This window comes from Peromyscus eremicus, chromosome X, assembly GCF_949786415.1.
Source record: "Peromyscus eremicus chromosome X, PerEre_H2_v1, whole genome shotgun sequence".
Taxonomy (NCBI): domain Eukaryota; kingdom Metazoa; phylum Chordata; class Mammalia; order Rodentia; family Cricetidae; genus Peromyscus; species Peromyscus eremicus.
This window is the reverse complement of record NC_081439.1, coordinates 60034978-60288677: the sequence shown is the minus strand read 5'-3', so window position 1 is coordinate 60288677 and position 253700 is coordinate 60034978. Positions and strand designations below refer to the sequence as shown.

The following is a 253700-nucleotide window of genomic DNA, read 5'->3' as shown; positions in this document are numbered from 1 at the left end:
TGAGATTTACATCTTTCCTTTTGGGCCAAGGTATCATGTGCACTATGTGAACTTCTGAAAATGGACCATGTAGCCTTTGGAAAATTAAATCTGTCGTCTTCTTCCTGTATTTTTCCTACTGAAATCAGAGCTACATATGCCTTTTTTATACATGAAGAAGTACCTCTAACTACAAGCCTATGATTTCTGCATGAATGTGCTATAACTACCTTGTACATGGAAAGATTTCTGACTCATTATGTTTCTAGTTTTATTTAAAGGCCCTTCTCTAATAATAATAATTTGTTGCTAAAAATCAGTATAACTTATAAGTGGTCTCAAATGTTTGTGTAAGTTAGTTAGACATTGTCGTTGATCTCATTTTTACCTAACAGAAGAATAAGCTGAGTTGTGTTCATGGAAAGGACTCTCTTAGAAAGAGAAAAGAAAATCATGAAATGTTGATTTGCTGCCTATGGATAGAAATGAAACGTTTTGCCAGGCTTATGGCAGACATAGGCTGATCTTGGTTTGTGGCCAGCCTGGACTACATAGTGAGACTCTGTCTCAAAAAAAAAAAAAAAGAAAGAAAGAAAGAAAGAAAAGAAAAGAAAAGGAAGAGAAATGAAATGTTTTCAAGCTGAGGTTGTAGCTCAGTGGTAGAGTGCTCACCTAGCATGAGTAACACTGGGTTCAATCCTCAGTGCCACAAGAAAAAGGAACTATTTCTTAAAACCTGGTCTGTTAATTCTGTTCATTTGTTTGTTTTTAAAGGATGTTTTTTAAATAAGTATTCCTTGACGCCTGCTCTGCCTTTTGTTGTCTTTATGTGTTTGTTTTCTAAAAGAGAGGTTTCTTGAAACCTGGTCCTTTTTCTTTGTTTTTGCCTTTTTGAGATATAGCACTGGCTGGTCTTGAACTCCCTTATGGAGACCCGACTCACCTCCAGCTCACATTGATCCTCATGTCTCAGCTTCGCAAGTGTTGGATTACAGGCATGCACCACCATTGACCCTGATCTGCTTTCTGCTATCGTTTTAGAGATACAAAGAATCGGGGTGTGCACATGTCTCAGCTCTTAGCTGCCCTGGTGGCTGAAGTGGCATCCCTGCAGTCCAAGAATTTAAGGCACAGTTTAGCATCATATCAACACCCCATTTAAAATATATGCCTATAATAAAATTGTGAAGGGATTGTGTTTAAATTTTGTCTTTTTCTCTGATAGCAGAAATAACCATATAAGCTAACTAAATTTCCATGAGGAATATTTAAGTCATGGTTATAATATGTCTAACTCTGGCCTCCACCAGAGTTGTGAAGAGTAATTGGAAATGCCACTGTTATGAACATGTGGGGTTGGGACATAGCTCAGTGGTAGAGCACTTGGCTAGCATGTGTGAGACCCTGGGTTCAATCCCCAGCACCACAAAAAATGAGAATTATAACTGAAAAAATGTAAAGAATATTAGAAATACTGCATTTAAAAGATACAGCGATGGGTATGTGCTTCCATTGATGCAGTGTTTGCCTACCATACAGGAAGCCCTGGGTTCGATCCACTACATCACATAACCCAGATGTGCTGGTATATGCATGTAATCCCAGTGCACTCAGGAGACAGACAGGGAGATCAGAAGTTCAAGCTCATCCTTGGGTACATAGTGAGTTTAAGGCCAGCCTGAGCTACATGAGACCTTATCCCAAAGACAAAAACAAAAGATACTGTGACTGTTTCCTGCTATCATGCCCTCCCTTATCTTATATAATAGAGGTTTGTGGAAAGAAGACATAATTGGCCCAGAAGAAATGTTTTACATGGGTTTTTTGTTGTCATTGTTACAAATTTGATGAATAAGAGGATACAGTTGACTGTTCCTTATAAATTGAGTGATTCTGCTATTCTTGTACTTGTCTCTGCCAAATGCATTTAGGCTGTGGTTTTCAGGAAACTTGTGCGACACCACCCTGACTTGTAAGGTTGAACTGGGCAGTACTCGCACTGTGTGTCTGTAGCTCCAGGTCATCTTCCATGGTTAGTGTTCTGTCTGTTTTCTCTCTGTTTAAAAGCAACATTCTTCAGCACGAAGAAAGGCGTGCTCTGGCTAAAATCTGTGGAAAGCAGATTTTCTCGCTTAAAATAGTGTTACTTTGGGGGAAATTTTAAATTTAGCTTTTATCTGAAGTGCCTTAAGTAGATTCTTACTTTTCTAGTACTGGTTTAAATATAATTCATTACGTATTTTTAATATACTGTTCAAAAATGATACGTTATTATGGCAAAGATAAGCAAATGTCTGGCTTACTGCTTCCTATCAATAAACTTTTGCAATCTAAATTACAGGTGTTTGATTCTCTGTGGTATTCATTTCTCTTCTGTTACTGTTAGACAATACTCTGACTAGAGCGCCTAAGGGAGGAAGGGTTCATTTTGGCTCCCACTTCCAACGGAATATGTTATTGAGAAGACATGGCAACTGGAGCATGAAGCCCACAGGCAGTCTGGAAGCAGGAGGAGGGCCAGGTTATATAACCCCCAATGATGACCTCTAGCAAGACTCTACCTTTTAAAGCTTCCACAGCCTCCAGGTGGTGGCGGCACACGCCTTTAATCCCAGCACTTGGGAGGCAGAGCCAGGAGGATCTCTGTGAGTTCGAGGCCAGCCTGAGCTACAAAGTGAGATCCAGGACAGGCACCAAAGCTACACGGAGAAACCCTGTCTCGAAAAACCAAAAAAAAAAAAAAAAGCTTCCACAGCCTCATACTACCACTGGCTAGAGACCAAATAAATGAGCCTGGGAAGGCATTTCCCACTCAAACCATGGCACCTCTCTATAGAGGGGTCAATTTGAAATAGCAAAAGGGGATTCTTAAACTGGGTGTAGTGGCACACACCTTTAATCCCAGCACTTGGGAGGCAGAGGCAGGTGGATCTCTGTGAGTCTGAGGCCAGCCTTGTCTACAGAGCAAGTTCCAGGACAGCCAGGGCTACACAGAGAAACCCTGTCTCAAAAGGGGTGGGGGGCCGGGCGGTGGTGGCGCACGCCTTTAATCCCAGCACTTGGGAGGCGGAGCCAGGCGGATCTCTGTGAGTTCGAGGCCAGCCTGGGCTACCAAGTGAGTTCCAGGAGAGGCGCAAAGCTACACAGAGAAACCCTGTCTCAAAAAAAAAAAAAAAATCAAAAGGGGTGGGGGGATTCTTAATTAGAATATTCCATCTTAAATATATAATTAGATTTGCCTAAATTTCTTAACTGCCCTACAACAGTGCATTTCATAGAATAGTTTCCTTAATCACCTCTAGATTAAGATACTCTGTTCTGCTAGGTGTGATGACACATGCCTTTAATCCGAGCACTGGGAGATGGAGGCAGGCAGATCTCTGTGAGTTGGTCTACATGAGAGTTCCGGCTAATCAAGTCTCAACCCCTGCCTAAAAGAAAGAGATATACATCTCCTAGAACTCAGCACAGAAGCACAGGTCTGTAATCACAGCCTTGGGAGATTGGGGCAGAGGATCATAAATTCACAACATCTCATAAAAGTGCACATTTTGTAGTCATGGTAGCACATACCTTTAATCCCAGGACTCAAGAGGCAGAGGCAGGTGGATATCTGAGTTTAAGGCCAGCCTGGTCTACAGAGTGAGTTTCAGGACAGCCGGGGCTACATAGTGAAGTACTGTGTCAAAAGAGAAGGTACTAATTTAAGATAGTATTGAAAGCCAAAGCCGAAAAGACATTAGGTGCTTAAATTAGTACCTTCATTTGCTCTGCTGAAGAAAACCTGCCCTAGAAAAATGAAGCAATTTACTGAAGGTTATGCCAAGGAAATGCTTAGAGATTTCCCATTTTGCTGAATATACCCTATGGATTATATTTCACTTGCAGATGCAAATTGCTCTCTGGAGACCATAGTCCACCTTGATTGCTTCCCTGACATCCAGATTTCTGGAAGAAGTCCTAATGAAAAAGGCATTTCTCTAGAGAGCCTGAATCATGCTGGTGCCCTAAAGGAGAGAGTTTTGATTGACACTCTTTTGTCTGTAAAAGTAGAATGTAGGTGAGGAGATAGACTTTTGCCAGGAAAGGAAGCCAGGGGAAGTGATAACCTAGAGATGCTTCTGAGCTTTGTGCAGAAGTGTCCCTTAAACCCGGCGTTCTCTTTCTCCTTCATGAAACTGAAGAGGTAAAATGCCAGTGTAAATTAGCATGGTGCCATAACCCCTGCAATCCTAGCACTTCGAAGGCTGGGAGAAGCTGGAGAGTGAGGAGTTCAAGGTTAGCTTCTGTAACTCCATTTCCACAGGACCCAGGGTCCTTCTGTGGCCTAGAAACGGTAAGATAGTTGAGAGAAATTAAATACCAAGGAAATAAAATTGCCAATCAATAAGTGGGCAAATAACTGAATAGACAGTGTTCAAAAAAACACACACACAAATGGCCAATAACTATTTTTAAAGGTGTTCAATTTGGGGCTAGAAAGACAACTCATAAAGAAAAGCATTTGGGTTTAGAGAGATAGCTAAGTGGTTAAGAGCACTTGCTGCTCTTCCAGAGGACCCAGGTTCAATTCCCAGTACCCACATGGCAGTTCACATTTGTCTGTAACTCCAATTCTGGGGGATCCAACTCTCTCACACAGACATACAAGCAGGCAAAATACCAATGTACATAAAATAAAAATAATTTTAAAAATGTATTCAATATTTCTAGCCATCAGTGAAATGCAAATTAAACTACTTTGATAAAGTACCTCACCCTAGTCAAAATGACTGTTGTCATCAATAAATCTAACAATAAATGTTGGAGAGGATGTGGAGAACCTTATTCACTATTGGCGGGTGCAAATTAATACAGCCATTATGGAAATCAGTTTCGAGGGGGCCGGAGAGATGGTTCAGAGGTTAAGAGCACAGGCTGATCTTGCAGAGGTTCCTGAGTTCAATTCCCAGCAACCACATGGTGGCTCACAACCATCTATAATGACATCTGGTGCCCTCTTCTGGCATGCAGGCAGAACATTATACATAATAAATAAATCTTTTTAAAAAATTAAATAGCCTAGCATGGTGGTATGCACCTTCAGTCCCAGCTTTCAGGAGGCAGAGGCAAGTGGATCTCTGAGTTTAAGGCCAGCCTGATCTACAAATCAATTTCCAGCTCAGCTAGAGTACACATTGTGTCAAAAAAAAATCAAAAACAGAACTACTAAGCCAGGCAGTGATAGCACACAATTTTAAGCCCAGCACTCAAGAGGCAGAAGCAGGCAGATCTCCATGAGTTTGAGGCCAGCCTGGTCTACAGAGTGAGTTCCAGGACAGCCAAGGCTACACAGTGAAACCCTGTCTCAAAAAAAGTTAATAAATGAAAATAGAGCTACTATATGACCGAGCTATTTTGCTTCTGAGCATATACCCAGAGAACTCTGTACTCTACCATGGAAACATTTGTACCCCCCGTGTTTGTTGCTGCTTTATTCATTACAGCAAATAATTGAAATCAATCTAGTTGTCCATCAATAGATGAATGGAGATGTGTGCGTGCGTGCGTGCGTGTGTGTGTGTGTGTGTGTGTGTGTGTGTAATACTTAGCTCTAAAGAAAAATGAAGTTGAACATTTGCAGGAAAATGGATGCATTTTGAATCTATAATGTTAAACAAGGCCACACAATCTCAATATGAAAAAAAAACCCATGTTCTCTCTCATATGTAGAATCTAGCCAATATTACATGTCCATGTGTAAACAAATGTGCATGTGAGTGCCATCGCTGCCAGGAGACCAGCTTCCAGCAGCGCAGGCCTCGAAAGGAATCCACAGAGTTGTCATGAACTAAGACTTTTCTATCTGAGAGGGTCAGGGAAAAGACACTCACACTCTTGATAGTTTCCTTCAGATCTTTTCTTTATTCTTTTTGCATTCTCTATTCTTTTTTCTCCTGGTGATTACCTTCTCTCATTCTTGATGATTCTCTTCTAGTTCCTTCTAACTCTCTCATTCCTGGTGTTTTCCTTCCAACTCATTTTAACTCTCATTCTTGATGTTTTCCTTTTTAGCCCATTTTAATTCTCTTTACCTCTGTCTCTATTCTTTCCCTTACAGCTTTTTACCCCAGCAAAATCTTTCAGGCAAAACAAAAATTACAATATGGTTACATTTTGTTTTTCAAACGAATGATTACAATGAATACAAATAAAAAAAATAGCATGTTTTCCATATCCCTTACATGATTAAACATTTTACATATTACAGGTGAAAAACCAATTGTCACAAGAACCTACATACATTCATACCCAAGCAACTTGTTTGTTTGTTTGTTTGTCTTTTGGGTTTTGTTTGTTTGTTTGTTTTTCAAGACAGGGTTTCTCTGTGTAGTTTTGGTGCCTGTCCTGGATCTTGCTGTGTAGACCAGGCTGGCCTTGAACTCACAGAGATCCGCCTGGCTCTGCCTCCCAGTGCTGGGATTAAAGGCGTGTGCCACCACTGCCCCAAGCAACTTGTTGTAGATTAACCGTGTGGGCAAGCAAGATATTCTTTTCAGTCAGATCTTTTACTGGCAGGCTGCATTTTTCAGTTACAAAGAAAGGGCCAGCCGGGCGGTGGTGGCGCACGCCTTTAATCCCAGCACTCGGGAGGCAGAGGCAGGCGGATCTCTGTGAGTTCGAGGCCAGCCTGGGCTACCAAGCGAGTCCCCGGAAAGGCGCAAAGCTACACAGAGAAACCCTGTCTCGAAAAAACCAAAAAAAAAAAAAAAAAAAAAAAAAAAAAAAAAAAAAAAAAAAAAAAAAAAACAAAGAAAGGGCCAATTACTTTGTTGCTTATCTTGAAAGGTAATCTTATAAGGAATCTTAAAGGAATCACAACTCTAAACTTTTATATGTACAAAAGATTCAGTCAGCTGTACCTTAAATCTTTAGGGTACATACCCACTCATCAACAGTTTTTTGTATCAGGAGGGCAAAAATGGGTATAAGGTATTAATCACCACCTTTTGTCATCAACCAATCCTACCAAAAAAGGCATGTCAGCTAATGATAATTGGCTGCTTTGTTCTTGTTTCCTGACCTTAAAGAGTTCCATATTCAACTATGTGATTTTCTAGAACATTAGATTATCTTCTTGGGTTTTTCACCTCAAAGCTATTTGACAAAAGACACTGTAGTCTAAGTTTAAGCTTTGTTTCAGCTGTGATGCACTCTGAACCCTGTTAACACATCTCCCAACACTAAAGTTAAAAGAATTGAAGCTAGCTGGGCTACTGGGATTCAATTGTTTTTCTTTCTTTTTTTTTTCATGCTGCACATATTTAATTCAGTTCTCCCAGCACTCCAGTATGTGAAACAGGGATTTTCCAGCCCTCCTAACCATCTGGTCCCATTTAAGAGTCTCATCGGCATATGAACATAGTGATAGTCCCTAACTCAGATGGGGCTGTGGAGGCCGAGCCCACACCATACCCTAGAACAAACTGGGCTGTTCCGGACAAAGAAGGACCTGCAAACCAGCCTCTGCGTCCCTTTCAATTAGAAAGAATGTGTCCCGTGGGTATCTGACTGCATTTGCCTCCATGGTATCTTGGGGCTTTGAGAGTTCCAGTCTTGCACGATCTTCAGAGGGCCATCCTCTACGTCTGGACCCTTTAGTCTCGTGTACATGTCCACTTTCTCATTTGCTTTCTTCTTCAGAGCCACCTGTTTTTCCTGCTTGTGGTTGAAGAACATCAGGCTCAAGGTCATCATGCCATCGATCCCGATGACATTCTTGCTCATGTCTAGGTGCCGCAGCTTCCTGTGGCTACAGAGCAGGGATGCCAGAGCCTGGCAAGAGATGGAGGTGAAGCGGCATTGTTCCAGCTCCAGAATTAACAAGCCGCAGTCAGCGTCTGCCAGTGCTCCACAGAGTAGGATGACCCCATCGTCCCTCAGCTGATTGAAACTCAGGTCCAGACTTCTCAGGCTTTTATTGTCCTTGAGAGCCGACGCCATACACTTACAGCAAGCCGAAGTCAAAGAACACTGCCTCAGCACCAGTCTCTGCAAAGGACACATTAAATATTCCAAAGCACTCCAGATATGCCTCGATCGCGCATCCGTCAAGTTGTTCTCTGCCAGGCTCAGGTGGGTCAGCATCTTACTGTGCCTGAGAGAGAAGGTAATTCCTTCACAAGAGACCTCAGTGTTTACAATTCTCCAGCGCCAGCTCTCTGAGGTGACTCGTGGACAGGTAATTTACCCCAAAACTTACTAGGAAATTCGCTCTCAGTAGCAGGGTCTTCAGTTGTGTGTTCCTTTGAAGATCACCAATAAGACCAACCCAGTTTCTAGGGGTAGCCTCACAGTGCTCCAAGTGTAGTCTTTGCAGCTTACACTGGGGCTTCTTCAGGGTGGTGGTGAGTATCTGTATCACTGGGGCCTTCATGACGCTGTTAGACAGTCAGCTCTTCCAAATTTTCACTTGTTTCAAACACAGAGCAGACATCTTGCCACCAGTCGAAAAGAATCTCATCCTCTTTCACTTGAGTGCCATAGGAAAGATCTGCTGAGCTAGGCCCCAGTTCCTTGTAGAAGTCTCTTGAGAGAGTCACTTCTACTTTCTTCAAATCTCGACAGTGCTTAAGGCAAAAGGCAGATGCCTCAAGGTCTTCTTGGCTCTTGATTTTCAAAGAAACTTTTTGATAACTCGCCAGTGAACTGATTGCAAAGTTCTCCTCCCTGGTTTCGGTCAGACAGTGGAATAGCTGTGAGGTCTCACAGCATTGATTGTTATTCAATTTGTTTATCACTTTTATGGCCTTTAATTTGTTACTGAAGAATAACTCACACTTGAAGGATCTCAACACAATCTCAGCACGCTCATCATTTAAAAGACCAAAAAAGAAAAGCCCCATCTGAGACTCATAGGTTTCGCTTTCTCTTGACAAAATGATCAGATCCTGGATGTCTTTGTGGCTCAACCAGTGATAGTATATGTCTCTTTGAGCATAACAGAGAATGTGAAACAAGGCACCCAAAAATTCCTGGAAGATAAACAGGGCAAACATGTAACGGTCCCCTTGGCCTTCTAGCTTACAAAGAATGTCCACTTGAAGAAAAGCGTCTGTGGTGGTCTCCTTTACCATGACATACTGAAATTCTGTCTTATCAAACACACTCTTCAGGTACCATATACCATGGGCAGCCAGATGGCACACACTTTCCAGTTACTTTTGGTAATCCCTACTGGAAAGTTTCTGAAATATTGTACTGAACAGGGTTGCCAGATACAAGACAAACACAGATGTCGCATTTGGGCAAGCCTTTGTGAGATCTACTGTCCCTTCCATTTGTGTCCTTAGACAATAACATACCACCCAGCATATCACAGGGACCTGACACATGGACAAGAGGATGGCGTTTTTCATGGCAAAATCCACAGCTTCGTCGCCCATCATTTTCCCTTTGAAGTACAACCTGAAATAGTTGAGTGTTTCAATCCTGTCAGGGTGACATGGGAGGGATCTTTGACTAAGAGTTTAACTCCTTTCCAGGAGGTCGGTCTCAACATGTTCAGGAGTGTGGCTTCTGGAAGCATCCTTTTGCTTAGCAAACTGCTCAGGAGAAGAGACTCAGGCAGCTTCTGGTTCCAGTCTTCTATCAGACCAATTGGCCCTGTGATGAGGGAAGATGTGAGTTCCTCAAAGCCATCAAATAGGAGCAGAAGTTGATCTGGTCTGGATAAAATCTTAGACACGAGAGCCTGAGACCTAAGCCCTTGGCCCTCAATCCACTCAGAGAAACTGCGCTCTCCCACCCAGCTCCGTTCTCGGCAGTAATAGAAAGCATACTTGAATTTGTGTGCTTAGAACTCATCGTGTGCCCACATCCCCATGATCTTTCTGGCCAGGGTTGTTTTTCCAATACCAGGAATTCCATGGATGACCACAGTATTAGGCTGTCTCCCCTGGGGACTCCTGGGTAGAAAGAGATATAGCAAGATAGTGTTGTGTTTTTCCACCTCCTTGCACAAGAAATCTTCTTGGTTTCCAGGCCAGATGGTTTTGTCCCATTCAGGGAAATTATCTTTCACCACGTGTTGTCTGTATGCCTGTATTTGATCACAGTCTTCTCTCATCAGACTCAGTGGTGTTTTTCTCAGATGGAAGCATGTCGGTTCCAAGGTAGGAAGAATGTCCTTTAGCTTTTTCTCGACCAGGGAACAAATTCTTCTCTTGTTCATTGTGTTCAGGATTTCAAGAACCACAGGCCAAGCTAGTACTCCAGGAAAAATTTCTATTAAGAGATGAACCATCTCTGCCCATCTGGTTCTGTCCAGCTGATCCCAGGTGATGCCAAGAGTGTCCGGCAGGAACTGCTTATCCATCAACATCTTGAAGATTTGTAGCTCCTTATTTTCTAAATAACTCATGTACACCATGACCCCATTATCACATGGGGAGGCAAGGGACTGAGGGTATGTCCAATCTCTGACTGAAGAAAGATTGCTAGATGTGGAAGGGACATCATCAAGGGGTAGGAGGGATCTTTGATTCCCCTCACTCATCCTTAGGCAACGTGAATGACACCTCTCTATTAGTGACAGATACAAACCGAACAGTTGAGAACATATAGGACCCCTGAAATGGATCAGACTTCTAGGCTCCTTCTAGCAAAACACATCTTCCCCAAAGCAGATAGAACTCAATTGTTTTTCTTAATCATTAACCTAAGCCACAGTCTATATTGCTCCTCAATAGAAACTCGTGTGTTGTAGCAGTGTGACACTTCCTTGTTTATATTTTAAATAATCAAAACTCTATTTAAACTAGCATTATTATTATCATTTAGACAGTACAGCTTAGGAAGAAACCATCTTCATAATAATACACAGGAAAAAATGCCCAGTAGAGGGCCAGGCAGCAATGGTGCACACCTTTAATCCCAGCACTGGGGAGGCAGAGACAGGCAGATCACTGTAAGTTCAAGGCCAGCCTGGGCTACAGAGTGAGATCCAGGACAGGCACCAAAACTACACAGAGAAACCATGTCTCAAAGAAAAAAATGCCCAGTAGAATGGGATGATTCCATGAAATTAATACATCCATTCACACCATGCCAGATACCAGAGAAAAACAGCAGCAGCAAACATGTAAAGGCACAGCAGAAGCAAAAGACATTCCAGGATCTGTGGTCTCGGGGACTTTCCTGTCCAAGATTGACCCATCAGAGAATCCCCTCCTGGTGGGCTGACACCTTGCACTTCAATTGCTACCTGCTGCTCCTCTGACACAGCCCCTGGCAGAGTATAATAAAGGAGGACAAGAAATGCTAAATATTAGAGGATGAGGAAGGATTGAATATAGATAACAGACACGAGTTATGAAAGAGGATGTAAAGTTGTTTTTCTAGTTCTAATTCTGTTATGGATGTTGTGCCCTGGGCACGAGTCCCCCAAAGAGACCACCAGAGACACAAACTCACCGAAATGCAAAAGCAAGGTTTATTTCAATTCAAGCTGCGGCAGGGACCTCGGTTGAGCACCCTGACACAGCAGAGGCTAGAGGAGGTGCCCGCCCCTCTGCAAGCTCAGTTTTTAAAGGCAAAAACCACAAGGTTACATCATTTAGGGGTGCTAGTATGGGTACAATTCTGATTGGCTCAAGTTTTAGGGGCTTTCCAGAATTTCTGTGTTATCTTACTTTGTAGTTTTAATCGGTTGTTTGTCAAACTTTATAGACTACCTCCAGCATTGGGGCATTCTGTGGTTAATCAATTGCTACCAGATAGTCTTTCAAACATCCTGACTTTGTACTTTGACCATCCCTGGCACTGGGGCATTCTATGGTTAATCAGTTGCTACCGGATGGCTTTTCAAACATCCTGACTTTGTCCTGGGACCTATGTCAGCAGCTCTGAGAATTTTGAAACTCAGGCTTGTTTCAAGCTGGGGTGAGGGGCTTGCTTGAAATGGGGGTGCTTTGGTTCTTCAATGGACTTTTTTTTTTGAGACAGAGTTTCTCTGTGTAGTTTTGGTGCCTGTCCTGGATCTTGCTCTGTAGACCAGGCTGGCCTCAAACTCAGAGATCCTCCTGGCTCTGCCTCCTGAGTGCTGGGGTTAAAGGCGTGTGCCACCACCGCCTGGCTGTTATGGACTTTTCTGGTTTTCGGTGGTGGGCAAGTGCATAAAATAATTCAATAATGAAGCTAATAAAAGTGTAAAATTTTGCCGGGCGGTGGTGGCGCACGCCTTTAATCCCAGCACTCGGGAGGCAGAGCCAGACTAATTTCTGTGAGTTCGAGGCCAGCCTGGGCTACCAAGTGAGTTCCAGGAAAGGTGCAAAGCTACACAGAGAAACCCTGTCTCGAAAAACCAAAAAAAAAAAAAAAAAGTGTAAAATTTCATGTGGAGCACCACAGCTTTTATTCTGAATGTCTATTCTAACTATAGTTGAGTTGTCTAGCCTTTGAGTCCGTTTAATTTTAATGTGTGATGTTTTTATTTATTTGCAAGTTGTTATCACTTCTCAGCCTTTTGCCTAAGATCAAGTGTAGTTGCAAGTTGTAATAAAGTTTTTAATAATTTACCCTTTTTTTTTTGGTTTTTTGAGACAGGGTTTCTCTGTGTAGCTTTGTGCCTTTCCTGGAACTCACTCTGTAGACCAGGCTGGCCTTGAACTCACAGAGATCTGCCTGGCTCTGCCTCCTGAGTGCTGGGATTAAAGGTGTGTGCCACCACCGCCCAGCTCTAAGTTATCTATTTCTTATTTCATGTGCATTTGTGTCTTTGTGTGCATGTATGTCTGTGCGAAGGTATTGAATCCCCTGAAACTGGAGTTATAGGCAATTGTGAGCTGCCATGTGGGTGCTGGGAACTGAACCCAGGTCCTCTGGAAGAGCATCCAGTGCTCTTAACTGCTAAGCCATCTCTCCAGCCCAATAAAGTTTACTTTTTGACCAAGGAGAAAGGGGGGAAAAAGAGAAAGAAAATGCCCCACAGACTCACCTCCAAGCTAACACAATGGAAACACTTTCTCAATTAAGGTTCCTCTCCATAGATGATTCTAGCTTGTATTATGCTGACAAAAATAAATAAAGGAAAACCAAAACCAACCAACCAAACAACCAGTACAAACGCTGTTACCACTTATTTTCCTTATTTGAAAAGTTGTCCAAAATATATATTTTTTTTGTTTGTGTTGGTGCTAGGGATTGAACCCAAAGTCACACATGCTAAATACAGGCTCATCTCCTGAGCTATCCCCCATCTATAAGTTATATTGTTTTATTAATCACTTCCTGAGTTATCAGTTTTTTTAGCAGTTGTATATAAAACTATATTGGTTTTGTTCTGAATTTATTAGTTTAGAACTAATTTATCAGTTCCTAAGTTCCAAGTAACTCAGAACATTTTATATTTGTCATGGAATTTCCTTTAGAACTAATTTGGTTATCCATGGAATTCCAAAGATCTATGAGTCTAGATGAAATTGTGATAGGGAATACCTCAGGGAAAGAGAAAGAAGAGATAACATGATTTGCATAGAAGTAGGATTGTGTCAAATTTCTTGGGCCAGTTCTAGGGCTCCAGAAAGATCTTTTTTCTTTTCCCCAGGTTAGAGTTAATCTTCTTCCCTTCCCATTTTTCCACTACTAGGACGTAGTTCTCACAGACCTGACCATTCCTCCTTTTGTTTGTTGTTGTTTGAGACAAGATCTCTTGTCCCAGGCTGGCTTCCTGTAGTAGGACAGGCCCATAGGGTCGAGGAAATTGGCTCAGACCAGTTGCCAAGGCATGCACATAATGTACTTCCTTATGAGCCAACCCAGAGTCTGCCTGAGGGTCTAGCAACAGGTGCTGTTACAGTTCCTAGCTGCTGTCAGAGTTCCTGATCAATGCCAGAGTTCCTGATCATTCCCAGCCAATGAGGGATGACCACGCAGACTGGGCACTGGGAGGAGGGTATATAAGGCCTTTCCTGTTATTGAATAAATGAGTTCATTATTTGCCTTCAACTGACTCCCGGTGTGTGTGCCATTGACGGCATGCCTTCTCACCCCCTCCCCCAAGGGAGACATTAGGATCCAACAACAGCTTCCAACCAGCTATGTAATTGGAGATGACCTGGAACTCCTGATTCTCCTGCCTCCACCTCTCAAGTTCTGGGAGTACATCTTTTTCCATTGATTTTTTTTCTTTTAAAATAGGAGAAACCAAGAACACAGCCCCCCACTACCACAAATTATGCAGTTGAGTTTCCTGAATTTGTGGAAATCACAGAGGTCAGCACATCCAGAGTGCAATGGATAAGCCTCAACCTGGGAAAACCACCTTCTTGATCATGGTATTTCCCCTGCCAGGTAAGTATGCTGTACTGGTTTGAAAGAAAATGGCCCTCAAATGGCACTATTAGGAGGTGTGGCCTTGTTGGAGGAAGTGTGTCACTGTGGGGGCAGGCTTTGAGGTCTCTTGCTCAAGCTTCCCTCAGTGTGACAGACGGTTGACTTCCTGTTGCCTGCAAGATGTAGCACTCTCGGCTCCAGCACTGCATCTGCCTGCATGTGACCATGCACCCTGTCATGATGATAATGGACTGAACTTCTGAAACCGTAAGCAAACCACCTCAATTAAATGTTTTCTTTATAAAAGTTGCGTGGTCATGGTGTCTCTTCACAGCAATAAAAACCCAAACTAAGACAGAAGTTGGTACCAGGAACTGGGGTATTGCTGTGATAGACCTGACCATGATATTGTTTGGAGGAATATGTACTTTGATACTTTGAGTCAAGAAAGCAGTGGGATGCTTTAAGCACTGCTTAGTGGGCCATACTAGTAGGAATATGGAAGACAGTGGTGCTGAGTGTGATTTGATAAACTGTCCAGGGCTGTATCAAGAGGTTTCAGAGGAGAATTTCAGTATGTTGCCTAGAATTCGTTCTTGTGATATTTTGGGGAAGGAAGTAACTGCCTTTTGCCCTTGTCCAAAGAGTCTGCCTGAGGTTAAAGTGAAGAGTTTTGGATTAATTCCATTGGCAAAAGAAATCTCAAAATAGCATAGTATAGGCTTTGTCATGTGGATATTAGTGGTAACTCTAATGAAGATACATAATGAAAAGGAGCAAGCTGAGCAAGGAAAAATATTTGAGAAGAAAAAGGGCACACCAGAAATTGGAATGGAGCTAAGTCTTATGTTCAGGGAGATAAATGGATTAAGAAATGGAATAAAGGGAGCGATGACCTCAGAGCAAGATCCCACCTGGCTAATTTTCCAATTTGTGAAAAGGAACTGAAGAAAAGCTTAGAGCCAGGTGTGGTGGAGCACACCTTTAATCTCAGCACTGGGAAGGCAGAGGCTGGTGGATCTCTGAGTTTGAGGCCAGCGTGGTCTACAGAGCAAGTTTCAGGACAGCCAAGCTTAGGCACTGAAAGACAGAAATCTGGCAAAGATGTAATTGAACAAGGGAGCCATGTTCTAGCATCAGTAAGCAGCAGAACTTGGCAGCTTCAACTACAACATTACCACTAATATCCATGTGACAGTTTCTGGCTTTAGAATTAAAGATAGAAGAAAGAAGTTATGTAATAAATCTGCTGAGGCCAGGTATGTGTCGGGGGTGTCCCTGAATGGAGGCCTAGTAGAGAGATCTTTGCATGAAGCTGTGAAGTTGAAGTCTGAATTGCCTTGGAGACCCCAAGATGTAGAGATGCCAGAGCTGTGGAATACCTGCCAAGGAGAGCTACTAACAGGGAGTGCGACCAGCCTGAGAGAAAGAAGTGTGTTGCAGTCAACAAAGATGAAATGAGTTGGAGATCTGAAGAGTGTTTTGACATCAGACATGAAGATTTAGAGTTTGGAATTTGTCCAGCTGGTTTTCCGTCTTGTTTTCGTCCAGTAATTCCTCGATACGCTCCCTTCCCCACATTCTGGAATGGTAATATATATCCTGTGTCATTATATGTTGGAAGTATGTGATCCGCTTTTTTGATTTTGATTTTGATTTTATAGGGGATTACAGTTAAGAGATTTTTATGAATTTAAGAAAAGACTTTGAACTTTGGACTTTTAAACATTATTGAGACTGTGATAGACTATGGGGACTTTTGTTGTTGTTTTTCGATAGAGGGTTTCTCTGTGTAACAGTCCTGGCTGTCCTAGAACTCCATCTGTAGATCAAGCTGGCCTCAAACTCACAGAGATCCATGTGCCTCTGCCTCCGAGTGCTGGGATTAAAGGCATGCACCACCATTGCCTGGCAACTATGGGGTCTTTTGAATTTGGACTAAATGTATTTTGCATTATGATATAGCTATAAGCCTTTGGGAGCCAGGGAGTGGAATGTGCTGGTTTGAAAGAAAATGGCCCCCAAAAGGAGTGGCACTATTAGGAGATGTGGCCTTGTAGGAGAAAGTATGTCACTGTGGGGGCAGGCTTTGAGGTCTCTTTTGCTCAAGCTCCCCTCAGTGTGACTATCAGTCAACTTCCTGTTGCCTGCAAGATATAGCACTCTCAGCTTCTAGCACCACATCTGCCTGCACACCCATGCTCCCCATCATGATGATAATGGACTGAACCTGTGAAACTATAAGCAAGCCACCCCAGTTAAATGTTTACTTTATAAAATTTGCCATTGTCAGGGCTGGAGAGATGGCTCAGAGGTTAAGAGCATTGGCTGCTCTTCCAGAGGTCCTATAATGAGATCTAGTGCCCTCTTCTGGTGTGCAAACAGAACACCATACACATAATAAATACATAAATCTTAAAAAAAATTGCCGTGGTCATGGTTTCTCTTCACAGCAATAAAAACCTAAGTAAGACATATGCCCATTAAATTTAAATTAATGGGTTTCATTATATCTTTTTCATACATATGAAAATATGCACATTTTTTAAATTTGTATCCCTCCCCCATGCCCTCTGCCCACATTCTGGCTGGTTCCCTCTCCCTAAATAGTTCTCTTTGCAGCTTTCATATCACATATATTTCATTACCCTCTCACCATACATGCCATGTTCTCACCCTTCTCATGATCCCCTTTTCTAGTTTCATCACACACACACACACAAATTTAAATCTAATTTTTGAATATGAGAGAAAAGATAAAGTCTGTCTTTCTTTATTGTTTGTTTGAGACAGGGTCTCATGTCACCCAGACTGGCCTCAAACTCAATATGTATGTAGCCATAGATGACCCTGAACTGCTGTGAAACAACAGTTTTCTATACTATGAATATGTATTATTCTCATTAGTTAATAAAAAGCTGTCAGGCCAGTAGCTGGGCAGGAAGTTAGGCAGGAAAGCCAAACTGAGGATGATGGGAAGAAGGAGGGTGGAGTCAGGAGAGATGCCAGCCAGTCACTGAGCAATCAGGACATGTTAAAATGAGGTAACAAGCCATGAGCCACATGGCAAAGCATAAATAGAAATACAGGTTAATTTAAGTGTAAGAATTAGCTAGTAACAAGCCTGAGCTATCAGTTGAGCATTTATAAGTAATATTCAGCCTCTGAGTCAGTTATTTGGGACCAGGTGGTCAGGACAGGAAACGTCTGCTTATACTGACTTCACCTCCAAAGTGCTGAGATTACAAATCTGTAAGTGAAAGTTCTTGGAAAGAAGCTGCACCTGCTGCAGAGAAACTGAGTAGAACTTCAGTGATTGTGGAGAGTTTGTAATGTTCCAAGTCCAGAGCCAAATTATCATGGTTTGTCTTTGGCCATCTTACTTGCCATTTATTGCCTTCGTCCCTAGCTTCCACCAAGCAAAAGCCTGAGAGTATCCTGCAGTAACATTTGAACTCTATAGCAGAGACTTAACCTGCTTTGCTTTAACCTGCCCACCTAATGTTTCAACCAATGAATTTTAAAAGTGCCTTGATTTGTGAGTTTTTGTTTTGTTTCACAAAACAATTCCTGCATTGGTCTATGGAGTTTGAGTAACCTAAATCCATGATCCCAGGCCATGGTCACTCACATTTGGATCCAAAATAAACTATCTTGTATATCTTTTGAGGCGAAAGTTGTGTTTTGTCCTTAGACAACACACTGGTTTTGTGCGGTGCTGGGAACTGAACCCATGGATTTGTGTATGCTAGCCAAGCCCTCTACCCACTGAGCCACATCTCCAGCCCCAGGTATTTGTCTTTTTAAATTTGGCTTTTTTTTTTTTTTTTGGTTTTTCGAGTCAGGGTTTCTCTGTGTAGTTTTGCACCTTTCCTGGAACTCACTTGGTAGCCCAGGCTGGCCTTGAACTCACAGAGATCCGCCTGGCTCTGCCTCTCAAGTGCTGGGATTAAAGGCATGAGCCACGGCCGCCCGGCCAAATTTGGCTTATTTTACTTAATGATTTTTTTGGTTTTTTTGTTGTTGTTGTTATTGTTTTGTTTTGTTTTTTGCTTTTTTGTTTTTGTTTTTTGTTTTGTTTTTTTTGTTTTCTGAGACAGGGTTTCTCGGTGTAGCTTTGCGCCTTTCCTGGAACTCACTCTGTAGCCCAGGCTGGCCTCGAACTCACAGAGATCCGCCTGGCTCTGCCTCCCGAGTGCTAGGATTAAAGGCGTGCGCCACCACTGCCCGGCTTTTTTTTTTTTTTTTTTTTTTTTTTTGAGACAGGGTTTCTCTGTGTAGTTTTGGAGCCTGTGCTGGATCTCGCTCCGTAGACCAGGCTGGCCTCAAACTCACAGAGATCTGCCTGGCTCTGCCTCCGAGTGCTGGGTGGGATTAAAGGCACGTACCACCACCACCTGGTTCTACTTAACGATTTTTGGTTCCATCCGTTTCCTACAAATATTACTCCACTTTTCTTTGTGGCTGAATAAAAGCCCATTGTGTGGCTACACCAGTTTACGTTCCCACAAGCAGTTAATAACAGTGTCCCTTTCCTCACATCCTCATCAGTATTTGTTGTCTTTTGATTTCATTTTTTAAGATTTATTTATTATATATAGTGTTCTGCCTGCATGTATACCTGCAAGCCAGAAGAGGGCGCCAGATCTCATTATAGATGGTCGTGAGCCACCATGTGGTTGCCAGAAACTGAACTCAGGACCTCTGGAAGAGTAGTCAGTGCTCCTAACCTCGGAGCATTCTCTCCAGCCCCATCTTTTGATTTCTTGATGAAAGCTATTGTGAGATGAAATGGAATCTCAAGAGTCTTAATTTTCAGGACAGTAAAGGATGCTGAACACTTTTGTAGTATTCAATAACCATTTGCACTTCTTCTTTTGCAAACTGTTCAGTTCATCAGTCCATTTTTTGATCTCATGGGTTTCTGTGTGTTTCTTTTTTAAAGTTCTTTCTATATCTTAGATATTTATCTATTTAATATGTACTTGCTATCACTTCACTCTGCTGATTAATTCCTCTGCTGTGCCAAAGATTTTTTTTTGAAAAACATTTAGGGTTAGTGATATGGGCAGCTCAACATGTAAAGGCACTTGCTGCCAAGCCCAATGACCTGACTTTGAGCCCCAGGAACCACACTGTGGACGGAGAGAACCAAACCCCACAAGTTGTCCTCTGACACTGACATGTGAGCAGCGACATTCTCCCCCCCACAATAAATAAATAAATGTAAATAAAATTTACAAAAATTAATTAAAAAAATTTATCTAATGTTATTTTACATGTATGAGTGTTTTGTCTGCATGTATGTATGCGTGTGTACTACATGCATGCCTGGTTCCTAAAGAGGCCAGAAGAGAGTTCAGATCCTCTGGGATTGGAGTCACAGATGGTTGTGAGTCACCATGTAGGTGCTGTATCTTTTTTTTTTTTTTGAGACAGAATCTCACTATGCAGCCCTGACTGGCCTAGAATTCTATGTAGACCAGGTTGGCCTTAAACTTTCAGCAATCCTTCTGCCCCTGCCTCCCAGATGCTAGATTCCAGGTGTGAGCTCACTATGCCTTATCTTGAAGTATTTTCCTCTAGTATTTTCAAAGTTTCAGGTCTTATACTCAAGTCTTTGATGCAGTCTGAATTTATTTATTTATTTGTTTGTTTGTTTGATTTGGTTTTTCAAGACAGGGTTCCTCTGTGTAGCTTTGCTCCTTTCCTGGAACTCACTCGGTAGCCCAGGATGGCCTCGAACTCACAGAGATCCACCTGCCTCTCCCTCCCGATTGCTGGGATTAAAGGCGTGCACCACCACCACCCTGCTTGAATTTATTTTTATTACATTCATTTATTGAGTATGAGTGAGGTGAGTGTAAGTGTGTGAGTGTGTGTGTAGATGCATGCACCACAATACTCAAGTGGAGACCAGATAACAAATTACAGAAGTTAGGAGCAAATTCAAGCAAACTCAGGCTTGGTGCCAAGTGCCTTTACCCACTGAGCCATCTTGCTAGCCCTTGAGCTGATTTTTTGTTCAGGGTGGATGATATGTAATTTCATTCTCTTACATGTGGATATCCAGTTTTTACAAAACTGTTTTTTCCTAGTAAGACAAATAAATACCCAAACACTAATATTATCATTTTGCTTTGACATTCATACTAGATGTCCTAACAACTCTGTAAAAGAAAGAGAAATGGAATTCCTTTATAGGAGACTGGGGATATGGCTCAGTCAGTAGAGTGTTTACCCAGTATGCATGCCACCTTGGGTTCAATGCCTAGCAGAAATTGGGCAGGGCAGTACAAACCTGGGAAGTGGAGGCAAGGAAGGTCAGAATTTCAAGGTTATCCTCTGTGGTTGTTCATTTTTTTACTCTTGGAGGTGGGAGCACCATCCAGCTCCCAAATGAATCATGGAGGCTTAGTCTTTTTTTTTCAGAGCTGAAGACTTAACGCAGGGTCTTGCCCTTGCAAGCTTGGCTGCTTGTGTCTGAGAGGGGGCTGGTGAGACAGAGAAAAACTTAGAAAAAAAGAATTATATCCTTCAATAAACATCATTCGGCATTAAATAAATAAATAAATAAATTTTTTTCCTTTGGGGGGTCCCAGGGTGAGGGAGGGGGTCCCAGGACCAGGAAAGTTTGGGTTAGTACTCTGCTATATTGGTTAGTGTTAGTAAGATAGAGATAGAGATAGAGAGAGAGAGAGAGCGAGAGAGAGAGAGAGCCAGCGATTTGCAGCATGCTTTTAATTTTTACCTGAGATAAGCCTTATCTGAGACAGATTATTTTAAGGCACTTGTGTAGCTGGAGTTTTCTTCAGTCCCACCCGGGCCCACAGCTGCTCAGACCCAAGTAAACACACAGAAACTTATATTACTTATAAACTGTTTGGCTGTGGCAGGCTCCTTGTTATCCAGTTCTTATATCTTAAATGAACCCATTTTTTATCAATCTATAAGTTGCCATGTGTCTTGTGGCTTACCAGTACTTTCACATCTTGCTTCCTCTGTCTCTGGCTGGCAACTCCTGACTCAGCCTTCCTGTTCCCAGAATTCTCTTCTCTGCTTATCCCACCTATACTATACTTCCTGCCTGGCTACTGGCCAATCAGCATTTTATTTATCAATCAATCAGAGCAACATATTCACAGCATCCCCAGCACACCTGTTTCTTTTATTAGTTTAGTATCCAGGAGACACAGGTGATCAATTCCTGACACTTTTGGGTCTGGGGTGTAAATACCTCTGGACTGTTACTGTTCCTTACCACCTGGATGTATCTGATGGTCCTCTTCTCCCAGCTCTATGGTGGCCCTGTAACAATTAGCTGAGTAGTTAATTATGAGAGGGAACCAGGAAGGAATAGGTTGTAGGGTGATACTTCATTCTTCTGGAATTGGTGACAAGGCAGTGGATCCTGGTGTTCTCTGGAACTTGAGAGAGCAAGGCCCTATCTGTGTATGAGGAGAGATTTTTCTGGGATGGAGGTGAGATGAAAGGCTTCAGATGAGACAGGTGAATCCAGTGAGGAAAGCCCTCGAACTTGGCATCTGTGGGGGTTACAAGAATTACCTTGAAGGGTCCTTGCCATTTAGGGGAGAGGAGTGAGGGGCGCTGGCCTGGAGGGGAAAAAAGAACCTGATCTCCAATGTGGATTGGGGGTAGGCAAGGACTGTCACATGGCTGAGGTAAGGAATGGTCTGCAAAGTTCCACAGGTTAGACCTTAGGTGACATAGCAGTGGAGTTAACTGGCTGTCTGGAATGGGTGAAGGGTTGGGTAGAAGACCCGGTGTTAGAGCTGGTCTCCCATACATTAGTTCCACCAATGTTGGTTTTATGAGGCACTTTTACCCTTCAAAGGAAAGTCACAAGGCATGACAAAACCCACTATAAGAGTTTTATTAGGATGAGGGAGGGACAGGAGAGAATGTGGTCAGGCCTGTTGAAAAGACATGTGCAGAGAGGGGGGAGGGTACATGGGACCTGCCTTTTATGGACTACCCCATGCATGCACATATGGGCCCATGTGGCTATGTCATGTATGTGCATAGATTACGTGATCACACTGCTTGCAAATTATGTAACCACACAGCACAAGGATTACATAGGATGTGAGGCCCGGAAATGACTAGGCAGAAATGACTGTCTCACTAGGGCATGCGCAATCATAGGGGCATGGCTAGAATTCCTATCACAGGGTTCAATTCTCAACACCAATACAGTGACTTACAACCATCTATAACTCTAGTCCCAAGGGATCGAATGCCCTCTAATAGGTGCTGAGGGCATCAGGCATAGATGTCGTACCCAGAGATACATGCAGGCAAAACATTCATACATATTAAAAAAAAAGTCATTGAACAGAACCAATAACCCACAAGAAGCAGCAACAAAAACCCTTGGGGACTGAGGAAAGTCTCAATATAACTACATTGTAGTTGAGGATGTCACTCAGTAGCTTGTCTAACATATATGATGAGACTGTGGCTTCAATCCCTAGCACAAGAAAAATACACATACAGTATCTTAGACTGAAATAATGGTTATGCCCAGATTCGGGGGCTCCCAAAAGACCACCACAGAGACCAAATCCCATATGTAAAAGCAAAGAGCCTTTATTTCAAGCTCAGAGGTTGGTCTCTCAACTGTCTGACACAGCGGTGGGAACAGAGAGCCCCAAGCCCAGGTGGGGTAGGGTTTTTAATCATAGCAGAGGTTGGGGTGAGGGAATTTCCAGGGTTCAGGACTCTGATTGGGTTCTGGGGTATAGGTGTGTGCTGGGAATGTTGGGAATGCTAAGTATTTCCCCTTAGATGCTGGGCCTCCCTGGGTGGGGTCAGTTTATAGCTTTTTCTAGGGACCAGGTGTCACCTGTCAGTAAGAATGTCATGGCAGCTGTGTGGTCAAGCTGTTTTGGGGGCCCCATAATAATCACATAAAGATGTTAAAATTATCCAGTTGTCTTTTTCTTTCTGTTTTTCCCCTTGAGACAGGGTTTCTCTGTGTAACAGTCCTTGCTGTCCTGGAACTCACTCTGTAGACCAGGCTGGCCTCAGTCTCAAAGATCTGCCTGCCTCTGTCTCCCGAGTGCTGGGACTAAAGGTGTGCACTAAAACCCAGAAAATTATCCAGTTTTCAACAAAATTGATGAGGCATTTAAAGAAACAAGATGATTCAGTGATTAAGAACATGTATTGTTCCTTCAGCACCCAAGATGGCGGCTCAGAGTCGCCAGTGACTGCACCTCCAAGGGATCTTTCACCCTCTTCTGGCCTCCACGGATTGTACATGCATGTGCACAAACACAGACACACTCATACGTATAATTTAAAATAAAAATAAATCTTAAACAAATAAACAAGAAAATGTGGTCTGCTTTTAGGAAATAAATGGCAAAGTGGGACAAGATGGCAGCTGAGTAGTCATTTCCCCGCTAGCACACTAAAGTGAGCAGTTAGCCACACACTAATTTACCTTCACAAGAGTTGAGTAGATCGAGTGAAGGCATAATGCTTCCGTCTGTTTTACTAAAATGAAAAGACAGTTTGAAGGAAGCAAAAAGCCACTTGTGATGTCTTTCCCCTAATTCCACAGAGCCCATTTTGGAGATACATGTCTCCTGCCCAGGCAAATAGAGAGAATTAAGCTTAAGCCTTAGTCTCGTACTCCAGTCCCAGGCCCTCCGTGATACCTAGTGCTGGGTAAATCCTCATCACTCCTATGGTCTGAGCCACTGGAACTGAGGAAGGCAAGCTTAGAGGATATTTTTAGTAACATGGGACTCTACTTGGTTTGGGTTCTGCACACCCTCCTTCTAATAACGCTCTTGGTAGCCTAGCTCCCTCACTTGCACAAACTATGCACACACATCCCACACAATGCTCGTAGCAACCTGTTGGTAACCCAGGACCCCCACTGCATCTAGCTGCACACCCCACACTCCAAACAATTTCTCCTTTCCTTTTTTTTTTAAACTTATATTCACCATTCCTGGAGGTACTGCAATACTAGGTTGAAGTGTGGAGTGGACGGAGCAAGCTCCTATTCCAACTCCGACTTCCAAAAATCCATTTAATATATTGTTCTCAGATAGAGGACGTATCAGATATTAAACTGATAAGAACAGATACTACACTTGATCTTAGCCAAAAGGCCAAGAATCAATTATTTCTCCTTTCCTAATGACCATCAAATTTGGACAATTTGTATTCCAACACATTCCCATTTATGTCAGGGTACAGTGTGAGTATGTGTGTCTGTGATACAGCCTTAGCTGGCTTGGGGTACATGCACAATAAGACAAAACTGTATCCTCAAGTGAACTTTAGGAGAGAATCCCCTATTTACCTTTCCATGCCTATGTATAACTTAACAAGCACAGGATTGAAAGCAGGTGTATTATGGAACAGGGCATAGGAAATGAGCAAAGATGAACATAATCTAAGCCTATCAATCAAAATAGAATACCACCCAAACTATATCCATAGCAACCTCTCCCATTCCCTGCTTTTAATTTTTTCGAGGCAGAGTCTGACTACCCAGGAACTCATAATGTAGACCAGGCTTCCCTCAAACTCAAAAAGATCTGCCTGACTTTTTCTCCTGAGTCTGGAATTAAAAACATGCTTCACTACACCCAGCTGCAAACTGCTTCTCTTGAACTTCATAAAAGGAAGCCCCAAATGGTAACGGGGGTCTTTTGGCATCTTCACTTGTGACCCACCTCTCCCTTGCAACCATTCTGGTCTTTTCTATTGGTTTGCTTTAAATAAAATTGCCTTGCTCCTTTTGTAAATACGTGTGGGCTATTATTTTATTCTTGAATAAGAGACCAAGAACCTGGGAACGGGGCTGGAGATATGGCTTGTGGGGCATTTACCCACCAACCCCATAGTTCCCCAGAGTTTTCTTGAGTGTGAGCAGCAGGAAATATTAGATAGAAGGATTTAGAGTGTGGAGATAAACAGATAGAAAATAAAGGATAGCCTCAAGAGGGCCTGGAACCTATTCCAATGGGCCCTGACTGTCTCTGCCCTAGGGTATTTATAGAGACGCCAAGGGGTGGAACAAAAGACCTCTCCCCAGCACAGCCAAGTGCAGACCATCTCAGACACCTGAACTCAGGCCTGTAGTCCTAATCATCCTCTCTATGCAGACCTGCTGGGTAAAGCCACAAGGAACCTGAAAACGGGCTCCCACAGGTTCCCCTTTCTTTCTTTTTTTTTTTTTTTTTTTTGGTTTTTCAAGACAGGGTTTCTCTGTGTAGCTTTGTGCCTTTTCCTGGAACTCACTTGGTAACCCAGACGGGCCTCGAACTCACAGAGTTCCGCCTGGCTCTGCCTCCCGAGTGCTGGGATTAAAGGCATGCACCACCACCGCCCGGCCCCTTTTCTTAATATATAAAAAACAACTCGTTATTAATGGCTTACAGCAATCTGCATAGCTGTTATACCTTCCAGTATGGGAATAGAAGATGATAAAGATGGCATTTCTTTTTTGGATTAGGTCCAAGGTGATTACATCAGTCTTTAGCTGCATCAAGCCCTTTCTAAACCAAAAACTCTTAATGCAATTGCAAACATAAAGAATCTTAGTTCGGCTTTGAGAGATGGCTCAGAGGTTAAGAGCACTGGCTGCTCTTCCTAAAGGTTCTGAGTTCAATTACCAGCAACCACATGGTGGCTCACTACCATCTGTGATCTGGTGCCCTCTTCTGGCCCGCAGGGATGTGTGCAGGCAGAACACTGTATACATAGTAAATAAATAAATAAATAAATAAATAAATAAATAAATCTTTAAAAAAAAACTTAGGTCATCATTCCCAGTAACAGGTTAACATAAATATTGCTATACATAGTCACAATTCTCTCAATCTTACAACTCAAAGCAAACTCTTGACAGAGTTTGAATTAACACAAATGGTGCTATATATAGTTAACAAATTTTCTCAGTCTTACAATTTAACTCTTAATAGAATCATTTGAATTTTCTTGCTAACAGGACATAGGAAAAACTTCTGATGTTTACATCAAACTTAAATATTTCCTTTACTCCACAAAACCAGGGTGTGCTGTGGGAGGGTCTGTATGTCAAGTGTGTTGCTGATTGGTCAGTAAATAAATCACTGATTGGCCATTGGCTAGGCAGGAAGTATAGGCGGGACAAGGAAAAGAATTCTGGGAAGTGGAAGGCTGAGAGGGAGACACTGCCAGCCGCCACCATGACAAGCCGCATGGGAAGATCCCGGTAAGCCATGAGCCATGTGGCAAGGTATAGATTAATGGAAATGGATTAATTTAAGATATAAGAACAGTTAGCAAGAAGCCTGCCACGGCCATACAGTTTGTAAGCAATATAAGCCTCTGTGTTTATTTGGTTGGGTCTGAGTGGCTGTGGGACTGGCGGGTGAGAGAGATTTGTCCTGACTGTGGGCCAGGCAGGAAAACTCTAGCTACAAGGGTGCATTAAATATCAATAGGTTAAACATAATTTCTGCAAACATACATTCAACCTTAATTCACTCATAACTCCTCCTTTTCTTTCTAATTTTTTAAACAAAATCTCGAACCTAGTTAGAAAAAACCCAAACTTATACAATTCCTACAAACCCATATTGAAATGCAATATTCTCAATCTAACCATTAACACTTTGAAAACTTTTAGCAAAACATCCAAAAGCAGTTTCTTAATAAAACTCTTTACACTTTAAAGGAATCTCTTGGTGTACCCATTTTGCATTTCTTACTAACAAAACATGGCATTAATCCACTCAAACCACAAGAAAATAATTTTTTAAATTAAATAGACTAAGGAATATTAACTCTCCCTTTTCTTTATAATTTTTTAAGCAAAATCTCAAGCCTAGTTAGAAAACCCAAACTTTTCCGTTTAAACAGTACCATTTGTAACACAAAACCAGTTCCATAAGTAATTCCATTTTTACATAAACATTTCCATAAAACAGTTCCATTTTTAACACAAAACAATTCATGAATCACCAGCATATATGCATATACGAAACTGCATCTTGAGTCTAGGGAGAAACAATAAATTTCTTCATTTAAACAGTTCCATTTTTAACACAAATAATTCCAGAAAACAGTTCCTAGGCCATCACTATAAGTAAATTCAAAGTTGTCCCATTGCAACAAAATCACTATTGTTCATTTCATTTCTTAAGTCCCAAAATTCAAATAATAAGTTCTGGTACGAGCATTCCAAATATGAAGAAATCCATAACTATTTTTGTAGTTTTATCTCTTTTTTTAAGTTCAAAAAGTTCAAAAAAAGTAAATTCTGGTATCAGACTTTCACTTCCAAATATGAAGAGACGTTTTACAACCAAAACTTTTTGCAGTTAATTTTAGTTCAAACAAGCATCTCTGCAACTTTCATTCTCAAGCCAAGAGGCCTTTTTAGTTATAGTAATATTTTAAACTGCACCGATTTTTGCTGTTAGCTCAGGTTTTTCTGTGTTGTGTTGATTTTCCATGGATCTCAGCTGCGGATGCCTTTTGTGCTGGTTCTGGCGTCCGCCATTCTTAGCTTCTTAGCAGCTTCTGGAGCTTTTGAAAACTGCTCAGACTGCCTGCTTTGAAGTCTACTAGGACACAAAATCTTCAGGTTTTTTCACCATATACATTAAGCATAGACTCACACTTAACATTTACACTTTTTTTTTTTTACAAACTCACATATAACATATCTTTCAAAGCATTTAGACTCACATTCAACATTTACACTTTTTTACAAACTCACATATAACATATTAACATCTACTTATTTATACTCCTTAAGAAAACTATAGAACTACTTTAGCAGATATATTTCTTATTTACTTCTTATTTTCATCTTTTACAACTAACATCTTATTTACTTCTTATATTCTTTTACAACTACCATCTTTACTTATTTACTTCTTATATTCTTGTTTAAACTTACATTTACAACTAGCATCTACTTCTTATAAGCTTATAACTACATGTCTTAGGACTACCTTAGATTTATAGCTAGCATCTTTTACTTATATTTCTTGCAAGGTTATATTCTTACTTCTTATTTTAACTTAGATCTTTATTTCTTAGCTGCCACACCAACTCCAGTGTCGTCCGTGTGACATAAACAATTATGTCTATAATAGCGGACGGGAGATACGTGTCCCACGGGACTAAGCTCCCTGGAGGTTCCTGGCAGAGTGTCTGCATTATGTTTCCTTCTCAGAGAAGATGTACTTCACAGATCATGAGCTCCCTGGGCTATGGGTTCTGTATAACTGCTTTTTTTTATAATGTTTTAGTTAATCTATGAAGCACAGCCAAAATTAATGAATGCTTGGGTTGTAAACTATGGAGGAAAGGGGAAGCTGGACATGGATCTTAATCAGATATAACAAAATAAGCTATTTTTTAAGACCCCAAGCCGCTAGATAAAGAAAGTATAAAGGTTTAGGCACTTCTAGGGAATGAACACTCACCCACTAGGAATCCTTTAGGAATCCCAACTAAAGTGATTTATGACAAAAGACGTTATCTCATAGGAGGCAGAGGGTGGGCCCCTCTGTTGAGGAAGTTCAACATGGGAAACTTAAGGACTACAGCAGAACCTCTTCCCTTACAGGCGAAAAAGTAAAAGAGTCCATATTCCAACAGGTAAAAAGGTTTTATATTAAAAGAGACATGTGATAAAAAAAAAAACCTAAAAAAAGACTTAGGGAGGAACTACAACATCCAAATTGGCTAAGTGGGTCATGAGAACCAGAAAAGTAGAAGTGCATAATAAACTAGATAAGATGAAAGACACAGCTGCAACCACAAAAAAGTCTACACAAGTCTAGGGACTGTACTAAGTTTAAAAAACACAGACTGCTCTTTGGGTCATAAAGCTCTTGTGGGTGACGAGATATGTCTAGCGCTGATTAATAATTATGTGCTTACTGTTTTGTTTTTTTTTTGTTTTTTGTTTTTTTTTTCGAGACAGGGTTTCACTGTGTAACTTTGCGCCTTTCCTGGAACTTACTCTGTAGCCCAGACTGGCCTCGAACTCACAGAGATCCGCCTGCCTCTGCCTCCCGAGTGCTGGGATTAAAGGCGTGCGCCACCACCACCCGGCTGTGCTTACTGTTTTTTAAAGATGATGTGATTAAATTATTGCCAAGCTCTTGTTGTTCCTTGTATGACTTGATAGTTTTCTTTTCTGTATATAAATTACTGATTTACAGAAATAAAATTACAACAGATTCAAACCACTTCTGAGTGCGTCATTCGCCGAATCCTTGCCTTCCTGACTACCCAAGCCCTGGTTCTCCTACAGTCGTGGTACTCCTGATGGGCCAGTCTGTGGCACTTAGCATATATCTAACTTAGCAAACACCTAAAGACTTCTTAACACTTAGAAGAGACTTAACATTTTCTAACAAGACAGAATAATTTTCTACTTCTTACTCTTAATTATCATCACTATCTCTAATAGAAAGATTCTCTTAACTAGACAGGAAGTATGTACATCATTTCTAAAGTTCAGAGCTTATTGTCAACTTTGATATTGTAAAAGTCTTGATAGATTGAAACAAGAGTGTAATTCTTTAATGGCTCTCTCTCAACTCTGGGACTTAGTGACTTCTGTTGCTATGCATTTCAGATGTTTTATAACAACTCTATTAAGAGCTATGTCAGTTTACAGCAAACCCAAAAGAAAGAAAAGAAAAACCTTGTAAGGAATATTCTATTTCTCAATTGCTTAGCTAGTCATTTCATAGCAATCAATTTCCCAACAGGAGAAGATAGTTGTCTAAATTGGAGTGGGGTTCCAGACCTGCAGCTTTCAGCAGGTCTGAAAACATTGCTGAAACATTCACAATAGTCTCAAACTCCTCAGCAGTCTGGAAGCCTCTTTATACTCCTACTATCCCCAGACTGCAAGATGGAACTTCAATATCAGGAAAATTGATTTACCTGCTTTTCATACTCAAAACTCTGATACAGTTTTCCCCCTTCTTAATTTTTTAAAGCTCTATTTGCCTTGAGTTCTTTAACAGTGCTGATGTTTCTGATAGATTTTTATTAGCCCAATATTTTCACCAAAACTGCTACTATTCAAAGGAGTCAACATAGATGTTCTTTTATGAATCATATCCTTCAATAGCTTACTGAGAAACATTTCAATCATTTCACTTCATTAGCTTTAACTCTGATGTTGTTATTGTTAGCAGCTGTGATATTTAGCATCAATTTTTTTTATAAGGAACTTTAAAGATAAGCAAGTATTTTTTTTTTTTTTTTTTGGTTTTTTGAGACAGGGTTTCTCTGTGTAGCTTTGTACCTTTCCTGGAACTCACTTGGTAGCCCAGGCTGGCCTCGAACTCACAGAGATCTGCCTGGCTCTGCCTCCCGAGTGCTGGGATTAAAGGCGTGCACCGCTGCCGCTGCTGCTGCTGCTGCCGCCGCCGCCCCCCCCCCTCCGCCCCCCCCCCCCACCACCCGGCTAAGCAACTATTTTTTAAGACAGATTTTCTGAAGTTTGTTTCCCATCTATAAAGCTGTCATTTTTTTTTTTTCGAGACAGGGTTTCTCTGTGTAGCTTTGCGCCTCTCCTGGAACTCACTTGGTAGCCCAGGCTGGCCTCGAACTCACAGAGATCCGCCTGGCTCTGCCTCCCGAGTGCCGGGATTAAAGGCGTGCGCCACCACCGCCCGGCCATTTCTTTTTTGAATCCCTGTTTCCTTGTCTCCTTATTAGATTTGCAAAGGAATCATTCATTGCAGGTTGTTTGTTCAAAAGGCAAAGAACTTCTTTATTTTCCCATAATTTTCTTCATATCTAAGACAACGTTCAGTGTATAAACTGCTCTCTCTTGCTTTCTTAAGGATTTTAAAGTGTCTTGTTTGCTCTTAAAGGTAGCTTTTTGTCATCCAACTACCATAAAAATTTTGCACAGCTATTAGGGTAAATAAGGCATTTTACCAAGGAGTCCTAAACCTCGAAGCTCCTAGTTCTGTATCCTTTCATTTGTTCATTGGAACTGACACTTAACAAACTCTTAGACGACTTTCATTTTTATTTTTTTTCCTTTTTCTTTTAAAGGCTGTATTTTAAGTTTACTATGAATGTCTTTTTGAGCTGAAAAGTTCTTCCAGGCACTGTCGCCATCTTTAGTGGAAAACTACTTTTCCCAGAATTCATTTCTCTTCTATCAGTTCGCTGTTCCGAGCTAGCTTATGGACTCCATTTCCCATAGTTCTTTTCGGGTCTGAGAGTCAACTGGTTCTCTTTTACTAGGCTTACTTTAGATTTCTTTTTGCAGCTGTGGACACTGCCTAGTCCCACCTAACAACCTGGGACTTGCAGGAAAGCGCACAACTGTGCTGTTCCCATCAGCTTTAGCGTTGTTCATTCATTAGCTGTTTTCCCCTGGGTCCTGTACCTTCCTGCCTCAGCTCTGTGCTCCAGGAATTTTACAACTGCAGGAACCCTAGTTTCTCCTGCCGCTTGGAATTAGCATTTCAGCTGTCCCCAGGACAAAAGTTTACATAGGAAACTTTTTCTGCCCAATAACCTCAAAGAAGAGCTTTTTTACTACCCATAAAGCTCAAAGAAAGTTTTTCCCCCCAGTTAGCGTTCATAGCCCCCAAAGTTAGAAAATTGAAGAGTTTTTCTGTCTAGTTGCCTTACTTATCTTAATTTTTTTCTACACGATCTTACACTTCTAAGTTTTTCCTATACTAATTACTACACTATACCTTATTTTTCACAGAGAGAAATTCAGAAAGAGATAGAAGATAAAAATTTTGATAGAGGATAATTTTGCTCTGCAGCATCGGACATCCTTCCAGTCCTTTTTTTCCCCTTTTCTCTGGAGGATAAAAACCTCTGCCCCTTCATATTCATATTTCATATTCCATTACAACACCGGACATGTCCCTTTCTTTTTCCACTGTCAGGGCCTGACTCAGCACTTTCACCAAAAACTCTGTAATAAAACTATTATTTTCCTTTGTCTGTAGTCCCTATTACTTTGTCTTTAGTCCCCCCCCCCTTTTTTTCTTCTTTTTCTTTCTTTAGTCCCTGTTCATGGTGCCATTCTGCGTGGCATTTACCCACCAACCCCACAGTTCCCCAGAGTTTTCTTGAGTGTGAGCAGCAGGAAATATTAGACAGAAGGATTTAGAATGTGGAGATAAACAGATAGAAAATAAAGGATAGCCTCAGAGGGCCTGAAACCTATTCCAAGGAGCCCTGACTGTCTCTGCCCTAGGGTATTTATAGAACCACCAAGGGGTGGAGCAAAGGACCTCCCCCCAGCACAGCCAAGTGCAGACCATCTCAGACACCTGCACTCAGGCCCGTGGTCCTAATCATCCTCTCTATTAGGACATGCAGGGTAAAGCCACAAGGAACCTGAAAACTGGCTCCCACAATGGCTCAGAGGTTAAGAGCACTGACTTCTCTTCCTGAGGTCTTGAGTTCAATTCCCGACACCCACATGGTGGCTCACAGCCATCTATAATGAGATCTGGTGCCCACTTCTGGCGTGCAAGGATACATGGAGGCAGAATGTTGTATACATAATAAATAAATAAATCTTAAAAAAAAAAAAAAGAACGAACCTGCGAACATCTGATCCCAAACACTGGTAACTGGATTGTGTCAGGCTAGGCAACAGAGAGCAGCCACCAGCCCTCCTCAACCTCCGCTGGCACAGGTGGTCACAAGACTGCCACCTGAGAAGCAGGCAGAAAAGTGAACACAGGACTTTGCCTTGGAGCCAGAAGTGGGATTCAGGCTGTGTGCCCCTCAGGACAAAGGGGAAAGGGGGGAAAGGAGATATGTCTCCATTTTCCCTTCTCTGCCTTAAGTGTCTCCTCTCCTATTACTTCTCTTTCCCAGTTACTACAATGCTAAAAAAAAAAAAAAGGAGGGGGGTTCAGGAGTACACCAATGGTGACTGCCAAGCAGCAGCTACTTCCGCACTCATGTATAGAAATACGGCACCCAATTCCTGTACCAAAAAAGACACACTCACATCACATCTTAGGACCAAAAGAGAAGAGGAGGGGAAATTACCAGAACAAACCCGATAAAAATCTAGACCCCCTTAAAGTCAGCAGTCTGTACAACAGTGCTGGGGTTAGGGTGGGAGGGTGCTTCTCTACCTGAGAAGTCTGCATGTTCACTTTGTGCACAGCTGTCTTCTTGTTTTTTAACTCTTTAACTGGTGGAGTGTTGTGTAGCAGCAGTTTCCGCTCATGGTAGAAACATTGTATCCTTCAGAGAAGCTTCTTTTCTTTTTTTTTCTCTCGGAGCTGAGGACCGAACCCAGAACCTTGTGCTTGCTAGGCAAGCACTCTACCACTGAGCTAAATCCCCAACCCCAAGGGAAGCTTCTTAAAACAGGATGCAAACAACTCAAAATGGCTTTAGGAAGTTCCTGAAACTGACCAGATTCCTTAGGCCCCTCTATGGTAGAAACATTGTATCCTTCAGAGAAGCTCTTTGGAACAGGATGCAAACAACTCAAAATGGCTTCAGGAAGTTCCTGAAACTGACCAGATTCCTTAGGCCCCTCTATGGTAGAAACATTGTATCCTTCAGAGAAGCTCTTTGGAACAGGATGCAAACAACTCAAAATGGCTTCAGGAAGTTCCTGAAACTGACCAGATTCCTTAGGCCCCTCTATGGTAGAAACATTGTATCCTTCAGAGAAGCTCTTTGGAACAGGATGCAAACAACTCAAAATGCTGGAACTATACCCAAGAGTAAATAATAAAGACTGCCGAGAGTCACTCTCAGACAAGCCAAGCTGCTTGAAAGAAGCAGAGACTAGCCAAACAGCTTGAAAAGAAGCCCAGACCAAACAAGCCAAGCTGCAAGGAAGACTCTGAGACCAGCCAAGGAGCCTGAAAGAAGCAGAGAGGCGCCAAGTGGCTTCAAAAAAAGGCAGAGAGCAGCCAAGCTCCCTGGAAGAGGTTTAGACCAACTGAGCCATCTGGAAAGGACATTCTCCAACCTGTTGAGCTGTCTGCAGTGTGCTCCAGGTTCCCAGTTTTTGTGAGTTATCACCCAAGATTGGGTGGGTTTCTCTGTTCCTGTAAGTAATCTCTCGCCCATACTTCTGTAAGTGCCCCAATAAAACTCATTGGTTCACCAAGTTGGACTTCAATGCCATCTGCCCTTCAGTGTTTCACGGGTTCCCTATCTGGGGTGAGTAGACATGTGTGTTAAGTCTCTCGAGGAAAAGTGTGTCACACACAATGGAGAGAAAGGATGGTAAGACCCGATGGCTAGAAGAAACAGAAGGCCTAGTACATAGGCCAGACATCACAGATACAGCCTACAGACTAGTCCCCACATGACACAGAGATAGATCAGTGTACCTCCAAGAATGACTGCCTAGAAGTCTGGCCCAAGGCCAGACAGAATATTGCCATGCCTGACCATAACTGGTAACTTTGGATAAGGCATTTAGACCAGGGACTCCTCTTTCAAGACTCTCTTCTTGCTGGGCAGTGGTGGTGCACACCTTTAATCCTAGCACTCAGGAGGCAGAGGCAGGCAGACCTATGAGTTCGAAGCCAGCCTGGGCTACAGAGCGAGATCGGAGTCAGTGAGATGACTCGGTCAGTAAAAGAGCTTTATGTGTAAGGCTGGCGACCTCAATTTTATTCCTGGAATGCGTGTAAAAATGGAAGGAAAAAACTGATGTCACAAAGTTGTCTTCTGACCACCACATTTGTACTGCTGAGGCACATGTGCACCCTTCCCCAATCATACACACACATGCACACACAAGAAACTAATAAATACTTTTTAAAAAAGAGATTGATTGGGTGAGGTAGTGCATGCCTTCAATCCCAGTACTCCAGAGACATAGGCAGGTATATGTCTCTGTGGATTTGAGACCAGTGTGGTCTACATAGTTCCAGGCTAGCCAGGGCTCTGCTTGGCTGAATGTGGAATGTGCAATGCTTTTGTATATCAAAACATAACATGGTACTCGTTAACATATGTAATTTTAATGTTTTGTGTATCAGATGGAAGTAAATCAAGATCCAGGCCTGGTATCCAGCTACCTAGAAGGCTGAGACAAAAGTACTTAAAGTTCAAATCCAGCCTGAGCACCTTAGAGAGACCCTGTTTCAAAATAAAAAGCAAAAAGTGGCCCGGGGATATAGTTCAATTGATTAACACTTGACCAAACATGACTAAGGCCCTAAGTTCAATAGCTAGTACTGAAAAACATTTTAAAAAATCAAGACATGGTGGGTGGTATATGCAAATAATTCCAGTATTGAGGAAGCTAAGGCAGGAACTTATAAAAATATTACATTTATTTGTTTGTGTACATGGATGTGTATGTGTATGTACAGGGGCACACATATGCACAAGCATGGAAGCCAGAGGTCTCAAAGGAGTTGGCTTTCTCATTGTACCATGTGAGTCCAGGGATAGACCCAGGCTGTCAGGCTTGATATGCTGAGGCATCTCATTGGCCCCCTCAAAATACTTGAAATCAATCATTTAAATTATATTTAGGAAAGCTGGGAGTGGTGGTATAGGCCTGTAATACTAGTACTCAAGAAGCTGAGGCAGGAGGATCCAGAGTTTGAGGCCAGCCTGAAGAGTGAGTGAGTAAAGACTATCTTTAATTACGTAGTGAGTCTGAGGCCAGCCTGAACTACAGGAGATCCTGTTTCAAACAAATGGAAACCAACAGAAGTGTCTTCAGTAGTTTGGCATGGTACAGGCCTGTAATCTCAGCATTTGGGAGGCAGGGGCAAAAGGACTAAGACTTTAGTGAGATCTTGCCTCAAAAAGTTATATAGAGGGTCTGGAGAGATGGCTCAGAGTTAAGAGCAGTGGCTGCTCTTCCAGAGGTCCTGAGTTCAATTCCCAGCAACCACATGATGGCTCACAACCATCTATAAGGAGATCTAGTGCCATCTTCTAGTGTGCAGGCATACATGCAGGCAGAACATTGTATACATAATAAATAAATAAGTAAATCTTTTTTTAAAAAAGGTAATATAGAAAATATGTCAAGCTGGGCATAGTGGCGCACGCCTGTAATCCCAGCACTCAGGAGGCAGAGGCAGGCGGATCTCTGTGAGTTTGAGGACAGCCTGGGCTGCATAGTGAGGTCTAGGCCAACCTTGGCTACAGTATGACTTTCTCAAAAACAAAAGCAAGGGTCTGGAGAGATGGTTCAGTATTAAAAGCATTTGCCGTTCTTTCAGAGGACCTCACAACTACCTGAAACTCCAGCTCCAGGGGGTCTGATATTTTTTGGCCTCTGATAATTCTCCACTCTTCTGCTCATATACACACACACAAAAAATATATGCACACATAAACAGAAAAAAGTATAATAAAATAAGGGCTGAACGAGATGGCTCTGTGGTTAAGCTCACTTCCTGCTCTTCCCAAAGACCCAGGTTCAGTTCCCAGCACCCATATGAGGGGACTTATAATTGCTTATAACTCCAGTTCCAGGGCACCTAATACCCTCTGCTGCCTTCCATAAGCATGCCTGTAGTGAACATACTTGTAATCAGGCACACATGCGTACATATAAAATAAACAAATAAATACTGTTTTTGAGATTAGACTTACGTATTTTACTTTATGTTTTTATTTTTATTTATGAATGTTTTCCCTGCATGCATCAGAAGTTCAGAGCCAATCTTGGCTACACAGTGAGTTCAAGGGCAACATCAGCTGCATAAGAACACTTTATCAAAATAGCAGCAGCAATAAAATTTCTGGAGCTGAAAAATATAGGAATATAAAACATACCCCAGCACTCGGGAGGCAGAGCCAGGTGGATCTCTGTGAGTTCGAGGCCAGCCTGGTCTCCAAAGCGAGTTCCAGGAAAGGCGCAAAGCTACACAGAGAAACCCTGTCTCGAAAAACCAAAAAAAAAAAAAAAAAAAAAAAAAAAACATACTGGAGTCTGTCCAAAGCATATTGGGAGATACAATAGCACATGCTCATGATTCCAGCAGGAAAATTCTAATCAGGATTATCTCAACCATATAAGGAGGCCTTCTCTCAAAAATAAAAAAATAGCATATTTGGCAGGCAGAAGAATGAAATAGCAAAGATGCATATAAATAACTTGAAACGATCTCATCTAGGCTGGAAATGTAGCTTAGCTTGGGGGTATCGTGGCTTATATAGCATGTGTGAGAGGCCCGGGGTTTGATCCTCAGCACCACACAGGCACACACAAATCCAATCTGAAAAGCAGCAAGAATGAAGAAAAGGGAACAGAACCTAAGAAAACTGTGGGTTGTAATTAAACATGCAGTACATGCAAAAGGAAAATTCCAGAAGGCAAGGAGATAAAGGCAGAAAGAATATAGGACAGGCTGGACATAATAGTGAAGGCTGTAATCACCGCACATCAGAGGTGGAGGCAGGAGATCAGGAATTCAAGATGGTCCTTGACTACAGGAGACTGTCTCTCAATAAGTGAAGTGCTGAAGGATGACTGGCCTTGTATCTCAGATTAATTACTTAGCACACACAAGTCTTCTAGCTTGATTCCAGCACCACACATACACACACACACACACACACACACAGATAAAGTACTAATAGAAAAAGAAGTATCATCCAAGAATTCTGTATGTGGCGTAACAGTTCATCCTAAAAGGGGAAAAGGAGGCTGGTGACATAGCTTAGTAGTAGAACATATGCATGAAGTCCCAGGTTCAATCCTTAGTCCCACAAAACAACAACAACAAAACAAAACCACGCTAGCCCACCACAAAAAAATGAAGGAACAATTATGACATTCTTAGGTAATTGAGAGTTGAGGAGAGCCTCACTAACAGATTACAAGACATGGAAGTGAGAATCCCAGGTGTTGAAGACAAGGTAGAAAAAAAATGGAAACCTCAGTCAAAAAATGTTAAATCCTAAAAAAGCCTAACACAGAACATCCAGGAAATCTGGGACATTATGAAAAAACTGAATCTACAAATAATTAGAGTAGATGAAGGAGAAGAAACCCAGGTCAAAGGCATAGAAAATATTTTCAACAAAATCATAGAAGAACATTTCCCTAACCTAAAGAAGGAGATGGCCATCAAGGTGTAAGAAGCATACAGAACATCAAATAGACTGGACCAGAAAAAAAATTCCCATCGGCACTTAATAATCAAAACACTAAGCATACAGAACAAAGAAAGAATATTAAAAGCTGCAAGGGAAAAGAGCAAGTACCACATAAAGGCAGATACATTAGAATAACACCTGACTTCTCACTGGAGACTCTATAAGCCAGAAGGACCAGGACAGCGTTTTACAGACTCTTAAGAGAGCACAGATGCCAGCCCAGACTACTATACCTAGCAAGACTTTTACCATAAATGGAAAAACTAAGACATTCCATGATAAAACCATTTTTTTTTGTTGTTTTGTTTTCTAGACAAGGTTTCTCTGTGTAGCTCTTGCTGTCCTGGAACTCACTCTGTAGACCAGGCTGGCCTTGAACTTGGAGATCCACCTGCCTCTGCCTCCTGAGTGCTAAGATTAAAGTTATGCACTGCCATCAGTGATAAAACCAAATATAAGCAACATCTATCAACAAATTCAGGTCTACAGAAGGTGCTAGAAGGAAAACTTCAGTCTGAAGAGGATAACCATACCAAAGAAAACACAAAGAATAAGTAATCCCAGAACAGCAACTTAAAAGAAGGGATTAAAAAACCCCACACAATTACAACAGAATAACAAGAATCAATAAACACTCTTCAACATAAATGATCTCAATTTCCAAATAAAAAGACACAGACTAACAAATTAGACTAGAAAACAGAATCCATTCTTCTGCTGTATCCAAGAAACACACTTCAACATCAAGGATAGACTTCACTTCAGGGTGAAAGAATAGAAAAGAGTATTTCCAGCAAATTAATCCAAGAAGAAAACCTGTGTAGCCATGTTAATATCTGACAACATAGACTTTAAAACAAAACTAAGTAGAAGAGATAGGGAGGACAGTATATAAACGTTAAAGGAAAATCCACCAAAAGGACATTGCAATTGGAAACAGTTATGCACCAAACACAAACACATCCAAGTTCATAAGAAACACTTAAAGAAAAAAAAAAAAGACAGTCCTGGCTGTTCTGGGACTCACTAAGTTGACCAGGCTAGCCTCGAACTCAACGAGATCCTCTTGCTCCTGCCTCTTGAGTGTTGGGATTAAAGAAGTGCACCACTAGCTGGGCGGTGGTGGCGCACGCCTTTAATCCCAGCACTAGGGAGGCAGAGCCAGGCAGATCTCTGTGAGTTCGAGGCCAGCCTGGTCTCCAAAGCGAGTTCCAGGAAAGGCACAAAGCTACACAGAGAAACCCTGTCTTGAAAAACAAACAAACAAACAAACAAACAAACAAACAAAAAAGAAGTGCACCACTATGCCTGGCTAAAAGAAATACTTCTGCAGGAGGTTCTGAGACCACCATGGCCAGCAGAGTAACTATCCATGGAAGACAAGAACATAATTTGGTTCAGTATAACTAAGTAGTCAGTGTTAGTTTAAACTTTGAGAGTCTGAACACAGGTAGTTTATTTTAGGTAAAAGAAAGCACAGCACAATTTGATGAAAATTTTCCTGGTGATAATTAACTCAATCCTGTGTGCACAATAAAGCTTAAGCATGACTACAGCAAAATTCTTTGTAAAGTACATGTGACATCTTCCATAAAGATGGATTCTGTAGATTAATTACATGTGACACTTTCCACAGTAAGAGCCTGAAGAGGATCAAGTGTGGTTTAGCTACAGAAACACTGCAAAAGTCACCAGGCTATTAACCATATCAGCTCCCAGACTTCTGGGCAATTGACAGGTTATGCATTCCTCATTTTGAAGAGACAACCCTGTGTGTTTAACATTTCTGTTTCTCCTAGTGCTTATCTGTGAACACAAGGACCTCCCTGCCTCCTACACACTTCTACAGCAAAAATCACTTGTTGACCTAACACGGTAATAGTGGGGACTTCTGCACATTAAATACTCTCATCAATAGACAGGCCATTCAGATAAAAACTAAACAGCTGAGTGATATTCTATTGTGTAAATGTACCACATTTTCTTTATCCATTCATCAGTTGACAGATACCTAGGCTGTTTGCAATTTCTGGCTATTATGAATAAAGTTACAACAAACATGGTTGAGCAAGTGTCTCTGTAGTAGGATGGAGTGTCCTTTGGGTCTATGCCCAAGAGTGATATAGCTGGATCTTGAGGTAGATCAGTTCCCACCTTCCTGAGGAACTGCCATGCTGATTTCCATAGTGGCTGTACAAATATGTACTCCCATCAGAAATGAATAAGTGTTCTCCTTTCCTCTTGTCTCTGCGAACATGTGCTATTATTTGTTTTATTGATCTTGACCATTCTGTTTGATCTAAGATGAAATCTCAAAGTAGTTTTGATTTGCATTTTCCTGATAGCTAAAGATGTTGAACACTTCTTAAAGTGCTTCTCAGCCATTTTGCGTTTCCTCTTTTGAGAATTCTGTTTAGATCTGTACCTCATTTTTAAAATTGGGTTATTTTTCTCAATATCCAGATTTTTTAAGTTCTTTACATGTTTTGAATATTAGCCCTCTATTGAATGTGTAGTTGGTAGGCTGCCACTTTGTCTGAATAAGGGTGTCCTTTGCTATACAGAAACTTTTCAAGTGATAAGGTTCTACTTATTAATTTGGTTTTATTGTCTGTGTTATCATTTTCTTGTTCAGAAAGTCCTTTCCTGTGACAATGAGTTCAAGAGTATTCCCCACTTTCTCTTCTATCAGATTCAGGGTTATCTGGTCTCATGTTGAGGTCTTTGATCCCTTTGGAGTTTTGTGCAGGGAGATAAATAAAGATCTATTTCATTTTTGTAACATGTAGCCATCCAGTTTGACCAGTATCATTTGTTGAAAATGCTGTCTTTTCTCCAGTATGTATTTTTGGCTTCTTTGTCAAAAATCAGAGCCGGGCGGTGGTGGCGCACGCCTTTAATCCCAGCACTCGGGAGGCAGAGCCAGGCGGATCTCTGTGAGTTCGAGGCCAGCCTGGGCTACTAAGTGAGTTCCAGGAAAGGCGCAAAGCTACACAGAGAAACCCTGTCTTGAAAAACCAAAAAAAAAAAAAAAATCAGGTGTCCGTAAGTGTGTGGATTTATGTCTAGGTCTCAATTCAATTCCATTGATCAATGAATATGTCTGTTTTTATGCCAATACCATACTATTTTTATTACTATTGAAGAACCAAAGCACCTTCATTTCAAGCAAGCCCCTCACCTCAGCTTGAAACAGGCCTGAGTTTCAAAATTCTTACAGCTGCTGACATAGGTCCCAGGACAAAGGTAGGATGTTTGAAGAGCCATCCGGCAACAACTGATTAACCATAGAATGCCTCAATGCTGGAGATAGTCAAAAGTGCAAAGTCTAGAAGTTTCAAGGACTATCTGGTAGCAATTGATTAACCACAGAATGCCCCAATGCCGGAGATAGTCTATACAGTTTGACAAACAACCAGTCAAAACTACAAAGTAAGATAACACAGAAATTCTGGAAAGCCCCTAAAACTTGAGCCAATCAGAATTGTACCCGTACTAGCACCCCTAACTGATGTAGCCTTGTGGTTTTTGCCTTTAAAAATTGAGCTTGCAGAGGGGCGGGCACCTCCTCCAGCTCTACTATATTGGATGACTTGACGAGGTCCCTGCCACGTGGCTTAAACTGTTTCAATAAACCTTGCTTTGCATTTTGGTGAGTTCGTGTCTCTGGTGGTCTCTTCGAGGGTCTCGTGCCCAGGGCCCAACATTTGGCGGCTCGTCCGGGATTAAGGGGGGACCCCAGAGACCCCCCAGAGACCCCAAAACCTGAAGGTTTACAACGGCTGATCCTGATCGGGTGAGTCTGTCTGTCTTGCCTGTTTGTTGTTTCTGTTTGCTGTTTCTCCTTTCCGATTGCTGTCGGCAGCTGTCTGAGCTGTTTCTGAGAGGTTCCACTTTGGCGGATGCGCTATAAAAGCGAACCCAGAGGAGTTGGGAGATGTCCCCTCTCCTTGTCTGGGCAGGGGTCTCAAGACTGAGGCCACTTTGCCAGGGACCCACGAGGGTCCTGTCTGTGTATCTGAAAACTCTGGGGATCAGGAGACTCTGTAGACTTGTCCCCGTCTCATCTGTACCATCTTTGGCATAATTGAGGCTCCCTCTCTGGATGCCCCGTCTGCCTGGACCATCGGTCCACAGAATTCTGTAAAGGGCCCTTGTTCTTCCTTTTTGACTGTCTTGTTCGTCAATGTAATTTGTTATGTTTCTGCTCATCTTTCGTTTGCTAACACACTGCAGACCGTGACACAAGGGGGTTTTGTCTGCAGGCACCAGGAAAGCTGTTTAGTTGTCTTATGTTGTAAAATACTTTGTTGGAATATTTCTGTTGGAATGTCCTACCTATATGAATGTGTAAGTGTGTAAGAACTGTGGCCACATATATGTATGTTTTATGCCTGAGCTTGTGTGTGTGTTGTGACTCATGGGCCGGATGGCCAACAAAAGAGACAGAGGTCCCTTTTGGTTGAACTGGGACAGACTAACAGAATTCCCCCATTGCTTTCTTGCTCTCTGACCAGAGTTCAGGCAGCTGGCAGGAACTCGCAGCAATGAGTCTGGCAGGCAGCAGCTGTGCAGCTCAGGACACCACTGAGTGGGTGCTAGGACGGCTGTGAGCACCTTGGGGCCCGGACAAGGCCAGCAGGTTCTGGCTGGGCTCCCTTGTGGAGAGCCGTGGGGCAGAGCTGGCAGGAGCCAGCATGGGACTCAAGGAAGGAGCTCAGAGTGTGCCTGAACCGGGCAGGGGCTAATGGAGAACTTCTTTTCCCACGGTGCATGCCTTCCCCTTCCTCTTCCTCTTCCATGCTGTTGGGTGGGGCTCCCAAGACCTGCCCTGGAGCTAAAACCTGATCAAGGTCTGGCTCCAAGAATGAAATGAAATGTCACTGCCTATGGTTGCTAAGCTACTGCAGCTATGTTATAAGGCTAACTAACAACAGTTTCTTGTCTGTGGTACAGTGCTGATGCAAATTGAGAGTCATTCTTGTTATGGTATATGCATGTATTTCTGTTCTTGTTTAAAATATTGTAGCTTTACAATACATTCTAGATTACCAAGGGAAATCATAAGAAAGACTTTGGTAAGAGTTTCTATGTTTAAAAAAAAAGACAGAATTTGTCTGGAGTAAATGTCTGAGGGATCAAAGGAATGGCTTGAGGGTACATGAAAAGTTGTGGAAAGTCAGAGGGGATGTGATGTGAACTATGTTTGTTATGGTTCCTTATACCTGCAAATACTGATTTTAAAAGTTAATTCTGGTTGGTTTTCATTTTAAAAGTGGCTAATGATTCTGCAAACTGTTTATGTATGTATATATGTGGACAGGTATGTAACTTGGATTTAACTATATATGTAAATATAAGCAAGCTTTAACTGTACGTATGTGTGTGTAACTTGGATCCAACTGTATGTATGTGTGCAAGTAATTATTGTTTAAAAAAACATGCTTTAAATAGCAACCACGTGGCTTCCTCCATCTTGGCTGGTGACCTCATGGGCAGCCATGTGGCTAACAACCATCTTTTGCTAAGGTTATAAAGATCCATTCAAGTTAACAAAAGCTAACTTAAGAGATTTACACCTAAGTACTTATGTCTTTACCAAGTGTTCAACAGCAAGCTTCTAGAAAATTTAAATAGATGACAACATATGTTTAATAAATAAGACATTTGATAAATATTAAAGCTAAATGTCAATGCTTTTATACACAGGTATATACCTTGCTCTGGCAGCTAAACTTTGTAATTTAAGATTTACCCATGTAATAAAATGATAATGGTTTTAAAGACATAAAAGGATCATAGGGAACATCTGAGGTTTGCAAATGAATGGCAGGGCTAGAGTTCCAAAGAGAGTCTAGTTACAATGGTGGACCTTAGCAGTTTTGGAAGTGCCAGGTGATGATTACCTGAAGCACCAGCCATAATAAAATGGAACAGGAAGGCTATGTATGTGCTGCCAAGGGTAGGGTCAAAGAAATCATCCAAGCCTCTAAGTAAAAACACCAAATGAATTACAAATGAATCCCAGATATTAAACTTTGAGATTGTTTGCACTTTGGAGCTTGGTTTTACTTTACACAGATTGTGGTGATGCCATGTTTTCTCCCCCTTAAAGTAAAAGAAGGTATTTTATTTTTGATATTGCAGAAAGACATTTGAGAGATCTTAATCTTTTAAGAACAGTTTCTAAAATATTTAAGTTTATAAGGCTATGAGACATTTTTAGCTTATAAAATACTCTATATTGTTAATGTTTGGACTTAGAATAAAAGGCTAAAAATTAGGGTCACAGCCATAAGCTCCAAATACTAACCAGAAACTTGGATGTTCATGTCTTGTGATGCAGCAAGACAATGACCTAAGCAGTCTGACAAAGGGCTTGAAATAGCTTCTGACTCCATGAGTTTTCACCCTTTGGGAATAAAAATAAATCTTTTTACAGGGGTGGCCTAGGACTACCTGTATGTCAGGTGTTTGCATTGAGATTCAACAATGACAAAACTGCAGTTATAAAATAGCATTGAGAAAGCTAAAAACCAGTGACTTGGAGAATGTTTCTCCTTGCCCAAGGCACAAAGAATGCTATCTAGCCTCCTTGTATTTGCTAAGTTTGTTAAGCTTAAACTATTTGGATGAACTGATTCATATATATATTTTACATTGATGTTTTATTTTAGTTTCTTTACTGAACCCATATTTGATGCTAAAAGAGCTTCACTTTAAAATCATTGTTTTTGAGGCTACTTATTGTAGACTGTTAGGGAACATAAGTAAATAGTCATAAATAATCAAGTTTTTAAATTATAGTCAGGTAAATAAGTACTGATGTAATATTAAAGGGATAACTTTGCTCAGTTCCTTGCATGTGTTTTCAGGGCTGAGCTTAAAACAAGTAACTAGAAACAAAGTTTGTCTATTCGGATATACCTGGACAGCCCTCATTCTTCAGAGATCTGCAGAATATGGCATTTAAATGTTGATCTAAAAGCTTATTATATCAGACAGACTTCCAGATCCTAGCAATGACCCAAGGTCTCCAAAGATTATGTACAAGGCACCACAATGTCTCTTGCCCTGGCCAGTGGGGTCTTCAACGGGGACCTAAAGGGAGGGCCGGCGAATGAGAGGGAAAAGAGACACAAAGAATGAGAGCAAGACAGGACGTCTGATCAAGCTCCAAAATTTTATTTTTCTCTCAAGGCGTATATAGGTAGGCAAAGGGGGTTGTGAGCAGGTAGGGACTTAGTAATGGGGGATGCAAGCAGGAAGGGACTTAATTATGGGCTGTTTGGACAGCAGGAAATGTTGCTCTGAAGGTTATCTATCTACCCTTGTCTAACTGCCTAATTGCTTAACTGCAGCTCATTCACCTGATTTCTGAGAAGAGGTTCTGATATCTGTGGGAAGAGGTTCTGGTGCTATGGAGACTTAAGCAAGGCCTAGATGGCAGCATGTGTGTCAAGGGTCACTTAGGCTTATGGTTCCCGTCATCTCCTCCCTTTTAATTATTTATGTAGGTCCAAGGTGGCGGTACAAATTCGCCTGGCGGCGATGGGCGTTAACCAAGGAGGGGAAACATTGCCCAGATCCTCCTGGTTTATTATAGGTGTCTTTTGCTGGAGGAGGGGCCCTGGGTGTATTTTCATCCTTAGACACCAATCCCTATGCAATCAGGGATATTCCTCGGGGGACCCAGAGGCAGAAAGCTTGGTCCTCCCCCTGCAGTGCCATTGGCTTCGCACCTTCCTTGGTACCCAAGCTCTTCCCAAGTGGGGCAAGCTTGCATGTTTCTGGGTTTTCATGTAGTTCCCGAAGGACAGTCATCACCTAAAGGCTCTGCATGGCCTTGATCAGCAAGATCAAGCTGATGATAATGGCACTGTATAGGTTTAGATGCCAGGGAGTCTATTTGTTTTTTGATGAATCGGGTTAGCCTACCAATTTCAAAAGGACCCAAAGTTACAAATAACAAGATGCTGACTAGTGGTCCTACAAGAGGAATCAAAAGGGAGATGATCTCCACCGCCGCGGCAGAGAATCGCTGCTTATGTAGCTCTAGGCTAAGTTTATGTAGCTTATTTATCTGGGTTTCTACCACTCCAGACTTATTGATATAATAACAACATTCTTCCCTCAGAAAAAGGCATGTCCCACCCTTTTCTGCTGTCAGCAGGTCCAAGGCCCGTCGGTTTTGTAGGGCAACCTGTGCAAGAGAGGTTAGCTGCCTCTGAAGGGAAGACAAGGACACTGCAAAAGCCTCAATTGCTACCTGAAGTTGTTCGGATAGGTGAGCCTTTGCTATGAGGGAGTGACCCAGGGCTCCTCCAGCCAGGCCTGCAGAGACCAGGGAGGTGGCGAGGGAAATTCCGGCCACAAGGGGCAAGAAGACAGCTCTTTTTTGCTTGGGCCGTTCCATACTCTCCCAATTACCTGTCCCTTAGCAGGAGGAATGGTATCATGAATTTTGCAGTAAGAATAGGGGCATCCTACGCTTTCCTCCCTCCAATAAATGTTGCAATTGTGGGCAGTCTGACCCCATCCCCAGAGAAGAAAAAGAAAATTTGTAAGTGGGAGATATAAACTGCAGTCAGGTTGTATTCCTCCCAGTCCTGCTTGGCTTGTGGGCGTTGGCAAATGTTGATCTCGCGCCACCACTGCTGCCGTGATCTCCTGAAGCTTATAAGAACCTTCTTTTTTTTTTTTTTTTTTTTGGTTTTTCGAGACAGAGTTTCTCTGTGTAGCTTTGCGCCTTTTCCTGGGACTCACTTGGTAGCCCAGGCTGGCCTCGAACTCACTGAGATCCGCCTGGCTCTGCCTCCCGAGTGCTGGGATTAAAGGCGTGCGCCACCACCGCCCGGCAAGAACCTTCTTAATAGACAAAATCTTAGACATGTTAGCAATATAACAGTGGTGAACTTTATCAGAGCAAAATTATGAATCATTGGAGCCTCAACAAAACATCAGGATAGCCAGAGAATGAAATCTGAAATGTGTCATTTATATATCTCTCAAGTCTCATCTATATTTTTTGACAAAAATTAATAAAATACATTTAGAAGAGAATTATTATTTCTAATCATATTTCTATAAGTTTTATATCATTGATGAACAGTTTATCAAAAGGATCTGGAATTGTATCAATTTATTTATATTCAACTATATTCAACACTCAATATTAAGAATCTAGAGGTAAATAACAGTGTTATTTACCTGTGTTCAGACTGGCAGCTTTAGAGCGTCTTTGTCCTGCAGCTGCCTAGTATATGGTGTGATCAGGCAATCTAGGATTCATAAAGGCAGGTCAATGTCCTGTGAAGACATGTAGGCATATCCTCTTCCTGACAGTATGAAAACATCAGGACCTTTTCAAATACCAGTGAGAAGATCATAGAGGCTTAGGTGTAACTTTGTGGCTTGGCCTGGGGGTAATAAGGAATGCCTGTAGTGGGAGATATGAAAAATTAAGCACCAATTCTTTTTTTTTTTTTTTTTTTTTTGTTTTTTCGAGACAGGGTTTCTCTGTGTAGCTTTGCGCCTTTCCTGGAACTCACTTGGTAGCCCAGGCTGGCCTCGAACTCACAGAGATCCACCTGGCTCTGCCTCCCGAGTGCTGGGATTAAAGGCGTGCGCCACCACCGCCCGGCCAGCACCAATTCTTAAGAGTTCTTAAAGTGTATGTAAGGCTGTTGTCTATATATGAGTTCTAGGCATTCCTAAAATTGAAAAGCAGTAAAATAAATGGTGTATTACTTCTTATTTCATAAACAGAAATTATAAGGATGTAAGCCTCGTGGTGAGCTTCCATAGGGAAAGAATTTGTAATTGTTGGACAGACATAAGAAAAGGTGCCAGTATATCCTGTAGAGTTATTTGCCATTCTATAGACTCATAAGTTTCATAGTTTGATATAAATATAATATCTGTACAATAAATGTATTGTAAGATATATATACATATATATATATATATATATATGTTGGGGGACTGTGAGGAAGCTATAATTGATAGTTCTGATAGTTAATCCGTATATATAATGAGGAACTTTGCTCAATGAATGAGTCCTGGATAAACAGAACTCGCATTTCCTGCTCTGTATGTCAGCTTTGGCCTCCATCATGGCAGGGTGAGTAGGCAAGCTAAAAGTGGAATGCTGACAATCTTTAGGTTAAGGAGGTATGGCAAAGAAGCAATCTTGTACATCTATGACGATTATTTTTTTTGATTTCTGGGGATGGCTGTGGGAGATGACTAGCCAGGCTGTGAGATTTCCTTGGCTTTAATAAATTTTATTTAATTTTTTAAGGACCTGTAACAGTCTGTAAGCCTGATTTTCTTTAAACAACAAATATTGGGGTGACTCAAGGGCTGGTGGGAGGCTTTATATGCCCTATTTTTAAGTTTATCCTCCACCAGACAGGTTACAGTTACAGTTCTCTCAGTATTCAAAAGCCATTGTTTGATCCAGATAGGAGCATTAGATTTTCCTGACCTTCTGGCTACATTATTAGCTTGACCTAGGCCTGTAAGAGACGAAGGAGTAATAGTCATCTTAAGTACTTGGCCAATCTTTTCCTGAAATATAAGAAACATCCATGCTTATGTCTAGCAAGCCAATTATCTTCTTTCCCTGTATTTTAAGTGTTTAGTTGTTTGGAATATTTAATTTCCTGAACCCAGAAGGCCATATCACTAGAATCCACACCAGCAGCTCCCTTAGGCGCTGCCCTGTATGAATCTGAATTGTACAATGATCTTAATCTCTGCAGTAAAGTCAGAATTGCATATCCCTGGGGCAACCTTGTACAGCCGAGGAGCTACGGCCTATAATTAGCCCCAGTGTCCCTTCTGAGGAGGTCCATAGACTTTTGTATTAAGGTATACATAAGTTTATTTTTAAAGCCTATATATCTATCTCAGACCTCAATAAAAACTTTATCCATAGATCTAATTTAGGCATACATCCTCAATATCTTTAGGTTATTTATTGAGATTTATGTATCATTTATTACATATCTAGATGTTTATATGTTATATTTCTCTATCCCAATGACTTGTATTACATATGTAATAAATTATTTCTTAACATTCTTATACATTCTTTATATCTACTCCTTCATATCCTATAAAAACTTTACATCTAAAAGCATTTTTGTATTTAATTCATCAGGAGATATAGGTGATTGATTACTGAGCGCAGCCAATGTAGTGAATTCCTTTAAACAAAGGAACAGTCAAAGATTATTTTGAAATCTGTTTGGCAAGCTATCTTTTCTATGAATTTGGATAGCAAGGCAAATTATCTTTTAGGCCTGGCAAATGGGGATATAATCTAAATAGTCTCAAAGCATAGTTTGGACAAAACCCTGGCAATAAGGGGTATGGCAGTTTTGTCCAAAGCTTAAACATTTTAAATGCTAGGGGGCTAAGTAATGAATTGATTATATGAAATTTAGCATACTTAGCAGGTATATAAATATGATTTTGTATACGTTAGAGAATTTGATCATAAAATGATCAAGCTTTAATTTGTATTTTAATAATTATCTCTAATAGCTTATAGCTTAAGTACAACTTATCCTTAACAGTTTACAGTTTAGGTTGGCCAATCAATCAGTAAGTTTTACTTCTTAATTATCTTTAACTAAAGTAATCTTATTTAACAATTTATAAGTTAGTTATCTCTATAAACTTAGAACTTAGGTTTTATACCTGTCAGGTTTAGCCTAAAAAATATTAAGTTTGTACTGAAGTTATTTTAATATAGAAACAGGAACTCTTATTTAAAAATATAGTATATAAGGAGAGCAACAATTTAATAAATCCTTTAAGGTGTATCATGAAATGAGATAACACAGTAAAACACTAAAACAGAGGACGATTTTTTTTTTGCAGCAGCAGCCGCAGTCCAGTTTGTCCAGTCTGTATCAAGCCAGATCGCCACCGGGAATGGCAAGGTGAGGAGAAGGGTGGAGACGACTCACAGGCAGAAGTGAGCTAGATGAAGATAGCAGATAGTTAGGTTCAGAGAGAAGAAGACAGATGTTTCGGATTCCAACCCCCAAACGTCTTTGAATCTGATGAATCCATACAGGTCGTAGTAGGGCGTCCCCTAACCAGGACCTGTTTTTTTGAAATGGGTCAACTGAAGTTCTTGTACTTAGCCAAGATTTTTGTAAATTATGAAGAAGTTAAAAGTCAACCCAAAAAGAGGAAAGAGAGAAAAAGACACTTTGTAAGATAGTTCTTGTAGGCCTCAGAGAATTAAAAGAGTCATAAAACTTGGATCCACTTCACAGAGGTTGGAAGGATCCCAGATAAGTGCAGCTTATTCCTAAGGATGGTATTTTTTCTCTCTCCTGGTCTTGAGACTCCTGCTTTTCCCAATTACTAAGGGTATGGGCCTAAGGGTTCCAAATAAGTTCATAAATTTTAACTTCTTTTCCTGGTTTAAGTTTGTCTCAATAGATTTCCACTTGGCTGGCAGACACCTCCAAGCTTCAGTTGCTGACTACACTACTCCTTATGACTGTGAACTCTGGACTTGCTAAAAGCTGACATGGACCAGCCCAGCCAATGTGATTGTTTCCTGTCTCTACATGGTCAGATAGTCACATGCTTACAAATGCCCCATTGCCCAGCCTTTGACTAGCCTTTCAGCCTTTTGGGGGCCCTGACAATGGTGCCCCATTGCCAGCTCAAAGCAGTTCCAGAAGAGAATATGTCGTCCCATGTTCCCTGTCCAGAGTAAGGCTGAAATTCTGGGTCGAAAGGAAACTCCCTGGCATAGAGAAAGCGCAACTGAGAGACCAGTCAGGGATGGTTCAAGTCCTGGTTCAACAGCTCTCCCTGGTTAAACTACTTAAATTTCCACCTTAATAGGCCCATTAATAGTCTTTCTTCTGCCGGGCGGTGGTGGCGCACGCCTTTAATCCCAGCACTCGGGAGGCAGAGCCAGGTGGATCTCTGTGAGTTCGAGGCCAGCCTGGTCTACAGTGCGAAATCCAGGACAGGCACCAAAACCACACAGAGAAACCCTGTCTCGAAAAACAAAAAAAACAAAAAAAAAAAAACAAAAAAAAAAAATAGTCTTTCTTCTGATACTAACCCTAGGGCCCTCTATCCTTAACCGGCTGCTCCAATACATGAGACAGAGGCTGAGTACAATTCAGCTCACGGTACAAAAAGTACAAAAAATATATGCCCGTGGAGACCAGAGACACCTACGAGCTGGCCATTAGGAGCCCATGATTGGGTTCCATTAGGCACATGAGAAGGGGGAAATGAAGAACCAAAGCACCCCCATTTCAAGTAAGCCCCTCACCCCAGCTTGAAGCAGGCCTGAGTTTCAAAATTCTCAGAGCTGCTGACGTAGGTTCCCAGGACAAAGTCAGGATGTTTGAAGAGCCATCTGGTAGCAATTGATTAACCACAGAATGCCCCGAGATAGTCTATAAAGTTTGACAAACAACCAGTCTCTTCGGGGGTCTCGTGCCCAGGGCATAAAACTATAACTCTGTGGTATAACTTGAAATCTGAGATGGTGATACCTACAGCAGTTCTTTTATTGTTCAGGATTGTTTTAGCTCCTATGTGTGTGTGTGTGTTTCCAAATGAAATTGAAAATTGTCTTTCCAATTTTTGGGGGAGAAGGGGTTCGAGACAGGGTTTCTCTGTGTAGCCCTGGCTGTACTGGAACTCACTTTGTAGACCAGGCTGGCCTTGAACTTATAGAGATCTGCCTGCCACTGCCTCCCAAGTGCTAGGATTAAAGGTGTGTACCTTCACTGCCTGGCTATCTTCTCAATTTTCATGAAAAATTATGTTCAGATTCTTGTAGATATTGCATTGATTCTGTGTAATGAAATTTGGCAGACGGATGTATTTCATTTTGCAGAATTTCAAAGATTAAAATATGTGTACCATACCATTGACACCTACTCAGGATTTTAATGGACAACTCCTATAAGTTCTGAGACGGCTGACTCTGTGATTACACTCCTATTAGAAGTTATGGCCATCATGGGAATACCTGTACAAATTAAGACTGATAATGCCCCAGCATATGTCTCAAATAAAATGAGACAGTTTTTTTGCTTATTACAAAATAAAGCATGTTACCAGTATACCACACAATCCTACAGGCCAAGCAGTCATAGAAAGATCCAATTGAACTTTAAAGGAGATGCTAAATAAACAGAAACAGGTAACAATGACTCCTAGAAATAGATTGTTTAGTGCTTTATTAACCTTGAATTTTCTCAATGCTGATGAGAAAGGAACAGCTGTGGACAGACATTGGACAACAGAAGAAACTCCTGAGCTAAACCAACTGGTTTACTTCAAAGATGGTTTTACCTTGGAATGGAAACCAGGATATATCCTACATTGGGGAAAGGGTTCTGCTTTTGTTTCTGTAGGAGAAGAAAAGCTATGGATACCAACAAAATTAATAAAAATTTGCTTTGAACAGGAGAAACCCCTTGATGAGGAGAGGTAACAGTTCATCCACCGATGTCACAACTCTACAAGTTGTAAGAAAAACTCAACAAACAAGGGTCAGGGCAGGGTTCTATTTTTTGTCTTTATAGGATAATAAGAATACCCATCTTCAAGAAATCATAAGGCCTTGGACACCCAGACGTCTATAGCAGAAGGGAAGAACCTATTGGTAGCAATATACTCTACAGGGTAATATCTCAATGCCTAACTTCTGTATCTCTTTAACTCTAGAACAGTTGTGGTTCCGATTCAATTATAAATCAAGCTGGCTTTGAAGTTGGAATGTGACTCTCTCCTCTAAACCCAAGCATATTGCTAAAAGAAAAATTAGTAGGTTCTGTCTCATATTGGAAGAGCCAACTGGTGTGAGACAGAAGAAAACCAATAATCTAGGGACCATTGTTGTCAAAATTCTTTTTTTTTTTTTCCATGCTTGTCCTTGCTTTCTTGGAATCCCTTCTTGATCCAGCATAAATCCAAACTTTCCAGTTTGATATTAATAATGTTCAAGTTTTCCATAGTGAAAAATAAGTCTTCCCAATAGGAATCTCTAAAGTCTCCAGAAGGAAGATGGGGCCCCACAACAATGACTCTACTCATTCCAGAAAGATGCCATTACACCTAAGAACATTACTCAATGATCAGCCTTGGACTGAAAACTCTTCAGGACAGTTCTAAGATGATCATACTACATTTCTAGCCAGAATCTCAGACAATCTTATCCATTACTCTGAGGCTGGCTGCAAACTCTATGGCTAGCCCTATTGAGACCTATCTAAGCTTTCTTACAGGACTCCACAGAGATACCGTCACCCTCTAAACAGCAGGAAGCAATCCTAAGAAAATGATGCCCCTCTCCCAAAGGTTTCATTTTTCTGAGGGTTATGGATAGATGGTTATAGGGTTGGGGAGGGTACAATAAAATTTAGACTCAGTATTCTCCTTTAGAAAAGAAAAAGGGGAATGGATAGGTATAGTAAATTAAGATAGATTATTGTATCTACTAGTAAACTGATTTAGCAAACTATCAATCTTGGATAATTTACACTGATATGGATTCTTGTATATTGATACAAATGTAAACTATTCTTATATTCCTACTTAAGATAATTTGTGTATTGATACAAATATAAAACTATATTTGTTGTATTCCTACATATTCCTACTCCTGTTTGAAATATTGATACAAATGTAAAATTATATTTGTCATACTGTATGTTCTATTGATACATATTAAGGATATTGTTGTCATATTGCATTTTGCACTATACATTTCTACTCCTATTTAAGATATTTTGTGTATTGTCATAATTTTGAGGTCATTGTCCTTATACTGTACATCTGTTTACAGACTGTTTACCTTGTTAATGTGAAGCCTTAGTCCTTAGGTTATTTAGGTAGATAAGACTTACAGATTTTTTTTTTTTTTTGGTTTTTCGAGACAGGGTTTCTCTGTGTAGCTTTGCGCCTTTCCTGGAACTCACTTGGTATCCCAGGCTGGCCTCGAACTCACAGAGATCCGCCTGGCTCTGCCTCCCGAGTGCTGGGATTAAAGGCGTGCGCCACCACCGCCCGGTGTAAGACTTACAGATTTATAGTCACCCCTGCTTGTCATTTCTATAGTTAGTTAGGTTGTCCAGATTTACAGAAACATATGTCAGATGGATAGGTAGTCTTCAAACACTTCGTAGACATAGAGAATATGGCATTTAAATGTTTTGATAACTCAGAATTCTGTTGACGTGAGGCACAATTGCTCCTGGCAGCACTGATCTGATCCCCAGAGAATGTTGGGCTTCTAAGACATTTCCGTTTGGAAGTTTGTCTTCTTCTTGGCACAAGAAGTGGCCTGCTGGGCAAAGACCTGCCCTCGCTTCGACTGCTGACAGTCTGAACGCTATCCTTTCTGGATGAGCAGGACACAGGAAAAGCGACTACTGAACTCTGTCAAGACAGGTAAGATGATCTTTCAAAATTCCTGCTTCTGAAAATGGTCAGATATTCTAGGCCTGTAGCCAAATTGGATGCCCCAACAATGCTGAGAAACTTTAGGTGACTGTCCAGGCTGACAGCTGTCTGTCTGTTCTCAAAAGAATTTCGGAAATTGCTTGCTTGCATTTTCTGTTTTCTCAGGTATTATTATGTTCCTTCTCAGGTCTTTGATAGAGTTGAAGACTGGATAGTTACAGTTACAATCTTTTCGTATCTTAGCTAGAGCATATTAGTACTAGATTTAGAATCTACAAGATAGGACAGCTTTTGGAGTAATCTCAGTAATTTGCCATTTACCTATGTCTGGACATTTCTGGACATTTGGTATGTCTTTCTTGTTTGATGTTGTTCTTGTTAGCTGTAGTTCCATTTTTGTTTATGTTATTACCCTTTGTTTCCTTGACAATACTTGATAATCATTCTTATTGTACATAGTTTGCATTAAGTTTAGAGCCTTCTTATTTAGACAAAAAGGGGAAATGTAGTGGTATTTGCTTCATCCGTGACCTAAGGTTATAGGGCCTGAAGGAGGCAGTACTTCTTGCCCTTGTACACGACCTCTTAAAAGGAGAGGGAGAAGGTTCATATGTCCCTTCTCCCTGCAGCCTGCAGGTGGATTTGCTCCTGGTCAGAAAGGGGACGAACTTCTGCTGTCCTATTCCGTTCTGTATTCGTGAGTGTATTTCTTCAATTTACCTTAATAAATTTCCCTAATACTTCTTAAGCAGACTCCGTGGATTTATCGCTTTAAGATTGCTTTTGGTTGGATGGCCATTTTCACAATGCTAATCTTACCTATCCATGAACATGGGAGATCCTTCCTTTTTTTTTTTTTTTTTTTTTTTTGTTTTGTTTTGTTTTTTTCCAGACGGGTTTCTCAGTGTAGCAGTGGTTGTTCTGGAACCTGTTTTATAGACCAGGCTGGCCTAGAACTCACAGAGATCTGCCTGCCTCTGCTTCCCAAGTGCTGGGATTAAAGGCATGCACCACTATGCTTGGTTCAATGTTTTGGGTTTTTTTTGTTTTTTGTTTTTTGGGTTTTTTTTGTTTTTTGGTTTTTTTTGGTTTTTCGAGACAGGGTTTCTCTGTGTAGCTTTGCGCCTTTCCTGGAACTCACTTGGTATCCCAGGCTGGCCTCGAACTCACAGAGATCCGCCTGGCTCTGCCTCCCGAGTGCTGGGATTAAAGGCGTGCGCCACCACCGCCCGGCTCAATGTTTTTTTTTTAAAGTGTTTATTATACAAGTCTTTCACTTGCTTGGTTAGAGTTATCCCAAGCCCAAGGGTTTTTGTTTGTTTGTTTGTTTTTGTTTTTTGAGGCTACTGTGAAAGGTATTGTTTCCATTCCATGAATTCTTTTTCAGGATTTCATTTGTATACAGGAAGGCTATTGATTTTTGGGTTCATGGGGGTTGGGCTAGAGACCTGATCTGCCGGTCCGGAGATGGGGGCTTACCTGTCCCCAGTCGGTGTAGAGTAGGCTTATGATTCTGGTGATCTGGTTTGGTGGCTGGATGGTGCTCTTCTTTTGTGTTCTCAGGTCACGTTTTGTTCATTTGTCAACTCCTCAGCTGATCTTGTTTCCTCAGACTGCAGACTGCAGGGTTCTGAATCCTCTCCCAAATGGATCTCAGCTGAGCAGGTTGTTTAGTAGGGTAATCTCGCCAACACCTCCAAGTTGTTGGGTTTCATAGGATTGGCAGCTGGGCCCTGGGTTGGCCTCAGGCAGAATGTTTGGGTCCATTCTGGTCGCGTCCAGGACCAAAACTCCTTCCCTGAGTGCTGGGATTAAAGGCGTCCCTGCTCCAAGCTCTAATCTCCATGTTCTCACCAACTCCTCAGCGGATAAAAGCTCAGCTTTCAGTCTTTATTATGACTGTGCCTCTGCCTCTGCCTCTGGCCTTGAATTCACTGAGATCCGCCTGGCTCTGCCTCCCGAGTGCTGGGATTCAAGGCATGCACCACTGCCGCCCAGCATGGATGATCTTTTTGATGTGTTCTTGTATTCAGTGTGCAAGTATTTTATTTGTAATTTTTGCATCTATGTTCACAAGGGATATGGGTTTATAATTTTCTTTTTTTGTTGGGTCTTTGTGTGATTTAGGTGTAAAGATAATTGTGGCCTTGTCAAAAGATTAGGAAATGTTTCTCCTGTTTCTAGTTCGCAGAGGAGTATTAGCATTAATACTTCCTTTGTAGTGTGCTTAAATTCTGTGGTGAATCCATCTGACCCTGGCTTTTTGTTGTTGTTGAGAGTCTTTTAGTTACTGTTTCTATTTCACTAAGGGTTATAGGTCAGTTTAAATTACTTACTTGATCTTAATTTAATTTTCATAGATCATATATATCAAGGAATTTATCCACTTCTTTTAGGTTTTCCAGTTTGATGGAGTACAGGTTTTTAAAGTATATCTTTATGCTTGTCTGGATTTCCTGGATGTCTGTTGTAATGTTCCCCTTTTCATCTCTAATTTTATTAGTTTGGATCTCTCCATCTTTTGGTTAATTTGGTTAAGGGTTTTGTCAATCTTACTGCTTTTTCTCAAAGAACCAACTCTTCATTTCATTGACAGTTTGCATTGCTTTTTTGTTTGATTGTTTTTCTTTCATTGAGTTTGATTATTTCTTTATGTTTACTCTTGTTTGGTGTTACTTCTTCCTGTTCTAGAACTGTCAGGTGTGTGGCTAAGTTGCTAATATGAGATCTCCTCAGTTTTGTTATTGTTGTTGTTGTAGGCACTTAGTGCTATGAACTTGCTGCTCAGAGCTGCCTTTATTGTGTTCCATAGGTTTGAGCATGTATTCATTTTCATTTGTTTCTAAAAAGTTCTTTATTTCCTTCTTGATTTTTTTTTTTTTTTTTTTTTTTTTTGGTTTTTCGAGACAGGGTTTCTCTGTGTAGCTTTGCGCCTTTCCTGGGACTCACTTGGTAGTCCAGGCTGGCCTCGAACTCACAGAGATCCGCCTGGCTCTGCCTCCCGAGTGCTGGGATTAAAGGCGTGCGCCACCACCGCCCGGCCTTCCTTCTTGATTTTTACATTGACCCATTGTTTGTTAATGTTGAGTTTTCGGTTTCCATGAGTTTGTATACTTTCTGCTATGGCTGTTGTCGATATTCAGCTTTAATCCAGGATGCAGGGTGTTAGTTCAATTTTCTTATACCTCTTGAGACTTGCTTTGTATCCAAGTATGTGGTTAATTTTGGAGAAAGTTCCATGAGATGCTGAGAAGAAAATATATTCTTTTGTGTTTGGGTGGAACTTTCTGTAGATGTCTGTTAGATAATCTGATTTATTTAACTCCAGTGTTTCCCAGTTTCCTTTTTGTTTGGATGACCCGTCTATTTTCTAAACTGGGGTATTGAAGAATCCCACTATATCACTGTGTGAGGGTCAATATGTGATTTTAGCTGTATTAGTGTTTCTTTTACAAGTTTTCTTAAAGTATTTGAAGGATTAAAACATTTGCATGAAGGTGAGGAAGATAAAAGAATTGTAAAAACATTTTCATTCCTTGTCTTAAACACCAGTTTTTTAATGTGTTTGATAGAAAAGTTTAATATCTAATGTTTCTTATATTTAATAAAACAAATTCATGTTTTTCCATGTGAACATGGAACAATCTAGACTCTACCATAATTTAGGTCACTGTTTTAAGGCCGTTTTCTGGGAATTGAAACTTGCTCTGTAGGAGGGAGAGGCTCCTGAGACTAAAGAGGTAAACAAAAGGTCACATGGCTGAAAAAAGCAGGAAGAAAAGATGCTTTAGGACCTCCCCCTAGCTTTCTAAAAGGAGTAAACAACTGCGTAGGGAGGAGCCTGAGCTACTGAGAGAGATTCTTGGCGCCTTAGCCTCCTGGAATTATGCAGAGAGCCGCAGGGATGCAGTTTCCAGAGTCCTCTGCATCGGAGTGAAGTTTTTCATGATGCAATGGCCTTTGAGTCATCGCTGCTTATGAAAACAACCCCTTCACCCATACTCTGTTAGAAAACCCAATAAAAACTCTGCTTCACCAACTTGGACACTGATGTAATCAGTACTCGGGTTTGTCATGGGTTCTTTTTCAGGGGATCATTGATGTGTGTGTGTGTGTGTGTGTTGTGTTTCCCTAAGAAAAGCCTCTCACACAATGATCATGAACAAGGCTCAATAAAGAAAAAAGACTGAAATCGTATGAAGTGTGTCCTCTGAGCACAGCTAACTGAAACTAACAGTATCTGAAGGGAATTTGGGAAATTCCCAAGTACATGGTAATTGAACAGCATACTTTTTCACTTTTTTTTTTTTAATTTGAAACAGAATCTCATGTAGCCCAGACTGGCTTAGCTATGTAGCTGAAGATGACTTTCATTTTCTGATGAGAAGTTCAAGGCTACATGACAGCCATTTTCTTCTTTTGTTGTTATTGTTATTATTTGTGTGTGTGTGTGTGTGTGTGTGTGTGTTTTTCCTCCAATGAGTGTGTGTGTGTGTACATACATATGTAAAAAAATATCATAAGGAAAACCATTTTTTTTTTCGATAGAGCCACATTATGTAACACTGGCTGCCCTGGAACTTGATAGATAGCCCAGGCTGGTCTTAAACTTGTGAGAATTCTGCCTCAGCATATGCTAATATTAAAGCATGTGTTGCCACACCCAGTAAACCCATTATTTTCTATGTTAAGTTTTTAAAAGTTATTTTACAAAATAAAATAAAAAATAAAAATCAACAGAAGTATTAAAATGTTACATCAAAATATGTGGAACTGGGCATATAGCTCAGTTGGCATATGCTTGTCTCGAATGTACTAGGCTCTCAATACTGCATATACAGGTAGTTGTCCATACTAGTAATTCCAGCACGTGGGAGATAGAGATAGGAAGATCAGAAGTTCAGAGTGATCCTCAGCTACTTGCTGGGCTATATAAGACTCTGTAAAATCCTCCTTCCCCATGAATACCCAACGCAACTCAACAAAGCACCAAACAAAACCAAACAAAAATCAAACCCCGGGCTGGAGAGATGGCTCAGAGGTTAAGAGCACTGGCTGTTCTTCCAGAGGTCCTGAGTTCAATTCCCAGCAACCACATGGTGGCTCACAACCATCTAGTATGAGATCTGGCTCCCTCTTCTGGCCTGCAGGGATAACATGCAGGCAGAACATTGTATACCTAGTAAATAAATAAATAAAAAAAAAAAAAATCAAACCCCAAACACAACAAAACCAGATTAGCACACTGCATTTTTGTTTTCAAACCTTTTCTATTTCTATCTACAAATGGCACAGATGCGATTCCTAAAAGAAGACAAGTTGGGGCTGGAGAGATGGCTCAGTGGTTAAGAGCACTGGCTGCTCTTCCAGAAGACCCAGGTTCAATTCCTAGCACCCACATGGCAGCTCACAACTGTCTGTAACTTCAGTTCCAGGGGATCTGGCTCTTTCACACCAATGCACATAAAAAAAAAAAAAAGAAAACAGTTTAAAAAAAAGAAGACAAGTTGACAGTAAATAATAGATGATTAGTAAAGAGAGCTGGAGTGGTTATGTTAATATTAGAAAACAGACTTCATTAGAAGAACAAAAAGACAAAGGGGCACATTTTACAATGAAATGTGTAAATACAACATTTTAAACTACTACACAACCTACAACAGGAAGTCAACATACATTAACCAAAACAAAACAGAAAAGAAGGTAGAAGTAAATAAAAGTAATAGAAACCCTTCCCCTCTCAACAGCAGATACAATAACTATACAGAAGATTAACTAAGGTACAAAAGCCTTGCACAGCATCATTAACCAAATGGATCTGACATTTATAGATTGTTCCATCCTCTGAGTGCAGAAGGAACATCCTCTTCCAAGTACACATAGAACATTTGTAATGGTTAACCTCGATTCCTGACTCGATTAGATTGAGGAGAGATTAGCAGGGCATTTCCAGAGGCAGTTAACTAAGGGGAAAAGCTCTGCCTGAATGTGAGCAGTGTCACCACCCCATGAGCTACAAGTCCAGACAAAAACGAGAAGGGGGAAAAGCTAGCCATCTGATCTCTCTGCTTCCTGGTCTCCTTGGAGTGAAGAATCTCTGCCACATGATCTATGATATACACCCTCACTAGTATGTGGGCCTCACTAATATTAGAATTTTATGAGAACATCTGTTAAGATAATGAGCTGAGGTTTATGTTGGTATAATCGCTACTTGGTTCATATTTGTCACTAGAAAATGGATAATCCTTTTGTTACCTGCAACAATTAAAATTAATTTCCCCCATCACCTTTATAATATATTCTCATTACAGGGAAATTTGGAGGTAATAGAAAAGCACAGTGCAGAAAAAAATCACTGAGACATTTCATCTGAAGATAGCTGTAGATGTAACCAACCGTCTTTTTAAATAAGAAACACAGAACCAAGGCAAAGAAGAAAGCCAAGAGGTCAGAGCTAAGAGCTAAAACCTTACCCTTCCTCCTGCAGTGGTCCTACCTCTCCGAACCAAAGCTACTTTCTGTGTTAAAGTCTTTATATAGAGTTTCTGTTCTGCCTTCTCATTGGTTGTAAACCCAACCACATGACCGCCTTGTCACGGCCTGTCTGTATAGGCCTCCAGGTTTTCTATGATTAGTATTGAGATTAAAGGCATGTGTATCCAATACTGGCTGTATCCCTGAACACACAGAGACTTACCTAGCTCTGCCTACCAAGTGCTGGGATTACAAGCGTACACCACCACTGCCCTGCTTTCCTATGGCTTGCTAATAGCTCTGACCCTGGGCAACTTTATTTATTAACATACAAATAACATTTTAATACAAATAAAATATCACCATAGATAGCTAAGATATCGTTTAAAAAAACTGTACGTGTGTGCACGTAGGTAAGCACGTGTGTGTGTGTGTGTGTGTGTGTGTGTGTGTGTGTGTGTACACACACAGAGACAGAGATTTTGAAACTGGGTCTTTCTTTGCAGCCTTGGCTGTCTGTAACTAACTGTAGACTAGGGTGACCTCGATCTCACAGAGATCCACCTGTCTCTACCTCCTGAGTGTGGGGATTAAAGGTGTGCACCTCCATGCCTGACTATATTTTATTTTGAAATGTGTGTGTATGTACAGTGTGTACAGTGTGTATATTAGTGCAGATGAACATGGAAAGCAGAGAAGTTTGATTCCTTTGGAGCTGAGGTTACGGGCATCTGTGAATTGCCTGAGTGACTGCTGGAAAATGAACGCAGGTTCCAGGCAATACACACCCGGAACCACTGAACCACCTCTCCAGCCTCCTAACCTTTCCTTTTACATTTCTTCTTATTTTGTGGTGTTGGGGATGGGATCCAGGACATCTCACAGGTCAAGCAAATATTCTACCACTGAGATACTCAACACTGATCTTTTAACTTTTATAGTTTTTGGTTGTGCCTTTCAAGCTTTTTTCTCTTAAATCTTTTAATGATCATTTTTCTTTCTTTCCCTTTTGTATTGACTTTTTAGGTTAGCATACAAGCTAAAAAATGGATGTCAACCAGGCTGACCTTGAACTCAAAGAGACCCACCCACCTCTGTTTCTCCTCTAGTGCTGGAATTAAAGCTCTAAACCCAGGTACTCACTGAGTTTAATTAGTGTTCTTGGGACATTTTGGCAAAGAATGTGGGTACTTTTTACCTTTGTCCTAAAAATCTGAGGATAAAATGAAGAGCTTTAGATTAATGCCATTGACAGAAGAGATTGCAAGACAGCCTAGTATTGACCCATATTGACCTAGTGTTGTTATTAGAATCACTCTTTTTTTATAATTTATTTACTTTTATCTTATATGCATTGGTTTTTGCCTGCATGTATGTCTGTGTGAGGGTGGCAGATCTTGGAGTTACAGACAGTTGTTAGCTGCCATGTGGAAGAGCAGTCAGTGTTTTTAACCCCTGAGTCATCTCTCCAGCCCTAGTAATTAATCACTCTTATGTATATCTATAATGAAAAGGAGCATGTTCCAGTCCCAGCAAGCAGCAGAACTTGACAGCTTCAGCCATGTGCTTCTGGCCTTAGAGTCAAGGATACAAGGAAAGGGTTGAGGAATCTCCCTCCATGACTAAGGAAAGCCACTGAGGCCGGGTTTGTGTCGGGGGTGTCCGTGAATGGAGGCCTAGAGAGGTCATTGCATGAAGCTGTGAAGATGAAACCTGGATTGCCTTGGAGACCCCAAGATGTTGGAGATGCCAGAGCTGGGAGATAACTACTGAGGAAAGCTGCTAACAGGGAGTGGAACCAGCCCAAGAGAAAGAAGTGTGTTGCAGTCAACAAAGCTGAAAGGAGTTGGAGATCTGAAGAGCACTGTGACATCAGACATGGAGCTGCAGAGTTTGGAGTTTGCTCAGCTGGTTTTTGGTCTTGCTTTGGTCCAGTATTTCCTGACTATGTTCCTTCATTTTGGAATGGTAGTATATATTTTGTGTCATAGTATGTTGGAAGCATGTGATCTGCTTTTTGATTTTGATTTTATAGGTGGTCACAGTTAAGAGATTGTCATGAGCCGGGCAGTGGTGGTACATGCCTTTAATCCCAGCACTTGGGATGCAGAGGCAGGAGGATCTCTGAGTTTGAGGTCAGCCTGATCTCAGGAGTGAGTTCCAGGATAGTCAAGTGTACACAAAAAAACCCTGTCTCAGAGAGAGAGAGAGAGAGAGAGAGAGAGAGAGAGAGAGAGAGAGAAATTGCCTTGAGTCTGAGAAAAGACTTTGGACTTTAAACAGTGTTGAGGCTATGATAGACTATGGAGACTTTTGAAGTTAGACTAAATGTATTTTGCATTATGATATGGCTTCAGGCCTATTGGGACAAGGAGTGGAATGTGGTGGTTTGAATAAAAATGACCTCCACAGGCTCATATATTTGAGTGTTTCATCACCAGGAAGTGGTATTACTTGAAAGGATTATAAGGACTGGGTAGGTGTGGTCTTGTTGGAGCAGGTGTGACTTTGTTGGAGGAAGTGTGTTACTGGGCTTTGAGGTCTCAAAAGCCCAAGGCAGGCACAGTGTCATCTCTCTCTCTCTCTCTCTCTCTCTCTCTCTCTCTCTCTCTCTCTGCCTAAGGATTAGGATGTAGTTCTCAGCTACTGCTCCAGGGTCTGCCTGCATGCTGCCATGCTCCCCACCATGATGATAATGGACTAAACGTCTGAAACTGCAAGCAAGCCTCCAATTAAATGCTTTTTGTTATAATAGTTGCCTTGGTCATGGTGTCTCTCCACAGCAATTAGAACAGTGAGTAAGACAGACTGTGTCCTGGAGACTTTCTAGAAGTTAAATTTCTAGGTTAAAAACAGTATATTTCATATGGAATAGGGTTTGTGAAGGTACTTATTAAAAACTATGAATACCTAACTATTTGTTTATTTGATTTTCTGTTTTACAGGTAATTTATTCTGTCTTTTCCCCCAAACAAACAAAAATTGACAAGTTCCACATTTATGGACAAGCATACAAGGAAGATTGGTGTCCTGCTTTCTGTGGCCATTTGAAGAAAGCTGAGTTGTATACTGACAATTTTTTCCTTAAAACAATGTGGTTGGAAAACTATAGATTATCATGACTGAATGTGATTATATTTACTATCATTTCATAAGATTCATAAACATAACTGGGTGGTGGTGGTGCACGCCTTTAATCCCAGCACTGGGAGGCAGAGCCAGGCGGATCTCTGTGAGTTCGAGGCCAGCCTGGTCTACAGAGAGAGTTCCAGGACAGGCACCAAAACTACACAGAGGAAATCCTGTCTCAAAAATCCAAAAACTGAAAAACCAAAACCAAACCAAAACCAATCAACATAAGGAAAAACAAAACAACAACAACAAAAAGAACAAAACCAAAAAGAAACAAACACAAAATTAATTCAGATTAAATTAATAGACTATTCATATTTTTCCATAGTTGTGTCTGTTAGATAAGAAGCATATCTGTTGTGATGAAATGGATCTTTCAGGTTAACTTTATTTTGAAAGAAGGAAGAACATGACTCCTGTAAATTGTGTTTAAGTGATGTTTAATGCATTTAACCCAAAAAAAGAAAACTGCTGAACAACAGGTTGATTTCTACAGTTGGTAGGGGATCTTTGAACATTTAAAAATGATTTGAAATGTCATACATTTCTGTTCATCAAAAAATTATACTAGAGGTGGGAGAGATGGTTTAGTGGTTAGGAGCACTTGCTGTTCCCAGAATCCACATCAGGCAGTTCACAGCTGATTGTAACTCCAGTTCCAGGAGATCCAACACCCTCTTCTAGAATGTGAGGACTTGTGCACATACACATATCTAGGCACTCAAACATGCAAAATAAAACAAATCTTGAAAAAGTTATACTAGTCAGCCAGGTATAGTGGTGGACGCCTTTAATTCTAGCACATCAGAGACAGAGGCAGGCAGATCTCTGTGAGTTTGAGGACAGCCTGATCTACAGAGAGTTCCAGGATAGCCAGGGATACACAATGAAACCCTGACTCAAAATCTGAGAAAAACAATTATGCTAGTCTGATTATCAAAAGGCATTATTTGAAAAGAGGCTCTCTCTTGCCATTCTAGTACAAAACTGCAACCCTGACATGTAAGCATGACTGAAGCTGTTGGATATTTCACGAAAAATAAATAGAACAAACAAAATAAATAGAATGAACATGTGTTGCAGAATAAATGTGGGCACAAAATTGGAAACTGCTAACTTAGGAAACTGATTTGTGATTTGCAGAGATTATGAATGAAGAATGAAATGAGGAGAAAAAAGATTTAGATAGGTTGGCTTGTGAACTATACCCCCAATCACATCAGACTGAAGTAATGGCTGATCTATGTGTAACAGTTTCAAGTTTGTTCAATATCAAAAGAATTGTACGCCAATGTCTTGCTGATCATGTACATATAAGTATCTGTAAGTATCCATAAATGTGATGGGGCACATCTGTCTTCTAAGCACTTGGGAGGCACCAAGGTCATCGCAAGTTTGAGGTCAACCTCGTCTACATTGTGAGCTGCAGCCTAGCCAGGACTGCATAGTGAGATCCCTTCTCACTCCCTTCCCCCAAAAGGTAAAAATGCACATATGTGTAAGCATGTCAGCAAATTAATATTATACATAAAACATATAGGAGAGAAATCGAGGGTATTACAAAATAAAGGAAAGAAAATATATTTTGGATGGCTTATAGAGTAATGATTAAGAGCATGGGGTTGAGGATGTAGCTCATTTGATACAGTATTTACTTAGCATGCACAAAGCCTTGTGTTCAAAACAGCACAGAGTGTATGTCTTTTTTTTTTCCCTCCAGATCGAATGTGGAATTTGTGCTTTGGTTTCCTCACCCAGAAAATGTTAAGTCCGCCTACTTTGTGGGGTGCAAGCATTGCATGAGATAATTCAGATAAAGGATCTGTATAGAGGTCGACTTATAGTAAATTCTCAATAAACGTAAATGGGGTGCTGTTTTGTCAATTAGATGGAGGTAAAGAGGATGGATCAAAGGAGCGCTTTCAGGATAAAGTCAAGATGCATCCCTGGTACTTTGAGGTCAGCTGGGAATGAACTGAACCCCACTATGAAAAGGTGGAGGGGATCAAATGACGTCGACCGCCTTAGCAACAGGCCCCCAAAGAAGGTGAATTCCCGTAGCCAATAAGACACTGAGCTCTGGCAGAGGTAGCCAATAGTTGACGGAAAGAGGAAGAGGGAGGACGCGCCAATTCTCCGGCTCGAGCCTCGGCCCAACAAAATGGCGTCCGCGGCGGCGTCGCTTTGTTTCCGCGGCTCCTGCGGCGGCGGCAGCGGTAGCGGCCTTTGAGCTGCGGGGAGGATCCAGCACCTGCTGCGGTGACTACTAAGAGTCCAGTACTTTTCGTTCGGGATCGGGCGCTGGGGGACGAGGAACGGTACCCAAGGGTTGCCGAAGCCAAGCAGGCGTTCGAGCCAAAAACATGACCGCTGAGCCCATGAGGTAAAACGCAAGCCCTTGTCACGGGCCCCGGCGGTCTGCTCCCGGGAGCCTTCCCCTCGAGTGGGGTGTTCGCAAAGACGTGCGCTAGGTGCCCTAGGCCCGCGCGCGGCTTCGCGGTCAGCGGCAACGTTTTCCCTCTAGGTGAGCGGGGCTGGGGGAGTGCGGTGGGGAGCCCCTACGGGGCTAGGGGTGTGTGTCGGGGGCGGCCTGCGGTGCGCCTTGCCTTCTCCACCTCCCGCCGCCGCGGAGTCGGGAGCCTCTGCTCGGCTCACGCCTCCGTGCCTGCAGCGTTGAGGCCGGGGAGTCGCGGGCGCTGGGCGCTTGTGGTCATTCTTCCTAATCTTTGGGCCTAGCGACTGCGTGGGGAAGGAGGGGGAGGGGGGAGGAGGGGGAGGGGCGGCGGCGGGAGGAAGTGAGATTCTGGGACCAGCTAGCTCCAACGGCGGTTGCCACGGGAAAGCCTTGGCTCCCCGCAGCTCTGGGAGAAGAGCTTTCGGGGTCAGATGGTGGTGGTGGTGCAAAAACGGTGTCTCGAAAGGTATTTAGCGTCTTTCTCACTCCAAATCCTGGAGGGTATACTGGGATTTTTTTTTTCTCCCCGGGCGGCGGCGGGGGAGGAGGGCAGGCTAATGCTTTTGCTTTCTGAGAACCCCGGCGTACTACTTTTGGCCAAGTCCGGTTTTTAGTGGGACATCAGTTGTTTCCCCCGCGTTTGGGGCAGATTTCGAGAAGTAGTTAGATCATGTTTTTATTTGTTCCTCGAGGGATGGGGAGCCGGTTAACGGGGATTCACCAGAAGTAAGATTTATTGCAAAGGTAGCTGTGGCCGGCAGGCCATATCTTACCAGTCAAACGTTTATTAGATTCAGGCTGGTTTTTCACGCGTTTCCGATTTGCTTCTTGACAGTTTTGAGTACTTAATCTGAAATGTATACCGCTTTTATGTAGATGCCGTGTTTTGTGGGCAGTTCGATATTTGACTTTGCATCCTAAGAGTGAATTAAGTGATTTTTCTACTCAGATGAGATGCGTGTTTGGTGCCTAGTGGCAAAATAAAATTACAGGTAGCGTGGATCATAATTGCATTTGTAGTTGGCAAAATGTGCCTTTGAGTTACTACTAGGACAGCATGTTTTTTAGAGCACTTTAGATTGTAGAATTTGAGAACGAGGCTACCAGCCTATTTTCTACATTAACAAACAGCGCATAGATGCTCTCTTTACTTAGGGAAAATATACTTTAGTTCTTAAAATACAGGCCCTTAGTTGTGTAGCGATCATTGCCTTGCTTTATGAGTTTGTGTTAATTGGCTCAAGTAAAGCAAATCTTTATTTATGGGGTATTGGGAAATATTGGCTGGTTATTATCAGGCATTTGTGTTTATTTATTCAAATGGTGTACCTTACAGTTCTATGTGATTTCTAGATTTTACTTAGTTTCTTACTTAGTTGTCTGTATTTAAAACCATAGTTTTGCCTTTGTGGAAGGTGAAGCTGGCGACTCAAGGATCTGAAGCCAGCCTGACTCAAAACTAGAAATTCCCAAACAGAAAACATAGGTGTTGCCTGTAGCCTCTACGGATCAAGAGGCAGAGGCAAAACAATCTTGGATCTCAGAAGTTCAAGTCCAGCCTGGTCAATATCCTAAGACTGTATCAAAAGGAAAAAAATATATAGGTTGTACTTGGATTTTCTCCTTTTCTCTTTTCTTTTATTTCCTTTCTTTCTTTCTGTCTTTTTTTTTTTTTGAGACAGGATCTCATGTAAACAAAACTGGCTTTGAACTGCGTAGTGAAGGATGATCATAAACTTCCCAGAGCTGGCATTACATGTCACTATCCTGGGTTTTGCTGGGCTAGGGGATTGAACCCAGGACTTTTGTGCACGCTAAGTAAGCATGCTACCAACTGAGCTATCACGTCCTCAGCAGTGCTGGGGAATGAACTAGAGCCTTGTGCATGCTAACCTATTGCTCTCCTACTGAGCTGCACCTCCCAGGCCTCTTTGTACATTTTATTTTGAAACTGTATTGACCATGCTGGTCTTTAATTCCTAGGCACAGTAGATCTTCCTGTCTCAGTTTTTCCAGTATCTGGGACTACTACACAGTATTTGACATAACCACCTCAGGAAGCTCCTCTCCCTTTCTTTAGGATAAAGAAATTATGCATATTACATTATGCTGGGGTTGTATTTATTTATTTATTTTTGCTAGTCTTGAGGGTTTTTTTTTTTAGATCCTGGTAGTGATAATAATCATAACTAAAACTGAGTACTTGTTGTCCTTGCATAATTAACAAATTTTAAAGTTACATTTATTTAGTGTATGTGTATGTGTGAGACCTACAGGAGTCAGAGAGCATTCTCCCCTTCCACCATGTGGATGCAGGGGGTAGAACTCAGGTCCTCAGTCTTGGCAGCAAACACCTTTATCCACTGAGCCATCATGGCAGGCCATGATATGTTTTTATTTTAAAGGTGTGTCTTAATTTATGTGTTTGTATGTGTATATACATATACATGTGTGCGGGTGCTGGAGGAGGCCTGTCTTAGTCACTGCTCTGTTACTGTGAAGAGATACCATGACCATGGCAACTCGGATGGAAACGTTTGATTGGGAGCTTGCTTACAGTTTCAGAAGTTTAGTTCATTATCATCGTGGTGAGGAGAGGTTTAGTTCGTTATCATCGTGGTGAGGAGCACTCTTCCGGGATCTCCAACTTCTTTCAGCTTGGGTGACTGCAACACACTTCTCTGTCTTGGGCTGGTTCCACTCCCTGTTAGCAGCTTTCCTCGGCAGGTATCCACAATCTGGCATCTCCAACATTTTGGGGTCTCCAAGGTCATTCAGGTTTCACCTTCACAGCTTCATGCAATGACCTCTCTAGACCTCCATGCAGGGACATCTCCGACACATTCCTCGCCTCAGTGGCTTTCCTTAGTTGTGAAGGGAGATTCTGTAACCTCTTTCTGTATCCTTTGCTCTTAAGCCAGAACCATGTGGCCCAAGCTGCCATGTTCATCAGCTTTCTGTTTTTGATGGTTCCTTCACTGTCTTAAATGTTTCTTTTTTCTTTCTTTTTTTAAAAAAGATTTATTTATTTATTTATTTATTTATTTATTTATTTATTTTGTATACAGCTACTACATGTGTCCCTGCAGGCCAGAAGAGGGCACCAGATCTCATTACAGATGGTTGTGAGCCACCACGTGGTTGCTGGGAATTGAACTCAGGACCTCTGGAAGAGCAGCCAGTGCCCTTAATCTCTGAGCCATCTCTCCAGCCCCTTAAATGTTTCTTTAACTCCTTTTCACAGGTTGGAAGCTTAGCTGGGTGGGGTCTTGCCCTGAGGTCACTGCTCCCTTTAGTCCTTTAGCACCAGGCTTTCTTTGAGCTTTTTATCTCCTTGAGCACTTACCTCATTACACTTCCTGGTGCCCCCTTTCCCCTTAAACTGTCCATTTTGTGTTTCTTTTTTGTCCAGCTTGCTCCTTTTCATTATGGATATGCCTAAGAGTGATTACTAATAACCCACACTAGGTCAATATGGTCAATGGAAATCTCTTCTGCTAATGACATTAATCTAAAACTCTTCAGTTTTTATCTTTCAGGCCTATTTTTAGGACAAGGGCAAGTACCCACATTTTTTGCCAAAATTTCACAAGAATGGTGTCTAGGCCACTTACTAATATTCTTCTCCTCTGAAAACGTCTTGAGCTGGCCCTCACAGTTCAAATCTCCCTGAGCACTGTCTTCCAAGCTCCGAGTGGCCCATTAAGCCCTTCTAAAAGTTTCCAACTGATTTTTTAGTCCAAAGTCTTCCATAGTCCTCCAACAGGATGGTTGGGCCTGTTACAGCAAAACCTCAGTCCCTGGTACCAACTTACTCTTTTTAAAATTTATTTATTTTTATTTCATGAGAATTGGTGTTTTGCTTATATGTGTATCTGTGTGGGGGTGTCGGATCCCCTGGAACTGGAGTTAGAGACAGTTGTAAGTTGCCATGTGGATGCTGGAAATTGAATCTGGGTCCTCTGGAAGAGTGGCCAGTGCCAACACTGTTCTATTGCTGTGAAGAGACACCATGACCACAGCAGCTCTTTAATTGGGGGGCTTGTTTACAGTTTCAGAGGGTTAGTCCATTATGGTGGGAGCATGTCAGTCAGTACTCATGGTGCTAGACCCAGTAGCAGAGGTGGGGGAGGGGAGAGGGAGGGGCAGGTAGAAACTGGGCCTGGCGTGGGCTTTTCAGACCTCCAGCAAGGCCACACCTACTGCTTCTCAAATAGTGTCACTTCCTGATGACTAAACATTCAAATATATGAGTTATGTGGGCCATTCTTACTCAAGCACAAGGCCAGAAAAGAGGGTATTGGGTCCCTTTAAGCTGGAATTCCAGGCAGTTGTGAACCACCTGACAATGGGTGCCAGCATCCAAACTCTGGTTTTCTACAGAGCTCTTAAGCGTTGAAGCATACAAGACCCAGCTTGTAGAGTTGAGATTAATTTTCAGAATACAACTTCATCTTCCCCATTTTGCTGGTGAGGAAATGGAGACCACTTGATTGAAGTTTTACAACTTGTAATTAGTGGAGCTGGGATTCTACCCAGTCTTAACTCAGCTTGTGTTCTGTTTTATTTTTAGTTGAGACAAGGTCTCAGTATGTGGCCCAAAGCCTTGAACTCAGGTGGTAGTCTAGGGTGGCTTGTTATTAATGACCAGTCTCCTCCTTCAGCCTCCCAAGTGCTGGGATTGAATTCCTTTAATTTAAAATTGTGTTTGTGGCCGGCCGGTGGTGATGCACGCTTTTAATCCCAGCCCTCAGGAGAGCCAGGGATACACAGAGAAGCCTCTGCCTCCTGCGTGCTAGGATTAAAAGTGTGCACCACCACACCCAGCGCTGTTTTGTTTTATTTTATTTTTTTATTTAATCTAATTAATTAATTAATTAATTTTGTTTTTTTGAGACAGGGTTTCTTCTGTGTAGCTTTGTGCCTTTCCTGGAACTCACTCTGTAGCCTAGGCTGGCCTGGAACTCAGAGATCTGCCTGCCTCTGCCTCCCAAGTGCTGAGATTAAAGGCGTGCGCCACCACGGCCCAGCTAGTTTATTTTTAAACATGGGATTATGGAAAATGGACATCTGATCAACTAATAAACTTATATTGGTGTTAAGATCTTGGTATTGAAAGAATTGGTGGTACAGAGATTTGATAGAACTTGTCATTCTAATCCTTGTGCCAGCTGATTATTTGAAATGTCGACAGCTGATAATGTGTTATAACCTCCACCCAGTCTTGGGGACCCAGCCCAGAGCCTTTTGTATGCTAGGCAAATACTCGACCACTTACTTCCCCAGCTGTTATTGCTTGACTTGAAGGGAAAACTGTCTTATTTTTTTCAAGAGTAATTTACCACTACTGAAATTCAGATTGCCGTACATGTAACAGTTACATACAAAAAAGTTGTCAATTTGTCCTTGGTTTTACAATGATAAAGGAAAACATTAAAATTCTCTGCTCCAACAAGGTATACAAGGAATTTCATGTTGTTGGGTTCATTTGTTAAACAACGAGAGCAAAGTCACCTACCGGACTCTAAAGAGCTGAATGATCGTGCTGCTAACGGAGAAAGGGGATATTTTCCCAGAACCAGTCAGTACCTTCCCCAGACCATTCCCATTTGATATCCCCCCAAACAGAACATGACAGTCGGGTTTGAAAAGAGAAGAAGCCACACAACATGCTTGTGCACATACACCAGTACTCCATGAACAATACAAGACTGGGGAAGGGGATGAAAGACTAGAGAAAACTCGGCTGTCAGCATGTGGTGGGACCCACTTTCGGCTTTTTAAAGGAGACTATTCTGGAGTAAGGTAGAAGTCCCCTTTAAGTAGCCAGCTCCTGTCTGTCGCTGGAGTGCATCAATCCTGTGTTTGGCCTCCGTTTCCAACTGTGCAGGTGTGTCTGTTTCATTGGTCGATTGTCCATCAGCCCTGAACCTGATCTGCCTCATTAACAAACCCTGCTGTTCATAATAGGCTTTTATTAGTTTACCGAGGGGGGTAGGCCTCTTAATCTTTCACTGCACCACAGAACCACCCTGCCCCAGACCTGCTTCACTTTAATATGATCGTTGTTCTCAGGCTTGGACTCCTTTGATTTTTTTCTCATCTGCCACGGTGAGAGCTGTCTCCCAAAAGAGGCCCAGGCCCACACTGAAATAACACAAAAGCAGCCCCAGCAGCGACACAAGGAGGTGGTAGCCGTGGGCCACAAGACCTAGCCTTTTGTTCTTCTGTATTTATTGATTTATATTTTATTAATTTATATTATTACTTTTAATAATGTGAATGTGTGTGTGAGAGAGTGGGTATGTGCTCATTGAGTGTGTTTCCTGCGTAGGCCAGAGGTGTTGGCTCTCTCTGGAACTGGAGTTACAAGTGGCCGTGAGCCACCTGATGTGGGTGCTGGGATTTGAACTCAGATCTTCTAGAAGAGCAATATATGATGCTTTTAACCAATGAGCCATCTCTCTACTCCCAACCTCCCATTTTAGACAAGGTCTCACTGTGTAATCCTGGCCGGCTTGGAACTTGTTATGTAGATCAGGCTGGTTTCAAACTCAGAGATCTGCTAGTCTCTGCCTTCTAAGCATTGGGATTAAAGGTGTATGTCACCACGTTGGCTAGTCTTAAAGTAGAAGTTGTCTGATTTGAGAGATGTTAATGTCTTAGAAAGTGTCTGGTAAGGTGATAGTTATCAAGCAATTGGACAGTAACCCAGTTTGTTATATATGTTAGCTGGGCAAATATTTTATTTCAACAATGTGGAAAACATTAAGCCAGGCCTGTGTGTGAGTGTGTGTGTGTAGGTGCACTTTTGTAAACTTGAGAAGGATTTTGCAAGCATTAAAATATCAGTTACTGGCCGGGCGGTGGTGGCGCACGCCTTTAATCCCAGCACTCGGGAGGCAGAGGCAGGCGGATCTCTGTGAGTTCGAGGCCAGTCTGGGCTACCAAGTGAGTTCCAGGAAAGGCGCAAAGCTACACAGAGAAACCCTGTCTTGAAAAACCAAAAAAAAAAAAAAAAAAAAAAAAAAAAAAAACCAGTTACTTGGTTATGTTCTGGTTTGGGGTGAAAAGAAAGACTGGGGTTAGGCCTGGGTACACAGGCCTGTAATCCCACCTACTGGGGAAGCTGAGGTAGGAAGATTGCAAGTTCAAGGCTAGTCAGGGCTACAGAGTGAATTCAGAGCCAATCTCTGCAGCTGAGTGAGATCCTGCCTCAAAATGAAAAAGTAAAAAGAGGGCAGTAAAGATAGGCCAGTGGTAAAGTAAAAGCCCTTGCATGGTGTGAGTGAATAGGCTCTGGGGGTTCAGTCCCTAGTACTACAAAAAATTTGTGACCCTTAGTTTTCAGACACTGGTCTCATGTAGCCTAGGCTGACATCAGATTCCTTGTGCTCACCCCCTAAGTGCTGTGATTATAGGAATTCTTTTTTTTTTGTTTTTGAGACAGGATCTCACTATGTAGCTGTCCTGGAACTTGCTTTGTAGACCCAGCTGGCCTCGAACTCACAGAGATCTACCTACCTCTGCTTCTTGGGTGCTGGGATTAAAGGCAGGCACCACTACTGGTAGATTATAGGCATTCTTTTTTTTTAATTATTTATTATGTATACAGAAGAGGGTGCCAGATCTCATTACAGATGGCTGGCCATGTGGGCACTGGGGACCGAACCCAGGACCTCTGGAAGAGCAGTCGGCGCTCCCAACCTCTGAGCCATCTCTCCAGCCCATTATAGGCATTCTTTACCTCACCAACTTCAACCTTGATTTTGATCAGGCTAGGTTTTGGCAACCTTTGTTGTAGATGGCCATTGAGTTGTCTCTTTAAGTAAGTACGTGTAGTACAAACCAATATAAAAGAGTATTTCTGGCTGGGGGTGCTGGCGCCTAACTGTAATCTCAGTTACTTCAGGCCTGAGACAGGAAGATTATGAGTTCTAGACAAACCTGTGCAACGTGGTAAGAATCTGTCTTAAAAAGCCAAACAGAAGAAAAGAATATTTCTGAACGGATGTAGGCATGTGAGGTAATATTTTTTTGAGACAGGGTATGGATGTGTAGCCCATGCCAGCTTTGAAACTATTGTGCTGTCTAGGTTGGCCTCCAGCTCATGCTACTCCTATCTCGTCCTCACAAGTGGTAGGAGCATAGGCTTTTGCCTCTCTGTTCAGCACAACAACAGTACTTATTAGTAAAATCTTTGGGATCGTTGTTAATTTTAAGATTGTAAAGAGAACCTAAGTCTTAATAGTTTGAGGACTGCTGTGAACTGACCCAAACCTGACTGTCTTTTCTAGTCACATAGCTACATCTTATCATGATTGTATGAGCTTGATAGACAAATTTCATTTTCAAGTCTATGTTTTGATATTAGTAGAATGAATTTGTAGTAGATATTCTGCTTTCTAAGATTTGATTTGCTTTGCTTCTGGGGGTATAGGAAGGAAGATCGTGATGAGGGGAAGTTTGTTTATTCAATGTACATGCATCTTTTTTTGCTCTGAAACTTGGATTGTATGCAGGTGTTCTGTTGCTCATGTGCTGTGTATCATGTATACATACATGTGCAGACATTTACTGAGAAGAAGAACCATTTGCTAATTTCGGCTCTAGATTTTGTTCTACTTTCTATCTAGTATATTTTTGTCCTTTTGTGATTGAAATGATACCTCTTAAAAGACCTTTAAGGCCGGGCGGTGGTGGCGCATGTCTTTAATCCCAGCACTCGGGAGGCAGAGCCAGGCGGATCTCTGTGAGTTCGAGGCCAGCCTGGGCTACCAAGTGAGTTCCAGGAAAGGCGCAAAGCTACACAGAGAAACCCTGTCTCGAAAAACCAAAAAAAAAAAAAAAAGACCTTTATTACCATAGGCAGGTGTTCTTTCTGCCTGGGGAAAGATTGTTGCCCAGGAAAAGGTTGTTTGAGATTTGCCCTGTAGCTACTATTTTCACATCCTGCCTTGTAGAAAGTCTCTCAGTTTTGGCTTAAAATAGCTATTCCTGTTCCTGGTATCTGTAGTCCAGCCATCTCTTTTTTGTTCCTCGTAATTGTCGTTTGGATTATTATTGGTATGTCAGTAGTGTTGGCGTATCAATAACCTACACTCTATTTTGGGAAAATGCTTTGCCAGTTAATCTAATACTTGAGTGTCAGTGAGGAGCAAGGCTGGGCACTGTATGTGTAATACAGTTTTCTGTGTTTCTTCCCGTGCCTCCACTTCCCCACTTCCCACCCCTCACCCTCCAGCCCGGTTCAGCAAGCTAGCTGAGCAGGTAAAGGTGCTTATGGCCAAGCTAGTGTTTTACTCCTGAAACACAAGACTCTACATGTGCTGTAGCACAGACTGCCTCCCCAAACAAACAAACAAACAAACAAACAAAGACTTGATGCCCTGGTAGGCATTCTTAATTAAGAGAGAGATAGGTGAGTAAGGAAGCGGTTCCAAAGTGTCACTAAAAGAGTGACACTATATTTATTGGCTGTGCTAGGATCAGAAATGGAGGGGATGCTGACTTTGGAGAGAGAGGTCTAGTAAAGCTTTACACACTAGATGGAATTGCCATTGAATCTTACGAGACAGAATCTTCTATCTAGGCTGGCCTTGAATTGATATAGCAGGGGCCGGCTTTTAAGTCCTGATGGATTCCAGGCATGGGCCACAACCTTAGCTTTTCTATTTGAGTTTTGAATGTGTTGGTATCTAAGATTTGACTATGAGAGGGCAATCTAGGTGGACAGATTAGTATGGTTAGAAATTAGTCTTATTTTACACATAGTAGAAGTAATAAGACATGTACACAAATATTTGGAGCAAGTTTAAAAGTGATAAAATGCTGCACAGGGTACAGTGGGAGTTACTGTGGGAGTAGGAAGCTAGCCCCTCCTTTTTGGTAGTGCTGTGGATCTGTCAGCATGCTAACTAAGTATGCACCCTATCTTAGATTAACACTTCAAGCCGAGAAAGACATTTTACTCCTGCATCTTTGCTGCTGCTACTGCTACCTCTGCCTATTTCTCTCCCTCTTTCTCTTCTTCTGGAACAGTCTTACTTTGTAGCCCAGGCTGGCTTCTAGTTTGCAATAATCTTGCCTCAGCCTCCTGAGTGCTGGATTATAGGTGTACATCGCTACACCAACGCGATTCGAAGGCACTTCTTATGGAGACTAAGAAATGTAGATGCAGTAGATACTTCAATCTAGTCCTTAGAGGATGGGCACAATTTTGACAAGACTATGAGAGGATTCTAGATATGAGGGATGGCAGTTTGAGAAAGCCAAAACAAAATAAACCAAAACCAAAAGCAAAACAACTATATGTTAGCATTTTCCTTTTGGAAGAAGGTCAGCTTAGACTTATTTTAACTCGTGGAGGGAGGGGGAAGTATTGTTTAACTGTTGTACAGTCTGAATGTTAGCTTTGTCGCTTGGTTAGTTTACAAATGCTCTTTACTGTTGTGAATGGGTCTGATGATCTCAGTTCACAGCTGCTAACAGCGAAGAGAAAGTTTTAGCCAGTTGCTACTTTCTGAGCTCTCAGGTTCTCACCCTAGCCTTCGAATCTCGAGTTTATTAGAACTACAAGAGATTCAGTTAAAGCTCCCTTTAGCGGCAGCAACAGAGCCATTGTCTGGGGGAAAGGAATCCTCCCAGGCGAAGGCCTGAGCATCCAGGCCCCTAGTAGTTTAAAGTACAGCTACTGTGAGGAAGGTATTGTGTTTTGAGGCTGGGTGAGGTGGCACACACCATTAATCCCAGCATCCCAGAGGCAGAGGCAGGTGAGTCCCTGTGAGTGCAAGGCCAGCCTGGTCTATAAATTGAGTTGCAGGACATCCAAGACTTACACAGAGAAATCCTTTCTCAAAATAAGTAAGTAAGTAAGTAAGTAAGTAAGTAAGTAAATAAATAAATAAATAAATAAATAAATAAATAAAGCAGAACATGTTTTGATTTATTTGATAGGTTCCAAATTTAATTTTGATGCTTGTTTTGAAAACACGCCTCTAGCTTGCTTCAAAAGATTGATACATCAAAGAACAATTTGAACATGAGGCAGAATTTAACACTTGGCTTATGCAGGATTTCCTCTGCAGAGTCAGAGGTCAGCAAACCGATCTAGCTACCCATTTGTAGCCCCTTTTTGTAAGTTCTATTGGGATGCACCCAAGCCTGTTATTTATGCCTCCTGGTGTGTGTGTAGCAACTCCATTTTGTAGTTGTAGAGTTCAGTGGTTGCCCCTTATGGTCTACAAAGCCTAAAGGAAGTATTTTCTGGCCTTTATAGAAAGAAAGCGTTTGTTGATTTCTGCACTAGGTAAGTGCAGGAAAACCACACCCAGCTGAGTAGAGTTGCATAAAAAATACATGCATAAACATGTATTCCTGCCAAACATTTATCGGCTACCTTGGTTCACCATGTTAGGAGCCACACCTAACTGCATCTGTTCAGTTTTCCATTCAATTTCCATAGCCTGCCATAGGCTTCTACCATTTCACAATAATTCACCAGCTGCAAATATTTGTTTTGAGACAGTCTTACTCTGTAGAGCAAGGAGGCCTGAGCCTCATCTTCTAAAGACTGTTCTGGCCTTAAACTTGCCCTTATCTTCTTCCATTAGCTTCTTGTGAGTGCTAAGATTACAGGCATGTGCTACCACACCTGACTTATGACCTGCAACTCTTCTGAAGCCTACTTCCACAAGCAAACTTCTGTTTTCAAGGCAAAGTGTCATACTTCATACTTACTGTGTTTGTGCATTTCTGGATCATGTGCATTCCTGGATCATGTGTAAATTGTGTAAAATTGCTATCATTTCGGGGCTGGAGAGATGGCTCAGAGGTTAAGAGCACTGGCTGCCCTTGCAGAGGACCCAGGTTCAGTTCCTAGTACCCACATGGCAGCTCACAACTATCTGTTACTCCAGTTATGCCTTCTTGTGGCTTCTGCAGCATTGTTTAAGTATGGTATGTAGACATACATATAGGCAAAACACCACATACGTAAGATAAAGGGAAAAAAAAACCCTTTATCCTATATTTAACCTATATTGTTTGTTTTTTGTTCATGCCTTCCTTATGTATTTATTTATTTATTTATTGAGACGGTCTCACTCTGTGGTCCAGTCTACCTTCTTCATCACCTTTTACTCCCAGTGCTAGGATTATGAGCTACCACATACAGTATTCTTTTTGAAATTGTTTTTTGGTTTTGATACAGATTCTCATGTGGCCAAGGCTGACCTTGAACTTGTATGTAGTAGAGAATGGCTTTGAGCACATTACTTTTCTTCCCCAGCTTCCTGAGTGACAGGATTACAGGTGTGCACTAGTATGCTTGACTCTCTGGTGGGTATTTTTTAGTGTTGTGCTGTTTTTGTTTGTTTGTTTTCTGAGACAGGGTTTCTCTGTGTATTCCTGTCTGTCCTGGATCTCAATCTGTAGACCAGGCTGGCCTCGAACTCACAGAGATGCGCTTGCCTCTGCCTCCTGAGTGCTGGGATTAAAGGTGTGCGCCACCACCGCCTGGCAAGTGTTAAGCTTCTCATCTCACTGTTTCCCTATGAGTTCTGATGTTGATCTCACAAATTTGCATGGTCTGCTGATTTTATTTTATTTCATTTTTGAGACAGGATCTCACTGTGTAATCCTGGCTGGCGTGGAACTTGCTGTATAGACCCAGCTGGCCTCTAACTCACAGCTTTGCCTGCCTCTGCCTCCCAAGTGCTGGGACTAAGGGTTTGTGCCACACCTGGCAGTTGGATGGGAACTCTTTACTGGTACACAGGCACCTTATTAGTGGCTACACCACTGAAGAAAACATCCTCTAGTTGTTGTTATTTTTTAAGATAGAGTGTCTTGTGGACTAGGCTTGCCTCTAGTTTGCTGTATATTAATAGCTCAAGTCTCCCAAGTTCTGGGATTATGGGCCTGCGTCACCACATCCTGCTTGTTCAGTGATTTTTATTTTGCGTATGTATTTATGTATGTGTGTGTGTATCCCTGTGTGTGTTCACATATGCACACGTTTGTACATGTTTTTGGAGCTTGAAGTTGATGTTTAAGTGTCTTACTCAATCTCTCTCCACTGTAATTATATTGAGTCAGGGTCTCTTGTTGAACCCCGAGTTCTCAAATTTCTGGCTACTCTAGGTAGCCAGTTTCCCTCAGAGATGTCCTAGTCTACCATGTGAATACTGGAATTACAAGCAGCTGCCACATCTGCCAAGCTTTTTATGTGGGTTCTGGAATCTGATCTCTGGTTCTCTCTATCTTGTGTAGCAAATGCTTTATCCACTGAGGCTACTCCCTGGCCTTGATGAAAAACTTTTTGTTATGGTTATTTATTTACTTTTTTAGTGTGAGTATAGGGGGCCCACATGTGGCGTTCAGAGGACTGCTAGTACACACGGGTCTCTCCTCCTGTCCTGTGGGTCCCTGGGCATTGAATGCTCATTGTCAGTCAGGCTTGGCAACGAGTTCCATCTTTATATGGATTCCAGGGTTAAACCTGATGAGCCATCTCAGTACCAGTCCTTTTAGGAACTCACTTGTTACATTATTAGATTTACTCTAATTGTTAGCCTGTAAAAAGTATTGATTTATCAGATATTTTAGGAGTTTTGTGAAAATCAAGGAAATTAATGGCTATAAAGCAGATTAGTGTCAGATTTAGTAATTTCTTGTATTATCACTGATTATTATTGCCAGAATTATACAGTTCTGGTTCTGTTTTATTTAGAACCAGAAAATGTTCTGAATACAACACACTGACAGCGAAGGATAGGAGTACTGCCCCACAGAGTTACATTGCGCTTCTACAAATTGCCACCTGAATAATTATGCTTAATACTCACAGATTAGTGCTCACGCCAGACACCCCCCCACCCCCCATGGGTGATGGTAACTAAAAAGACTCAAAGACCATTTATAATGATCAGGATTGCTGAAATAAGTGAATGTTGAATGCCCAGCCTACATGGGACTTGTATATCACTTCCTCTAAATCTCAGAGAACATCACAGAAACAGGGGATTGGACAGAATGTAAGAACTAGAAATAAGGGCTAGAGAGATGACTCACTGTTCTTCCAGAGAGTGCGCGCTTACATATACACTCATACACATAAAATTAAAAAAAAAAGCTGGAAGAAGTGAAGTGAGATAGAATACTGTCTTCAGGGACTCTTGAGAAATGAGGGATAAGAGACTTAGTTAGAAATAGAGAGGGAGAGAAACAGAGAAAACACAGGATAGACTTGGGTGGACCTGGATCCTTATCCACAGAACTTGATTCCAAAGGTCAATTTATAACAATGCCAAGGGGTGGAGCAAAAGACTTCCCCTTTGCTAGTTACAAGTCACCTGGTACCCAGGCCCATGGTTCAATCAACTTCTTAGGCAGTCTTGCTAGGTACAGCCACTAGGAAACCTAATGGGCTATAACAAGTCCCTCTTCTTTATATTTCAAAAGAAAAAACTCTTGATTCAACTGCATTAAACTTAACATAATATTTTTGTTTGTTTGTTTTTTCGAGACAGGTTTCTCTGTGTAGCTTTGCGCCTTTCCTGGAACTTACTCTGTAGACCAGGCTGGCCTCGAACTCACAGAGATCTGCCTGGCTCTGCCTCCCAAGTGCTGGGATTAAAGGCGTGCACCACCGCCGCCCGGCTAACATAATAATTCTAACATAAACAAAACTATACAAAATTATAATTCCTACTCTCAACCTTCCTACAAACCTACTTTCAACCTACAAACCTACATTCAAGAACAATTTCTTAGTAGAACTATATAAAACATAACATTAATTCACTCAAGTAACACGAAAATATTTTTTAAATTAAATATACTGAGGAATAGTAACTCTCCCTTTTCTTTATATTTTAAATTAAATCTCAAGCCTAGTTAGAAAACCTAAATTTCTGTAAACAGTTTGATTTTTTTTTAAAAGATTTATTTATTTATTATGTATACAGTGTTCTGTCTGCACATATCCCTGCAGGCCAGAAGAGGGCACCAGATTTCACTACAGATGGTTGTGAGCCACCATGTGGTTGCTGGGAATTGAACTCAGGACCTTTGGAAGAGCAAGCAGTGCTCTTAACCTCTGAGCCATCTCTCCAGCCCCAATATTAATTAATTAATTAATTAATTAATTAATTAATTTATTTATTTATTTTTGGTTTTTCGAGACAGGGTTTCTCTGTGTAGCTTTGCGCCTTTTCCTAGAACTCACTTGGTAGCCCAGGCTGGCCTTGAACTTACAGAGATCCGCCTGGCTCTGCCTCCTGAGTGCTGGGATTAAAGGCGTGCACCTCCACCGCCCCCAGTTTGATTTTTAAGCAGTTCCATTTTTACATAAACAGTTCATAAGTCATCGCCGTTGATAGAGTCTATATGCATAAGCAAATTTAAACTTGCCCCATTGTAATGAAATCATTACTGTCCATTTCATTTCTTAAGTTCAAAAGTTCAAAAAGAGTTCTGTACCATTCCTAAAAGTTCCAATGAGCACTTGCAGTCAGGGCCTGGCTCGTCAGCTGCCCTTAAGTCTGTGTATAGCCGTCAGAGTCGTAATGACTGAAGCAAACAGTTCCAAATATGAGATGTCCCACACCGAAACTTTTCAGTTCAAGCAAGTCTCTCTGAAACCTCCGCTCCCAGCCACCACTGTGCTCTGCAGTCCGCAGCCCTCTGCAACTGGGCCGCTCCTGGACCAGGCTAGAGAGCTTCACCTCACAGCCACATGGGCTCAGTGCTCCTTCCCACAGCAACCCTGGCTTTGGGAGAAAAACCTATTACCTGCATCGCTGATGGTCCAAGTGCTCAGCAAACCGGGTCCCAGCCACAGATCCCTGGTCTGCCTGTTCAGCCTGGAGCACTCAGCAGTCCGGCGCTGACAGCTCTCTGCTCTTGGCCTCCGGAAGCAGTCTGGTCTCCGAACTCTCCGTTGGTCAGTTGTTCATCTTTCCTGAGAACCGCTGGACTCTTCTCCGCTATTCGCCTTTCTCGCAGTGTGTTGTCTCACAGGCTGCAGAATCTTGCTGTTCACCTTTCCAGAAGCACTGTACCTCTGCAGGGCTTTCCAAACTGCTGCTTGTCGTCAGCCTCTCTCATGGCTTAGCTTGTTCATTTTTCACCGTGGCTTTCTCTCGGTAGAAAGCTTGTAGACCCTCATGCATCTGCCACCTGCACAGCGTTGATGCCTTGAGGTTCTCAGTTTCCAGACCCTCTGGCTGCTGGCGCTTGCACTGGCTCTTGAGAAGCTCCTTGAGAAGCTGTGATGTTTCATGGGTCTCAGCCGTGGACACCTGGCTGCACCTTTCTGAAGCTGGCAGTCTCTGGAACTGCTTCTTGTTATTGGTGGTTTCTGGAACTGCCAAGTCTGCTATGGATATTGAAGAGGTTGGAAAAACCTACTCTTCATATCCTTAGACCTAAAGCCTATATATTGTAGACCTACATTTTTTTGACTAAAATTTATGACCTATTTAAACCTACATTCTATAGGACTACTTTATAAACCTTACCCAAGTCTCATTGAAGCCTACATAATAAACTTACATTCTACTCTACAACCCCTAAGTCCTACTCAAGCCTTTACATTTCTTATTTAAATTTACATTCTATATGTCTGCTTTATAAACCTTACCTAAGTCTTACTTACATTCTATAGGACTACCTCAGTAAATATACTTCTTATACTGCCTTAGCAAATACACTTGTTATCTTATTTAAACTTACATTTACAACTAACATGGCCATTTATTACTACATGTCTTAAAGAAATTCTATAGATCTATTCAAACACCTAAAGATTTCTTAATACCTAGAAGAGATTTAGAAAAGATATCTAGGAGAGATTTCTTAACTATTATCACTTTACATATAACAGAACTAACTTAACACTAAAGCAAACATCTATAAGATATTTTTTAACACCTAGAAAAGATTTTGTTAGCTAAACTATTAACGAGACCAGAAGTACGCAAGTCATTTCTAAAGTTGTCAGCTTTGATATTATTCTAAAAGTTTTTGAGAGTTTGAAGGAAGATTTGTCAATGGCTCTTTGAATGCTGGGATTTAATGAGTTCTGTTGCTAAGGAGTTGTAACATTTGTTGCTAGGGAGATGTAACATTTTCAGAACAAATGCTACTCCACAAAGTCATCTTTCCCACCAAGCTCTCTCTGTGGTAAACGGTTTCTAATTAGAGGCTGTCCCTTTACCCAAATTCATAACAGCTTCTCTATGTCATAATTCAGACAAACGTTTCTGTTACATCAGAAAAGCTACCGTAAAGCCTAGTCTTTCTTAGGCTCAGGATGAAATTCCCGTATTAAACTGCCATAAAGCTCTTAGCAAAAAAAATTGGCGCAGCTATTAGACCATATAAGGTATTGTTTCAAACCTGCTTTGATACTACATTTCCCAGAAAGCCTTTCTGTAGGCTAGCAAACTTTCCAGTTCCCTTTACAGGATTTCGGGTTTTTTTTTTTTTTTTTTTTTTTTTTTGCAATGGGAGATTTTTCTTTCCTAAACTTGCTTTGGAATGTCTGTGCCACCGTTTAATGGGTATACTTCTCTAATTAAGTCTTTTATCTGACCCAGTTCCTGAGTGGTTTTGTCACAAGCTGAGGCTTCAGCTTATTGCCTGAGGCAAAATCCTTCGGGTTTCACTCCAGGTCAGCGAGGCAAACCAAAAGCATTTGTTTCCGAAAGGTCCTTTCTCTGATAGAAAACTTCTCCCCTGGATAGCGCCCTGTCCTGTCCCGGCCTGCTCCTTCCCCAGATAGTGTCTCAGCTTGGCTTCTCTGTATCTGCATTTTCTCATCAGGCCCTTGCTCAGGGGGACTTTCCATCCAGGTGAAACTAATTTTTTCTTACAGAAACGAAACTGAGAAAGTTTTGAAAAGCTTTTTAGTTTAGAGAGAGATTAAGTTTTTCCCAAGAGAAAGAAAGACCAGCAGGTTTTCCCAATAATTCTGTTCTCGAAACTTTGACTTCAGTGGCCAGGAGGAAACTAATTCTGAGGGTAAGATGTTGCACTGCTGACGGAGCAGAGGATTTTTGCTTCTGTCTGCACCTGCTGCAGGGGAAATTTCTTTCTTCCGCTGCGTGGACCTAGCATTTTAGCTGTCCCCAGGCCAAAAGCTTCCATAGGAATCTCTTTTCTACCCGATAAGCTCAAAGAAGAGCGTTTCTCTGCCTGTAAAGCTCAAAGAAGATAGATTTTTTCCAAGTTTGCATTCGTAGTCCCATAGTTTCCATCTAGTTGCTTATCTTTATGTTAAATTTTCTTCCTAATATTCCTACATTATATTTCTATTTCCTACCTAACTCTAAATTTCTTCCTGCACTATATTGCTAAATTCTATCTTATTTTTTATAGATCAGAGAGAGAGAGAGAGAGAGAGAGGGAGGGAGAGAGGGAGGGAGGAAGAGAGAAAGAGAGAACCTATATAGAGAGAAATCTAATGCTGCAGCCTTGCGGTATTTCACCACCTAACCTATACACCCAAGAATAAAATACCGATGCCTTAATTTTTCAGTTCCTTATTGGCATGCCTACACTCACAGTGCCCCCTTCAATCCTTTCTCCAATGTCTAGGGTTATGTTTCTTTTTTATCTTTTCTTTGTCACTGTTCAGGCGCCATCTGTAAAGGACCAGCCCCCACCATTTTTTTTTTTTTACCCCAGGGACTCTTGAGGAATGAGGGATAAGAGACTTAGTTAGAAATAGAGAGGTAGAGAAACAGAGAGAAACACAGGATAGACTCGGGTGGGCCTGGATCCTTATCCACCGGCCCAGAACTTGATTCCAAAGGTCAATTTATAACAATGCCAAGGGGTGGAGCAAAAGACCTCCCCCTTGCTAGTTAAAGTCAAGTGTAGAGCCTTACAAACACCTGGTACCCAGGCCCGTGGACCAATCAACCTCTTAGGCAGTCCTGCTGGGTATAGCCACTAGGAAACCTAGTGGGCTACAACATTTCTGTGTATATGTACACTTTTGTGGATGCCTGTGGAGACCAGAAGAGGGCATTGGATTCCCTGGAGTTGGAGTTACAGGAGCGGATATAAGATGTCCAACATTGCTTCTGGGAATGGCTCCTGTCCTCTGCAAAGGTAGCAAGTGCTCTTAACCTCTGAGACTTTCTCTGGCTCTGCTGTTGCATACTTGATTCCACAGCAGTTATGATTACTGACACAAGACCTGTGTGTAAGATTTGACCTATCAACATTTTTGGGGGGTGGGGGGGCCGGGGAGAATGCTTAGGCCTCCATGAAAATGATTGCTAGGGGAGATGAGCTCATTGGTACCACCTCTTGTCTGTAGCCAATTAACTGTCACTGAGAGAAGGGAGAGAGACTTCTTCAGTGGTGTGTAGCCATTGGCAAGGTGCCCATGCTCCTATAAATAATCCTCCACCTGGCACCCTGTAAGTAACTCTAATGAAACTTCTTGGGAGTGAGGAGAGAGAGGGAGAAAGGAGGGAAGACTGGAAAGTATGAAAGGGGCTAGTTTGGAAGATGAAGGTTATCCGTGGGAGCTGAAAGGGAACAGGATGGGTAGTGGAGATGAATATGATAAAAATATATATGTAAGAAATGTCATAATGAAATTATTGTATATAGTCAAAATTAATATGAAACCTGTACTATATATTTTGGTTTGTAATTCAGCTCTCTATCTGGAAAATGTTTTTGGGGTTATCAAAAGATATTTTAATATTCTTCTATAGATAAAAATATATTTACTTAAAATGATTTAGCCTGGGTTGGTGGCACATTCTTGTAACCCAAGCTCTTGGGTCATAGAAGATCAAGAGTTCATGGTCAGTATTTTGTTCATGCAAATTTTTTGATTTGGGTTTTTCCAGACAGAGTTGTTCTCTGTGTAACAGCTCTAGCTGTCCTGGAACTTGATTTGTAGACCAGGCTGGCATGGAACTTACAGAGATCTGCCTGCCTCTGCCTCCCAAGTGCTGGGATTAAAGGCGTGCACCACCAGCGCCCAGCTGCAATATTTTATTAAATTTTTTTTTGTATTTCGATTTTTATGTGTATGAATACTAGCTCGCATGTATGTGTGAGAACCATGCAGTGCCCATGGTGGCCAGAAGAGGGTATCAGATTTTCTGGAACTGGAGTTACAAATGGCTGTAAGCCACTATATACTGGACCCTCTGGAAGAGCAGCTAGTTGTCTTAATTACTGAGACATCTTTCTAGCCCTTTAAAGAATTTAAAGTCCTGGAACTCAGTTTGTAGAACAGGCTGGCCTGGAACTCACAGAGAGTCTGCCTCTGCCTCCTCGGTGCCGCGAATAAAGACATGAGCCATCACTGGCTGCCTTGGGCTTGAATTTTTGATCTAGTCTCCTTATACCTTATGCCTTAGGCTCTTAAGTGCTAGAGGCCATGCCTCCAGCTTGTGCACTACCATGTGCTGTCATGCCTGGACTCAAATTTATTCTTTTTGTTTCCCTGAGGCTGTCTTACTATGTAGCCTAGAATTAGCTGTGTAGTCCAGGCTAGCCTTGAACTTGCAGCAATCCACTTGCTCCTGTCCTCTGAGTGCTGGGATTGCAAATATGTCAACCCACCTGGCTTCTCAGCATTATTACTACTTTTCACAATTGGTTTCACTCCTTAGAAACCTTGAATTTCCACGTGAATTTTGTGTTGACTTTTCCATTTCTGTAGTAAAGGCTAATAGATAGGTTTGATAGCAATTACCCTGAATCTGCAATTTGCTTTTGGGAGTATTGCTTTGTTTGTTCATGGGTTTTTTTTGGGAAGTGGTGGTGACAGGGTCTCACTGTAACCCTGGCTGGTCTGGAGATTGCTGTGTAGACCAGGCTGGCCTGGTACTCACAGAAATACACCTGCCTCTGCCTCACAAGTGCCAGGATTAAAGGTGCGTGACACCGTCCCTGACTGAGTATTGTTGTTAATGAAATATTTCCATTTGAATGTGGGATATCATTCCATTTATTCAGGTTTCCTTAATTTCTGTCAGCACTGATACAAAGTTTGAACCTCTGATTAGATTTATTCCTATGTATTTAATTCTTAAAATTCTGTTACATTTTTGTCTTGGAGTTTCTATTGCTGTGAAGAGACACCATGACCATGGCAACTCATAAAGAAAAACATTGTATTGTGGTGGCTTTGTTACAGTTAGAGGTTTAGTCTGTTATCTTCATGGCAGGAAGCAAGGCAGCGTGCAGGCAGATATGGTTATAGAGAAGTTGCTGAGAGTTCTTACATCTTGATTTACAGGCAACAGGAAGTGGTCTGAGACACTGGGCTGTATGAAACCTCAAAGCCTGCCTCCACAGTGACACATTTCCTTCAACAAAGCCATATCTACTCCAAGGAAGCCACACCTCCTAATAGTACCACTCCCTTTGAAGGCTATTTTCTTTGAAACTACCACACATTTATTTTTTTATTTTGTGTTTATGTGTATGTAGGCACATGTGTCTATGGTGAACGGTGAACAGAGGACAATTTGAGTAGTCTTCTGTCATGTGGGACATGAAGATTGAACTCAGGTCTTTAGGCTTGGTGGCAAATGCCTTTATCTGCTGAGACCTCTCACTGGCCCTTATATTGTTTCTTTGAAGCAGGCTTATAGCTGTGGGAACTAGGATTGGAACAGTTTGAAGGGTGACTGGGGAGTGAGGAAAACAGACACAGTATTTGTAGATTTAAAAAGTTTTGCCAGATGCACATCTGTAATTCCATCTGCTCTGAAGGCCGAGGCAAGAGGATCTGAGATTAAGGGAGGCTGGGGTTAACATATCCAGACCTTGTTTTAAAATACATACACTCACACCCAAGTCTGGTACTCAAAAGAGTAGCTATGAAGGGAAGCACAGAGAAATAGGGAATTTAGGGACTTGGGTAATGTGGGGTGAAGGAAACCCCTTAATTTTCTCAGATTTACCGGTATCAGCACGAGGAGTTTGTATTTAATTCTAAGTGCAGAAAGCCTGTTTGGCTGGTTTTTTTTCCTTGCAGTGTTAAGGATAGAAGCCTGAGCCTTCTATCACTAGCCCAGAAAACAAGCTCCCGCTTTGTTTGTTTTGTTTTGTTTTTTTGTTACTGTTATTGGGACAGGGACTTATGTAGCCCAGGCTGGCCTCGACCTTGCTCTGTAGCCATGATTGGCTTTGAAATCATTCTCTTGCCTTCGCCTCCCAAGTACTAAAATTATAAGTGTGATTAGCGTGCCTTGCTCCAGAAGGCCCCTTTGGCTGGGCATGGTGGTGCACGCCTTTAATCTCACCACTTGGAAAGCAGAGGCAGGCAGATCTCTGAGTTCGAGGACAGTCTGGTCTACAAAGTGAGTTCCAGGGCAGCTAGGGCTGTTACACAGAGAAACCCAGTCTCAGAAAAAAGCCCCTTTGGAGGTGAAAGAAGGATGTAACCAAGAGCCTACATAGAAGGGGGAGTAGCTTTTAATAAAGAACACCTAGGCAAAGCCATTTAAGAGTGAGTGATCCAGGAACTGGAATTGTAAGAGGTTGGAGAGAAAATTATATGGAATAGTCATGTGGAGAATGGAAAAGCAAAAACATAAGGGCTTTAAGGTTGCCAGGGAATGAGAGTGCCCCTTCGAGGCACAACTTCACTTAGCCAGTAGTAGTAGCAGCTCTCCTTTCACAATATTAGCTCCTCCAAATAATTCCACTCCTAAGACTATATACCATGTAATACAAATGTGTAAAACTGCAAAAGGCATATTTATTGCTTCTTGGAATAGCCTGCTTGAAATTTTCAATTAAAGGGGCTGGAAAGATAGCTTAGTAGTTATCTCAGTTTAATTACCAGCAGCCACATGGTTACAACCATCTTTTAACTACAGTTTCAGGGGATCCGATGTCTTCTTCTGACTGCCTAGGGTACCAGGGACACACATCACGGATAGAAATATATGCAGGCAAAACACTGATACACATAAGTAAATCTAAAAAAAGTTTCAATTAAAGCAGGATAAAGAGACTGTTAGGATTACGTAGAGGGTCAGCAAGTTGTAGGGTGCAAAGGTGAAATATTTAAGTTTTAGTAGAAAAAAAATCTCACTATGAGCATCTGTGTCTAAAGGTAACCTACAATGCACCGGGTGGTTGTTGGTGGCACACACCTTTAATCCCAGCACTCAGGAGGCAGAGGCAGGCGGAACTCTGTGAGTTCAAGGCCCAGCCTGGTCTACAGAGAGAGTTCCAGGACAGCCAGGGGGACATAGAGAAACCCTGCCTCAAAAAAACAAGCAAACAAAAAAAGTAGCCTACAATGCATGAAAAAGTGGCCTCATTTTTAGGTATATGTAAGAGATTAGATGACAGGGCACCCACATGCAATTCAGGCATGACTCCCCTCCAGACTGTTCACATACTCACCATCTGGAGAGCCCAAAACTGGAGACCAGTGTGATGCCCTCCCTCTTTCCAGGGACACAGCCTGGGGAAGGGGACACAGTGCTGGCATTGAAGTCCTTTGTTTAAGGCCAAACATAGCCACTCACTGAAGGAAAACAAACCCAATGAGATACTTCCTAATAGTAGTACTATTGTTGAGGTTTTGTTTTGTTTTTTTTTTTTTTTTTTAAAGGCAAACCAGAAGATTCAAAATGGAACAAAAAAATTAAAAAAAAAAAACTAAAGTGCTTTGGAAGTGGAACATTTGCCTAGCCTGTGAGGGCAATGGTGTGTTTAATCCCAGCACTGAAAATAAAATATTAAAAAAGGTACACAGAACTAGTTTGCCCAGATTACCTGGTCTTCCTGCAATTCACTTTCTCCTTTTGCATTTTTTAAAATTTAGCATTCAGATTTGTGTTCACATGTCATGATGCACATGTGGAGGTCAGAGCACAGCCTTGACTTGACTGTAGGTATCTTTACTGCTGAGGCATCTTGATTGCCCTTGGGTTTTCACTAGCAAATGTTAAATGGGCACAATGTAAGGCTGAGGTAACGCACAGAAAACAGCATACTGCATGCCGGTGCTCAGTGCCCAGTACATGCTCACCCTTGCAATAGGTGGGCTGATATTAGGAGCAGGCTATGTGCAATTAGGGCAGAATTGCATTTAACAGGTGGTGTTGTGTGGCTGGGTACTCAGGTGAGGGTCTCAGGACCCTTCTCCCATGTTCCTTGTGTTGACGTTAGAGTTATGTATCACTACTTCTGACTTTATGCAGTACTAGGGGTGGAACCTAGGGCCTGGTGCATGTGCTAGGTAAGCATTCATCCTCATCCCTGTTTTTTTTTTTTTTTTCAGGGCAGGGTTTCTCTGTGTGCCTGTCCTGGATCTCGCTGTGTAGACCAGGCTGGCCTCGAACTCACAGAGATCCGCCTGGCTCTGCCTCCTGAGTGCTGGGATTAAAGGCGCGCCCACCACTGCCCGGCTATTTTTGTTTTGTTTTTTGTTTTTTGTTTTTTTTCAAGACAGGATCTCACTATTTAACCTTAGCTGGTGTGGAGCTCACCAGGTAAGACTGCTTGTCTTGAACTTTCAACTCTCCTCCTATTTCTGCCACTCAAGTGCTGGGACTTTCTATTTTTTTTTTTTTTGTTTTTTTTTTTGTTTTTTGTTTTTCGAGACAGGGTTTCTCTGTGTAGTTTTGCGCCTTTCCTGGAACTCACTTGGTAGTCCAGGCTGGCCTCGAACTCACAGAGATCCGCCTGGCTCTGCCTCCCGAGTGCTGGGATTAAAAGCGTGCGCCACCACCGCCCGGCCTCTTTTTCTTTTTAAAAAGTGTAGACCACCTCATGAATTTGTGGGTCATCTTTGTGTAGGTCATGGTAATCTTCCGTGCATCGTTCCAATTTTAGCATATCGGCTGCCAAAGCCAGCACTGAAGAAAAAGTTTTTTACATTTATTTGTGTGTTTGTGTATGATTTCCTGATGTGCACGTGGAGATCAGACGAAAACTTACAGGAGTCTGTTTTCTCCTTTCAGTATGATTCCTGGGGACAGTCAGGCTTGGTGGCAAGTACTTTTAGTTATTGAGCTATCTTGCTGGCCTTGAGGAAGTTGTATGTATGTGTATGCATATATAATTTATTTGTTTGAAAAAAATCTGTATAGATGTTTTGCTTGCAAATAAGAAGGATTAAAAATAAAACAAGCCTCAAACTTCCAGAAATTACTTGTCTCTGTCTTCCAATTGCTGGGGTTAATGAAATGCACCGCCGTGTCTGACTTATTTCAAACCTTTTTTTTTTTTTTTTTTTGGTTTTTCGAGACAGGGTTTCTCTGTGTAGCTTTGCGCCTCTCCTGGAACTCACTTGGTAGCCCAGGCTGGCCTCGAACTCACAGAGATCCGCCTGCCTCTGCCTCCCGAGTGCTGGGATTAAAGGCGTGTGCCACCACCGCCCGGCTCAAACACCTTTTTAAAGTATGTAATTTTTGGCATTAAATATGCTCCAAAGTTATATGACTTTTCCCATGAATTTGCAGGAAGTTTTTTTTTTTTTTTTTGAAAATGGAAGCAGTAGCTGGGCAGTGGGGAAGCACACCTTTGATCACACTTGGAAGCGCACTCAGGAGGCAGAGGCAGACTGGTGTCTGAGTTCCAGACCAGCCTGGGCTATAAAGTGAGTTCCAGGACAGGGCTACACAGAGAAACCCTGTCTCAAAAAAATAAACAAACCAACCCACCAAAAAACCAAAAATGAAACATTTTGAAAGTTTTTTGAAAATTGAAACATTATTTGAAACAGTGCCTATTAAGTAATAATTTCTGAACCCATCCTTCCTAAGACCCTTGGTAGCCTCTGTTCTATTTTTCCTTGATAATTTTTTCCTGGTATGTTTGTGGGATTAATCCTTTTATTGATTGGTTTATTCCAGCTACACTAATCTGGAGCCTTAGGGTTTCACGAGGTGGCTGGCACATCAGGTATGTTAATTAGGTGTGGCTTGGTCAATTTATGATGGCTTACCTAAGTAGGTAGGGGCTGAGGTAGGGCAGAATCACAGTGAGGCCCTGGTTGATGAACAATAGGACTAGTACTATCTCCTTTACCAGGCATTCTTGGGGTAGATGGACAGTTTCACTGCCATCTTAATGTTTTTTTCCCCCCTCTGGTTCTTTTAACTTCAAAGATTCCCCCCCACCCTCCACCTTTTTCTCTCTTGGTTTTTCAAGACAGGATTTCTCTGGGTAACAGTCCTGGCTGTCCTGGAACTCGTTTTGTAGACCAGTCTGGCCTCGAACTCACAGAGATCCAACTGCCTCTGCCTCCCGAGTGCTGGGATTAAAGGTGTGGGTGCCACTACGCCTGGCTCCAAAGAACTGGTTTTTTGTTTTTTGTTTTTTGTTTTTTTGTTTTTTTTTGGTTTTTCAAGACAGGGTTTCTCTGTGTAGCTTTGCGCCTTTCCTGGAACTCACAACTCACTTGGTAGCCCAGGCTGGCCTCGAACTCACAGAGATCCGCCTGGCTCTGCCTCCCAAGTGCTGGGATTAAAGGCGTGCGCTACCACCGCCGGCAGAACTGTTTTTTAATAACTTAAATTACACTTATTTATTTGTGCATGAATATGTATGCACACATGCTTCATTGCATGTGTATACAAGCTATGGGGATGGGTTGGCTCTCTCCCTATACCACGTGAGTCATGGAGATTGGTGGTAAGCACCTTTACAAGAACTATCTCACTGGCTCTTTGAAACTTTTTTTTGTTATTGCTTGCTTTAGAGTTACAGGCAGGATATATTTATAACTAGAATTGTTCTTTGGTGGGGAATAGGGTCTTGTTAATACATTCTAAAAGTTACTTTTTTTCTCAGATGTTAGGTCCCATACAGAGAGGGACAGCTCTTTAGGGGGTATAAATATAGCCCAAGATAGATTTTCTTTTTTTTTTCTTTTTCTTTTCTTTTTTTTTTAAAAGGATTTATTTATTTTTATGTGCATTAGCATTTTGCTTGCATGTATGTCTTTGTAAGAGCACCAGATCCCCTGGCATTGGCGTTACCGACAGTTGTGAGCTGCCATGTGGTTTTTGGGAATTGAACCCGGGTCCTCTGGAAAAGCAGCCAGTGCTCTTAACTGCTGAGCCATCATCTCTTCAGTCCCCACAGCCCAAGATAAATTGTAATGAGACTCTGGACCTGCAACATTCCAGCCTCTGAATCACTGAAGTTCTAATCAGTCAATCAGTCTTTGCAACACACTGCTTTTGTCCGGAATTTTTGTTTTTTAGTTTTTTGGTACAAGGTTTCTCTGTGTAGGTCTGGCTCTTCTGGAACTCCCTCTGTAGACCAGGCTGGCCTGGAATTCAGAGATCCCTTGCCTCTGCCTTTTGAGTGCTGGGATTAAAGGCGTGTGCCACCACTGCCCGGCTAGAAATTCTTGTTCATACTGCTTATATTACATTTCTCGTCTTGCATTTTGCTAACTTTTTTTTCAATACAATATTTGTGTTAGTCATAGTTATTTTATCTTCAACTTGATAATTTCAAATTCTCCATCATATCTGAGTTGGTCTTGATGCTTACTTTGTCTCTTTAGACTGTGGTTTTGTTTGTCTTTACCCTGTAGCATGCCTTGTTTTTGTTGTTGGAAGTTAGGCATGCTGTATCTAGAAACAGAAACTGAGGTAACCCTCAGGATTTTAGTATGAGGTTTTGGTGTTTTGGGCACCAACGGTGATCAGCCAGCCTCCTCTGCCACACAGGTGCTACATCTCTAGTATGAGAGTTTATGTTAAACTGGCTAGGATTAAGGCTTGGTTTGACGTAGATGTTAGGTACCAGACTTAAATCTAATTTTTCCTTCTCCCTCTCCTCCTGCTCAGAACCAAACCCAGGACCTTGTATATGCTAAGCAAGTACACATCCCCAGACTTAAAGTTTCTTCTACTGTCTTTAAAAAAATATTTTCCCTCTTCTTGTTGGTTTTCCTATGAATTCCTTCCTCTCTAAACAGTGTCTTGTCTTGGAGATATCTTAGTTTTAATTCCCCATTATTATACTGCTCTATGCAAAATATTGCTTTATTTTTTTTTGGTGCTCTTATTTGTCTTGAAAAACTTGTAGAACACTTTTCAGTTCTTAGTCTTTTGTGAGGAGTAGATTTCATTCTTTAAGGGAGAGTGAAGGAGAAAAACTGGACAGACTGGGAATCGTTAGCTTATCTTAGATCCATCAGATCAAAGGTCCAGGGCAAAGCACCAGTGCATGGACACTCACACACACACACTATATCTATATATCTATATATCTATATATCTATATATCTATATATCTATATATCTATATATCTATATCTGTCTGTCTGTCTATCTATCTATCTATCTATCTATCTATATATATATAGAGAGAGAGAGAGAGAGTCTCCTTGATGTAATGTAGGGAGTTAGGGAGTCCTTCACAATTAAATCTGATATTTCTTTTGAAATAGAGTCTCATTCTGTAACCCAGGCTGGTTTTGAATTCCTGGTAATCTTTTTTTTCTTGGCCCTGGAAGTGCTGGGACTATAGTGGTAGCTGAAATCTCTGCTTTTTAGTGCTGTCCCAAGTTTCTGGTTTATTTTATTTATTATTTTAAAAAATGATCTGCATAGGTGTTTTGCCTGTGTGTATGTATGTCTTTGTACTGTGTGTGCCTAGAGCTTGAAGAGGGCAGAAAGGGGTATTGGATCCCCTGGAACTGGAGTTACAGACTGATGTGAGCCCCCGTGTAGATGCTGGGAACTAAATGAGCGTTCTCTTGAAGAGTAGCCAGTGCTCTTAAGCCCCTAGGGGTCTCTCCAGCCTCTTCCTGGTTTCCCGAGTTTCATATCCACTTAGGTAGAGCAGAAAGGCAAGAAAGGTCTAGGGTTATTTTAGTGCCTTTCCTCCAAGAGTGTAGATAATGCTCTGGACATATTTTGATATGGTTACTTTCCCCTGTCCATGCTCAAGATCATTTTTCAAATCTTTTCAATGAGATCTTCCTAAAAACCTGAGGGTGGTTCCTGAAAGTAAAACTCAACAAAGTATGGGTGTTCTTTAAAACAGAAGCCACAGTGGTTATTTTATTTTACATTTTTTCTATGATATATTTTATGTGCATTAGTGTTTTGCTTGCATATATATCTCTGTGAGGGTGTTGGATCCTCTGGAGCTGAAGTTACAGACAGTTTTGAGCTACCATCTAGGTGCTGGGAATTGAACCCACGTCCTCTAGAAGAACAGCCAGTACTCTTAACCTCTGAGCTATCTCTTCAGCCCTGCCATAGTCACTCAGTCCATCCTTGGCTTCCAGCAGCTTGTCAGACTGTTGAAGTATCTGTTTCAGGTAAACAATGGCTCTTTGTATTTGCTTGTCTCTAGGGTTTTTGTGGTGTGTGTGAGTGTCCATGCACGGTGCTTTGCCCTGGACCTTTGATCTGATGGATCTAAGATAAGCTAACGATTCCCAGTCTGTCCAGTTTTTCTCCTTCACTCTCCCTTGAAGAATGAATTAGAACCTACTCCTCACAAAAGACTAAGAACTGAAAAGTGTTCTACAAGTTTTTCAAGACAAATAAGAGCACCAAAAACATTTTGCATAGAGCAGTAGATAATAATAGGGCAAAAGACAATAATCTTTTTTTTTATTATTAACTCATGGTTGGAATGTTCTCAGTGATAAAGGATATAAATAAGGTCAAGCTCCAGCTCAAAATAAAATCAGCTAGAGTCCACATGGCAACACGTAACTCAATTCCAGGGGATCCAAATGTCCCCTTATGGCCTCTTCCAGTACTAGGCACACACCTGGTATAGACAGACTTGCAGGCAAAACACCTATAGATTCTAATTCATTCTTTTTGTGGTGCTGAGGATTGAGCTTGGGGCTTCACACATGTGCTCTTTGGAAACCGAGTTTCATCCCTAGTGCAGGAATTAGATGATTTTTTTTCTTTTATTGTTAGAACCCTGTCTTGTTATTGCCGTATTTATTGCATAGTGTAGTAGGCACAGTAGCCTTGGCATGAAAAATAAAGCTAGAGACTTAGTGTGAAGTTATGTGTTTATAAATATTAAAGTCAAATAGTCTGGAGAGCTGGCTCAGAAGTTAAGAGCACTTGCTGTTCTTGTAGAGGACCCAAGTTTGGTTCCCAGCATCCACATTGTGGCTTTACAACCATCTAAAACTCCAGTTCCAGGGTATCCAGCACCTTCTGGCTTCTCTGGGTATCAGGCATGCACACTTCAGACAAAATACTTGTATATATATATATGTATGTATGTGTGTATGTGTGTATATAGTAGAAATACATTTAAAAAATCTGAGAATTTAAAGAAGACACTAGTAAAGACAATAAAAACCAAAGATTTAAACAATTTGGAAACAGTAGGCATGGCAGTGCCCAGTGATATAGCTAGTTCTAATCTGGGTTGTCTTCACCTACATAGTTGAGTTTGAGACCAGCCTGGGGTACACGACACTGTGTCTCAAACAGTGATGACAATACCACCACCGCCACCACTATCACTACAGAATAAAACAAACAAAAATCCCCTAAACAAAACCCGGACACTTTGAAACAGTGTGCTGTATTAACTATCTGTGTGCTTGTCTTACTGTATCTTTAGTCCTTTTAAGTATTTAGTTTGGAGTATTATCTATTAGAACAACTGCCTTTTCACTCTTTAAGGAAATTTTTTTTTGTGGGGTTAGTGGATTGAGCCCAGGGCTTTGAACGTGTTACGCAAGCACTCTTAACATTGAGCTACACCCCCAGCCCTATTACTCATTAGCTTTTATTAGTAACTCTTTTGAGTTTCCCTAAAGGGTGCACTATAGAATTGGATCTGATTGGAGTTGCACGTCCTGATTATATCTATATATTAGTAGTTGTAAGTGGAAACTATAATTCTCTTATTGCATGTTTCAAATAAGGGTCTCTCTAAGTCTTACTTTCCTGTAATAGGATTCTGTAACCTAATAGGTCTTTTAATCCAAAAACCCGGAGCCAGATACTGGGGTAGATGCTGAAAGATCAGAGAGACAAAGGAACAAGCCACTACCATGTCTTACCTCCAGGACTCCTCAGCCTGAAAGACTTCAGTTCCTGTCTCCTCACACTTTATATACCTTTCTCCACCCAGCCATCACTTTCTACTTAGTGCTGGGATTAAAAGCGTGTGTGTGTGTGTGTGTGTGTGTGTGTGTGTGTGTGTGTGTGTCTCAAGCAAAGACATGAGATCTCAAGGGATTAAAGGTGTGTGCCACCGCTGCCTGGCATCTATGTTTAATCTAGTGGCTTGTTTGGTTTCTGATCTTCAGGCAAATTTTATTAGGGTACACAATATATCACCATATTTCCCCCTTTTTTGTCTAAAATAATAAAAGATTATAACTAATATAAGAAACTATATACAGTAAGTATAGTAAGTATATACAATATATACAGTCAAGAATTACATTAACAGTGTTCAGTCCATAATCATTTGATAGATTCAGAGAAAATACTCCATTATTTATCCTATTTTGTTGAGTCCAAAATGTTGTAGCTAATTCACGTTCTATTCTAACTTGTTTTTTTTAATAATTTTATTTTATATGCATTGGTGTTTTGTCTGCATTCATGTCTGCATGAGAGTGTTGGATCCCCTGGAACAAGAGTTACAGACAGTTGGGAGCTGCCATGTGGGTGCTGGGAATTGAACCTGGGTCCTCTAGAAGAACAGCCAGTGCTCTTAACCAATGAGCAATCTCTCCAGTCCAATCCTAATTGTTTACCAACTGAAAACTATCTTTTGATGTCTTTCAAAATTATACTCTTTACACTTCTTTAGTGAGTTTCTTTCCTGAATTTGTTAACAAGGAAAACTATAATAACTACCCAATCTTCAACTCCCTCAGAAACCCGAGAAGGAAATAATATTAACTGAGTAAGCAGGAAGTGCAAACAAGTGACTTCCAAAAAATGTAAGAAATGACAGAAACACCTGGCTGCCTGGACAGTCACCTGAGGTTTCTCTGCAACGTTGGGACATCCATCTTAGGCCTACAGGCCTAGCATGTCTGACAGACTTTTCTGTGAAGCAGGATATTCTGAAGGGCTGTCCTACTTTGTCTTGGAAAGGTTCTTTTTTAAAAAAAAATTTATTTATGTATTTTTATGTATGAGTGCTCTGCATGTACACCTGCATACGTGAAAGGGAGATCACATACCATTGTAGATGGTTGGGAACCACCCTGTGGGTGCTGGCAATTGAGCTCATGACCTTTGGAAGAACAATTAGTACTCTTAACCACTGAGCCATCTCTCCAGCCCCAATTTAGTTTTTAAACCTGGTCAGTATGTATAAAATATACATTGAAATTTATTGAAATTTGGCATGTTTGTGAAGAACACTGTCTAACCTTACTCCCCCCCTCCAGGGTTTCTTTGCGTAGCCTTAATTGTGATGGCATCTGCTTTGTAGACCAGGTTGGCCTCGAACTCACAGAGATCCTCCTGCCTCTGCCTTCCAAGTGCTGAGATTAAAGGCGTGCACCACCACTGCCTGGCCAGCATTTTTTCTTAACAGCTGCTTTTCCAGTGTTGGAACTCAGTGACATAGAGAAAATCTTTTTTTTTGCCTTATTTAGTAGGACAGTCAAAAACACCACCACCACCACCAACAACAACAACAACAAGAAAAACAAACAGAAAACTACAGATGAGTGTATGTGTGGCTGGAGGAATGATTTAGTGCTTAAGAGCACTTATTCCTGCTCTTGCAGAGGACCCATATTCACTTCCCAGTACTCACATATCAGCTCATAGCTTATAACTCCAGTTCTAGGGGTTCTGATGCCTCTTCTGACCCCCATGAGCTCCTGAATACATACACATAAAATAAATATATTTTTGAAAATTATAGACAGGCTGGAGGGATGGCCTGGTGGTTAAGAGCACTTGTTTCTCTTGCAGAGGACCCAGGTGGTGGCTCACAACTATCTATAACTCCAGTTCCGGGGGATCAGTGCCCCTCTTCTGACCTCTTTGGGCATGGCATATTTTCTAGACTTGCACAGTTAGTGCCTGACAGCCTTGATGATACTTGGATAGGGACATGTCTTAGGAGATTTTTTATTATTATTATTTTGTTATTATTATTTTTTTGGTTTTTCAAGACAGGGTTTCTCTGTGTAGTTTTGGTGCCTGTCCTGGATCTTGCTCTGTAGACCAGGCTGGCCTTGAACTCACAGAGATCCACCTGGCTCTGCCTCCGAGTGCTGGGATTAAAGGCGTGCGCCACCACCGCTCGACGAGATTATTTTTTTTTTAGAACTTCTATGCTAGTGAGCTTTTCATTTCATTGAAAGATTTCTTTGGGTTCATGGCTTCAGAGTTTTTAGATTCTTGGAATGATGAGGTTGTAGGGCAGCAAAGCAGCTCCAGAAGCAGAGAGAAAATGCTTTTGCTTTGGGACACTCTTTTTTTAAAACTATTATTTATTTATTTATTTGGGACAGGAATTCTCTATGCAGCTTTGGCGTCTTGGAGCTTACTTTGTAGATCAGGCTGTCCTTGAACCTCCCAAGTGCTGGAATCAAAGGCATGTACCACCACCGCCCGGGGACACTCATTTTAAAATATCCTTTTATTATATTTAGGTCTTCAACATCTGGGATGGCCTGAGCACATTCTGAGTAACTGTTCACTTTGTTAATCCTCTCTCTGCAGTTACCTTCACACAACCCAGAAATGTGCTTTGCTAATCTTCTAGGCACTTCTCAATCCAGTAATAAAGTTGACAAGTAAGATCAACTGTTCCAAATCCAGTGAGTATTGAATTTTTCAATAAAGCAAGGCACGAATCTATTGGATTGGTGAAAAGCTGATTGTCAATTGTTGTTTAAAGTGAGGGTATGGGGCTGGGCAAATGAAATCACTGTTTTTTATCTAGATATGATGATTTTGAAACTAGAAACGCGTGTAGATGTGAGTAATTTTCTTTTTTCTGAGGGTGGTGGTTTGAGACAGGTATTGTTACATACCTCAGGTTGGCCTTAGACTGGCCGAGCTAGGATCATATTACAGTCTTGTGTTGTTGTCCTGGATTGGCACATCTGCTTCCCTTTTCTGGTCTGTATTTCTTGAGTGGTAGTAGATCATCATGAAAATTTTGGGGAAATATGTTCACTGATGCTTTCAGCTTTTATCTTAGGTTTAGAATTATACATGAACTTTTTCAAGAAAATGAGGTGAGTTAAAGAAGACAATAAAAGTTCCAGCAATGAAAGCAGTGTATTCATTATAACAGAAACAGGTAGAAGAAGAAATGGTACTCTTGCCCTTCCCATTTGCCTTTAAAAGGTTTTTACTTTTACTATGTGGGTGTGGATGTGCATGCCACAGTGCACCAGTGTAGAGGTCAGAAGAGAACTCTACCATGTGGAGTTGGGTTTTTCCTTTTTCCTTTTTTTTTTTTTTTCACAAGAGAGGGTTTCTCTCTGTAGCTTTGTCTGTCCTGGAACTTGCTTTGTAGACCAGGCTGGCCCCGAACTCATAAGATCTGCTTGCCTCCCAAGTGCTAGTATTAAAGGCACGTGCCTCCATGCTGGAACAATCTAATACTTCTTGATTCCTAATAAAAAGGAACACAGTAAGAGCTTGGAAACGTTGCTTTCTGAAAGTAATCCCCCCCCCAAAAAAAAGTAAGGGAGCAGATGCAGAAGTCAAGTCATATAGAGCTGGGTTTGATGGCACACACCTTTAATCCCAGCACTTGGGAGGCACAGGAAGGTGAATCTCTGAGTTCGAGGTCAGCCTGGTGTACAGAGCTAGTTCCAGGACAGTTAGGGGTACAAAGAGAAACCCCACCTTGAAAAACCCAAACCAACCAAACAAGTCACAAAGCATGCTTTAAATGGTAGTTAACCACATTGTCACATCTTCATGATAATACATCACCACCATCATTATGGGACTGTTTTCACATTGCTTAAATGCCAAGATTCATTTTTAGTATTCTATATAACTTGTCTGATAGTTACTCATGTTTATTTGAAATGATGGAAGCTGTTAATACCTTTCAATGACACTAACTGCACACCACGAAGGCCATGATACTACAAACCGAGGAATGGAGTTCTTCCAAAGCTACAATGGAAAAGAGTATATGCAACCGATTCCATACACATGAATGACTTTCTATGCTATAGGAAATCCAGGCAGAAGGAATGGAGATGTGTAAATAGGATTCTTGAAGGGAAAAACGTTGACATGTTGCATGCATTTAATGTTCAGTCCTTCTGTTGCCTCACAGTCTTCTGATGCACTGTTCCAGCATCTATAATGTTGTCTCTAAGTGACTGCATGGGGAGGCTGCTGTGTTTGTAGGAGTTTTCATTTGGTGAATTAAGTTCAGGAATGATCTCATCAAAAGCCATTTTAGTGGGGTGGTGGTGGCTCATGCCTTTAATTCTAGCACTGGAGAGGCAGAGGCAGATATATCTCTATGAGTTCGAGGCCAGCCTAGTCTACAGAGCGAGGTCCAGGATAACCAGGGCTATACAGTGAAACCCTGTCTCAAACAAACAAACAAAACAAAACTAAAAGCCATTTTAGCCAGTGTACTGGCAAGAGTAAAATACAAAAAGTTAAGTTAGCTTGAGGTAGACTAGGTTTGAAGGGGCTCCCATATGTCACTTTGTAACCTCACTGGTTTGAAACTCACTGTTTAGATCAGATTGGTCTCCTACCCAGAGATCCATCTGCCTCTGTCTCTCAAGTGCTGGAATTGAAGATGTTTGATCCCTTGCAGTTGGAAAGGTTGTGAGTTGCCTTACATGGATTCTGGGAACTAAGTCATTTATACAGCCCTATATCCTGTTATTTTTTAATCAGTTCTAACTCTTTATCAAGAGGTTTGGGCTTCTCTTTCCTTATTGATGGCTCTTTAGGTGGACCTATGACTCCTGACTACATTTTCTCCCCCCATGATTTATTTTTATTTGTGTGTGTGTGTGTGTGTGTGTGTGTGTGTGTGTGTAAAAGAGTGCAGATGCCCTCAGGACAGAAGGGGTTGCCAGATCCCCTGGAACTGGAAATACAAGCAGGTGTGAGCCACTTGCAGTGGCTGCTAGAAACTGAATTCTTGAGTCCTCTGCAAAATTAGTACAGGCACACACTTAAATCATTGACCCATATCTCCAGCCCCAACTATATTCTTATAAGCCGAGAGCAGGCTGTTCTTCTTCTGGTTGGACACTTTGATGCTGTGCTTGATTATAAGCCTTTGAAGGTGGTCATGTGGTTATAGTATGAAATAGGACAAGCACTGATCCAGATCTCTGAAGAATCTTTTTGAGCATCTAGTCTTAAAGCCACAATCCTATCACTTTAATTTTGTTTTGATCATGGTGTGTTTGCCTAATTTATAGCAAGCAGAAGAAAGGCAGGTTTTGTTTTATGTAAACATTGATATTTTAAATGTTATATACAGCTTGTGGTGAAGAGGTGATAATAAGAATACCCTTTTAGGGGCTGGAGAGATGGCTCAGAGGTTAAGAGCACTGGCTACTCTTCCAGAGGTCCTGAGTTCAATTCCCAGGACTCACATGGCAGCTCACAATCTGATGCCCTCTTCTGGTCTGCCAGCATACATGCAGACAAAGCACCTATATACGTAAGAAAAAAATAACACCCTTTTAGCTAAGCGGAGGTGTTACATGCCTTTAATCTCAGTACTCAGGAGACAAGCCTGCAGACCCTCGCCACTAGTGCTGGTCTGCTTTTGCTGGCTATTGGCATTTGCTGCTTGAGAAGCTATGACAGCCCCACAAGTCTCAGCAGTGGACATTACTTTCAGCTGCACCTTTCTGAAGCTGGCAGTCTCTGGAGCTGCTGCTTGTTGTTATTGGTGGTTTCTGGAACTGCCAAGTCTGCTATGGATATTGTTTTCCCAGGTTGGGAAAACCTACTCTTCATTTCCTTAGACCTAAAGCCTATATATTCTAAACCTACATTTTTTTGACTAAATCTATGACCTATTTAAACCTACACTCTATAGGACTACTTTATCTATAGGTCTACTTTATAAACCTTACCTAAGTCTTACTTACATTCTATAGGACTACCTCAGTAAATATACTTATTTCTTATCATTCTATAGGACTACCTTAGCAAATATTTTAGGAGTATCCTAGCAAATATCATGGCCATTTTTACAAATTACAGGCTTATTACTACACGTCTTAAGGAAATTCTATAAATCTATTAGATATCTAACTTAGCAAACATCTAAAGATTTCTTAATACGTAGAAGAGATTTAACATCTTTTAACAAGACAGAATAATTTTCTGTTTATTTTTTATTTTTATTTTATTTTTTATTTTTTTTGGTTTTTCGAGACAGTGTTTCTCTGTGTGTAGCTTTGGAGCCTGTCCTGGAACTCACTCTGTAGCCCAGGCTGGCCTCGAACTCACAGAGATCCGCCTGCCTCTGCCTCCTGAGTGCTGGGATTAAAGGTGTGCGCCACCACCGCCCGGCCAATTTTCTATTTCTTACTTTTAATTACCACTAGAACTAATTAGACTCTTAACAAGACAGGAAGTACGCAAATTATTTTTAAAGTTCAGAGATTATAGTCAGCTTTGATATTCTGAAAGTTCTTGTAAGTTTGAAGCAAGAGTCTGTTTGGCAATGGTTCTTTTAATGCTGGGATTTAGTGAGTACTGTTGCTATGGAGTTGTAACATTTGTTGCTAGAGAACTGTAACATTTTTGGAACAAACGCTACCCCCCAAAGTCACCTTTCTTTCATGCTGCACTGCCGAGCTCTCTCAGCCGTTCTGGAACCCAGCAGAAACTGCTCAGCTGCAGACAGTTTCTAACTAGAGGCCGTCTCTTTACCCAAATTCAGAACAGCTTCCCTGTGCCATAATTCAGACAAACGTTTCTGTTATAGCAGAACTTTCAGTTTGTTCTATGGAAAACCTCACTTCAGGCTGAGGGTGAAATTCCTGTCAAACTTGCATTGATACTACATTTCCCAGAAAGCCTCTTGGTACGCTAGCAAACTTTCCGGTTCCGGTTCCCTTTACCGGGTTTCGTTTTTTGTAACAGGAGATTTTTTTTCCTTAAGCTTGCTTTAGGATGCCTGTGCCGTTTTTTTTTAACAGGTATATCTCTCTAATTAGATCTTTCACCTGACCCAGTTCTGTTTGTCTCCACACTCAGGCTGCGGTTTATTGTCTGAGGCAAAACCCTTAGGACTTCACTGGGTTGGTGAGGCAAATAGAAAGCATTTGGTTCCGAAAGGTCCTTTCTCTGATAGAAAAGAAAGCTGCTCTCTTGGATAGCTCCCTGTCCTGTCCCCACCCGGCTCCTTCCCCAGATAGTGTCTCTGATGCAAAGCGCAGCTGCTAATGCAGCCACAGTTTGACTTCCCTGCCTCATCATGCCCTTGCCTTGGGATTTTTCCCATCCAGGTGAAACTAATTTTTTCCTTACAGAAAAAGAAACTGAGAAAGTTCGTTCTGAAAGGCCTTTTAGAGAGAGATTTTTTCCCAAAAGAGAGAAAGATTACCACGCTTTCCCAAAACTTCCGTTCTCTACCGTTTTTGGCTTCACGGCCAGGAGGAAACTAATTCTGAGGGTAAATGTTGCACTGCTGACGGAGCAGAGGATTTTTCTTCCATGAGCACCTGCTGCAGGGGAAATTTCTTTCCTCTGTTGCTTTTTTAGCATTTTAGTTGTCCCCAGGCCAAAAGCTTCCATAGGAATCTCTTTTCTACCTGATAAGCTCAAAGAAGAGCTTTTCTCTGCCCATAAAGCTCAAAGAAGATAGATCCCCCCCCCCAGTTTGTGTTCATAGCCCCAAAATTAGGCTTATCTTATCCTACTTTACCCTAAGCTTTTTCTTTTCTATATTCCTAACTCTAAATTTCTTCTGCACTATATTACCCTTTCTACCTTAATTTTTATAGATAGAAGAGAGAGAGAGAGAGGAGAGAGAGAACCTATATATAGAGAAATCTAATGCTGCAGCCTTGAGGTATTTCCTTCACTGTCTAACCTATACACCCAAGAATAAAATACCGATGCCTTAATTTTTCAGTTCCTTATTGGCATGCCTACACTCACAGTGCCCCCTTCAATCCTTTCTCCAATGTCTAGGGTTATGTTTCTTTTTTATCTTTTCTTTGTCACTGTTCAGGCGCCATCTGTAAAGGACCAGCCCCCACCATTTTTTTTTTTTTTTACCCCAGGGACTCTTGAGGAATGAGGGATAAGAGACTTAGTTAGAAATAGAGAGGGAGAGAAACAGAGAGAAACACAGGATAGACTCGGGTGGGCCTGGATCCTTATCCACCGGCCCAGAACTTGATTCCAAAGGTCAATTTATAACAATGCCAAGGGGTGGAGCAAAAGACCTCCCCCTTGCTAGTTAAAGTCAAGTGTAGAGCCTTACAAACACCTGGTACCCAGGCCCGTGGACCAATCAACCTCTTAGGCAGTCCTGCTGGGTACAGCCACTAGGAAACCTAGTGGGCTATAATTGTAGCTGTGTTATTGTGCCTGTCTAAAACACTTTATAGTATAATAAAGAACTGAATGGCCAATAGCAAGGCAGGAGAAGGAATGGGCAGGCCTGGGGCAGGCAGAGAGAATATATAGAAGGAGAAATCTGGGACAGAAAAATGAAGTAGCTAGCGAAGGAGGAGGACTTGAGGGGCTAGCCACCCAGCTACACAGCAAGCCACGGAATAAGAAACAAAGAAAGGTATACAGGAATAGAAAAGGAAAAGCCTAGAAGCAAAAGGTAGACAGGATAGTTTAACCTTAAGAAAAGCTGGCTAAATCAAGCCAAGCTAAGGCGGGGCATTTATGAGTAAGAATAAGTCTCCATGAGTAATTTATTTGGGAGCTGCTGAGTGGCGGGCCCCCTAAAAGAGCAAAACCAAACAACAACACTGCTTCTATACCTTTATTCTAGAACAGGGCACCAGATCCCACTATAGATGGTTGTGAGCCACCATGTGGTTGCTGAGAATTGAACTCAGGACTTCTGGAAGAGCAGCCAGTGCTCTTAACTACTGAGACATCTCTCCAGCCCACATGTTTATTTCTTTGTGTAAATTTTCATGCTAGTTTTCTTCTTAAATTTTGATTGTGGATTTTTTGGGGAATGTATGCACAGTTTTGTTTCTTAGTTATTTAAAAATTAAAAATTTTAGTGTTTAAACTCAAAATGCTTTGCAATCTAGCTTTAGGAATTTATTTATTTTTGAGATACATTTTCCTGTATCCCAGGCTGGTCTTAAACTCACCATGTAGCCAAGAATGATCTTGAACTTCTGGTCTTGCGTCTAGCTTCTGAGTATACCACTTTATCTAGTTTTATGGTCTTATGTGGTACTAGGTATGGCTTTGTGCATGCTAGGCAAGCAGTCTACTAACTAAGCTATCTCCTTAGCCTTTGAGATATTTTGAATCATCATCAAAGGGATTCCTTATATCTTCTAATTCTCCCTTTTTCCATTTCCTAGCAGTTGGTAATTTACTCTGTCTCTGGACTTGCCCATTTTGGATATATAAATAGAGAACTTCAGTATTAACAATGTGTTGTGTTGGATCTGCCTTCTTTAGCATTGCCACTTGTAATGGCCATCCTTGTTTAACATGCATTAGTATTTCATTCTGTTTATTGGAGTGTAGTGTTCCATGGATGATACCACATTTTATTTATGCATTTATCTCTTGATGTCTATTTGGGTACTTCCTATTTTTTTTTAAACTATGAGTCATGTTACTATGAACAGTCACTTACATTTTTTTTGAAGGATTAGCATGTGGTTTCATTTCTCTTGGGTGTATTTCTGGAAGTAGGATTTCTGGCTCATTTTGTTACCCTGTGCTTAATTTTTTTTCAGTGCTGCGGAACAAACGCAGGGCCTTGTATGTAGCAGGCCAGTTTTTTCCACAGTGCCTGTACCATTTTGCATTCCTTTTTGTTTTTTGGGATGAGATCTCATAGCCCAGGCTGGCCTTGAACTCCTTATTTAACAGGTAGTTCATTGAGCTCCTGATCCTCCTACACCTCTCCAGTGCTGGGATCACTTTGCCCAATTGGTGTTGTGGCTCAGGATCCAAACCAGGGCCTCATACTTGCTAGGCAAGCACCTCACTAGCCGAGCTACATCCCGGTCCTATTTACAGGCGGCAGTGTATATGGACTTGCCAGAAATGTTTTTGTTTGAAAAGTTATTTTATCCATTTTATTGAGTATCAGTGGTTTGTTTCTTTTTTGTTTTTGTTTGGTTTCTTTTTTTGTTTTTTGTTTTTTTCAAGACAGGGTTTCTATTTGTAGCTCTGGCTGTCCTTGTACTCACAGAGATTTGCCTGTCTGCGCCTCCCAAGTGCTGGGATTTAAAGGCATGCACCACCACTGCCTGGCTTCGAATGGTTTCTTTTTTTTTTTTTTAAGATTTATTTATGTATTATGTATACAGTGTTCTGCCTACATGCATGCTTGCAGGCCAGAAGAGGGTATCAGATCTCATTATAGATGGTTGTGAGCCACCATGTGGTTGTTGGGAATTGAACTCAGGACCTCTGGAAGAACAACCAGTGCTCTTAACTGCTGAGCCATCTCTCCAGCCCCGAATGGTTTCTTATGTGGTTTTGATTTGCATTTACATTTGTACATTTTGTTTGGAGAACTTCATATTAAAGTTATTTGCCAGTTTTTCAAATAAAATTTTTAAAGATTTGCTTACGTGTATGTGTGTGTGTGTGTGTGTGTGTGTGTGTGTGTGTGTGTGTGTGAATGTATGCCACATGTGTGTCAGTACCCTAAGAAACCAGCTACCTGATGTGGGTGCTTGGAGCTGAAATGGGATCCTATGGAAGAACAGCAGGTACTCTTAACCCTGAGCCATCTCCTTAGTCTCTCAACCTACTTTTATACTTATTTATTTATGTGTGTGTACCAGAGAGCACACGTAGAGGTCAGAGGACAACTTTAGGAGCCATTTCTCTTCTGGTGATGGACCTCAGGTCCTCAGACTTGGTGGCAAACACCTTTACCTGCTCATCTCTCTTTCTGTCCCAGAAGGGGGTTTTAAAAACATATTTGGGGCTGGAGAGATGGTTCAGTGGTTTCGAGCACTGATGGCTTGTAGAGGACCTGGGTTTCATTCCCCCACATGATGCTCACAACCATATGCAGCTCCAGTTCCAGGGGGTCCAATGCCCTCTTCTGGCCTCTGTGGGCTCCGGGCACACGTGTGCACAGACATATGTACAGGAAAAAATACCCATCCACATAGAATCCTAAAGTAATAATAATATAAAAATATATTCATTTAGTGAGCACACTTGCATGAGTGCTCCCCCTCCTCCCTCCTGCTCCTCCCCCCATGTGTGTGTCCTCATGGGTGTCCCCTAGTATGTATGGAGTTTAGAGGACACTTTTTGAACACTGACTCTCTTCTTCACTCATGTGGGTTCTCCTTTGCCCCAAGTCCCTTCACCTAGTGAACCATCCTGCTTGCTGCTTTCCTTTTTATGCTTACGGAGTCGCTGGAGAAGCAGCGAGGTTAGCTTTACTTTAGAGGTCAGGCAGAATTTGTCAGTAAGTCTTTCTGGCCATGCCTAGGCTTTTCTTTGTTGGAGACTATTACTACTTCAATCTCACTTGCTCTTTAAAGTGTGTTTTCTTGATTTACTTTTGGTAGCCATATGTGTCTAGGAATCTATTCATTACTTCTAGGTTTCCCATCTATTTGGAATGTAAATTTTCAAAATATTTCCTAAGCCTCCTCTGAATTTAATTTCTAATTTCAGTGTTTTGTTTACTTTGTCTATGGGTTTGTTGATTTTTTTTGTTTGTTTTGTTTTTCGAGACAGGGTTTCTCTGTAGCTTTGCGCCTTTCCTGGAACTCGTTTTGTAGACCAGGCTGGCCTCGAACTCACAGAGATCCGCTGGGATTAAAGGCGTGCGCCACCACCGCCCGGTGGGTTTGTTGGTTTTTATCTTTCTACCGAATCATTTCTGGTTTTTTTTTTTGTGTTTATGTTTATGTGCAGTTTGTCTGCATATATGTTTGTGTACCACATATATGCCTGATGTCTGGGGAGGCCAGAAGAAGATGGAGGATCCCTTGGAACTGGAGGATTGAACCTGGGTCCTCTGGAAGAACAGCCAATCCTATTTACCACCGAGCCATTTCTCCAGCCTCAACTTTTTTTTCATTTTTTTATTAATTAAATTTATTTATTTTACATCTCGACTGCATTTTCCCCTCTCTCCTATTTTCTCCTCCACCTCCCTTCTGTCCCCCTCTCCCTCAATTTAATCCTGTTTCTGTTGGGTTTCAACGAAGCATGACATATCAAGTTGAGGTGGGACTAAGCTCCTCCCCTTGTGTTAAGGCTGGGCAAGGGAATCCAGTATGAGGAGTAGGGTCCCAAGAGCCAGCCAAAGCTTATGAAACTGGTCCCACTGCTAGGAGTCCCACAAGTAGACCAAGCTACACAACTGTCACACATATGTAGAGGGCCTAGGTTGGTTCCATACGGGCTCCAGACTCTGTGGGCTCCTTTGAGTCCAGGTTAGTTGTTTCTGTGGGTTCCCTTGTGATTTCCTTGACACACACACACACACACACACACACACACACACACACACACACACCATGGTTCATATAATCTTTCCTCCCTTTCTTCAGCAGGATTTCCCTAGCTCTGCTGAATGCTTGGCCGATGTTGGTCTCTGCATCTGTTTCTGTCAGTTACTGTATAAAGCATCCCTGATGATTATTGAGCTAGGCACCAATCTGTGAATATAGCAGGATATCATTAGGCATCATTATGTTGAATTATTTTCTTATCCCATCTGGGTCCTGGCACTTCTGGCAATGTCAGGGGCGGGCTCACTCTCATGGTATGGGTCTAAGGCTGAACCAGTCATTGGTTGGCCACTCCCACAATCTTGGCACCACCCTTAGCCAACTACCTCCCCCTTCCCATAGGCAGGACAGATTAAATGTCAAAGGTTGAGTTCCAGCCTCAACTTTTTATTATTATTTTTTTCATTAATTATTATTTTTTGGGTTTTTGAGACAGGGGTTCTCTGTGTAGTTTTGGTGCCTATCCTAGAACTTGCTCTGTAGACCAGGCTGGCCTAGAACTCAGAGATCTGCCTGCCTCTGCCTCCCGAGTGCTGGGATTAAAGGCGTGCACCACCACTGCCAGCTCATTAGGTTTTTTTATTGAGTCAGGTTCTTAGTATCTCAGGCTTGCTTCATACTTGCTATGCAGCTAAGGATGATCTTAAATTTCTGGTGCTCTTGCCTCTAGCGCCAGAGGAATGGGATTATAAGCACATGTTACCATTCCTAGTTTATCTGTTTCTGGGGATCAAAGCTATGAATTTGTGCGTGCTAGTCAAGTATTCTACAAGCTGAGTACACCCCCTTCGCCCAAATCCTTGTTTCATGATTCTTTGTATTAGTTTTTTAATCTCCATTTCATTAATTTCTCTTTTGAAAAAGGATATTTACTTATTTACAGTTTTTATTTTATGTTTATGAGTATTTGCCTGGATGTATGTATATGCATCACATACTTGCATGATGCTTTCAGAAGACAGGAGAGGGCATTGGATTTCCTGAAACTGGAGTTACTGGTGTTTATGATGTGAATGCTGAGAATTTTATCCAGGTGCTCTGTAAGAACAGCCAGTGCCCTTAAAGACTGAATTGTTCTTCCAACCCTCTTTTAATGTGTATGTATGTATGTATGTATGTATGTATGTATGTATGTACATGCACATGAGTGTGGAATTTAGAGGCAGTTTTGCTGTCTAATGTGGGTGTTGAGAGCTGAACTTCGGTCCTCTGAAAAAGCAATGTGAGCCATTTATTTCTTCAGCCCCTTCAATTCATTAATTTCTGCTTTAGTCTTTCTCTTGTCTTGATGGTATCTTTTGACACAATTGTTTTGAAGTTTGATGAAGTCAGGACTTGTTTATTTTCTGTCTTGCTTTTAAGTTTATAAAATCTTCCTTTAAAAAGATTTGTGTATTGTGAATGTCTATTATTTGTCTTTGATGTTCATGCCTGTGTGCACACAGAGGCCAGAAAAGGTTATTGATATCCTTTTCTATTCCTTTGAGGCAGGACTTCTCTGAACCTAGAGCTTGTGTTTTCTAGGCTGGATGTTACCCGACCTCATGGAGCTTTCTGTTGCTGGCTCCCTTGGGGCTGCAGTTGCTTGTTAACATGGGTGCTGGGACATGGACTCTGGTCCTCAAGATTGCACAAGTGCTTTTCATTGCCGAATCATCTCTCCAGCCTTGAAAATCTTCGTTTTTTAAAAGAAAAGATTAAATGTTTAACTTCTACTTTTAAGCTTTGAACTCCTTATCAGTTTATTTTTATCATTTGTTTGTTTGTTTGTTTTGTGTAGCTCTGGCTGTCCTAGAACTCACTTTGTAGATCAGGCTGGCCCTGAACTCACAGCAATCGGCCTTCCTCTGTCTCTGGAGTGCTGGGATTAAAGGTGTTTGCCACCATGTAAGGGAACACTATTCAGTCATTAAACAGCTTAACAGTTTATGCTGTAAATGATTAGTTATTGGTTGCTTAAAAGTCTTCATTCTTTTAAGTCTTGTTCTATAATTTTTTTCATCTTAGCATCAGTGCATTATACAACTACTCTATACCAAGCAGAAGATAGACTAATTAAAAACTAATGAAACAGTCAAGGCAGTAAGGAAATAGACTTGATAAGTTACTGATTTTCTTGTGTAAAGGCAGAAAAATGTTACATATTTTGCACGTTGGTCTGTTTAAGCTTTCTTGAAAAGGTGATCCACCAGTGTTTTGGTTTCAGAGGCCTTTACAGATATAGCCTATGGATAAGAAAATAGTTACTAAAGTTAGTAATGATAATGAGAAGATATTTACAAGGGCCAGCTAGATGTTGTGAAATAAAGGTAGATGAATTTTTGTTTTTCTTCTTTTTTTTTAAGATTTATTTATTTATTATGTATACAGTGTTCTGTCTGCATGTATGCCTGCAGGCCAGAAGAGGGCACCAGATCTCATTGCAGATGGTTGTGAGCCATCATGTGGGTACTGGGAATTGAACTCAGGACCTTTGGAAGAGCAGCTAGTGTTCTTAACCGCTGAGCCATCTCTGTAGCCCGTTTGTTTGTTTTTCTAGACAGGATTTCTCAGTGTAGTTCTGGCTATCCTGGAACTTACATTGTAGTCCAGGCTAGCGTCAAACTCAAGCGATCCGCCTGCCTCTGCTTTCTGAGTGCTGGGATCAAAGGTGTGCACTCTGCCTAGCAAAAGGTGCATAAAATTTAAACATGAGTATCTTTTTGCCTTTTATTGCCTCAGTTTTTCTTTTAAAAGTCATTTGAGGTTGTAAGTTTACCTTTTATTAAAAAAAGTGATAGGTTTTTGTTCTTCACTATTTTTGTTCTTCGTTATATTTCGTTTAATTTTGGGAATTAAACTTTTGAGGGCTTGTGCATGCAAGGTAAATATTTTTGATGCTGATCTCCATTCCCAGTGCCTTGTGATAAGCTTTATTTTGTGTTAAATTATTTTAAAATGTAACTTATACTAAACATACCATATTAAGCACATTGAAAGATTTTGGTATTTTGGAAATGTTTAGTGAATAGTATGAGCATTTTTCCTTAAGTGATATTTATTAGCCTGTCTATGGTTGTATGGGTAGATTGTGTTATTTTGTTTGTTTATTTTCAAGATAGGGTTTCTCTGTGTTGCCTCGGCTGTCCTAGAACTCACTTTGTAGACCAGGCTGGCCTAGTACTCACTCTGTAGACCAGGCTGGCCTAGAACTCGTAGAGATCCACCTGTCTCTGCCTCCTGAGTGCTGGGATTAAAGGCATGTGCCACCACTGCCTGGCTGTTATTCATATTTTTATATTCTCAGCAAAATAAAATTTGTTACCTTAATTTTTGACTGTGAGCATGTATATTCTCATAAGATTATAGGATAAGCTTTACTGTTAGAGATTTATGTTTATTATAAGGACGTTGTTAAATTTTTGTTTTGATAGTGAAAGCAAGTTGAATACATTGGTGCAGAAGCTTCATGACTTCCTAGCACATTCATCAGAAGAATCTGAGGAAACGTGTTCTTCTCCACGACTTGTAATGAACCAAAGCACAGGTAAGTCAAAAAGGACTTTGCTATATCTAGTCCTTTTTTAATTATTTCTATTCATGTATTTTATTTTATTTTTTTTCGAGACAGGGATTCTCTGTGTAGCTTTGTGCCTTTCCTGGATCTCGCTCTGTAGACCAGGCTGGCCTCGAACTCACAGAGATCCGCCTGGTTCTGCCTCCCCAGTGCTGGGATTAAAGGCGTGCACCACCACCGCCCGGCTCTATTCATGTATTTTAAATAGTTCCTTATATTTTTATTTATGTCTATGATGTGTGTGAGGCTGCATGAGTTTATGTTTTTGTGCACCAAATGTATGTAGGTGTCTAGAGAGGACTGGATTCCTCTGTAATATAATTCCAGATCCCCGGAACTGGAGTTAGAGGTGGTTGTGAGCCACTTGATGAGGGTGCTGGGAACCGACTCGGAGTCCTCTGCAAGAGCAACTTAATTGCCGAGTCACCTCTCCAGCCCGACATTTATTTATTTTTGTGTGGAGTAGCTACTTAATTTGTAGAAGTTCTTATTGGATATGTTTGTTAGCATCTGCTGTAAGATTTTAATTTTGGAAGGAAAAGTGTGAATTTGTAAACTGATGATGTTTAGAGTGTTTTATATATAATGGAAGTTGCTGGTGGAGGAGGTCATGAGTAGATAAGTATTAGGAGAGAGATGAGCTGTGTAGGTTTCAGGTGGTGGAACTCGGGGCGTTAAGCATGCTAGGCAAGTGCTCTGTATAACTGTATCCCTAATGAAGTATAGGAATACTTTATTATAACGGTTACTTGTGTATGAGAATTTAAATCATTGTGCTGTTTAATATCACTCAATGAAGTTTGGAATGGTGTTCCACACCTAAAATTTCAGTGCTCAGTAGGCAAGTAGCCTTCAAGGCCAGTATGGATTACACAGTAAGTTTCAGTCCAGCGTGGTTACAGTCACTCATCTTTTTTATTGTTTCGAAAACAACAACAAAACACCAAAATGGATTTGGTGAATTTATTTATTTATTTTTATTTATTTATTTATTTTTTTGGTTTTTCGAGACAGGGTTTCTCTGTGTAGCTTTGCACCTTTCCTGGGACTCACTTGGTAGTCCAGGCTGGCCTCGAACTCACAGAGATCCACCTGGCTCTGCCTCCCGAGTGCTGGGATTAAAGGCGTGCGCCACCACCGCCCGGCGAATTTATTTTTATAAAATAAGTTGACATTTGTTCTCTTTACTCCTTTTAAGAATTTTTTTTTTCTGAGACAGGATTTCTCTGTGTAGCTCTGGCTGTTCTGGAACTCACTCTGTAGACCAGACTGGCCTCAAACTCACAGAGATCCACCTGCCTCTGCCTCCTGAGTGCTGGGATTTAAAGGCGTGCGCCACCACCACCTGGCTAAGAGTTTTTTTTTTCTTTTTTGTTCTTTTGTTTTCCAAGACAGTGTTTCTCTGTGGAGCTTTGGAGCCTATCCTAGAACTCGATCTGTAGAAGACCAGGCTGGCCTCAAATTCACTGCGATCCACTAAGAAATGTTTTTGAGATAGGATGTTGCTATATATCCCGGGCTGTCTTTAACCTTGTGGTCATCTTTCCTAAGCCTCTTGAATGCTGAGATTACCATACTAAACAAGGGGTTGGGAATTTAGCTCAGTGGTAGAGCGCTTGAGGCCCTAGGTTCGGTCATCAGCTCCAGAAAAAAAAAAAAGGGAAAAAATAGCCTATATCCAGGGCTGGAGGGATGGCTTATCAGTTGGGAGCATTGACTGCTCTTGGGAAGGACCCAGGTTCAATTCCCACACCCACATGACAGTTCACCACTGCCTATAACTCTAGCTCCAGGGGTTCTGACACCCTCACAGAGATATGAATACAGGCAAAATACCATTTGCACATAAAACTAAAAAAAAAAACCTATATCCTATCATGATTACTGGCTTAAGTAAAATTACTTATAGCAAGCACAACACAAAAGCTCATTCACGTATATACATGTATACAACATAGAAAATAACATAAGATCATAGTGAAAAGGTCAACTATATGTTCAGTTAAGAGTATTATAAGTCACTGCTAAGCATTTTCTAAAAACTGAGACTGTCAACCCACAGATTTAAGAGGTTCTGATAGGATTCAGAGAAACACAGGAATTCCTACACTAGGGCCAGCCAGATTGCTGAATGAATAAAAGCTATTGCTGGGAAAGTCTGATAGCCCAAGTTTGATCCCTGGAACTCACATGACGTTGGAGGGGAAAACCAGTTCCACAGAGTTGCCTTCTGACCTTCATGTGTATGTGTTCCATGGCATATGTATCCACATCTTCATTCCACAAACACATTTTTTAAAAAGGGAAACTATAGCTAGTCTTTATCAGACTATTTTTAAGCACATCTTTCCCGGTTTTTCCGAGACAGGGTTTCTTTGTATATCCTTGGCTGTCGCTTTGTAGACTAGGCTGGCCTCAGACTCACGGAGATCTTCTTGCCTCTGCCTCAAGAAAAGGCGTGTGCAACTGCTACCATTGCCCCATTGCCCGCCCCCCCCCCCATGTTTTTATGAGACAGGGTCTCATTGCGCAACTCTGAATTCTGGCTGGTCTGGTGCTTGCTATGTAGACTAGGCTGGCTTTGAACTCATATTTGCCTCGAGCTTTGAGACTAAAGGCATGGGCCATCAGCCCACATTCAAACTTTTTTAAAGAGCAAAATTCTCAGAAGTCTCGTAATGTTTCCAGAAGAAAAATATTACTTCCAAAGGACCAGCAGCAATACTATAGTCTTCTTCCCAGATGACCGTGGCTTGTGTGTCAAGGTGACAAAATATAAATAAATAAATAAATAAATAAATAAATAAATAAATAAATAAATAAATAAATAAATAAATAAATAGAATAAGAATCTACCTAGGAGAATATGCTTCTGTGAATTTTATCACAAGGCAAGTGGTTTCGTTTGTCCCTTTATTAATGATGTTGTTGGATTATTTGGTTGTATTGGTTATATTTGTGCTTGGTTGATTACTATAAAGTTAGGATTTATTCTTTTATAACTAATAATGAGATAAGGTAGATTTTGAGATGATTCTATCATCAGATTTTAACTTAATGTGTTCTCTATTCCAAATGATTATGTTAGGTGGCTCAGACGACCCATATTTGTCATCTCACAGCTATTGTAGGTCAGAAATCTGGTGGCCTTTGCTTAGCTTTCCTTGGGCTATCACAAGGCAAAGTCAGGGTGTAAGTAGCACATATGGTAGCTCCGTGGAAGATTGCGTCCCCAGATTCCTTTAAGGTTTTGGCAGAATTCAGTTCCCTGTGGTCATAAAAATGAGACTCCTATTTTCCGTTCCTGTTGGCCAGGCTCCGTACGTGAGCTCCTTTTACCTGCCTGCATGGCCTGTCTCATAACCCCTTCTTTCGGCAGGACGAGCACAGCACATGGTGTCTTCGTCAGGCCCTGAGTCTTTCTCCCTCTTTTGTGGGTTGATTCTCTTGCTCTTTGCTAACAGATAGATTCTTAAAAGACAGGCTCGTGCCATGTAACCCTAGCTGGCCTGGAACCTGCTATGTAGAGCAGACTGTCCTAGAACTCAGGCTGGGTGCTACCATGACCACCTGGTCTGAAATTTTCGGTTTCTAAGGTTTCTCGTGATTATTATTATTATCATTCCTGACAATCTCTCATGTTTAAGGTTAACTGTACCAACTTACAAACACAGCTGTGGCAGTGAAGCCTAATTACAGATTCAGGGAACTGAGGTTGTGGAATCTTGTTGGCCATTCCTACAAAGTCTGTGTATCACAAGGTCTGTTCGTTGCCTGATAATTTATTGCTGCATTATTAGTTACAATATTACTAAGGGAGGGTTTTATGATTTATCATCTATGCATTTACTATATATACTAATTCTCTGTTTCCTATGAATATTGTTACTATCATTTATTTTAAAAACTTTATCACATTTATTTAGTTTTTGTATATGTACGTGCCACAGCATACCTGTCAAGGTCAGAGAACAACCTTCTCCTCCTAGTACGTGGAACCTAGGGATTGAATTTAGGTTGTCAGGCTTGGCAGCAAGTGCCTTTGCCCATTTGCTATGTTACCAATCCTTGTTTTTTTCTTTTGACACTTGAGTTGTTGACAGTTTTTTTTTTTTTTTTACAAACAAGCACTGATCATTTCTTGGATGTGTGGATGTGTTTTTGTTTTTTTGTCTCCATAAGCTGTTAAGGCTAACAACTATCAGTGGGCCTGTTGTGCTCATTGTCACCAGGAAGGCCTTGCTGGCTTCTCCAGGGAAAGCTAGTGTATGTGTGTTAAATGTTTATGAGTTGAGGGCAGCACTCGTAATTTGACACCACACTTCCCCAGTCTTCTCCTTTTTGTATTTAGAGCTTTTTCCTCTAACAGAAAGAAATTCAGGTGTACATGCAGGGCTCCTCTCATCTTCAATTTTAACACTCATTTGCCTACTCTTCTTTGTACTCCTACAGTTTCATTACAGTTGCTAATCACAGAAAAGAAATGTAATCAACGTTTAGTATTTGTTTGAAATTATCCATCCAGTTTTATTTTAAGATAAGGGCTCTCTAGCTAGTCCTTGTTGTCAAATGAACTTACTGTGTAGACCAGGCTGGCCTTGAACTAAGATCTTCTGCCTCTACATAACGAATGCTAGGATTAAAGGCATGTACCACCACTCTAGATTTTTACTGAGACAAGCTCTCCCCTAGCCTAGGCTGGTTTTGAATTAGTAAGCAGTCTTCTGCTTCATTTTCCTAAAGTGCTGGGATTATAGGCATGAACCACCATGCTGAACTCTTTATTCATTTAATTGATATATTTGGAGACAGGGAAGGTCTCTAATTACAGACTTGACCTACAATACCCAGCTAATTCCTTATTTTTAGAATGAAGTTTATTGCCAGAGTCCTGTGTTCATTAGGTGCTTGAGTTGGGCACATTAAGAGTCTACTTCTCATGCCATGGGTGGTGGCGCACGCCTTCAATCTCAGCACTTGGGAGGCAGAGGCAGGCGGTTCTCTGTGAGTTCGAGGCCAGCCTGGTCTACAGAGCAAATTCCAGGAAAGGCGCAAAGCTACAGAGAAACCCTGTCTCGAAAAACAAAAACAAAACAAAACAAAAAAACAAACCAAAGGTGTTTGGGGTGGGGGGGACAAAAAAAGTCTACTTCTCCTAGTGGCAGAGTGTGGCTTTAGTTGAATGAATCATATTGTGCACAAATATGCAATACTATATGTACTGTCGGCAGCACAAATAAGGAGTTAGATAAGTAGGGGCAATAATGGAAGGAGAGTCAAAGCCTAGAAGGAGGAAATGACACTGGCCAAAATACCCATTTGTTAAAGCCTCTTTGCCTCAGGAAAGGTCCCGTTAGCTTTTTGTAGCTGTTAAGACTTAAATAAAAACCAGTGGTCTGGGGCTGGAGAGATGGCTCCCTGGCTGCTCTCCTAGAGGACCTTACTGAGTTCAATTCCCAGCAGTCACATGGTGGCTCACGACCATCTATATTGAGATCTGGTGCCCTCTTCTGGCATTCAGGTGTACATGCAGGCAGAACACTATACATAATAAATAAACCCTTAAAAAAATCCCAAAAAGCCCCCCCCCAGCTGGTGGTCTAATTGGATGCAGTGTCAAGGAAAAACTTGAAGACTATAAGTAATTATAAAGTGAACTAGGAGATCTCATCTTGGTTAGAGCTACCAAATGGGAGCTCAAAGTTTTGGAGAAAATAAAACCCTCAAGCAGAAAAAAAAAATACCTACCCATACAGTCTTTTGACTGAATTGCCTAAGTGTATCCTGGATTCTAGGCAGTGGGGGTGGGACCGTGAAAGGACAGAACAAAAACTCGGCTGCCTTCTTTGTATAGGTTGGGGTTAGATTTCAGGTGAGTTCACTGTTTTCTGCCGCCCAGTTAGCAACTCTTTTCAGGAACATCGCAGAAGTATCTTGACTGACTATTTCACAGTGTCCAGTATCCAATTTCAGATATACTAGATAGACCAAAAGAGGAAATGTCACTCATTCATGCAAGGAAAGGGGATCACTAGAACTTCTGTGTGGAAATGAGTAGACAAGTACTGTAACTATGTTCAACTATCAAAGGCAGGTATACTTATGAAGAACAGACTGATAAGGAAGCCCAATAAGAGAAAAACTGTAAGAAGAAAACCAATTTGAAATTCTGCAGCTGAAGAACAACAAAATACTATTTTACAGGACACTAGAGATGGTGGTGAATTTGATGGTAGATTAATAGTAATTATTCACCCTGGAATAAATACTTAAAACTATACAGAGCAACTTGGTCATCATATTTTTTCTTCAAGAGACAACCGTACAAGTGGATAGTTTTCATATACAGAATAAGAATGTAGGTTGGCAGTACAGCGTAGGAGTAGAGTGCTTGCTCTGTATTCAAGACCCAGCCTGGGAGGGTGGGCAATGACATCGGCAGAGGGTAGCCAGCCACGAGTGGTGGGGGATGAAATCAAAAGCTCTTGGGAGGCAGAGGCAGGAAGTTCTTTTGTTTGTTTGTTTACTTTTATTCTTGAGAATGGGTCTCTTGTAGCTCAGGCTTGAACTTCCTGTGTAGTGGAGGGTGACCCTGGACTCATCTCCATTTTCCATGTGTTGAAATTACAGATGTGTGCTGTATGCATGACTGAGGAAAGAAGATGGCTGCACAGGGTATCTCTTAAAAAAAAACAACAACAACAAAGAATAGGAATGTTTAGTTAATAGACAGCTGAGACATTCTTAGCCTTGTGCTTTTCTGTTATCACAATACTAATATTATAAATATTTTTGTTATATTTTTACCTATAAATATATCAGGGTTTTACATTTTTTCTAATTAGGTTTAATTCTTTTTTAAAATATGAATGTTTTCTGTGCATGTATATATGTGCACCACTTACATGCCTGGTGCCCGTGGAGGTCAGAAGAGAGTATTAGATCTCTTGGAACTGGAGATACAGATGGTTGTGAAACCACCATATGGGTGCTGGAAATCAAACCCAGGTCCTCTTGAAAAGCAACAAATGTGTTTAACTGCTGAGCCATCTCTCTTAGCCCCCTACCCCCACCCCCAGGTAAGGTCGGGCATCTGGCTGTGCTGCACGGGCTATTGTTTGAACCTCCAGTCTCCCAAGTATGACATTCTCTGCTTAGTTTACACATAAAAATCTTGTTTTGAAATGTTTAGGAACTCACTTGACATTTCTATGTGGAATTTGTATTCTGTAAGTTTGTCGAAGTTACTTATTAGTTCTAGTAATTCTTTTCCCATGTTTTTATGGATCCTTTGGGATATTGTACTTAAGACTGTCTTACTATGCAGACTAAGCTAACCTTGAACTTACAGAGATCCCTCTCCCTCAGGCTCCCAAGTGCTGCTGTTAGAGGCTTGTGTTACACCCCAAATCCTCTTGCCTCTATCTTTTCAGTGCTGGAATTACAGACATGTATCACCATGTCTTGTTTATCAGGTACTGGGGAGAGAACCCAGGGCTTTGTTCCTGCTTGTCAGGTACTCTACTCTGCCTACCAATTGAGCTCCAGCCCCAGCCCTGTAGCTTGTCTTCTTGTATGGAGTTTTCTAGTATTTTGTTGAAAAATTTTACATCACTTCTCCTAAGTAATAATCTGTAGTTTCCTCTTTTGTGATATCTTACTTTGATTTGATATCAGGGTAACAATGACCTCATAAAATGAGTTGAGAAGTATCCTCTCCTATTTTTAGAGGAATTCACAAAGCATTAACACCCTGTTTGACATGTTTGTTAAAATTATTGGTTAAAACATCTGGGCTTTTTTTCTTTTGTTTGTTTGTTTTTGTGGGTCATTTTTGATGACTGATCTCTTCCACGTTGTCTTAATTTGTCAGGAGTCTATTTCATTAGTTTGTTTGCCTGTTACATTTCTCTCTAGTTTTTGGTGTGTGGTTCATACAATTCCTTTATAATCTTTTTATTTTGTTAAGGTTGGCAATAATAATTTTCTCTTTTATTTCTTAGTCTACCTTAAGGTTTATTCCATTTTTTTTTTTAACAATTACTTCTTGGTGTCTTAAAATTTCTTTTCTATTCCCGGTTTCATTAACTTGTATTCTTTTCTTCTGTTTACTTTTGTTTTAATTTAATCTTATGTCTCCAGCATTTAATTTTTTTGGTTTTTGGCTTTTTTTGGTTTTTTGTTTTTTCAAGACAGGGTTTCTCTGTGTAACAATCTCGGCTGTCCTGAAACACACTTTGTAGCCCAGGCTGGCCTCGAGCTCACAGAGATCCGCCTGCCTCTGCCTCCTGAGTACTGGGATTAAAGGAGTGTGCCACCACTGCTTGCCCCTCCAGTGTTTAATTTATGTGTATGGGCATTTTGCCATATATGGCTGTACATGACTTACTTGCTCATTGCCCACGGGCACCCGATCACCTGGTACTGTAGCTACAGGTGGTTGTGAGCTGACATGTGGGTGCTGGGAATCCCACCTGGGTCCTCTTTTAAGAACAGTGAATGTTCTTGCCAGCTAAGCCATCTCTCCAGCCTGTCACTAGCATTCTATAATGAGATGAAATACAGCTTGTTAGTAGTCATGTTATACTTAGAGGTAGAAGCAGAGGCAGGGGGATATCTGTGAGTGTGAGATCAACCTTGTCTACATAGTGAGTTCCAGGACAGCCAGAGCTACATATAGAAACTCTGTCTCGAAAAAAACAAAAAATAAAATATAAAACTTTTAGTAGTATCAATATCACTGTGTTTCATAGCTTCAAAATGGGCTTGGGAGATTGTAGGTATTAGTATTCTGCTATTTGTGTTTTTTTTTAAATTATTTTACTTTATTTTTTTGAGACAGGGTCTTTCTGTGTAACTCTGACTGATCTTGAGCTTGCTGTATAAGCCATTTGGCCTCAGGTTTATGTTAATCATCCTGCCCCGCCCCCTGAGTGCTTGGATTACAGGCATGTGCTACACTGCCACTTTTGGTGGTGTTTGATAATACATTGGAGACATGGTAAACATTCTTTCTTTCTTTCTTTTATTTTTAGATAAAAACAGTGGTTCTCTAATTAACTCTGATATGATGGATAATAACAAGGAAGAGGTAAGTGAATTGGAAGCATTTTAAAGATTATTAATAATCAGCATATTTGTCTTTTGTGCTTCCAGTTTTAATATATACTAACATTTAAAGTTATCATTGTGATAGTTTAATTTGGTTGTTGTCAAGTTTGGTAAGGTGTTCATTTTTATAATACAGTTCACTTTAGCAGTTTACTTGAGGTCAGAAAAGTCTTGCTATATTGATAAGATATTTAACTGTCATTATAGGGTATCAGTTTGAGGTACACATTGTGGAAATGGCTTTAGAATTTTGAGGTTTTTTTTTTTCCTGAGACAGAGTCTCTCTGTGTAGCCCTGGCTGTCCTGGAACTCATAGAGATCTACTTGTCTCTGCTTCCTGAAGGTAGAACTATGGGCATATTCTACCATGCCCTGCTGGTTGTAAAATTTTTCAAAACATGATATTCAGAGTTAGTAAACATTATCCGAATAACACACATGGAGGTCCTTCATCTTTCATGCAGGCTTGCATTTTAGAGAAAGTATTTTGTATGTTCGAGAAGAATGGTACCTTTTGTAAATCCTTAAAAACTTCTGTCTCTCATAAATCTGATTACTTAAATCTGATTACTTCTGCTCCTTTGTTTTATATTTGTTAGATCAGATGGAGGTCATGGTAAACATTGTATTCTTTCCCATATCCTTAGCTGGTAATTGTAATTATTTCCAGAGAATTAGCTCAGTGGTAGAGTGCTTTCATAGCAACACACACACACACACACACACACACACGCACACGCACACGCACACGCACACGCACACACACTCACACTCACACTCACACTCACACTCACACTCACAGCCCAATACCACAAAAAGACAAACAGAAAACCCCAGAAGGATCAGGCATGATAGCAGCCTCAGTACTCAGGAGCTAAAGTAGAGGCAGGTGGGTCTCTGTGTTGGAGACCAGCCTGGTCCGCATAGCAGGTTCCAGGCCAGCTGGGGCTACATAGTGAGACCCTGTCTCAAAATAAAAAAACCCTCAACATCAGTAAAAAGAAAATGGAAGAGCTGGGGTGTAGTTTAGTGTTAGAATACATGCTAAAGGTGATGCTTCTGGAGTCACTCCCCTATCAGTGCTGGAAGTTTGACTTGCGGGCTTGATCTTTTGTGCAGGGGACCACAGTTGCTGTGAAATACATTTTATTAAATGTATGAAATTTTCATTATTAAATGTATGAAATTTTCAAAGAATAAAACATATTAATAAATGCAAGAGCACATGCTAGGGGTCTTGGGCTAAAAGCTCTAGTACCCTCACCCCCTTGAAAAAAAAAAGAGACAAATTTAATCTTCAGTCAAGGAAACCCGAGAGTAATGAGAATTAGTGGGTTTTGTTGTGGGCAGGGTGGGCTAGGGTGAGGGGCTGTTGGCGTTGGTGCTAAACCTAAAACTTGGCAGCTTTACCAACCACTAAGGTACATTCTCAACCTCAGAATTTGTTTCTGAAGTTCTTTGAAAGAGAGATTTTGGACATACAAAATAGCATTTTGTTATATTACTGTAAGAAAGCTCTTCCTACAGGAAGATGATTGATTATATCAATGTTGTTGCTGGAAGACTTTCCTCACTTTTGTGTTTCTCCCCTTCATGTTTAGGGAACTAGCACCTCAGAAAAATCCAGATCTTCAGGATCTTCACGCTCTAAGAGGTGAGTTGATGTTAAAAGGAGTAAAATGTTTTCTGTCTTTTCTTTTTTCTTGGTTATTTGGTTTACTGTATCTAAAAATATTTTTTTCTGAACTTACTTTAAGTGCTATTGTTTTTGTTTTTATGTTTTTTGTTTTTTGGTTTTTCAAGACAGGGTTTCTCCGTGTAGTTTTGGTGCCTGTTCTGGATCTCGCTCTGTAGACCAGGCTGGCCTAGAACTCAGAGATCCACCTGGCTCTGCCTCCTGAGTGCTGGGATTAAAGGTGTGCACGCCTCCCAGCCAGTGCTATTGTTTTAAACAAACCATTCTATACAAATTGAAATGCTTAGTGATGAGTACTCTAATGCAATAAATTCTGTTAGATCTGTTAAGCAGTTTCAGTCCAAAGGAAATTTTAGAGAATGATTTATATATTAGTGACCCTTTCAATATATAGTGCTTTACAAAGAAGAGAAATACTGACTTTCTCTTGCAACAATGAGTTTTTAAGAGTTATGTGATGGCCAGGTTGTGGTGGCACACTCAGGAGGCAGAGGCAGGTGGATCTCTGTGAGTTTGAGGCCAGCCTGGGCTACAGAGTGAGTTCCAGAAAAGGCTCCAAAGCTACACAGAGAAACCCTGTCTAGGGAAAAAAAAAAGAGTTATGTGATGTTGTTTAGCATGGGAAAGAGACATTATATTTGTACATTATAAGAAGTTCAAAGAGTGTTAAGATGTCTTTTTTCTTTTGAATTGCCAAACTATTCATAAAGACAGGATTTATTTATTTCCAGGGATATCTAAGACCCATGGGTGAGCAGCCCTTCTTAGAAATTTTCAGTGTGATACTACTTGATTTTGCCATTCCTTATGCAGTAGAACTGTCTCTTATTAAACACAATTTACTTATTGTTGATTTATTCTCTAAAGTAGTGATGTAAAAATAATTTCCTTAAAAATCCACTTGTTACCAGAATATGTGTGTATTCAGTCACAATCTTTAGTGATATGCTAAAGAGGAACTTGTTTCCACCAGTGACTCTGATGGCATCCTTGCTTGGGAGCTACTATTATATCTAAACATGTTAGTCATGGTCTTGGTATGTTGTCAGAAACGCCCAACTGTCCAAAACGCCCATAATTCTATGAACTTAACTCTTTCATAGGAAACCTTCAATTGTGACAAAATACGTAGAATCTGATGATGAAAAACCCATGGATGAGAATGTAAATGAAAAAGCTGCTAATGAGAATTCAGAAAATATTACTATGCAAAGCTTGCCAAAAGGTAATGTGTATAACTTCACTTTTCACATGAAGTTAAATTGAAATGTATGTTAAGATGACCATTGTTATACATTGATAGTGGTCTGTAAATGTATTAGTTTGGAAATTAAAATATATATCATTTAGATTGAAAATGTGAGATAATTCAGTTAGTTTTGAAAAGAACAAAATCCAACATTTTTCCTTTCCTTTGGGTTTGTAATAAGGGGATGAGAAACTTTCCAAATTCCATTTGGATATGGAAGTAGGTTTAAAGGTTTAAGATACTAAGTTTTGACTTACTACATGTCAGTGTTCTTGCTTATTTAAAAATGTAATGGTTAGTCCTGAAGACAGAAGCATTTTCTAGGCTACTTCAGTCTTAGTGATTTCACTATTCCCAGAGCCTTTTGCGTGCTATGCCAATATCACTGTCTTATACCCTGTCTTACTGTGTTGTGACATCCCCTACCTAAAAACGTTAACTATTCTATAGATGTAGGTGTATTTCTTGAAGGTATCCTTTAAACAAGCCTTGTCACAGACCTTTTGAGTGTTGTAGTCCTACTTGTGAAACATTATTGATTAGATTGGAGAGAAAAACTACCAAGTGGAGGTCTTGGACTCTTCATTGTTCGAGACTGAGAGCTGTGTGATTAGCTGACTAGAGAATGGTGAAGGTCTTTGTGATTTTTATGGTGTTTCAAATTGTCAACTCTTAGAGTTTGATTTTCCTTTGTTAAATAATATGTTCTAGTCTCAGCATATCTTTTATAGCAGTGTTTACTAACCCTACTTCTCTGTTCAGGTTTATGCTTATGACTTTTTTCAGTTATGGACGTTTGTTGAATGTGAGTATGAGAGTCAGGGCCTCACTTAACTAGGGTAAGTTAGGATAATTAGGAATTATAAAATGAAAAAAGAGAGAAGAAGAAATTGATGGTGACTATCATTTATTTGGTTTTTGCAAATTATCTAGCAATCTTACTCATTTGTTTGGTGGCTGTCAGTAGAAACAATTACTGTGGGAGTTCGAATCTAATGGCAGTTACTTACTTTTGATTCTTGTGGAGTGTCACTGGAGTGCTTCCGGTCTAAGAACTAGTAAGCCAAACCTTTCTTTTAATGCTGCTGTAGTCGGAGGTTGTATATGATGTTACTGAGCTAAGCTTCATTTTATACTCCAATAAGGAGCTGTTTCATAAGGTTACATCTGGGTGACTATTTTCCTTGTTACAGTACTGTGTTGAATATACATAAGTCAGTGAATTTACTTCATTCAATCCTCTAAACCAGTGGTTCTTAACCTTCCTAATGCTACAACCCTTTAGTACAGTTCCTCATGTTGTGGTGACCCCCAACCATAAAATTAATTTCGTTACTACTTCATAACTGCAATTTTGCTGCTGTTATGAATCATAATGTAAATATCTGTTTTCCTGTGGTCTTAGGTGGAACCCCCCCTGAAAGGGTGGTTCAACGCCCCCCACTTCAAGGGGTCATGACCAATAGGTTGAGAACTTCTGTCCTAAACAATGTGCTATTCAGAAGTTAATGCTTCTGTGCTGTTAGAAGTTTAGGATCACATTCAGAGCTCAAGGGATTTTCTCTGCATTGGGCTGAGCAGCGCAGGTTTCAGCCCAGGCCTGCTTTAATCCAGTGCTAGTGGGCATTCTTTCTGTCACTGCTTTGCTTCCGTTTAGAATAACCTTCCGGAAGTAACACTTGAATTATTTTTCAATCTTGAGAACTTTTCTCTGATAAGATATACGTGAAATGACTTATTTACAACTGCCAGTTTTGGAGATATGGGTATTTAAATTTACCACAGTCTGTAAACTCTTCAATCCTATGTGCCTCCCAGTTTTTTTTTTTATTCACCCCCTGGACTTAAATATTCATTTAGCAACTAGATGCTAATAATTTGCCAAAATCTGCTTGCTGAGTTACATATTCCTGTGTTTCAGAGGGAACTCTTAATGACTCCCTGCTTTGCCTTTCTTAATTGTTGCCAATAATGGCCACTTTAGTACTCAGCCCAGTAATGTAAGTAAAGATTGAGACCTGGCCCCTTTATGATGCTAGTTTGATTTGTTCTTTTCTCAGTTTGGAAGTTGTAGACTTTATGGAAGGACAATCCTTCCAAAACATTTTCGTAGACACCAACAGATGATCTTAATTCTTCAGTCTATTGGTAGACTACTTTAGCTCAAGTGTCTTAAAGCAACCTTCAGTTTAAAGCACTTGAAGAACTTGGAAAGCTAAGGAAGCTTTGATGTACTACTATTGGGGAATTGTGTAGCCTAGGTACAGCATCAATAGAATGAACTTCACTGTTTCCTACCCCCACAAGCCCCTCCCACCAAAGCAATGTAAAAGAACTCTTAAAATCTTTAATAATTTCTTTTCTAATTTGGACTGTGAGAAAAATAGGATGTCTCCCCCCTTCTGCCAATTACTTTAGACTTTTTAGGGAACTTAGTGTGAATTTCATAACAGCTTTTGTGATAGGCACTATAAACATTGTGAGCTGGGCTAAGGCTTTCTATCTGATTGACACATTTCTTTTAGTTCATAATACTTCCCCCTCCTCTTTTGATGATCTCTAAACTGCAACAAGTAATTTGATTGTTGACACCTGGCCCTTTTACTACTACCCTGTGGTCCTTATACAAGTACTAAAAGCTTGACAGAAACAAACTATGTACCAGCAATGTTGGCTTTATCTGAACTGAAGTCTTGCACTTCACTTGCACATTTAATATGTGTAATTGGTTTTTTAAATGAAATCATTCTAGGTACAGTGATTGTACAACCAGAGCCAGTGCTGAATGAAGACAAAGATGATTTTAAAGGGCCTGAATTTAGAAGCAGAAGTAAAATGAAAACTGAAAATCTCAAAAAACGCGGAGGTAAATACAAGTGAAAATGAAACGAGTTTAAATTGCTGTCTATGACCATATTGGAAAATCTGATATGCTTACTAAAAATACCTCCACTTTTCTGCCCATTGTTTATTAAAAGCACTACTTAAAAATAACTTCTGTTTCTCTTTGCGCTCTGAAGCAGAAAAGGTTAAAGTCCATTTTTCAAAAACACCTTTGCCTTCAGTGGCTCTTAAGTTGTTGCAAGAAGCTTAGCATTTCCTCTCCACATACTGGTTTAGCCGCATAACGTGTCAGCCAGAATAGCATGAGATTGCCCTCCAGTGGAAGCAGTTTCAGAGCTGTGCAAAAAAGTATGCCTGTGGCTTCCATGTAACTTTATACATCATACTCAGAGCAATGCTATGTACAGCAGTAGAGCACGGCAGTAGGTATTACTTGGAGTACTTATTAAAAATACCAATCCCTTCATTCATGGCAAGCTAGAATTTCTGGATGAGGTCAACATTGTGCCTCGGTTTGTTATTCATGGACACTACAGTTGCATTGCAATAGTAAGTAGAAGAGGTGGGAGTAGAGGTAATGAACCTCCTCCTTCCGTCTGTCGGTTGCTGCCTCACGCTTTGTCTTCCCTCGTATACACGGCCAGATTACCTAGCCATCTACAGCAAGAGAGCATCAGGAGAATTTACTGAGAAATCTATATCAGTTAAGCTTGTGTCCCGTTTTTTTGTGTGTAATTTTTAAATAGTGCCTATATATACTTTTTGGGCAGAATAACAGAGTCAAAATCTGTAATTATGAGAGGAATGAATCTCAAAAGTAGAACATGACAGTACATTTCCAAGTTAGTGTTATGGAAGTGTCCATTTAATATTGTTAATAATACATAATTGCTGAGATTCTTGAAGAAAATTTTAGATTTTTATTTTAATGGTATGATTATCTTGATAGAACTAATAAAATATTTTCTGTACTTAAATATTTTGTTAGGTTGCAGGTGAAAATCAAGAGACTGTTGTTTAGTCTTTTGTCCACAAGAGGGTGTTCAACCTCTTTTGAGCGTAAAAATTATTTTCTGAGATTCTTCCAATTCGTAGTAGGGAAGCTGCCATTTCCACAACATAGGTTAACAAAGCTAAGGTACTATTCTTAAGCCTTAACAAGTACATGAAAAGTAATGATAAGGAGCAGCATCATTGATTTCTTGTGATCATGGGCCCCATAGTGAAGTCAAATGACTGTGTACAGCATTGTATGAAGACTCATGTCCGGTGGTGTCTTAGGAAGAGGCTCTAGAGCAGTCAGTCCCTGAAATGTGGATGCAGCTTGAAGGCAGAATAAAAGGAGGAGCCACTGTTGCTTGGGAGGGAATTCCTAGTGCCATTTTGAGACGCTGCTGGTGCTTGAATTTAGCAGACATATTGCTGGAATATTATTGGATGCTCTTTTGAATATTTATATCATGCTTAAGGGGCTATGTATGTTTGTAGTAATATGGTAGTGCCTAAATAGTTCATGTTTATTTTCATCTCAGTGGTTTGCATGTCTAAGCTGTCAGGAATCTCACAGGAAATAAAATTTTAGGATTACTAATGTAAATGTGTGAATAAACTAGTGGTTTGAGATAAAGGATGGCAGATTAGTTCTAAAATGGAACTTGAATTTAGAATACTGTGAGGAATGTATACTTTGTATATAAAATAATAAATTAATTTGGAATAAAATTATGGCACAATAACAAAGCAAAAGAACATTTAAGGAACTTAAACAATCTTAGCCTGTTTTGATATACTTTGCCCAGTTAAATTGTTTAAAACATATATTGCACAATTTTTCTACATGGAAAAAAGAATTTTATTTTCTTTAAAACCACTAACACATATTGAGCTCATAAATGAAAATGCCTCTTCCATTTACACAGTTACAATCTTTAACATACTTCATAACTAGGAATTAAAAATTGAAACCTACATGTACAGAAACAAGTACATAAGCAAAGTAACATTTCAACATTTTACTATATATGCTTCAGCTCTCACTTAAGTAAAATATTGATTCAGTCCTACTTTCCTCCATTTTCCCTTCTTCCTACCCCACAGGTAATGATTCTCTTAAAGTTTTATGCATGTGCATGTATGTGCATGGTTAGCTATATCAGAATGTGAGTCAAAACCATTTTTAATTTTTGAAAAGTGTAATAGTATGCTCTTTATATGCTTTGGAAATGTATCCATGGCAGTAAATGCATGGGTTTAGTTTCATGTTCTCCAATGTAGTAGTATAACGGACTGCCATCTATGTCCCAAATAAGAAGTGGTAGCTAGCCTCATCTATGATTCCTTTTGCACATGTTAGAAAAAAAAAATCTTCAAAAGGTCACCAAGTTTTAAAAAACTGATGTGTAATATGTACACAATAGCACATGGATGTTTAATGAATAGAATTTAACATTGGATGAATATTCAAACTATAGCTTTCATTTATGTTAAACCATTATTTAGCATGAACAAGTACACTGTTTTTTCTTTTAAAAACATAACAGACTACAAGTATCTAAGATGAAAAACATTGACACAGGACACTGATTTCATGTGTAAAAGCATATGTAGCAAGCCTTCAGATTTTCTTTTTATGAAAAAGTGTGATTGTGTCCTATACTTTAATTTTTAAAAATACCTACAAATAAAGATATACTAATATTTGCATCCATGGTGCCTTGGACCTTAAAACTAACAAAAATACAAAATACAAAATTAAATGGTGAGAAATATACATGGTGTTTTATCTTTTATTTAGGGGTAGACAGTTACTTCCTACCAGTTGCCTCCTTTTCATTTTTGAATGTACACATTTGCACTGATTTACTTTGAAGGATAGTCTTACTATGTGATTTGGATCAAGGTCTTGGTTGCATATCATCATCAGCTGTAAAAAGTTGTCCCTTTGAGTGTTTAGAGGTGGGAATTACTTTCTGTTTTCTGTCGCTATCTCTGTTTCTCTTAACTTTCTCTGTCTCTCTGTTCCTCTCTCTGTTTCTCTGTCTCTTTCTCTATTTCTGTTTCTTTCTTTCTTGAGACAGGGTATCACTATGTAGCTCAGGTTAGACTCAAACTCCTGGGCTCAGGTGATTGAGCCTTTTGTCTCAGCCTCCCAAGTTGCTGGGATTCCAGGTCTGTGACTGTGTTGTTTTTTTAAGATTCCTCCACTGGTTTCATATTCTCAGAATGAGAACTCCCTTGGCATAACTAGGGATTAAGAGTAAAAAGTAGGGGCTGGAGAGATGGTTCAGTGGTTAAGAGCACTGGCTGCTCTTCTAGAGGTCCTAGGTTTAATTTCCAGCATTCAGGTGGTTCACAACCATCTTTAACTCTAGTTCCAAGTGATTGATTCCCTCTTTTGGCTTCTGAGAGTAACAGATATAGTGCAGACATACTCCCATACACATAAATAATAATAGAAAATTTAAAAGAAAGAACGAGGCAGGTGAAGTTTTCTGCTTAGTTTTACTTGAAGAAGTTGTCTTTTTCTTGTTCTCCTGCAGTAAATATAAAGTAGAGGTCATCTCTCCCACCCTCTCAGACATTCTGCTTGCTAACAAGATTCTTATTTGCATTTGTTACAATGTCATATTTGCAAATAGTAGACATGATTGATAAGGAACAGGCTGTCAAGTAAGAAAGAAGGTAATTGGTGATTAGTAATGTTGAAGTAAATTTTGGAAATTGGTGACACCATAAATTACCTACTTTTTATGTACCATATTTGTAGGATCTGTGTAAACAATTATATGTAAGAAGCCAAACCTTTATGGTCTGTCTAACTTAACTTTAGAATTGAAAAAGAATGTTCCAGCATTGCCACTTACTTTTTCATTCCCTAAGAAAGGATACTGAATTTGCTTACAAGGCATTAGCAAATGAAAGAGCTTGAATCTGTGTGTGGTGGTGTATGCCTATAATCCCAGCATTGGGGAGACTATGGTAGGAGGGTTGCTGTGAGTTCCAGACCAGCATGGGCTACATTTCAAGAATGAGACCAGTCAGGGCTACATAGCAAGAACCTGTCTCAAAAAACAAAGAGCTTTTAACCTCATTTTAAGGATTTCTTTATGATATCTCTAGGTTATGTCAACTTGTAATAAGTGGATTTTACATTTGTATGATGAATGTAGTTAGTATTTATGTCTCGGAATCTGCCAAGTTTGTTATGGTCTTTTAAAAGATCAATGAAATTAACCTTTTTAACCTGCATCCAAAATGCCATTTTCCTAAGGATTATGAGCTACATTATTTCTAATAAAGGTTGTAAAATTCTGGCTAAGGCAAATATCTGTTTTTCTGTGAGTGTAAATATTTGAGGAATGATTACTCTTTCTTCCTAGAAGATGGACTTCATGGGATCGTGAGCTGCACAGCTTGTGGACAACAGGTCAACCATTTTCAAAAAGATTCCATTTATAGACACCCTTCACTGAAAGTCCTTATTTGTAAGGTATGTAAAGATTTGGTGATAAGGCTTTGCCTTTTGGAGGGCTCACAGTGTGTGAGGAATACAGATGTGTAGAAGGAACATCCTGAAAATGGCCATTATGTGAAAGATATTGTGATTATAGGGCATATAGAAAGGAAGCTTGTGTCATTAGAACTTGGGAGATGCAAGTTGATACTTAAAATATGCATACGAATTAGATTGCTTCTAGTGGGATTAATGTAGCATCTTCTAGATGAGTGGCATGGTATTCAGAGCTTGGGAGGTGAAGGGAGGAGCCAGATGTCTTTCAAAACCTCAGTTCCCTGTGTGTGCATACGTGGTTTAGAATTTTTTTTCTTTTCTTTTCTTTCTTTTTGTTTTGTTTTGTTTTTTTCGAGACAGAGTTTCTCTTTGTAGTTTTGGTGCCTGTTCTGGAACTCACTCTGTAGACGAGGCTGGCCTTGAACTCACAGAGATCTGCCTGGCTCTGCCTCCTGAGTGGTGGGATTAAAGTCTTATGCCTCCACCACCACCCGGCATAGCTTCTATCTTGCATATTCTACTTCTCTAAATCTCCATGTCAAACATATTTTTAATATGACTAGGAAATACAAGGCTTTAAGGTGTTTCATATATGTTTATTATACCTTTTAAGAGTCTTTTGTGTACTTTTTTAAAATTAGGAACACCCGATTTATTTATTTATGTATTTACTTTTTTTTTTGAGACAAGGTTGTGTAGCCCTGGCTGTCCTGGAACTCCTTTTGTTTACCAGGCTGACCTCAAACTCACAGAGACCTGCCTGCCTCTGTCTCCTTAGTTCCGGGATTAAAGATGAGTGCTACCATGCCTGGCTAAGCACCCTGGATTTAATTTCAAATATCTATGATACCAAGGTTTCAGGATCTCCAGTTCATATTGCATTAAGAGTTATTTTGTGTTAGCTTATTTCCTAATAAAAAGCTACTACCTTCAGCCAGGAGTGGTGGTGTTGCACACCTTAATCCCAACACTTAGGCGGCACAGGCAAGTGGATCTCTGTGGATTCCAGAACAGACTCATTTAAATAGTGAGTTCCATGGCAGGCAGAAGGTCCACAGTTGAGACCCTGTCTCTAAAAAAAAGCCCTCTTTGAAGTGCAGAAGCAGGCCATATTTTCCTTGGTATGCTAGATCTTTACTGGCATGAACTTTTGATAGATCCTGACCTCCACAACCACTAAGCTTAATTTTGTTCCTTACAGTATTTGTCATTCTTTTCTCGAGTACCTGTTGTTCAGTTTTAAGTTCTGATAGCCAAATCTTTTTTCACTGGGTTCAACATTTCCTCTCTTACCTACCTGACTGCTGTTTTCTAGTTTTCGACGGAGTCTGTCTGTTGAGCACTGACCATTTCACTAATAACATAGAAAATTTCCCTTTCCCTGTCCACTGGAAAGGAAGTAGGTTAATCAGACTTGGATTTGATTAATTGCTTTAGATTTAATTAATTTCTTAGACAGTAACATTAGGTATTAGATATCAGACTTCTCCATCATATCTTCTACCTTGCATGGTAGATATTTTGAGATTTATTTGTTTGTTTGTCTTTGTTTGTTTTGTTTTGTTTTTCGAGACAGGGGTTCTTTGTGTAGCCCTGGCTGTCCTGGAACTCATTCTGAAGATTAAGCTGGCCTTGAACTCAGAGATCTTTCTGCCTCTGCTTCCCAAGTGCTTGAATTAAAGGTGTGCATCACCACTCTCAGCAATATTTAGAGATTTAAAGATAATGCAGGTTGTTAATTGTTTACTTGTAAACATAGTAACTGTTTATATGCTGACCACTCAACATTTGAAGTTGTTTTTATGTAGAACTTTGATAGCTAGTTGTATGAAATTAGAAATGTTTACCAAATAGAATCTTTAATATACTCTTATGTAAAGACTAGTGTTTGTGATGACAAGAGAAATCCATTTCAAGGAATCAGTTTCTTGAGATAGTCATATGTTTAAGAAAGAATGTTGGGTAGGACAGTGTTTTTGCTTTCATCGTCTAAACCATACACACCCCCTTCACATTTTTAATGACTTCAGAGTAACATTTGTGACTTGCATATTTTGAATAAATTTCCCCTTCCTCTCCTCTTTCACTAGAACTGCTATAAGTATTATATGAGTGACGATATTAGCCGTGACTCAGATGGAATGGATGAACAATGTAGGTAGGTAACAAATTCTTCATTCAACATTAATAGTTGTCTACTTTGGAGTGATTATCAACTTCGTTAGATTTGTGCTCCCTACCCCCAAAGACAAGGTTTCTCTGAGTTACAGCCCTGGCTGTTCTGGAACTCACTTTGTAGACTAGGCTGTCCTTGAACTCACAGAGATCAGCTTGCCTCTCTAGTGCTGTCATTAAAGGCGTGCACCATCACTCCTGGCTTGTTTGCATCGTTTAAAATATAAAAAAACTTTTTTCAATCATGTGTCTGTATATACGTGTGTCTGTGTGTGATTATGTGCAAGTATGTGCAGGTACCCTTGGAAACCAGACGTGTTGAATCTTTCTAGAGCTGAAGTTCCAGGCAGTTGTGAGCTGTCTGACATAGGTACTGGGAACCAAACTTAGTTCTCTTCACTCCTGAGCCATCTGTCCAGCCCTAGATCCATCTTTTGTAGTGTTTTCACTGCTGTGTTTAGTTGTTGGTTGTCCTTCCTCATAAACCCTTGTTTGTCTAGTTTTATAGGTTTTTTTTTGTTGTTGTTGTTGTTTTGTTTTTTCAAGACAGGGTTTCTCCGTGTAGTTTTGGTGCTGTCCTGGATCTCACTCTGTAGAGCAGGCTGGCCTCGAACTCACATAGATCTGCCTGGCTCTGCCTCCTGAGTGCTGGGATTAAAGGTGTGTGCCACTGCCGCCCGGCTAGTTTTATATTTCTGATGAAAGTAAGCAGGTGATCTAAATTACCACTGAAAATGCTGATGGAAAATTTGAATTCTTTTATCAGTAAAGACATTAAAATTAGTTTCACTGGAAATAACATTTTAATCCTTAAACCATTTCAGATGGTGTGCAGAAGGTGGGAACTTGATTTGTTGCGACTTCTGCCATAATGCCTTCTGTAAGAAATGCATCCTGCGCAACCTTGGTCGAAAGGAGTTGTCTACAATACTTGATGAAAACAATCAATGGTATTGCTACATTTGTCACCCCGAGCCCCTGTTGGACTTGGTTACTGCATGTAACAGCGTGTTTGAGAATTTGGAACAGTTGTTGCAACAAAATAAGAAGAAGATAAAGGTTGACAGTGAAAAGAGTAGTAAAGTATGTGACCAAACATCCAAGTTATCTCCAAAGAAGAATAGTTCCAGTTGTAATGGAGAAGAAAAGAAATTAGATGTTTCGTGTTCTGCTTCTGTAACCTGCACTTACTCAGCACTAACTGTGCCCAAAGAAATGATTAAGAAGACAAAAAAACTGATTGAGACTACATCCAACATGAACTCCAGTTACATTAAGTTTCTGAAGCAGGCAGCGGATAATTCAGAAATGAGTTCTGCTGTGAAGTTACGTCAGCTTAAGGCTTTTAAATCTGTGTTGGCTGATATCAAGAAGGCTCATCTTTCATTGGAAGAAGATTTGAATTCAGAGATCCAAGCTTTGGATGCTGTACACAAAGAAAAAAATACCAAAGAGCTTAAAATCACAGATGCAAAGTCCGAAACAAAAGTACGAAAGGGGGAGAAATCCTGTACTGCAGAAAAGAAAGATTTTTTAAAGTTAGATGCTAGATCATCAATAAAGGTGACAGACAGTGAGCACACCCCAGGAGAAGAGCACAAAGCAAATAAAAGTGCTAGTGGTGAACAGAAGGGTTCGGGTAGGAAAGATGGACCTCAGTATGAACCTACTAACACTTCTGAAGACTTAGACATGGATATTGTGTCTGTTCCTTCCTCAGTTCCTGAAGACATTTTTGACAGCCTTGAGAATGCTATGGAAATTCAGTGTTCAGCTGATTATCAAGGAGATGGTAACAGTGGGACCGAGCCAGAACTGGAGAGCTCATCTCTAAAACTTAACACTTCTTCAAAAGACAGCAGAGGAAATATTAAGTCCAAAATGGCAGTCAGAGTAAGAAAAGAGTTATATGTTAAACTCACCCCTGTTTCCCTTTCTAATTCCCCAATTAAAGGTGCTGACTGTCAGGAAGTTTCACAAGAGAAGGATGGCCGTAAAAGTTCTGGGGTGACCCCCAACTCAGAGAAACGTGGACTGGAAGAGGAAAATAGTGATAATGAACATTCAGTTGAAAATGACGTTGCATTACTTTTAGAAGAATCTGATCTTCGAAGGTCCCCACGTGTAAAAACTACACCGTTGAGGAGACAGACAGAATCGAATCGTGCAATATCAAATTCAGATGAAGAAAGCAATGAAACTATTAAAGAAAAACAAAAGCTGTCAGTTCCAGGAAGAAAAAAGGATAAGCGAAATTTTTCTGATGGTGCTGCCGAGAACCCTAAAGCTCCTAAGTTTCCCCGAGCTAAGCAACCGGGGATTGTGGATCAGAATTCAGATTCCGATGAAATGCTAGCAGTCCTGAAAGAGATAAGCCAGATGAGTCACAGCTCTTCTTCAGACACTGACATTAATGAAATACAGATGAATCATAAAGTTGAAACAGGGAAAGATGATAATGGAAAAAGGAAACGGAAGAACTCTACTTCTGGGTCAGATTTTGACATTAAAAAAGGAAAGTCAGCTGAAACCTCTATTATCTCTAAAAAGAAACGCCAAAACTACTCCGAGTCCTCTAACTATGACTCAGAGGTAGAGAGAGAGATAAAAACCATGAGCAAAATTGGGGCTGCCAGAGTAGCTAAAAAAAGTGTTTCAGATAAAAAAGAACGTGACTTTTCTGAAGACGAGAAACAGAGCAAAAAAGTAGTGGGTAATGAAGGGCAGGAAAGAGTGAGGACTGTAAGAGAGGGCTTGTCTGGTGCCACTGGGGATGCTGAAGGCAAACAGGGAGATAGTTCGTCTGCAGTGGAAGGTTCAGTTGAGAAAGGCAAGGGTACAGTGGGATCCAGAGAGGTGCTTTGTATGAGGCAGCAGCCAGGTGTTTCCTCCGATGGTGCGGAAAGGCCTTCAGGAGGAGAGGAGGATGTAAATTCGGATGACAGAAGAGTTTCTAAACCTAACATAAAGAGTAAATATCTGAGAGCCAGACCATGTAGAAAAGTACGGCGTGGTTCTTTGGACATTACTGATAGATTTCCAAAGAAAGAACAGAGTGAGGAATCTTCTGAAGGTGAGAAGAAGCAGAGCAGACAGGAAACTGGAGCGAGAGGAAAGAAAACTACAGACTTAAAGGAAGAAACAATTAAGCCAGAGCAACAGTCTGAGTCTTCCTCTGATGGGACTGAGAAATTGCCTGAGGGAGAAGAAATGGGCCATTTTCCTCCAGGCCTAAAGCAAATCAAGAATGACAGCACTGATGCAGAGAAGAAAGGCAGAAAACTGAAAGAGAAGTCGTCGAAAAAGAAGGAAGACGCATCTGATGGCGTGGATAAGTTGCCAGGGAAAGGAGATAGTTGTGACTCTTCAGAAGACAAAAGGAGCAGGAATAGAGGGTCTCGGAGAGAGAAGAAGAAATCCAGCTTGCCTGCAAAGAGATCAGGGAAGAGGCCAGAGTGTTCATCATCGGATACTGAGAAATATTCCTTGAAAGGAGAGTGTTGTGACTCTACTGATAAGAGACCGAAAAGAACTGAATTGAGAGAAAGAAGAAATTTAAATTCCAAGAGAAATACCAAGGAAATCCAGAGTGGTTCATCTTCTTCTGATGCTGAGGGAAGTTCAGAAGATACTAAAAAGCGGAAGAAACAAAGAACTTCAGCGAAAAAGAAGACAGGCAATGCCAAGGCAAAAAGAAGAAACTCCTTAAGAGCGAGTACCAAAAGGAAGCAAGCCGACATGACCTCTTCATCTTCTGATGTAGGAGATGACGATCAGAATTCTGCCGGCGAGGAGGAGAGCAGTGATGAACAGAAAATAAAGCCTGTGACTGAAAATCTAGTGCTGCCTTCACACACTGGATTTTGTCAATCTTCAGGTATGCAAGAATAAATTCCAATTTTAGAATTTGTAATCTGCCCCCTCTGTGATAACCATATTGTTTAATTTTTCTACGGTGAAATTCAGAGTTCCTGTCAAGGAAAAGTCCATTTAAAATCGATTTAGACATTTACCGTAGATATTTCTCTATTTACTTCTATGGCATCATTGCAGGACATTTCAGGTATTGTCAGTATTTGTCAAGCACACCAACTTTGTTGGATAAACAACAGAATTATTTTGTTAGTGTTCATTGTGTGTCTTTGGAATAATGTACAGTAATTTAAGAAAGATAATAAAGTTGATGCTGTTACCAAACCTGGGGTTACAGTCTGTATGCCAAGAAGCTAAGTTTTGCTATCTGATGTTTCCCACAGGCCAACTAAAACTGTGTAATTTATAGTAAAAAGTCAAAATAGATCTATTCACGGTGACCACATTAGGAAGAAGGATAGAGATCCAGTGACCCCCCCCCCCCCATGTTTCAAATGTTGAGGTGAGATTAAAGTTTGTAGAGGGCCAGGCATACATGCATATCTAAGGAGTCTCGGTCAAGGTGTAGTCCCACCCGCTGTTGACTCATCAGTTAGGCTTCAGCCAGTCTTCTACAAGGCAGTGCTTTTTTTTGTTCGTTTTGTTTTTTGTTTTTGTTCTTTTTAAAGTATGGAACTCTTCGTGTGTGTGTGTGTGTGTGTGTGTGTGTGTGTGTGTGTGTGTGTGTGTATACCTTGAGCAGGGCCAATGCTAATTTTCTCTATCATTCCAATTTTAGTATATGCGCTGCTGAAGCGAACACATACAAGGTCCTGTGACAAGTTGATAGACCTGTGGAACCTCTTTTCCTAGAGACACGTTCTCCCTGTGGCTAGCTTTAGGATACTAGCTTTTTCCTTCTCCTCGCATGAGATGTCTAAGGGAATTGGAAATTCCTTGGGATCTATTGTTCAGTGGTTAGCTTGAGCGGCACAAGTGTCTCCATCTTTATTCTGCCAGGCTAGTTATAATGTCAGTACTTTAGTAGGTATTTATTCATACACTGGTGGTGAGTGCTTGATACTGGTATAGCATGGCATATAGAAGTTTTGACTTACTTTCCTATGAGATTTTGTTTTTTTAAATCAAAGCTTAATTTTATGTTCCATCAAATTCCTTGAAATATTTTTGTTTTAAAGATGGGCTCATATGCCAGGCAGTGGTAGCACACGCCTTTAATCCCAGCACTCGGGAGGCAGAGCCAGGTGGATCTTTGAGTTCGAGGCCAGCCTAGCCTACAGAGTGCGTTCCAGGACAGCCAGGGCTATGCAGAGAAACCCTGTCTCAAAAAAACAAACAAACAAAAGATGGGCTCATATATATAAAGCTGGCCTTGAACTCAGTCTAACAAAGTTCACTGAGGCTGGTCACTATCCAGTTGTTCCTAATCATCACATCTGGCTCTCTGAAATAATTTGTTTTGATAGTAGATAGTGATCATTCCCAGGCCTTTGTGTACACTAGACTAATGCTTTAACACTGAACACCTAAACAATTGAAATTCACTTTATTATAATTTCTTTCCTCATCAACTAGTATTTAATGGTATGAAAAGATATTTCTCTTTAAAAAACACTATCAAAATAAAGGAAAGAGAAAAATCCCCAAATTACCCACCCTGATGAATTAGATTTGGATCATCTTATTCTTAATACCAAGAAACTTTTTTTCTTTTTTTTTTTTTTTTTTTCATTCAGGATTTCTCTGTGTAACTTTGTAGCTTGTCCCAGAACTCACTCTGTAGACTAGGCTGGCCTTGGACTCTCAGAGATCCTCCTGCCTCTGCCTCCCAAGTGCTGCGATTAACTATCTCCCAGTGAAAAGGAATTTTTAATATTTAATTTTTATTATAACTTTAAGAAAGTCCCTTGACTGCTATATGTGCATTGGTTAATTGTGTCTCCATCTTTATTCTGCCAGGCTGGTTATGTCAGTAGTTTAGTAGGTATTCTTTAATTATTTCTTTTTTAATTAGTTAAGCTATTGTCAAGAATATTTAGAATTATTAAATATGTAAATTTCATAGAAAACTGTTTCCAGTATAGGCAAAATCAGAAGAATTTCCTCTTTATTCCTTATGAGTTTCTCATTTATTCCAACTTTTTAAATAAAACTAACTTCAGTCTTATTTTGTAAAAAAAACTTATTTAATTTATGGGACATTTAATAAAGCTCTTGAAGTGGTTTGATGTGCTACCACAAAATCAAACACTGTTTCTACAATGAAATATTTGAGTGTTCACACTCAGGAGTTAACATTTTCAGATCAGGTTTTCCTGTCAAATGAGACTTTTTTTTTCAACTTCCGAATTGTAGATAAAGAATTGTGGACTTGTATTAAAAATAGATATAGGGGCTGGAAAGATGGCTCAATAGTCCAAAGCACCCATTGCTCTTCCAGAGAACTACAGTTCAGTTCTAGGGAGTTACATTGAGTGAATCACACCTACCTCTAAGTCCATCTCCAGGAGGTCCGAGTTCTCTGGCCTTCATGGCCATGTGCACAAACATGCATGTACTCATGTAACAGCCATATACGCATAATTTTCAGAAATACAAGATATAATAGTTACTTTGATAGAAAATGTTTTAGGTATCAGGTTAGTTAGGAAAAACCCTATTAAAGATCAGAATGTAAGAATGAAAAGTTATTAGCTTATTACTGTATGGAGTGTTAACACTAGCAAATCATAGGTAATTGATCCCATCTTAAATACTTCAAGATTGGCTTCTGTGATTAAATAGCTTCCCTGGTGAATTCTGCACATTTAATTAAAATGTTTTGCTGATTTTATTTCCTAAATGTATTCTCTTGAGTTTAAATAACATGTTCTCTCTCTTCCTCTCTCTCTCTCTCTCTCTCTCTCTCTCTCTCTCTCTCTCTCTCTCTCTCTCTCTCTCTGTGTGTGTGTGTGTGTGTGTGTGTCTGTGTGTGTGTGTGTGTGTGTCTGTGTGTGTGTGTGTCTGTCTGTCTGGGTCCTGAATGTTGGGGAGTCCAGGGCCTCTCATGTGTCATGGGCAAGTGCTCTACCACTGAGCTACATACCTAGTGATTTGACATGTTAGACATTCTGTTTCCCTTTTTAATTAGTATTTTGCTTGTTTTGCGTGTACGTATGTCTGTGCACCACATGTGTGTGTGGTGCTCCTGGGTGCTAGAAGGTGGCTTCAGATCCCTTGGACCTGGAGTTACAGAAGTTTGTAAGCCACTGTGTGGGTACTGGGAGTCAAACTCGGGTCCTCTGCAAGAGCAGTGAGAGCATGAAGTGTCCTTAACTGCTGAGCCATCTCTCCAGACCCATCATTTATTTATTTTTTATGTTGTATAAGACAAGGTCTTGCTGTAGTAGCTCTGACTGGCCTGAAGCTCTATGTAGACTAGAGCAGCTTCAAAATTGTAGTAATCTTCCTGCTTCTACCTCTTGAGTACTGAGGTTATGGGTTTGTACCACCATGTCCAACAGAATGTTTTTATTTATCTTATGTTTGGAATTATTAATATTTCGTGTAATAAGTAATATTATTCATTAGACCATAGAAGTTGGCAACATGTGACAAACACCTCATGAATGCATTTCCCAGTAATCCCATAATTTAATACTAACCTAGATAATTATGTTCCATTTTCATACTAGAACCTTGATGTGGAGAGCTGTGAGCTGATTAGATATTAGGGTTATATATCCAAAAAAGCTTGAGTATCTGTCTCTTAATCAGAAGCTAATCCTTCAACAGTTTGAAACAAACCTTGTTGCTTGTGAATTTCTTAGGACCAAGTAGAACATTTGGGATAAAAAATGGAAGATAAATTTCCTAGGGAATTTATCCCACCAGAACCTGGGCTTTGTCAATTGAAACACACAAACAGAATAGAATATAAAAGGTCTTGAAGATAAACACTATGTACAAAATACTGTTTTTTTTCAAGATAAACTTAGGTATGAGCCAATGATAAAAAACATTGCTTAAGAATTTACTTGCAGCAGGGCAGTGGTGGTGCATGCCTTTTACCCAGCACTTGGGAGGCAGAGGCAGGTGCATCATGATGTATCATGAATCTTAAAAGGTTTTATTAATAAAAAAACAAACCCCAAACCTGGAGCCAGGTATTGGGGTGAACGCTGAAAGATCAGAGAAAGAGAACAGGCCACAGCTAACCTCACCTCGCCAACTTCTCAGCTGATCCTGTTTCCTCAGACTGGAAGCCTCTGAGTTCTCATCCAAATGGATCTCAGCTGCTAAAAGCCTAAAAGCTTAACCAGGCTCTAGTTCCTGGTCCTCAAGCCTTAAATACCTTTCTGCTTTCTGCTTTCTGCCATCACTTCCTGGGATTAAAGGCGTGAGTCACCATGCCTGGCTGTTTTCAGTGTGGCTTTGAACTCGCAGAGATCCAGATGGATCTCTGCCTCCCGAATGCTAGGATTAAAGGTGTGAAGGCCACCATTTTCTGTCTATGTAGGTAGCAACTGTTCTCTGACCCCAGATAAGTTTATTAAGGTGCACAATATTTGGGGGAACACAATATCACTACATTTCCCCCTTTTTGTCTAAAATTTAAAAAAGCTTAAAACTAATAAAAGAAAAACTATATCCAGTAAGTATATACAATATATACAGTACATTAACAATGTCTAATCCATTAATATTTGACAGATTCAGACAAAAAATTCCATTATATATATTAACAATGTCCAGTCCATTAATATTTGACAAATTGTATGAGTATGAGGCCAGCCTGGTCTATAAAGTCAGTTCCAGGACAGCCAGCGCTACACAGAGAAACCTTGTCTTGAAATACAAAACAAAACAGAACAAAAAAGAATGATACCTTGACTCTTAAAGAAAAAACAAAAGTAAAATTGAGAAAGCCATAGTGGGAGCTATAATGGTAAATGAGCTATTGAATGTTTCATGGAAAAATTTAGATGAATTTGTGGTATTTGAACTTGACTTTGAAGTTTACATCACCATTTAGACAGTAAAGGGCTTTCATCAGCTGACATGATGGTAATAGTTTATAATGCCAGCACCCCAGAGGCAGAGGTCGAATCACTTTAAGTGATCTGAAGTTGTTATGGGTGACATTGCAAATTATTGATCAAGCAGGGCTAAATAGTGAGACCCTGTCTCTAACAAGGAGGGATTGAAGGTAATATAGCTAGTTCTACGTTGTTTCAGTGTTTCAAGTGGGATGTTTTACTGGGTTAGCCTGAGAGTTACTTTTGCCTTTCTGCATTGCATATTTCTATCCTGAATCTGTAGGTATACATCCATCCCTTCCTCGTGTTAGGTTTCGGTTCCTTGTGTACACTAAGCAAGTACTGTGCCTCTGAGCTGTATTCCTCAGCCCAAACTCTGTGTTCTTTATAAATATTTACCTCCATTTTCTCCTACCATAATGTTGTGGAAAAATTGCAAAGAAAAAGAGAAAAGGGGTTTCAGATATTCCCTTTATTGGATTTCCTCACTAGTGATAACTTGTATAACTAATACAGTGCCAAATCCATTGAAATTGAAGACTTACTTAGATTTCAGTATATTTTAAAAACATCATTATTTATGTGTATGTTTGTGTGTCTGTGCATTTGTGTGAGTGTCCACAGAGATCAGAAGGGGTGTCAAACCGCCTGGATCTGGAGCTAACAGGCAGTTGTGAACTGCCTGATAAGGGTGCTAGGAACTGAACTCCAATCCTGGTAAAGAGCAGCAAGTACTCTTAACCACTGAGCCATCTCTCCAGCCCCTTTGGTGTTTTTGTTTCGTTTTTGTTCTTTTTCTTTTTTGAGACACGTCTCACTGACCCTAGCTGGCCTAGAACTTACTATGTAGACCAGGTTGGTTTTAACTCAAAGAGCTCCTCCTGTGTCTGCTTCTCGAGTGCTGGGGTTAAAGGTGTACACCACCATGCCTCTTAGCCTTTTGATAGCCCAAGATGGCCTCAGATTTATGATCCTCTGCTTCTGCCTGTCTAGTGCTAAGATGACTGGTGTGAGCCTCCCTACCTGGTTTGAATTCAGCAGTTGTATATATATATATTCATTCCTCCCACCGTGTGTGTGTGTGTGTGTGTGTGTGTGTGTGTGTGTGTGTGTGTGTGTGTGTCTTGTGTGTAGCTCTTTAAAACTTCAACACAGCAAAGATGCCCAAATGTTTTCATTATTATAATAGCCGTTCCCTCCTCACTGTAGATTCTCCTTTCCTTGTCTCCATTATTAATTAATCTGCTTAATTTGAGATTGGTATTTATTGTGAGCTTTCCCCTCTCTTTGTAATGTCCTGTACATCTTTTGTACATTTCAGAATTCATAGTGAACATCAGCGTAAGTAACCCTACGTGCTTTGGCATGAATAATATTAGCTAGAGTTCAATATTTAATTTGTTCTTTTAAGGTAAAATTTTTGTACAGTGACACACAAAATTCTAGTCGTCCTGTCTTTTTTCTCTTTTTGCTATGTTGGGGATGGAATCTGGAACCTTGTGAATAAAATGTAGTGTTCTACCACGGAACTACAACCTCAGCCATCTCCTTAGATTTTAAATAAAAAGAATAGAACTTTGAAAAATGAAATAAGTCTTAGTCCATTTGAATGTCTTTTTGGGTGCTTCAAGTTGTAGATTTTATAAGGATTCAAAGTATGTTTTTCAGTTACTTGGCATTACCAAATTAGAAGCAGTTTTGTTACTCTTCAGTGATACCAGATAAAATGGACCTTGTTAACTTTAAACTTTCAGTAGATTAATATAATTACTGTAACAAGAAACTACCAGTAATGGTGGCAACTAATAATCATTTCTAAGAAGGCTGCCCTTTAAAATTCTTGTGCTTTGAAAGGACTCTTTAGACATACAAGATCCTTCATAAAATCCTTTTATGCTTTTTAATCAACATTCCTTGTACTTATTTTTAGATTTCAGCAGTTTTGTATAGAATCTACTAGTTTGCTCTAGCATTGTTGAATTTCAGTTCTATTTTACACAGTTTTACTTGTATAGAGAATTCAAAGCTAATTTTAAGTACACTTTTTCCCCCAAGGAGATGAAGCCTTACCTAAATCAGCGCCTGCCACAGTGGATGATGACGACGACGACAATGATCCTGAGAATAGGTATGATTCCATCTGTCAGGACTTAAGATTATAGCACACCCTAAGCGTGGGTACAAACAGCGACACCACAACAGCAAGCAGGTTGTAAAACCCAGGAGTTCCTGCCTTAGAAAGACTCATGCACAGTCTTCTCGCAAGTTTGAAAGAAAGGCCAGAAAATGGGCTAAAGCTCAGAAACCTTAAGAGAAAGTAAATATCAATATTAACACACCTAGCATAGGGTGTATTATAAATAAAGAACTGTCCATTTTATGTTTCTGTGTAAACTGTGCTAATTTTTTGAGGCTTTCAATTTTGACAGGTTAATTTTTGATGCAAGTGAATTATAATAAATGGCAAGAACAGACATGTCTATATTTGATTATTGTTTTGTCATTCAACATGGTGGTTCTATTTATGAAGACCTGTGAAAGAATGAGAAATGATTCATATATTTAAGATTAGATAATTTCTTTCAAACTAAGTGTCGGTTGATAAGTTATCTAGTCCAATTCATATTTTAACCCTTTTCTCCAAATAAAATAGAAGTTGATAGTATGACATTATTAACGTCACTAAGACTTAAATAATTGTTTTAAATGTAAACATTGAAGCCTATACAGTTACCTATACTTATCTAAGGGATGGCTGAAAGAAGGAAAAAAAGACAACCCTGTCACAGCAGTGACTAAAGAAAACAGATATTAACTATATTAACCATAGTCAACACAGTTCTATATACATTTTAAACATTTCCTATCCTTTAATATAATAGTCAAAATCTTCAATGAGAAGATAGCATGGTATGTATAGTGATGTATAGTAATGTTTTAATAATTGTGTGACTTTAGACTGGTGATTTTAACTTCTTTTGCCATAACTTTTTATTTCTTACATTGAAAAATGGATAGTGCTTTCTCTATTGTAATAGTCTGGAGGTGATTTTATTAAAGAGCACTAAAATGACCATCTATTCCCAATTGAAAGCTCCAATATTAAGAAACTGAAAATAATATGTACTTGCTGTCATAATTTTGTGAGAGATGAATCAAGTGCTCTAAGAGCACCTGTTACTTTACCCCTGTTTTATGTCTTCTGATGCTGACAGGTTTTTGTTTCAGCCATTGGCATTCTGTTAGTAGACAAAATACTTTAATTAGGGTGTTGTTAACTCAAAGACTCAGCCTCTACTTTCCTATTTACTTTTTCTCTTACAAATGTCTGTCCAGTTATTTGATGGGCTAATATGGATGAGATCCACATTGGAGTGATGAAGGCATACAATGTTTTTGTCAGGGATTTTATAGTATACCATTATTGCTAGATTAGAAAGCATTTAGAAGTTGATTTTCTTTTAGAGTGCTTTCGTTTTTTCACTTACATATGCTGCTGGTTTCCTATAAATCACAAGTCCTCAGATGTTACTAGAAGTTATTAGTACTTCTTCCTTACTAGAAATTAATTATTAGTACTTCTTTTTTAACTATGAGAGATGAACTTTTATATTTAGCCACTAAGTAAGAATGTTATTAAATATTTTTGTTATAGCTTATCAAAAATTAAATAACATTTTCACTTCTAAAATTCTCTGATTTTACCTCTCTGTAACTGACAACTATTTTATTGGAAAGTATCTTTAATTCTATCTTGTATTTGTGATTTTTAAAAAAAATACAACTCTGCTGAGTACTTTGGAGAGGAATTGTCTTTATACTCATTTTAATGTGCTTTTATAAAATACACATTTATAACTTGTTTAATACCCACTATACCAAAGAAGCATTTTAATATACGTAGGCTATGTACTCCTGCTATCCCTGATGGGAATATAAGTACCTCTTTGCACTGTTTTAGTACAGACGAAGTATTTTAACATATTTGAACATACACTAAACAACCTTTAAAATTTTGTCTTCAGGTCATGATTAAATCTTGGCATTTTTTTTCAATTTCATATTTTTGAGCAAGGTGTATCTTGATAGAGAGCATATTGTAATTGTAAATTTGTACACAATTGTATAATTGTGTGTAAATTGTGTATAAATTTTATATGCTTTGCTTTTTTTTGGGTAGTATTGTAATTCATGTCCACTGTTGGTGTTTATGAAGACGTAAATAGTGTATTGTTTCAAATGCTTAATTTTGAATGCAATAAATTTATGTAAAACTTTTTCTTGTTCAAGCATTTAATTTTCATTATGTATCTTTTATAAGAGTTTATAAGACTTTGTTAGAATAAAGTTATATGGACTAGTTTGTAATCAAAGACATTTTCTCATTCTTGAAATTAAGGAAGTCAGTACTTTAAATTTCTAAAACACATATGCTTATATTTTGGTAAAATAATTGGTTTTATCTACTTTTTCTGTTTTAAAGCCATGATAGTAAGAAAATAAAAATGAGGCTTTTGAGATCATTAAAAAGTCCCATTTCCAATATTTTACTATAAGTAAATAACTTTCTGTTAGTTTAATATTTGAAAGTAACTGTGAGTTAGAATTGTCCTATCTGTAATTTTCTATTTAGTTGATCAGGTGTAGTTTGATCAAAGCAGAAAGCTATCATTTTTCTGACTGTTCTTTTCTTTTTTTTTTTTTACAAAAAATTAGTGGTCTTAAATTTTGAAATTTATGCAACTGAGAATTTACCTCAGATTTTCCACCTTAGGCTTTACATACTTTTAAAGAAGATATTATAATAATGCCAAATGCCTTGTTGGATTTTTTTGAGGGGGGAGGAGACAGGGTCTCCCCATATAGCCCAGGCTGGAACTGCTATAGATCTTCCTGCCTCTGCTACCCAAATGCTGGGATTAAAGGTGTGTGCTGCCTACCATGTCCCACTGCTTGGGAGACTTGTCAGAGTTTTTGAAATTATAGTTTATTTCAGTGCCATTACAGTAAGGTTTCTTTTGCCTTTCAAATACTTAGTTTTTTGTTGTTTTTTGAGACAGGTTTCTTTGTGTAAGGGCTCTGGCTGTCCTGGAACTTGCTTTGTAGACCAGGCTGGCCTTGAACTCAGTGAGATCCACCTGCCTCTGCCTCCCAAGTGCTGATATTAAAGGCATATACCACTACCACCTGGGTTTAGTTTAGTTTAAAATTGGTTTTTGCTTTGAAAAGACGTCATGTAATTGATAAAAATTTTTGGTTTACCATTTACAGTCAGAATTCTTGGGAGCAAAAGTCTTTCAGATTTTGGAGTTTTTAAGATCTTATACTTACTAAGACTTTACCATTTAAATGTCTGAGGTCTGCAAATCCAAAGGATTTCAGAGCATATCAAACTTTTGGGATTAAGAATGTTCAGTATATGCATACATTGTGATACCTTTATGTTTTCCATGTGACTGGGGACTTCTTGACCAAATATTTTCTCATTGTATGGTTTTGTTTTGTTTTGTTTTAATTTTTGTTTTTCGAGACAGGGTTTCTCTACGTAGTTTTGGTGCCTGTATCTTGCTCTGTAGCCCAGGCTGGCCTCCAACTCACAGAGATCCACCTGTCTCTGCCTCCTGAGTGCTGGGATCATAGGCGTGCGCCACCACCGCCTGGCTCATTGTATATATTTTAAATCTTAATGCCCTCAGTGGGTCTCAGTAATAGAATATTAGTGTTTGTTCATCATATTAGTACATACAAACAAGCACATAACATTCTTTATTGTTGAAGAAGGTGTACATGGTTTTAGCAATATTGTACTTTTTCTCAGAATTTCTCTGGATGGCACTAAAATTAATTTTTTCATAAATGCAAACTGATATGGAGACTGTTGAAGTTTTTGCTATACTTGGAGAGTGGGACTCTTGTATCATTTGACAATAGGCTTTTGCCTTTCAAACTAGGAAATACACAAAAAAATTTTTGTTGCCCTGTTGGCATGATATGGATATTCTATTAATGAAGGCTTTGTAATGTTAATACAGCTTAAATACTTGGGAAGAGACTAATGATTCCTGGATATTGATTATCATATAGTGAAGCCATTTGGCGGTTACTTACCTGATTTCAGTAGAATTAGTGAAACAAGTCCCTTAATACAACTTTCATTTGAAGTACATTTCTAGATGACCTCTCCTATATATATGTCTTTATCTATTCTTTTTACAAATTTGCGAACTCTAGAATTTTTTCATGTGGCTTTTTTATTTTATTTTATTTTTTTTTAAAGATTTATTTATTTATTATGTATACAGAAGAGGGTGCCAGATCTCATTACAGATGGTTGTGAACCACCATGTGGGTGCTGGGAATTGAACTCAGGACCTCTGGAAGAGCAATCGGTGCTCTTAACCTCTAAGCCATCTCTCCAGCCCGGCTTTTTTACTTTAATGGATCTCATTTGGTTAGTAAAATTATTTTGAATCTTTGTTGTGTTTAAAAAACAGCATTTGAAGTAAAGAATTTTGTTTCTTTTTCTTTTTGAGTTAAATGTTGTAAGTATTTAGCAGTTTTGAGAGAGTTCTTTTCAGTGACTTTGTCGATACCGTCCTGGTGAGTATAGTCAATTAAGTCTAAGGGAGTGTCACCAGCTATAGATAGGATCCACCAGCTGATGAGGAAAACTGGTTGCAAGGGTCACCAATGTGATTTTATTTTTATTTACTAGATGTCTCATCAAAGAAAGAAATACAGTTAGTATTGATGACTTTCTCCTTCTGTGGGTAGGGCTTAGACATTAGACTAAATATCCTCTCTTGTTTTCTGTTCTTTGGTGATATTAGGACTTTGAGTGAATGAGAAATAGTTTGCCAGGAGAAAAAAGTTTGTAATTTAGTGTTAGCAAATGTAACTCATTTTTCCGACCTGATATATCTTTTGTTTTTATCTTTGATATTTTTAATTTATGATTTTAATTTAATTCTGTTTTCATTATAAGAATGTTGAATAATAAAGACTGAATTCTTTAATATGACTAAATGTCCTATATTGATGTTAATATATTTTTTCTTAGTAAAATTCCTTTAAAACTTAGATTTTGGGAGGGGGGGATTTTTTTTTTGAGACAGGGTTTCTCTGTATAGCCTTGGTTGTCCTGGAACTGGATTTGTAGACCAGGCTGGCCTAAAACTCACAGAGATCCACCTGCTTCTGCCTCAAAAGTGCTGGGATTAAAGGCATGCATACCAAGCCTAGTTGAAGTACTCATTGTCTAATTCAATGTGGGGTAAGCAGAATAGCCCATGTATAAAGTATTAGTAACTATAGGTTATTTTGTGTTTTTAGACAGTTTTTGCAGACCTAGAACTCATTGTTTAGACCAGGCTGGCCTTGAACTTACAGATCCACCTTCCCCTGCTATTGGAATGCAGGATAAAAGCCATGCACCATCACCTTGGGCTTAATTTTACACATCTTTTACTTTACTTGTTCTGGTTAGTTAAGAATATATTTTTATATTAATTTTCCTGATACTCCCAGCAAAAGAAAACAGGGCTGCTTGTTACTGATTACAGACGTTTTAGGTCATGTAGTTGAAGAAGTGATTGGAGAGAACTGTTGTTTACCTTTTGGTTATTTATTGAATTCCTATGAATTCCTTCATTTGTGGGTATAGATCATCATGCCTTAGTTACCTTTTTGATAGAAACCTTCACATCAAGGAATTTTGAACTTGCCTTAAAATAATATATTAGTATAAAATTTGAAAATTTCTATAATAACCATGAAATTTTTTATTTAAAACATTTTAATTTTAATCACTGAAGTAAATGACATTGATTAAAATAATGCCTTATACTCTGCTGGAAGGATATGTATTCACCATTCTTTTCTCACTGAAAATAGTAAACATTCCTTAGCTTTCTGCCCTTCAATTGTTTTTACAAAGAAACTTGAAAAGTATAATGTGATGTTTTTGTGTTATATCTACTTAGAAACTATGTTGTCTAAATAAAAAACATTTAAACCAATGATTTTATTTTTAACTATATAGTCTATTGTTATACTTTATGCAGAATGTAGAAAAACAATTCTTTTTTTTTTTTTTTTGTTTTTCGAGACAGGGTTTCTCTGTGTAGCTTTGCGCCTTTCCTGGGACTCACTTGGTAGCCCAGGCTGGCCTCAAACTCACAGAGATCCGCCTGCCTCTGCCTCCCGAGTGCTGGGATTAAAGGCGTGCGCCACCACCGCCTGGCTGAAAAACAATTCTTAATAAATTTTGTTAATTTCGTATAGGGATAAACAATACATTGCCCTTTCAAGAATATAATTTTAGGGTTGGAGAGATGGCTCAGTGGTTAAGAGCACTGACTACTCTTCCAGAGAACACTGTTTCACTTCCCAGCACCCACATGGCAGCTCACAACTGTCTGTAACTCCAGTTCCTGGGGACCCAACACTCATGGCAAAATGCTAATGTACATGAAATAAAAATAAATAAAATTCAAAAAAATATATATATAAAATTTTAGTTTGAGAGTTTTCTTATACCTGGTTTTAGAGCCTCTTACATAATAAAGTAGTAGTTGTAGGATGTATTACTCGATGTTTTGTCCCTGTGTTAGAGATAAAAACATACTGGCATGTAGATGTTTAGCGCTCTTCTTAAAAAAAAAATCAAAACTTCGATTCTTTGATGTGTAAAAGACATAAAAATTGAATGTCTGTGAAATGCATATATATACATATATATATGTGTGTTTTTGTAACACACACACACACACACACACACACACACACACACACTTGTCTTTTCGAATGACTTTGTGTTTGGCCAGGCACACATTAGCACAGAAGTAGTTAATACATCGAGAGTATACCCTTGACATACTAATGCTGATTGGGATGTAGGATCTTAGTCTCTCCTTTTGGCTTGTCACACTAACCAGCTTTGTTTGTTAGTTATGTCATTTGTTATCGCTCACTGGAATGTATGTTCCTGACTTGGCTCTAGCATTTTGTGTTACTTTTGTTATGGCTTTTTCTAAAGTGCTCTGGTGCAGGAGATATGTCCTGATGATAGTTCCTTATACAGAAATTCACTGTTTTTAAATTATTGATTTACATACCAGCAAGAGGCAGTTTCCTTTGCTTTCCTGTTTGAGCACTTTAATGAAGCATTATTACTCATTTCTTTTCCAGATAGGACCATAATTTCTAACAGCTTTTTTGCCTTTCTAACTTTGTTTTTCTGATTGCTTGTTTATGTTATCAGGCTAGTTTCCTATTTTTGTTTTCTTTCTGTTAGTAGATGATGTGTAGTAAAGCATTATCTTAGTATTCGCTGTGTAATTGAGAAGACTTAGTTTCTATGGATTTGGGGGTCCTATTCTCTCATGCATCAGCCTGATCATTGTTGGTGGGGTTTTACCTTCCCTCCCATATTGTTTTGCTTTTTCCCCTTTCCCTTCCCACCCTTTCAGAAAAATGAAAGCTCTTATTACCTTAGGCTCTGCCCATGTTTGCTGCCACAGAGTGGTACAGCCTGTGCCTGTAATGTTTCTGATAAGAGTCCTGACTGTTTTGGATGCTCAACCTGTCCCAAGATATAATTTTGATCATTGAGATTCCAGGGGCAGTACCTTGTTGCCTGGATGAGTTTCCCAGAAACATCCTGGAAAGCCTCAAGAAAGGAAACTTCAGAGCAAACAGAATCAACTAGGGATTATGACTATACATCCATGACATGCATACCTGCATGGGTCCAGCCGAGGCCTCCAAAATGATGCTTTGCCAGCCTCAGCTGGTTCTCAAGTGATGATGTCTTTGAAGTCTCAGTGGCCTGTGACTCCAGAGTTAAGGTACTGGAGTTTCCCTTTAAAGTGTCTCACAGCGGGCTTTGTAGGTGGGACACATCTCACCTCAGGATCCTTGCTGACTACTCAGGTTGAAGGTTGGCCTCGGCCCTTTGGTCCTTTAAATTATAATTTTGGGATATAGCAGGATGTATTATAGGTTAGGATTATAGCAGTCATTTGATATATCAGTCTTGAACCATAAGTCATTATTGATTTTGCTTTTTAAAGTTATTTTTATTTATGTGTGACTCTGTGTATGGGTATATGCACATGAGTGCAGGTGCCCACAGAGGCCAGGGATGTTGATTGCCCCTGGTGCTGGAGTTACAGATAGTTGTGAGCCTCCTGATGATGCTGGTGCTTGGAATTAAACTCGTGTCCTAGGTGGAAGAGCACTATGTGTGTTTAACCTTTTTAATACCTTTCCAATTCCCCATCAGCTATAATTTGTGTGGAATGATTCAACTTTATTAGTATCCTTGGCTATAAATAAGATTTTACTTTGGTAAAATAATGTTCAAGTGCAGTTTTAAAATGTCTTAGTCTTATAAAACTTAAGGAGTCTCCACTACTCTATTTAACTAGTGATTTGGGAGAAAAAAATGACCATTCTCTGAAATTTGTGGTTTCTCTGCTTCTAAAATGACCATAATTGTTTCCCATATTATAGCATTACTAAAGGTTGTTGGCAAGTTGTAATTCTTTAATGTGTAGCTCTGATGTCATTTTCTGTGATTTATTGTATAATTTATTACTTAATATATTATATCATCATTTACATTAATATTTCTTAGTTATTTGACAATCTAGAATCTTGAGAATAAATTAGGTAGATTTATATTTAGACATAGTCTTAAGAATCTAGAATTTGAAAGAGGAAAAATTATGTGGTTGCTTAAAATTAAGGTTTTTGTAGTTAGCATGAACTTTTAAGGCCTTTTGAATTTGTGATCACAAACTAAAGTCAGGTTATTCCATTGACATTTAGAATAAGTAGATTCAGAAATGTATTATCTTACCCAAATGATTTTATAAATCTTCTTGTAGCTTCTAGTGAAATACTGTTTTCTGTTTCTAATCTAATATGCAACAACACTTCATGTACAGGTTTTATACACATAGAAACATTTATAAACAGTACATTACCTAGTTTAACTTGAGAAAAATTTTCCTAGTTGATGAGAAGTACTGATACTGTATGTATTTAGGATGATTTTAGAAAAACTTTTCTGTAAAGATCCTTTCAGCTTTAAAAAACTTTCCTTTATTCGGTAGTGGCTTACTAATTTGAGGAAGATATACCAGATACTCTTTATTTTATAAACTGATGAGAAGGCTGGAGAGACAGCTCAGAGGTTAAGAGCACTGGCTGCTCTTCCAGAGGTCCTTAGTTCAATTCCCAGCAACCACATGGTGGCTCACAACCATCACTAATGAGATCTGGTGCCCTCTTCTAGCCTGCAAGTCTACATGTAGACAGAACACTGTATATACAATAAATAAAATCTTAAAAAAAGCTGATGAGAGTAAATGATATTTGTTATTTTTTTCTTGGCAAAATAAAATATTGCAACCCTTAATTAGTCTACTGTTTGTAAAATGTTTCCTATATGCATTATAAGCCAGAACCACTGACCTACATGTAAAAGAGTGAGCTTGCTTCCTCAACTTTATTGGGTTAATTTGAGGTGATTTAATCTATACTTAATTGAAATAAAATCAGAGCAGAAACAACCAAGAAATACAATCATCCATGGCTTCCTTCATCTACTGCTGATTTTCTGTGATGTCTTCTGATCCATCTGTGTGAAGGACTTACTACAAAATGGCATATAACAGACATTTATGAAGAGATTCCCTATTTTGCTTCAGCCCAGTAGGTGTGTTTGCTCTGCATCTTTGAATGTAAGGGACAGTAAACATATCTGTCAGAATTGAGGCCTTAATTAACATCTATTACTACTTCTTACTCTAGAGTGAATTCTTGATTCATTGAAATGAAACTGAATGCTAAGCAAGGTAAAGAACGGTTTCAAATCAAGAAACAGCAGAGGTGGCCAGGTCTGGTGGCATATACCTTTAATCCCAGCACTTGGGAGGCAGAGGCAGGCTTCTGTGAGTTCAAGGCCACCTCCGGTTACAGAGTGATACCCTGTCTCCAAAAACCAAAGAAACAAAACCCATCAAAGGATCTCTAGGCTCAACAATACTATCTTCACTGAATCTGTCAGTCTTGATTGCTGAATGGATGTTTATCTTATAAACTTTAAATCATGACAAGCTCTTAGGACCTTGCCACCCTCTTTGTGAGCCATTCTATAGGGTTTTCTTTTATTAATTACTTTGATTTATGAGTTTATGGCAGAAGGATACCTAGAATAATCTATGATCATGCCTTGTACAAAAACTTCATTATTGCCGGTGGTGGTGGTGAACGCCCTTAATCCCAGCACTCAGGAGGCCAGCCTGAGTTCGAGGCCAGCCTGGGCTACCAAGTGAGTTCCAGGAAAGGCACAAAGCTACACAGAGAAACCCTGTCTCCAAAAACCAAAAACCAAAAAACAAAAACGAAAAAACAAAAACTTTCATTATTGCTTTTATTTTATACTTTCAGATAATTTTCTTTAGTGCAAATTTGGAAATTTCCTAGGAGTATATTTTCAGGATATTAGTAAAAGGTGTGTTTTCCTTAAGCAGTCAATTTTTCTATTAGCAAATTTGTCTTGAGAAGCATCTTGAGAAATTGTATATGCCAAGCTATTGTACTATATTTTTCCTGAAACTTAAAATTCATTTATGATAATTTGTGTTCTTTCACCATGTAATAAGTAGCACTGATGTCCCTTCTTTGCCCCAGCTTGACTATTACTAATGGTTGCTTCAATACTTCATATTTGTGGTGTTACTTTGGTTAACCTTTTTATGAAGAAAAATGAAATTAAGGTCCAAACGTAGTATCCGGTAGTTGGAAGTGTTATCTCATATTAGAGTGGCTTGTTATATATTGCTTTTCTGGGAATTTGTTCTCCTGTTGAATAAAACCTCTTATGTGGAGATTTCTCTTGGACTTCCATTGTCTGGATAAGTGCATTTACTGTTGTTGGCCTAGTCCACATAGTAGTTACTAGAAGATGGCAGCATCAACTTTTAATTGGTCAAAATAATTACTAGACTATATCCCTTACAGGTTTCAGTATATTAAAGAATTGTATGGAATTGAGGAATGGTCAGTACAGTGAACATTTTCAAGTGGTCATTGAGAACTTTTGTTAAAATATGGATTTTGCCAGCCTCACACTTGCAGTATAAAGTCTGTTTGGCACTGTTTATTCTTATTTTGATACAGAGAATTTTTTTTAAATTTAGTATACTTCACCCCCCCCCAATACAGCTTTTTATTTTTATTTTTTTACTCTAAAGAATTGCCAAGAAGATGCTTTTAGAAGAAATCAAAGCCAACCTTTCCTCTGATGAGGATGGGTCTTCAGATGATGAACCAGAAGGAGAAAGAAAAAGAATTGGAAAACAAGGTGAAGAAACCCCAGGAGATGAGGGTGAGCTCTTGAAAGACGTTTCATTCCTTAGCCAGTTCGTCTCAGTAAATGCATTTGAGCTTTGAAAAGATGTTTACTACTTTATCATCACGGTTCATTTGCATGCCTTATGATAATTGTGGCAGTTATGATAGTTGTTTCACTTATTGTCAATAAACAAGTAAGCCAAATATTTTATACTTTAAAATGATACACATTGCTGATGGTTAGTGCATATTTAGTAACTGAGGCCGATGAGTGATCGCCCATTATCACCAATGATACTAAGGTGGACAGCTCATTGATACTAAGGAGCCTTTCCATAAATTATGGTAATTGTAAATAGACAATAGTTTAAAAAAATTTAAAAGATCATCTGTTGAAGAGGGCTTTATTAATATATTTTCTTTATTTAAAAGCCCCAAATCAAGTCAATTCTGAGTCAGATTCAGATTCTGAAGAATCTAAGAAGCCAAGATACAGACATAGACTTTTGAGGTACAAACTGACTGAGAGTGATGGAGAATCTGGGGAAGAAAAAAAGACAAAGTCTAAAGAACACAAAGAAGCCAAAGGAAGAAATAGAAGGAAGGGTAAGACATTTTTATTTTGAATGTAAAGAAAATACTGGTTTAGTGAATAAGTTTTGTGACTAGTATTGGAATTTGAGCATATCTGTTCAGACACTTAATCTCCTAAGAGAGTATCTGTACATATCTCATGTTTGGTCCTAGTGCATTGCTGGAAAACTCTGACAGTTTTGCCATTAACGATCTCTGTAGTTTTGGAATTCATCCTGTCTTTTACACTCAAAACCAGTAGTATCTTAAGGTTTCTATTGCTGTGGTAAATACCATGACCAAAAACAAGTTAGGAAGGGAAGTTTATTTCATCTTAGAACTCTCAGGTCACTTCCATCACTGCTGGAAACTGGTCAGGGCAGAGGCCATAGAGAAATGCTGCTTACTGACTTACTACTCAAGGCTTGCTCATTCTGCTTTACAACGGGATCACCTGCCCAGGGCTGCACCCCGCCCCCAATATACATCAATCGTTAATCAAGAAAATGTCAAACAACAGCTAAAGCAGCTGTGCACACAATCCCAGTATCCTGGAGAGTTCGAGGCCAGCCTGTTTATTGAGCCCCTGTCTCAAAAACCAAACAGAGAGAACGGATTCGAACATTCTGCCTGAGGCCAACCCAGGGCCCAGCTGCCGATCTTGCAGAAACCCAACAACTTGGAGGTGTTGGTGAGATTTCGCTACTGAACAACCTGCTCAGCTGAGATCCATTTGGCAGAGGTTTCAGAAGCCTAGTCTTCAGTCTGAGGAAACAAGATCAGCTGAGGAGTTGACAAATGAGCGAAATGAGACCTGAGAACACAAAAGAAGGCGCCGCCCAGCATCCAAACCAGATCACCAGAATCATAAGCCTACCCTACACCGACTGGGAACAGGTAAGCCCCCATCTCCCGACCGGCAGATCAGGTCTCTAGCCCCAAGGCCCCACCCATTGGGGTCCCAGGGACCAGACAGCTACCTTTCTGGTCCCTGCTCCCCCACCAAAAAAAAAAAAAAAAAAAACAAAAAAAAACCCAACCCCTACGAACCCAACAACCACTGGAGACATAAGCACACCCTGCACCAATTGGGAACAACTGCTCCCCGAGACAGAACCCACTAACACTGATTGGACTAAGCTGCTCCCGGAGAAACAGAGCCCAACAGCAACAATTTAACCAAGAACTAGTGAACCAAGAATAAAAATTAGAACCTTCAGACACAGACCCAGCCTGCACCGAGCAGAGGAAGAGATGAGTAGACGCCAGTGCAAAAATACAGGCAACAACATAAAGACCTATATGACACCATCAGAACCTAGTGATTATTCTACACCTGCAAGACCTAACATACCAAGGCAGAAGCAGAAGAAATCAGTCCTAAAGATTACTTTAAGAAGATGATAGAGGCCCTTAAAGAGGAAATGAAAAACTCCCTTAAGGAGGAAATAAAAAATTCCCTTAAAGAAATGGAAGAAAAAACAAACAAAAAATTGGAAGAAATCAAAAAAAGCCAAGAAAAAGTAATTAAACAGACGAAGGAAACAGTTCAAGATTTGAAAATTGAAATTGAGACAATAAAGAAAACACAAACTGAGGGAATCCTGGAAATAGAAGTTCTGACTAAACTAACAGGAACTACAGAAGCAAGCATAACCAACTGAATGCAAGAGATGGAACAGAGAATCTCTGACATTGAAGACACAATAGAGAAAATAGAAAACACTAAAGACAAAAAAGTTGTAACACAGAACGTCCAAGAAATTTGGGACACCATGAAAAGACCAAACCTAACAATAATAGGGATAGAAGAAGAAGAATACCAACTCAAAGGCACAGAAAATATATTCAACAAAATCATAGAAGAAAACTTTCCTAACCTAAAGAAAGAAATACCTATGAAGATACAAGAACCTTACAGAACACCAAATAGGCTGGATCAAAAAAAAAAAAATCCCCTCGCTACATAATAATCAAAACACTAAACATATAGAACAAAGAAAAAATATTAAGAGCTGCAAAGGAAAAAGACCAAGTAACATATAAAGGCAGACCCATCAGAATAACACCAGACTTCTCAATAGAGACTATGAAAGCTAGAAGGTCCTGGACAAATGTTATGCAGACACTGAGAGACCATGGATGCCAACCCAGACTATTATACCAAGCAAAACTCTCAATCACCATAGGCGAAGTAAACAAAATATTCTATGATAAAACCAGATTTAAACAATACCTATCCACAAATCCAGCCCTAGAGAAAGCACTAGAAGGACAAATCCAACCTAAAGAAGCTAAACACACCCATGAAAACTCAGGCAATAGATAATCCCACACCAACAAATACCAAAGAAGGAAAACACAACACTACCACAAAAAAAATAACAGGAATTAACAATCACTGGTCATAAATATCCATCAATATCAGTGGTCTCAACTCACCTATAAAAAGACACAGGCTAACAGAATGGATAAGAAAACAGGATCCATCCTTCTGCTGCATACAAGAAACATACCTTAACTTCAAAGACAGACCCTACCTCAGAGTAAAGGGCTGGCAAAAGGCTTTCCAATCAAATGGACTTAAAAAGTAAGCTGGTGTACCTATCCTAATATCTAATAAAATAGACTTCAACTAAAATCAATTGAAAGAGATTGGGATGGACATTACATTTTTGTCACAGGAAAAATCCACCAAGATGAAGTCTCGATTCTGAACATTTATGCCCAGGCACCCACATTTATAAAAGAAACACCACTAAAGCTTAAATCACACATCAGACCCCACACACTAGTAGTGGGAGATTTTAACACACCACTCTCAACAAAAGACAGATCTACCAGACTGAAACTTAACAAGGAAATAAAGGACCTAACAGATGTTATGACTCAAATGGACTTAATAGATATCTACAGAACATTTCATCCTAACACAAAAGAATATACCTTCTTCTCATCACCCCATGGAACCTTCTTTAAAATCAACCACATACTCTGTCACAAAGCAAATCTCAACAGATAACAAAAAATTGGAATAACCTGTCTACTTCTATCAGACCACCATGCCTTAAAGTTAGATTTCAACAACAACAAAAACTATAGAAAGTCTACAGTCTCATGGAAACTGAATAATACCGACCTAAAACATCAATGAGTCAAGGAAGAAATAAAGAGAGAAATTAAAGATTTCCTAGAATTCAATGAAAATGAAAGTACAGCATACCCAAACTTATGGGACACTATGAAAGCAGTGCTAAGAGGAAAATTCATAGCACTAATTGCACACATAAAGAAGATGGACAAATATCATACCAATGACTTAACAGCACAACTGAAAGCTCTAGAACAAAAAAAAAAAAAACCTCACCCAGGAGAAATAGACACCAGGAAATAATCAAATTGAGGGCTGAACTCAATGAAATAGAAACCAAGAGAACAATACAAAGAATCAATGAAACAAAGAGTTGGTTCTTTGAAAAAATCAACGTGATAGACAAACCCTTACTAAACTAATCAAAAGGCAAAGAGAGAGCACCTAAATTAACAAAATCAGAAAGGAAAAGGGAGACGTAACAAAGACAATGAGGAAATCCAGAGAATCATTCTGGATAGATACCACATACCAAAGTTAAATCAAGACTAGATAAACTATTTAAATAGACCAATAACCCCTAAAGAAGTAAAAACATTCATTAAAAGTCTCCCAACCAAAAAAAGCCTAGGACCAGATGGTTTCACTGCAGAATTCTACCAGATTTTCAAAGAAGAACTAATTCCAATACTCTTCAAATTGTTCCACACAATAGAAACAGAAGGAACATCACCAAACTCTTTTTATGAGGCTACAATTACCCCGATACCCAACCCACACAAAGATGCAACAAAGAAAGAGAATTATAGACCAATCTCCCTCATGAACATTGATGCAAAAATACCCAACAAAATATTGGCAAACCGAATCCAAGAACACATCAAAACAATTATCCACCTTGATCAAGTAGGTTTCATCCCAGGCATGCAAGAAGGATGGTTCAATATACGAAAGTCTGTCAATGTAATACACCATAAAAACAAAGTGAAAGAAAAAAAACCATATGATCATCTCATTAGATGCTGAAAAAGCCTTCGACAAAATCCGACACCCCTTCAAGATAAAAGGTCTTAGAGAGATCAGGAATATAGGGAAAATTCCTAAACATAATAAAGGCAATTTACAGTAAGCCACCAGCCAACATCAAAGTAAATGGAGAGAAACTCAAAGCGATTCCACTAAAATCAGGAACAAGACAAGGCTGTCCGCTCTCCCCATACTTATTCAATATAGTACCTGAAGTTCTAGCCAGAGCAATAAGACAACATAAGGAGATCAAGGGGATACAAATTGGAAAGGAAGAAGTCAAACTTTCACTATTTTCAAATGATTTGATAGTATACATAAGTGACTCCAAAAATTCGACCAGGGAACTCGTACAGCTGATAAACTTCAGTAAAGTGGCAGGATACAAGATTAACTCAAAAAAATCAGTAGCCATCCTATACACAAATGATAAAAGGGATGAGAAATAAGTCAGAGAAACATCACCCTTTACAATAGCCACAAATAATATAAAATACCTTGGGGTAACCTTAACTAAGCAAGCAAAGGACCTGTATGACAAGAACTTTTAAGTCCCTGAAGAAAGAAATTGAAGACGTCAGAAAACGGAAAGATCTCCCATGCTCATGGATAGGTAGGATTAACATAGTAAAAACGGCAATCTTACCAAAAGTAATCTACAGATTCAATGCAATCCCCATTGAAATCCCAATACAGTTCTTCACAGACTTGGAAAGAACAATACTCAACTTCATATGGAAAAACAAAAGACCCAGGATAGCCAAAAGAATCCTGTACAATAAAACAACCTCTGGAGACATCACCATCCCTGACCTCAAGCTCTACTATGGAGCTCCAGTAATAAAAACAGCTTGGTACTGGCATAAAAACTGACATACAGACCAATGGACTCGAATTGAAGACCCTGACATTAATCCACACACATATGAACACCTAATTTTTGACAAAGAATCCAAAACTGTACAATGGAAAAAAGAAAGCATCTTCAACAAATGGTGCTGGCATAACTGGATGTCAACATGTAGAAGATTGCAAATAAGATCCATATCTGTCACTGTGCACAAAACTTAAGTCCAAGTGGATCAAAGACCTCAACATAAATCCAGTTACTCTGAACCTAATAGAAGAGAAAGTAGGAAGTAGTTTTGAATGCATTGGCACAGGAGATCACTTCCTAAATATAACACCAGTAGCACAGACACTGAGAGAAACAATTAATAAATGGGACTTCTTCAAACTGAGAAGCTTTTGTAGTGCAAAAGACATGGTCAATAAGACAAAACAACAGCCTATAGAATGGGAAAAGACCTTCACCAACCCCACATCTGACAGAGGGCTGATATCCAAAGTGTATAAAGAACTCAAACTAGACATCAAAATACTGAATAATCCAATTAAAAAAATGGGCTAAGGAGCTAAACAGAGAATTCTCAACAGAAGAAGCTCAAATGGCTGAAAGACATTTAAAGAAATGCTCAACATCCTTAGTCATCAGAAAAATGCAAATCAAAACGACTCTGAGATACCACGTTACACCTGTCAGAATGGCTATGATCAAAAACACTAATGACAGTCTATGTTGGAGAGGATGTGGAGCAAGGGGAACACTCCTCCAGTGTTGGTGGGAATGCAAGCTTGTACAACCACTGTGGAAATCAATATGGCGGTTTCTCAGAAAATTGGGAATCATCTACCTCAGGACCTAGCCATACCACTCTTGGGCATATACCCAAGGAATTCTCAATCATACCACAAAGATACATGCTCAACTATGTTTATAGCAGCATTATTTGTAATAGCCAGAACCTGGAAACAACCTACATGCCCTTCAACTGAAGAATGGATTAAGAAAATGTGGTACATATACACAGTGGAGTACTACTTAGCAGAGAAAAACAATGACAGCATGAAATTTTCAGGCAAATGGATGGAAGTAGAAAATATCATCCTGAGTGAGGTAACCCAGACTCAGAAGGACAAACATGGTATGCACTCACTCATAAGTGGATACTAGATATGAAGCAAAGAACAATCAGACTGCAATCCACAGAACCAGGGAGGCTACTTAGCAGGGGGGACCCTAGGATGACTGTGGCTTATAATAAGTTTTGGTTTTACTCAATCACTGGGCAAGCGTCAGTGAAACATTTCACTATTAGGATAAGAATTTGTACTATATCAACCTGATAATAGAAAAAAAAAGAAAGAAAGAAAAAAGAAAATGCTTTACTATCTTGCCAACTAGCCAGTCTAATGGGGACATTTTCTCAGTTGAGGTTTCCTCTTCCTATGTGACTCTCACTTATGTCAAGCTGACAAAATACAATAACAAACAAACAAACAAACAAACAAAATACTAACCATTACAAGCAGACAAAGGAAGAAAATGACCCATGGCATTCAACAACTGTCCTGTCTTAGGTCTTTTTCCTACTATAGATGAGTCATTATATAGGTCTTGATTTAAATCACCAATCTGCCTGCTCTCGTTTCTCTTTTCGAGTCTTTAGGTCATTGCTCTTTGTGTCCTGCACATGATTTTTAATCATTCTCATTGCCAGAGAGTAATCATTTCTTCTTGAGCAGCCTTCTTTGCTTGTAGCCAGACTTTCATTAATTTACCTTTGATTATTTCTTACATATGTATGGTTAATTCTCATTTTTTAATCCACATACTACCACACACTACCATATACTACCAAACACCTGCATTTTAATGGAGAAGTATAGTTTTATAATTATATCTAGAAGAAATTTCACATTCATAAATACAGAGTTAGTATACCTTATCTGCTATGCTTAGTACCAGATATATTTTGGTTTAGTTTTTTTCCCTTTTTTGAAATATTGATATGTAAATAATGAGATCTTTGGGGAAGGAGTCCTTGTTCAAACACAAACTTCATTTATGTGTCATCTATAGTTCATGTACATTAGCAGTATTTCTAGTGCACCTGCATTTTAGACAGCAACTTAGCACATGACTTTAGATGTTTTCACTCTTGGAATATGTTGATATTCATAGGCTTCAGATTTTGGAGCATTTCAACCTTCTGATTTAGGTTTTCAGCCTGTACCATTTGGATCATTAAGTGTTATATCTTGTTTTGGTTTGCTTTGTTATTTTGAGACAGGGTTTTACTATGTAGTCTTCGCTGTCTTGGAACGTACTGTGTTGACCAGGCTGGCCTCGAACACACAGAGACCAAACTTCCTCTGCCTCCCAAGTGCTAGGATTAAAGGTGTGCCACCATGGTGGGCTTGAATGGTATATCTTATGTAATATGTATTCATCTATACACACATACACACACACACGCACGCACGCACGCACGCACACACACGCACACGCACACTCCTGATGGTCTTTGTATAAGTCTCTTGTGTTTTAATGTGAAGTTACCTAATGGATCTTGTTTCTTTTGAAAAATATTTAGTAATTTTTTTTTTTATTTTTTTCTAAATTCAAGTAAGCAGTGAGGATTCAGAAGACACTGACTTTCAAGAGTCAGGAGTTAGTGAAGAAGTCAGTGAATCTGAGGATGAACAACGGCCTAGAACAAGGTCAGTATTACATAGGTTTTTTGTTTGTGTGTTTGATCTGCTTTATTGTCAAAGAATGTTAGAAATTGGGCTGATGAGATGGCCAAGTAAGTAAAGGTGCCCATTGCTGAGCCTAATGTCCTGAGCTTGTTCCTAGGACCCACATGGTGGAAGGAGAGAACCAATTCTTGCAAGCTGTTCTTGTTTCTCTGCATATGTGCTGTGGCCACTCATCCCTCTGCAAAAATAAATAAATAAATAAATAAATAAATAAACAAACAAATAAATAAGTAAATAAATAAATAAATAAATGCTAGGAATGAACCCAAATGACTATACTTTCAAATCATTTGAAAAATGGCTGTGATTGCAAATAAAGTTAACACAATATGTAATATTTTGATTTGAAGGTAATCTTTTAACAGAGAGAGGCCAGTGATTAAGGTCAGAAGGTAAAGATATTTGCTGATAAGCCTGATCCTTGGAACTCAATTGATGGAAAGAGAGAACTGATCCCTACCAGTTCTCTTAACTGCCATACTTGTGCCATGGGTGTGCGCTTGCCCTCACATTCATTCTCATTCTCTCTCTCTCTCTCTCCCTCTCTCCCTCTCTCCCTCCCTCCCTCCCTCCCTCCCTCCCTCCCTCCCTCTCTCCCTCCCTCCCTCTCTCTCTCTCTCTCTCTCTCTCTCTCTCTCTCTCTCTCTCTCTCTCTCTCACACACACACACACACACACACACACACACACACCGAATGAAGAGGAAGTCAGGAGAAGAGGAATGGGGAGTAAATTTGGTCAATGTACATGATATGCTTGAATAAAAATGTATTCATGAGCCAGGCGGTGGTGGCGCACTCCTTTAATCCCAGCACTCAGGAGGCAGAGGCAGGTGGATCTCTATGAGTTCGAGGCCAGCCTGGGCTACAGAGTGAGTTCCAGAAAAGGCGCAAAGCTACCCAGAGAAACCCTGTCTCGAAAAACCAAAAAAAAAAAAAAGGGGTGGTGGTGGTGGTTTATGAAACCCTTCACATTGCTCAAATGAATATATGTTAATAAAAATTAACAAAACATGTAATTATACCTAGTTTGTATATATAGTGCTGGTGATTGATCCCAGGGCCTTGTGTTTTCTTGGCAGAGACTCTACCAATTGAGGTACAGGCCCAGATCTTTCTCTCTTTCTGTCCTTCCTTTCTTCCTTTTGTTGAGGGTATGGGTGGGGGTTGCAGTCTTATATAGCCAGGGCTGCTGGCCTTTGATTTTCTGTGTAGTTATGGATGACCTTGAACTGCCATTATTCTTATTTTCACCTCTTGGGTGCCAAGATGGCTGTTGTTTCGTACCATGCCTACTTTACTCTGTCGTACGGGTTAGACCTAGGGCTTTTTGCCTTGTAGGCAAGCACTATATCTGTCACCTGAGCTGCAGTCCTAGCCCCTAATTACTTTTTGGTTTTTTGACACAGGGTTTCTCTGTGTAACTGTCCTTGCTGTCCTGGAACTTGCTTTGTAGACCATGCTTTCCTTGAACTCACTGAAATCCGCCTGCCTCTGCCTCCCAAGTGCTGGGATAAAAGACGTCTACGACTACTGCTGGGCTTCATTACTTTTTTTTTAATTGCTTGATTTAGTAGTGCTGGGAATGAAACTCCATGGTCTTATGCATGCCATGCACATACCACACAGTTGAGCAGTGCTTCCCAAAAAAGTCAGTGTTATTAACACTATTAAACTATACACTTAACAGTGGTTAAGATGGTAATTTTATACTATGTACCTTTTATTATTACTAAAGTAATACCATGGTCTGTGTATGCTGCTCAGTGGTGTAGTATATGTGCAGTGTACACATGATCCTGGCATGGTATTTCCAAAGTAGTACATAACTCATCAGGAAGCATTTTATTTTATTTTACATTTAAAATTTTCTTCAGGTCTGCAAAGAAAGCAGAATTGGAAGAAAATCAGCGGAGTTATAAGCAGAAAAAGAAAAGACGACGGATTAAGGTTCAAGAGGATTCATCCAGTGAAAATAAGGCAATAGTGGCATTTATTGTTTGTTTGAATTATAATTCACACACTATATTAAACTTTATAGTAAATTCACTATTTTCTGTTTGAATTTCATTCAGTACTGCATTTTATTTTCTTCTTTAAAATTTACCCTTGTTGAAAGAATCTTTTTTCTTTCTTGATTTGCCCCCTTCAGCAAGAAAGTCTTTTAGTTTTAATATGTTTTTGTATTCACATTTAAAAGATTACAATATAATACAAACGTAAGTTTTATATACTGGAAAATTATGAACTTTACACGAATACCTTCATTCTTTTTTTCCATTTTTTCCCCTTGGTTTTTTGAGATAGGGTTTCGCTGTGTAGTTTTGGAGCCTGTCCTGGATCTCGATCTGTAGAGCAGGCCAGCCTCGAACTCACAGAGATCCACCTGTCTCTGCCTCCTGAGTGCTGGGATTAAAGGCGAGTGCCACCACCACCTGGCTCTTGTTTCCTTTTTTAAACTCAAAATAGAATTTTTTCCCACACAATGTATTCTGATCATGATTTCCTCTTTTGAGATAGGGTTCGTATAGCCCAGCTTGGCCTTGAACTACCTCTGTAGCTGAGGCTGGCTTTAAATTCTTGATCCTCCTGTCTCAGCTTCCTGAGTGCTGACATGACAGGTATGTGCCATCATGAGAGGTTCTTTTTTATGTGTGCAGTTGGGTATTGAATATATGGCCTCATCCATATTGGGTAAGTGCACTACACTTGAGACGATGTCCTAGCCCAGAAGGGCTCACTTTTTGAAAAATTAACTTGGAAACATGTTAAAATATACTATTTAATGGCCTTAATTGTTTTCACAAGCAATAATTCCAGGCCCACTGAACTTTTCAAAAGTTTAAAACATTTTTTTAATTATGTGTGTGCATGCATGTGTGTGTGTCTGTGTGTCTTGTCTATGTGAATTTAATGCCACATGTGTGCAGGTATCCAAGGAGTCCAAAAGATTATAGTGGATCCTCTAGAGCCATTATGAGACACTGGATGTGGGTGCTGGGAACCGAACTCAGGTCCTCTGGAAGAACAGCAAGCCATCTTAACCACTGAGCCATCTATTCAGCCCAAGACCCACTGAACTTTATCATTTTTCTGTCTAATCTTTAGCTCCTGGTGCACTCTAATTTATTCACTTGACATTTTAAAGTACCTTGTATATGAAATATTTGTGCTTCTCTTCCTAGCTTATTTCATTAATAAATTATTTTCAAGTTTAATTCATGTTGTAGTTTGTATCAGCATTTCATTTTTATATCTGGATAAACTTGCATATGTTTATCATACTTTGATTATTCATTCATCTTTTGATGGACATTGCTTATTTTCTTTTAATTGCTTTGAGTCAGGTGATTATGAATATGACTGCAAATGTTTGTTTTTACTCCTGTGATTAGTTGTTTTTGGTATGTATACAAGTTGTAATTGCTGGGTCATACAGTGATTATATGCTTAACTTCTTAAAGGATTTCCACATACTTTTTCTATATTGGGTACATTATTTTGTGTTCTTAAAAGTACTGTGCCAATTCATATTTACCAACATTTAGTTTCTTATATTTGCTGTTATTATTCAATAACAACAATTACAATGTGCATTAAAGGGTATCTTACTACGGTTTTAAATTTTATTTTTCTCTGATCTTTTAGTTTGGACATCTTTCTATGTTCTTGTTAGCTATTTGTGTATGTTTGTTTTTTTGTTTTTTTTTTTTTTTTTGTTTTCTTTTTTTTGAGACAGGATTTTTCTGTGTAGCTTTGGAGCCTATCCTGGAACTCACTCTGTAGACCAGGCTGGCCTTGAACTCAGAGATCTGCCTGCCTCTGCTTCCTGTGTGCTGGGATTAAAGGCATGTACCACTACACCCAGCCTTTTGTGTATAAGTTTTAAAATAAATGCCTATTTCATTCTTTTGCCCTGATTTTTTTCCTTTGCCCAGGTTTAATTGAAGTTTTATTCAACACTTGTTTATTTCTAGATATAATTTAAAAAAGTTTTAATTCTATCCCTTGTTGGCACATTACATAGTATAACATGAAGTGACTGAATGACACCGTTTTTACTGTTTGTCTCTGTATTTGAATTCCACAGAGCCATTCTGAAGAAGAAAGGAAGGAAGATGATGATGATGAGGAGGAGGATGAGGAGGAAGAGGATGAAAATGATGATTCTAAGTCACCTGGAAAAGGCAGAAAGAAAATTCGGAAGATTCTTAAAGATGATAAACTAAGAACAGAAACCCAGAATGCCCTTAAAGAAGAGGAAGAGAGACGAAAACGTATTGCAGAGAGGGAACGTGAGAGAGAGAAATTAAGAGAGGTAGTCAACTTATTTCTGATTGATATACAACTTTTGTAGACACATGTCACAGATGCATACAGGGTTTCAAGAGTTGACCATTTCAGTAAACTGTAGATTTCTAGGTAAAATTCTTTTACATCAGTGACAGCGTGCTCTGCTTATTAGGCTACGTTTGCATGATTAGGTACTTGGAGATGCTTCAGATTCTTGTATGATCATCAAAATGATTGTCACATAGGTAGTTAGGAAAATGATTTCTTTTTTAAAATTTCTTTTGACTTTCTAAGATTGTCTGGTGGGGTACATATGAGCCGTGATGCACATGTGTGTATCAGAGGGTTCTTTGTGGTTGGTTCTCTCCTTTTTCCTTTATGTGGGTTCTAACTCAGTTGTTAGGGTCGTGTAGAGGGTACCTTTAACTGCTGAGCCATTGTGCCAGTGGATTTTTTTATATTTATGAAATATTTCCTTTTTTAAAAAGATTGTTATTTTTCATTATGTGTTTATGTGTTTAATTATGTCTGCATGTGGATTCATTTCATATTTGTGGATGATTGCCTATGAAGGCCTGAGGATGGTGTCAGATCTGCTGGAACTGGGGTTATAGGCATAAGAGCTGCCAGACATGGGTGCTAGGACCTGAATGCTTGTCCTCTGCAAGAGCAGTACATGCTGTTAACCTCTGAGCCATCTCTCCAGCCTCAGAATTTCTGTTTTTGAATGAATTTTATAGTGAAAATACTGTCAAATACACATAAGGGGAATAATACACTAATCCTTCTTACAGCCATTATTCCAGCTTCATCCATTACTAACAGTACCAGATTTGTTTCATATATTTACTTAGTTTTAGATTATTTTGGAATAGATCCCAGAATGGTATCATCATCTATCAGTAGTTGAGACTATAACATTGAAAAGATAAGGATCTTTTAAACATTATTATAAGATCCTATTATACTTTATTCCTTTAAGTAATAGGATTTTTGAGGAAAGTGGTTTCTTTAAGTTGCATTGCTTTGTGTTTTCATGATTATTGTTTTTCTGTGTTGTGACTTCTACCTCTCTTGGGATGTATACACTTGTTGGCTTTTTATGGGGGTCTTTGTGAGTGGCCTTCTCTGGTTAGGTCATTCTTTCCTAACACTGAGAACCTAGTGTAAAGGCAACACAAATTAAACCAGATATAGGAATACATTTAAAATTAGTTAAAGCCAGCTACCAATCCACCAAGAACCACAAGAAGAAAAATAACCAAAATAATGATTTAGAGTAAGCGACGAAGTTAAAAATTAATGCAAAACTAATAACGAATATATTTCATTTAAAAAGAGGTAGAAAAGTGAGCAAAAAAGCTTACTCTATGAAGGAAAAGAACTTCCCGTATTTACACAGCAGCAGGTGCCACTCATGGCCACAGTGAGCTGTTCTACTGTGGGCTGGGTAAGTTCTTATTCCAGTGACCAGCTCCTGTATGCAAGTAGGGCTGGCAGAGGTCCTTCTTTGTGCTGTGTTCCCTGTTTGTATCAGAGCCCGGGAGAAGCATGCAAAGCATTGAGATTTATGGTAGAGGGGAGTACACACATTTCCCTAGTACTTTGCATACTGATCTAAATGCTTTCCGATCTGCCCAGGGAGGAGGTTGCAGACATCAAGGACTTTTCCTCCTACATGAAAAAGTTAGCACACACTTAACCTCTTCAAAGAAGATAAATGTATTATTATCTTACCATTATTAGAGAAGTTGGGAGTGACTTAGCTGGGTGTGACTGCTGAATCCTCTGCTCAGTGTTTCACTAAGTTTTAGAAATTACCAGTGCTATACTTAACATTTAAGAGTTTGTGTTATTTTCTCAACTTAACTTGTTACCAGAATGTTTAGACCCTTATCTATTAGAATAAAGCCGCTACATGGCATTTTGTTTCAGTTTTGTGGCCTATAGGAGAGCATTTCAGTCTTTTAAATGGCTAACTTTGATTAGGTCAGGCCTACTTAGGAGAATATGTTTTGATTAACTGACTCAGATGATGATTAGTCCTATCTGGGACCCATATCACATTGTATTTATAGGTCTCAATCACACTCAATGAGTTAATATTGTACAGGATGTTTATAACAAGAGGCAAGAATCCTGGTGCCATTTTAAAATTCTGCTCACCATTTCTTGCAAACAGGCCAAAGCATTTAAGAAATTTGTTGTTGTTGTTTTTTTTTTTTTCTAGTTGCTTTTCCTTGTGCTGTGTCGTGACATCAATGCTTGGACATAATAACTGATAAATACTTATTATGTACTAAATCCTTAATACATGCTGCTTATCTCCACAGTACCCCTGAGGGCTCTTGAAAGACTTTCCTGATTTTCAAGTATAGAAACTAAAGCTAAGAAAATTTATATACCATAATGAAATGGAATTTGGACCTAAATGCCTGTGTTCAACTATAATGTCCCCCAGTATTATTCTTGATGGGTTTATCACTTAAAATTTCATCTAAATTCAGTGTCCATATAATTTATTACAAACCTGTGATTTAATTTGCAGTTTTCAGATGTGATAACATTATTGTGGTTTTTAAAAGATCGCCCTTTTAAAGAGACCCTGAAAACTTTTTTATGCACAAAATTTCATAAGTTTCTTATGTTCGCTTCAAAATAATTTCTAGGCTAGATGTCGTAGTGAATGCTTGTAATCCCAGCCAGCGTTCAGGGATGGGAGAGGTGGACTGGAACTTCAAGGTTTTATTTTATTTTTGTCATTTTTTTAGAGACAGGGTCTCATGTAGCACAGTTTGGTCATGAACTCAATATGTAGGTTAGGCTGTCCTTGAACTCCCGACTTTCCTGTCTTTACTTCCAAAGGGGTGAGAGTATATAGATTTTGTACCCATGCTTGGCACTTAAAAAGTTTTGTTTGTTTTCTATGTTAGGGAGTTGAACCTAGGGCCTGGCACATGGTAAGCTCTATCTTATCATGTGTGCCCCACCCCTGTAGTTTTTTAAATCAATTATCTTTGTTTTGTTTTGCATGGAACAATAAATCTATTCACATAAACATTTCTTTTGGTAAAATATCATTGGTTTTTCTTCAGACCATGAGCTATATGGAAGCAATTTTCTACATCTAAATCTGTTCTTTAGTTCCTTCTGTAATGTGTGAATTAGGGTTAACTCAAAATATGTGTGTACACATACTTGTGCTTGTGTGTGTACATTCAGTTAAGTTTTATTGTTGTTATTATATATGCATTTGTGAGGTGCATTTTATGTAGAGGCCAGAGTTCAGCCTTGAGTGTCATTCCTCAGGAACTATCAACCTTATTTTTTGAGATAGGGATTCTCAGTGACTTGGAATTGGTCAGGTACATTATTCTGGCTGGCCACTGAGTGATAGGAATCTGCCTTTCTCTACCACCACAAGGGCTAGCTTGCCTCATTCGTTCTTGCCTTCTTTTCTTCTTTACTACTTCTTCTCCCCTCCCCGTCTCCCCTCCCTCTTTCCTTCCATACATTTTGGGGATTTTACTCTGTACTTCACTGACAGAGAGCTATTTACTCAAAATTCTACTTAATACAACTGTATTACAGTATTTTGAGTGAAAGGTATTAAAGTAATTCCTGACATTACTATATTGATTTCAAGTCTATATGAAATTTTTTCTCTGGAAAATATAAACCTGTACCTTCTCATATTGGATGTGTCCTGTGGGAATATGTGTGTCTGTATTTTGGAAAATCCATTTTGTTAAGATTGATATTAGGTCCAGGCAGTGGTGGTGGTGGTGGTGGTGGTGGTGGTGGTGGTGGTGGTGGTGCATGCCTTTAATCCCAGCACTTGGGAGGCAGAGAGAGGCAAAATCTCTGAATTCCAGGCCAGCCTGGTCTACAAAGCAAGTCCCTGAATAACTAAGGCTGTTTCACAGAGAATCTCTGTCTTGGACAACAGAAAAAGAAAAACAAAAGATTGATACTACACCATTGCTTGAAACCTTTTTGTGAGCTTAACTGTCAACGACTCCCTTTTTTGTAGGTGATAGAAATTGAGGATGCTTCACCTACCAAGTGTCCAATAACAACCAAATTGGTTTTAGATGAAGATGAAGAAACCAAAGAACCTTTAGTGCAGGTTCATAGAAACATGGTTATAAAATTGAAACCCCACCAAGTAGATGGTAAGAAGCTACTAAATGATTCAATCACTTTTGGTTAAATTTTACTTTTCTTTTGTTTTCTTCTGTTTGCCTAGCATTTTGCTAATCACTGGAGATACATTGTTGAGCAATAATATGATTCCAGCTGTTACAGATCTTACAAGGAAGTAAGGAAGAACAAGTTTTGATGACTGCAAGCATAATGTTTTAAATAGGCAAGAAGTGCTACTTACAAGTGGGAAATTATATAGCAAGCACTGTTAAGGTACATCATGCTTGGATAGAGCAGTTAGGAAGAAGCACAGTTATTCAAAAGCTTTCTTTGGGAAATGCCATTTCAACATTTTAAAGTAAGTGTTTAATTAATTTTTAAACATTAGTATCAGGGAGTTTTTCAACTGTTCCTACTCTCTGCTGTGTTAGTCTAGAACTACTAAGTTAGTTTTAAATGTATATGTGTAGTAGTCCATAAGGGAAATTCAGCAGTTCCTACTTCTTGGATTACCAACCCCATTTATTGCTCAGTTTCTACTGTTGGACAAATAATTTTCTCTCAGGATTTCTTTTCTGCTTGATTCAGTAAGCCTGAAAGTTTATTTGATAGGAAGCTGTGCTCTTCTTTGGGTAAAGTTGCTATTCGCAAGTATTCTTCTGCCTCTTTGGGCTATCCTAAGGTATAGAGAAACCTAGTGTTTAGGGTAATTGAACAGACATCCCCCTGTTGTCTGCTTGTGTTTTATTTCTGCAGAAAAAACCAGTTCTATTTGTGTTAAGAATTTCTTTAGCACCAATTGCTTTTTGAATGCTGTTTCTTGGGTGCTGGAGAGATGGCTCAGTAGCTAAGAGTGCTTGTTGCTCTTGTAGGGAAACTTGGTTCGATTCCCAGCACTCATATGGTATAAATTCATGCACATAAAGTAAATCTGAAAAAAAAAAACCCCAAAGCCTGCTGCTGTTTCTAACAAGTTTTGGTTTCTCATTCTTAGGTGTTCAGTTTATGTGGGATTGCTGTTGTGAGTCTGTAAAAAAGACAAAGAAATCTCCAGGTTCAGGGTGTATTCTTGCCCACTGCATGGGCCTTGGTAAAACCTTGCAGGTAAGAGCTATAGGAAATAATCCTGTTTTTGCACAAAGATTAGTATGTACTTTTGATTCTGCTGTGTTTTAGGCAGGTTGTAGAGATACAGCAGTTAAGAAGAACGATAAGATTCCTTCTTAAGTATTGTATATTGTGGTGGAAAATGAAATTTTAAAATGTACTTTCTGATACTGTGTTAAAAGGGGAGGATCAAGAGTTAGGGCAAGCATATTTGAAGAGGTAGTGTTTGTATATGCATATACATAAATGTGTATAGCAACAATTAACAAAAAAAGAGGCCATGGATTAGAGAGCAAGGAGGGGTATATGCGAAGGTTTGGAAGAAAGAAGGGGAAGGAGTAAATGATACAATTATTTTATAATCTCAAATAAAAGAAAAAGTTAACAAAAGCCCAAGTATTCCTGATAGCACTACAAAAAAAAGTGATGTTTGCAAAGATGCTGATTGATGGAGTTGAGGCAGTGTGGTTGCAGATGTGACTGCCTATAGCTTCAAGGACAGAAGATGAAATTAACTTCTTATTCAACTTTTTCTTCTTTTTCTTTTTTCTTTTTGGTTTTTTGAGACACGTTTCTATGTGTAACAGTCCTGACTGTTCTGGAACTTGCTTTGTAGACTAGGCTGTCCTGGGACTCAGAGATCTGCCTGCCTCTGTCTCCCAAGTGCTGGGATTAAAGGCGTGGTCCTCTTATTCAGCTTTTAATAGTTTGTGATGGTAATAAGAATTTAAAGTCTTTTTTACTATAAAACTGCTTCATTTCTAGGACTGGCTTTATTGTTATATTTCTTTTTAAAAAAATTTTATATAGGAGATTTTTCTAGTCGTGTTACATATCAGCCACGGATTCCCCTGCCCTCCCTCCTCCCACCTCCCAGCCTTCCCCCTCAATCCACCCCCCCATTCCCACCTCCTCCAAGGCAAGGTCTCCCCTGGAGAGTCAGCCCAGCCTGGTACATTCAGTTGAGACAGGTCCAATCCCTTCCTCCCTGCACCAAGTCTGAGCAAAGTGTCTGAGCATAGGCCTTAGCTTCCAAAAAGCCAGCTCATGCACCAAGGACAGATCCTGGTCCCACTGCCTGGTTGCCTCCTGAGCAGTTCAAGCTAATCAACTGTCTCACTTATCCAGGGGGCCTAGTCCAGTTCCTTGGGGGTTCCTCAGCTATTGGTTCACAGTTCATGTGTTTCCGCTAGTTTGGCTATTTGTTCCTGTGCTTTTTCCAATCATGGTCTTGATATCTCTTGCTCATATAATCCCTCCTCTTTCTCATTGATTCGACACTTGGAGCTCCACCTGGGGCTTGGCTGTGGATCTCTGCATCTGCTTCCATCAGTCACTGAATGAGAGTTCTATCATGACAGTTAGGGTGTTTGGCCAACTGATCACCAGAGCTCAGTCACTCTCTCAACCATTGCCAGTAGTCTATAGTAGAGTCATCTTTGTGGATTTCTGGGGACCTCTTTAGCATTCTGCTTCTTCCTATTCCCGTGGAGTCTTCATTTATCATGATATCTTTTGCCTTGTTCTCCCACTCTGTTCCTGATCCAGCTGGGACCTACTGCTCCCCTAAGCTCTTTTTCCTCCAACCCTTGCCCTCTATTATCCCCCTTCACCCCCAGTTTGCTCATGTAGATCTTATCCATTTCTCTGTCGCTGGGCGATCCCTGTGTCTTTCTTAGGGTCCTCTTTACTAGGTAGCCTCCCTGGAGTTGTTGCTGCAATCTGGTTATCCTTTGCTTTACATCTAGTATCCACTTATGAGTGAGTACATACCATGTTTGTCTTTCTGAGTCTGGGTTACCTTACTCAGGATGATATTTTCTAGTTCCATCCATTTGCCTGCAAACCTCCTGATGTCATTGTTTTTCTCTGCTGAGTAGTACTCCATTGTGTATATGTACCACATTTTCTTTATCCATTCTTCAATTGAAGGGCATCTAGGTTGTTCCAGGTTCTGGCTATTACAAATAATGCTGCTATAAACATAGTTGAGCCGGGCGGTGGTGGCGCACGCCTTTAATCCCAGCACTCGGGAGGCAGAGCCAGGCGGATCTCTGTGAGTTCGAGGCCAGCCTGGGCTACCAAGTGAGTCCCAGGAAAGGCGCAAAGCTACACAGAGAAACCCTGTCTCGAAAAAACCAAAAAAAAAAAAAAAACATAGTTGAGCATGTGTCCTTGTGGTATGATTGAGCATTCCTTGAGTATATGCCCAAGAGTGGTATAGCTGGGTCTTGAGGGAGGTTGATTCCCAATTTTCTAAAAAAGTGCCATATCAATTTCCAAAGTGGCTGTACATTTTTGTTTGCATTCCCACCAACAGTGTAGGAGTGTTCCCCTTGCTCCATATCCTCTCCAACATAAGCCGTCTTCAGTGTTTTTGATCTTAGCCATTCTGACAGGTGTAAGATGGTATCTCAAGAGTCGTTTTGATTTGCATTTCCCTGATGATTAAGGATGTTGAGCAATTCCTTAAATGTCTTTCAACCATTTGAGCTTCTTCTGTTGAGAATTCTCTGTTTAGCTTTATAGCCCATTTTTTAATTGGACTGTTAGGTATTTTGATGTCTAGTTTCTAGGTATTTTGATGTCTAGTTTCTTGAGTTCTTTATATATTCTGGATATCAGCCCTCTGTCAGATGTGGGGCTGGTGAAGGTCTTTTCCCATTCTGTAGGCTGTCTTTTTATCTTATTGACTGTGTCCTTTGCCCTACAAAAGCATCTCAGTTTGAAGAGGTTCCATTTATTAATTGTTTCTCTCAGTGTCTGTGCTACTGGTGTTATATTTAGGAAGTGATCTCCTGTGCCAATGCATTCTCTTCTATCAGGTTCAGAGTAACTGGATTTGTGTTGAGGTCTTTGATCCACTTGGACTTAAGTTTTGTGCATGGTGGACAGATATGGATCTATTTGCAGTCTTTTACATGTTGACATCTAGTTATGCCAGCACCATTTGTTGAAGATGCTTTCTTTTTTCCATTGTACTGTTTTGGCTTCTTTGTCAAAAATTAGGTGTTCATACATGTGATTAATGTCGGGGTCTTCAATTCGAGTCCATTGGTCTGTATGTCAGTTTTTATGCCAGTACCAAGCTGTTTTTATTACTGGAGGTCTATAGTAGAGCTTGAAGTCAGGGATCGTGATGCCTCCAGAGGTTGTTTTATTGTACAGTACAGGATTCTTTTGGCTATCCTGGGTTTTTTGTTTTTCCATATGAAGTTGAGTATTGTTCTTTCCAGGTCTGTGAAGAATTGTGTTGGAATTTTGATGGGGATTGCATTGAATCTGTAGATTGCTTTTGGTAAGATTGCCGTTTTTACTATGTTAATCCTACCTATCCATGAGCATGGGAGATCTTTCCGTTTTCTGACGTCTTCAATTTCTTTCTTCAGGGACTTAAAAGTTCTTGTCATACAGGTCCTTTGCTTGCTTAGTTAAGGTTACCCCAAGGTATTTTATATTATTTGTGGCTATTGTAAAGGGTGATGTTTCTCTGATATCTTTCTCAGCCTGTTTGTCATTTGTATATAGGAGGGCTACTGATTTTTTTGAGTTAATCTTGTATCCTGCCACATTACTGAAGGTGTTTATCAGCCATATGAGTTCCTTGGTCGAATTTTTGGGCTCACTTATGATGTATACTATCATGTCATCTGCAAATAGTGAAAGTTTGACTTCTTCCTTTCCAATTTGTATCCCTTTGATCTCCTTATGTTGTCTTATTGCTCTGGCTAGAACTTCAAGTACTATATTGAATAAGTATGGGGAGAGCAGACAGCCTTGCCTTGTTCCTGATTTTAGTTGTATCACTTTGAGTTTCTCTCCATTTACTTTGATGTTGGCTGGTGGCTTACTGTAAATTGCCTTTATTATGTTTATAGGTATGTTCCCTGTATTCCTGATCTCTCTAAGACCTTCATCATGAAGGGGGATTGGATTTTGTTAAAGGCCTTTTCAGCATATAGTGAGATGATCATGTGATTTTTTTTTTTCCTTTCAGTTTGTTTTTATGGTGTATTGCATTGACAGACTTTCGTATGTTGAACCAACCTTGCGTCTCTGGGATGAAGCCTACTTGATCATGGTGGATAATTTTTTTGATGTGTTCTTGGGTTTGGTTTGTCAATATTGTTTTGAGTATTTTTACATCAATGTTCATGAGGGAGATTAGTCTGTAATACTCTTTCTTTGTTGCATCTTTGTATGGGTTGGGTATTGGGGTAATTGTAGCATCATAAAATGAGTTTGGTGATTTTTCTTCTGTTTCTATTGTGTGGAACAATTTGAAGAGTATTGGAATTAGTTCTTCTTTGAAAATCTGGTAGAATTCTGCAGTGAAACCATCTGGTCGTGGGCTCTTTTTGGTTGGGAGACTTTTAATGGGTGTTTCTACTTCTTTAGGGGTTATTGTTCTATTTAAATAAATAGTCTTGATTTAACTTTGGTATGTGGCATCTATCCAGAAAATTGTCCATTTCTTCCAGATTTTCTAATTTTGTATTGTACAGGTTTTTGGAGTATGAGCTGACAATTCTTTGGATTTCCTCATTGTCTGTTGTTATATCTTCCTTTTCCTTTCTGATTTTGCTAATTTGGATGCTCTCTCTCTGCCTTTTGGTTAGTTTGGATAAGGGCTTGTTGATCTTTCTCAAAGAACCAACTCTTTGTTTCATTGATTCTTTGTATTGTTCTCTTGGTTTCTATTTCATTGATTTCCGTTCTCAATTTGATTATTTCCTGGTGTCTATTCCTCCTGGGTGACTTTGCTTCTTCTTGTTCTAGAGCTTTCAGGTGTTCTGTTAAGTCACTAGTGTGAGATTTCTCCAACTTCTTTATGTGGGCATTTATTTAGTGCTATGAATTTTCCTCTTAGCATTGCTTTCATAGCATCCCATAAGTTTGAGTATGTGGTATATTCATTTTCATTGATCTCTAGGAAGTCTTTAATTTCTTTCTTTAAATTCTTCCTTGACCCATTGGTGATTCAGTTGAGCATTATTCAGGTTCCATGAGATTGTAGGTTTTTCTGTAATTTTTGTTGTTGTTGAAATCTAACTTTAAACCATGGTGGTTTGATAAAATACAGGAGGTTATTCCAATTTTTTGTTATCTGTTGAGATTTGCTTTGTGACGGAGTATGTGGTTGATTTTAGCGAAGGTTCCATGGGGTGATGAGAAGAAGGTATATTCTTTTTTGTTAGGACGGAATGTTCTGTAGATATCGATTAAGTCCATTTGAGTCATAACATCAGTTAAGTCCCTTATTTCTCTGTTAAGTTTCGATTTGGCAGATTTGTCCAGTGGTGAGAGTGGGGTGTTAAAGTCTCCCACTATTAATGTGTGGGATTTTATGTGTGATTTAAGCTTTAGTAATGTTTCTTTTACATATGTGGGTGCCCTTGTGTTTCAGGCATAAATGTTCAGAATTGAAACTTCATCTTGGTGGATCTTTCCTGTGATGAGTATGTAATGTCCTTCTTGATCTCTTTTGATTGATTTTAGTTTGAAGTTTATTTTGTTGGATATTAGGATAGCTACACCAGCTTGCTTCTTAAGAACATTTGATTGGAAAGACTTTTCCCAGCCTTTTATACTGAAGTCATGTCTATCTTTGAAATTGAGGTGTGTTTCTTGTATGCAGCAGCAAGATGGGTCCTGCTTTCATATCCATTCTGTTAGACTGTGTCTTTTTATAGTTCAATTAAGTCCGTTGATATTAAGGAATATTAATGACCAGTGATTGTTTATTCCTGTTATCTTTTGGTGGTAGTGTGTGTGTACTTCTCTTCTTTGAAGTTCACTGCTGTGGGGTTATCTATTGTCTGTATTTTCGTGGGAGTATCTGACTTCCTTAGGTTCGAAGTTTCCTTCTAGTGCTTTCTATAGGGCTGGATTTGTGGATTGGTATTGTTTAAATCTGGTTTTGTCTTGGAACATCTTGTTCACTCCATCTATGATGACTGAAAGTTTTGCTGTGTATATCAGTCTAGGCTGGCATCCATGGTCTCTTAGTGTCTGCATTACATCTGTCCAGGTCCTTCTGGCTTTCAAAGTCTCCATTGAGAAATCGGGTGTTATTCTGATGGGTTTGCCTTTATGAAGTCATTTGGCCTTTTTCCTTTGCTGCTCTTAATATTCCTTCTTTATTCTGTAAGTTTAGTTGTTTAATTATTATGTGGTGAGGGGACTTTTTTTGGGGGGTCTAATCTAGTATTCTATAGGCTTCTTGTATCTTCATAGGTATTTCCTTCTTTTAGTTGGGAAAGTTTTCTTCTATGATCTTGTTGAATATATTTTCTGTGCCTTTCAGTTGGTATTATTCTCCTTCTTCTATCCCTATTATTCTGAGGTTTGGTCTTTTCATGGTGTTCCAGATTTCTTGGGCATTTTGTGTTATGACTTTTTTGGCTTTGGTATTTTCTTTGACTGATGAATCCATTTCCTCTATTGTATCCTCTACACCAGAGATCCTCTTTTCCATCTCTTGTATTCTGTTGGTTATGCTTGCATCTGTGTTTCCTGTTCATTTACTCAGATTTTCTATTTCCAGCATTCCCTCTGTTTGTGTCTTCTTCATTGTTTCTATTTCCCTTTTCAGGTCTTGAACTGTTTCCCTCACCTGTTTAATTCCTTTTTCATGATTTTCTTTAAGGGATTTGTTGATTTCTTCCAATTTTTTATTTGTCTTTTCCTCTATTTCTCTATAGATTTCTTCCAGTTTTTTGTTTGTCTTTTCCTCAATTTCATTTTTCATTTTTTCTTGAAAGGCCTCTAGCATCTTCATGATGCTATTCTTAAGGTCGCTTTCTTCTGCTTCTTCTACCTTGTGATGTTCAGGTCTTGCTGTTGGAGGGGGGCTAGGTTCTGGTGATACCGTATTGCTCTTTATGTTGTATGTACTTCTGCCTTGACGTCTGCCCATCTCCTCCTCTAATAGGTATGAGAGGTGCCTGTGTCTGAGCGAGTTGCTGTTGGTCCACTCTGTGCTTGTTGTGTCTGTGTCTCAGGGAACCCCTCTGGGTCCAATCTTAGCTCTTGGTCTAATTGGAGCAAATTCTGTGTCTCAGGGAGCTTCTCCTGGGTCATCCCAAGCTAGTTGATTCTGTGACTCACAGAGCTGCTCTTGGTCTTATCAAAGTTCTTGGTCCAGTCTGAGCTGACAGATTCTGTGTTTCGGGAAGCCTCTCTTGGTCCAATGAGAGGTCGCAGATTCTACGTCTCAGAAAGCCACTTTTGGTCTAATGAGGGCTGACAGATTCCCTGTTTCTGGAGGTTACTCTTGGTCCAATAAGAGCTCTTTGTGCAATGATAGCTGGCAGTTTGGTTTCTGAGCCTCAGGAAGTGGCTGGGGTCTTGGGTGCATGGTTATGGGGACAGGGCATGTAGATTGCAGGGTCCCCTGGGGGGTTTTGGTGAGGGGGCGGGCCTTCCCACAGGGGCCCTGCCTGCTGGCTGGCAACTGTGACAGAGTTGGGTGGGTGTCCCCAGGGAAGGGCTGTGTCCTAGGGATGGATGGGTCCTAGGGTCAGGACTCATTGGGTATGAACAGAGTCACTCATCTCTAGGTCCAATGAGAGCTGGTGGTTGGTTTCCAAGCCTCCGGAAGTGGCTAGGGTCTCAGGCAGATGGATATGGGGGGAGGGCGTGTAGATTGCAGGGTCTGCTGGGTGGTCTTGGTGAGGGGGCTGCCTTCCTGCAGGAGCCCTGCCTGCTGGCCGGCAACTGGGGCAGAGTTCATGTTATATTTCTTTACCTGTGTTTTGTATGGGTTTGAGAATTATGACCTTGCTTTGTTGGCTGGCTTATTATTGAAAGAAAACCTATTAAGTTGTGATTGCTTGATTTTGTATTTTTTTGTGGATATTTAAATGAGAATAGTAACTTTCTTTACTGTCTTGTAGGTGGTCAGTTTCCTTCATACAGTTCTCTTGTGTGACAAATTGGATTTCAGTACGGCTTTAGTGGTTTGTCCTCTTAACACTGCTTTGAATTGGATGAATGAATTTGAGAAGTGGCAGGAGGGCTTAAATGATGATGAAAAGCTTGAGGTAACACTTAATAATATTTCCTGTAGAAAGAATAGCATGAGATTCATATATGGAAAGAAGATTCTTATTTACTAATACCTATTTCAGTGGCAATGTTTAGAACTCTTTTGTTTCAATAGCATCTGTTAAACCTTATTTTTAAAGGTCTCTGAATTAGCAACCGTGAAACGTCCTCAGGAGAGAAGTTATATGTTACAGAGATGGCAAGAAGATGGTGGTGTTATGATCATAGGATATGAAATGTACAGAAATCTTGCTCAAGGAAGGAATGTGAAGAGTCGGAAACTTAAAGAAATATTTAATAAAGCTTTAGTTGACCCAGGTAAGGTACTGTCAGCACGAATATGACAAAGCCAGTTTAAAAATCTGTGTTCATCTTTAATTTAAGAGTTACTAATTGAATACTTACTAAGTAGTTGGCACTTGTGTTCTTTGTCCTTTTTGTTTTATTTTTGTTATTAATCCTAAACATAATTTAAGTAACATAAAATCACTGTTAATGCTTTTAGCTGTTCAGAATTTCAGTTTTTGGGGATCTGTGATTGGTGTATTATTAGAATTGTAAGCTAGTGAATTAGATCATTTCAGCAGATTTTGTTCACAATGTATCTTGCAAATGGTTTTCAACAACAGTTTTAAAAATGAGGCATGGTGGTGTGTGCCTATATTCATAGCCCGCCTATTTGACAGGGTCTCGTGTCCCTGACTGGCAGAGGAGCATCTTAACCTTGTGATCATCCTGCTGCCTCTACTTCCTGAGTGATGGACCTATTGGCATGACACCTGGTTTATGTGGTGATGTGTGGTACTAACCCAAGGCTCATGCATGCTAGGTCACATCCCCAGCCCGAAATTCAATTTTGAAGTAAGATTTATATGCTGGGTATGGCAAATCATTTCTGTAATCCTAGCACTTCTGAAATGGAGGCAGGAAGATCATATGTCCATCTCAAACAGGAAGGGGCATGTACTAAGATAGCTTAGTGGTAAAAAGCTGTTACCGTGTAGATGTAACCAACCGTCTTATTAAATAAGAAACACAGAACCAATGCAAAGAAGAAAGCCAAGAAGAGGTCAGAGCTAAGAGCCTTACCCGCCTGCTACAGCTAGCCTCTTAAGCCAAGAGACCTCTCTGAAAGAGACCTACTTTCTGTCTGTCTTTATATAGACTTTCTGTTCTGCCTTCTCATTGGTTGTAAAACCAATTACATGACTGCCTTGTCACTGTCTGTTGGCTGTATCCTTGAACACACAGAGATCTACCTAGCTCTGCCTACCAAATGCTGGGATTAAAGGCATGCACCACCACCGCCTAGCTCTGCTATGGCTTGCTATTAGCTCTAACCCCCAGGCAACTTTATTTATTAACATACAAATAAAATCACATTTCAGTACAAATAAAATACCACCATATTACCGTGCATGCCTGATGATCTGAGTTCAATCTATGGAATCCATGATTCCAGAATCAGTTCAAGGTGCCATGATTTATTTTATTTTTAAATTTTGCCCTATTATGAGAGAGAAAGGGAGAATACAGGAAAGAGTGAATGAATATGGACATGCGTGTGCCATGGTGTGCATGTAGAGAGGTCAGAACACAACTTTTGGCACTTCTTTCACCACTGTGGGTTCTTGGGATAGAGCTCAGGCATTTGCAGCAAGACATGAGCACTTTGACCTCCTGAGTCATCTCTCTGGCTCCCCTTTGATTTTAAAAGTGGTCTGAGTGCTCTTGGAAACTGGAAGCTGGCATAATTTCAGTATACTCTTGCTTTCTCTACTACGGCCATTACTTTTTGAGGTTCTTAAACATTCTTTTTGGCTTCTAGTTAGTAGGTACATCTTGGCTAGCAACTTACCAATTAACTCATGAGCACATTCTACCTTTGCTTCTACTTCATGAATTTTCGCTTTCTTAGCCACCAATGAAGTTGGTCCAGTTTTAGGTAAGAAGAGGGAACTAAGAGACGGTACTCCAAAGATTTAGAAACAAGACTTAGCAGATGTCTTAGTGATGTAGCAGAGACTGGAGGTCAAGAGACAGATCACCATAAAACCAAAATAAAAAAGGTCAACAGCAATCTTATGAGAGCCTAGTAGCAAATCAGAGGACAAGTAGGAGCTCTTAGGAGCGTGAAGCGGAGGAGGACTGTCTGTGTAAATAAATGTCTTCAATTCTAAGCCTTCTATGGCATTAAGTATATTGCTCTTCACCTTCACAGAGAACATTCCAGGCATCAGTTCAGCCATGCTAGGTGTACAGTATCCAGCTTGATCTGAAATTAATAGGTTTTTCTTGATATAGCCTAAAACTACATCTGTAAATTCTAGTAAATCTGTAGTACAATTCTAAATGTCATTTTAGCTGATAACATGCTGATCTTATTTTAAAAATGTATTTATTTACTTTAATTTTTAAGTCATTTTTAAAATGTTTATATGTATAACTGTTTTGCCTGCATGTATATCTGTGTACCACGTGTGTGCCTGGCACCTGAAGAGGCCTGAAGAGCATGTTAGATCCCCCAGAACTGGAATTACAGATAGTTATGAGCTATCATATGGATGTTAGGAACTGAACCTAGGTCCTTTACAAAAAATGCAGCAAATGCTCTTAGTCACCTCTCCAGTCCCTTTGTTAGTTAATTTTTAAATTTAACTAGGTTAAATCCTAGGTTATCCTCATTATGACTTAAACAATCCTTTGATTTTCTGTTAGTGTTTTTGTTAAATTGTGTTTTGTTTATGACAGGGTGTTTCTGTGTAGTCCAGGCAGGCCTTGAATGCTTGATCCTCCCCCTGTCCCTGTCACTGTTCTCTTAAGATTAGAGATACTTTGTTGTCTCAAACTATTTGTATTACAATGAGTATCTCATAATATATATCATGTGTAACATATACCAAAAGGAATGTGATTATACCCAAAGTCCGATATTTACATAACTTTTGTATGTAAATTCTCTTTCCATCAGTCTCAGAATCTCTTAGGCTTTACATTTATTAGAAGAGATATGTAAAATAGTAATTTCTTTTTTCCCTCCAAGTGGTTTCTATGGTTTGATGCAAATTGGTGGCACCAAAGATTCATAGGGCAGCTGAGTATTTGAAAATTTGGGTTTGTTTAATATAGAAGAATTATCCTAATTCAAGCCTAGGCTAAGAGCTAGATGTGAGGGCCAGAGAAGCAGTTTTGAGGTATCATAGTCTTAGGGAGTAGGTTGTAAAGTGGGAGAAGCAGGCTGTGAGGTCAGAATCTGGGGAGCAGATCCTAGCATGGCAGCTGTTGGGGTTTACCAGAGTTGGTAGTTCATAGTGCATACAGAGCTCAGCTTCTCCAGGTTTGAATTGCTGCACAACTGCTTCTACAAGTGGCACAAAGTGACTACGATCATTTAAATATTGCTCATGGTGAGGATTGAACCTAGTGACTTGTCCATGGAAGGCAAGCACTCTTAGTACTGTGCTACATCCATAGCCCTAACTTTGATTCTTAAAAATACCAATAGGTGGCATTGTAACTTACTGAAAAAGAATATTAATTATAACACTATAGAATGCTACTTCTATTTTGCCCTTAATTGTTATTGAAAAATATTTTCCTATTTAATGCATATAAATTGGTCTAGTGGAGTTTTCTAATTCATTTTAGTGCTTGTAGAAGTATACTTTTAAAACTTCAAAAGACAAAATCTGTGTGTATGTGTATGAACAAAATTCAAAGTATTGTATTTGAGCAGCAAGGTCTGCCCCCTTCAGGTTTAATAATTCACTGGAAAGACACAGGGAAACCTGAAGTCATTATACTCATGTTTATGGCTTCTTATACTGAATTAATACGACTGCGATTAACAACAGGAAAGACACACAGGGCAGGATCCAGGAGTTCCTGGGGGTGGGGCAGGTGGTGATCTTCTAGTACAGTCAATACAGTGAGAGCTAACTTTTTCCAGTCATGATGTCTTAACTATGTGCATGGACTGTTGCCAGCCTGCTGGCTCACTTTGGACTTGGTTATTATGTAGGTCTCATTAACTACCTCTTCATATGATCTAAATCTCCAGTTCCTGTGTACATCTAAAAGTTTCTTAGCCCCCTTACCATAAACCACATTATTAGCATAGACTATCTGGATATCCTGAAGTTTCTAGATAAAATACTCTTATCATGCCAGACATTGTAAGACTTTTCCTTGGGCAAGATAATATACCCCCACCTCTGTGTGTGTGTGTGTGTGTGTGTGTGTGTGTGGTGTGGTGTGTGTATGTGCGCGCACGCGCGCATAGCATCTAAGCAGTGAAGTATTTGTGTAGATGTCCTCTGATGCACTTGAGGTAGTTATTTAAATGCAAATACATTTCATAATATAAACAGCTATAGACTTATGATGGATTCTGTTTGGTTCACTTTCAGATTTTCTTTTTGGCTTTATGATTCTATGAAGGCTATATGTATTTGGTAGGAACTATACTTCAAATTTAGAATTTTAATGTTTCTGAGCTGGTGATGCTCAGCAGGATATTGCCTTCAAGTACAAGCTTTAACATTGGGTCCATTGGCACTCACCTGCAGTCCCAGCACTTGGGAGGTAGAAGTTGGAGGACTAGAAATCAAAATTATTCTTTTGTCCGTAGTGGATTCCAAGCCAGCCTGGTATGTAGGAGATTCTGACTCAGAAAAAGAAGTCCTCTAAAAAGTGCAGTGTGTAACTTTCATTCATTCATGTTGCAAGAGTAAGCAACCAATGTTATACAATAACTTTTGTTGTTAAGCTATTATATTCAGTAGGTTTATAAAGAATTTAGTAGGTTAGGTTTATTAAGTGAATTTTCAACTTAGGATGGGTTTATCAGAAATTAGCTTGTTAAGTGAGGGACATTTCTGTTGAACTGTTAAATAGTATATTTGGCATGTCTTTTGAGGTCTGAACTTAGAGATGCGCTAAGTTACTACATTAAGCCACAGGTGAACTCACTCTTTGGTAGACCTCCTTGATAGCTTTCAGATTGTTTCTAATTCCCCCCCCCCCCAAGCGGTGCAGAAACATTCTTTTTTTGTCTGTATTTTGAGCACTTGTACAAGTATATATTTCAGATCAGTTCCTAGAAATTAGAATGTAGACCATGCATGCATGAATGAATAGTAAGCCTATAACATATGTTTTGAGAGTCACTTTTAAATAATATGATCTTTTGTTAGAAGGCATTTTCTCTCCCTGTCCATACCAGTTTAACATCCTGCTTAACTTTGTTAATTAAAATGGTCCCAGCAATTAGTGTTTAGTTATTTGAAATATGCTGCAAATGATGTGTGGCTTTTTGTGAGTAGTTATATTATTTCCTTTTTAAAATAGTTATTCTTATTTATGTGTGTGGGTTGCCTGCACATGTTTTTGTGCACCAGGTTTATGCCTGTTGCTTGTGGAGGCCAGAAAAAAGGTATCCTGCAAAAGGTATTTCTTTTATGAATACTCAAATCTGTTGGAGGTAATCTTCACTAATATTTCTCTTTTTGTTTGTTTGGTTATTTTTTGTTGTTGTTGTTGTTGTTGTTTTTTGGGGGAGGGGGAGGCAGTGTTTCTCTGTGCGGCCTTGGCTGTCCTGGAACTCACTCTGTAGACCAGGCTGGCCTTGAACTCACAGAGATCATCCTGCATCTGCTTCCTGAGTGAGTGCTGGGATTAAAGGTATATGCCGCCACCACCTGGCTCTGTTGGTACAATCTTTAAGCTTTATTCTTCAAGGTTTCTAGACCTTAAATACTATTTATAGTAGTTCTTTAATACTTGGCTGTGGGGGTTTGATTAATATGAATTAGTGCCCTTTCAACCATGCATAATGGCACATAAAATATGATTGTGCTTGTAATGATTTTGCTTTACCTTTCAAGATCAGCAGTGTAAAATGATTAACCATAGATACTTCCATGAACAACCTTTTTTAATTTCTTTGTGTTTGAATTAAGCATTGTTTCGTGTATATTTTTATAGGTCCTGATTTTGTTGTTTGCGATGAAGGCCATATTCTAAAAAATGAAGCATCTGCTGTTTCCAAAGCTATGAACTCTATACGATCGAGGAGGAGGATTATTTTAACAGGAACGCCACTTCAGAATAACCTAATTGAGTGTGAGTTAATCTCTGTCATGCTGTAGAATGCCGCTATTGACTCTTATGATTTTGCAACTTTGCCATTTTCCTTTCTTCTGTTTGTTGTAGTCCCTAACTATGATCTGTAGTTGATTCTTCCGTAAAGGAACAACATGCTTGGAGAGTGAAATGCTGTATAAATAAGAGTAGCAAACCACTGTCAAGACATGTGCTGATGTCCTTGTTCAGATCTAACTAAGACAATTCAAATACTTCAAAAGTATGAGAATTCTTCAACAATTGCTTTCATATATACACCATATGCATGTGGTTATTCAATGTGTCTTATAAGGAAGTACTAGTAAGGAAACAAACAGAGGCTGGGTGTGGTAGTATACACCTCTGATTCTGTCACTGAGGAGGTTTATCTTCGTGAGTTCAAGACTAGCCAATACTACACAGTGAGACATTGTCTCCCCTTGCAAAAAATATAAAAAGAAAGGCCAATTGTGAACATTTTTGGAAGATGTAGATTAGAAAAGGGGAAGTCTACCAAATCTGTGTCAGAGTAGCATTTGCTCAGGCTGAAGGCAGAACTGAAATAAACAGAGAGCTGCCTTGTGAATTTCCTTCATTTTCATATGATGGAACAAGAGGTTCCTTAGCAAATTGCAATTGCCATTAAAGAGTTCCACATTGTCCATTTCGTCAGGCTTTTGATTTGTTTGTTCATTTCCCCCCCATTGTTCTTCTATTCTCTTTTTTATAGAAATGCTATTTGACATTGTGATGCTATTTAATATAGGGCAATTGATGGCACCTTTAAAGGCTCATGTGGCTGAATCAAAAACTGAATTAGCTGCATAATTTATCCACAATAGCTTATTATCTACTTTTATTATTTTTATTTGGTATTTATATTTTCTTTCTTTCTTTCTTTGTTTTGTTTTGTTTTTCAAGACAGGGTTTCTCTGTGTAGCTTTGGAGCCTGTCCTGGAACTCACTCTGTAGACAAGGCTGGCCTCGAACTCACAGAGATCCGCCTGCCTCTGCCTCCCGAGTGCTGGGTATATTTTCTTTATAAGATGCGCTCAATGACCATGAAATCATCATTGGGGTTATATACACTTGTTGGCTTTTTTTTTGCATGTCAAGAATAGTAATTTAGAATTAACCACTTTTTAGAAAAAATAGGGCTAGGATTTATGGATTTATGAAAGTTTCTCATATGATTTATCTAGTTCTAGAGCACACTTAGAACCAGTTTTTTTTTCCTAAACGAGACTTTTTCCCCTCCCCTCCTGCCTCCCATTTCTCTTCCTTTTATGAGATGAGCTTTTTGCATGAGCAATATATTGGGGAGTTTTTCTGGGTCTTTCTATCATTAATGTTATTAATGAATTAATGTCTTGTCTCTTAGATCATTGCATGGTTAACTTTATCAAGGAAAATTTGCTTGGATCCATCAAGGAGTTCAGGAATAGATTTATAAATCCTATCCAAAATGGTCAGTGTGCAGATTCTACCATGGTAGACGTGAGAGTGATGAAAAAACGTGCTCATATTCTCTATGAGATGTTAGCCGGATGTGTTCAGGTACAGATATGTTCCGTAATAATGATGTTGCAATCCCAAATCATTTTCTGAATTTAAGCTTGAGCTACTTTTGTTTCTTTTTCTTTTTTAGTTTTATAATTCTATCTCTTTGCACTGATTTAAAAATCCTCCAGTCATTCACATTTGTAATGTTTCACAGTTCAAGATCACAGTTGATTAATGCTCTTGCCTCATATTTTGCTATGTTCATGTTTAAATTCATTGCCCTAAGAAAAGGGATTTCTGAAGAAACACAACTGTTATGATTAAGAAATTCTTACATGTGCCATGACATGGTGTTCAGAACCTCACTATTTGAAATAGCTGTAGTAGAGGCTAGTATGAATTCAGAGTGGAGCTGATTTTAAAGTAATCCTTAATATACTATTTTAGGGGCTGGCAAGATGGCTTCGTGGGTGAAAGGGCTTACTGCACAAGCTTGGCAGCCACCTTACAGTTTAATCCCTGGAATTCATGTAAAGGTGGAAAGAGAAAATCTGCTCCACAGAGTTGTCCTCTGGGCTCCACATATATGCTGTGACACACACATCAGTCACACTTCATTTATACATCCATTCACAAACACATGCACGTACTCATGCACACACCAGTTTTATTACTTTCAGGTATATACTGAACAGGTTAATAGTGTTATTTAAATGAAACTGTTGGTGAATCTATGTTTATAGATAGGTAAATATCTAGCTATCAATTCAGAGATTTCAAGATGTACATTCTCTCTTAGGACACTAAACACGAAGGGTAGCTACATAGATGTTCCACAGTGACATAGGCTATCTTTTAGATGGCTATAATGCTATCATAGAAGACAGTCATGGTTGATCAGGTTGGCTGCGTGTACTATTAAGTACTTTTTTTTGTTTTTTGTTTTTGTTTTTGTTTTTTTGGCTTTTGGAGACAGGGTTCTCTGTGTCGTTTTGGTGCCTGTCCTTGAACTTGCTCTATAGACCAGGCTGGTGGCGAACTCACAGATCCACCTGCTTCTGCCTCCCGAGTGCTGGGATTAAAGGCATGCCCCCACCATCCCCCAGCAGTACTTTATTGCTATTACTACCCAAGTAATAAGGGTTTTTTTTGTTTTTTTTTTAAGTAGTTATTTGTATTTAGCAATTATTAGTATTTTTTTCTGTCCCTATAGTAAAATGATTTCATTAGTGTTTTTTGTACATGGCTTATTTTCTCAGAGGGGTAAACATTGCTTCAGAAGTTATGTGTTACTGTTTGGCATACAACTCAGATTGCCTTAGAATTTGGGGTGTGTGTGTGTGTGTGTGTTTGTTCCCTTTTTTTCTTTTTCCTGCTTTGAGATGGGTTTTCTTTATGTAACCTAGGCTGGCTTTGAACCCTTGATCCTACTGCCTCAGCATCTCAAGTGTTAGGATCACAGGCATGTGCCTCAACGCTTGGCTACGTGACACTTTTTTTTTTTTTTGAGACGAGGTTTCTCTGTGTAACAGCCTTGGTTGTCCTGGAACTCACTTTGTAAACCAGGCTGGCCTCGAACTCAAATATCCACCTGCCTCTGTCTCCTGAGTGCTGGAATTAAAGGTGTGTGCCACCACCACTGTGCCTATGTGACACTTTTGATTCCTATGATTTATGTGAAAAGCAAGTTATTTTTGATAGTATTACTTACCACATGACTTCCCCTACTTGTACTTTTTTTGTTTGTTTGTTTGTTTGTTTTTGTTTTTAGTTTTTTTTTTGAGACGGGTTACTCTGTGTTGTTTTGTTTTGGTGCCTGTCCTGGATCTTGCTCTGTAGACCAGGCTGGCCTTGAACTCAAGGAGATCTGCCTGGCCCTGAGTGCTGGGATTAAAGGCCTGCACTGCTGTCACTGGCTTGTAAATTTTTTTTTTTAAATACAGAGAAAATCATCTTGAAAACTTGAATTTTGTTAAGTGATCACATGTAACCACTTCAATTTAAAATTCGATGAACATGTTGCAGTATCTTTTTTTAACCACTGTATCATATTATCTAGTCATGAAATACATTGAGTATAATCATGTGTGGTTCCTGTTATGATTCAAGAGGGTAAATATCTTTAAGAAAATATTGTCTGTATGTCTGTCAATTCTAACATATGATAGCTCTTCAAGCAAATTTTAAATGTTTAGATAACTGATTTGCGTTCTCTGTCTTGTTAATTGCAGAGGAAAGATTATACAGCATTAACAAAGTTCTTGCCTCCAAAACATGAATATGTACTAGCTGTGAGAATGACTGCTATTCAGTGCAAGCTCTATCAGTACTACTTAGATCACTTAACAGGTAACAAAGACACTCAGTTGTTTTCATCTTCTCTATGCATGTGCTCTTTTCTGAAGAATATGGTCTTAGTAATTTTGCCATTTTTTAAATTTTTATTTGGTGTTTCATTTTAGTTTTACATTTGAATGAAATAAGTATGCTTAAAATTGAAATATTTATAATTAAAATTACTATCAAGCTAAGTTCAAGGGATAAACTTAAAGCAGTAAATGTTTAGTGGAAGTACCCTTGCCTTGCGTACATGGGAACTTCAGCTTGATTTCCAGCTCCCCCACAAATATACAAGACAATCCCCACAAGTCTCTGTGAATATGTGAGTAAAGCCTTTCATTTGTTAAGAGCTAGTAGTTCAGGCAGGTGTGGTGGCGCACGCTGTTAGTCCCAGGACTTCGGAGGCAGACGCACCAGAATCTTGAGTTTGAGGCCAGCCTGGTGTATAGAGTGAATTAATTCCAGGACAGCCAAGGCTACACGGAGAAGCCCTGTCTTGAAAAACAAAACAAAACAACAACAAACAAAGAAACAAATACCCTGCTAGTTCAGAAGAATTATGCATGTGTCATAAATCTGTAAAAGAAAACAAAAAATTTCAGAGTAGTTTTTAAAATATTCAACTACATTTGTATTGAAAGGTATATAAATTAAATCTATGGAATTGTGTATTAGTTACCAAGATCACAAAGTTTGAAGGCAAAATACAAGGCAAAGCATATAATGCTCTCCATGTTATAATTAAAAAACCCAGAGAAATGCCTTAAATGTTGAATGAAGTACTGTTAGTTCATTCTTCTCAGTATCCCTAGAATGCAGCCAGGCGGTGGTGGCGCACGCCTTTAATCCCAGCACTCTGGAGGCAGAGGCAGGCGGATCTCTGTGAGTTCGAGGCCAGCTTGGTCTCCAAAGCGAGATCCAGGAAAGGCACAAAGCTACACAGAGAAACCCTGTCTCAAAAAACCATAAATAAATAAATAAATAAATAAATAAATAAATAAATAAATAAATAAATAAATAAATAAATAACAAATACTAGAATGCAAAGGTATTGTTTTATCATCTATGTGTCCTACCCAGTGTATGTGATGTTATGCTGCTTTACATAACAAAATCTAATCTCTGGTTTGGAGTTAGGTTTTTCCTTATCGGCCCCAACTGGAGTACATACAGGAATAGTAAATATAGATGAAAAGTTGCCCTCCCGCCCACCTGCATTCAGTTATTGTTTAAAAAAAAAAAAAAAAAGAAACCAGACTTGGTGTCAGTACCTGTAATCCCTGTGTTTAGGAGGTGGCAGCAGCAGGATCAGGAGCTCAAGGCCGTTCTCTGATTCATAGGAATTTGGAGGCTCCCTGAGATACTTGAGACCCATGGACGTTTTTAAGAGAGATGCTTAGCTGAGAATGGTAGCAGGCATGTCTTTGTGAGTTCAAGCCCAGCCTGGTCTACATAGTGAATTCTGGGATAGCTAGCTACATCATGAGACCAGGTTGGGGGAGTAGGCAAGGGGAGAGGAAAAGACAGGAAGAAGGATCAATACCCAACACTGCAAAAAGAATAACAACCAAGGCTCCAGCAACCAAAAGTCTCTGAATTGTGACAATAGTTGCACATATCTGTGACTAGTGTAAAAGTCACTGGATTTTTTACTTTCAATTTGTAAATTTCATTTTATATATATATATATTTTATTGCTGCATATCTCAGGATGACCTTGAACTCCTGATCCTCTCCTTTCTGCTCTTTGAGTACTGGAAGTAAAGGCATGCATCATACTTCCCTATTTTAATAAGTTTTTGAAAGAAAAATGCAGTGACTTATTTTCAAAAGTTATATTCAGTTACTCTGTTGTTTATTCTTTATGATTTCCTCTGTACTGTATTTGCTTTAGCTTATTTGATCATTCCAGTTTCTAAGCCCCAATAATTCTTTCATCTTTCTTTCACATTTCTGATGGATTTTAGGCATACTTTCTTGTTGCCCTGTGTCCTGAAGCCCCTTTTGACCATAGTTCCTGATATTTCCTTTGACTTAGAGGTTTAGACTAAGGGTTAGTTTTCCTCAAGAATTTGTCTTTTTTCTTAAGTTAACAGTCTGAAGATTTTATTCTTCTGTGATCTCATTCTAGTAGAGTTTATACTAGGGGCTTTTTAAACTCTTAAATTACACACAGTTTGTGTTGAACTGTAGGGTGATGTGAACAAGATCTCTGTAGTATCTGTAGTCTTTTCCTTTCATCACATATCAAAGTAAGCACATCACAGTATTTAGCACAGCTCCTTTAGAGGACAATTCGGCAATGCTGTGTGTAATGCCTCAATAGTGAAGCCAATTAGAAAATGATGGGACTACAGGTTTCCATTTCAACTGATGTAAAACATGTTTACACATGAAAAGTAAGCCACTTTCTTCAATTTTATAGACCTGCATTGATGAGATAATTTAATATCAGATATTCTTTTCAGTTATTGTTGATTATATGGAATTCTCTTGGGCACTTCATATTAAGTGTGTGATGTCTTGGGTTTTTAGGGCACCCTAAGTGTTTATTATAATAAAAATTGTCTTGATTCCCACTAAGTAACTCTTAATAAATATTAGAGGCTATAAAATCTGATTTTTATGTTAAAAGGGCATTATTTTATTAGTACACATTTTGAGATAAACTAAGTGTAGAACTAGCTCCTATAAAGTGTTTCCTTTTTTTTTTTCAAGACAGTGTTTCTCTGTAACAGCTCTGGCTGTGCTAGAACTAGCTCTGTAGACCAGAGATGAGCCAGCCTCTACTTCCCAAGTGCTAATAGTCTACCACCACCCAAGCCGGCCTCAAATGTTCTATGTAGCCAGGACTGTCTTCAAATTTATGGTCCTCTTGCCTCTACATATCAAATCCTAAGATCATAGGTTTGTGCTACCGCATTCTTTTTCAATTCTGTTTTCAGATTCTCTTGCTAGCCTGAAACCTACATGTAGACCAGATTGGCCTCACACTCGTAGATATCTACTTTCTTCTGCTTCCTGGGTGCTGTGACTAAAGGTGTGCACTACCACATCTGACTTTTGATTCTTTTTATTACATTCATTTATTTTTTATGTGTATGTGTACACATTCGGACCATGGCACTCATGTAGAGGTTAGACCACAGCCTGTAAAGCTCAGTTCTCTCCTACCATATGTGGGTCCTGGGGATCAAATTTAGGCTGTCGTAATATGTTGGTGCCTTTCCCAGCTTCTCACTGGCCTCAAGTTTTCCCATTTTTAATGGCCTTCATTTTTTTCTTCTTTGGCCAATAATAGCTAAGGAACACAAAATGCTTTTAGTGATGGCTAGAACAGCTAGGCAGATCATCAGTGGACTTAAATGACTTGAACAACATTATGAACTAGACTTAAGGCACCCTTATTGAATGCTGTCCAGCATCCACCGAACATCCATTCAAGTGCATGTGCAACAGTGACCAAGATAGACTATATAGAGATGAAGACAAGCCTCAGTAAGTTTAAAGGATAAAATGACACAGAATATTTTTGTATGTATTTAAGTTGTTCAGTATGTTTTAATGTGTACATCTACATAGCAAAAAAAATTAATATAGCTGATCAAGTATGCTTATTCTTTTCTCATATATTTTGTGTATGGTAAAAATGCTTAAAATGCACTCTTAGTGAGTTACAGTATATTATTAACCCTATCATGTCTGTATAGTATTTATCATGTGTGACTGAAATTTTGTACCTGTTGCCCTCCATCTCTTCATTTTCTCCACTCCCTTGCTTCTGGCAGTTATTCCGTATTTCTATGTATTTCAGGTCTTTTGGTTCTTCTTCCTATAGTAATAAGATCACTATTATTTATCTGTCTTTGCCTAGCATATTATCCTCCCCTTCTCTTATTTATATTTTGTATATCAAAAGCATAATTTTTTAAAGTAGCAGTTTTAGTCATCATAGTTGGAAAGAATTGCTGGAGGTCTGTCTGGATGGAGCAAGGCTTTATCTATCTGTAATAGATAAAGGGACCATGGATACAATTTAGGAGATTTCAAAAATCTAAGAGAGAAGTCTGTATTTTTAGTGACCTTTAATTAAAATTACAGTGTGCCCCCTCATGGGATCGGTAACAGATTATAGTTTGTATTAGTAATTATGACTGTTGTGACTAAAATCAGAAATTATTTTACCTACTATTGTTACTGATATTTATAGTCGTCATTATTTCAAAAATTTAGATATTTTACTTGCTGTATTTTATCACTTCTGTCTTAGTTAGGGTTTCTATTGCTGTGAAGAGACATCATGACCACGGCAACTCTTATAAAGGAAAACATTTAATTGGGTGGCTTACAGTTTGAGAGGTTCAGTCCATTATCATCATGGTGGGACATGGTGGCATGCAGGCAGACATGGTGCTGGAGAAGGAGCTGAGAGTGGAGAAGAAGCTACATCTTGATCCAGGAAGTAAAGTGACATACTGGATGTGGCTTGAGCATGTATGAGACCTCAAAACCTGCCTCCACAGTGACATACTTCCTCTAAGGCCACACCTACTCCACCAAAACCACACCTCCCAAGAATGCCATTCCCTGTGAACTTTTGGGGGCCAGTTACATTTAAACTACCCATGTTTACTTTTCAGAATTGCAAATATTGCTGAGTCCAGTAGTGCATACCTGTATTCTCAGAGCTTGGTGGTGGAAGCAAGAGGATCAGGAGTTTGAAGTCCTCTTGTACTACATGAGGTTCTGTCTCCAAAAGAAAATAAAACAAAACAAAACAAAAAAAAACAAACCCCAAATCATAGATATTTCCTTACCACATATTTCTTCTTTAATATTCTAATCATTTCTGTAGAGGGTTTCTCCTGCAATCTTATTTACTTAATGTGTTTCAAAATATTAATAGTATGAAATAAGATTTTATAAGCCTTTTCACACTTAGAAAAGGGTGTGTGTTGTGGATAATCTAGTACGGAATCACCAGGGTGGAAATGGAGAATTCTTGTGTCTTCAACTGTGGTTTCTTTGTCAGGCGTAGGCAATAGCACTGAAGGTGGAAGAGGAAAGGCAGGTGCAAAGCTCTTTCAGGATTTTCAGATGCTAAGTAGAATCTGGACTCATCCTTGGTGTTTGCAGCTGGACTACATTAGCAAAGAAAATAAGGTAAATTAAGTACCTCAAATTGTTTAAATGTTATTTTTCATATTCTCTATACCCAAAGCAACTTTCCATTTTGTTGTTGTTTTTTTTCTTTTTTGAGGGGCTTGTCACCCAACTCCTAAATAAATATACACATTAAGGCTTATTCTTAAGTTTGAATGCCCAGCCTTAGATTGGCTTGTTTCTTGCCAGCTTTTCTTAAATTTATTTATTCCCACCTACCTTTTGCCTTTGGGCTTTTATCTTTCTCTATTTCTGTATACCTTTCATTATTCATCATATATACACTCTGTGGCTATATAGCTGGGTGGCTGGCCCCTGATGTCCTCCTCCTCCTCTCCTTCTCTTGATCTTTCTTCTTTTCCTCCCAGATTTCTACTTCCATTTATTCTCTCTGCCTGCCAGCTCTGCCTATCCTTTCTCATGTCTTGCTATTGGCCATTCAGTTCTTTATTAGACCATCAGGTGTTGTAGACAGGCATAGTAACACAGCTTCACAGAGGTAAACAAATGCAACATAAAGAAAAGTAACATACCTTAAAGTAATATTCCCCAACACTTTCATTAATTCAGCTTCTTTTTAGTTTATTTATATGTCTTTTTGTTGTCATTTAGAAGGGGTCTTATTCTATATCCCTGGATAACCTGAAACTAAATGTTAGCCTCCAACTTGTGGCTACCATGCCTAGCTTATTTCTGTTGTCTTGAATTTATTATACTTAGAGGATCAATCATTAAATATTTATGTGTTCGGATTTGAACCCAAGGAGACTATATCCCCAGTCCTAAATGTTCTTGTATTGAACCCTTTGAACTTTTTTGGAGGGGTAGAGGCATATCTCACTAACTGAATGCTAGTCTAGTAAGCACAGGGCCCTTTTTCACTGGAAAAAAATGTGAAAATTGGGCTGGGAATGTAGCTCAATAGGTAGAGTGTTTAGCATGCATGATACCCTGGGTTCAATCTCTAGTAACACAGAAACCAGATGCATCTATAATCCCAGCACTTGAGAGTGGAAGTAGAAGGATCTGAATTTCAGAGTCATCCTTGGCTATATCGGGAGTTTATAGCCAGTCCATAGTACAAGAGACCCTACCTATCTCCACAAAAACAATCGATCTCTTGCTGGGTATGGTGACACACATTTGTAATCTCAGCACATGGAAGGCTGAGGCAGATAGATTCAGCATTGGGAAGCCAGCTTTGGCTGAGACCTTGTCTTAATTCTTTTTTTTTAAGTTTGAAACAAGTTTGTGTTTATTGAAGGATTAGAAAAATGGCTTAAGGAGTTCCTTTTTACTTTCAATTCAGTTTCTCCTAATGTTAATATCTCGTATAACCATAGTAATTTATCTGAACCAAGAAAATAACTTTGCTACAGTACAACAGACTTTGGGTTTCTTCATGTTTCTACTTTTCTTTTCCATCTTCCCATACAGGATCTCCTGTTCTATAATCCTGTTAAATAGCCATTGTTTCTTTGAGTGAGTGGTCAATAGTTCCTTAGTCCTTATTTATTTATATCAGTTAATTTACATGAAATGAAATGTTTAAATTTCCAATATATGTTGAAATGGGCTACTAAAACGTATGTCTTTTTTGTCTAGGGTTATTTTGATGAAGATAGTATGGATGAATTTATAGCTTCAGATTCTGATGAAACCTCCATGAGCTTAAGCTCAGATGAGTATGCAAAGTAAATTGAGTACTTTTATTACCTATGCTGGTATATTCAAAAACCTGTACTTGTGAGTTGTCTTCTGGGGATTGGCTTTATAGCCTTAAAATGCTTTCCTAACAAGGAATTTTCTTTCTTTTTCTTTTTTTAGAAAGAAGAAAACAAAGGGTAAAAAAGGGAAAAAGGATAGTAGCTCAAGTGGAAGTGGTAGTGACAATGATGTGGAAGTCATCAAAGTCTGGAATTCAAGATCTAGAGGAGGTGGAGAAGGAAATGTGGATGAAACAGGAAACACCCCTTCAGGTTCTATGAAGCTAGAAGAAAGTGAGTGTGATGGGTGTTACTTTTATTGTAGAATCTTGAAATAGAACATATTAGGTTGATAGTGCTTTTTCTGTCTTTTCTTAGCTTAATGAGTTTATGCAAAGGAATGTTTTTTCTTAGGTTATTAAGAGCCCAGAATGAAAGAGGAAACAGAATTGCAACAAATGTCCAAGTAGTGTTTAATTGTGGGCAAGTCATTTTGTTCTGTCTGGTTTTTGAAGAAAGAAAACTAGTTGTTTACTTGAATGTATAAATCTGCCCTCAATTATTCTGATTCTGGGTGTAGCTAGCAGTTCTTAAGTGACATTGCAATGTAGTTGGTAAATTTAGTTTTATAAATGAATGGTAGAACTGTAATTTAGGCCAGAATATTTCTAATCTCATGGCCTCCCTAGGATTTCCACTTAGCTATATAGGAAAACTGGAAGCATTTCAGGTAATGAATTGTGTACTTTAGATTACATTTTAATCATTTAGTCCTTTTCCTTTCAAATTCTTCATAATCTATAGTTACCTGCTTTGGTTTCCCACTATAACATGTGCTGTTTATTTTGCTGGTTTTCTCTCTCTAAGTAAAAGTCTTAGAGTTTACTGTCCAGTGGTTTCAGTTTTTCTCCTCTCATATATGCTGCAGAGGTAGTGCTTAGCCTTTCTATGTTCTCCGTATGAGCTGACTTTGTGTTTAGGAGCTTTAAAGCTGGGACTAAATATTAGACTATTTCAAATATCACACTTGTCAATGGCTCTAAATATTTGGCATTGGGAAGTTATAGAGCCCAACAGTTAAGCGTCTGTGAGGAGGATAGCAGTGTGGGTGACAGCGGAATGATCTTGTGATCAGATAAGCTTGATAGAGCGAAGGTCTGCAGCTGACTAACGTAGTGATTCCTCTATAAACGCTTCTCTTTTCAGTACCTCTGTGGAATAGACAGGTGGCAGCCTAACCACAAACCCTGGATTCTCCAAATCAGGGGAGTCATGAGATTTAAACTACAAAATTTCCCTCTTTCTTCTTCTCTTTGGCCACTCCATCCATTAAAGCAGCTTTATCAGCATTCATCTTCCAAATAGAATTAAAAGAGTATTTTCATTAAAGCAGCAAAAGCTGTGATTATAGAGTTAAAAAAGCATTGAAAAGCTTCTGCTATCTCCTACTGTGCTCTCTTTTTCCCCCTTCCTACTTATAGCTCTGTAGTCTCTCAATATATCTCTCTTCCTGGAAATAATTGCATTGATGTATTCTTGCTGAATTTCTTCTTTCTGTTATGGCTGAAAAGAGAAAGGCTTGTTCAGTGCTGTAAATGAGTAACGTGAGGGTTGGAGTGGTGGGGAGGAATTGAAGGGAGGCAGTCGGGGTAGATTTGATGCAGGTGTGAAAGTCTCAAGGAGTACAAAATTAATTAATTTTAGAAGATGGCCAACATTTCTTTTATCACCAAGAAGTGCAAGTGGTATGTGTAGCTGGATTGCTTCTGGAGATGTCTACCTGCTTCCATTTGTTTCTGATGTGCTTTCTGAAATATCTTCACTTTTTAATAGATGCCCTAATGGGAAGGGCTTGGAAAGCACTGGGGTAAGGTGTAGAAGGCAGTAATTGTGTCCTTGAAAGCAGACAGAAAAGGTTGTGAGTTCCAAAAGACAAGTTTTGACTGCTAGCCTAGGGCTTTTGTTTTTTAATGTTTGTGTGGAAGAAAGTATAAGTTACTTATATATTGATTTAGTTTATATTTTGTAGCTTATATATATACATATTTTATCAGAAGCATTCTCTAGAATAGATGGTAAAATACAATTTTGTTTTTTAGATTTACATGATCTTCATTTAAGAATATACCATATTCATCTTAGTCCAACTGATTGTATAGTCTATAAAGGAAAAGTTCTATTGAGGCTCAATTCTAGAAGCTGAGGATCCCATGTTTGGGTGTATGTAGTGTGCTGTTCACCTTGTAGAAAATAAGAGGACAAATGGGCACTCAAGAAAGAAACAAAACATAAGGAATTCTCATCCTCACAAGAAGACCCCCTCTTTTGTTTGTGATAGGGTTTTCCTGGCCTCAAACTCATGATTTTCCTGCCTTAGTCTCCTGAGCTTTATAGTTGTGCACCATTATTCTGGTTTATTTATCCTCCTTAACAATCTAACCATCTCTTGGGGGTCAAAATTTAGTTTCAGTAAGGGCAAACCATGTTCCAATCCCCAGCACCATGCTGCTGCTGCTGCTGCTGCTGCTGCTTTTGCTCCCCCCACATACACATTCATTTTCTGGCTCTCTACCCTTACCCATCCTCCCTCTGTTACTTATTTTATGTGTATAGGTGTTTTACCAACATATTAATGAGTTTTTCCTTTAAAATGTACAATGTATGGTTACTCCAAATGCAACAGTAGTCCATTTATTTAAATATATGTTTAGAAGGCATCAAGAAGTTTCAATTGAGTGTATTGCTTTTTAATTTACCATATTTTGTGCCTTCTAAGATTCTTGTGGGGTTTAGAATGTATATAAAATAGTAAGTAATTAGATTCATTCAGTTGCTGATAATATGCTATGCATCTCTACATAGCACAGAGTTATAACAGAAGTTAAGACTTAATTATGTGGCTGATGAAATTAGAAAAATCAGCATAAATTATTTGTTTACAAGTTTTCATTTCATACACTCCTAAGGATTTGTTTGTTTGTTTTTGAGACACAGTTACTGTGTAGTCTATGCTAGCTTGGCACTTGCTATGTAACACAGACTTGGCTGGAACTTGAGATAAGCCTTCCTTAGCCTCTCTATTGCTGGGATTAGAGACATGGTCTACCATGCCTGGCTAGAATATATATTAGTTGGAATAGCCCATAGGTTTCTGATTATTTATTTTAAAGAAAGGCTCTCACATATTCCAGGTTGTTGATATATAGCTGAATATGACCTTGAACTTCTGATCTTCTGTTTCTACCTCCAGAGTGCTAGGCTCATGATACCAGGGAAACCAGAAGTTCATGTATGCTAGAAAAGCATTTTACCAGCTAAGATACATTCCCAGCCCCACATTTGATTCTTTAATTATTGTAAGCTGTTATTATATTTAGTAGGATCAGAATTAAAATGGAGGGCTAAAGTTATAGCTCAATGGTAGGTCCCATATTTAGTAGTCAGGCTGCCCTGGGTTTGAATGATCCCAGGCTGCACACACACAAGAGTGGAAGCTGTAGTGTTTGCATGCAAACTCTAACTTATTCTGCGCTCTGACACTTCCTATGTAGCCTCGCATTTTTACTTTCTGCCAGCATTTTTCTGTTCTGATGTTTTCATATTAAATTATTTTAATGCACTATGCTCCAGAAGCAATGGCTGTTTGCTAGGTGACTGATTATAAAAAGATGTTTAGTTAACATTTGTTTAATAAGTTATGTTCCAGGGTCCTCAAGGCTGTGTCCAAGCTCATTGATTGACTAAAAGGAATCAGAGGATCCAGGGTATAGTCATAGTCAAGACTATAGTTTATTATACCAAAAGTTAAAACACAAAGTCAACAAAGAGAAATGGCACATGGAGTAAAATTCAAAGGAAACTTCTAAAAGTTACTCCCTGTCTTAGTTTGGGTTTCAGTTGCTGTGAAAAGATACCATGACCTCGGCAACTCTTACAAAGAAAACATTTAGTATAGCTTGCTTGGTTTCAGAGGTTCAGTCCGTTATCATCATGACAGGGAGGATGGTGGTGTGCAGGTAGACAAGGTGCTGGGGCAGCTCAGAGTCCTACGTCTTAGAGGCAACAGGAAGTTGACTGACAGTCACACTGAGGGAAGCTTAGGCAGAAGAGACCTCACAGCCTGCCTCCACAGTAACACACCTCCAACAAGGCCACACCTCCTAATAGTGTCACTCCCTTTGGGGGCCATTTTCTTTCAAACCAGCATACTCCTCTTGGAATCTTCTAGAATGTACTTCTCTAGCATTCAGTTACCACATGTACATAGTGTTGTTTACTGGAGAAGCTCATTAGAGATTCCTTGCCCGAATTTATTGTGGGCTGGTTTATTTATTGTGTGCCTGGCTTATTCCAAATTCTGGACTCCCACAGACTGTTCAGAATAAGCCACATTGGTTTTTTTCCAAATTGCCTGTGTGTGATGAGTTGTGGTTACCAAGCAATGTTTCCATGTCAGTGAAGAGGACTGTTTACCATTCATGTTCCCATATACAAGGACCAATAATTTCAGGGAAACCTTTCTGAGATGAAAAGTATAGTAAGGTGTGAATAGAATTTCACCAAGAGAGGAGGAGAATATCCTATAAAACATTTCAGAGGCAAGAGGGATAGTATATACCTGTAATCCCAGCACTTAGGATAATAAGGTCAGAGAATCATGTTTTACTCTAGCCTTGGCTATGTAGTGAGTTTGAGACCAGGCTAGGCTACGGAATAAGACCTTGTCTCAAACAAACAAAAGACATTCAGGGAAAGATGGGGTCTTACAAGTATGTGACATGCCTAAATAATAGTTTATTGAGGTTTTAATGCAAATGCACAATGAGTTTTATAAAGGTAATGGAACCACCAGGGACCAGATGCAAAGAGGCCCTTGTTAAACCTCAAAAACAAGTTCAAGTACATGGAGACTAGAAGCCCTAGCAGTATTCTAGTCTCGAGACTAGCAGTTTTGGGTTTTTGCTGCTATTGTTGTTGCTCTTTTTTCCTACTTAGGGACAGAATACAAGGCTTTTAGCCTTCTATACTGTGTTGGTCTTAGATTATTCTCTCAAAGCTGAATCCCTAAGGGTACAGATTTGCTGTCAAGTGTTATACTCTCCCCCACCCCCGCCCCACAAACAAAACCTGCCAGTTAGTATGAGAATTTATGGGAAGTTTGTATGTTTCAGCTTTGGCTTTTGGTTGATAAAATTGTTTTATTAAATTCACAACATAGGCCTGAAAGCCAGGTATGGTGGTCCATGCCTGTAATCCTAGCTTTGGCTAAAGTCAAGGCAAGTTTGGGGTACATGAAACCCTGTCTAGAAACAAAAACAAAATGAAACAAAGAAGTAATTCTGTGTTAGTGATCCTTTGGGGGTAACCTACAGTAGCAAGTATAGAATTTAGTCTGCAGAAATGTGCCTTCACCTCAGACACACATGTTCACAGATTACAGCTACAATGAAGATGAAATGGTAGTGAAAAATTAGACCTCTTCTACAATGAACAGTCGTGGATACAGAGACTCGTGACTGCCTTAGATGCAGAAAAGAAGTCATGAGTGCATGGCATAAGAGGGACCTGGACCTGGACCTGGAAGCTAAAGACGAGGGGCAACAAAACACTATTAACTAGACTCTATTGCTACTGTAACCATGAACTCATATGAACTGTAGTAACCTGTGTTCAGTCCACACCAGACCAGCCCTATCAACATTCAATCAGGGAAATAGGACAGGGATCAAGGGATCACCCCTTATCTCTGAACTATTGGCAATCGTTAGATTCTGAGAAGGGGGAAGTGACTGTCTTAATTGTATACGACCTCTCTCCCCCCCCCCCACCACCTTTGAATTGATAGCTCCAAACCCACATTTACACAGTTGGCCCTGGTTAATCTTGTGGGTCACAGAAGAAAATAAACACACAAATTTATAAGAGAGATTTTAAGGGAGGTAACATGGTGGGCAGAACTGGTAGGAAGTTAGAGGCGAAGAGTCAGTATTCAAAGTGTACATATGTGGAATTGATAAAAGCAAATAGAAATATTTTTAAAAAATGGTTGGCAAAATGGTTCAACAGGCATATGTTACAGAAGCCCACAGATTTGAGTTTGATTCTGGAAACCCACATAAATGTGGAAGGAGAGAGTGGACTTTACGCAGTTGGCCTCTGACCTCCACATGCGTGCCCTCCCTCCCATACATAATAATAATAAATACAATTTTGAAACTTTAAAAAGAAAAATAAGTATAGAATGCTAGAAATATTAACCTTAGGAAAATTTAGTGACAAAAATTACTAATAAACAGCCTGAGGAAAATTAGCTCACAGAACAAACCACATGGTCAGAGTCTCAAGAAAATAAGATTATGTAAATATTGGATGAAGACTATAAAATAGGTATATTGAACTGTTGTAGAAATCATCCTGTAACTTTGTGTTATAAAATTCAAAACTTAGATAAAATGTATGGTACTTGAGAAAATACAGCAACAAGCATTGAACATTCCTTTTGATGATTCATAGAGAAACATCATTTTATCTTACAAACAGAAAGTTAATAACTGATGACATAATCATGTAGTTTACATACTACATGGCAGTTAGCATGACTGAATAAAAAAAGCTAAATGGCAAACGTAAATAATCACATTTTGAGTGAAAAACCACACTGAACAATAATTTGCAGAATGAGCTGGGCAGTGGTGGCGCACGCCTTTAATTGCAGCACTTGGGAGTCAGAGGCAGGCGGATCTCTGTGAGTTGTAGGCCAGCCTGGTCTACAGAGTGAGTTCCAGGAAAGGCTCCAAAGCTGCAGAGAAACCCTGTCTCAACCCCCTCACCCCCCCAAAAAAGTTGCAGAATGATATAAGCTATATGGTACTATTTGTGCATGGCTTAAAATGCCAGGATGATGTACAGTTTAGGGGTACACTTGCAGTAAAATAGAGATGACAAACATAGAAAGTAGGGGTTTAGTTAGGTCTTAGGAAAAGCGGGAATAAATGGACCACATTTTAGACTTCATCTGTATCATGTAGAGTTACAATACTGATGAAGATGAGATATGAAAGCACAGCTGTCCATTAAATTCTGTGGTTTTTTTATAACATTAAGATTTACAATACTTTTTAGTGCAGCAAAATTAAAAGTTTAGAAGCCTGTTAACTTTATATTTTTATTTTGATTCAAATTATGTTTAAATTATCTAATAGATTATTTCCTGTACTTTCTTCTTGTTTCTCTTATGTGTCAAATATTTTTTTAAACAAAAAACAAAACTAAGAACAAAATGGTTCAGTGTGATTGGGCGAGTTTTCAGGTCAGTCTTTGGAGTTAGTAGTCCAGGGAAGAGTTTTTCTTCCTTAATATTTCTCTTTCTTTCTTTCTCTCCCCCCCCCCCCGCCCCCCGTGTCTCTTAGAGTGAATTTTCAGGGTTGTTGGCTTTTTGTTTTTTGTTTTTGTTTTAATAGTCTGTGGGACTTCCAGCTCTTACGGTCTCTTTCTGAGCTCCTCAGCCCTGCTTGTAGCATCTGTTTTCTTGCATTCTGTCAGAATCCATCTTTTGCTTGCTATCACCTTGCGTTTCTCTCAACCTCCATCTCTCTCCATTCTATGCCTTTCCCTCAGTGTAGAGCTTTTTCTCCTGTGATGGCGTTTGTGTTCATCTGCCTGTCCCTGTCCTAAATATTCATCAGTCCGTTACCTTTCTTACTCTGGCTTGTTTTGCTTCTTTTGGTCTTATTCAGTTTTTTTTTTTTTTTGATTGATATACTTACTTATGTTCTATTTATTTTATTTAGGTAAAACTACTTCCACTTCTAACCCAAGTAGCCCAGCTCCAGATTGGTACAAAGATTTTGTTACAGATGCTGATGCTGAGGTTTTAGAGCATTCTGGGAAAATGGTACTTCTTTTTGAAATTCTTCGAATGGCAGAAGAAATTGGGGATAAAGTGTAAGCTTTTTCGTATATCTATTATATAAATGAACTTTTTGGTACCCTTACTATTGTTTATAAAGTTTACTTAAGCAAATCTGATGTTTTCTTTTCATGTAAAGTTGTGATTTCTTTGACTATTACAGTCCCATGCCAGTACAAACAGTTACCTTCCTTATAAGTGGCTGTTTCTGAGTTCATAATCAAGTTTTTTCTTCAGTGCTTCAGGGTTTTACTGTATGGTTCAGGGTGGTCTAAAACTCGTTAGTCTTTCTGCCTTAGCCTCCTAGGTGCTGGGATTAATTGGTAAAAATATTGTTTTGGTTTAGAAACAATAGGAATTGGTAGATTCCTATTGTCAATAACTGATGACATAATCATGTAATAGGCAATAAATAATCAAAGAGTGACTACTGGATCTGCAGTTTAAATGACTGGATTATGGTATTATTTACTAAATTGAGAGGGCTAAAGGGTAAACAAGTGCATTAGAAGAAATAAAGAGTTTGCTTTTGGGCTAAGTTTGAATAACATGTTAGTTATTCATGAAAGATGAAAAGTAGGAAGTACATATTTGAGTTTAGAGCTCGTACAAGCGGAGAAGTGATTCTTACTACAGATTGTTTTGTTGTTGTTTGCTTTTCTGTTATCAACTTCTGTGGTTTAAAATTAATGTGAGAGCTTGGGGGTGTCTGTAGCTTAGTGGTAGAGTGCTTGCCTAGTGTGTAGAAGACTACTTGGTTTGACCCTTAGCACCTTCAATTTTTTATTTGGATATCATCTGTCTTAGTCACTTTTTCATTGTTGTAACAAAATAACTGATAGAAACAACTTAAAGGAGGAAAGTTTGCTTTGGCTCATGGTTTCAGATGGATTTTTAGTCCATTCATCATAAAGGGATAAGCCTGGCAAAGACAGTGTAAAACGGCCATTGTTCACAGGTACCAGGAAGTAGATAAAGCTGATCTATCCCCAGTGATCTGTTTTTGTGAGTATTGCTTTTAAAAGTTTCTAATTACATGTGTGTGTGTTGCCTGTGCCATGGCACGTGTGAGGAAGTCACAAGAAAAATTTGGGAGTTGGTTCTTTCCTTCCATCATGTGGGACCCAGGGATTGAACTCAATTTGTCCAGCCTGATGGCAAGCAATTTTACCCACTGAGCCATCTTGCCAGTCTTGTATTGATCTTTGCATTTTCATATGAAATGCTAATAAAACTAGGTGAAATCAAAATGACTTATGTAGGTATGAGCATTTTTATCAATCAGAGATCAACTTTTCTTTATGTTATTTGCAACTAGGAAACATATTAGTATACTGACATTTGTTCCTAATGACTCTTAACTTGTTTGCATGGTACTTGGCTCAGTGATTCCTAGACTAGTCTTACTTGCTAATCGATTCCGGCTGACCTCTTGTCCAGCAGAATTGTCCAAATTCTATATTAATAGCAAATAACATTTCTAGGAACTTAAATTCTTGTTTATAGGAACCATCAAGAACTTAGTTTTAGTACAGAATTAATTGCTTCAGTGAAGTGTTTGATTCTGGGGAAGACAACTGAGACAACCGAACTCTTGCTATGTCTGTGTCTAGGTAGGCTCTGTTCCATTGATATTCTTCTGCCCATTGATAATTCTCCTGCCCATTGATATTCTCCCACCCTTCAGTGATTTAGAGCTGAGTTACCTTTTTGGTTGTTTTTTTGTTTGTCCTGTGCCTAACATTCATACAAATCTTACAATCATCTTTTTAATTTCTTCAAAGTATATCTTCTTGAGGCTTTTGGATTTTAATTACAAAATTTTGTGTTAAATTCATGGTTAATTAAGAAAAATAATTACTGGATTGATCTTCTACTCCATGAACACTAATCTTTTTTTTTTTTTTTTTTTTTTTTAGTCTTGTTTTTAGCCAGTCACTCATATCTCTGGACTTGATTGAAGATTTTCTTGAATTGGCTAGTAGGGAGAAAACAGAAGACAAAGATAAGCCTCTTATTTATAAAGGTGAGTTATAAGCAAGTCTACATTATTATAAATTTTAAAACACTCACTTGAGCATATATAAACATTTTAAGGATAAAGGAAACCAGGCTATCCAGTGTCTCACAACTCTGACATCCCAAATTAGCCTGTATTTTCTCTTTGTCTTTATTCACAGACAGCTGGTCAGTCTTTATCTCTCATCTCTGCTTCTCCCCCTTTCACCCCTTATTTTAAAACAGGGTCTTGATGTTTAGCTAGGCTGGCCCCAAACTCATGACCTTCTTGCCTCACCTTGGTGTATGATGGGATTACAGCATTGGTTATTATGCTTGCTTGTTTTGTTTTGTTTTGTTTGTTTAAATCTTTCTTGTGTGTTATTGGAGGTTTGTAACATGACATTATGGGATACAAATAGTAAAATGAATATTACAGTGAATTATATTAATGTATCCTATTCTATTGTTATTCTTTTGTGATAAGATTTGCTAAAATCCATTTAATGAAAATCTGTACCATAGTAATTAATACATAGTCTTTCATTACTGGCTTCTTTCACTTGTGAACTAATTTCAGTGTTAACCTGTTTGTGGCAGGCGTTATTAGGTTGTGCTTTGTTTCTGATCTAGTATCTCAGCATCTGTCTAATCTCACCTTTTGAAAAGTCATTTGTTGATATTGGGTGTGTCCTCACCTTTGGGCTGTTGTAAATGGTGATGTTTTGACTAGAAGCCAGGCTGCCGAGGAGTTCTATAGGGCAATTCTCTGTTAAACTCAATTGAAGAGTCTGGAGATATAGCTCAGTGATAAGAGCATGGAACTTAGATGTACAAAGCCCTAAGTTTCAGCTCCATGGTCACAAGCAACAGAAATCAGCCTATTTGGCATAGTAGGGAGGCAGACCTTGGAGGCTGAGCTGTGGGCTTAGGTTGTGGGTTGCTTTCCATGTTGGTCTCTGTAGCCTTTCTGTTTTTCTGTGCTTTTCAGCTGTCCCATCTACTTTTTCATGGTTCCTGGTGCTTTTCCTCTCTTCTCTCTTCAGAATAAAGTCCTTGGTTACTCTGATTCTTTTTTCGTTTTTCTGACAGGGTTTCTCTGTGTAGCAGCTCTGGCTGTTATGGAACTCACTCTGTAGCCCAGGCTGGCCTTGAGCTCACAGAGATCCAACTACCTCTGCCTCCCAAGTGCTGGGTTTAAAGGCGTGCACCACCACCACCGCCCGGCAGTTACTCTGATTCTTATATTTCAGAGACAGCTTGTAAATCACCACTTTTTACTCAGAGTCCCTGACTTGGTTTGGGGGGTTTCTCGGTTTAGTTTGGTTGGCTTTTGCTTCAGTCTCCCAGGTGATGATATGTACCACCATACTTGGCTAATTTATATTTTTCTGACCACTAGTAAAGTTGACCTGTTTTTTTTTAAACATGCTTATCAGTTTATTTCCTTTTTTTACTGTGAGGTTTGAGATGGGGTTTCTCTGTGTAACCCCGACTGTCCTGGAACTTGCTCTGTAGACCATGCTGGCCTCACATTCACAGAGATCCACCTGCCTCTGCCTCCTGACTGCTGGGATTAAAAGTGTGTGCCACCACTGCCTGGCTCAGTTTATTTCTAATTTTATAAGTTGTCTTTGGCAAGCGTTGGCTGTAACTACCAGTGACTATTATTACTACTGCTAGGATTGGCACTGTGTATTGGGTACTTTAGATTTAAGAAACACCACAGTAAATCATGATACAGACCTTGATCAAACACATTATAGCCCTTATTTCAAAATACAAATTGTTCGGAAAACTAAAGTTTTTTAAGTAGCGGAATTTGGAACACTGTGGATTTTAATTTAGATTATCAGATTCAGATTAGGAATTACTATCTAGCAGTCTGTGCAGTATGTCAAAATTCAGAGAACTCCAGATTGAGAGTTTTAGGTACTGACCAGTTTGGCAAAGTTCCAGGCCAGTGAAGGCAGAGGACATCCTTGGTTGCCATTTCTCAGGTATTTTCTACCTTTTGTTTGAGCAAGATACTGGGATTATAGGCATGAACCACCGTAGCCAGTGCGGTGAATTTATTCATGATGTTCTTAATTGTCCCTTGTTTAAGAAAGGACTATCTTTCTGTTGCATGTAGTGACTGAGTACTGTAGTTCTGGCAGTAGGAAGGCAGAAACAAGAAGGATTGTGTGTTCAGTTGGCAGCCTTGGCTATGGAATGAAACCCTGATTTCAATACAGCACTGAGAAGGGGGAAGGATCTGTTGTACAAAAAGCATAGATAGAACTCATTTCTGTTTTCTTTCCTGAGGATGGAACCTCAGGGCTTTGTACATGCTAGAAAAGAGTGTGTCGCTGAGCTACTCTACAGTAATATAACCCACCTTCTTGTTTTGTTTGTGTGTGTGTGTATATGTGTGCCTGTGCATATGTCTCTCTGAGTACGTGGAGGCCAGAGGTCACCTCAAGTATCTTCCTCAGTCAGTCTTTATCTTATTTTTTGAAACAAGGTCTCTCACTGAATTGAACTCCCAGTTCCAGCCAGGTTGACTGGCTAGTGAGTCCCTGGCATCAGGCGCCCACCACTATGCCCAACTTTTGCCTGGGTGCTGGGGATCAGAACTCAGATCCTCGCATTTGCACAGCAGGCTCTGAGCTGTTAACCTAGTTTATTTGTGTTCCTAAATACAAAGTCTCAAATTCACTCTGTATCTGAGCCTGGCCTTGAAGTTCGGATCCTCCTGCCTCTACCTCCCAAATGGTGCTGGAATTGTGTGCAGATAACCTGTACCACATCTGGTTTTATTTCATAGTGAGAATCCAGGGCTTCATGCACTCTGCCAACAGCTACATCTTCCACCCTGATTGTGATTTTTGATGATGTCTAGTTATGGAGACTGAAATTCTCCATCAGCCCTCCTAGATGTGGGATTATAGGCATGTAGTTGGGCATGTCAGTGGAGGTCAGAGAACAATGTGAGGTCAGCTTTCTTCTTCTTTTTTTTTTTTTTTTGGTTTTTCAAGACAGGGTTTCTCTGTGTAGCTTTGTGCCTTTCCTAGAACTCACTTGGTAGCCCAGGAGCTTTCTTCTTCTACTTGGTGGGTCCTGGGGATCAAATTCAGGTCAAGCTTTGTGGCAAGAACCTCTAGTCATTCAGCCATCTTGCTTTCAAGTGGTACTCAAGGAAGAAAGTCTACATTAGCAATATTAGCAGAGTAACACATCAAATTCAAATTGAGTTTTCTTACTACATTTTCAGGTGAAGGGAAGTGGCTCCGAAATATTGACTATTATCGTTTGGATGGTTCTACGACTGCACAGTCAAGGAAGAAGTGGGCTGAAGAATTTAATGACGAAACCAATGTGAGGTAGGAAGCTGCTCTGTATGTGTAGATATTTTTAATTCAGGTTCAGTAAAATTAGATTTTTAATAGAGCCTCTCATTTTTAATAAATGATGCAGTCGAGACCCAAACCAGGTCAATCACAATCTTTACCCCAAAATTTGCTCATGGGGCCGGGCAGTGGTGGCGCACGCCATTAATCCCAGCACTCGGGAGGCGGAGGCAGGTGGATCTCTGTGAGTTCGAGGCCAGCCTGGACTACAGAGTGAGTTCCAGGAAAGGCGCAAAGCTACACAGAGAAACCCTGTCTCGAAAAACCAAAAAAAAAAAAAAAAAAAATTTGCTCATAGAATCCTATAGATTGTAGCCATATGAATCTCACTTTTTTCCTTTACTAAAATGTATTTGGGCCCGACATGGTAGCACATGCTTTAATTCCAGCATTAGGGATGCAGAAACAGGTGGATCTTTGTAAGTTCAATGCCAGCCTGGTCTACATAGCAAATGGCAGGCCAGCCAGGGCAACCTTGTAAGATTCTATCTCAAGAAGGTATTTGTGGTTTATGCTTATTTCCTTTTTATTTTTGAATTCTAGGTCTTCATAGGGATATAGACAGTTTGTATAGTATTGCCTACTCAGGGCCATTTAAATTGTTCCCAGGTTTTAGAATTAAAGATATTATGAATGTTCCTATACAAGTTTTTGTCATCAATGGTATTTCCCTAGGTGTGATGCAGTCTGAGGACCGTAATTACTGATTGTATGATAATTTTTTATGGTTTTTCTGAGACAGGGTTTCTCTGTGTAACAGCCTTGGCTGTCCTGGAATTCGCTTTGTAGACCAGGCTAGCCTCCAACTCAGAGATTTGCTTGCCTCTGTCTTTTCAGTGCTGGGATTAAAGGAATGCACCACCACCCCCCGGCTAATTTTATGTTTATCTTTCTATGAGATTGTCAGTTTTCCACAGTGACTCTATGGTTTGTATTCATTTCAGCAATGTAAGACACTTCGAGTTCTACATTCTTGTCGCGACTTAGTATTGTCATGTTTTTTATAAAATCTAGTTTGTTTATTCATTCATTCAAGTTCTCCAAAGACGGTGCACTGTTCTTGGAGGAACTGCGATACCAGGTTAATGGCATGGAGTGGACAGAAACTGCTCCTGTTCTATCTCTTAGCTCCAAAAATCCATGTAACATACTCTCCTTGGATAGAGGATACATCGTATATTAAACTGATAACAGACACTACACTTGATTTTAGCCAAAAGGCTGAGAAACAATCTTAATGTGATTTTTAATTTGCTTTTCTCCAATCATAAATGATGCAGAACAAATTCTAATAATGTATATTGATATTTTTTTTATTTAAAACAATTTTAAACATACTATATTTTGATCATATTCTATCTCCTCCCCCAGCTCTTCTTAATCTCTAAGTCATCTTTAATTACAAATTATTGGATGTTTAAATATTAATAATATTTAATATTAATAATATAATTACAATTTTTTCTTTGTTCTGGGAAGCTGATTTATCTTATTTAAACTACTGTAGATAAAGTATGCTATGTGTGTGTGCTTTTGTAATATTAAAGTCATTATAACTAAACATTTATTTTATGTTTTCATTTTTAGAGGGCGATTGTTTATCATTTCCACCAAAGCAGGATCTCTTGGAATTAACCTGGTAGCTGCTAATAGAGTAATTATATTTGATGCTTCCTGGAATCCATCTTATGACATCCAGAGTATATTCAGAGTTTATCGCTTTGGACAAACTAAGCCTGTTTATGTATATAGGTTCTTAGCTCAGGTAGGTTTGTCATTTGCATTTTTTCATACTAAAAAGTTGAAGTTAATAATATTCTAGAGGTACAGAACATGGACAGATGAAACTGATATTACTTTAGACATGCACGACATAGGTCTCTTAGAAAGAGACAGAGTTGAAAATATTCTGTAAATAAGGCAGGTGTCAAGTTAGCCTGAGACACAGGCCAGACATGGTGGTACACAGCTGTGATCCCAGCATATAGGACGTGTAGGCAGAACGGTGGCAGTTTCAATGATAGTCTTGGTTACATAGTGAGACCCCTGTTTAAAAACAAAATCATCAACACCCCCTCAGAATTCAGATTTAAGACAATTCAACAAAATTGAAGAAATAGGTGCATTTCAAGGTCATTTATGTTTGTAGGGTCAAGTTGCCCTTTTAACTGGCACATGTAGGTGGGACATATACTGTCCACCTGCACCTAAATCTGGGCTTTTCTCAATTACAGCCTGGGGGGCAGATCTTTACTTGATCTTCCTTAGTGTGGCTTGCGAGTGTAAATTCTTTCCTGTTACTTAAAATATACAGCTTCTTTATATTTTAGTTTATAAGTAATGAATAGTATATGTCAATATACTAGCTTATACTGAATTAAAGCTACGTTTGAACTAAAGGGAGTTTTGGCTATTGTTAGCTTATTATATATTACACTAAAATTCTGCTTTCTTTCATTCTAATTTCATGTGCCTTTTATTTCTGTTCATCCTGATAGCTGCTTGCTCTTTGACTTTCACCTAGCATAGAACTATCTCAAGGTGGCACACAGATCCAGTTTGCTCAGATAATTTAGAATAAGTCTTCATAGTCTAATTTTCTTAATTTGATGACAAATTAAGATGGTAAGTTTTCTTGAGTAGAATGGAGCAACACTGTTAGTGATTCTTTGTAGCAACATATGACCTTGAAATTTTAGCATTTCATATTAACCAGTAACTAGATGTATCCGTAAGTTTCATGTTGACCAAATTTTCCTTATCTGTGTATTGTTCCTTTTTTTTCCTTAACAAAGGGAACCATGGAAGATAAGATTTATGATCGACAGGTAACAAAGCAGTCACTATCTTTCCGAGTTGTTGATCAACAGCAGGTTGAACGTCATTTTACCATGAATGAGCTTACTGAACTTTATACTTTTGAGCCAGACTTACTAGATGACCCTAATTCAGAAAAGAAGAAGAAAAGGGATACTCCCATGCTGCCAAAGGTATGTTTATTCTGATTATTCGGTTAACTAACAAAGCACATGTCAACAGGGACCAAGGAAATGATACTACTACAGTGAAAGTGAGAGTTCTGATTAAGGCTGTGTGTACTTCACAGATGTTCAGAGTCTAAATTTATATTTAATAAACTTGAATCTATATGGTTATAAATGAAAGGATGCTTGATTGCTTCTCCATATAACACCCCAAAGAAGATAGTATTTCTAAAAAGCATGCTTTATGCCAAATAACATTTCCCCCACCTAGAAAGAAATCTGCACAGAAACCTGAATGGAAATCATTAGGACTGTATTTTCCTAAGCTTCAAATTGAGGGCCTGTATATTTGACTAATTGTACTAATAAGTTAGCTGTCTGTTCTTTACCCTTCTTTCCTGTCATGGAGCAATTAGAATCAGCAAATAGGTGTATGAAAAATTGCCCATCATTACTAGTCATTAGGGAGCAGTAAATCAAAAGTATAATGAGATACTACGTCATACCTGTTAGGGTGGCCATTAATCAAAGGAATAAAAAGTAGTCAGTATTGGTGAGGATGTGGATAAAGGGAACCCTGTGCACTTTGAGAAATAGTGTAAATTTGTGCAGCCACAACTCAACAGTATGGAGGATCTTTAAAAAAACAACTCCCATATATTCCATATATATATATGAATTCAAGTTTGGATATTGAGCTATCTGAGATCCCATGTTTGTGATTATTGCAGGATTAGTGACAGTAGCTAAGACATGAAAGGAATCTAAATGTTTTATCAGCAGATGAATGGGTAAAAATCTGCTATCAAATATTATCCAACCTTGAAAAACAGTAAGAGGGAATCCTATTTACAATAGTATAAAAGGCATTATGCAAAGTAAAATAAGCCAGACATAAGATGATCCCCCTTATATGAGGATTCTAAAATATTCTGTTATGTAGGCTCAAAGAGAAGTAAGTGGTGGTTGCTAGAGTCTGGGGGATGGGTGAAATAGGGAGGTCTTGGTCAAAGGACACGAAGCTTCAGTTAGGCAAGATAAATTAGTTCTTCAGATGTATTATACATCATAGTATCTACTGTTAAAATACTGAGTATTATGTTAAACCTTTGCCGACAGGGTAGATCTTAAATGATCTCATCACCAAAAGATAATAATAGAGTGGGATAAAGCTTTTAGAAGTGATGGGTATGGTTATGACATTGATTCTAGTGATAACTTTCTTTCATGGGTAAGTGTCCATGTCTGCAAACTCCCTGAGTTAAATACATTAGCTATGCACAGCTTTTTGTTAGCCAAAAAAAAAATTATGGAGTTGTAGATATAAATTGCTAAGAATTTTGACTTAGTCTGTATAGCACTTAAAAGTTTTTAAGTATTCACATATTATGTCAGTTGATTAGTAAAAGAAATTTTTTCAGTTGGTCAGTAATGTATTGAATCAGCATTATAATTTACATTTCTTCACTATACATTTATACTATCTATGCCCTATCACATGCCTATAAAGACAGGAATGAGCTTTTATCCATCTATTTTAAAAAATATCAGCAAGCTAGGCATGTTGGTACATATCTGGAATCCTAACACTAGGGAGGCAGAGGTAGGAGGATGGAGTGTTTGAGCCCAAGATCTACTTAGTGAGTTCTAGACCACCCTGTCTTTTCCTTTCTTCAAAATGAGTCAATAAATAAAATAAAATAAAATAAAATAATATCTCACTAGGAAAGGGCCCCAAGAGATCATGTTATGATTGACCTCTTGCTTTATGGGAAACTGGATCAGAACTGGTAAGTGGTAAAACCATGGCTTTATCTACATGTATTTTCTGGCACATTGTTCTTAGATAAGGAAATATTACTTAGTACTAATATAGCAAGTAAAGGTATTTCTACATAAAATGGAGATTATTATTGTTAATTTTATTTTTTCCCTTTAGAGAACATAAGAGAAACATTCACGCTTAAAATGTTCCTCATAAGAGAAAACCTGTGGGTGTTTTCTAATATAGATAAATATTTTATAAGTTAATCCTATTCTAATTGTCTAAAAGGCTGTATGTGTCTTTTCCTATTGTCTTAAGAGAATTAGGAAAACAGATATCTGGGTACCATATTACTATATCAGAGTAACTTCTGTCACTTGTAAAAACATTTATTAGTTCTTCATATGGTTGTGCACATTTAGTTAAAGCAAATGGGGTTAGAAAGAAATTTCTTTTTTATAAGCAAATCTCTAATGCTAATATAAAATTTTGGAGAAATTACACACACACACACACACACACACACACACATCATCATCAAACTTTATATTTGTTGTTTTGGAGACAGGACCTCATTGTTGTCTTCATACTCCCTATACTCCTGCCTCAGCCTCCTAAATACTGTGATTACAGGGACTTAAATCTTTTTTAATGTTGTATGTATATGTAAGCAAGTATGTTAGTTTTCTAATGAGTAAAACCTGAATTTAAAGTTTACTGACACAGCATTTTGGAAAGAACTTCTTTTCTTCCCTTGCCTTGTAAAGTAATATATTTGGACATAGTGGGTATCATAAAGTGTAGATCCACATTCTGCCTGTACCATCATTTAATTACATGTTCTGCATTATGGTAGCTATTGATATAAGCGGGGCTGTGATCTTTTGTGCATAAGTACAGCATGCCATTTCTTTGAAGAAGCCGATTCTGGGTTCTGTTCTTTGCTGCCTGCCTTTGTTTTACTGACTCCCTTGTTTTACACACACACACACACACACACACACACACACACACACACACACACACACAATTTTTGGTTTTGTCGTTGGTTTTTTTAGACAGAGTTTTTCTGTGTAACAGCCCTGGCTGTCCTGGAACTCACTCTGTAGACCTCACAGGGATCTGCCTGCCTCTGCCTCCCTGGGATTAAAGGTGTGCGCTACCACTGCCCAACTTTGTTTTGTTGTTATATAACCCTTTCTGGCCTTGAACTTACTATATAGCCAAAGATAACTTTGAAGTCCTGATCATCTTGCCTCTACATCCCAAGTCCAGTGATTAATGCTTAAGCTACCATGTCTGTCTGGAAAGACCTTGTTTTTGTGACAACTTCAGATTTCTTGGACAATAGTTTCAGGGCACTTGAGTGTTTAAAATAACCATTTTTTCCATTACTTTTAACAAACTTAAATAAAAGGTATTATTTTATTTTTCATGTTAGGAAACACTGTATTAAAAATGATTTGTCTTCATTATGTTACAGAGTATGAGTTTTATTTGTAGTGCTGGAGATCCTAGGCCTTTTCACTGTGTGTGTGTATATGTGTGTGTTGGCTACCCAGGTCTTTATACATAGTAGGCAATCACTGTACCACTTAGTTACACCCCCAAACTGCCTAGGATTTCTGAAGCAAGGTCTTCCTATGTGGCTCAGGATAGCCTCAAACTATCTTTCTGCCTTTACCTCCTGAGTGCTGAATCACAAGTGTATACCGCCACACATGATTGTATATTCTTGAATAGACTGAATATTTTCTATGCAGTAATTAAGTTGCTTCTGTACATTTAATAGCACAAAAACATAGTGTAATCATATTATACATATTCTTTTACAGGTTTTTTTTTGGTTCAACCAGATAGGTTTTGAAAATATTTTCATGTTTATACTATACTTTTTTTTAAAAGTACTAAGTAGTGTTTGTTTTGTTTCCAACACCTTTTGTATTACTTTTATCTAAGAAGTTCATTTAAGAATTTGTACTTATGTTTATAGTTTTAAAAATAGCCAGGTGGTGGTGGTGCATGCCTTTAATCCTAGCACTTAGGAGGCAGAGGCAGGCAGATCTTTCTGAGTTCAAGGCCAGTGTGGTCCACAAAGTGAGTTCCAGGACAGCCAGGACTGTTAGACAGAGAAACCCTGTCTTGAAAAACCTAAATAAAGAAGTAAAACAAAAAAGTTCCCCTTTTCAATTTGAGAATATTTTATATCTAGTTTTATCTAGTTAGCATCTCTTATAAAATTCTATTTAATGTTAGATTTCAACTCATATAAGAAATAGCTCATGAGTACTTCTAATAGTAAATAAACATTCCTGATAGAAACCAGTGAATTGCTAAGCATGCACACTTTTAATCCCATTATTTGGGAGAAAGAGGCAGGAGGATCAGGAGTGCAAGGTTAATGTGTGCTACATAGCAAATTTGTGACTAGCCTGATCTATATGAGACCCTGCAACATAAAGGGTAGAGAGTTATATGTCCAGGTGTGGTATAAGCACACACTTTGTAATATCACTTACAGGAGGATCCTAAGTTTGAGGCCAGCTTGGGCTATATACCATATCAAAAACCAAAGTATAGAAACTGAAAGAAAGAGGACACTTTGTTTATTATATGTTGAACTTCCGGTTACAGGAAATTCGTTTGACTGGGTGAACCTGATTTGCTGGCTTTAGAGGTATACTGTTAGGCTCTGCTGAGAAGAACAAGACTTCATCTGTGTTTAAAAGGTTTCCAACTAGTGTTGTCATTGTTTAGGTCTTGTTTAAGCTGCCATACTGACTTCGTGGGCACAGCTTCCATGTCCTACATGGAAGACACAGTCTCTCAGCAAACATCCTGGTCTTTCTACCCACAATGTTCCCCGAGCCTTAGTTACAAGGCCCACCTCTAGATGAAGAGCTCTAGGCGTTAGTGACTACAGAGAGAAGGAGACTAAGTCTTCCCAGGGATAAACCCTCTCATTGGTTATCCAGTACCAGATAGTCAGACCCAAAACATATACATCTGAGAAACCCTACATCGACTCAGTGGGTCGTTTTTCATATAATATATAAAATTTATATTTATGCATATATATAGCAATAATAATTAAAGGTAGAGTAGGAAAAATAAAAAAAACAGGAAAGTAGAAGGGGAGCTTGGAAGTGTAGAAGAAGAAATGGGTGGTAGTGGCATGGTACGATAATAGAGGGTTGAAGATAATCAAATCATATATACATGTATGAAATGTCATCATGAAATCCATTATTTTGTACAATTAATAAATGTAATGAAAATGAAAAAAAATCTGGTGGAAAAAAGTGCTGTCTAATTGCTATGGGCCGTCCAGAATCAAACCAGATGTACTATACTCTATAGTCAGAATGGTCAGAGTTAGGCCTGGTCACTTAGAGACTTAAGCTATTTTGTTCTTTAACCCTTTACCATAAAGCAGAAAAGGAAAGGGAATATTGATGGCTATATTAAAACAGGTATTTCAAACCTCTCAAAGTTCTTCAGTAAAGAAAAATAAGCATTGATTTCTCAAAGGGTTGTATTCTCTAAACAGTTTGTTCTGAGTGTCTCCCAGTAACTGAAAAGCTGTAGTGTTGTTTTCACTTTGAAGATGAGGAATCCAGGCCTGGTGGTACAGGCTGCAGTTCCCACTACTTAGGACCATCAACTTAGTGATCCTTGTCTCAGAATAAGAGAAAGCAAAATGAAGAGCTATAGATCAGAGGTATAGTTCTCGCCTAACATACACAAGGTTCTAGGTTCAGAACCCAGAAATACAAAAAAAAAAATAGGAATGACAAATGAAGGCTCAGTGAGATTATGCCACTTACCCAGGTATATCATGCATCTAGTTTGTGTTATGCTGGCCTTCAGATCTGGCCTGCTGAGTACCAACACAGCTGTTTTTCTCTCTTTCTGTGCTGGGGATTGAACTCTATGACCTTACGCGTGCTAGGCAAGCTCTGTACTACTGACCTACCCTGTAAGTCTGAGAGTTTATACTCTAAACATTGTACTTTATTGTTGTCTCTTCCCCCTAAAAATTGCAATCTTACCAAGTACAGGAAACATGGCAAAGGACCCGTGATTCTGAAAATTCAGTGGCATTTTTTAGGATGCTTTTGTTTTGTTTTGTTTTGACACAAGGTTTCCCTGTGTAGCCTTGGCTATCTTAAACTAGTTATGTAGGCCAGGCTGGCCTCGAACTCAGCGATGTGTCTGCCTAAGCCTCCTGAGTTTAAAGGTGTATGCCACCACACCTGATTTAGGATGCTTTATTTTAACAAATGAAGATTTTAGAATTTAGAGTGCTTTCACAGTCAATAATTTCATGTGCTAAAACTAAGATTCTATAATTTAATCATTTAGCTTATGGCTTGTGAAATTCAAATTCTTCAGATGTATGCAGATCTTTAAGGTTCACAAATGTTTATTTCATGCATACTAATTATCTCACAAAACTGGGGCTTAGAGAGTTTGTGTGGCCGATAAGGTTGTAGCTAAAACTTGAAACTTGCTTTCATAATTGTGTCTGCTATTGCATAGAGATGATTCAGGCCTGGCACTGTGTGACTAAATGAGATCAGGTAGACCAAAACAGCAGGGACTCCAGCACCTATCCCCTTTCAAGTAGAGCCCCTTTGCTTTGATACACTTTTATGTATTAGGCTTAATAAGTATTTCTATCTTGCCTTAAATGAACAGAATAAATGTTCTGGGTTATATATATATTAGAAATCTATGTAGGCATATAAAAGGATTACCCAGTTCTTTGGGAAAGTTACGGTGAGGACTTGCTTGAAGAAATGTTGAAAATAGAAGTGAGTGGCGCCGGGCGGTGGTGGCGCACGCCTTTAATCCCAGCACTCGGGAGGCAGAGCCAGGCGGATCTCTGTGAGTTCGAGGCCTGCCTGGGCTACCAAGTGAGTTCCAGGAAAGGCGCAAAGCTACACAGAGAAACCCTGTCTCGAAAAAAAAAAACAAAAAAAACAAAAAAAAACAAAACAAAAAAAAAAAAAAAGAAGTGAGTGGCTATGGCATTGTTGAGACCACAGGGAGAACAGGAAAAGGAAATAAGCATAAAATGGTAGAAGTTGGCGGAACCTGAAGAAATAAAATCATCATACTATAAGGTTACAGTGGCAGTATAGAAGTAGGTTTGAGAAGAGAAGAAAAAAATACTCCAAGGTGGATCAGGTTACGATGAGATTACTAGATTAGGAATCATATTACAGCTGTAGGATCTATTAAATTTTAAACAGAAACATTTTTCACCTTAGAAAAATAATTTTGCGTATGAGTGTTGAAGATGCGCTGGAGAATAAAATGGATGTTAAGGAACTTGTTAGGATACTATTGAGATGATGTAGATGAGGTAATGGGTCTAAAGCAAGGCGATGACAGCGGGGTGGGTACAGTGTAGTTACTCAATGAATGTTATATTTGTTCCTGAGGCTTGTGTTTATAAGTTCATTTCATCATGCCAGTACTTTGATAGTATTTATTTTGACATTTGCAGTGAAATATTTTTTGTCATTTAAATGTGCTTTTATTAAAGATATATCAAAGCTACCTCCTATTATTACAGTAAAATTATAGCCATAGTCCCTTTTATCTATATTTTTTATTTGTAATTTTCAATTTAATTTTTAATAATAATTTCATACAGTATATATTGGTTTTTTGAAACAGGGTTTCTCTGTGTAGCCTTGGCTGTCCTGGAACTCACTTTGTAGACTAGGCTGGCCTTGAACTCACAGAGATCTGCCTGCCTCTGCCTCTTGAGTGCTGGGATTAAAGGCCCACCATGCGCCACTACTGCCCGGCTTCCATACAATATATTTTGATCATGTTTTCTTCCTTCCCCCAACTCCCAGCTCCTCCCTACCTCCCTACCCACCCAGCTTTATGTTCTTTCTCTCTTTTGTTTTGTTTTCACATTTCCCCCTTCTTTGTTTTGGTTTTCATTTTGTGTTTTTTATTATTATGAATTCTTAAGACTGATAAAATGATATATCTTCTTTGTTCATTTTTTTAGAAATTTATTCATTTATTTTGAAAGAAGAAAGTAGAAAAAATGATAAATCTTCATTCCTTTCCTCAACAAGTATTGTCTAAATAGTTATTAAGTAGCATGCCTTTTTATGTTATTTTTTCTTAAAAGTACTTAGTTTTGATTTAACTGATGTGATTATGTGTCTTTCTGCCTTATCACATCCTTTTTATTGCATAATTCTTGTTCTTGTATTTCTGTTATTGTTTAATTGTACTTCTCAACTTTCTAATTAGATTTGATATCTTAGATTTAGTTTATTAATCACTTGACTGTAGTTTAGTTTCTTATTTTTATGGCTCTTTAAAGGCAAGAACTACATTCCTCCATTGTTCTCTCTAAGCTGAGAAATGTAACCCTGCGCACTTTGATGTGGTCTTTTCAAACACCTTTCTGGCAGCATGGCACTGCACTCGCATCATCCCTTAATGATCTTCTGTCATGGAAAAGTGTGGTTATAGTTGCTTGAGTGCTTAGTCTCACTCGGTTAGTCACTCAAGGTAGATTTCGGAAAGGAAGAGAATTGGTTAGTTTTACCTTGTATCTGGTTTTGTTTGGGTCTTTTTGTGCTGCTGAGGTGAACTCAGGGCTCTGCGCATGCTCCCCACATGCTTTACTGCTAAGCCTCACAGCAGCCCTTTGTATTGTGCCTTCAGTTCCTTCTTGAATCTGCCATGTTAGTCAGCTTCATTCACCACCATATCACGATACTTATCCTTAAATCTGTACACGAGATTCTTTTTTTTTGGTTTTTCGAGACAGGGTTTCTCTGTGTAGCTTTGCGCCTTTCCTGGAACTCGCTTTGGAGACCAGGCTGGCCTCGAACTCACAGAGATCCGCCTGGCTCTGCCTCCCAAGTGCTGGGATTAAAGGCTTGCGCCACCATCGCCCGGCATGTACACGAAATTCTTAATTGTTGTTGCCAATGATAGATAATATTGTCTTCTAGTGAGTTAATTTTAGGGTCTTCTGAATCATATCTCCTAAATCTGTATATTCATCTCCTTTTGGTTCTTTTTGGTGTTTTTGCTTGTTTGTTTTTTGGTTTTTCGAGACAGGGTTTCTCTGTGTAGCTTTGTGTCTTTCCTGGAACGCACTCTGTAGACCAGCCTGGCCTCAAACTCACAGAGATCCTCCTGCCTCTGCCTCCCGAGTGCTGGGATTAAAGGCGTGCACCACCACCGCCTGGCATCTTTTGGTTTTCTGATATAGGGTCTTGCTGTATAGCTTAGACTCACCTTGAAAGCACTACGTAGCTCAAGCTGTCCTTGAACACCTAGCAGTCCTCCTGCTTCAGCATCCTTAAAGACTGGGGTTACAGGTATGAATTCTAATACCCAGTTCTCTTAGTTAGGGTTTCTGTTACATTGATAAACACCAAGATCAAAAGCAATTTGAGGGGGAATAGGGTTTATTTGAATTACAGGTGTAGTAGTACATCATCAGGGGAAGTCAAGGCAGAAACGGAAACAGAGACCATGGAGAAGTCCTGTTTACTAGCTTGCTCCCCCTGATCTACTCAGTTTTCTTTCTTACACACCCCTGGACCACTGGCCGAGGAATGATACTACCCACAGTGGGCTTTCCCATATCAATCATCAGTCAAGAAAATGCCCTACAGACTTGTCTGCAGGCAGTCTAATAGAGGCATTTTCTCTATTAAGGATTCTTGTCCCAGATAACTTGAGCTTGAGTCAAGTTGACAAAATAACAACGGGGATACTAGCTTGAGTCCATCCTTTTATAATGTTCTTCAGTCATTGTAAGCCTTCACCAAACTTACAAATTGGCCAAAACAGGCTCTTAGTGATAATAGAATTGGTTAAATATTTAACATTTATGTAAATTTTCTTAGGGAAAATGCTTTTTCTGGCAACAAACTTATGGATTGCATTGATTTCAGTGATAAAATCTTAGCCAGGGCCACATTTCATAATACGCCTAAGTAGGTGTTTTGTTCCTCTTAAGTACAGTGTACACAGCCTAAGTTCCGTACCCTTTATTAAGAAAACAAAAGCCAGTAGAACTGGCATAGAAGCGTTTCTGCACTTTTCTTTTTCAGCACTGTACCACTTATGTCTCTTTAAATGTGGACTGCATGTTGGTAATTATAGGGAAGACAAAATGGGGATTTTAGCTAAAGTACCCTAAGTGAGGCTTTAGGTTGGCTTTCTCCACCCTGATCTTGTGTACAATTTTCTCTCCTAGTCTTTAGTCCTTTATTCAGGCTTTAATACCTCAAAACATAGTTTACTGAACAGAGATGTTATTGTACAGTTTTATTAGCCAGCACATGATAATATAAGGTTTTTGCCTTTGTCATTCTTAACATTAGAGTAGAATATTCTCCATTAAAATAAATTGATGCGAAGCATGGAATAACTAATCAGCTTATTTCAGGAACTTCCTCTGAGCATGCATACATTTACTTTTGAAGCATAAGAACCACATGGTGGTACATGAGCCCAGTTTTTGCTGGTTTCTAAGAAGCCAAGTTTCTAATTGAAATAGAAAGTTTAATTCCATTGTTGTTAGCTTCTGCCTCTTTTATTACTCTTTTTTAAAAGATTTATTTAATTATGTATAGTGTTTTGACTGCATGTATCCCTGCAGGCCAGAAGAGGGCACCAGATCTCATTACAGATGGTTGTGAGCCACCATGTGGTTGCTAGGAATTGAACTCAGGACCTCTGGAAGAGCAGCCAGTGCTCTTAACTTCTGAGCCATCTCTCCAGCTCTCTTTTATTACAAGTTTAGCCTTTTTTGTTTAATAAAACAAAGTTTTATATTATTCACACATACACGTTAACTGGTACAAAAACACTTATTATTTATCTGAGTAAGAATAAAATACCAGAAAATACCGCAAGCTTAAGAGGAATTATTTTAGTTCTACCATTACTTTGTAGGTTATTAAAGTCTCTTATTTGGTGTTTGTTGCGATAATTGATGCCAGGGAGAAGGAACAACTGGTTTGGGTCATGTCTTTATTCCAGATCATCTGTTAAACACCCTTTTGGAGGTAAATCTTCTAAAATGTATTTATTGGTGGGGGCTAGCATGATACCACAGTATAACAGTAAGCATGTGGACATCTTACAGGAGTCGGTTCTCTCCTTTCATTATGTGGGGTCTCCACGTGAATTGAATGGCAGGTCCCTTACTGACTGAGCCATCTCACTAGCCCCTGTGTTTGTTTTGAGACATAGAGTCTCACTCTGCACTCGAGGCCGGCATGGAACTTACTATGTAGCCTAGGCTGGCCTAAATCCATAGCATTCCTCCTATCTTAGCTTCTGTTGTGCTAAGATGGCAGAAATGAATGGTCACACCTGACTCTTAGGGAATAGTCTTCAGCAAGCCACATAAGCTTTGTGGACCTTACTATGTTTGAGGAAATGACAGATATCACACACACACACACACACACACACACACACACACACTCACATGTGGTAACTGCACCAATGTTGTCTCCTAGATTTCATTCCATAGTTATGATGTTGCCATTTTGCTAAGTTTATTTCTCTGAAAGCAATAGAGACTTTTTTGTTTTGTTTTGTTTTGTTTTTGAGATAGAATTTCTCTATGGCTTTGTAGCCTGTCCTGAAACTCACTCTGTAGACCAGGCTGGCCTTGAACTCACAGAGATCTGCCTGCCTGTACCTCCTGAGTGCTGGTATTAAAAGCATGTGCTACCACCTCTTAGCTAGATTTGAATTTTTGAAAAAAAGCACCACATAAGGTCTTTATCCTTATAAGATCAAAGCTTGCCATGAATGAAAACATTTAGGGGCCAAAGGAAATAATCTTAGCTACATTGTAGAACAAACATGTATTGGAGGCTTGAGTTTCCTTAGAGATGAATTGTATCAGTTGGCATAACATTGATTACTGAATACTGATAATTTCTTCCAATGAAGCTAGCATGCGGTTGCCAAATACCCTTTCTAATAGCTAATGATTTTCTTTCCCACTTTTTTTAGATAATATAGGAGAAGAAATATCTTTTAGCCACCTGATGCTTCTGTAATATTTGTGTTTCGGTTTATAATATCTTACTTAATAGAGAATCTCAGTTTTCAATTACCTCTGTAGTAATATTTTAAAGTAAAAGAGTACTGGTATCCTACAAGCCATACAAAATGTACTTGCTATTAGTGCTTTATAGTGCTGCTTTGTGTCCTTTTTCCCTTTTCTTTCTCCCTTTTTTTAAACACAAGAAAAACTAGTAAGATGCCAAGGCCACCACGTCTTTATGTTATAGAGACCATGGTGCCAATGATACCTCCAGATAACATATTCCCAAACTTTGGCAAGCTACACTGCCTTAGAAATTATTGCCATTGGGAATTACATCATATATAATGTATCCTTGCTGGCCAGGGTGTTTTGCAAGATTCCAATGGGGAAGGATTAAGTTGGACTTCTGAAATTGTTTCCTTATGGAGAGTTTGATCCACTACAAATATTTACTACTTGCTAAGCCTAGTGATGCATGCTTGTGATCCCAACTGCTTGAGAGGCTGAGGCAGGATGATCACAAGTTCAAGGCCCATGCTGATTCATTTCTGTACCATGGGCTATAACGTGGGTGTAATAGTACGTGCTTTATAGAGATATGAACATTGGGTGTTCCATGTGAAGTTCTTAGGATAGTGCTGCTATACAGATGTACGTTCTGTTCAGCTTAAAAAATTCTACAGTGGACTGACTTGGGTTCTCATCTCAGATTCAGAACACTATACTATTTTGATATGCTAAAATACATCCAACGGACTAAGTGTACTGACCCACTCTTTTAGAGATCAAGCTATCCCAATATTCTGTTTGACAGTCTTGTGTTTTAGCTTTCTTACTGCAAAGAAAGTATAGAACGGGAACTTGCTATGTAGACAAGGCTGGCCTTTAGCCCACAGAGACCTGCCTATCCCAGCCTCCCAAGTGCTAGGTTAAAGACGTGCATGAAAGCACCTGGCTTATGGAAATTTTCAAGCCAGAAAAAATATAATATCCACAAAGCAATCATGTAGTATTGTCAATTGTTAGTATTTTTGCTAAATTGATCTCACCTGTCTTAGTGAAAATTTTTGCATCACAGGCATTGTGGTGTTTGATTTGTAAGGATTTTTTGTTGTTGTTTTTTCGAGACAGGGTTTCTCTGTGTAGCTTTGGAGCCTGTCCTGTAACTTGCTCTGTAGACCAGGCTGGCCTCGAACTCACAGAGATCCACCTGCCTCTGCCTCCCAAGTGCTGGGATTAAAAGGTGTGTGCCGCCGCCACTACCACCACCACCACCACCGCCGCCGCCACCACCACCACCATCACCACCACCGCCACCACTACCACCACCACCACTACCAGGCTGATTTGTAAAGATTTAAAATGTGTGTGTGTGTGTGTGTGTGTGTGTGTGTGTGTGTGTGTGTGTGTACTCAGGTTTTTTTTTTTTCCAGAGCTGAGGACCGAACCCAGGGCCTTGCACTTGCTAGGCAAGCGCTCTACCACTGAGCTAAATCCCCAACCCAGGACTCAGTTTCTAAAGTGCCTCCCCAGCAAGTATAAGGACCTGAGTTTAGATCTACAGCACCCATGCAAAAGCTAGGCATGGCGATGCGTATCCTTAACCCCAATGCTGGGAGAAGGGTGGAGATAGGGGATCTCTGGAGCTCATTGGATAGCCAGTCTAGTCAGATCAATGAACTCGAGTTCAGTGAGAGATCTGGTCTCCAGAAATATGGTGGAAAGCAATCAGGAAGACACTAGACATCAGCTGCTGGGCATAGATGACTTAAATACTCATCTCTAAAGTATTAAAACATTAATACCCATACTATAAAATGAATAACTCCAGAAATATGGTGGAAAGCAATCAGGAAGACACTTGACATCAGCTGCTGGGCATAGATGACTTAAACACTCATCTCTAAAGTATTAAAACATTAATACCCATACTATAAAATGAATAACTTCTTAATTCCCTAACATTATCCAGTATCTAATGATTTATTTATATGTAGCCAGTTGCCTCTGAATGTCTTGTAACTACTTTGTTAATATCGAGATACACTCAAGTCGCACATACTACATTTGGCTATAGAGACTTTTGCTATACCTTTCTTTAAAATCTCTTTAATTATGTGTGGTCTCCTCTGTCCATTCTGTGTTTGTTTATTTCCGGAGGTGGGGTGCGAGAGAAAGAGAAGAGGGAGATCTCATATATATTCCACAGAGTGGAACGTAGGCATTAGACCTGAAAGCTTGAGTGTATTTGTGGCAGATACTCCTGGCAAGAATATTTTATGGAGTGTTTGGGCTGTAGCTCAGTGTAGAGTGCTCAGCATGTACAAGGCCCTAGGTTCCATCCCCAGTGCTGAAAATTAAAAGGAGAAAGTTTGTGGGTTATATAAAAAGAGATGGTATCCCGCCCATTCCCCCAAAAAGAAACAGAACGAGACAAATGAAAGTTTGAGGATAAAGGATTATTATCTCTGAAGTACTTCTAGGGACCTTTAGTAGATTATTTTGGGCTAGGGGTTTAACTCTGTGGTGGTGTGTGCATTTAGCATGTATGACACTCTGGGTTGAATCTAGCACTCAAAGATCAGTTAATAAAAATACATTATGTCTCTGAATCCTTAATGTGACTGTATGTGGTGTTATCTTTTTGTGGTATGGGCAAAGTTAGCATTCAGAAAGAGATGTTGCAAAACAGGTCCTTGATCTCTACATAAACATATGCATTGTTAACATCATTTTTTCCATTCCCCAGTCTCTGGCAAAATGGGAACAATACTGACAGCTAAAATTCCCTGTGTAGTTCTAGAATTTTTGATACTCTTATATATAAATTGCTTAGATTTTCATTTTTTATTTTAAATAATGAAAGTGTCTATTAATCATCAGCTAGATTTCTTTTTTTCCAAACGATTTAATTTTAGAGGTAGGTAGAGGGGTGTGTGTGTGTGTGTGTGTGTGTGTGTGTGTGTGTGTCTCTGTCCGTCCATGGAAGCCAGAGGCATCTTATCCCCCGAAGCTGGAGTTCCAGGTTGTTGTGAACTACCTGATGTGGATTGTGGATTCTGGGAATCAAACTTGGGTCCTCTGGAAGAGCAATATGCTCTTAACCACTGAGCCACATCAGTGGCCCCCAGCTAAATTTCTTAATTTCTTTAAAAATTTCTTAATTTTTAAAATCAAAATTATCCATGTATATATTATATGTTGTGTGTGTGTGTGTGTGTGTGTGTGTGTGTGTGTGTACGTATTCTTGAGACGGATTTGATTATTCTTTCTTTAGCTTTCTATGTGTATGATTTTCTTGGAAATGGTGTTAGAAAAACTGATCATACCAGTGGAGTTTTCCTAAAAGCTTGCCAACAGGACAAACTACTTCAGTCAAGATAGTGGTTCAGTTCTTTCTGATATTACTGATGGATGAGATATGATCCTGTCTGAGACCATTGCATATATCGACAATAAAGTCATCGGTAAAATGGGCCCTGTGTCAATCCTCATATGTGGTGTTGTCAGTAGTAATGTTGTAAAGTGGATGCTGACTGGGCTCACTTTATACACTTCCAAACTGAGACTTAAGAGAAATTATGTGCTCAGACGTAGAGCTAGTAAGTGGTAGAAACTAGAATTGAAATGCACTTATGACCTTAGATCTGCACTGTCTAGTACAGGAGCCACAAGCTACATACGACTATTTATAGTAAAATTGAAAATTTCAGTTCTTGGCCAAGTGATGGCGGCACACATCTTATTCCCAGCACTCAGGAGGCAGAGGCAGGCAGATCTCTGAGTTTGAGACCAGGCTGTTCTACAGAGTGAGTTCCAGGACAGCCAGGGCTACATAGAGAAACCCTATCTCAAAAAAAACAAAAACAAAATAAACAAGCAAAAATTTTAGTTCTTTAGAACTACTACCGTGGTTTGCATTTCTGTGATCATGTATATGTTTCATTTAAATTCTGTCTTAACTTCCATCTGAAATTCAGAAAACTAACACAGGTTTTCTTTTATAAAATAAGTTGACTACATAATTTTATGTTGGTATTAGTATTTTGATCAGTTTAGTTGTGGAGTTGTAGTCTATTAAAGAGAAAAGCCTGTGAAGCATTTTGCTTTTACATTCCTGGGAGTTGGGGACACAACTGACGAGTTGTCCGCTCCTAAGGGTCAACCCTTCATTGATAAAGGGATTTCAATAGCACAGTTTCTGTGTGCCACGGGAGTTGTTACTGTTGGCAAATTTAAATCTGGGGCTTCTAACACATTAGAGGAAGAGGAGTGGCGGACCTGAAGCTGTATGCCCCTTTCAGGGAATTACTAGATTCGTCTACTAGATTGCATAGGTACGCTTTTGTATGACATTTATTATTTTGGACCCTTAAAAGAGCAGACATTGCAGAAGAGATTTATTTGCTCACTATAAGAATTACTGGATGACCTTATTCATAGCTTTTAAATGTTTATATCCTTTTTATCATTTACTTGTCTTCTGATGTTTTCATTCCTATTCTGTATGTGTTATAACACACCTATTTTGGCTTAGAGAGTGGTAATGTTTGCAAAAACACAGAACTTGGTCATGTGAACTACAGATTGTGTGAGATGAAAATTGATTTCCAATTTAGGTCCTGCTTGGAAAACTCTAGTCTCTAGAACAACTGTAGTCGTATGAAATTTACAGTGTCAGTCTCCATCTCATAGTGGCATGTAGCACATACAATTAATCATTGTAACCCAATAACCAGTTTTTGAAATATAAATACTAAGTATAGTGTCTAGCTCTTCAAATGTGAAACCCCTTCCTTCCTTTTAAACATACTTTCTGCTAATGTTAGCTTGGCAGACGTGCCTTTTCTTTCGCTGCAAGTGACCAGTCTGTGGCTGTCACTAACTCAGACCAGTACTCTGGAGAGCTAGGCCTGTGCCGAATGTTCTTTAGCGAAGGTTAGGTGCTCCAGACTCACAGGTAGACTATGTCATCCATCCAGCAAGCTCTCCAGTTACTGACTGCACACACTACAGTCTGCCTTCCAATGGGAAAGTAAAAGCTTTGGGACCAGGATTATTAAATGTCTTCACTAAAATGCTAGACTTCTTAAAGTAATAAAAGAGACTTTTTCATTGCCTTTTGAGTGGGTCATATGGCAGTTAAGTATTCTAGTGACCTTTTATTTCCAGATATTATAAGACTCAAATTCAAAGTGATAGTAAGCAAAATATTTTTGAAATGTGCCAAACCTCCTACCCTACCCCCAGGCTAAGCCTTGATTATTTTTTAACAATTTTATTTTCAAGGTTGGATTTCAGAATTAATTAGAGGGGAATTTTTGTCAGCTTGCCAAATACTTTAAACTTCTAAATAAATTAACTTAAACTTTTAATTTATCATTAATTTTGTTTTATTAATTGAACTAGTCATTTTTCAACCTTAAAATTTAGGTGGTTAGCTGAAATACAGACCATGCTTTTTTCAGCTTGTAAGCTTTTAAAAAAAAACCTTTTTAAGCAAAAATAAAGTTTAAACAAAGAAAAGTAAAGGTACACATTTGGATGTAATTTAAACCTCATTTTGATGACTGTTGGCTTGGTGATTATAGATTCTGTTCCAGTATTGTTTTCAATAATAGTGTTACTATAGCAACAAATATAAATGCTGCTTTAAAGGGGAAAACAAAAACCTTTCCACTGATTGTATCTTACATGGGATGAGAACGGTAAATTTCATAGTTTATTCTGGATTTGCAAAACTGTTTTTCTTGAAGAAGTAATCTGAGGATCCTGTTACAAATACTTTTTTGGCCTTCTTAATCTCATCATTCATTTCTTATACTGATTGAGTGCTGCAATTAATTTAAAAGCCAAAGATGTGGGAATGGTGTCTGCTTTCGTGCTTCTGAACTATATTAGTTTCTTTTTTTTAAGACAATGGCTTAATTTATGTGCATTGTCTTTTTATTTGTAAAATAGAGAGAGTGGGGTGGTATTTGCATGAATTTGTGTGAGTGAATGTTCATCTGACCAGAGGTGACACTTTCCATCTTTTTTTTTTTTTTTTTTTTGAGATGGGGTCTCTTGCTGAATCTTGGGATAATAGATTTGACTAAGCTAGCTGGCCAGTGAGCCTCAGAATTCCTCCTCTCTCTTCCTCCTCAGCCCTGGGTTTACAGACATGTATGGCCATGCCCAGCTTTTTATATATGTTCTGGAGATCCAAACTTAGACTCTTGTGCTTGCAAAGCAAGTTCTTTACCAACTGAGCCATCTCCCTAGAATCTTAAAATGGTGATTGTGGCACATATAGTTGTTTAAGGGCTTGGGTGTAATCAGTATATGAGGAAATTATTAAAATATACTCACTAATTAATTTCATTGCAGGTGTCATAATAATCAACAGGAAAAAACTTTAATGTCTTAAAAAATACTTTACTTAAGGGAATGAATAGTTGATGAAGTTTTTCTGCGGTTTTCAACCTTCCTAACCTTTAACAGTTTCTCATGTTGTAGTGACCCCTAACCATAAAATTATTTTCATTGCTACTTCATAACTGTAATTTTACTGCTGTTATGAATCATAATGCAAATATTTTTGGAGATCGAGGTTTGTCAGAGGGTTGCAACCCACAGGCTGAGAACCACTGATAAAATAATGTAAGCTCTGTACACTCTTGAAAAATGGTTTGTATTTGTTGAAGATGATGTCCATGCAAAAATAGCAACAGAGAAAAGTATATTTCAACTAAGTATAATACATTACTATTTTTATGCAATGCTGCATGTATAAATATGTGGAGGAATACATAAAATGTTACTGATAGCTGCCCCCAGTTGTATAGTTTGCTATCAGTATTACTTTCATTAATTTATTTGAACAGAGACTATCTCATTCATTAGAAACAATATAAAGAGTTTCTGTTTTGTTTTTGAGGTTTGGTTTGATAGAATGAGGAAGGTATTATGTTAGTAAGGCTCCAAAATTTATTAATGGTAGAAATCAAAGTAATGCGAACTTTTCCCATGACTTACTAGTATTTCAGTTGGCTATGAATCAAAGGGAACATTATTGCCTGGGCAGAGGCTGAATTGTCACTATTACCTGCCCTTAATTAGGTGATCATGTTTCAAGTTTCCGCCTCAAGTTTCCATTGAGGCGGAAAGATGGCTCAGCAGTTGAACACTGGCTTTTCTTCCAAGGGGCCTGGGTTCCCAGCACCCACACATCTTGGTTCACAACCAGCTATAACTCTAGTCCCAGTTAATCCAGGCCCTCTTCTGGCCTCTGTGGGTACTAACACATGCATGATGCACACGCATGCCTACAGGCAAAATACCCATATACATAAAGTAAAAATAAATAAATCTTTAAAAATTATACTTGTTAAGGAAAAGAAAGCTCAAAAAAGTTACAAGTGTTAAAAAATAAAGAAAAATGAAAGGCCTCATTATGTTTCTCCCTTGCCCAGAGTCCTTCAAGTGATTATGTTTTTTTTTTTTTTCAATCTAAAAAAGTAGATCTAGGAAATGGAGGAGCCATGCCTCATGAAAATAAGCATTCTCTGCAGTGTGATACAATAATTTCTGGATAAGAGTTGGGAAATTCACTTGCTAGTCCCAGCTAGTTCCTTGTATAATTGGAAAAGTCACTTGCCTGGCCCTCAATTTCTCCTAATTTCAAGTCAGTAAGTTTGGGTTTTGAAATTATAGGATGCAAAGGACTAGCCTGGTAAAACTCGCTGATGTCTCAGGCATTTTTACTGTGTATGTACACATGTTATTTCTGGAAAGGTTTCTCCTTCACAGTAAACAAGTAATGTCTGAATTGGGTTATAATTGAGAAATAGATGCTACCCAATTGACATGGTGTAGCTGGAGAATTTTCCTCCAGCTCCCACCGCCAAGTCCCGCCAGTCCCGGAGCCCACTTATAAAATAAACACACAGACTCTTACATTATTTAAACTGCTTGGCCATTAGCTCAGGCCTATCATTGTCTAGCTCTCACTCTTATATTCAGCCCATTTCTATTAATCTTTACTTTGCCACGTGGCTTGTGGCTTACCGGTACTTTACATCTTCCTTGTCTTGGCAGTGGCTCCAGCCGGTCTCTCTTTCCTTCCTCCTTCCTCAATTCTCCTCTCTCCTTGTCCCGCCTATACTTCCTGCCTGGTCACTGGCCAATCAGTGCTTTATTTATATAGAGTGATATCCACAACATGGTGTTTATTATTTTAAAAGTTGGGTGTTTTCATTTATTCTGCTCTTCTTGTAGCATCTTGTTATACCTGTGAGCAAGTAGTATTTAGTCCATATTTAACTTCTATTCAAAGCCAGATTTATCAGTGGTATAGCCCCAAATCCAGTGGTGTAGAGTTCTCTTGGTCCCTGTATTAGGTAGCTTTGTCAGAGAAGTGCACTGATAGCTATTGTGGTTACAGTTATCACTTACTGCCCGGCAGAAGTACAATAGGTACCATCCATAGAGCCTTGTAAGAGAACAGCTATTCTAGTTCTGTTTGACATGTTCACCTGTAAAAATATTAGAAACCGGGGAGACAGGAGGATATATAGCTAGCTATATATCCACTGCCAGCCTCGCTCTAGGTTCAGTTGGAGACCTTGTCTCAAGGGAACAAGGTTAAGAGTGATAACAACAGGACACTGGATGTCCTCCTCTGGCCTCTGCCTGCATGCATGGAAGCATGCACATATACTATGCACACACACATACAGGTACACACATATCCCAACCATGCACATATACTATGCACACACATACAGGTACACACACATCCCAACCATGCACATAAACTATGCACACACATATACAGGTACACACACATACAGGTACACACACATCCCAACCATGCACATATACATACAATCACTCACAAGCACATCATATCCCAACCACACACATATACACATCTCAACCATACAAATGCACATCCACTCACTGACACACCAAAAAATAAAAGTAAAGAAAATTATTTTAAAAAACCCCAGAAAACATTTCCTTTTGTTGAGTTGAAGATGCAACCCCAACCCAGGACAGAAAAATCCCACTTTGTGATACTTGGCCAGAAATAACGACCATCTCTTGTTAGAAAACTGACAGGCCTGGGGTCCTATTTTCATGGCCTCCCTTCCAGCTAGAGTCAGGTGTCGATGGTATACAATTGCCCTAGGTTTTGAATCCCAATCCAATGCAGTTTTCTATTACCAGGCCTTCCCATTTTGGCCTGCTATTCATTTGCCCAGATCTCAGAGAGATGCTATCAATGAACGACGAGTGGAAAGAGCAGCAGTAGAAACCAGAGTTCATGTGGCCAATGGTGGCAGGAAGCTGGTAGAGGCACCAGCATAGCAGTGCCCGTGCAAGACACAGTCCCTGATGCCATCAGATGCCTGAAGCCACAGACAGCACTGACCCAAGAGTTTACGTGTTTCTCCTATACATGCATGTAAAATAAAGTCTTGATTTATAAAATAAAAAGAAATACTAGAAACCGGATGTGGTGATTGAGAACTATAATCCCGGTACCCAAGAGGCTGAGGTAGGAAGATCAGGAGTTTAAGGCCGGTTCATGATACGTTAGCAAAACTCTCTCTCAAAAAAAATTTAAATATAGTGGTTCATGTCAGTAATCCCAGCACTTGTGGCAAGAAGATTAGGGGCTCAAAGCCAGTCTGAGACCCCATCTTAGGAAAACATAACAAAATACATAAATTAAAAACTGAGTATTACCTGGTTTGTTTCTGTTGTGCTTGGGGTAGTCATGGGAGTCATGTTAACTTTTCGTAGATGCTTTCATAAAAACAGGCACATCTCTTTGCCTGGTAGTCCTAGTAACTGCTATGAAGTTTGAGCAAGTGATGGTAAGTCCATTTAATGGGACACAGGCCAGCAACTAAGATTTGGATGGAAGATTTCTACACCAGACAGTACCTTTCATAGTATCTCTGGGTTCTACCAGGAAATTTTCTTGAAATCCTTTCTTTGTATGTTCTTTTAAAAGCTTGCTCATTTCAGCAAAGGAGGTAGCACATGCTGCATGTCAAAATGAATTATGAAGTCCTAGTTATAGCTTTATCTTTAAAAATTCAGTTCCTTTTCCTTTTTGAAAGGAAGTAACTATTTCAAGTGTTTGCTACAGTAGCAAAATAAAAGGTTGTTTATATGAATTATATGGAATTAGTGTCAACATTTGCTATTGTACAGGAAAAGACTTAGGGCTTTATGATTTGAATCTTTCATCTTGAGTTGCTTAACAGACATTTGACTTCCTTTCTTGGATCATATTTCTAGGTATGGCTAAATAATGTAGAGGCAGTTTTTTTTTTGCAAGTGTAGGATTTGTCTATGCTTAAACTTATGCATGAGTTAAGTACTGCTAGATGCAGGTTACCTGCTTCTTTGTGCACATACCTCACCCCCACTCATTTGATCAGTAATTTGTTCTGCACTTAAATTCATAGTTTAGAAAGTAGAGCCAAGGAGCACTTGTTAACAACTTTGCAGAATCATTTTGTAAATGAATTAACTTTTTTGTATCCATATTTTCATGTATGATTTTTTTAACAACTTGTGGATATTTTCATGTTTGCTTGCTTATTGCAATAGACTTTCTTCCTTTTTCTCTTACCAATACTGGGATTATAGGCATGTACCACATTTAGGCTTGGTAGGTTTTTGATGCAGGGTCATGCACTGAATTGCACAGGTTGGCCTTGAACTTTGATCCTTCTGCCTCAGGCTAAATTGTGGCTGGGAGCTGGGTGGTGCTGACACAAGCCTTTAATCCCAGCACTCAGGAGAACTCACTTTTGTAGACCAGGCTAGCCTCGAACTCATAGAGATTCGCCTGTCTCAGCCTTCCAAGTGCTGGGATTAAAGGTATGTGCCACCACCGCCCTGCAAGCATTCAGTTTTTAATGTTCAAAGACAGACTTAGGGCTAGAGAGGTGACTCGGCAGTTAAGAACATATACTACCCTGCAAAGGAGTTTGATTCCATCACACATGTCCACAGCTCACAACTGCCTGTAACTCCAGCTTCAGGGGAATCTAATGCCACTAGCCTTCAAGGGCACTGTACTCAACACACACACACACACACACACACACACACACACACACACACACACACAAATAAAAATAAATAATAAAGAAGGCAGTCTTAGGGCTGGCAAGAATGACTTGGTGGGTAAAGTCGCTTGTTGCTTTGGTGCATGTTGTAGCATACATGTACACGTGCACACACATAATAATAATAATAATAATAATAAGCTCAGGACACCATTTTTAAAGACACTGTTGTAATTAATTGGTAATGTGTATTAGTTTAAATTTGTAGGTAGCCAGATAGGGTGATACATACCTGTAATCCTAGCTCTTTGTAGTTGGAGGCAGAAAGATCAAGAGTTCAAGGTCATCCTTTGCTATATAGCAAGTTCAGATTAGCTCTCTCTTTAAAAAACCAACTCTAAATATGCTAAGTTATGAATGAAATTCCGATGTGAGGTCTGTTTTCTCCGTGATTTATAGTATATGTTGGAAATGTGAAAAGCAGTCAAATTTCTACTCTTAACGGTTTAGAACTGTGAAGATAGGATCCAGAGAGGGAAAATAATTATGATTTCACCCCTCAAAACAGGATACCATACTTGCAGAACTTCTTCAGATACATAAAGAACACATTGTAGGATATCACGAACATGACTCACTTTTGGACCACAAAGAAGAAGAAGAGCTGACTGAAGAAGAAAGAAAAGCAGCTTGGGCCGAATATGAAGCAGAAAAGAAGGTATTGTGTTCAGAGTGCTTTTTCTGTGGGGCTGCTTGGGGAAAAGGAGAAGCTTAATTAGAGTGACTGTGATTGGAGTCCATTATCTGCATGTATGCCATAGTGAACTTCATTGTTTTGTAGCATAAAGATCTGCAAATAAATGAATTCTTTTGGAACTAGGTGCAGTGCCTATGGTCCTAGATACTTGAAAGGCTGAGACGGGGAGATTATTTGATCTCAACAATTAAAGACTGGGCAACAAATTAGAAACAAACCAAGCTTTTTAAGTTAGTCATTGGACAGAGCAATGAAGAAGAAAGGGTCATATTTGAAGGAAGACACATTAATGTAGTTAGTCCTCCAGCATAGGCTCCCTAGTTAGGAGTCTCAGTTTATGGGGTTTGGCTATGATCAGTAGTAAGGTGGGGAGAAGAAAGCAGTTTATACTTTAAAAAGCCAGCAACACTCCATTTCTGCTTTAGCCCTTGCTGAATTAAGAGCTGCACATTTAATATCAATTTCCAGCAGCAACTTTATTTAAAATAATTCAAGTCTGTTTTAAACAGCAGCACATTTGAACATGGAAATCTTATCCTAATACCTGAATCCTTTTCAAACTCCTAACTGATTGTACCAAACTTCTTTACCATTAATATGATGTTAGGAGTCTCATCAGAATTCACAGAGTTCCCTCAGTCTATGGGGTTAAACCTTTCCATGTAATAAGATCTTAGTTTCGGGTAAAACGGGTGTTTTGTTTATGTGTGGAAGAGTGTTAATAATTTCCTAGATCTGAGAAAGTAGATTCTTTACTAAACCAGTAGGTGATGTAGAATTTCAAGTTTTTAATCACAATGTGAAAAGTACATAACTTTTTGTTTGTTTGTTTTTAGGGACTGACCATGCGTTTCAACATACCGACTGGGACCAATTTACCCCCTGTCACTTTCAGCTCTCAAACTCCTTATATTCCTTTTAATTTGGGAGCCCTGTCAGCAATGAGTAATCAACAGCTGGAGGTGAGTTTGAAAGGACAAAAATAGTTTAACGTGAATTAAAGGCAGTTCCAACAGCCTTGTTGCAGGTTCCCAGTGCAGGAATATCACATTCTCTAAAAGATTACCCTGAGTAGACCAAGAAATTTTTCTTTTGTTTATTGACCTTTTTGACCAACCTAATAAAGTAAAATGGACTTTGTGCAGAGCACAAATGAATCAGTCCTTGAATTAATGTAGTTTGAATTATTTTAATTAAGGAACAATAGGACAGCTGAATGGCTAGGGAAATAGCACTTTGATCACTTATAAAATATGTGAAAAAAACAAATTACTTAATGTTTGAAAGTAGGTTAAATGCATACATGAATTTACAAGCAATGTAGAGTTGCCATTAGGTGTTCACTACTGTCCATCATTATGATGTTTATGATTTAAAACCAGAATAAAATATGAATTAAATTAAATAGGAAATACCAACAGTTTAATAATTTAATCTGTGGTTTCATTTTTAAAATTTACTCAGTGGGTTTATTTAAATTAACTGGTTCAATAAACCCCAAATTTGCATCTTCCTAAAATGTCTCTTGTATCATTGAGTTGGTTTTTTTGTTTGTTTATTTGTCTTGCTTTTTTTTGAGACAGGGTCTCTCTGCAGAGCCCTGACTGTCCTGGAACTCACCATGTAGACCAGGCTGTCCTTGAACTCACCATGTAGACCAGGCTGTCCTTGAACTCACAGAGATCCACCTGCCTCTGCATCATTGAGTGTTCCTTCACTTATAGATGCTGAGTTTTGCTGCTCTCTTCAATTGTTTAGGTTTTAAATCAAGTGCTACAAATTGGCAAGAGGAATGATCTGTGTACTTTAAAGCTAGGCTGTCTTTCTGCCCTATGTAGCTTATTTCTTACATCCTTCTAGGACCTTATTAATCAAGGAAGAGAAAAAGTTGTAGAAGCAACGAACAGTGTGACAGCAGTGAGGATTCAGCCTCTTGAAGATATCATTTCAACTGTGGTAAGCAAATTAATAATTGACTTATATCAACCTCCAGTTTATGTATACCTTACATCATTTGTTTTAACATTCATTCACTTCTCTACTTTCTGTGGGAAAAATCATGTAATCTTTAAAAGTTTTATGATTCAAAATAGTAAAGTACCAATAAGCTGTATAACAGTCTCAAACTGTAATTCATCCTTTTGCATAAATGTTAACATAAGAGAAAAAATGAGAACGAGTAAAGGAAGGAGAACGGGGGTGGATTGGGGAGTTAAAATATTCTGACCATATTTCAGTACCTTAATTTCCTTTCAGTTGTACAGTCTAAGAAGTAAATAGAAATGTCTTTCTTTTAGTGGAAAGAAAATATGAATCTCTCTGAGGCCCAAGTACAAGCACTAGCATTAAGTAGACAAGCCAGCCAGGAGCTTGACGTGAAACGCAGAGAAGCCATCTACAATGATGTATTGACAAAACAGCAGATGGTAAGAACTCTGCCTCTAGGCTCTCCTGGATTTTCTTCAGTTTGTAGTGACTGCAATAACCATACAGGGTGAATGGTCATTGATTAGTCTCAAGTTATGCTTTAAAAAAACGAAAAAAACCAGTAGTGTTAAGAGATATTTGGCCGAAAGAGTGACACCACAATCGATTCTCTTGGAATCGATTTCCTTTTTTTTATGGAATCTATTTCCTTATAATTTTATTTTTTACCTATTCTGGACATTCAGAACTATTTCAAGACTTTTGCTTCTGTCACTTTCTAGTATCTTCTAAAAGTAGACATTTCAGTGTATTTATTTGGAGAATGGAAATGACGTCCTGAATGATGTATAAGCTCCTATTAAATTGCCTGACTCTTCCAAAAGATACCATATTCCATGATCCTTGATCATCTTTCCCAGCACTGTCTTGACACTAGGGAATCCATTTCTGTGGCTTGAGTTTTACTTAGAAAGCACTGTGGAATTCTGATTATCTTAGGGAATTTGAGACCTTCAGGTAGGAATTACTCCTACTGCAAATGCTTTTCCCCTTGGTTTTCATCACTGAAATGTTTATTTGTCTGTCATCATGTAAAATATTTAAGAGAATGACAAAGAAAGGGGAGTTGACAAAAAGTTCTGTAACTAATACTTGAGACTAATCACAGTGCAGGACAGGTTACTATGGCAACTAACCTATATGCTGCCTGCAATACAATAGTCAAGTCATTAAGAGAATTTAGTCCTAAATGGTGTTACTAACTGGTTTCTACAGTAATGGTCTTGTGAATACCATCAAATTAGTAATGGTGATAACAATAATGTGTTTTCCTTTTGGTATGGTACTCCCTTAACAAATTGATTTTAACTCAAAATTTGATACTTGCCTCTTTGAGGCGGGACATACACTTGTGTATATACAGCTCCCTTTTCTCTCTCCAGTTAATCAGCTGTGTTCAGCGAATACTTATGAACAGAAGGCTCCAGCAGCAGTACAATCAGCAGCAACAGCAACAAATGACTTATCAGCAAGCAACACTGAGTCACCTCATGATGCCAAAGCCTCCAAATTTAATCATGACTCCTTCTAACTACCAGCAGATTGATATGAGAGGAATGTATCAGTCAGTGGCTGGTGGTATGCAGCCACCACCCTTACAACGTGCACCGCCCCCAATGAGAAGCAAAAATCCAGGACCTTCCCCAGGGAAATCAATGTGATTTTGCACTAAAAATTTAAAGGATTATTAAAATCATAGAAAGAACTTTTATTTTTTTAGGAATCAATGACTTAACAGAACTCAACTGTATAAATAGTTTGGACCCCTTAAATGCCAATCTTCCATATTAGTTTTAAATTTTTTTAAATAGGGCATACCATTTCTCTCTGACATTTGTCAGTGATATTGCCTACAATCTTCTTACACACATTGAGTACAGAAGATATTTCAAATTGTTTTCAGTGAAAACAAATCCTTCCATAACAGTAACAGCTCCACAGATTTCCTCTCTAAATTTTTATGCCTGCTTTTAGCAACCATAAAATTGTCATAAAATTAACGAATTTAGAAATTAATAAAGATTTATATATTCGCTCTTTACATATAAAAACACACAGCTGAGTTCTTAGAGTTGATTCCTCAAGTTATAAAAATACTTTTGTACTTAATCCATTTCTTGATTAGAGTGATTGAAATGGTCTTAATGTTCTTTTGACTGAAGTCTGAAACTGGGCTCCTACTATATTGTCTCTGTGATTAAAAGTTAGATCTAAGGATTATCTTAGACACAGAAGCGTGTGCAATATTCTTAAGTACTACTACTCTAAACGTTGGAGGAGCCTTGCAGTTATCTTAGCATTGTATAAACAGCCTTAAGTACAGTCGAAGACAAGGAAATTCCTTTTTCTTATTTAGTCTTTCTGCCATTTTTTATTTTCAGTTGTATGTGCTGAAATAATTACTGCTAAGATTTCAGGGTTGTGGATTATCTTCTGCACATGAGTTTCCTGTCTCCTGGCACTAGTGGAAACACATCTGTCAGCCATGGTGCCAGTGCTGGTGCTTCATCCTGTTGCTGGCAGTGGGATGCAAACGAAGAAAATCAAGTTAGAGCATTTGAAGAGGTTAGCGCTGAAGTTGTGGTTTTGGGCTCAGCTCACACCCTGTTTAATAAACAACATCAAAATGGCAGAACCATTGCTGACTTTAAGTTCACATGAGGAATGTGCTTTAACAGTCCCCAGTACTTGTCAGTATTGTGAAATAATTCCTCTTAAAGATTAGGATCACTGGCTTCTCTGCTCTTCTTTTTACTCATCACCATGTTCCTTTTTCCCCAGTTCCTTTACATTGTAGTAAATGTAGTAAAGTTTGATTTTTTTTTCCAGTTTTGATCTCTGGGGTGATTTATTTTCTTTTTGCATAAAGTTAATTCACCCAATTCTTAAAGGTTTTTTTTTTTTTTTTTACTAGAAAATCAATTTATTTCTTTTTCTAGATCCAGGTTTATGAAAAGTGACATATAATTTTACTCATGCTGAGTTTGATTGCTTGAGTTTCTTCAGTAAAAAGATTGTGTTTGACTATGGGAGTCAACTCATCATGGCACTACCATTTATGAAATGAAGATGTAACAAGTAGAACTAGATAAAGGAAAGCTGGGTGGTGAAGTATTTGTTCTAGGCATCTCTGGACTTGATTGAATTGAATATGAGCTGAACAGTGAGCTACAATTGAACATGGTTTTTAGTTGTTTGGATAATACAAGATTTCCATTTGTATCTTGGGAGAACCAGTGGCTAAAACATCCACACACACTGCGTTTATGATGGAGAATATGTGACGTTTGTTGGCTCTGCCTTCCCATGATAAAACACACTATGTATGTATTTGGATATTGTACCAGCTATTTCATCAAGTTTATTTAATGTGGGGGTGGGGCAGATGTGTGTTTACTTTGGAAGAAATGAAAGCAGCAAGATTTATGAGAGAAATATTTGAAAGCAGTATGCTCTGGCCAACTGTTATCAGACTACTTTAAAAGTGATTTACTAGACCTGGGAATTTTCAACATGGTCTAATTCTTTACTCAAAGACATAGATGTGAAAAATTTTAGGCAACCTTCTAATATGTTCTCACAATGAATTAAGCTATAACTTGAAGAATAGTAATTAGAAGGACTAATTGGAAATCAGAGAGTTTGAAGTAAATCTTGGACCACTTTGCATACACTCTTCTCACTTGACATTTTAGCAACATGATATATGTACTTTGAGTATAACATCAACTTTTAACAAATATTTAAAGACAAAAATCACATAAGATACTAAAAAGCTCATTTTTATATTTGTTTTAGATGTTTTAAATAGTTGCAATGGCTTAAATGACGATTTAAAATGTTGCTTGTAATACAGTTTTGCCTGCTAAATTCTCCACATTTTGTAACCTGTTTTATTTCTTTGGGTGTAAAGCGTTTTGGCCTAGAATTGTGATATTGTATATGTTTTGTCCCAGTTGTATAGTAATGTTTCAGTCCATCATCCAGCTTTGGCTGCTGAAATCATACAGCTGTGAAGACTTGCCTTGGTTCCTGTTAGACTGCTTTTCAGTTCTGTATTGAGTATCTTACGTACTGTAGAGAAGATGTCACTTCTTCCTTTAAGGCTCTTTTGTAATATATATAAGGACTGGAATTGTGTTTTTAAAAGAAAAGCATTCAAGTATGACAATATACTATCTGTGTTTTCACCATTCAAAGTGCTGTTTAGTAGTTGAAACTTAAACTATTTAATGTCATTTAATAAAGTGACCAAAATGTGTTGTGCTCTTTATTGCATTTTCACAGCTTTGAAAAAAATCTGTGCACATATTGTTTCATAGAAAATGTATAGCTTTTGATGTCCTGTTTAATGGTGGTTCTTTTGCACATTAGTTGTTTACTACTTGGGAGGTCAAGGAGTTTGGTTTTTGAATCTGTTATATACTAAATTCTGTAAAAGGAGATCTCTAACCTCAAAAAGAATTTACATACCAGGAAGCCTTGTGTGTGTTGTTTCAGTTTTGGTTGTCTCTGTGTAATCCAGCCCCATTCCCTGCTTCCCAACATCTATGCCATTCATTTAAGTCAAACAGGGCCACTCCCCACCCTTGTTTTGGGTGTGCACTACCCAGAAGTCCAAGCAGATGCATGGAAAGCATAGTACCCGGTTCTAAAAGTGAAACAGCCAGCATTGGTGGCACACGCCTTTAATCCCAGCACTTGGGAGGCAGAGCCAGGCGGATCTCTGTGAGATCCAGGACAGGCTCCAAAACTACACAGAGAAACCCTGTCTCAAAAACAAAGAAAGAAGTGAAACAGTTTGTAGACTTCCTGAGCATTGCCCACCCCACCTTTTTTTTTTTTTTTTTTGCATGAACTCAGTTTCTTCCAGACAAAACTTGAAAAGCAATTACTTGTCCTGGTAACCAAGATTTCCTTGGAAGAAGATACTGCATGTTTGTAGTTCTTCAAGTAAAATAGGTTAGTTCTTTTGCATGTTTGTTTCATTCAAAGTTATATTCAGGTCATGACCAATCTAGTATCACCAGGCTCATCTCATGTGACTTTTGACTGTCTCAAATCTATCATTAGAGAAGTAAATCCACCACTGCCCCTCCACCCCCTAAGTCTGTGACTGGGCCAATCCCAGAAGAGTTACCAGGTTACAGAAATACTTTCATCTGTGTTGAGTGTGCATGCACAGGCGTGCACATGCTTGTATATATGAGTGTTCTAAAAAGCTGTGCTTATCTGCCAAGTAATTAAGCTCAGTATCACTAGTGTTGGGTCTAAGAATGCAATAGTACCTCACCCTGAGTGTCCAGCCCTAGGGTATGCACTGCCACAATATTCTCAGTATACGTAAAACCCTCTCCTGAGTTACCTGCCTGACACTAGCCGTCAGCTAAGGGTGTTAGTGACCAATACATACATTTGTCAAGAGAGCATACTCTGGGCACATCACAATCTGTTCAGCAAGGCAATGCTTTACATTCATTCTGGGTATGTGCCTGTACTGCCCTTCTCTGGCAGAGGAACCAGGAGAGGGTGGGAGCTTGGCTGTCATCTCTGAGGGATCAAATGACTTCTAAGAGACCTCTACCTGTTCCAGTGTGCCTGCTCCATCCCTGTAGTCCTCATACTAAATGGGTGTTGGCTTTCAACAACGGTGAATAGAGATGACTTATCAGACAGAGGGATGATGGGCTTTGTTTCAGGTATATGAGGAGAAAGTATAAGTATTGAAAGAAAGGGAACAAAGGTCAGGAGGGATGGAGAAAGACCCTGAAGTAAATTGAAGGCCTTGAGATTCTGAATGCGTAATTTAATATTGAGGACAACTAGAGTTTGTAAAGCAGGTGATGTGTTCAAAGTAGGTAAAGATGGAGATTTAGGGTTGGGTAATTTTAATGGGTTAGAATGCAAAGTGAAGAAAGATTGGAGACTAGAAGACAGATAATGAGTTCTGTATTCAGTGACCAGACTACAGATAATTTGAAGGACAAAAGGAAACCCAGCATTAAGGGATTGTATAGGATAGTAGAAATAAATGGTGTTTGTAAGAAAAACCTACTACTTTTACCTGTGTCCCCAGGAGACCAGATGTCAGGATTCCAGTTTTCATTTACTGTTTGATTATTCTTTCAAAGTGATATGTCCATTAGTGACATCTTTGTTCTTCTGCAGAAAGTAAGCTTTTCTCAAGCCAATTCACTTCTGCTCTTTGGATACAGGGTCTCAGTGTCTCAGGTCTTCCTGGCTGGCCTCCAAACAGTAAGGGCTTATAAGTAGGAGCTGCCACGCCCTGCATCGAGCCAATCCATCAAAAAGCCTGATCGATTGAGATTCATTGAGAGTGCTAGTGTCTCTTGGCAATGTCTTATTTTTTATAAGGTTCTCTGAAGATTTTCAAAGTGTTTTGGAGTTATTGTGTGTTGACCTATACAATATCTGTGAGAGTTGCAAGGGAAATAATTACATTCTTTAAATAACAAAGTAAAAATGAGACCAAAGTCAAATCTGTAGCATATAAGAAGCACAAGATAGATTCCAGTTAAAGGCTTTTGAGTGCTTCCTGTCCCATTTGGAAAGGGGGTGGGGCTATAAGACCTGCTAGAAGACAAGATTTCCACGTAATTTCCCAGGTTCCTCTCAGCTCCCGGAGTTAAGAGTTTAACTGTGAGCAAAGCACTGTGAAGCCAAAAGGACTATGAGCTTGTCTAAGGTTACAGGGTGAGTTTGAGAACAGCGTTAGAAATCCTTTCCCTGTGGCTAACCCTCTCCCCCACTAAGCTATACCTTTTCTTTTCCTCTTGTTTAGAAAAATGAGAGGTCTGACAGGCATTTTAATGACAAAGCAGATAAGTCACGTTGTAATTGGCTCTAATTACCGCTTCCACTAGCTGTAACCTCCTTTATCTTTTGCCCAGAGGCACTCCCAGAGCTGTGTGGCTCTTACTGCCTCTGGAACTCATTGCAGAAAATGCAAAAAATATGTTTCCAAGGGGCTCATTCTTAGACCCTAGCTGCGTGGTTGGAATGAGTATAAGAAAACATCGAAGTAAATATAAACTGGCCTTTTCGAAGCCAGCTTTTAAAGCAAACAATTGGTAACTTCCCATTCCGTTGTTCACAACTGGGCAAAACAACAACAACAACAAATGGTCCAGTCTGGATAAAGTTTATAGTGAGCGGGAGGAGGCGATATTTACATCGACACAGCATGTACCTTCCTTTGAGGTAGAAGTTCATAGTCCAATTGTGTGACAAACACGAAGAATGAAATATCTTTGTTTTTTTCTGTAGCTGCGTGTCCCCACATGCAAGCAGGAAAGCAGGTAGAAGCCTGTGAATAAATTTCAATGAAAACAAAACCAAACTTAAGAAAAGGAGGCGGGAACTGTGCGTTAGAGCCATCAGAGGTCTTGTTAGTTCATCCCCGGCCCTTAGGTTTACAATACAGCTGAAGAGGTTGGGCTTCAAAGGCTTTAGTGAGGCAGGGCTGCTTGGAGTGTATCCTACTCAGCAAAGGAAACTCTTGTAGGGTTTCCAACCTCTTTTCCCACCTCCTGGATGTCCTAAACTCAAACCAAGTGTGGGTCTCCAATCTTTACCCTTCTCCACACTGGATTCCCCCAAATCTACTCCACACATACAGCCGCCTTATAATGCTTAAAAGGGGACTTCCTAGAATCAAAGGATGCTGGAGATGGGAGGACTGTAGGAAAACAGAGAAGGGAGTGTGGTCTGGGCTGCGCCTCTGTCGTCTTCCTATTCTAGCCCTCTTTCGACTCCCTTCAGATGCAGGTACAACATTCAATTCCACTTGGTTGTTTTTCAGTCTGTCAGGCAATATTAGGTGCATTTTCAGAGTAATTTTCACTGAACTAACTTTTCAAATGAGCCCTGCTCTTGGGAAGTAGAAGAATTTGTGAACCAAAAAGGGGGTGGGGTGGGCAAACTGCAAACAGCACAGAGCATGAAAGAGAAGACCCAGGAATAGCCCCTAAGCCTTTAATTCGGCGCCCAGCCCATGGGCCTCAGGATTTTGTTTCAGAGGGATATTTAATTTGTTTAAAAGGTTCTTTCACCACACTTAACATGGACTAAACTGATGGGGTCCGAGAGCTTTGTGCATCTCTGGGTCCAATGGCTAGGATGGATTCACTCAGCCTTTCTCAGGCCAGGTGTCTGTAGCAAGTACTTCAGAAACCTCTATTTAGAATGAGAAATGTTGATGTAGTTACAGGCACAAAATACAAGGCTCTATGTTAAGAACAATCTCTTCCAGCCAACAGAGCTGGCTCAGTGGTTAAGAGCACTTGTTGCTCTTGCAGAGGACCAGGATTACATCCTCAGCATCTGTATGATGGCTCACAACCATCTGTAACTCTAGTTCCAGGTGATCCGATACTCTCTTCTGACCCCTGTGAGCACCAGGTACATGTGCTGCACATACATACATGAAGGTGAAATACTCATATACATAAACTAAATCTAAAAAATATTTTAAAATCACTATTAGAATATGCAGCACTATTCTTGTGTTATAGACATGTGCTGTAAGGACCATGAATAGCTTACATATTTGCAAAGAACCGAAAGACTGCAAAACAATTTTAATACACTACAATCACCCCCACCTCGTTCTGTCATTTCATACCTTAGACTCTTTTCTCACATAGCAAACAGGCTTTATTGAATGCTTTGAACGTCAAGGGCATTATGCTCAGTTACTTTTTGTTTTTCTTGTTTTACAGGCGAGGAAATAGGTTTAAAATAATAGAATTCTATACAGTGTCATGCTAACTAGAAGAGGCAGGTTTCCGAGTTTTTCCTTGCACTACCATTGAGCCCAGCCCTTTGAAAGCTGGTCATACTCCTTCATCATTTTGATCTTGTTTTGTGGTTTCTTTTTTTCCTAGACAGGGTGTCTTTGTGTAGCCCTGGCTGTTCTGGAACTCACTCTATAGACCAGGCTAGCCCCAAACTCCATGATCTGCCTGCCTCTGCGTCCCAAGTGCCGGGATTAAAGGCAAGTGCCACCACCACCGGCCATTTTGATCTTTTATCTAAAGCAAGGCTTTAAAAACAAGAATCTCCCACCCTATGAGTGTTTTCAAGGTACTCTCTTGTGTCCTCACAAGCAGCACCCAGGGCCCCAGGGCACATGATGCTTTTGCATTCCCTTCCTGGACTAAAACCTTTCCCACTTGTCACAAATAATTGTTTTGGACATAGAGGTCTTATGTTTCCTCCTGCCTCAGGCAAGTGCCTGAACTCATGTTTAATACTTCCTCAGGAGCTCAATTAGTCGCTAGTTGAGATGCCTAAAGGGTTAAGTATTCTGAACAAATTGAGTATTCATGGTTTTGCCTGATAAAGTTCACTTTTTTTGTTTTGTTTTATTTTTCGAGACAGGGTTTCTCTGTGTAGTTTTGGTGAATTTCACTCTTGTGAGAGACCTGTAATCCCTGTAGAGAGTAGGCTGAAACAGGATAATTCAGAGTTCAGAGGCCAGCCTGGCTATATAACAAGACTTAGTTTCAAAAACAGACTGGAGAGATGACTCAGTAGTTAAGAGCACATATTGCTCTTACAGGAGATCTGGGTTTGGTTCCAAGCCCTCATATTGGGTAGCTTACAACTGCCTATTAAGTCTAGTTCAAAGACATCCAGCATCTTCTTCTGACCCCTGTGAGAACCTGCACACACTGTGGCCTACATTCACACAGACACACACACAAATGCATGCATGCTTGAGCACGCAAACACAAGTAAAAACTTATTAAATAAATGAAAATGAATGATTTATTTCAGCTGCAAGGAATAAATATTCAGCTCAGATTAGTATAAACAAATAAAGGGTATTCTTTTTTAAAAATATTTATTTATTATGTATACAGTATTCTGCCTGTATGTATGCCTGCATGACAGAAGAGGGAACCAGATATCATTATAGATAGTTGTGAACCATCATATGGTTGCTGGGAATTGAACTCAGAACCTCTGGAAGAGCAGCCAGTGCTCTTAACCTCTGAGCCATCTCTCCAGCCACCCCAAGGATATTCTTAAAAGACTACTGGCTGGGTCTGTGGAACAAAAGAGAGAACCTCAAAACAGACCCACATAAATGTAAAGATTATTAAAACTTAAAATAAATTGTTGGGCAATTGTGGCACATGCCTTTAATCCCAGTACTTGGGAGGCAGAGGCAGGCAGATCTCAGAGTTTGAGGCCAGCCTGGTGTATAGATCAAGTTCAAGGACAGCCAGGTCTACACAGAGAAACTCTATCTTGAAAAACCAAAATGATTAAGTTAATTATCAATCAATGAATTAAGAAAGCAGCTAAGGAGAGGACTGCGACTGTAGCAGAGCGGTAGAGCAGTGGCTTAGTTAGCACAGGCAGTGCTCTGGGTTCCATTCCCACACCACAAACCAAGACAGCCAGAGTGGCATCTAGAATGCAAACATGTAGAGATTGAGAACAAGGGAGTCATTCAATTCAGGAATAACATCAGCAAAGCCTCTCTTTCCACTATGGCTAATGATTTTCTCCAGACAGCATTAGCTCATGCAACAAAACCACATGAAAAAATTGTAGAAGACATTCGACATTACTGTTATTTGTACACAACATGACTTGTAGCATCAGTATTTGTCAATGTTTTTAGAAGTGGTTCATCTTTACCAAAATGAAGAACCCAATTGGGCAATATCATTTCTCTCAAAGCTTCCCTGAAATATAGCACAGTAATGCATGCATAAATAATATAGCAAGGATGCTCACCAAGGTGACTGAGGTGAAATGGGCATGATATTCATGATAACTTCCTAGCAATATTGTGAATGAAAACACAAGTATTAACACATACTATCAACATTAACAGGATAACTGTAAAACCTGGGAAGAGACTGTGTTTTCAGGAACTAAATATTTGAATGCATACCTACCTGTTGGTTTGTAAATATGGGGCAATGAAGGCGTTTTCCAGTTTCTAATTTGTACATTGTACCCAAAGCAACCATTTCCAACTTTCAGCTTCATTACTGAAAATAATTGTAAGCCTATTTCTCATCATCATTTTTAATTAAAAATTTTTCA

General features: G+C 39.4%; 1 protein-coding gene, 3 non-coding genes and 1 pseudogene across 7 annotated transcripts; 1 reads left to right on the top strand and 4 right to left on the bottom strand.

Moving 5' to 3' along the window:
* Window positions 1-14154: 14154 nt before the first annotated feature.
* LOC131900325 (U1 spliceosomal RNA) lies at window positions 14155-14318 on the bottom strand. Its single transcript, XR_009376222.1, has one exon. It is a non-coding gene; the product is annotated as a U1 spliceosomal RNA (small nuclear RNA).
* A 9943-nt stretch (window positions 14319-24261) lies between these two features.
* On the bottom strand, window positions 24262-24452 carry LOC131900338 (U2 spliceosomal RNA). The gene has a single exon (XR_009376231.1). It is a non-coding gene; the product is annotated as a U2 spliceosomal RNA (small nuclear RNA).
* A 42180-nt stretch (window positions 24453-66632) lies between these two features.
* Window positions 66633-244665, top strand: Atrx (ATRX chromatin remodeler). 4 transcript variants are annotated; one of them, XM_059251432.1, is made up of 35 exons: window positions 66633-66859; window positions 113969-114081; window positions 123147-123202; window positions 124824-124876; window positions 126022-126143; window positions 128920-129033; window positions 133391-133500; window positions 135612-135679; window positions 136521-139573; window positions 146643-146715; window positions 157853-157986; window positions 158385-158558; window positions 166113-166206; window positions 168122-168224; window positions 170335-170562; window positions 174571-174712; window positions 175678-175787; window positions 183689-183835; window positions 183980-184157; window positions 189825-189962; window positions 191344-191519; window positions 193697-193814; window positions 198838-198968; window positions 200574-200662; window positions 200796-200968; window positions 208465-208618; window positions 210503-210609; window positions 213838-213946; window positions 215561-215738; window positions 216769-216963; window positions 240438-240587; window positions 241463-241588; window positions 242487-242582; window positions 242924-243052; window positions 243995-244665. In XM_059251432.1, exons 1-35 carry the CDS (start codon window positions 66840-66842, stop codon window positions 244271-244273), a joined length of 7440 nt encoding a protein of 2479 aa, XP_059107415.1. In that variant the 5' UTR covers window positions 66633-66839; the 3' UTR covers window positions 244274-244665. The 4 variants fall into 4 exon arrangements, with proteins under 4 accessions (XP_059107415.1, XP_059107418.1, XP_059107416.1 ...); XM_059251434.1 differs by lacking the exon at window positions 66633-66859 and adding an exon at window positions 100598-100697; XM_059251435.1 differs by lacking the exon at window positions 128920-129033 and having other exon boundaries at window positions 133394-133500.
* On the bottom strand, window positions 91694-91794 carry LOC131900259 (U6 spliceosomal RNA; annotated as a pseudogene).
* LOC131900339 (U2 spliceosomal RNA) lies at window positions 215018-215206 on the bottom strand. The gene has a single exon (XR_009376232.1). It is a non-coding gene; the product is annotated as a U2 spliceosomal RNA (small nuclear RNA).
* Window positions 244666-253700: the final 9035 nt, after the last annotated feature.

Coding starts and splice junctions, on each gene's coding strand:
- Atrx (XM_059251432.1), top strand. CDS start 66,840: ATGACCGCTGAGCCCATGAG. Junction 124,877..126,021: donor GGATCTTCACGCTCTAAGAG/GTGAGTTGATGT, acceptor ACTCTTTCATAG/GAAACCTTCAATTGTGACAA. Junction 135,680..136,520: donor GGAATGGATGAACAATGTAG/GTAGGTAACAAA, acceptor AAACCATTTCAG/ATGGTGTGCAGAAGGTGGGA.